This window comes from Macaca mulatta, chromosome 6, assembly GCF_049350105.2.
Source record: "Macaca mulatta isolate MMU2019108-1 chromosome 6, T2T-MMU8v2.0, whole genome shotgun sequence".
Lineage (NCBI taxonomy): Eukaryota > Metazoa > Chordata > Mammalia > Primates > Cercopithecidae > Macaca > Macaca mulatta.
In genome coordinates, this window is record NC_133411.1 from 60,494,792 (window position 1) to 60,739,753 (window position 244,962).

General features: G+C 37.1%; 2 protein-coding genes, 1 long non-coding RNA gene and 1 pseudogene across 3 annotated transcripts; 2 read left to right on the top strand and 2 right to left on the bottom strand.

Annotated features, from left to right (window-relative positions):
- Positions 1-39,209: 39,209 nt before the first annotated feature.
- Positions 39,210-40,144, bottom strand: LOC100424684 (mortality factor 4-like protein 2; annotated as a pseudogene).
- A 12,708-nt stretch (positions 40,145-52,852) lies between these two features.
- On the top strand, positions 52,853-224,859 carry ITGA1 (integrin subunit alpha 1). The gene is made up of 29 exons (XM_001094788.5): positions 52,853-53,656; positions 113,638-113,758; positions 126,014-126,126; positions 129,301-129,389; positions 129,512-129,623; positions 130,558-130,685; positions 148,358-148,506; positions 154,337-154,487; positions 160,292-160,457; positions 164,042-164,115; positions 165,133-165,277; positions 172,307-172,452; positions 175,814-175,957; positions 177,073-177,330; positions 179,920-180,050; positions 183,183-183,349; positions 185,290-185,426; positions 187,731-187,841; positions 190,317-190,526; positions 192,620-192,700; positions 194,699-194,775; positions 197,108-197,197; positions 198,936-199,038; positions 202,746-202,859; positions 204,954-205,055; positions 205,204-205,308; positions 210,526-210,618; positions 212,891-213,007; positions 217,979-224,859. Exons 1-29 carry the CDS (start codon positions 53,596-53,598, stop codon positions 218,021-218,023), a joined length of 3,540 nt encoding a protein of 1,179 aa, XP_001094788.2. The 5' UTR covers positions 52,853-53,595; the 3' UTR covers positions 218,024-224,859.
- LOC114678785 (uncharacterized) lies at positions 56,969-65,582 on the bottom strand. The gene is made up of 3 exons (XR_003730308.2): positions 65,456-65,582; positions 61,099-61,148; positions 56,969-57,011 (listed from the first exon to the last, which is right to left on the bottom strand). It is a non-coding gene; the product is annotated as an uncharacterized LOC114678785 (long non-coding RNA).
- Positions 65,916-67,626, top strand: PELO (pelota mRNA surveillance and ribosome rescue factor). The gene is given in 2 exon segments (NM_001190867.1): positions 65,916-66,709; positions 67,002-67,626. Coding segments are annotated over 2 exon segments (1,158 nt in total). The 5' UTR covers positions 65,916-65,983; the 3' UTR covers positions 67,434-67,626.
- Positions 224,860-244,962: the final 20,103 nt, after the last annotated feature.

Here is a 244,962-nt window from a genome sequence, read left to right on the forward strand (position 1 = left end):
ATGGTATTCTCCATGTGTGCATTTATGTGTCTAAATTTCCCTTTTTGTAGAGACACTAGTCATATTGGATTAGATGCTTACCCTAGTGTATTAGTCAGGGTTCTCTAGAGGGGCAAAACTAATATAATATATATACACACACACATATATACACATACATAATATATATATGTATACATAAATGTATACATATGTATACATAAATATAAGTAAAATATACATAAATATACATAAAATAAGTATAAATAAGTATATATATGTATACATAAATGTGTGTGTGTGTGTGTGTATATAGGGGAGTTTATTAAGTACTAACTTACATGATCACAGGGTCCCACAATAGACCATCTGCAAGCTGAGGAGCAAGGAGAGCCAGTCCGAGTCCCAAAACTGAAGAACCTGGAGTCCAAGTTTCTTCAGGAAGCGTCCAGCATGGGAGATAGATTTAGGCTGGGAGGCTAGGCCAGTCTCGTCTTTTCACAATTTTCTACCTGCTTTATATTCTAGCCATGCTAGTAGCTGATTAGCTTCTGCCCACCCAGGTTAAGGGTGGGTCTGCCTTTCTCAACCCACTGACTCAAATGTTAATCTCCTTGGCAACACCATCATAGACACACCCAGAATCAATACTTCGCATACTTCAATCCAATCAAGTTGACACTCAGTATTAACCATCACACCTAGTCTACTATGACCTCATCATAATGAATTACATCTTCAGTGATGTTATATCCAAATAAGCTCACGTTCTGAGGTACTGGGGTTAGAACTTCAACCTATAAATTTGAGTGGATATCCATTATAATGAAGAAATCATTTAGTCTAGGTTTTCTAAAACAATAATCTTTCTTTTTTCTCTTTAGTAACTTAGAGATAGACAGACTATACAAAAGGGTGGAAGACTAGATAAATGAATGTGCGTGATTCTGATTGTTAGGCTGAGTCCAGCCCAGAAGATGATAATGATGCATGTTCTTAGGAACAAAAACGAGTAGAGTAAGTGTCTTTTATCTGGAAAAAGCACTAAAAGCCAGGGGAAAAAATTGCAAAATATTTGAATCAAATGAATTGGGAAAGGAAGAAGGTCCAGCAGCAGAGGATCTAACTGCAGATCACAAAATCAAAGAGAGCCTACAGCTGAGACACAAGACAAAATGAAAAAGCTAAAGAACTGAAGACCTAGTGAGATGAAAACAGAACTACCATGGATTGAGCACACAAGTCAGAGAGCTATGGGGAAATACCTTAGTTCAAGCTGTAACCTACTATCATCCTTTGCATGTCTGTGGCATGCAGTGTGAGCAGATTAGGTATATTTAGAAGTCCAGAACCTCAAGAGGCATAATAATGATTTTTCTCTCCAACCATAAGACTCATGATTTTCATATCAACATGATATTTGAAGAACTTAATATCAAACTGCATTGAAGTTAATTTTTCCCTTGAGTAATAAAAGCAACTAAGACAGAATCATAATTTGTATGCCTTGTGCCCCAGAAAACCCCTGTGTGACTACAAGTAGCAGGAAACCAGACCTAACAGAGGTATGATCCTTGTCTCCAATGTCCCTCGAATTGCACTACAGTCTAAACGTCATGTAATTCTGACCCCACATGAACATCAAGTTATTACAACTTACGTGACTTTAATGACCTTTAAAAGATGCCACAAACATGAGAACATTCCTAAGTCCATGCCATGAAAACTTATATCCAAATGGATGTTGCACTTCAAAGTCACCCCCTAAAGAAGTTATTTTATTTCACAATAGTTCAACATAGTTGCAGTGCTCCTAGCCTGGAATTTATATCAGAACCAGTGATCGAGGAGTGAATCTCATCCTACAGAATACTTAAACAAGCCAGAAGTGTCACATTACTTTGCTTTCTTTAAATTTAATTAAATCTAACAGAATACTTACCAACATGGGCTTGTATGACAACCAATATTAGTTATTTCTGGAGGGCTCTCTCACAGTATTCTCTAATACTAATACCGACCACAAGCACATGTAGATCTTAGAAATGTTGTATAGGAAAAATATGCACAGGAATCTTTGCAAAGACTGGGATTATAAATACTCAAAACCCATTCACCACATATGTGCTGTGAAACTACCCCTCCTTCTGCTGTCAGAGAACAAACTAAAAGCTCCCCTAAGACAAAAGAACCAAAAGAGCTGGATACTCTTTAGAAACTGGAAAGGAAAAGATAACCTTAGAACTAAGCACAAATTAATGTTTCAGTACATTTTCACTATGCCAATTTCCAACTACCATTAAGAAAGTGACCTCAATAAATTTTATTTCTTTTAATAAAATTGTAATGACCTTTAAAAGATACCACAAACATGAGAACATTCCTAAATTCATGCCAGGATTTCTGAATGCAATTCTGATATAAGAAGTTTAAGAAATTACTTGAACAATAGAGGTGTCATTCATTATTGAATTTAAGTCTCAAGAGTGATTTTGTAAAAAAGATGGTTGTTGATTAAAGAAAAAGTTGCTTTAAAGTACTGGATGTTGTCATGAATTACTTATGAATGACTTTAATCTTTTTGATTATAAATAAAATTCATTTTCCTATCTCCTGACTTTTACGAGGAACTTCCTTTTTCTTTCACCTTTTTTTTTTTTTTTTCACTCAATCCCTCAATGCCTGCCCCTCTCCTAATACTACTTCTAGATCTCAGGTCTGGTGAGAGCAACCATTCCCAGAACAGGCATCAGCAGTTTCTAAAGTTGGACATGTGAACCATGGTAAAGAGAAAATAGCAAAAGAGAAACTACAAAACATTGTTGAAAGTAACTAAAGACGATCTAAAAAATAGAAACAATTCTTTGTTAATGGATTGGAAGACTTTATATTACTAAGATGGCAATATTCCCCACAGTGATCTACAAAATCAATGCAATTCCTATCAAAATTCCAACTACTTTTTTGTTCAGAAATGAACAAGCTGATCCTAAAATTCATATGGAAAGGCAAGAAATTGTAAATAGAAAAATCAATCTTGGAAAAGAAAAACATAAGTGGAGAAATTTTGAAAAGTTTCCTGATTTCTAAACTTGCTACAAAGCTACAACAATCAAGACAGCAAGTGTGGTCATGGCATAAGGACATTATATACACCAATGGAATACAATAGAGTGTCCAGAAATAAACCTATACATTTGTGATAGGTTAATTTTCAACAAGAGTTCCAAGACCGTTCAGTGAGAGAATAATAGTCTTTCTAACAAATAGTGCCAGGAGAAGTAGATATCCACAATTCAAAAGAATGAAGTTGGACCTCCACTTACACAAAAACTAAACTCAAAATGAATCACAAACCTAAATGTAAGAGCTAAAACTATAAAATTCTTAGAACAATACATAGTTGTAAAACTGCATGAACTTGGATTAGCAGTTTCTTAGATATGACACTAAAAACCCCAAACCAAAGATAAGTAGATAAATTTGTCTTCATCAAAATTGGAAACTTGTGTGCTGCAATGAATACTATCAATAATCTTAAAAGTTCTCAGGATGGAAGAAAATATTTGCAAAGCATATATCTGATAAGGATCTGGCATCTCCAATATGTAAAGAATTATTATAACTCAACAATAAAAAGACAAATAACCCAATTAAAAATGGGCAAAACATTTCAACAGACATTTCTCCAAAGAAGATATAGAAGTGACCAATAAGCACATGAAAAGATACTCATCTTTATTAGTCATCGGGAAAATACAAATCAAAACCACAATGAGATAGTCTTTCACACTCACTAGGATAGGATCAACACAGAAAATAACAAGTATTGGTGAGGATGTGGAGAAACTGGAGCCCTTATGCATTGCTTGTAGAAATGTAAAATTGTACAGACACTTTGGAAAAGAGTCTGGCAGTTTTTCCAAATGTTAAACACATATTTGCCATTTAATCCAGGGTCCCACTCTTACGTATGTACTCAAGAAAATTAAAAACATATTTTCACAGAGAAACATGTGCATAAATGTTCATTGCAGCATTACTCACTACAGCCAAAAAGGAGAAACAACTCAAATGTCCATCAAGTGATGAATGGATAAACAAGATGTGGTATAACCAAACAAAGTAATATTATTCAGCCATAAAAAGGAGTAAAGTACTGTTTCATGCTACACCATGGAGGAATCTTAAAAGCATTATGTTAAACAAATGAAGTCAGACACAAAAAGCCACATATTGTATAATATCACTTACATGAACATTCCAAAATAGAAAAATCCATAAAGAAAGAAAATAGGTTAGTGGCTGCCAAAAGAGATGATAGAAGGGGAAAATTAGGACTGGCTGCTGAAGGATAAGTGGTCTTTTCAGAGTAGAATGGAAATTAGTGTTTGGAACTGGATAGAAAGATAACAGCACAATACAGTGAACGTACTAATAACTACCAGATTGTGTACTTTAACATTATGAACTTATTATGATGTGAATTATATCTCAATTTTTTAAAAAAGAAGTAACAGTTCATTTTGTGCTCCTGCATCATAGTTATTTGTCTACATTTTAAACAATAAAATAGAAGTCATGTTGTCCATAGGACCTCCGTAAGAGTTACTGAAAAAAGTCCCTATAAAAGCCTGAGCCAGGTGGCTACAATGATGCCTATCTGGGTGCCCAAAGACCAAATGTGGAAGAAAGAGGATATCACACTTAGTATAAATAATATAAGGAATATATTTGGAATTCAGGCACTATGTGTGTCACCCATACATGCTTTGAAATATGACCAAGGGTTGCTCTTTTGAGTTTCCCTGGGCTACTGGCTCTCCCTTTTCCTGCACCCAGTGGTTTGGGTAGATGTGCATATTAAAGAGTAGCTAATTCAACTCATTCAACTCAAGCAAAGAACAAAAGATATTTCATTCTTAAACTTCAAAATTAACATGACAGCAATTCTAGGAATCTGTCTCTCTACCAAACAGCATCAAGAGACAAATAAGACAGAACAACTTTACCGGCTTTTGCCAACACAGTTATAGAAAAACTGAGAAAGAGGTACAGAGGGCTTTTGAAAACAGAATTTAGGGAGCCATAGATTGCAAAGTGCTGTCCCTTCCCATTTTTCTCTGTTGCCTTTTACCCTATTTTCTCATAAAATTTGGCAATGGTTTGGGCCTCTCTTAGGGAAGATTCTTCAGAAACAGACTCTGAGATGAAAATTTGCTGCAGGAATTTTACTGGTAAACACCCACGGATTAACCTCTGTGATGATGGAGGAGGCAGGTAAGGATGAGATGAGCTACAGTGCAGTGCAAGATAGGCTTTGGCCAGTCCCAGGAGAGCTGGATGGCCAAGGGGAAAAGGACTGGGGCTTTATATGTCCACACCAAACTCATGAGTGAGCAACTTTGGGTTGAAGGTAATTTTTGGAGAGCAACTCGGCTAAGGGCCATAAGCCACCTAAATTTTTAGCAACTGGGAGAATCAGCTCTGTCATCCTGAGGGGAACCTGGATAATGAGCTACAGGATCCACCACAGAGGTGTCTATAGACCAGAAAAAATGGATATCTCATTCGCAAGTTGAATTGTGTTACAGAGCAGTGTCTGTGGAACACAGAAAATACCGAATTATATTTGATAGGATGTTATTGTAGTCTCCTTTCTCCATTTCTTATGGACCAAACATTGGCATTGTGGGGAGACCTGGGCTTCCCAAAAGCTGAGAGAAAGTTGTAAGGTAGAGCTCCCTTGGTGGGAGAGCAAAGGAATGGGGTGAATCCATTCCCTATAGGAGCCTGAGCCAGGTGGCTACAATGATGCCTATCTGAGTGCCCAAGGCCATAAAAAAAACCAACAGGACAGACCAGTATGAATTCGTAAGGTTTCAGGGCTGCAGCAATCAGACCCATAAGGAAAGGAAATGAAGAAAACCCACATGCATCCCCATTCTCACAGGCATGCTCCTCAAACCCCTCAAGAAAGCATACTCTTCTCCTCTCCTCTCTTACTAAACCTGTTGCAAGGCAACGGTGTATCTGAGACTCTCTGGGAGTTTTAAGTCAGAATTTATTAGGTTGGTGCAAAAGTAATTGTGGTTTTTGCCATTTTAAAATGGCAAACCTAATAAAAGGGAGGAAGGATCCAGGAATTATTAACATGAACTAATAAAATGGTAATAGCAGAATCTGACTTAATATTTACCTATGAGTAAATGATTATAAATGGAGTGACTGAAATGGAGTTACTGAAATGGCCTGTTTACATATTAGAAGAAATTTAATTTTTCTGCTGCCAAGTGGGGATAAGGGATTCCCCAATAGCATGATTACATATGTGTGTGTGTGAGTGTGTGTGTGTGTGTGTGTGTGTGTGTGTATGTTCAGCTTTAGTTTTGTACATACCTGATGTATACTTGATATGTGTCTGGTCATTCATATCTGTTGCATCCAATGTGGTCCTTATGAATTCCTTCTATGCAGAAAGAAAAATGAAGACATAAAAAAATTTTCTCTTTGTCAAAATGGCTAGTAAGTGACAGACCTATAATTCAAACCAAGTCTGTCTAATTCAAAAGTCTTTCAACTATTCTAAGGTACCTTTTTGGGAGTTTATTGAGATCTTAAGCTGTCCAAGTGTCTTAGTCATTTGTGCTGCTATAACAAAATATCACAGACTAGGTAATTTATAAATTAATAGAAATTTGTTTTCACAGTTTTGAAGGCTGAAAAGTCCAAGATCAAGGGCCCAGCAAGTTTGGTGTCTGGTGACAGCTACTCTCTCTGCTTCCAAGATGGTGCCTTGTTGCTGCATCCTCCAGAATGGATGGATGCTGGGTCCTCATATGGCAAAAGGTGGAAGGACAAAGGAGGCAAACTCTCTCTGTCAAGCCCTTTAATGAGGGCACCTAAATCCCATTCAATCACTTCGTAAAAGCCACACCTCTTTATACTATTACATTGGGTATTAAGTTTCAACATGCAATTTGAAGAGAACAAAAACATTAAAACCATAGCACCAGGTGAAAATAAATACACAGGATAAGAAAGGGTCAGAGGACCTCTGAGCCATCTCTAAATCTTACAGAGACCTCTCAGGACATCCCAGGACCAGGACTTTGTGTGAGACATGTAAAAATGGACCATGCATGCTGTTAGCCTGCTTGTGGCTGCTATGAGTTCCAGCTCTGGGCTATGAGTCTTGTGAGGCAGCTGCCTAGAGAAGCATTCAACAGAAGATCACTAGGAGGAAGAATGAATCAAAACCCAAAGCACAATTTATATCTTTGGCCAAGTTTAGTAAAGGGGGAGGGTGGGGTGGGAATATATGGAAATAATTTTGGTTTCGTAAAGACCATTTTTAATGTACTTAATTTCATATAAAGGAATGAACTAATAACTACACATCATCCATACTCTGGTCATTTTTATATTATAACCTTTAAAAATATATAAAATCAAAAAATCATAAAAGACTGATTTAACATTGCCATATCAGTTTCTTCTTTATTTCAGAAATGTTTGATCTAGTTGTTGGGCTATTTTTTCTCTCCTCATTACAGTATTTATTTCATGAAGCAGTTGTTTGTCACTTTCCATTCTCTGAAAGGCAGTAGTGTAGTTTGGGCTCTTGTGCTCTGACCTTTCAAATAATTTATAATTAAGTTAGTGAATGCTGTTCCCTATTTTCCAACCTCAAAGCTAGCAAGCAACTGCTAGAATAGTCTCTGACCTATAAGAAAGAATGTGAAAAAGCTTATAATTATTACAGAATGGTACTCTTTTGCAAAGCAACTAGACACGAACTTCTTGTTCTAGAGAAACTAAATACGAGAATAAAAAATTCTCTGTAAAATCCTGTACAATCTATGATTACAGTTATACTTTAACTCAATCATTTTCAATATATGCCCACTATGTGCCAGATACTCTGCTCAAGACAGAGGTTCAGAATGAATAAGGACTTCACAGTTTAGGGGTAGAGAAAGACATATAAACAAATAAATTTAAATTCATTTTGATAATCATAACAACAGAATCATGCACATAACACTGGAGAAGCGGCTGCTTAATTCTGAAGAATGTCAACAATATCCCCACAAGGTCACATTTTCTAATTATAGGATTGCATAGCACTATGACTATCATGACAGCGCTGGTCACAGGGGTATCCCTCCATTTACCCATGGATTATCCGATTAATGCCTACCTCTTCCATTAATAAATAAGTTTCATTGGGGCATGAAGCATGTTTGTTGTTCCTCACTATTAAATGCCCAACACCCAGGATAATGTGTACAAAAGTCTTTCAACTAATATATCTTAAACATTGTCAACTATGTGTAGGAAACATATCCTTAAAGGAATACATCAGGATACCTGACTTAGCTCAGGCATTCCAACTTAGTTGGAAGAGTTAGGAGTTTCTCAAGAGAACAAGGCAAAAAGAGGAGGACATTGCAGGCAAGGGGTAGTGGCAGTATGCGTAAAGAGGTGAAGGCATGTGTGCTTGGTGCTAGGTGTAAGATGGGATTTGAAGGTGATGTGATAGGGAGCGAAAGAAGGAGTGTGCAGAATATGAGAACTGTCATACTAAGGAATTTCAGCTTTTGTCTCACAGGTGTGTGATAGGGAGTCACTATAGCATTATATGCAAGTGAGAAGCGTAACTAGATTTTCCTTGAAACGTTAAAAGGACTAGTTTTTTGCAATGCTCTGGTCATTAGGTTTTTTTGTTTGCAAGTAACAGAAGATCACCCAAGTTATATTAAAAAGGGAGGTTTATTTTAAGAATAAGATGAAAGTCGGGAGGGGTAATATTAACAATGAAAGAGAAAATGTGGAGAAAACTTGGATGTCTTCTTTGACTTGGCAAGAGAAGTTACATTGATAGGAACAGACTCCAGATTATAAGTAGAAGTCTTAATTGGTGGGAAAGAAATGGAGATACTGCAAATAGACTACTTTTTCAAGAAGCTTGAAAAAAGAGAAGGAGGCCTCTGGGCCAACAGGATACTGAGAATGTATGCTTCAAAAAGCCTTCTTCCTAACACAGCAATGAATGGTAAAATGTTAAACACACACACATGAACAGACACACACACACGCACACACACCACAGCTGGGCTCAAATATAAGACAAATATCTACATGGGAACAGAACAGAAACAGAGTGGTGAATCAAAGCTGAAGTCACAATTTTCTGAGTTTTGTAGTTGTGGCAAAGCACTAAGCAACGGTAGCTCAAAGGTCAATAATAGTAATCCTCTCATAATTGGGGAGACTTGAGCTTCTCTTTCTGCTGAAATCTGGTGAGATTCCTCTCCTTGAAAAAGGAAGTAGCAAGAATGTAATGTCTATTAAACGTTATTAAATGTAGTTGAATAGAGCTAAGGGCACATAGAAATTGTGGGTTCAAGGAGGCACTGAGGAAAACAACCACAGTTTCATTCTCTAAAACTGAGTCAAGTTGCCTTCAAGCTGCAGCCTCTGTTTCTCATATTCCTGACCGCTCCATAGGGCTGGTAACTTCAAACTGTGATGATAAAACCTAGTCCTGTATTGGAGACTAAAAGTGTACAGAGGCAACCACAAAACGCCTAGACCAGGAAGGGTGAGCCGCTTGGGAACCTGGCAGAGGAGGGTGTGTGTGTGTGTGTGTGTGTGTGTGTGTGTGTATGTGTGTGTGTATGTGTGTGTAGAGCAAGAGAGAAAGAGAGAGAGAATATTCAAAATAAACCAGCATACAAAAATTCTAAAACATATATAGAAAATACAGTCAACAAAATCAACAATCAAACTAATGAAGTTTTCTATATGATATTTATTTTGAAGAAGAGTTTGGCAAAGATTTAAAAATGTTAAGGATGCCAAAGAGATAATAGAAAATATAACTATTTAAATAGAATACAAAATTATTGAACAAAAGTAAACATGAACACAGCAAGATCAGAAATGATAGATGATAGATAGATAGATATGCTAATTAGAAATTTTGGAAATGAAGAAAAATTGTCAATGAATTTGAAAATGCAATAGATGAGAAATTTTCTTGACAAAACAAAGCCCAAGAATAAATTAATGAGCTGGAACACAGAACTGAAGAATTCTAGCATGAAAAGACAAAGAGATAAATAGGAAAATATTATTAAGAAGCTAGATTGAGAGTCTGCAACATTTATAAAATAGGAGTTCTTGAAGGAAAAAAAGTAATAGTGAGGATGTAACCTTTAAGGAAATGATTATTGAGAAGTTTTTACAATTACAGAAGGACTAAATTTTCAGCTTTAGAGGGATGCAAAGAAACAAGGCCACTAAATAAAAAAATAAATCTCTGTAAGAAAACATTATAAAAATCATGAAGATATTATCTCAAAAGTTAGCAGAGGAAAAAGAGTGATTACTTGTGGATAATGACAATAAATTTAACAGGATATTATTTATTAGCAAAATAGAGGCCAGAAGAAAATAGGTAAAACACTGAAGTAGGCAAGGGAAAATAAATGCCAAACCATAATTTTATACCCAGCCTAAAAATCATTCAAGACTAAAATATCTTTAGATATTTTCACATATACAAAGTCTACATACACACACACGCATACATAATCCACTCACTCACGGTCACACTCACACTCACACATACAGATACACTTATGCTCACATTCTCACACACACACACACACACACACAGTTCTTATTTAAGATGTGTTTTAGTTGGTGGACAAGTGAATCTGGAAGAAGAAATATAAAACAATGTTAAAATATGTTAATTAGCTATTGACTATGAAAAATAATTTCTAAAGTTTAAAATAATGTTTAAACTTCGGCAGGCCGTGGTCGCTCATGCCTATAATCCCAGCACTCTGGGAGGCCCAATGGGCGGATCACTTGAAGTTGGGAGTTTGAGACCAGTCTGACCAATATGGAGAAAGCCCATCTCTACCAAAAATACAAAATTAAATGGGCATGGTGGTGAATGCCTGTAATCCCAGCTTCTCAGGAGGCTGAGGCAGGAGAATAGCTTGAACCCAGGAGTCGGAGATTGCGGTGAGCCAAGATCGCACCATTGCACTCCAGCCTGGGCAACAAGAGTTAGACTCTGTCTCAAAAAACAAAAATAAAAAAAAATGTTTAAACTTCAATAAAAACATAAAATTGAAATTTCAAACAACAGTAATGAAGTGACAGGGGTGGAAAGTTATTCACCAGGTAAGTAAATCCTGACAGTTCTTATCATAGTTGAGAGAGGACAGAATTACTGTACTGGACAGCAATACATTTTTTAGATGGTTTTATATTTTATTATGCATATCAAAGTGTAGATAGTAAACGGAAAAAAAATCAATCATGAAGCAAAAGAGATTTTGCTGAGATAAACCATTATCCCTGATCAGCAAGTTTTCTCCAGGTAGATACAAATTTTCTCAAGGACAAAGTAGTGGTTGGTTGATCTTAGAGAAATACTGGACTGATCAGGCAGGGTGACAATTAGATGTTTCTTTTAAAAGATAGCAAGCTTCAAGGGAGTGAATTTCTGTCTTCATCAGTGAAGATGCCTTCGAAGTTGGCCTTAGAGCGCTGTGATTGACACTGGATGTTTTTGCAATGGTTGCTACCATAGGATGCTGGTGTGGAATTTTCACAGAGTTTCTTTAGGAAAAGGGAATTCCTTTTCCTAAAGGAACAGGGCTTTCAAGCTCTCCCTGCCCAGAGTTCACAGCTTGAGGTGAGGTCTTGGGTTTTTCCTCAAAGCCGTGCATCAGGGTGTGGGTCTGTCCTTGGAACACTAGGTCACACTGAATCAATAACTCCCGTCACACTAAGACAGACCTCTGTTATTTCCTCCCATTCTCTTGGAAAACCATTTTTTCAGTGGAGAGAATCGGGCCAAAATGGGTCTTTCTATAGAGCTCACACCCTGAGACTCTCACAGTAACTGCCATTTATTTCCCGTACTGGAGTCTACCCTCCATAGTGCCAGGGTAACATTCTGTCCCTGTCTATGCTGTGATTGAGGGTCATATAGAATGCTACAGAGGAGAGAAAAAGCTGAAGCCGTACTTTGAGCCCTCCCTGATGACACTGCTGACCCCAGCTGGTTCCAGGCACTGCAGGGGGACATAGAACACTTTGAGGAAAGCATTTTAAAGTACATGGCTCTCTGAGGCATAGGGTCCCTGCTTGCTCAAGTCTAAGGCCAGTACTATGCAATGAGAAAAATGCTACATAAATGTTTAGGAATGAATTTGACCCCATTTCTCAATTCTGGCTGGGTTGAATAGCCACAGGGCTTAGGACTCAGGTTGGTGAGGGCAGTAATAGAATCATTCCTCCTGGAGTCCCAGAAGATGGGATATGATATACAAGGCTGCGGGTTGGTTATGAAAAGAGAAATAGGACACTTCATCAAACACATTGTTCTTATTTTGCATTATCACAGGATGTTGATTATTTCAATATTCATGTCTAAGATTTTGTTGAATATAAAATCATTATTACCATTTCAATAGCTGCTATTTACTTACTTTGCCTTTCAATAAATTTACAGGAAGATTTAATTAAGTAAGAAGGCCTTGACAAGACAATATATTTCTGAGACATTGTAGCATGCTACAAATGGTGACATGAGGTCAAATGCCAATGATTTTATCCTCAGATGAACTATAATAACTTCCCTGAAATGCACGCCCTGGAATTTGCAATTGTTATGAAACAGAATTTATAATTAAAGGAAGAAGCTAATACCATATGCTAGACTAGAATAAAAATCACAAAACCTCTACTTATTAATATTTTTAAGTAAAAAGAAATACAAAGAAGGAAATAGAAGAGAACTAACATTTATTCAGAGCTTATTGTAAATCAGAGTGTGTGTTAGACAATTTAACTTTGAACACTTAAGTTAGAATTCATAATGACTCAATATAGCAAGTTCATTAAAAGGATAGGAGATTTCAGGTTTAAACGCATACCAGCAATGTTCCCCAGTGAATGGATTTGTCAAAGGGGTGTGTGAGGATAAAGAACAGGAAATACTTTCAACAGCCTGATGGCCAGACATCATTCAAGGAACTGAAGGACTGTAATCTCATTTAGGATACAGCTACACATGCAAATCTGGCCTCAGGGATGACTAAAACTCCACCAATTCTCCTGTTTGCATATACAGTTTTGCCCACAGGCACCATTTGCTCCCGTATTATGATGACTCAGATAGACCTTGTCTCAGTTTCTACATCTCCTTCTATAGCTCAAATAATATTTTCTATAGGTCTTAAATTAAAATATAAGAAGAAAAGTAAAGTGTAATCTATTAAAAGAAAGCAAACATGAGAGTAAAAAAATTCTATGTGACCTTGCTTGTAGGCATGACTCCAATAAACTGAGCTTCAGTATACTTGATTTTGAGTATACTGAATTGAGGTGGCTCATGCCTGTAATCCCAGCACTGTGGGAGACGGAGGCAGGCGGACAACCTGAGGTCAGGAGTTCAAGACCAGCCTGACCAACATGAAGAAACCCCATCTCTACTAAAAGTACAAAATTAGCCGGGCCTGGTGGCACATGCCTGTAATTCCAGCTACTCGGGAGGCTGAGGCAGGAGAATCACTTGAACCCAGGAGGCGGAGGTTGCGGTAAGCCAAGATTGTGCCATTGCACTCCAACCTGGGCAACACGATCAAAACTCCGTCTCAAAAAAAAAAAAAAAAAAAGTGATTGCATAATAATTGATGTGAGGTGAGTTCACAACGTATAGTAGAAATTTTGTAATTTAGTTTTGAACTGGTATTACTGGCCAAACACCACCCAGTATAAGGAGTGAGCTCTACAAGCCTGGATACCTTACAGTGTACTTGCCAACTTTGGGCCCACTGTAGACCCACCAATGATAGCCAGAGTAGTAGGGTCATGGGATCTGTCTGGCGGGGCTACTTCACAAAGCTCTGGATGATGTTAGATGTTATCCTAAAGTCTGATGGCTCTCAACTGTAGCTTTGCTTGCTCACTGCATTATCACCAAGGTCACAATTGGTGGTGGGCTTCCCCAGCTCAAATTATGCCTCAACAGTGTGTATGGTCCCTAGTTTGCAATTTACATACAAATGATAATTAATAATTGAACATTTTTACTGTAAACTATTCAACACTGTCCTTTCTCTTTTTAGAAGAATTTGTTAATGGTCTAAGCTCTATGAATGAAAGAAAATTTCCTGCCAAGTTTGACACCCACTCTAAATGGACAAATCTGAGCTTGGAAGGCAAAACAAAACATTTGGGATTCTGTGATATTTTACCAATGACCAAACCTAACTTCCTTTTTTGGAGAAGAAATTTAATGTAAACCTTCATGTGAAAATTCCCAAAGATTTTTCAGATACCACAAGTCCTCTTAAAACCAAAAGCTGGAAGAACAAGTATAAATATACTAAAACATGTGGGATTTGTTTTCTTTAAAATGTACATTTTTTTTTAAGTTCAGGCAAGGGTCATTTGAATAATTCTATGAGCTGTACCAAGCCAAAGCCAAGAATACCTCATGGCAGTGTGGTGAGAGGCTCTTGATTTCCCATGCCCCCATATGCACATAATATTGCCTTTAAGAGATATTTTAAGGAATAAAGATAAAGGCCATGTTTGTATAAACATAACATTAATAATGATAAAATAATAATAATGATAAAAGCCCTTGGATACATAGCATATGGTCACTGGCATAAGAAATTCCCAAAGATTTCCACATAAATAAGGAAGGACAACTCACCTATGGTGAAAACTTGTTCATATGAATGGCATGGTGACCCCCCTAATTCTGACTTCATCTCACCTATATTCAGTAGCTGCACTCTCCAATAGAACTATCTGCAATGATGTCAAAGTTCCTCATTCTGCAGTGTCCAATACGTAGCCACTAGCCATGTGTGGCTATTAAATAATAGAACTATGGTCAGGACTAAGGAATTTTTAAATCTTATTTAGTTTTAATTATCTTTAAATTAAATAGCTTCATGTGGCTAATGGCTGCTACAATGGGCAGTATAGCTCTACAGAGCAGGAATAAACCCTTGATTAAATCAACATTATTCCTTGAATACATCCATAATAATAAATAATTAACATTTGTTTAACACTTGGGGCTTTACCTACTTATTCCTCACAGAGCAAATTTCAACCATCATTCATGCCCCAGGTATTTGTAAACTTACTCTGGATAAAATCCTATCGTAACAACTGAAGTGAAGACTCAGGTGATAAGTATGATGATGGCCCTGGATCCAGGGACACGGAGCATACAAGTTGGTGTAAGGACTGGTGTTAATCAGCTCAGTGCACCGGATGGACAATCACATGCAAGGGTAGCAAAAATCAGAGATAAATTTATGGACCACATAAGAGAGAAGAATGGTGAACTCATAGGAATAGATAGTCCCCTTGTAACCCAACAGGCTGTAGGTAATCTTGATGTGGGTCCCAGTCCTGGCTCTGATCTTAGTATTCTCTGAAACAAAGAGGGAACAATGGCCTACTGACAATGAACTCCAAGGAGTGTAATATAATCACACACTTTCACAAGATGTTGAGATTTACATAGAAATGTTTGCAAATAAGAAAGTTTGCCTTTGGTGACTTTGGAGTCATACTCAACAACTCTCTCTCACACCCCACATCTGATCTCTTCAAGCAAATACTATTGACTTTATCTTTAAAATACATTCAGAACCTAGCAACTTCTCATCACATTCACCGTGTTCTGACCACTATCATGCCATACCAGGATACCGAAATTGTTTTCTCACTTATTTTTGTGTCAGTCCTTACCACAGCACAGTATTGGACATATGGTATATATTTCCACCAAGCAAGCAGGCGGAAATAGAAAATCCCAGCAACGTTTATTGCAACAGTTGGATTTATCACTGATATGATTTGGCTGTGCCCCCACCCAAATCTCATCTTGAATTGTAGCTCCCACAATCCCTATGTATCAAGAGAGGAACACAGTGGGAGGTAACTGAATCATGGGGGCAGGTTTTTCCCTTGCTGTTCTAGTGATAGTGAATAAGTCTCACAAGATCTGATGGTTTTAAAAAGGGGAGTTCCCCTGTACACGCGCTGTTGCATGCCATCAAGTAAGATGTGACTTTGCTCCTTCTTTGCCTTCCACCATGATTGTGAGGCCTCCCAGCCATGTGGAACTGTGAGTTCATGAAACCTCTTTTTCTTTATAAATTACCCAGTCTTGGGTATTTCTTCACAGCAGTATGAAAATGGACTAATACAATCACAGACATGATCAAATGGTTGTAATTATATTTTACCTATATCTAATTATATTTTCTACTTGTGCAATTTTTCCTACTTTGTCTGAAAAGTCAAAAATAGTGATTACATAAAATTCCACTGAGACTGTACGATATCTGGAAAGAGCACAGAGTGATGCTTTAAAAAATGTGTCTGGTAGAGCGCCGTGTCTCACACCTGTAATCCCAACATTTGGAGAGACTGAAGCAGGAGGATCACTTGAGTGCAGGTGTTTGAGACCAGCCTAGGCAACATAGCAAGGCCATTTCTGTACAAATATAATAATAATAATGGTAAAATTTCTTTAAAAATGTATCAACTAATGCTACCTTTCCACCCCAAATTCTCTACTAGCTTGCATCTCTGAATAAAAGCCAAATTATCTAAATGGCCTTTAAGTCCCTACATAATCTGACCTCATCTTTCTACCACTGTCTGCCTTAATCACTCCATTACAAACAGAGTGGTCTCCTGAACTTCCCAAGGATGCTCTTGCCTTAGGGACCTTCTGCTATAAGTTTCTTACCCTACATTCTAGCATAGACCTTATAGACTGAATGTTTCTGTCTCTCTCAAACTCATATGTTGAAATCTTAATTTTCAATGTGATGGTATCTAGAGATTGGGCCTTTGGGAGGTAACAAGGTTAGATTAGGTCATGAGGGCAGGGTCCTCATAACACAATTAGTGCTCTTATTAAAAAAAAAAAAAAAAAAAAAAAAAAAGCAGAGACACAGGATCTCTTTCTCTATGCTCTCCGTTATGTAAGGTTTCAACCAAAAGATGGTCATTTACAAGCCAGGAGGAGGGCCCTCAGCAGAAATGAGATCTATTGGTACCTTGATCTTGAAATTTTCAACCTCTAGAACTATGAGAAATAAATGTTTGTTGTAGAGTAACCCAGTCCACGGTAATTAGTTACAGCAGCTAGAACTAAGACAGACCTTCCTCCCACCTTTGCTCAAACATATTTGCAATGAAACCTTTCCTGATTACTCTGTCTTAAATTTGCCACTCACACCCTCACATACACTCTTTTCTCTAGTTCAGCTTCATTTTTCTCCATTAAACTATTAACTATCTAAAATACTATTTCTTTTGTATTTTATTGATTGTCTATTTCTCTCCACCAAAATATAAGCTTCATTAAGATGGGATTTTGTTTTGTTTTGTTTAGTTCATTGCTTTATCCACAACATATAGAGAATTTCTTAATAGGTAGTAGACACTAAAACAAATTAATAAAATGAAGAATAAAGCTTTCTGAGTGGAAATTTGATGAAAAAGAAGTTTGATAAACCACTAAAGTTTGTTGTTAGGACAAAGTTTACATGCATTTCAACCATTGCACTTGTCCTCTAATGATTTTTTCCTCAATTTCAACAACAGACATTAGCCCACAGCTATATTTTGTTTGTAAGATAATTTCTCTCCAACTAAGAGGGCATGAATCTTGCTTGGCCACAGTTAAAAAATGTAGACACATTGAATGTTACAACTGGAAGAGGCCATAGGAAACACTACTCCAGTGGGCCTCAAACTATGTTCCCACAATAGCTAGACCAAGGTTTCCCACCATAAAATAAAGTAACGCAATATTTTATCCAGTTTTCAGAAAACATAAAGCCAATAGAAAAAGTTTTCTCATTCTTTTTTCTCATAAATTTCTCTTAAGGTATTGGCACTGCAATCACTTAACTAATGATATGGTTTGGCTGTGTCCCCACCCAAATCTTATCTTGAATTGTAGCTCCCATAATTTCCACTTGCTGTGGGAGGGATGAGGTGGGAGATAATTGAATCATGGGGGGCAGTTCCCCCATATTGTTCTCATGGCAGTGAATAAGTCTCATGAGATCTGATGGTTTTATAAGGGGTTTCCTGTTTCACTTGGCTCTTCATTCTCTCATGCCTGCCAGTATGTCAGACATACTTTTCACCTTCCTCCACAATTATGAGGCCTCCCCAGCTACATGGAACTGTGAGTCCATTAAACCTCTTTTTCTTTATAAATTACCCAGTCTCAAGTATGTCTTTATCAGCAGCATGAAAATGGACAAATACAACTAACAAGCATTTTGAGATATCAAAAATTAATAAAGAAGAAGGAAGCAGATAGAAATAGAAAATCCTAGAAATGTTTATTGCAACAGCTGGATTTATCATAGATATGATCAAATGGTTGTAATTCTATTTTGCCTACATCTAATTACATTTTCTACTAGTGCAATTTTCCCTGCTTTGTCTAAAAAAATTAAAAATAATGATTACATGACATTCCACTAAAACTATATAGTATCTGGAAAACAGAATTCTAACTGTAGGTTCTCTAAGTTGAGAGAAGTTTGAAAACATCTGATCTGGTCTAGGCCTTAATTTCACAGATGCAGCAACATACACCAAAGGGAGATGGCTGGCTTTTCTGCTTACCTGTTTCTTCCTGATTTCAAATCTCTCAGATTTAATTTGGTTTTTTGTTTGTTTGTTTGTTTTTAAGATCTCACCATTTACTTTATTATATGAGGAATATCTGCTCAAAAATCAGTGTATTAAATTGAGTTTCCCTGGAAGCCAACTCCTTTTCAGTCTCCCAACAAGCCCACTTTTCTAATCACTATGTGTATTAGAGTTCTCAGAGATACAGAATGAATAACTTTATATATATATAAAACTTTATATATAAAATAGCATATATGTACATATATAGAGATATAAATATATGTGTGTGTGTGTATATATGTATGGAGACAGACAGATTATGAAAAGTTGGCTCATGCGATTGCAAAGGATGAGAAGTTCTAAGATCTGCAGTTAACAAGCTAGAGATCTAGGAGAGCTGATAATACAGCTCCAGTCTGAAAACCAGTGGAGAACACTGGAAGATCTTGCAATACAAGCCCATTTGTTAAATGGCAACAATCAATTGGATCAAGTAGCAACTTCTAGGTCTTTATACAGGCCTAGAGTTTCCTGTTCACCCCAGTTCTCTCTGTCTTTTTCACCAGAAAATGTTAGTTTCCAATCAATACTAATTTGATCAGCATTTTTATCTTAAGTAGAATATTTTTGTGTCTTCATGTCACCATCAAAATTGGGGAAAAAATAAACTAAGGTGGTAATGAATTTAAAGAATATGGTGAGAAGAATCACATTTATTTTGTGGAAATTAATTATATTATTATGTTTTAATATGCATACAATATGTTTCTGTGTAGAAACAACTAAAATCAGTTTTGTTTTTTTTTTTCATATATTAGCCCATGGCTTTACTTGAGTTTGTGATTCCTGTTTTATAGTCATGATTATTAACTCACTTCATATATAGTAATTGAAAGTTGTGGGCTTCCTGTTTGCTTTCTCTTCTGAAGAATATTATTAGTACTCCTAACTCATAGCAGACGCATGCCATGCCTAATATCTCTGCAGCTTCCTTGTTCACCACCAACCCATCACACAAACACACAATAACACCCAACAACTACACGTTCAATGAAACAGTTGTAAGTTGTTCCTTGCAGATAAGTGGTAATTCATGGTGACATTGCCAGGCACTTGGCTCAAGGGCACTACAACTTGAACCCACTAAGCCAGGGAGAGACATAGCTTTTTATTATGGCAACCAGACTTGCTCTGTTTTGAATTTTTGATGTTATAAGATTTTAATTTTTATATGTTTAAAATTTCAATTTTAATTTAATGAGATTGTTCAGACAATAATGAGAATAGAGGAGAGAGTCAGACAGGACAAAAACAGAAAATAAGATGAGACTATGTGGTACATAAAAAAGCTATCTGGGCATAGTGGCTCTTGCCTGCAATCCCAGCACTTTGGGAGGCTGAGGCAGGAGGATCACTTGAGCCCAGGAGTTCAAGGATGCAGTGAGCTAAGATTGCACGACTTACTCCAACCTGGGCAACAGAGTGAAACCTTGTCTCTTAAAACAAAACAAAACAAAACAAGAACTACTGAGAATTCATGTTTTTTTAAAGCTTCCTCTGTGACCAAGTGATTATTCCCTTTCAGAATATAAATATTAGCCTAAATTAGATTACATAATTATACTTTTTAAAAGTTTACCTCTTTTTTTTTTACATCTCAAGGAACTGCCCATACTGAGGGACTCCTAACTGAGTTGGCCTCTTGTTCCAGGTAATTTTCAACAATGACCATGTCTATCAGTCAGGGTTCTCTAGAGGGACAGAACAAATAGCATATACGTATACAGGAAAGGGAGTTTATTAAGGAGAATTGACTCATATGATCACGAGGTAAAGTTCCACAATAGGCCGTCTACAAGTTGAGGAGCGAGGAAGCCAGTAGTGAATCAGTCCCAGTCTCAAAACCTCAAAAGTAGGGAAGCCGACAGTGCAGCCGTTAGTCTCTGGCCAAAGGCCTGAGAGGCCCTGGCAAACTACTGGTGTAAGTCCAAGAGTCCGAAAACCGAAGAACTTGGGGTCTGATGTTCTAGAGCAGGAAGCAATCAGCATGGGAGAAAGATGAAGACCAGAACACTAAGCAAATCAGACCCTTTCACCTTCTTCTGCCTACTTTTATTCTAGCCATGCTGGCAGCTGATTAGATGGTGCTCTCCCAGATTGAGGGTGGATCTGCCTCTTCCAGACCACTGACTCAAATGTTAATCTCCTTTAGCAAGACACTCACAGACACAATACTTTGCATCCTTCAATCCAGTCAAGTTGACACTCAATATTAACTGTCACATGATGTAACCAGAAATCCACTAGTGTGGGTTGAGTCTTTTATTCCTAAAATTGGTAAAGAATATTTTTCAGGACTCACTCCAATTCTGAATCTAGGTTAACATCACCAAAGATGACTTTCTGATTTATGTTGGTAATTTCTAGGTGTTTGGCCATAAGCTGAGTATATCATTAGTTTCAAAACTGATATACTCATCTCCCAAATGGCATTAGTATGTCATCTTGTTAAGAAAAGTTCACTTACAGTTTGTCATAGTTCATTTTCTTTTGCTATAACTGAATACCACAAATTGGGTAATTTATAAAGAAAAGGAATGTATTCGCCACAGTTCTGGCAGCTGAGAAGTCTAAGAGCATGGTACTGGCATCTTGTGAGGACCTTCTTGCTGCCTCATAACATGGTGAAGGGCATCGCATGAGGAGAGGGCAACAGCGGGCCAACTCAAGTCTCTCTTCCTCTTCTTATAAAGCTACCAGTCTTATCAGAGGGCCCCACCCTATGACCTTATCTAGTCCTAATTATCTCCCAAAGACCCCATCTCCAAATACCATCAACATAAGATTTGGTGAATTAAGTTTCCAACACATGAAATTTGGGGAACACATTGAAACCATAGCACATTTTCATCAGTTTCTTTGGATATTGTGGCTTATAGATATACCACATTTCTGTAATTACCTAAAAAAAAAATCTTGGTGTTTATTTTCCAAGAGCCTCTGCCAAAACTTAAAGTGTGTTTCAGATTTATTGTAACTTCAGAACTTCCTCTATAACTGGGCCTTTGTTTACACCAACATATCTGTATATCTAGGCAATCTATATCTCTACTGAATTCAGGGAATATCAGAAAAAGGAAACAAATGTGCATTGAGTCAATCCACAAGTTCAGTTTGAATCTGAATATTTCACTTCCTTAAAGAAAGCAGAGCTATTTTTGTGTAGCTTATCTGTCCTTTAATTTTAAGTTTAATCTGTGACATTCTCTTCTCACATCAGTAAGAAACAAGAATCATACTATGAGTCCCGAGGGGTTGGTCCTACAAGTTAGTTCTTGCAGATTTTCTGAACTACAAAAATTCCTTGGTATCAATATGTAGTTAAATTCTTTCACCTCTTATCTGCCTGATAGCACAAAAACTAGCAAATTTTTCATACTTTGTTTGAAATTCCTGCATAAACTGGTAAGATATGGCCACAAGCAGAAAAATTCTTTACAAAGTTGATCATTTCCTTTGTCATGTAATGAAATGAACCTAGCTTGGAAAACTCACAGCAAAACTTCTCTGGTGAATTTGGACACTAGGCACACTAACAGTCTCTTGGAACATGAATAAACTGTTGAAAGCTTCTTTAGTCTCTTTCATCACAGTGCTCTATCTGAAAAAAGCAAAATTAATTTTTCAAATTTTGAGCAAACTTCTCGGCTTTCTTTCTGGCAAATGCTTACTTCATTATTTTGGTCTTTAAAATATTGCTAAAAATGACAGACTGTCTGCACTGGAAGTCAGGTGGGCAGAGTTGACCTGCTGTAGAATATTTCTTGACAACCTCTAGCTCCTCTTACTTACCCTGAGCTTTTGTGCACCCATATCCTGTATGCTGCAGTGTTTGTTTTCCACAATACAATGTCACCCACCTACCCCACACAAAATAGAGGCAACAGACAAAAGTATTGCTTCATATGCCAATAATTTCCTATGATCTAAACAAAACCTGTTTATAAAATTCTACACAACCTAAAGTAAGCAAATATTAATACAATTTTGCCCACATTCCGATTTGATTAATGACTGAACTGTTGGCAGAAACATTATTTTATTTATTATTATTATTATTTTATTTATTTATTTATTTATTTATTTATTTATTTTTTTTGAGGCAGAGTCTCACTCTGTTGCCCAGGCTGGAGTGCAATGGCATGACCTCGGCTCACTGCAACTTCCACCTCCCAGATTCAAGCAATTCTCCTGCCTCAGCCTCCCAAGCAGCTGGGATTACAGTCATGCACCATTACGCCAGGCTAATATTTGTAGAAGGGGATTTCGCCATGTTGGCCAGGCTGGTCTCGAACTCCTAACCTCAGTTGATCCACCCACCTCGGCCTCCCAAAGTGCTGAAACTATAGGCATGAGCCACGGCGCCCAGCCAGAAATATTATTTTAAAGCCAGCACAGTTGGTACATCACTATTTGCGACCTAGGAATCATAATCCCTCACTTTGTATTTTCTCTGACTCATGTCATGATCCCTCCACAGCTGTGTTATAATGTGGAAATTTATCTTTCATATGGGTCTTGATTTAATCTTTACTTTTTTTTTCTGTCTGTCACATAAATCATGATGTTTGAGTCTCATCTTGCATGTTTTTTACTATTCTCTCTTCCGGTCTTTGCCAATTCCTGGGATTTCCTAACTACTGGGCCAAACTCAAGGCACATTAATCCATGATTCATGATCAATCCATGATCACCTTTTGAGGTTCTATAGGGAAGATGGTATGATTAAGATTCTAATGAGTATAGATGGGGAAAATGCTGGTCAAGTTTTATTTTTTTAAGATCCCGGGCCAGGCGCTGTGGCTCACGCCTGTAATCCCAGCAATTTGGGAGACCGAGGCGGGAGGATCATGAGGTCAGGAGATGCAGACCATCCTGGCTAACACGGTGAAACCCCGTGTCTGCTGAAAATACAAAAAAATTAGCCAGGCATGGTGGCGGGCACCTGTAGTCCCACCTACTCGGGAGACTGAGGCAGGAAAATGGCGTGAACCCGGGAGGCGGAGCTTGCAGTGAGCCGAGATGGCGCCACTGCACTCCAGCCTGGGCGACAGAGCCAGATTTCTTCTCAAAAAAAAAAAAAAAAAAAAAAAGATCCCACCGAATAGGCAGGGTTTCTGGGCTATGAATTAATTTATTAATTGTAAGGTTGACCTTAGTAAGCCATCTGACCAGTTTCTTGTTATGGCTTTGTAGTCATTGATCCTGTATGTCTACCTAAGCACAACCTTTATTTGTTACTGATGGACTTTTTATATCTGACTAAAGGAGACTGACTGTTCCTAAATACGACACTTCAAAAGATTCAAATAATTTGGTTGCATAATCAGTTAATTCAATGATAGCCAGAAAATTAGGAGAATAAGTTTTATTGTTCCTATGCAAATAACTACATTGTTATTAATATGATACAGAGGGAGAAAAAGAGAGAAAAGAGTAAAAGATTTATTTCTGGATTCTGAGGGTCAGTGAGAACATGAAACCATTTAAATATCGTACTAAATTAATGATTAAAGAAAGAATAAGAATAAACAAAGATTGTTCAGCTTAGGTTTAGAAAGGGTGTTCGGCTTATTTTTCGTCATCATTTACAGATGGGCTTCTCAGATCTCAGCTTTGAGGTCTCATCTTGGAGGTTTCCACTTCTGAGAACCTTTTGCTGACTTCCTTATACTGAGCTAAGGATCCATCACATGAGCTTTTGTTGCACTCTGTTTACCCAATTAGGTACATGAGCATGTCAATTAAAACATTGTTTATGTAAGAAAAATTGGAAATGACTTAAGTGGTCAACAGAAAATAACATGGCAAATCTATGTAATGAAATGTTGTAATTAAAAATGGTGGTGTCAATGTATATTCAATGGCATGAACATATGTTCATAATTAATAACAGATTAATAGTGAAATTACATAATAAAAAACAGACTACAAGAACATAATACACATAATATGGTTGCATTTTTATAACTGCACATATATGTATAGAACATTAACTTTTTTTCTTTTATTTTAGAGATGGGATCTCACTCTTGTCACCCACGCTGGAGTGCAGTGACATGATCATAACTCACTGCAACCTCGATCTGTTGTTCGCAAACGGTCCTCCTCCCTTAGCCTCCCAAGTAGCTAGGATTACAGTCATGAGCCACAGTACCTGGCTTTCGCATAGAAAAAGTTCTAAAGGTTATAAATGTTACTAATAGAGGTTATCACTTAATGGCAAGACTATGCATTATTTTCATTTTTATTTACTGTCTAATTTTTGCACTTTTATTAAGCATGGATTTATTTTGTCTCAAAAGGAACAATAAAGTCTATTAAACATTTTCTTAGCAAAATATTGGTAATTTGAACAATAAAATATGAGGCATTCAATCTTCACAAAGATGCTTTACTACCCCTCACACCAGATGGAGCCGAGTGTTTTAAAATGGAGTTTTGCAAGATTTGGGATTTTTCTGCTTAAAAAAAGGAAATGCCTTTCTTTTCCCCCTTTCTTCTGGGGAAGGCTAGATTCCAGGCAATCCTCATAAACAGACATTTAAAATTTAACCTACAGGTTTTCAAAATACAAATGAATTCTCCACTCCATTTCTCAAGGCCAGGCATGGTTTTTCTGCGTGGACACTTGGTATAAGTGTTCTGGATTGGTCTGGTACAGTGCTGACTCTGGACGTGAGCCAAATTCACCTGTTTTGTTTTGTTTTGCTTTTTTTGTTTGTTTTGTTTTTTTTGTGTAATTTCAGTTTATGTACCACAAACTAGAATTGGAAAACAGTTGGTTCATAGATTTTCGTAGTTAACTTTTAAGCATTCCAGTTAGTAGCCAAATTTATTGCTGTGCGTTTTTTTTGTCCAATTGTAAAGAGCTATTGATAAGTGACTCTGAGATGGAGAACGCAACCTAAGAAGCCACGGCCCACTGGCGGCTTCACATTCAGAATTCTGCGAAAGATGGAGAAACCACAGTGTAAGAAGAACTGATACTTTCATACCAGTTCACTCATAAAAGAAAAGAAAAGGAAAGAAAAGAGAAATCCATTGTCACTGTGAAAGGAGAGTCAGGAAGCATACAATTGGATTGTTACTCACTTATTCTTATTGATTAAAGAATGTTTAACTCTAAGATATACATACTCAATTTAATTCTTTAAAGTTCCTTTTCACAAGATACAACCCAACTCCAGATTCTAAATAAAATGATAACACTAACTATGGGTGAAAGTGACCTGAATCTCCTAACAGTTTCCTCCTCTCCCTACATAAATAGCACATGCTATTTGTTCAAGATGCATCTGCTAATACTTTGCATCTTCAGGTCTGGAGGAGAGAGAGATGAGAAATAAAAGGGAATCGCTGTGTTTTTCACATTCTTCTTCTTTTTACAACCTCCACATATTCATGCCATAATTCATTTTTACTTTATATTTGCCTCTACAAATAACTCGTCTTCTGTGCAACTTGTTCCTGGAGTTATTTTTCTAACATTACTTTTGCTCAAAATCTATACACATTCACCAGTCTTCTTGAACAAAGGTGTACACATTCATTAAGGAGGGTAAGGGGAAATTTGTGACATTAAACAATTTTAAGTTTACTTCTGTTTTGTTTTTCAGATAAACTTAGATGATCCTTATGTGATCTTCACAAAGCTGACTTCTTTTCATTCAAAAAGCACATTAAGTGTTGTTTTTATACATGTCTTCTCTGACAATTCAAATGAAAGTGGCCACTATTCTATTGTAATTATTTGTGTAATATTATTTCTATGTGACATGTTTAACCATTTATGTATTTATGTATTTATTTATTGTTTATCTCCTCCCAACAACAAGAAAAATTAACTTCATGAAGGCAGGGACTTGTTGATCTTATTTAATACCTGAGAATAGCTTCAGGTATAGTAGATGCCCAATAAATTGTGAAGACTAAATGAATAACTTTGTGTACAAATCCTCTTCTCTGAGACCAGCAGTCACTTAACTAGCAGAATAGTGTTAAATAAATATTTCACATTAGGTAAACAATCTTCATTTCTACACAGTCCTGCCATACTCTTGTGGACTTAGTCAATGCCAACAGAAGAACAAACGTGATTAATTAATCTCTCTTATTAACTGATGGCCCCAAAACCAGAACTCAATTACAACACAGACTGCAGTAGATATATTCATCAACAGCATGTAAAATCTTGGTTCCAAAACTAAAGCTCAGTAAAATGACAATATAATGTGATTTGAGTAAGCTACTGGGTAAAAATAATCCCACTAAGACACCACAGCAAAAAAAATTCTGTTAAATGACAGTTCATTCTAGCAGAAGTTATATTAGAAAGCACGGATTAAGCAAGGCAGGAGCTTAGCTCTTAATTCTGACTTATAGAAAATTATCAGGGTGGCAGTTCCACGATGGCCGAATAGGAACAGGTCCACCCTCCAGCTCCCAGAGTGAGTGACACAGAAGACGGATGATTTCTGCATTTCCAACTCAGGCACCAGTTTCATCTCACTGGAGTATGTTGGACAGTGGGTGCAGTGCATGGAGCAAGAGCTGAAGCAGAGCAAGGCATCACCTCACCTGGGAAGCACAAGGGGGAATGGAATTCCCTTTCCTAGCCAAGGGAAACTGTGACACACAACATCTGGAAAATCGGGTCACTCCCACCATAATACTACGCTTTACCAAGGGTCTTGGCAAACGGCACAGCAGGAGATTATATCCCGCACCTGGCTCAGAGGGTCCCACACCCACGGAGCCTCCCTCATTACTAGCACAGCAGTCTGAGATCTAACAGCAAGGTGGCAGCAAGGCTGGGGAGGGGCTCTCGCCATTGCTGAGGCTTGAGTAGGTAAACAAAGCAGCCAGGAAGCTCGAAATAGGTGGAGACCACCGCACCTCAAGGATGCCTGCCTGCCTGCCTCTGTAGATTCCACCTCTGGGGACAGGGCATAGCCAAACAAAAGGCAGCAGAAACCTCTGCAGATTCAAATGTCCCTGTCTGACAGCTTTGAAGAGAATAGTGGTTATCCCAGCCCAGAGTTTGAGATCTGAGAACAGACAGATTGCCTGCTCCAGTGGGTCCCTGATTCCTGAGTAGCCTAACTGGGAGACACTACCCACTAGGGGCAGACTGACACCTCACACCTCACACGGCTGGGTACCCCTCTGAGACGAAGCTTCCAGAGGAGCAATCAGGCAGCAACATTTACTGTTCAGCAATATTCACTCTTCTGCAGCCTCCACTGCTGATACCCAGGCAAACAGAGTCTGGAGTCAACCTCAAGCAAACTCCAACAGACCTGCAGCTGAGGGTCCTGACTGTTAGAAGGAAAACTAACAAACAGAAAGGACATCCACACCAAAATCCCATCTGTACGTCACCATCATAAAAGACCAAAGGTAGACAAAACTACAAAGATGGGGGAAAAGCAGTGCAGAAAAGCTGAAAATTCTAAAAATCAGAGCACCTCTCCCCCTCCAAAGGAACGCAGCTCCTCGCCAGCAACAGACCAAAGTTGGATGGAGAATGACTTTGACGAGTTGAGAGAAGAAGGCTTCAGATGTTCAAACTTCTCCGAGCTAAAGGAGGAAGTTCGAACCCATTGCAAAGGAGCTAAAAACCTTGAAAAAAGATTTGAAGAATGGCTAACTAGAATAATCAATGTAGAGAAGTCCTTAAATGACCTAATGGAGCTAAAAACCATGACACGAGAACTACATGACAAATGCAGAAGCTTCAGTAACCAACTCAATCAACTGGAAGAAATGGTATCAGTGATTGAAGATCAAATGAATGAAATGAAGCGAGAAGTTCAGAGAAAAAATAGTAGAAAGAAATGAACAAAGCCTCCAAGAAATTTGGCACTATGCGAAAAGACCAATCTATGTCTGATTGGTGTACCTGAAAGTGACGGGGAGAATGGAACCAAGTTGGAAAACACTCTGCAGGATATTATCCAGGAGAACTTCCCGAACCTAGCAAGGCACGCCAACATTCAAATTCAGGAAATACAGAGAACACCACAAAGATACTCCTCGAGAAGAGCAACTCCAAGACACATAATTATCAGATTCACCAAAGTTGAAATGAAGGAAAAAATGTTAAGGGCAGCCAGAGAGAAAGGTGGGGTTACCCACAAAGGGAAGCCTATCAGACTAACAGCAGATCTCTCGGCAGAAAATCTACAAGACAGAAGAGAAGGGGGCCAATGTTCAACGTTCTTAAAGAAAAGAATTTTCAACCCAGAATTTCATATCCAGCCAAACTAAGTTTCATAAGTGAAGGAGAAATAAAATCCTTTACAGACAAGCAAATGCTTAGAGATTTTGTCACCACCAGGCCTGCCCTATAAGAGACCCTGAAGGAAGCACTAAACATGGAAGGGAACAATCAGTACCAGCAACTGCAAAAACATGCCAAAATGTAAAGACCATCGAGGCTAGGAAGAAACTGCATCAACTAATGAGCAAAATAACCAGCTAACATCATAATGACAGGATCAAGTTCACACATAAAAATATTAACTTTAAATGTAAATGGGCTAAATGCTCCAATTAACAGACACAGACTGGCAAATTGGATAAAAAGTCAAGACCCATCAGTGTGCTGTATTCAGGAGACCCATCTCATATGCAGACGTACACACAGGCTCAAAATAAAGGGATGGAGGAAGATCTACCAAGCAAACGGAAAACAATAAAAGGCAGGGGTTGCAATACTAGTCTCTGATAAAACAGACTTTAATCCATCAAAGATCAAAAGAGACAAAGAAGGCCATTACATAATGGTAAAGGGATCAATTCAACAAGAAGAGCTAACTATCCTAAATATATATACACCCAATACAAGAGCACCCAAATTCACAAAGCAAGTACTTAGAGACTTACAAAGAGACTTATACTACCACACAATAATAATAGGAGACATTAACAACCCACTGTCAACATTAGACAGATCAATGAGACAGGAAGTAACAAGGATATCCAGGAATTGAACTCATCTCTACACCAAGCAGACCTAATAGACATCTACAGAACTCTCCACCCAAAATCAACAGAACATACATTCTTCTCAGTGCCACATCACAATTATTCCAAAATTGACCACATAGTTGGAAGTAAAGCACTTCTCAGCAAATGTAAAAGAACAGAAATTATAACAAACTGTATCTCAGACCACAGTGCAATCAAACTAGCACACAGGATTAAGAAACTAATCAAAACCGCTCAACTGCATGGAAACTGAACAACCTGCTCCTGAATAACTCCTGGGTACATAATGAAATGAAGGCAGAAATAAAGATGTTCTTTGAAACCAATGAGAACAAAGATACAACATACCAGAATCTCGGGGACACATTTAAAGCAGTGTGTAGAGGGAAATTTATAGCACTAAATGCACACAAGAGAAAGCTGGAAAGATCTAAAATTGACACCCTAACATCACAATTAAAAGAACTAGAGAAGCAAGAGCAAACACATTCCAAAGCTAGCAGAAGGCAAGAAATAGCTAAGATCAGTGCAGAACTGAAGGAGATAGAGACACAAAAAATCTTCAAAAAATCAATGAATCCAGGAGCTTGTTTTTTGAAAAGATCAACAGAATTGATAGCCCATTAGCAAGACTAATAAAGAAGAAAAGAGAGAAGAATCAAATATACACAAAATAAAAAATGATAAAGGGGATATTACCACTGATCCCACAGAAAGACAAACTACCATCAGAAAATACTATAAACACCACTACGCAAATAAACTAGAAAACCTAGAAGAAATGGATAAATTCCTGGACACATACACTCTCCCAATGCTAAACCAGGAAGAAGTTGAAGCCCTGAATAGACCAATAACAGGCTCTGAAATTGAGGCAATAATTAATAGCCTACCAACAAAAAACGTCCAGGACCACATGGATTCCCAGCCGAATTCTACCAGAGGTACAAGGAGGAGCTGGTACCATTCCTTCTGAAAGTATTCCAATCAATAGAAAAAGAGGGAATCCTCCCTAACTCATTTTATGAGGCCAACATCATCCTGATACCAAAGCCTGGCAGAGACACAACAAAAAAAGAGAATTTTAGACCAATATCCCTGATGAACATCGATGCAAAAATCCTCAATAAAATACTGGCAAACCGAATCCAGCAGCACATCAAAAAGTTGTTCCACCATGATCAAATGGGCTGCACCCCTGGGATGCAAGGCTGGTTCAACATATGCAAATCAATAAACGTAATCCAGCATATAAACAGAAACAAAGACAAAAACCACATGATTATATCAATAGATGCAGAAAAGGCCTTCGACAACATTCAACAGCCCTTCATGCTAAAAACTCTCAATAAATTCATTATTGATGGAAAGTATCTCAAAATAATAAGAGCTATTTATGACAAACCCACAGCGAATATCATACTGAATGGGCAAAAACTCAAGCATTCTCCTTGAAAACTGGCACAAGATAGGGATGCCCTCTCTCACCACTAATATTCAACATAGTGGTGGAAGTTCTGGCCAGGGCAATCAGGGAAGATAAAGAAATAAAGGGTATTCAATTAGGAAAAGAGGAAGTCAAATTGTCCCTGTTTGCAGATGGGATGATTGTCTATTTAGAAAACCCCATTGTCTCAGCCCAAAATCTCCTTAAGCTGATAAGAATCTTCAGCAAAGTCTCAGGATACAAAATCAATGTGCAAAACTCATAAGCATTCTTATACACCAATAACAGACAAACAGAGCCAAATCATGAGTGAACTCCCATTCACAATTGCTTCAAAGAGAATAAAATACCTAGGAATCCAACTTATAAGGGATGTAAAGGAACTCTTCAAGGAGAACTACAAACCACTGCTCAGTGAAATAAAAGAGGACACAAACAAATGGAAGAACATTCCATGCTCATGGATAGGAAGAATCAGTATCGTGAAAATGGCCATACTGCCCAAGGTAATTTATAGATTCAATGCCATCCCCATTAAGCTACCAATGACTTTCTTCACAGAATTGGAAAAAACTACTTTAAAGTTCATATGGAACCAAAAAAGAGCCCACATTGCCAAGACAATCCTAAGTCAAAAGAACAAAGCTGGAGACATCACGCTACCTGACTTCAAACTATACTACAAGGCTACAGTAACCAAAACAGCATGTTACTGGTACCAAAACATAGATATAGACCAATGGAGCCGAACAGAGCCCTCAGAAATAATACCACACATCTACAACCATCTGATCTTTGACAAACCTGAGAGAAACAAGAAATGGGGAAAGGATTCCCTATTTAATAAACGGTGCTGGGAAAACTGGCTAGTCATAAGTAGAAAGCTGAAACTGGATCCCTTCCTTATTCCTTATACAAAAATTAATTCAAGATGGATTAGAGACTTAAATGTTAGACTTAAAACCATAAAAACCTTAGAAGAAAATCTAGGCAATAGCATTCAGGACATAGGCATGGGCAAGGACTTCATGTCTAAAACACCAAAAGCAATGGCAACAAAAGCCAAAGTTGACAAATGGGATCTAATTAAACTAAAGAGCTTCTGCACAGCAAAAGAAACTACCATCAGAGTGAACAGGTAAACCACAGAATGGGAGAAAATTTTTGCAATCTACTCATCTGACAAAGGGCTAATATCCAGAACCTACAAAGAACTCAAACAAATTTATAAGAAAAAAATACACAATCCCATCAAAAAGTGGGCAAAGGATATGAACAGACACTTCTCAAAAGAAGACATTTATGCAGCCAACAGACATATGAAAAAATGCTCATCATCGCTACCCATCAGAGAAATGCAAATCAAAACCACAATAGGATACCATCTCACACTAGTTAGAATGGTGATCATTAAAAAGTCAGGAAACAACAGGTGCTGGAGGGGATGTGGAGAAATAGGAACACTTTTACACTGTTGGTGGGACTGTAAACTAGTTCAACTGTTGTGGAAGACAGTGTGGCGATTCCTCAAGGATCTAGAACTAGAAATACCATTTGACCCAGCCATCCCATTACTGAGTATATACCCAAAGGATTATAAATCATGCTGCTATAAAGACACATGCACATGTGTGTTTATTGCAGCACTATTCACAATAGCAAAGACTTGGAACCAACCCAAATGTCCATCAATGAAAGACTGGATTAAGAAAACGTGGCACATACACACCATAGAATACTATGCAGTCATAAAAAAGGATGAGTCCATGTCCTTTGTAGGGACGTGGATGCAGTTGGAAACCATCATTCTCAGCAAACTATTGCAAGAACAGAAAACCAAACATCGCATGTTCTTACTCATAGGTGGAAATTGAACAATGAGAACACTTGGACACAGGAAGGGGAACATCACACAGTGGGGCCTGTTTTGGGGTCGGCAGAGGGGGGAGGGATAGCATTAGAGATATACCTAATGTAAGCGACAAGTTAATGGGTACAGCACACCAACATGGCACATGTATACATATGTAACGAACCTGCACGTTGTGCACATGTACCCTAGAACATAAAGTATAATATAAAAAAAGAAAATTATTAGATACGAACCTAAACTATAAATTTGGGTTTTTCAGAACAAAACTTTTCTTGGCATATATGAAACTTTAATCTCTATGCCTGAAAAGTTTCATAACATAGTCTTGGTTTTTAAAAATTTGACATCAGTGCATTCTATCTACTAAAGATCATTTGATTTCTTGTAAAGGTAGCTCTTTTAAGTGATCCAAATAATTAGTAACACACTCAGTGATCTCCAGTTATTTAGTGTCGCACTACATTATAACAGAAGCCATTATATCCTGTGTGACAGGAAAATGGGTGGAGGCCCTTGTATATCAAACTTCCAGAAATCCTTGTTTACAAGGCTGAGTTTTTATGTCATAGTGTGGCAGTCCAAAACTTTTTCAGCAGGTCATGGCTTTTTTTCTAGGAAAGTTATCTTCACAAAACACATTGACAATTGTTTCCTTTTTGCATATATAACAAAATACCTAAAACAGACACATACTAGCATGAAAAAAATCTTACTAAATTAAAGAAAAAAATGATATTAAGTGATTTCTTATGGCGGTCTTATAATACTTTGCGTACAGTAGGTACTCTGTAAGTATTTATTAGTTTAGTGAATTAGTTAAAAAATTAAAGCACATGCTTCCCTGATTCTCTCCACTGTTCTGAAGACTGCATGCAGGTTCCTGAATAACAAGTGGTAGATCCTAGTGATAAACAAATTTAAAAGTTTATTGATTATATGAATATATGTTTAGAAGTTTTAAATTACAATTTCAAACTGCACTTAAACGAACTTCTTCCACTTCAGACTCGCTCTGCACAAGATTGCCTCTGTGCCACTCCTCTTCCCTGCTCTGTGTCCCTGTCCCGGTAGTTCAGCTTTTTATCAGCCTCTCTCCAGTGACACAAATGCATTCTTTTATTTGTGTTCCCCTTGACCCCAGAGTTTTCACAACTGAAACAAAATTCCAGGTTTCAGAGTCCTATTCCTGCATGGTAACATTTCATAACCCTTTTGTTCGGCTACTCAGAAAAAAATAGTTATTGTCCCTTCCTTTGTGCCCTCACAGCAGGTTGTGGTGCCTTTAGGTTGTGCTGATCTCCAGCTACCTCCTTTGACTTGTCTGGCTAGGCAACCCGCCCTTCCTTAACATTTCCCACCTTCCTCTCCATGTCCCCACCCCTATCTCTACCACAGCAATTAAAAGAGAATCTCATTGTTTATCACTGGGTTGGTAAACAATCCAGTTAAAATCTGAATTTAAAGACAAGATTTTAGCTGATATTTCGTGATCTTTCTCTATACACATTTTAACAAACAAGATAATTTTGAGTACTCTGAGCCATCAAGCAGTAAAATCTCAAGGGCTGCTCATTCACTCACTCTAAAGTGAACATTCTAATGTCCTTATTTCCTCTATTTTGTAAGTTTTGAATGTTTTAAGCATTCTCTTATTGAATTCTTTTCTTCTTTAATTTTATCATCCAGGCTGGCCAACATGGCGAAACCCTGTCTCTACTAAAAATACAAAACTTAGCCAGACATGGTGGTGGGCTACTGTAGTCCCAGCTACTCAGGAGACTGAGGAAAGAGAATTGCTTGAACCCAGGAGGCAGAGGTTGCAGTGAGCTGAGACCACGCTACTGCCCTCCAGCCTGGGGTATAGAGCGAGATTCCATCTCTAAAACAAAAACAAAAACAAAAATCACTATATATTTGACTAAGATTAAAACTACAGAAGGACATACTGTAGTAATAGCAATCACAAATTTTCTAGTCAAAATTTTCTCCATATTTTGGAAGAATTTAATTCTGCTTAACAGCAGTACATTGGATCAATGGTGTCATTCAGTGGAAAGCAGCAGCTAATTTCCATGTGTTAGCTACAGTTTTTCCCTCATATCTTAGAGAGGTGCGTCTAATAACCTTCAAAGCATGGGCAAAATCACATTCTTTAACAATGTTTAGTAATATTAAATTATCTTCATGTTAGCCCATGTTTACATGACACCAAACAGATCACATTTTTAAGGACTATTCCAGCATCTTGAAGCAAAACAGTTTCTTTTTTAAAATGAGAAACAGAGCAATACACAATAGTAATACAGAAAAGTTTATTTCATATATATACATTGAAGAGTGTATATGCTCTGAACCTCTAGTGTTAACCAAAATCGAATATTGAGTTTGATATAAAAAATTTTTCATTTTATAGGAACATAATATTTTGGAGTTTTGGACAAGGATCTTTCTAGCCTGGTGAATTCTTTTTTTTTTGAGACGGAGTCTTGCTCTGTCACCCAGCCTGGAGTGCAGTGGCGGGATCTCGGCTCACTGCAAGTTCCGCCTCCCGGGTTCCCGCCATTCTCCTGCCTCAGCCTCCCGAGGAGCTGGGACTACAGGCGCCACCACCTCGCCCGGCTAATTTTTTGTATTTTTTAGTAGAGACGGGGTTTCACCATGTTAGCCAGGATGGTCTCGATCTCCTGACCTCGTGATCCGCCCGCCTCGGCCTCCCAAAGTGCTGGGATTACAGGCGTGAGCCACCGCGCCCGGCCTAGCCTGGTGAATTCTTGTCTAACTGGAATACATACACTGATATTTTGAGCACAGAGTACCTTAGCACCTCTGGGGAGTTTCTACTAGCTGTGAGGTATGAACCAATATGATAACCAAAGTCCTTATCTAATCGAAGTTACTGGAGAGGACTGTGGCCCACCTGAGTTAAGGGTCATTCTGGGAGAATAACTGGTCTCCATGAAAGTGGATCAATACATAGTTCTGTATAAGAACCCCCAGGATCTCTCCTTCAAGATGATTACTGTCCTGACTTTGACTCATCCTGGTCAATTAACTCTGGGAAATGGGGAGCCTAACTTTAGAAAGACCTATTGGAAAACACCTCCAAGGACCAGAATCCATAATACGGGGTCTAGGGCTTGAAAGCCAGGACAGAGGGTGACCTTGCCTGCTTTCATGTTGTAGCCCCAGATAAAGAAATGGTCACTTATGTAAGCACACAGTCAGAGCTGGGAGAGGTTAGTTTGCCTGGTCAGTAGGCAGCCAAACTGAGAAAATGAAGCACTGGGGATGGGGGTTGGTTATTTTCCATTTGCTGCCACTGCTCCCCTAGATCCATTCTGGACCCTTTTCCACCCAGCTCTGTGTTGCAGGAGGACTGATCTCTATGGATGGGATCCCCTTGCCCCCTGGAAGCTTAGGCCAGTGGGAGCCACTGGCAGGATATTGGAGGGCAGAAAAAGAAAGATGTCAAACATTTCTTATGCCCTGCCTAGCTCCCTCTAACCCTGCACACAACTTTACCCTCCCCCATCTCAAACCACTGACTGCCCCCTTCCACAAAGACAGCTTCTATTGGATATCCACTCCCTTTCAAGACTCAGTTCTCACTGGTAATGCTAGCTCCTTCCTTTGCACCTTGAGGTCTGGGGGTGCAAAGAGTTGGTGACTCAAGATGGTTTGTTGGTTTCCTCTGATCTGTGTACACCTCAGTAAACATCTCCTTTATTTCATGTTACCCAAACTCCTGCTGTTGTAACTTTTAATACTTTCTGGGACATGGCTGACAGAGTGGGAGGTAAATACATATATGCATGCATGCATATATATGTGTGTATATATATGTATATACGTATAAATATATGTGTGTGTGTATATATATGTGTGTGTATATATATGTGTGTGTATATATATATGTGTGTGTGTATATATATGTGTGTGTATATATATATGTGTGTGTGTATATATGTGTGTGTGTATATATATATGCATATGTTTATCTGTGTGACCAGAGAGACCTCATTCCTAGGGAGGGATCTTTGATTTCTACAAAAAAAGAGTCAAAGGCTGCAGAAACTTTCCCTTGAAGGAAATGAGAAAGGGAAGGAAGAGAGAGGAAAGGAAATAAAAATAATTTCTTCTTTGCCTTAGTATAATTTTTTTTAGTCCTTGATGTCTGATATGTGTTTAAATATTAAAGATTCCATTTCAAATAAGGTAATGTTAGGCATGTTTCCTCATCTAAAGAATTCTAAATTTCAAGTCCTTAAATTAGACCTTTTAAAGTGTTAACAAAATCTAAATTAATTTAGATTTCCTAATTTCTTAATTTAAGCTATCTTAATTTAGCTAGTTAAGATCTAAAGGCAAACTTCAACAAACTTTATTCCAAATCAAAAGTTGGCAACCTGCTCATAATATAAGATTATTTTAAAATGTACACCTATTTAGGAATGCATTCTGGTCCTTTAACCACTGCGTTACCTAAAAGAAAGAATAATATATGTATATATGTTGCACACATATGGGTATAAACTTTTGACATCATCTTAAAATTAACAAAAACTACCTGGGAAAGAATTTAAGAAATGTTTAGCATTTTTAAGAAAATCACTGTGTTATTTATTGAAACTCTAATTTACTGTTCCTGGTAACCATATAATTTCAAGATTTATTTCCTAGCTGAATATATTCAAGGTTTGCTTTATTTTATAAAAGCTTTTGAAATAAATAATCAGTTCCCACATTAGCAGTGAGAGCTGAAAAACATCATCGCTGCTGCTATTGTCATTTCTTGAGGTTTTCAAATGTCAATTTTCATTCCAAAAGCTTATAACATGATGTGCACAATGAACAGGAAACAGATGTGTCCTAGAGATTTATTTTGATATTTTGTGTATATTTACTACAAACAGACAAGAATTAAAATATCAGTGTAGTGTAAATTATCTAAAAAATGATCTTTAAAATGTTCCTAGATTGTGGGTACACAGAATTTAATATATATATATACAAAAATTTTCCAGATTTGGGTTTCAGTCATAGCAATTATATTTATTATGTGGCTCTGAATTTCTTAAAACTAGGCTATCTACCTAGCCTTCCTAATGGGAATGCTGAATTCAAATATAACTATAAATGGAACAAATTCTAAATTAATTTTAAAATGCCATGCATATAATAATTATTTTTTTCTGTGAGACTTTATGAACTTCATAACTTCTTATGAACTTAGTAACTTCTTAAATTAGGAAAGAGACTAAATCTTTTCAAACAATGGTGAAAGATAATATTACTTAGAAGCCTAGGAACCTGTAATATAAAGTCACTAAAGGAAGAAAAAGAGTGAAATATTGCAAAGATTCATACTAAATAGGTGAGCATTTTTAAACAACCTCATCTTGTGTTTCTGCATAGACCATTGCCATATTGTGGGGATTATGTACTGAGGGGTATGTGTGTGTGTGTGTATGTATACACTAACAGTCATGTGTGTATTTTAAATGTTAGGACACAACCAAACTGACTTTTAATTTGCTGACTTGATTGGGGTGTTTTTTGGCTTTCAAATGTAGAAACAAATTTTATTTAAGATATGAAATACAATTTCTAAAATATCTTTTTTTCAGAAAACCATGGCTACACAATAATAATTGCCTTTATCATGTTAGAATGTTCATTAGTCTCAAATACAAAAACCATGAAATAAGCCACCATCCTTCAATAATTTGAGCAAAGATAGAATGCCTAAGGAACAACATAGGTGGACTTGCAGAGGATGGGCTGTTTTACTTCAACAACCATTAAAAAAAAAATGCATGGATTTTGGGGTATATACATTAAGTTGAACCTTTGACACTTGGAATCAGGGCATTTTGTCACATAGCATTAACACATATTAGAAAATTGTGTAGTATCAAAGAAATAGAACCACCAGCATTCAAGCACAGTTGTCGACTACGCAATAAAATGTTCTACTGAATGTTTCTTCTTTGTTCTAATTACTGTATACACTGTGTAGCAACTTTCAAATGAGAAAAGGAGCTTACACTTCTTTTATTTTCTGTTTAAAACAGCACAGAAAACAAACTGTGCCCTGTTATACATTAACAATTAGCCCTGTTATACATTAATAATTTTAAAGAACATCAATCTTACAAGAAAAAGGCTAAGAACAAAAAATGTTTCCAGATACCAGACAGATAAGAATGAGTGGTCTGTAGACCCGCACAGGGCTTTGCAGTGGTATTAAGCAAAAGCCACTTTGTAATTAATAGCAGTAAACAGAGATACAGAATTATTTACCAGATGCAAGGCTCTTCTCTTCAGGGGTTGTATAGGCCAACATTTCTCTAATTCTTACAATAATCTCAGTAGGTGTGGTACTCCATAAACCTGGGACATGGGTGCATCAGGGTGAGCCAAGAGTATTTCAGCATACTTAGACCTTTTAAATTTGTAGAGCAGCTGAGTGCCCAACGTCACAGTGAAATATTGTTTAATTCCTGCCACGTTATTAGCCACATTTTCCCTATTATCGATGGTTCCCTGAGATTTCTTGCAGTTTGCATTCTCTTCCAGAATTGTACCTACCTTTTTCTTAGCAGTAAGTTGAAATGGCTGCTTCTGCCTGGTAAGAAAGTCCTAGTCCTCCATAAGCCATGGTTTTAATTCTTCAGGAATCTTCACTTTAACTTTCATTCTATTCTTAAATACTTCCTCTCTTTCAACAGTGAGATCTGCCAGGGCTCTTTTCTACTGAGGGGGCTGAAGTGCTTCCCTGGTACTGCCACCATCTTTGTTTCCAGGAGTCTTCTGCTTGTTCCTTCTGGTCTTCCTCACAGATCCTGAAGGAATGTTCTCTACAGAGCGACCCCCCTATCTTACCGGGAGAGCTAGTTCAAGATTTTTCTGCTGTGTATCAGTTGTCTTTTTTCTTGAGGAGTTCCCTCACATCATATCTTACTTCTCTGCATGTTGCTTCTAGTTGGTTTTTTAAAGCTGCCTTCTGCAGATTGTTGTCCACAAGTTTGAGAACCCTGCTTTCTGGAATGCATTCAACCTTGTTTTTATTCCAACCAACAATCTTCCTTCTTTTCCTTCCAAGATCTCCTGGTGATTTCCCAGATGGAATCTTATAGATCTTCTGGGATGGTCTGGAAAGATGAAGTAGGAGACACAATCCAATAAAGAACAGCCAAGTATATTTTTGCACTTATAAGAAAATCTTCAGACCTCTCCTGGAATATGAGGTCACTTCAGGTCTCTCTACTTCATTTTGTCAACTCTGAATTCCATTTAATTGCTTAATAAATAAGGGTGGAATAATGCTTAATATAAGAAACTGGAGTTAATTATTAATATGGTTTGGCTCTGTGTCCCCACACAAATCTCATCTCAAATTGTAATCCCCACATGTTGAGGGAAGGAACTGGTGGAAGGTGATTGGATGATGGGGGCAGTTTCCCCCATGGTATTCTTGTGATAGTGAGGAAGTTCTTATGAGAGCTGATGAGTTTAAAAGTGGCAGTTTGCCCTTCACCCTCTCTCTCTCCTGCCGTGTTGTGAAAAAGGTGCTTGCTTGTCCTTCACCTTCTCCCATGACTGCAAGTTTCCTGAGACCCTTCCAGCCATGCAGAACCTTGGGTCAATTAAACCTCTTTTATTTGTAAATTACCCAGTCTCAGGTAGTATCTTTATAGCAGTGTAAAAAGGGACTAATACAATTACAGACCACTAGGAGTTGCCTACTTCTTGGGATTTTACTTCCAGTATTTCTTTCTGTTTTCAGTTTGGGGGCACCTAATTCATTAGAATACTTATTATCATCATTGATTCAACCACAGAGCTGAAAGCAAATGGAGAAGGTGCTTCTCTATGTGGCCCACTTTGCCACGTTCTCATTCATATCTAGAACTCGTTCCCACTGAATACTCTCTATACTTTCTGGTTTCTTGTCTACTTTAGGCAAATGCCTTAAAATTTTTGTGATCAATGGAGATATTCTGGAAAAGTTTTATATTCTCTAGCACTTTCTTCTAATTAGTAGGTATTATTGAACCAGTGCCTCAACTAAATAGTAAATGAACTATTATCATTTAAATAACCAAAGACTATTTATCTTGAAGAACTCTAGTAGTTTTTTCTGTTTTGTATTCATTGTTGGTATAGTACTTCATGTTGTTCTCTAGAATTTTTATATGTACCAAGTTGAAAATAAAAAAAGAAGATCTTTTAATTTTTCTACATTTACATGCATAGCAGCCAAATTACTGTAGAATATTTTAGACTAAAATTTACAATCACGCTCTTCTACTGTAAAATTTCTACACATTACTGAAAAGCATGATAGGCAGTGATTGTGAATCACTGATTATTTCTGATATGCCAATGTAGACACATAAGCTAATCAGTTTTACCAAAAGTTTAAAAAGGAATACTTTTACTACTTCATTAATTTTACTACTACTCATGTAGACTAGGCCTCTTGATCCTCACCCACCACCTACAGTCACCTACAGTTTATTTGCAGGGTATATTTTTAATAAAATATTTATTATATAATATAAAATTAACCCTTTTAAATTATATAATTCAGTGTTTTTTAGTATATTCAGAGTTGTGCCCCATCACAACTATTTAATTTTAGAACATTTTCCTCACCCTAAAAAAAGAAACCACTTACATATTAGCAGTCATTACTAATTTCCCCTTCCCTCTAGCTCCTGAAAACCACAAATCTACTTTTTTTCTTTACAGATTAGCCTATTCTGGGCATTTCATAAATGGAATCACACAGTATGTAGCCTCTTGTGTCTGGCTTTTTTCACTTAGCTTAATGTTGTCAAGGTTCACCCATATATTAGTACTTACTCCGTTTTATAGCTGAACAGTATTCTGTTGTGTGGGTATGCCACATTTTACTTGTCCATTCATTAGCTGATAAACCTTTAGATAAACCTTTAGCTTCAATACTATAAATAATGCTACTTTGACATTGGTGTAGAAGTTTTTGTGTGGATATAGGTTTTCAATTCTCTTAGGTATAAACCTAAAAGTGAAATTTCTGGGTCATAAGATAACTTGATGTTTAATCCTTTGAGGAACTGACTGTTTTCTAAACTAGTTGCACTGTCTACAATTTCACCAGCAATCTAGGAGAGTATTAATTTCTTAACATCCTTGTCAACACTTGTTACTGTCTCATAGCCACCATAGTAGATGTGAAGTGGTATCTCATTGTGATTTTGATTTGAATTTCCCAGTAATTAATGATGTTGAGTATCTTTTCATGTGCTTGTTGGTCAGTTTCCTCCCTTCTTTGTAGAAAGGTGTATATATAGCATTTATTTATTTTTAAATTGGGTTATCTGTTGGAGTTTTTTTAATCATTGAGGTATAAGAGTTCTTTATATATTCTAGGTACTAGATGCTTCTCAGATTTATGATTAGAAAATATTTTCTGCAATCATGTGGGTTGTGTTGTTGGTGTTATATCTAAGAAACCACTGCTTAACCCAAGGTCATTAAGATTTAATACTATGCTTCTATTAAGCGGTTTTATAGGTTTAGCTCTTATATTTAGGTTTGTGATCCATTTTGAGTTAATATTTGTGTATAGTCTAAGGAAAGTTCCTCTATTCTTCTATTATTGTTTTAATTTTGTTAAATTTATATTTCTTAGTGTACCATAGTAATTTCCTTATTTCTTTTACACAGTTTTTAAGTTATTTTATTCTTAGTTGCCCTGGGGATTACAGTTAACATATTAACCTAAAATAGTCCAGTTGGGATTAATTTTAATAGCATCCAAATCTTTGCTCCAAGACACTTCATTCCTTCCCCCTCTTTTCTGAGGCTATTGTCATTCAAATTATATCTTATTAATTATAAGCCCATCAATACAGTTTTATGATTATTACTCTATGTAGTTATCTTTTAAGTGTGATATGAGAAAAGTTATAAACAAAAATATATTTTTATTCCCTTTCACAGTAACACATGTAGTTACCTTTACTAGAGTTTTTTTATTCCTTCATGTGAATTTGAATTATTGTCTAGTGTCCTTTCACTTCAAATGAATGACGACTTTAGCATTTCTTGAAGAACAATTCTGCTAGCAATGATTTCTCTAAGTATTTCTGTATCAGAGAATGTCTCAATTTTTCTTTTGAAAGATAGTGTTCATAGATATGGTTAATAGTCTTTTTACTTTTAGCAATTTGATTATAACATCCTACTCTGTTCTGACCTTCATGATACCTGAGGAGAAGTCAGCTGAAAACTCCTTGCATAGGATGAATACTTTTGTTGCTTTCATAATCTTCCCTTTTTCTTTGGCTTTTGGCAGTTTGACTATTGAATCAAGGTGTGAATCTCTTTGGCTCTATCCTTATTGGAACTCATTAAGCTTTCAGAAAGTAATTATTATTTTTCACCAGATTTGGAAAGCTTTCAGCCGTTATTTCTTCAGATACTCTTTTTCCACTCTTATTCTCCTCTTCTTCTGAAAATCTCTTTTTCTGGAACTCTCATCATGCATATGTTGGTATACTTGATGGTATTCCACACATCTCTGAGGCTCTGTTTATTTTTTCTGTTTTTTTCTTTTCTTTCTTTCTTTTTTATTTTTTTAGTGTTCTGTTCTTCAGACTGAATAATCTCAACTGACCTATCTTGAAGTTAATTGATTCTTTCTTCAGCCAGTTCAAATCTGTTGTTGAGCTTATGTAGTGAACTTATTATTTCAGTTACTGTGCTTTTTCTACCTCATAATTCCTAGTTTTTACAACATTTATATCTTTATTGATATTTTATATTTGATGAGAGATGATTCTCCTACATTTAATTAGACTTTTTTAAATTAATTAGACTACATTTAATTAGACTTTTTTCTTTTAAACATGTTTGCAACAGCTGACAAAGTTTTTTCTAACAAATCCAACGTTTGGGATTCCTAATAAATGGTTTCCATTGCTGTTTTTTTCCCCCCACTGTGTTTAGGTTATACTTTCCTATTTCTTTGTAGTATTGTTTTGGTTGAACTGGAAATTTTAAATATTATCATATGGAAACTCTAAATCAGATTATCCACCCTAGAGTTTATTTTTATTGTTGTCTGCTGCTGTTGTCATTGCTGCTGCTGCTGCTGATGATGATGATAATGATGATTTGTGTTTATTTAGTGACTTTCTTGGACTAATTCTATAAAGTCTTTCTGTAGCTACTGAAGTCTCTCCTTCATTAGCTTAATGGTTAATTAATAATTAAACAGAGATGTTCTTTAATATCTTAAAGAAACAATAAATCTCCTAGCCTTTGCTGAAGGGTTCTCTCTCTCTGTGTTGCAAGTACATCTTCAATGCACCAGTGGGCAATTCACAACTCTACCTTAGCTATCACTTCCTGATGGCACAAAGCCTTAAGGTCAGTCAGAGGTGAGAGATTGGGATCTCAGGTCTTTCCAGGCCATATGCACAGACCCATACATGTACATGTCCTTTGGGATTTCTGGAACATGTAGAACCTTTCTAAAGTTCCCTATGGACATCTTTCAGATTACTTGATCACCAATACCTTGACTGGTATTGCTGCCTCAGATTGCTGTGGGATTAAACAATTGCCACAGATTTTTTTTTTTTTTTTTACTTGAAATATAGCTGCTTTTATAGAGATAGCTCTAAGACAGTCCAAATAAAGACAAATCTTGAGAATGGAGCTTTTCAAGAAATTGCCTGCCATATAGGTCAAATAGCAATAATTTTCTCAGGATGGGGTTTTACAGGAGCTCCAAAAGTAGTTGCTTTCTAACTCCAATGGCTGCTAGATAGACTACTGTTCTCTATCACCTCCACTGACTACTAGACTGCTGATTTTCATGGTTCCAAGGCCATTCCCCTTCAGAGCTACCACAGAGCTAGGAAGTGAGGGAAAATGGAAATACAACAAATCAAAATGTCACAGAGTGTTTTTCTGTTTTTCAAGATTCTGCTGTTTTTCTGGATTTCTTTGTTAATTTCTGCAAGTCTTTGGTTAATTACAGAGTTCTGAAAAAGTTGATTTTGACCATTTTTGCCAATATTCTCATTGCTTTTATCGAGGAAAAAATGTTTGGAGGTTCTTCCTCCACAATTCCAGAAATATTTCTAGCCTCTTGTTTGTTTTAATATTGCAGGAATATGCCTATTAATATAGTCCATACAAGATAAGTTTTTCATTAAAATATTTTAATGAAATTAAAGTGTCATTTTCATTCCTAAGACTTGACTTTGATTAACACAAAGTAGAAAATTCTAATTCATTTCCCCTAACTCCTGGTGATATAAACAACAAAACAATCTCAAAACTAAGTATTGTGGCTATAATAAGGAAAATCTAAATATTGCTACTCTAGCTAGACTGAATTTATATTTAAACATTTTACACTATTTTTTTGTTTTGCTTTTTCTTTTTTGTTTTTTAGCAATGGGGACTTGCCCTCTCACCCAGGCTAGAGGGCATTGGTGCAATCATAGCTTACTGTAACTTCCAACCCCCGGGTTCAAGCAATCCTCTGGTCTCAGCCTCCTGAGTAGCTAAGACTACAGGTGTATGCCACCACATCTGGCTAGCTTTTTAAAAAAATTTTTTGTAAAGATCTCTCTATGTCGCCTAGGCTGGTATCAAATTCCTGGTTCAAGCAATCCTCCAGTCTCAACCTCCTAAAGTACTTAGATTACAGGGTGAGACACCACACCTGGACCTGGGTTTATTTTTCTATGAGAGGTATGGGTCATAGTAAAAATAAATTATATGATCTTGTAAAACATTAATATAAATATCCAGTTATGATGTAGTCAAATGCCAGATACACATTGTTTGTAACTTTTCAGGACTTTTTTCTAAGTCCTTTAATGCCCAATTTTGCTAAGCACTAATAATCATTCCTAGACTAATTAAATACAATGTATTTTTTATAAATGTATAACAGATGCTTTCATTCCGTCCCAAGTCAAATGAAGACTGAGTCTGGTTCAGTCAGTTTCCTTCAAACATAAGTAGGTTGGGAGGGAGTAGTTACTTTCCTCTCTTCATCACCACCACTTTTCCAGGTGTATAGCACCCACTCTTAAGGTGTTTTAAGTGCTGTACACTGTTGAGAGTTATGTTATCTTCAGGGATGGTCAGATGTGGATTGACTCAGGCAACAGCCAAGTCAACACAACAGCTGGCCATGGCTGATGGTGGTTACTGGGTCTTAAAATAAATGATATACTTTGCTTTTTCAAATAGCAACTGATAGGCCCATGAGTAGCAAGAAGGCACTGAATGGGCACCTGAACAGCTACCAGGTGCTACCAAATAATGCTGCTGCTTTAAGTATGGATTGGGTCCATGTTTGGATGCTCTTTCCACCCTTTTGTGCAGTCACTCTAGGTCCAGATCCCCCATTACAGGATCCACCAATTTCTCTTCATTCTCATATCCTTTATGAGACTCTTTTTCATCGTAAAGTGTTCTGTAACATTCTGTAGTTCCTGGAGAAAAGAAAACTAACTCTTTGGCCATGTAATCCTCCATTTTTCTTTTCTTCTCAGCAGGAGTTAATTTTGTTTTTAATCAATTCCAGGAAAAAAAAAAAAAAAGAGGAGGGGGAACACTAAATTATCTCTTATATTAGGAGCTTGAGAGAAAAATGTAGTCTTAAAAAGTTTCCTTTGTTATACCTCTTCTTTTTATGACCTTGAGATATTTCCCTTCTGTATAATCATGTAATTGTTTAATTAATATTATTCTCATTTTACTATTAGCCTTGCTAATATTACAATTACCTATCCTATTACTTTTTATAGTTCAGATATATCTAGCCTTAATTTCACAGTAGATTCTTAAAACTCTTGCCCTTTTTGCTCTGTGGCATATCTGGACCCACATTGGAGGAAAAAAACAAAACCAAAACAAAAACCTGAGCAGAACCTAGTATTTACAGCCTTAATTTTGAACTTTTCAAACCTTCTGATCCAAACATTGCTCTAGAGTGCTTCATCTTCAACTCGCACTTGACTCTTCATTCTTGCTTTACCCTGGTGTCTTCAGTGGTTTTTAACTCACAATCTGCCCCTGTCCCCTTGGCTGCCTGCACTTTTCTTTTCTGGCGAGCAATCAACTAGTCATGGCTATTTTTCTGAAGAGCCCCAAGGTCTCCTCTAACCATGCAGGGCTTTAAAAGCAGTCCCCGCCCCACAAAACAAAGACTTGGATGATAATGATTTAACAGTCCCTCCATCCCAGTAATTTACTTTGCCTTCCCCTAAAAAACTTAAAATGGCCAATATTGGTAGCATCCATTTACTAATGTTTAAATACCTATTATATGTTGTTCAACAAAAGTGTTTAAAGCTTTTTTGGGTACCATTACAAGTTGCTTCACTTTTATCTTCTTCTAATTTTAAAAGAATCACCAAGGATTATTCTTCTAGCTTATGCTCTCTCATCAGAGACAAATGTCCACTTTTACAGCTTTATTCTGGTAATGCATACAATTTTATTTATTTATAATAAATAATAATAAATTTCTTTACAGAAGGCATTACATTAAATTTCATTGTATAAAAGTTTCACAGTATACTTCTTGTATATGATATATTTCATCCCCTCTACTACAAAAATAAGATAAAAATCAAGCCACTTCAGAAACCAAATAAGAGAGAGAAAAAAAAAAAAAAAACATGTTTGTATATGTCAATAAGAACTGTGAAAATATTCTATGCTTATAAGAAGCCTAAATTCCCTGGTATCTTTCTAAGATCCTTTCCAATCTGGTCTCAGCTTCACTCACTTTTCTTAACTTCTATTCCAGTCTCTTCATCTATTTTCATGTTACCTCTGCATAGAATGTCCATTACCTTTTTCTCCACCTATAAAATCCCCTACCCACTCCCTGCAAGGTTAAATTTCAGTGCTATCATCTATTTGAAAGCCTTGACTTTATTTATTCTCTATTACAGGGATCAGATGCAATTAGATCATTCTATGTATGTTGTCTCTACGTAGCCTGTGAATATTCTTGAGGTTAAGGCCTAGTACTTCAACATCTCTGATTCCCCAGTATCTAAGAGACTTCCTCCTGAATAGAAGTAACTTCGTAAGTGTTTCAGTGCATTACATGAGCACAGATGCTGCAGAGAACAAACATTAGCAATTGACTATCATTGTATAGATCATGATCTAGGAGAGAAGATGAAAAATGGGCACATTGTTGTAAAATAAGCTATGTAAGTATTATTATTTCAGAGCCAAATAACAGACTTCCTTCCCTTGATGCATTTATTTTGTATTAAAGACAAAGGGTATTTCCCCACACATGTGTTTACTGACCCAGTCCTACCACAAGAAACGCCAGTCTTGCTTTGAAATACGAATTAATCATTTTTTGTTGTAATTCTGGGATTTTAGAGCCCACTTACTTTATTTAACTTTTTACAAATTAGTTAAAAGAAAATAATTAAATCAACTTGTCCAAACGATCCTAGAATTGCATAACAGCTTAAAATATAATTAAGTCGTATTTCAAATTAAGGGGCCCAGCAACGCAGCTAAAATGTTACTGCTCATCAGTGGTTGTTATTCTGAGTCATAGAATGCCACGAATTGAACATTCCTGCCAGGGCACCACCCTGGTCCACCCTTCCCTGCTGCAGCCCTGGTGTGTCACTCATGTTGAAGTCTGCCAGTAAGTCCAAAGAAGTTTCCTATAGTGCTGAGAACTGTTCCTCACCAGGATTCTGAAGTCAAGTTTTTGTTTTTTTTCTTAAATACCAGTTGCCCAAATGTCTTTGGACAAGGTTTCTGGCACAGGCTTGTTCAGGAAGTAGGGAGGGAGAAACACCTATTTTATATTTTAAGTGAAAAAACACACAGGAATATTACGTAATAACAAAAAACAAATGGTTGGCTCATGGTGAAGTTTAAGTTCCATAACACTGTGACTTTATTTTGGTCAGAGAGGAAGCAGTTATAAGTTCTCAAGGTATATCAACAACAACTATTAGGATAATTTCACTAGACTGCTTAATTTAATAGGCTTAAAATGAAATATGCCAATGTTAGAATTGAGGACAAAACTACTTATATTCTGCTTCTAGTTACAAGTGAAAGAAATTAATGAATAGCAGGTTTGCAGTGGAATAACGACTGTTCTATCCATTTTTGCCTCTGCAGAACACAGCCCTGGAGCCAATATATGCCAGAAAATTAAAAATTATTTAACTAGACTAAGTTGTCCATATGAGTTAGCTTTGTGAGTTAGCCCCACTGTATATTCCCCTAAGTGCTTACACAGTAAAACTTAAAAATTCAAATCTTCATAAAATCTTTGTAAAAACGGAAACAGTTCTATATACTTCCACCTACCCCTAACACCTGAGAGCGGAGGGGATGGGGTTGGAGTAAAACCACACTTTGATGCTACCTTAAAATGCATTTAAAATGTCATATTTGACTTTTAAAAAGAAAACATGATTTAAAAATCTTTCTTATAAAAATCTGTTATTTTAGCAAACAATTTTTAAATTATTTACTTTTGAGTAAAATCAGCACCACCTCTACTACCCAGGTGGGAGTACCTTACTCATCCTGTGGCTTTGAGAACCCATAATCTTACTGCTAGAGAACACTGGCATACATTAGACACGGAGTTCTAGACCCTCTTCTATTCCCAACCTTAGTGGAATGTTCTTCTCTTGTAAAAAAAAAAAAAAAAAAAAAAAAACCTCTGATGGCCAGCCAATTTGAAAAGCAAATTCATGTGAATGTTACAATGGGTTCTGATGTCTTCATGCATGCCCATTTTATAGAAATATCTTCAAGATAATTCCCTAATCCAAGGTAAATATTTTTAAAGTGAGGATTCCAGAAACAATAATAGGTATTGATGGAGATATTTTTAGGCAGACATTAAAGTGTCCTCTTGTGATGGCCGTCAAATTTCACCACTTCCTACAGGGTCTACCACACACAGAGCCTGCCGTTTCCATGGTCTGTCTAATACCAATTCTTCTATTTACGGAGAAGAATGATTCATACTAACTGAGCACTTACTTTAATCCAGGCATTGTGCTAAATGCTTAGAGGCTCAGTTCATTTAATCCCCACAGCAATCCTCAGACCAGAGGTAGTACAGGATTTTCATTCCCACTTTACATTTGAGAAAACTGAGGCCTAGATAAACTTGATGACATTTCCCAAGTCACACAGCTACTATATTGTAGTAGGACTACAATATAGTGGCTACTATATTGCCAGGACTTGAGGCCAAGCAGTGGAACTCCAGAACCTTACTTACTCTAATTACTTTACTCAGTATATTAGATTAACTCCAAGAAGAATACTTTGGTTTTAAGTATATATTTTTCTTTTTGAGATTATTAGTTAATAATATCAATTACTCTTGCCTCATTTAATAGACACCCACTTTCCAAATTCTTAATCTGTTCAGTCTCTAATCTTTCAGCACAGCCATCCCCAACCTTTTTGGCACAGATACCGGTTTCATGGAAGGCATTTTTTTCCACAGACCAGGGATGAGGGGAACGGTTTCAAGATGATTCAAACACATTACATTCATTTTGCACTTTATTCCTATTATAGTTACATTATAATATATAATGAAGTAATTATTCAACTCACCATAATATAGAATCAGTGGGAGCCCTGAGCCTGTTTTCCTGCAACTAGACAGTTTCATCTGGGGATGATGGGAGACAGTGACAGATCATCAGGCATTAGATTCTCATAAGAAGTGTATGCAGTTCACAATAAGGTTCATGCTCCTACTCATGCTTCCAAATCCTAAAAGAGATCTGATCAAGTCTCACTTAAAATAGAAAAGTATGTAGTATAAAGTCTAGAGCTGAAACATTTGTCATCAAGTATCTCATATCAATAACTAGTTTGTGCCTCTGGGCAAGTTTTTGTCTTCTCTAAATCTTTACTCAATGACATGTCTTTCTGTCAGAATAAAATTGGTTAAGAAAATAACTGGCTTGACATTTATTTGTATTTGGGTTTATTGAAGTTCAGAAAATAAGCATTGATTCTAACACTAATTCTCCAACAATAGTTATCTCTCAGTCTCCACATTTGTATTGACTAGACATAAAAAAGATTCATAAATATCTAAATATGTACACATAAAATTTGTAACATGTGAAAATTAATTGTAACAATATCACTGTTAGTGACGGTTATCACCAATAATTTGTAAGTCCTAAAGGAAATAAAAATATCAAAATTGAAATTATGTATTAGCCACCAGAAGAAAGGTAAATTTCCCAGTGATTGTAACCTCGAACATATTATATGTTAACCCTACTTTATTTCAGTAAGATAGTTTACAATTTCTCTTTGTTTTTTTCTAATGAAATATATTGCAAGTTGCTAAAATGTCATATATGTATTTGCATATGTATGTATATGCTGTACATTTGTATATACACATACATACACACACATATATTTGTGTATATATAGACACACTATAACATATTTTTGAAAACTAAGCAATTTAGAGAAGTATCACTGGGAAAGTACTTATGATTTTTAAATGTCTATGCATTAATCAATATCTATTGGTTACTGTTCAAAGCAAAGACAGTCACACTGAGAGGCATAAGACATAACTGATACTATGGACAAGGAAATGAGATGTACACAGGAAATGAATTCCTTGGCAGGATATGAGAGCATTGAACACAAACAAAGGAACTCAAGTAAAGTCCAATAGGATTGGACTGTGACCCAACACAATGCAATTTTTCTAGAGACTCGTTTGTGTACATTTGAAGAAAGAACTGAGAAATGACACTATAAAAACTAAAAACATCTGAGAACAGGATTTTTAATGTATTCACTAAATAGTGAATCAGTTCAGATACATAATAGAAAAGGAATTTCTTGACTAATGGGTCAACATACTGAGATCTGATGGCCTTCAACTTCCTTGGGTCTGCCCACCCCATTTTTGACCCTCCTTAAACTTCTTCAGCTTTTGTCTTCTCCAGCTTTTAGTTGCTGCGATCCTCTAACTGGCAGTGTATCCAGTGATCCCTGTGGGTTTCTTCCTTCCTGTCCCTCGTGTTACCTGTTCTGTGCTACCTGTGTTGTGTTCTGCTCAACGAACCCTCCTTTGGGTGGCACTCTTGTCCTGCCTAGCCCTAGTTCTGTTAGATAGAGATGCTCAATTAGTTGTTGAGTTGAAGTGAATTGAATTGAACTGTTCCCCTCAGATTCCTCTAAACACAAATCCACTCATCTTTTCTGTTCTTTGAAACTCTCCAAACCGCTAAGACACAGCTATTTTGAAAATAGCAAGCATTGGTTGAAGTTAGCACGAATATGGCTTTTGACTCAGCCAGGTTGTTCAACTCACCAGGAAAGGGAAGCATTGCTACTTCCTAAGCGGGTCTGGACTCTTAACGAATTTTTACTCGTAAAAGTTTCAAGCAAGAAAAAAATAAAGCAGTGCCCCGAGTTCTTTATTAGATTCAATTACCAGTGTACAAACATCCTAATTCACTTAAACAAAATAGCCCACACACATTCCATTTCAAAAGAGGCTGCTTTTCTTCCTCTCTTCTCTTCTCTCTCTCCCTCTTTCTGTTTTTCCTTGGTCTTGCTTCTCCTTTTCTTCCTTTATCATAGTTATCTCAAAGAAAAGCTTATCTGCAACCACCGTTTAACCACGAATTACCATAAACTAAGCAAAGCCTCCCCACACCCCGGCTCCCAATAAGCGAAAGCAAAGCCCTCAGTGGAGCCTGTCGGGGTGGTAGGGACGCCCCCTTTCGTGCAAAACGACTTCACGGTGAAGTTCAAGTGTCCGCAGGAGATGGAAGGGGGGATTCCAGATCCTCTCATTTTCACAGACGGCCTAATCCCTCTGCGTAATGGACCTCGGAAAGCTGCCTCCCGTTAAGGGCGCCCAGGTACTGCCAAAGCTCCTTCGCTACCCGGACCGGGAGAAGTCAGGGGTGTGAAGGCGGAGCCACTTGGCTGGCGACACCCTCCCGAAGTCCAGCCCTTACCCGCCTTCCTACCACCTTAGGGGATTTGGCCCGGAGAACGAGATCACCCTCTCAATGAAAGGCAGATGTCCCTTTAAGGTTTGCTTCTACAGCCCGTGGACTTTAGCCTAAACACGGACCCGCTAAGCTGGCTTTATTTGTCCATGTCTCGGACAGAGCCTGGGAAGCTGCCAGTGAGATTTCAGAGATCAAGAGCGCGCAGGGGCGGGCGATGTGGCAATCCGTCTGGGATGTGAAAAGCGTGGAGCGCACTTAGAGGCATTCGACGAAAACACAGGAAATCACTCCTCTCCCGCTCCTGGACGCCGCTGCCACTGGGGCAGAGGACTGGGAACCGCGGCAGCGAGCTGAGTGGCCCAGCCAGAGCGCGCAGCTCCCGCGCCCGGTCCTGCCAGGTCCTGTCCTGCGAACCAGCGCGGCCCCCTGGCGCTGAGGCCGCTCCGGCCATGGCCCCTCGGCCCCGCGCCCGCCCAGGGGTCGCTGTCGCCTGCTGCTGGCTCCTCACTGGTGAGCAACTCGCTTTTCTCTGAGCATCTCCGATTCGCGGGCTTGGGGCTTGGAGCAGGGAGGGAGGTCCTCAGAGCCATGGGCCAGATAGGAGAGAGTGCCCTTCCACTTTCGGGCACTCCAGGTACTCAGATCAGGCTACGGAGCAGGCAGGAGTTTCGCGTTCTGGTTTTGATGTGAATTAGTCTTGGTGTCTCTCCAAAGTCCTTCACCCTAGGAGTAGGAGTGAAGCAGCACTGAAAACTTACAAAGTAGAATTGACTTTTAAAATTAAAGTTGTTTTTACAATACACATTGTATTTTAGGACTTCGCTGAATATTTCCTCCCCTCCACCCTTTTTTATGGCATGGGATGAGAGGGTGATGCTTATAGGGCGCCTGATACATACGCAAAATTCCTACCCTCGGGTTGTACCAGAGTGGACATTATTGAATTTTCTTGCTGTCTACTATTCAGACTTTTTTCCCATGCAGAACAAGAAAAAACAGGGATGCAAGGCAAAACTGCCACTTGTTCCAAAATGATGTTTCTATGTCAGCATCCAAGAGGAGGGATATTTTGAAACGTAGAAAGGAATGGTGAACATTTTCTCTGTCAATATCACAGTGCAGTCTACTTTTAAGATGCAAAATATACTATTGTTATTTGTACATAAATGTGTATTTTTAAGGAGGGGACTTAAAAACATAGTGGAAATGCAAAGTTGTATCCAATTTAGGAAAAGGTTGAAATATAGTATTTTCTAAGATTTTCCCAATAATTAACTCATGGTCAGATCTTTTTTACCAGTTACTGATTGGGATGGTGGGAAGTTGAAATGGTGAAAAATGGAAGGAGGTGGGGGGAAAGTATCGATAGAATCTCTGTGTGAAAGAAAATCATCTTTTTAATGGGATAATTAACAGCTGGCTTTAACATATCATTGATATTCAATTGTTCCGTGTTTTTACTGCTGGCATGGTTATTAGTACTAGTTAATTTAGCATTTTTACCATTAAAAACAAGGTAGAGCCAGCCAGTTTAGACCTGCCTTAGATGTCCAAGCATTGTTAACTTTTATGAAGATCATTTAGAAGTTGATTATCAGCAAGCAAAGCTTTTTCCAGAAGGGAGGTGATGTAAAGAGAGTTAATAATGAGCTACTGGCTTTTCATCCAAACATTTCCCACTACTCAGGAAATGTCCAATAATCCAAACAGTGGTAACTGCTGAACAGCATTATAGCCAGTGAGTAGTTTAACTTACCAGCTACTGCCACTACTCTTTACACATACTTAACCTATGAGTCTTCTCCAACTGAATTGTTTTTAGATTGTATTTTGTTGTTTTTGTGCAAAATCTGAATACAGTAGTTTACTAACTATTTGAGTTGTACCTATTTCATTCTACCAAATAAGCAGTCTCTAGAGTAGAAATGATGAAATGAGGTTTGCATATCCTCTAAAAAGACAAGAGTGAAACTTGATGTAACAGAGAAGTTTAGCAAGTTACAATTTCATATATATGTTGGTGAAATATACATTGGTGAATCCAGGAAGAGACTTAAAATATTTAGAACCCTTGTGTGTTTTATGCCCATTTCACAACACATGAGGCATCTGAAATTGGACTGCTTTCCTTTGCTGATTCCCCATCAGTCATTATATTCTGTAGGCTCTTCTTTAGCAATCTCTTTCAGATTTGGAAACTTCTTATCAATTAACAGAGTCCATTTGTAACCTGGGTACTAATCACCGTACTTATCCATGCACACCACTGTAGAGCTTATCTTTCTGTCTTCAGTCTGAACCCAACTTCTAGTCTACCCTCCTAATACATCATTTTCATTATATCTGTTTTTAGTAAAAAATCTTTGGTGGTTCTTTGTTGGCTTTAAGATAATATCCAAAATTCTCAACTGACTGCCCTAATCCAACACGCTTTCTCTATCTCCTATGTCAGTTTCTTATTGCTGTTGTAACAACTTGCCACAGATCACCACCTTAAAACAACATAAATTTACTATTGTACAATTCTGTAGGTCAGAAATCTCACTGGGCTAGAATCAAGATGTCACTAGGGCTGCATTTCTTCTGGAGGTTCTAGGGGAAAGTCAGTTTCTCTGTTTTCATCAGCCTCTGGCCACCACCTGCATTCTTGGCCTGTGGCCCCTTTCTCCATCTTCAACCCAGCAGGGTAGAATCTTCAGCTCTTCCCCTGTGATTCTGCTTTATCATCATATCTCTTTCTCTGACTCTGACCCTACTACCTTCCTAAGGATCCTTTGTAATTACAATGCGCCTAACAGAATAATCTCATCATCTCAAGATCTTTAATTTAATTACATCTTCCAAGTCCCTTTTACCATCTAAGATAACATATTCACAAGTTCCAGGCATTAGGTCATGGATATCTTTGGGAGACCATTATTCTGCCTACTACAACCCTTAAGCATAAAGTGTCCATTATAGCCAATCACCTTTATTTACTTTCTCCATAATCCTCATGTTCACTTTGCCACTGAAGATATGATCTTGTTTTATGCATCAAGAAAAGAACTCCACCTTTCCTTCCTACAACCATCTGCCATCTAAACAAACTCTACAGCCTTCAAAGCTGGATTTACATCATCAGAACAACAAACCACCAGCATCTCAATAAACTTCCCATTTGATTTAGAATGTCTCATATTAGCTCCTTACAACATTTACTAAAATGATTCATCAAAAAGATGTCCTTCCTGATGTCCAAACAAAGTATTGTTGTTTTATGTACATCAAAGTCTCAGCATAAACTAATGCCACATATAAAGAATTTAACTGAAGACAGTTTCATAAAGTGACAGTTTAGAGAGGCCTTAAAGGAACAAGAAAAGAGGGTGGAACATCTAGCGCAAGCAACGGTGGGAAAAAAGAACCTGAAGCAACAGTGAGAAGAAAAACCATGACCATTCCTAGGCCTGAGGAGGTGGCAGTGTTAGTCTGTTATGAACTCTAGCTATGGGAGGGTGGCCATTAGACTGGAGTTGTGGTCATAAAAAGGAATGCAGCTAGTGACAAAATTGAAGCCTAGCAGAGAAGGAGTAAGGAAAATAAATATACCTCCTTTCCTCCCACCCTCTGATGTCTTGCTCAGCCTTCCCATTGGCCATACCCAAATGGCAAGATCCAACCTTCCAGAGGACAAAGGGCAAGACAATCAATAACGGAATAACTAGCACAACTTAACCCCGAAATGTGTTATGTGCAAGGCACTGTGCAAGGGCTTTGCATGTATTATTTCATTTTAATCTAAAAAAGTAAGTTTACTAATTGATCACAACCAGTCACAGATTTCTTTGTTCTTTTTTCACTCCTTCTGCTTCAGTTGATTAGCCTTGAAAAAAGGAAAAGAAAAAAAGTAAAACGTTATAACTATTATCCATATTTTAGAGATGAAGAAATCAAAATACAGTACTAAGAAGTTAATTTCACCTTTCCAAAGTTGAAGAACTAATGATAAATCTACTCAATTCCTATCTCTGACCTCAAATTAAATGCTCTAAAATAATATGCTATATAGGCTGCCTAAAGATAAGTTCATTCTCTCTTGCTCACTCCTCTAAATGTGAATTCCAAACATAATTGTCTAAAAGACTTAAAGACCTAATTAATGATACATCAATCTTTTATTTCCATGATTTTTAGGTGTACAGCATTAAGTGTAACTCAAATAAGACTACTATCTCTTGTTATTAAGAATATAAATATAGAATTACCTCTAATTAAGTTATATGTCTGTCTTCCCTAGAAACATTTTGGTTGGCCTAGAAGCAAGGGTCTTCTTTTGTGACTTTTTTTTTTTTTTTTTTTTTTTTGAGACGGAGTCTCGCTCTGTCACCCAGGCTGGAGTGCAGTGGCCGGATTTCAGCTCACTGCAAGCTCCGCCTCCCAGGTTCACGGCATTCTCCTGCCTCAGCCTCCGGAGTAGCTGGGACTACAGGCGCCCGCCACCTCGCCCGGCTAGTTTTTTGTATTTTTTAGTAGAGACGGGGTTTCACCGGGTTAGCCAGGATGGTCTCGATCTCCTGACCTTGTGATCCGCCCGTCTCGGCCTCCCAAAGTGCTGGGATTACAGGCTTGAGCCACCGCGCCCGGCTTTTGTGACTTTTTTCACAGGCAAGAGTTCCTATTCAAAATGAAATCCAGTGAGGAGACGGGAGATGGCTGAATATGGGGAGGAAGTCAGCCACCTATTCAAAACAAAGAATGACTCCCAGTGGCAGACAATGTACTGTCAGGAATTGCTGAAGATGGTGAAAATTGTCTTACTCATTGTGATGTTTGTAAAGGCAGCAATGAATTCATGGGATTTTTGTTTGTTTAGTAAACAGGCAACGAGAGTAACCATGAGACACATATATATGCTACACTAATTTACCTATTTCTCTTCCCTCCTGTCATAACACTTATCCAGCTATTTTGAAGCACGAGCTCTTGGGCTACAGCTTATCACTGATGTTCTGACTTTAGTAGATGGATGCTCCTCTAATGTGTTCCTCCACTTCCAACCCAATAAACTTTCCACTAGATTTAGAACTTGCTGAATTTCCCCATCTCTTGACATATCTTAGTAGAATAAAGTAGCTCATGTTTAAAATATATTTAGAAAAGTTGGGGGCTAAAATGCTATTCTTTACCTATACTACTCTTCTGTTGAATGAAATACAAAATAGTGTACTCAAATTCATGTTAAGAAACTGAGATGAAAGATATTTTGAAACTGTTGCCACAGTGCTAAAGTCAGAATAGATTGCCTATTCAGAGCAGTCTGTGACTGGAGAATTGTACTCGCCCTCAAAGCAAGTACAGTAGAGTATCAAGAGATGCAAATGACTGCATATATTTCTATCTTCAAGATTATTGAGCTTCTTTCAGCTCCTTCATTCTTCCAGCTACTCTAAAGTCTCCTTGGGGACTTTGCATAAGTAGTTACTCCCACTGCTACTGATCTCAATCCCTGAATAAACATCATTTCCAAAAGACCCTGAAGTAGATTGAACCCTACCTTAGGACATGTGTATCCCAGCACCTTTGCTTCCATTATATAACGCGCCATGGTATTATAATTAACTATCTAATTGTCTGATTTCCAGCTTGCTGTATGCTCTGTGAGGGTAGGATCTTTAACCACAGCACCCAGAAATAATAGACACTTTTTAATTGAATGAATCACAAAAGAATTGACTATTGACAAACTCGTAAAATACTTAAGGGATCAGATTATCCCTTTATTATATACCTTCATCTGATTTTATTATACCTCCACCTGAAATATTTCTGTATACCCAAATTTATAAATAATGGAATGGAAGACACCACCAATTGAAAGATGCACCATATTTTATGTACCATTAAGAAAGACAAGCCACTCCCAATCCAATTATAATTGCTAGATTGTTAGATACTTCCTAGTTTCAGAGATGTTGAAATTGGGAAAAAAGTGCATCTGAAAATTATGATCAATAATACACAGTATAGCTACATGGTAATTTTCTACTTCTTTGGACACTTAAACATTGTGTCATAAGATTTCGAAGAGGCTAATATGTGAACCCCATCTAGATACAAAGATATGACATTGTTCCTCTAAGTTCTCTTCAAGTGCCAAGTTTGTATCTGATTTAGGGGATAATTGCTCCTCTGGCAGCAACAGCATCACCAGATCCCCAAAACAGAGCTTCCTCCAAATGCTCTATCTTTGGAAGAGAGCTTCAGGAGAAAGGTGACAATAAAGTGATCAAATAATGTTCCAGTTGCACAGGATTAATGACTCTAGCTTTGGCAAACTCTTAACCTTTTGTCATGTTGGTGGTAGGCTCCAGGGCTGTGTATATAGGAAGGAGACTAATTTTCATCAAAACTTTCCTATGATTTAAAAGGAAGATAAAAAAGTCAACTAAATATTAAAAGGAAATTAAAACGCACATGCTGGTTGTTGTTAAGAATTCACTTTACGTGTTAAAAAAATTCAGTTTTATCCAAACAGGAGATCCCTATTAACAAAACAAGTAAGAGATCTGAACTGAAAAATCATTGTAATTCAAATATGCAAAGGAGTGGATATACACATACTCTTTTTGTATGAATCATATGAGATCTCCTAAAATAAATGCAAATTCTTACATTTAAATATAGCACCTAAATCAATTTAAAACATCAATAGTTAAGATGGTTTATATATTTTGTTATAAATCATATATCCTTATTATAAATTAAATGTACTTTCAAAATTATTTTATTAATTTGACTTTTATTTTACCAAATACTGAAGTCTAGAAATACATGGCTACTGGCCAGTCCTTAAAAATACCTGTGTTATACATTTTACCTATAATATTTTTGGTGAAATGATCTTATGCTGTGTAAGAATACATGCAAATAGAAATACACACACACACATACACACACACACATACTTTTGTTGATAGGATTTTCTTTATTTGGTAGGAGGCTTTGTATTATTTTGTGACAACTGCAAGTAAGCATTTTCCATCATGAGAAATTTACATAGTAAGTGAGAACAAGTTCCTTAAAACAAACAAACAAAAAAAACCCAAAAAACACTTTCTCTTTTACTTTTTACCTTTTTGTCTATATTAGCTAACTAATCCTCCCAGTCATCCACTTAGCTTTGTTGGTAGAGGTCACATGGGAACCTTCGCACAATCTGAGGTTTGCACATTCTCTCTAAATAAACAATTGCGTTTATCACTAGATATTCATAATTGGAGCTCTGGCTTCTTATTTTGTAAAGTTCACTTTCCAAACCATGTATAATAAAACTAATTGCCATTATGTATTATTTTAAAACATTTTAAGAACTTTTCCTGGGGAAGATGTATTTTAAATTACCATTTTCTTACCTAAGCATGGCTATCTCAAATATTGAAATAGGCTTATATATAAACTTACCTTAAGAGTAACCTTCTTTTAAAATTTTTAGTAACATTATAAAACAGAATGTGATTCCCTAATTTTAGAATGTCAGTTATAGGCAAGTTAAAAACTCTGAATTAAAGACAAATTAATAACCATTAATTTTTGCATACTAAAAATATGAGTATGTGCCACTTGCTATGCTGTGTTCCAGGAGCATAAAGACAGATAAAACGTAGTAAGTCTCTGCCTTTACTGGTGGAAGAGGTAGTAGACATGGAAAGAAGCAATGGTGGGAGAGATTCCCAAGGTGCTTTATATGGAGTAACAAAAGGATTAGGTTTGTGTTGCAGGAAAGTAAGCCTTCCAAAATAAAATACAAGATGAAAACAAGACAATTTATACAGCCCTGTTTAAGGGTCACATGCTAAGCAGAGGGTATTAAAACAAAATTTCCATCTTTCAGGAGCCCATAATTCCCTTTCGTATCAGATAAAACATTTATTTCATATTATTATAATAGGAAAGATAGTAATTCAACTCACCAATGAGGTCCATGAACCATTTCATTCAGTAGAGCTGACCTATGGTTTCCCTGAAAGGGGGGTGATAACATAAATTAATGTACCCCAAAGATTATCCATCAGTCAACTCTACCAAATCAGTTATTTTTCCAAGGCTGAATAATCATGATCATGTTAAAATGAGCCCTTGTCCCTTGTTTTGTCTGATCCAGTTTTCTAGCTTCAAGTCAGGCATTTTTAGAGCTCTATAATTTATTAATATCAAGTATCATAATATCCCTAGAACCTCATAAGGATGGTCAAATGAGAGAGCAGGACAAATAATCTTATTTATAATTTAGAATGAAAATAATTAGCTTTATTGTGGTCTGGGACTTATTTCAAGTTGGTAGAATCCATCCAGGAAAGACCATATTTGACGTCTGCCAATTCTTGGTCCACAAGTATGAAACTTCGAATCAGTCTTCCACCACCGAAATGGGTCTTAGAAAAATCAGATTTGAAAGATAGCATGCAAAATTGAAAACAAATATGTTAGGATGAGATTATAGGTGCTGTTTAAACATTTAAAAAATATTACTGCAGCATAATTTTTAGTTACAAGTTTAACAATTGAATTCAATTCCCTCAATTCTTCAGTAAAATAAATTGGGTTCCAAAGAGACTGAGTACTGCCAAAAGTTACAGTAAAAACAATTGAAGAGTAAGAACTACAATCCAGGATGCTTGACTTCTAGCCCAGTTCTCTTTTTGAGACACTGGAAGTGTCTCAAGAGCAACAAATCAAAAACTTTTAGAAGTAACATTACTTTTTTTTCCCCTTATGAAGAGATTAATATAAATTGTAGGAAAAATAGGTATAATTAAAGGTACTGATGTAAAGATTTATACTGATACAAAGTCACTGATATAAAGATTTCTATTTTAAACAGCCAATAAATAAGTATAAAATTAGTATTTAAAGCAATAGAGCTAAAAGCACTGGTAGTTTTCTCAATATTTTGCTTATTTGGAAAAAAAATGAAAATAAATATATAACTACAGCAGTTTCTAAACTACCATTATTAAGTGAAATACAGTCAATAAGAATATAAATGCCTTAAGAAATGTCTGGAAATGTCTGCAATAATGTTAAAATAGCTGCCATACTTTACATTTGACTCACCTAGCTTATCATTAATACATGAGTGTATACTATGCGCAAAGGACCTTTCAGAAGACAAAAGAGTATAAAGATGAATCCTTCCAGAGTTCAACAAAAAAGATATGTGTTTAAATTAACATGGTTTCAAGATTACAGTTTCACGTTTGAGACAACATTTAAGCTGGACTTTAAAGATAGGCAGCATTAATGGAAGCAGGGATGAAAAGAAGTGACATTTTAAATACAGAAGTTAGTATGTGTTAAGGTAGCAAATGAGAAAGTTCCTAGCATATGTAGGAAACAAAGGTTACTTTCAAGGTGGAATATAGGATGCCCTGAGGGGAAAAGCGGGAAGTAAATTTGTAAGGCCAGTGCAATTTGGGATTGTAGAGAGGGATTGTAGACGTTAATTCATAGGGAATGAGAATCCAAAATGAATCAAAATAAAAATATAATGATTGGTCTAGAAATACTAATCCACAACACAAAATCTGGGTGAAAACGTCTAATAGTCAACTACAGGTTTAAATTACAAAAAAAAAAAAAAGAAAAAAAAGTTCCCAACTATTGCAGATGTTTCACATAAAACAGTAATTCTATGAAAGATTTTTATAGTATGCTCAATTATGGAAGCGCATTGATATTTTTTAAAATGGCCTGAAGTGGTTTGTCTCATAACTTAAAATAAAACTTTTTAAACCATGGATTTAAGAGTCAATAAGGGTTTTTCACAGGTTTCTAATGTAGATATATATATATATATATATATATTTTTTTTTTTTTTCCTAAAGTAGAATATTAGATCTTTCTCTAAGAGTGTAATGATCACCTAGGCTGGACAGAAGGAAAAAAAAAAAAAACTATGTAGAAGACAAAAGTATAATAATTTTAAGAGGTGATAAAAGAGCAGGAAAGGGACTAGTGCCTTTCAAATCCTCTAGGTTGGTTCCCAAGCTGTGAGTTTTTGTTTAACTGGTAAAGGTGACAGTTGAGGGGAAGTGACAGTGGATAACAGCACATAATTTGCAGTGACAAAGATGATTACAAACATTCATAATATAGGATGGTGGTAGTGGAAAGAGAGGGTATAGAGTTAAGCAGGCCTGAATTTCAATGCTAGTCATGTGATCTTGAAAACATTTCTTAACTTCCCCATTGTTGATTTTCTTCTATAAAATTAGGATAACGAATATTTACCTTACAAGGGAGAATTAGAGCATAGGAAAGAACTTGATAAACATTCAGTAAGTGATAGCTCTTCAATAAAAACCTTTTGTTAAGATCCTACTGTGTGCTTACCACTGTGATTCTGTGGCTTTTAATCTTTGGCAGACTATGGGAAAGACGAATTGTACTTACAAAGATGATCGAGGAGCACTTCAAAGCCCCAGTTCAAAATTATTTCTTCTCTCTCTCTCTCACTCTCACACATACATACCCAAGCACACTTCCGCCCTACCAATTAGGTAGGAATTTTAAGTTAACAAGATACTTTCTTAAAAAAATACAGTGTCCTTCGGATAGGCAAATCACCTTCACGCTTCAGTGTGATCAGTTCTTTGCTTAGTGAAAAGTTGCTGGGTTCTCTTGGAATTGGAAGAAGGCAATGTGAATTAGGAACTTCTTGAGGGTACTCAGTATGATTGGAAGGTGGGAAGGAAGGAGGAAGTAAGGGGAGACATAGAGAACGAAAAACAAAGAGAAAAGAGGCCACAAATATTAATAAGTAGTGGTTCTTACTTGGACTTTCCCCTTGGAGGGGACCTTTCCGTCCCCTGATAATCTCTTAGGAAGATAATTGACACTTAAATTTAAATTGTGAAGCCTGTCAGTTGAGAAAAATGTTGAGACAAGTCTCAATCATTTTAGGACGTTTATTTGCCAAAATTAAGGATGCGCGCCGGCTATGCCTTTCTGGGAAGATAATTTTGAGGGCTCCAAATTTAAAGGGGAAAGGGTGGGATACTGAGAAATAGTTTTCATGTGAGAAGCTGGCAGGGGGAAAATAATCATTCATGCCCCCATCTGGCATAGTGAGTCTGAATCTGCATTTTTACATAAGGTAACATAGATAAATGGGGCAGGAGAACAATCAGATATGCATTTGTGTCAGGTGGGCAGAGGCTGAAAACAGAAGCTATCCATTTACATTCCCACGGTAAATTTTAATATAAACACTTTAGGGTAAAGATTTTGGCGCTCACTGAGAATTTCCTTGTGGGCAAAATATGAGCGACGTGTGTAGCTTTTCATCTGGTAGCCATCTCATTTAAAAACCAAGAGGCAAGGCAGTTTTGTGTGACCCAGTTCCCAGCTTAACTTTTCCCTTTGGCTTAATGAGTTTGGGGATCCGAGATTTATTTTCCTTTCACAAGCCTATGCCAAACTCAGATTCCTTCCTTTCATCCCTGTTTCATCTGTTCAGGCTGATTAGTTCCCCTTTCCAATCCACACAGAGTAAAACAGAAAAGACAGTGAGAAGCTATGTGTGCAGGACTCTTCTGCGCTGCACTCCATCTAAGCTCTCAAGAAACTTTTGGATTTTTTTGTTTATTTTTTCTATTCATCGGTCTTTTAAAGAGGCAATCCCACTTCTCCATTTCCACTTCCTAATAAAGAATGATAAGTAACTTAAGGATTGTATTTAAATTATGTAGCTATTCAATCAGGGTCAGTCATAGTTAATTGTTTTCCCCCACTTCCCATAGCCTTGACTTTTAGCTTAGCTGTGGCAGTGAAGATCTGGCCCTAAGCTATTGCGACCCAACCCCCACCCTAAACATTTCACAGGCTACTGGACTGCGGAAAGCTGAGGCTGCCAACTTTGGAGCCTAGGTTTCTCAGGACATCAGGTCAAGCAACTGAGAGGTCCACCCAGGGGTAAATTCCTCACATAGTTTCTTCTCTCTTGGGACCAGCGCTTTAACATCTGGGTTAATGAGATCGTGCAGACACGGTAACTAGGCGCAGAAAACAGCTGGACATGTTGCTGGGAGCCCAGACAGAACGTGATCAGTAGTTCTCAGAAACTGCGTCTAAATACCAGCTCCAACAGGCTTGTAGCGTCCGAGTGCGGATAAGGCAAGTGCAAAAACGACAATAGTTTGGGCCTTTGGGGCCAAATCTGCACTTCTGAGAGCTACTTTTACTGCTAAGTTTTGAAATTTAATTTACCCAGAAGGAAGCGTTTCAGAGTGGCAACCGCAGCCAGGTAAAACTAATATTTGCACTCACACACTCCCCGGATTCTTCACAGACAGGGATGGAAGAGAAAACTTAGGAAGTTCAAGTTTGGCATTAAACTAAAGGACTCGCCGCCACTCTGCACCTTCTTTAGGGAGTTCATTCGTCCCGAGCGCCTCACAGCTTAGTGCGCCTGCGCGTGCGCGGACTGCGGCCCCGCCTCCCCCTTCGGGACGTGGACGTGCGTCGGGTCGCGGGACGCGGGCTGCGCATGCGCCTTCATTACGTCAGCCCGCTGCCTCGGGCTGCCAGCGGGAACCGCGGAGTGGACGATTTTCGCTGCTGTGTTTCCCGTGCCTGTTAGGCGCAGCGAGCCCGCAGACTGAGCGAGGAAAGGATAGAGGAAGTGCTCCCCTAGGCTGCAAGAGTCGAAGCAAGAGTATTTCCTTCCCACCAGGCAAGTGCCCATAGAAACCGGGCCCCGCCCCCTTCCCGGCCTGCGTTCCCATCCCCTCTCCGGGGCGGAGGTGAGGACCTCCTTGGTTCCTGTAGTTCTGTCAGTGAGCCCCTTCCTTGGTCATGAAGCTCGTGAGGAAGAACATCGAGAAGGATAATGCAGGCCAGGTGACCCTGGTCCCCGAGGAGCCTGAGGACATGTGGCACACTTACAACCTCGTGCAAGTGGGCGACAGCCTGCGCGCCTCCACCATCCGCAAGGTACAGACCGAGTCCTCCACGGGCAGCGTGGGCAGCAATCGGGTCCGCACTACCCTCACTCTCTGCGTGGAGGCCATCGACTTCGACTCTCAAGCCTGCCAGCTGCGGGTTAAGGGGACCAACATCCAAGAGAATGAGTATGTCAAGATGGGGGCTTACCACACTATCGAGCTGGAGCCCAACCGCCAGTTCACCCTAGCCAAGAAACAGTGGGATAGTGTGGTTCTGGAGCGCATCGAGCAGGCCTGTGACCCAGCCTGGAGCGCTGATGTGGCAGCTGTGGTCATGCAGGAAGGCCTCGCCCATATCTGCTTAGTCACTCCCAGCATGACCCTGACTCGGGCCAAGGTGGAGGTGAACATCCCTAGGAAAAGGAAAGGCAATTGCTCTCAGCATGACCGGGCCTTGGAGCGGTTCTATGAACAGGTGGTCCAGGCTATCCAGCGCCACATACACTTTGATGTTGTAAAGTGCATCCTGGTGGCCAGCCCAGGATTTGTGAGGGAGCAGTTCTGCGACTACATGTTTCAACAAGCAGTGAAGACCGACAACAAACTGCTCCTGGAAAACCGGTCCAAATTTCTTCAGGTAAAACAATCTTACCCAGGGATAGTTAAGAATGGGCAGAGGGATTGGTATAAACTACTCCTAAAGTTTTAGAACTGGGAAAAATAAGAGGAGAAAGGCTTTACTTACCTGGAATTTTCATGAGATAATGAAATTAAAAAAAAGAGAATGTTAGATATCTAGCAAATTTGTGGAGTCAACTTTGCTGAAACATATGAAGCCTTATTAGCGCTTTTGGCTTTAAGCCTTTGTGGGCTGATCAATGGGTGTTCTGAGAGATTCTTTTGCCTAACTTTTATAATTGTGATTCTAGGTACATGCCTCCTCCGGACACAAGTACTCCCTGAAAGAGGCCCTTTGTGACCCTACTGTAGCTAGCCGCCTTTCAGACACTAAAGCTGCTGGGGAAGTCAAAGCCTTGGATGACTTCTATAAAATGTTACAACATGAACCGGATCGAGCTTTCTATGGACTCAAGCAGGTGGAGAAGGCCAATGAAGCCATGGCAATTGACACATTGCTCATCAGCGATGAGCTCTTCAGGCATCAGGATGTAGCCACACGGAGCCGGTATGTGAGGCTGGTGGACAGTGTGAAAGAGAATGCAGGCACCGTTAGGATATTCTCTAGTCTTCACGTTTCTGGGGAACAGCTCAGCCAGTTGACAGGGGTAGCTGCCATTCTCCGCTTCCCTGTTCCCGAACTCTCTGACCAAGAGGATGATTCCAGTTCTGAAGAGGATTAATGATTGAAACTTAAAACTGAGACAATCTTGTGTCTCCTAAACTGTTAACAGTACATTTCTCAGCTTCCTTGTGACAGAAAGCTGCAAGAATGGCACTTTTTTATTCATACAGGGATTTCTTATGTATTTGGCTACACTAGATATTTTGTGATTGCCAGAACATGTATTTAAACAATAAACTAAAAGGAAATAATCTCCACGTACTACCATCTTTATTAAATTGGGTAATTTTTATAGGAATTACGAGTTATCTGTAGTACTTGGAAACAGAAAATGTGTGTATTTAATAACGATGCCTATATAGTATGTTGTTTGGGGTAAATTGTAAAATTTCACACTGCATGCTTTGAAACAGTTTTCCTTAGAAAAAGCTTTTGCTAACTTATCCTCAGTTTGCATTATTTCTTTATTTTAATTCTGCATGGTGTTCTTGCATTGCATTTAATGATCCCTTTTCTCCCCACCTCCACACACTACATATTTTTTAGATTTAAATAGTTTTACTATTTTAAATGATTGCCGTACAATTAGTAGACTTGAAGACAAGTTTTAAATATTTTTCTTCAAAGGCTTGTTGAACCAATCATGTTAAAAGGAAATTCTTGGTTTTGTTTTGTTGTTGTTAGCATTAGTCATATTTGATTTAGAGGGTAACTTAATCAGTTATTTTTAGATTTTTAGAGCTTTGATCTGCTAGGGATTGTCAAAATAATCTTGAGGCATCTTTATTTTTAAAATGAGATTGAAGTATGTGATTTGCTTGTTATGTGGCTAATTAGTGGCAAAGCTGGAAGTCATTCCCAGTCAGGACTTTAGCTCTTTGCACCAAAACATGCCATATTATTTATTTATTTTTTCCTTGTCAGAGTTGTACTTTATTCTGTTTTATATTTGTATGTGGCATTAATTTGGGTTTGCACATTTTTATTGGAATATTTTAGTTGTGAAGAAGCCTGTTCCAAAGTTTAAGTCACATGACTAGTACGTGGCAGTTTACTTAAACTCCAGTACTCTTTACTATCATTGAATCATTAAACTCCAGTACAATTTACTGTAATTATGGAATTGTGCAAATACCTCCGAGTTTAAAATATTATTTTTATTAAGTATTTTTGGTGCACATTTCTAAAAGTTAAGGAAGGAGCTTCAGTGATGGAATTGCTTCTTGACCTTTTCAAACCTCAATTTAGCAAAATAATTAGTAATGATCTAATAGTCATGATTCAGTTTTTAACTGCTGGATCAGCAACGCCTATTTCAAGTAGTGATACTAAGTAAACTTTTGCCTCTCTTTCCTGTGTCTGTGGGCCTTCTTCCTGGTGTGAAAGACTTCGGGATTTTTTGTAAGCTTCTTAACTAGTCTGAACCTTTTTATTTCTTATAGGGAACTGACATTTCTCTATACTTTAAAACTCACATATTTATATTTTTATAAATCTACCTCCTAATTTAAAAATAATTGAGATTGTCATTTCATTATAATTCCATGAGTATTTATCTTTAAACTACTGTTTAAATATGTTACTAAATAATTTAATAAGAATATAGAAATGAAACCACTGAGATTCTTAAAGTTGGAACCTGATTGATAATTATATTTTCAGTAAGGATTTGGAGATTTTTGGACATTTTTACTCTCATAACCTATGCAGTACTGAAATGAGGCCTAATAAATATAACCAATACATGTGAGGCCATAGGTTCTCAAATTTAGCTACCTGTTCACCTCAACTTGAGAGCTCTTAAAACCCTCAGTGTCCAGGTTGTAGCCCAGACTAATTAAGTAATGTTTTATTCCTAGAAATGTTTTTTTTTTTAAAGCCACCCAGATGATTCCAATAGGCATCAAGGCTGAGAGCCACTGATTCAGGCCTTTCTATTCAAAAGTATGGTCCATAGACAGCAGCATCCCCAAGAGCTTGTTAGAAACTAGAATTCAGGGATCTTTTGTAGACCTAGTGAGACAGACACTACCTGTACCAACATCTCTGGATGATTCCTGTGCATAATAAAATCTGATAAAGGCAATAGGTTATTTTTCCTATGCTGGTAAATATCTGGCAGGGGTCCCCAGTCAGGAAAAAGATTGGAGTATTAAGGTCTTTCAAAGGAGTTAACTGGCCATACTCAACTATAAAACCTCTAAAAATTTCTGTTTTTATGTCTATGAATTAAATGAAATTTAACTGATTTTTAAGAAATTACACTTCTGTTATCAAGAATACAATTCTTACTAGATCATAGGTGAAAATGACAAAATGATAGCAAATTAAAAATTCAAATAATTATTTTTGACTTTTCTAGAAGACATAATGGTCTCTGGAAAGCATATACAGTAGTCTAATTCCAACTGCTACTCATTAAGTATTGGATATGTGATAAAAACTCCATAACTCCAATGTACCTTCTCTAATGTACTGTAAATTTCTATTTCCTATCGTGCTTACAAACAAAGATTTGCTATGCCCACTAAACTCAGTAAATGAGAAGCTTGCACATTATTTCATTTTGCTATAGATACGATACATATCAAATGACACTTAGCTACTCCTGGTCCCCCATTTATATGTTAAATGCCTTGTTAAAATGACAAGATTGTTGATCTTGGATTTCACTTTGATTACCCTCTTAGATTGGATCTTTCTCTTACCAGATGCCACTAGAGTAGCTCTGTAAAGCTCATTTTTCTTTATCTTTACTTAGTTTCTGTCTCTAACTTTAGTTTCCTTTTTCAGTTTCCCTAATTCTCTTAACTGCCATTTATCTTTAACAGAAGTTACTAATTCTGGAATTCATATATTCTGGAACTGAAATTATCTGTGTTCCTAACCAACCAGGTATACATATGAAATGGTCTGTACATTAATCCCCCATAATAGCAGCTCTTATTTGGGAAAGGGTTATAGTACATTTAAATCATACGGTTTTCCAAGCGAGTTAAGACTGCTATTTGTGTTTAGTGTCAGAATATGATGAATTAGAAGTTGAAGAGTTTCTAAAGTGATTCTAAGGGCTTGAGGTGAGATGAACCCTTTTTCTTAGAGCAAGAGCTTTATATACATATAGAGACAATATAGACATATGGGGTGTCTATATTACACTACTCATTAAGAGTAATATTTATATTTATATTTATATATTAGTATATATTAGTAATATAGTAAATTATATAGTATTATATAATTTACTATATATATAATTTACTATATTATATAATTTATATAGTAATATAGTAAATTATATAGTATTACTAATATATACTAATATTAGTATTACTTATATACTAGTAATATTAGTATTACTAATATAATATTAGTTATATAATATAGTAATATCTATATTTATATTACACTACTCATTAAGAGTAATATATTTACTTTTATCCATTTTTTAGTGCCTTTTTTGAAACAGTCACTGGGCTAGATGTGGGGAAGACAAACATGTAAGCAAATCACTGTTAAAAGTATAAGTAACTTGTACAAAGTGTCTAAAAGGACACAGTGCCGAAAGGGGTCACTTTTAGGAGGAACTTTATAGAGCAAGGACCACTAAGTTTACCTAAAATGGGAAGAAGAAATATGGAGAAATTAAGTGGGAATATGGGGAGGGGAAGTGTGCTAATCACCTAAGAACCTCAGTGCCACAAGGAGGAGTTTGGGTCTGACCATTAGGAGAAACAATTACAAAATTTAAGCAGCATGCTAAACTGCATTTCACAAATATCACTCTTCGGCAGCATCAAGGATGGATTGGAGGAGGCAAGACTGGAGGCGGGAAGACTGGTTAAACAAATGCATATTAGGAAGATACGAGAGAAAAATGACAATGGCCTTATCAAGGGCAGCGATAATGTTCCTTGCAATAGGAATGAACAGAAGTCAATAGGCAATATTAAGAGATGGGATCAAAAGGACATGACTGCAGATTATTGTTTAGAGTTATGGAAAAAAGTAGAATCCAAAGGTCAATCTCAGATTTCTTGAGTGGTGGGAGAGATGATGAGACAAACTGTAACTTTAAAAATGGTAATTTAAAAAAAAAATGTTTTATATGATGGTGGTTAAATTTACTAAAAATATTTGTCAGGATTCCCATAGTGCAGGAATTAGCAAGCTGTATCTCATTCAGGCCAACCAGTTACTGCTAGTGGACCCCGTAGCCTTGTGCTCCCCATCTGAACGTGGTATCTCTGATTTGTCTCACCAGACATTTGCTTCACTTCCCTTTTTATTCCCTGAAGAACCACAAGAGTATGAACTGTGGCATCAATTTTGCAGTTTGATTTACATCTTTCTTAATGATTTGAAACTAATTTGTTTCAAAAATTGATTTTGACCAGAGCACAATTTTGCTGGTATATCACGTTAAGTAAATGAATTCTCCAGCAGTGAGTGCAACTAAAGGGAAGAGCTGACGAGCAACTTAAAAAAGAACTATTAATTCCAGTAAAGTTGGTAAAATGCTCAGTAAAATAATTTTCTTACAATTGATGTCAGCATATTTAAACTTTGTGGTGTGATTCAGTTTATATACTCTAAGAGATTTAGTGTTTTAGAAAAGTGTTCTTCAAGATTTTCCTAATGTATTATATGTATCTCTCATGAATTGAATTGATTTAGAAATTTAGTGTAAAAGTGTTACTACAAAGCCAACAACATGATATATAAAGGAGCTAGGATGCAATTATAATATTTTTGTGAATCAATTATGCCTTTTTGGGAGAAGATTTAGAATTCAAAAATGCAGCTAATGAAGATGTTAGAAAATAAAATCTATAATAGTAGTTTTGGATTTAACAAGGAGAACAATCAGAAGTTACTAAATATGGTCATCAAGTAGTAAACTTTACTTAGAAATAAAAAAAAATTGTCCAAGTTCAGTAAAGAGATATTTATTTAGGTTGAAAATACCATTCAGAAACATTACGAGAAGGTATTTGTTAATGGAAATACCTTTTCAGTGGAGATGATAAAGTCTCATTCATTGTTTTTCTTTATATAGTAAGAATTAGACTTTTTTAGAAAGTGTGTGATATGTATCACCATCTATATTCTCATCCACATGTTACAATATTATTTCTAAATTTCTAAGAATAATCTGTAAAATAACTATTTTGCAGTAGATCTCTATTTTTGGTAACATGTTTTTATATTGTGTTGAGATAAATAACACTGATTGATTGGAATATTATGAATGTTTTAATTTAAATTGAGAAATGAATGAGTTTCTGTAAGGACAAACACCTTTGTGTGTAGTAGTATAGTTGCATACAAATTTGAGGCTGCAGTGTTTGCTTTTTACAATGAATATTTTAACTCTATAATAATTGGCATTGATATGGGAAGGTCTTAAATTTTCAGATTTTGTTTGTTAAGGATGATAACATTTATGATAAATTGTGAAGACTTGGATATCAGTCTTCTTTTAAATTTCCTTTATTTCCTAAAATTGCCTACATTAAAACCCCATTCTTTAGAATGTTAGTTCAATGGAAATGCCTTTTTTCTATGTCAGAGATTTAAGGAATTTAAAGCTTATTTCTATTTGGGTGCCACATGTGTTTTCAAAACACCTGATACTGAGGCAAGAGCAGTATTTGCCAAGTAGCAAATACAAGAGCAAAATGTTTTGACAGTCATATTGCCTGGCTTTGTCCAGGGTTGGTACTACTGTCCCCACTCCAGGAATGGACAACCTGTTATAACAAAAGTAACTGTGTGCTTATTAAGTGTCAGGTATTATGGTAAGTGCTTTAAAATGCATTAGTCTTTCAAGAACCCTGTTAGAATGGTTTTGTCTTTACTATTTTCTGATGCAAAAAGTTGAAATTAAAGAAAGTTAAATAATTTATCCAAAGTAACATAGCTAGTGGGTGTGATGTGGTGCTCCCTCAGCTATCACCCTAAAAAAACTAAGAATGCCAGTTCTTCTCAGCTTTCAGTTTGGAGTAGGCAAACACGTATCTAAAAATAAAAATAAATTATTTGATGACACTAAATTTTATATAATCAGCTAAAGTTTATGTGTTTTTTATGTTTTTATTATTTTGTCATCTCTCATGAAAAATCAGGAACTCAATTCTTATGGTCCTGTAATCTATCTGGATCATAGTGGAAAATTAGAAAAAGCAGAGAAAATGTGGCAAATCTGTGTATTAAAGCAATCCCCTCAGGCATTACCCAGCATCCATTTATTGTTATTTCACACCTAGTTTCAGCAAGCTTTTTTTGTTTGTTTAATTTTAAACCTACAATTAAGTCATGCACTATTTCAACAACCTTGTTTTCTTAATGATGCACCTTAAGTAACTAGCACTATGCTACCCCTGGGTATGCAAGGATGAATTAAGACAGTTTTCCCTGCCTTTAATCTTGAAATTAGATAGCAGCAGGAGATGACCACAAGTGACCAAGTTAACAGAATTGATAGCAGTCAAAAGTGACAGCTGATAGTGGGAGTGGATCCTGAAACGCTGTCAAAAGGAAAAAAGCTTAGGGTATTATAGAGTTTTTCGTTGGGGCTTGAGGATGTTACTGAGTACAATACCAGTATCTGGTGTTCACATTGAGGAAAAGATCAAATTACATTCAGTGTATTCTGTTAAAGAAGTTAAATACATGTAATGTCTTTCAAAATGATTTTCATCCAAAAGTAGTTGTACTTAAAAAAGTCTTTAGCTGTCATACGTAGAATGACTTCCAGATAACCAGTTTTACTATGCCTTAATAGTCTCAGTAATAAAACTCAAATAATTGTTGAAGGATGAATTTTTGTTAAGGAAAAAAAATCCCAGTAGGTTTTAGTTGTACAATTCATTCAGAGATAGGAGGTCCTTCTGAGTTCAAGTCTACGTACCAGAAGTTTTATGTCTGGAATTTTTCATCAAGTCCTAGTGTAAACATTGACTAGAACTTTTTGTTTGACACCATTATGAAAAATTGCTCTGTGGATAGAAAGCATTTTAATCTTGTGTTTCAGCTCATTTGATCTGATGACCATAATTTATAATTTATTTTTCCTCCCCAAGTTTGTTGTTGACTATGGTATAATTCTTATTTTCTCTTTCTTTCTTTCTCTCTCTTTCTTTCTTTCTTTCTTTCTTTCTTTCTTTCTTTCTTTCTTTCTTTCTTTCTTTCTTTCTTTCTTTCTTTCTTTCTTTCTTTTCTTTCCCTCCCTCCCTTCCTTCCTTCCTTCCTTCCTTCCTTCCTTCCTTCCTTCCTTCCTTCCTTCCTTCCTTCCTTCCTTCCTTCTTTCTTTCTTTCTTTCTTTCTCTTTCCTTCTTTCCTTCTTTCCTTCTTTCCTTCTTTCCTTCTTTCCTTCTTTCTTTCTTTCTTTTCTTTCTTTTCTTTCTTTCTTTCTTGTTTGAAGAGGAAGCCTAAAATACATTTCAATACATGACTCTGAATCATTTAGAATCATAAGCGGTTAATGCCGTAAGGAACTTTATATATTTTCGGACCTAGTTACTTCATGTTACAGATGTATTGGTAACTTGCTCAAACACAAGAGGAGTTTTTCACAGGGTCCACATTCCTGTTTGATACATCTGATTCCAATGTTACCTATTTTTTGTCACCTATTCATATTGAGTAATTTGGGGTAGAGGAACAAGGAACAATGCAAGATTCAAAAATGCCTTAAACCCTCCTTATTTATCAAATTATCACCTTGTGGCAAGGCAGTTTTTCTCTGAGCAGCATTGCTGAGACTCAGACTCAGTTTTGAAGTCTTATTCCTTCCTTGGAGGAGTATTTATATTTCCCTATAGGAACTCTTCCTGCCTTTCTTCTGAGAACAATTTCATTATCCTGAAAATCATGCACTAAGTACCTACTATGTGACAGGGACTCTGATAGCCCCCAGTGATCGGAGGTAAAGAAAGATCACAGTCCCTTCCTTGCAAAAATACACAGTCTACAATGGGCAACAAATGGTAAAGCAGAAGTAATAGCAGTGCAATCTGGCACAGGAACATGGGAGCTCAGAGGGCTCCTAACTCAGCCTGACTTTAGCGAGGAGGTATTCCCAGAGTTTAATCTGGCAAGTTCCAGAAGCCCACACTGACCTTCCATTAGTTTCTAGAGTTATCAGGCAAAGGACCTGAGAGCATTCCTCTTTTAAGACCTCTCAACTTTACTTTTTTTTTTTTTTTTTTTTTAAGACAAGAGTCTTGCTCTATCCCCCAGGCTGCAGTGCAGTAGACCAATCTTGGCTCACTGCAACCTCTGCCTCCCGGGTTCAAGCAATTCTCATGCCTCACCCTCCCCAGTAGCTGGGATTACAGATGCATGCCACCACACCCAGCTGATTGTAATATTTTTAGTAGAGACAGGGTTTCACCATGTTGACCAGGTTGGTCTCAAACTCCTGACCTCAAGTGATCTGCCCATCTTGGCCCCCCAAGTGGGATTACAGGCATGAGCCCCTGCACCTGGCCTCAACTTTACTTTGGTAATATTTTTCTTCTACACAGTGGTCTCTGTATTATCTGATCTCTCTAAATGTTAAATATTTACTGTGGAGTCAACAAACCTGAGAGGAGACATCACGGAGAAGGAGATTCCATTACCTCCTACCCTCATAAGTGAAAAGGTGTACGTGGAATCAAATACCGACCAGGGACCATAACCGAAAGGACTCTGAAAGATTGTGGAACCTTTGTATAAGAGTATCCATGTTTTTGTTGTCTCTTCTGCGTTTCGACATGACTAAGCTCTGACTGGTTAAACGAAAAAAGGAAGCTTCTTTCATTTCTAGGACAGCAAAGACGGGGATGGTGAAAGGGGAGTTTGAGACATTCTGTCCCTTTCCACAGCCATTCCCGGAAGAAAGAATGTCCAGGATTGACTGGTTGGTGGGAGCCACCTCAGGGAAAGGGAAACTGACCCCTGGGGACTGAAGTCAGGAATAAAGAAGTGACAGGGAGCTAGCTGGGGCCTGAGAAAGGCCCTGGGGCTGGACGCTAGAAAGACCCACTGGGGTCTTTTCTATTTTCTTATTCAACATTTTATCTTTGGTTGTAAAACTCAGGAAAACACCTTTAACAAACAATAATAACTTATCTTTTAAGTTGTTCATTTACTAAATGGTGAACATGGATTGGGTGTGGTAGAAGGAAAGAACATTTTCTGCAGAAGGGAGAAAAAAACCACAATCAATTTTAGGAGGAGGAATGAAATCTGGGAATAGTTCTCTGACCCTTTGTGTGTCAGTGTGTTCTCAGCCTGAACTGGAAGGAAATGGGATAGCATGTGGAATGTGGGAAAGTGCGAAGAACTGACGCAAAATTCACTATCTGCCTCATTAAATGCACTAGTAGATTTTCAAGAAAATGAGCCTGTTATCACCACAGTAAATTTCTCACTCTGGGCCTACCTCCTTGTCTAAAACTTAATAGAGCTTAATAAGTGTTCAAATTTTTCCTGTCTTTCTGGGAATAATTTTCACCTTTATCTCTGATGATCCTGTACTTTCCCTAGGTCAGAGTAAAATATAATAGGAAATGGGCAAGTAGGTAGGAAATCTGGAGAAGGTCAAGGCCTTTTTATAATGATTCGTTGTAAATTTAAAATACTTAGACTTGTATTTCATACAGATTCACATATGTTCTTCTGGATGAATTAGAAATTTTAATTGTGAGGCTCAAGAAAGTAGTGCAACCAGCTTTCATATTTGTATGAAATTTAGGACTTTGGAAAGGATGTTGCACACTAAAAATTACAAAATAATTCAACGATTATTTGCTACAGTTACAAAGATTATAATATTAACATTTGCAAGAACATTGCATTTGTGAATAACAAGTATGATACAAGTAAGAAATCATCCATGTCATTCTCAGAAGTCATTGTGTGAGAACTGGACTGTGATTCGTGAGACCAGGCCCTGCCACTAGGTTGTGTGACTTTAGAAAATCATTTCATGTTTTTGAGAGTTGATTTCTTCATCTGCAGAATGAACAAAGAAGGGTGGCTCTTGATTTCATAATCTCTCTTGCACATATCTGATTCTACTTGGTGCAGTAACAATAATTGCTTGTTAGGTTTGCGATCATGTCTTTCCAGTAAAATAAATCTTTAGTGACTCTCAGGTTTAAAAAGAATCTTTTTTTGCACCCTATTTTAAAAGCTGCCAGATTTGGGGTTTGGCTGACTACTAAGGAGAGCAGGCTGCTAGAAGGAGCAAATTCCAGAGCTGAGGGTCATTTATTTGGAATGCTTTGCCAAACACTCCCCTATTTTTAAAGTTGTTGGGAGCCTTTAAACTTGAACATGGGGTGGGAGGACAATTGTTTAAACCACTTTGTCAATACGTGCATGAAAATCTTGAGGTTTACAAATAATTTTTAATAGTTTGCCACATTCCAATGGCATGCCAAGTTTCAGGGTCCTGCCACTTTTCTTCTTGTTATTTTCCTCCCCTATCAACTTTGCTCACTCTCCCAAAGAAACCGGCAGTGAGAAAAAACAGGTCTTCATTTTTACTGGAATGCTCTTTCCATTTGGCCAGAGGTTTCTCAAACCAGGCAGCACCAATCACCTACGGAGTTTTAAAATCATAGTGATGCCTGAGCCCTACCCCAACTAAGTCAGAATATTTGGGAAAGGAGCCCAGGCATCTGCACATTATAAAAGCTCCCCAGGTGCTTCTTATCTGCAGCCAGGTTAAACCAGGAGTGTCATCACTGATTGGCCTATTGGCTTTAATGTGTCCTGTGACGACAATACCAATCAGCCGTCTGGTTAAGAAAAGAGATGGACATAGATATTCTGAAAAGGCAACTTTAAAAAGTTGAGGGGAATGTATTTCTTTAGCTTTAATGCCTCACTGTGGGATTTGTCTATACATTTATGTATTTTAAAATTACTATCATAAATTCACAATTAATACCAACACTGATCAATTTGTGAATATTTATTGATGCCATTTTCATGCATATGTGTTGCTAAATACAATGGGAGGGGGCCTACAGAAAGAGAACCCAGATCCTACCCACTTCTTAAAGCTTATATCATTTTGAGGTGCAAGAATTGTGTAAGACAAGACACAAAAATCACACATGTTACACAGATTAAAAGCTAATATCACTGAGAACAGGAAGACATTACAATTGGCTAGAATCACCTGAGGAGATGGTACCTGGTTCTGGGCACCCTTTGAATGTTTTTCACTTATCCGGTATGTAAGGATATTAGCTCTGGACTAGAAAATCTTGGATCGCCCACAGGTGAGCTCTGTGACCTTGGGCAAGTCATATTACCTTTATGATCCCCAAATTTAGCTTCGTGAGCTTCAATTTGTAAAATGGAAAAATATAAACCTTCCCTCACAGAGTTGCAAGGAATAAATGATATGATAGAAGCAAAATACCTGAAAGTTCCTGAGAGTTTAAGTTCATTTTGTTCCTTCTTATTGCTTTTTTTTTTTTTTTGCCACATATACCGCTTAGGCAACAGATCAGCCATGGAAATATGATGCAGAAGATCTGCCTCATGCCTGTTCCCAACATAAATCTCTCTCTACCAAAACTCTCTGTCAGAGATTGTGTTCAAACCTGAACAAGTGGACCCACTCAGTCCAGAGTTACCCTCAGCATGAGACAGGCTACCCAGATGGTTCTTTGTCTTTATAATATTTTTATTTCTTTAAATTTGGCAAAGTACACACTTTTGTGAGTTATACATGCAAATGAAGAGGAGTACAGAAGAGCACATTTCAATTGTAATGTTCATGCCAAGAATAGTAACCTCTTCAAGGATACCACTGAGTGCACACAGAATGCTAGGAGGTCTTGACTCTGCTTATGGAAACCACAGAAACTCATCCCTGAGGCTGATTCTATAGCAGCCATGACCCTCATTAAACTTCCAATCAAGTAAAATTAATATTAGCTATTAGGTTAGATGTTAGATATTGTCCTTCCCTCCATTTAATTATCTTAGTTCCTATGAATCTCCTTCCTTAACGGTTCAGCCTTCTATACCTGGGTGTTTCAGCCATATGTAAGTCATAAACTACAATTATCTTACTATTTATAAGTTGCTTGCAAACAACAGGAGCCAAGTCTTATAATACAAGAAGTGAAGAAATTTTCCCGAAGAAGGTAAAGAGACTCAGATAGGAACAAAGAGAGGAAGGCACAGTCAGAACCCTGCTATAGAAATCACCTATGTAAGGCAATGCAGCTCATGGAATAGCCACCCCCAGACAACCATCACCAGTACACTGGGGCTTCTGAGAGACTCAATCAGAGCTTCTGAGAATAATCGCTGAGTGTGAACATCAGATTGACTATTGAAAGGTCGCATGCCCACATTCTATGGACCAGGAGGCAGGATAAGGGACTATTCTATATGCCTACATCTTCTCTTCTCATCCCCATCTCCTATGTACCTTCCCCAACCAGGAAGAGTGTAGATCTGGTTAGCCAAAACAAAAGAAAATATTCACTAACCATTTTAAAGGAGTTGAAGTAAGGGGACTAACGTTTACCAGATATCTTGCCAAAGCCAGACATTGCATTGGTATTAGGGGAACTGATACACTGTGCTGTTATTAGTACCTTGTAGTCAGACTGGCATTGTTCAAATCTCAGCTCAGCCACTTGCTGGAAGAAACAATGAATGGTCTTGCTGAGTCTGGACTGGCAGGACTCCAGAGCCTGTTGACATATCACTCTTTTATGTAGCTCTGTAGGACTGATTTCACTTATCTTTAGTCTCAGGCTTTAATTCACAATGAGTTGTTTTTCAGTTTGTTTGTTTGTTTGTTTTTGAGATGGAGTCTCATTCTGTTGCCCAGGCTTGAGTGCAGTGGCGCAATCTTGGCTCACTGCAACCTCAGCATCCTGGGTTCAAGCGATTCTTGTGCCTTAGCCTCCCAAGTGGCTGGGACCACAGGCGTGCAACACCTCGCCCAGCTAATTTTTGTATTTTTAGTAGAGACGAGTTTTCGCCATGTTGGCCAGGCTGGTCTCAAACTTCTAACCTCAGGTGATCCGCCTTCCTCGGGCTCCCAAAGTGCCGGGATTATAGGCATGAGAATTGTGCCAGCCCTCAATGAGTTTTTAACACTTAGTGATCCTCATCAGAGATGCCAGTTTGTTAGGAAAACAGACTGCATCCCTTTCAGGCTTCATATCTGCTTAGAAAAAAGCATAATCTTGTAAATTACCTAATCATATAAATTAGTTGAGTAATACAAAATTATTTTTCCTTTTATCTGATTTTTTTCTGAATAAACTACCTTAATCCTGGCTTCATTTTGCTCATGAGCCCCTGATATTTGAACAGATATCTGATTCCTCCACAGAAAAGAATTAGTCCTCTGCATATTCTGAGAAGTATTAAAAATATAATAAAAATAAATAAAAAAGGAAAAAAAATCAGTCTTATTGGTAGATTTTAAATGGCTTATTTAAATATTAAAAGTTTATCAGTCTCTAAATTTTCAGCCTGGGAAAATCTCAGCAACGAATTTGATATTAGCCCTGATGCATCATGGAAGTACAGGAAACTCAGTTTCTACAGACTCAGGTCTTCCTGGGGTCACCTCAGGCCACTTACATCTCTTATCTGTGCTTTTCCTTAGCTGACAGTTGGTTCTGGAATGAAATGGAAATCAGGAAAGAGGAAGATGATGTTGTACTTTCCCACTCACAACACACACTTGTCTTTAGCCTAAACATTGTTTTCCAATCCAGCTGTCAGTCTTCAAGTATGGAAGAGGAAGAGAAAAAATCAGCTAGCAAATATATCCAGATTTCCTGCTGGGCACCAAATGCTAAGCAGAATAGGCCAAAAATATTTAATCAAGAAAACAAGATTCACTAGGGTTTTTACTCTCCTAAAGAAAAATCTAAATTTGGAGGTGAGCCAAAGTTAAAAATATAAAAATAAAGCAAGTGTTTCTCTCCTGCTTTCCTAGGGTTGCCAGGTTTTGGGAGCCGGGGATGGGGGAAAACGGTAAAGGAAACATACTTATTATAAAACATTCAAAACAGTGAATGGGAAATACTTCTTCTAAAAGTTTACTTATTGTTTATCTGAAATTCAAATGTAATTTAGTATCTAGCAACCCTGCATCCTGATATTCAACTTTCATACTCCTCTGGCCATGACTGGCTTGGGCAGGAGAGATCTTTGCCTGGATAGATGTTGGGAGGAGCCTGGTGAATGTATTCCTTCCCAGGATTGGTCTGGAGCCTTTGGAATAGGGATCTCCTTCCCTATGTTTGGAAAACACTGGTCTAAGCCTTTCAACAATAGCCTTGAATATAAATGAATGTCTACTTAGCAATCATCTTTTCCAGATGATTCTTGTATCTTAAAATAATGTTACTTCAAGAAGGTGCCTAATTGTAAGACATCCTTACAGTAATAGTAGTTGGGGTTATGATGAAATTTGATAATGTGAGATTCTCTTAGAAAATAAAATTAGTAATAAGTAACTACAACTGAGTTTATAATCTTAATAAATTAAAGAAGCTTAATTTAAAATGTGTAACTAAATAGAAACTAAGTCACAAAAACTCCTTGATGACAGGAGTAACATATAACAGGGAGACAGTAGTAAGTAGTGGCTAAGGGTAGAGGCTGTGGAATTACACTACCTGGGTCCAATATCTAACACTGATTATTGTGGTGACTTACTGAATTTTCCTCACCTACAAACTAAGTTACAACCTATTGTGTTTTTTTAATTGATTGAGATTATTAACACTTTTTATAATGCCTGGTCCAGAGTAAATGCTCAAAACACTTTACCTATTTTATATGCTAAATTTAAACTTAATCTTTTTGGGACTTAATATATATCCATGCACATTGAACATATTTTAAATTCAGAAAGGAAACCGATATGCCAGCAAAAACACAGCAAATATTCTTGTTTTCAAATAAAGACCATTTCTTTATGAGAAAGTTGAAAATTAAAGATGTTTTAGAGATAGTTCAGTGTTAGCCACTCACAGTCACAGGTTTAAACCATGAAGTTAGTGTTTATTAATCCGAAAACAATTGTTCCCAGCCATGGCATGAAGTCTTCTTGTTGCCCCCAACCCACATAAACACACTAGAAACTTTCATTCTTAGGGAGCGATAGGGAGGCTGGGGGCTAGTGAATAGACATTTTGTTAAGAGCTCACTCACAGGCTGAAGGAGTGTTGAATAGGTCCACCATTAACTACTCTAGCCATACCTCTCTGAGAGATTGGAGTTCTTGTTACCAACGAAGGACCATGTGGCCATATCCAGAGGGTTGGAGCAGGTCTTAGGGTCCATTGCCTGGCACACCTCCTCCCAGAATCCCTGAGGTATAACCTTCTTAGGGAGATAGCAAAGCACTTTTCTAACACTCCGCATTTCTGGAGAGTAGTGAGTATATTCCCCTCCAGGCCTTTTCACTTTTATTCAGAAACACAGGGTAAATAATAAAAGTCTGTCTGTATTATGACTGGCTACAGCAGGTGGGGGTTTTCTTCTCAGTAATGTTTTCAAGTGGTATCACCTAGCAGCTGGATTCCTTTGCCTTGACAGAATTGGCACCCTAAAAGCAAAAGAGATGGAAACACTGGGGGTGATAAACTGTGTCAGTTTGGAATCAATTTAGAACAGTTTAAAACCATTCAAACGTGACACATTCAAAAGCTTTCAATGCTATCCACTGAGAAATCATATTTGAGGAATTTTTTCCATTAAACATTTAGTCTGGCTTAAATCTAGTAAGATGCTAATCTCTTCAACATTTGTTTTTCTTTCTTTTTGTAAAAGTCGGTCGAGTATAATATAACAAAAGGACTGAACACAAGAGGTAGAGTAGAAAGTGTCCCGGGTTTGGTTTCAAGACAACTAGGTCCTGGGTTCTACAACTAAGTGATTTTGTGACCTTGAGCATTACTAAGCCATCGTAAGCCTCATTTATAAAGTAGGGATAAAGATTAAATTATGAGGTCTTTCTGTAAGTAATTGGCACACAGAATATGTGTTCAATAAATATTAACTCTGTAGCCTAGGAGTGATATGGTTACAAGCTTTGTTAAAACTCCTTCTTTTAGGAAATGTAAAAATGAATTGGTACTATCAAAGCTTTTATGCCCAGGCCATATAGAGATTATCTTCCCTCCAAAGAAACTAAAATGGATTGAGAAGACAAATATCATTCCAAGGAAAGGCTAGAAATCTGCAAAATTACACAATTGTACTTTAGTGCACCAAAGATTAAAAATAATGCAGTCAGAATAACATTTATTTCATCTACCAGAATCTTACCCTATTTCTTGCCTTTGATTAGTTTAAGAATAGGAAACTAAGACAGTATAGACTTATAAAGATCTAACATATTTATAAATATGTATCTTTGCATATGCAAATTATACATATTTTTAAAGTTTGCTTCAGTGAAATTTAGAGCATGAGCAGACAACCTAATTTTGGTGAAGAGTCAGAGATAGTAAAGTTTTTAGCCTTTGCAGGCCACACAAGCTCTGTAGTGGACTGTCATTGTACGGCAAAAGCAGGTCTCAGGGCCACAGACAATAGTAAATAATAGGATATGATTGTGTTCCCATAAAACTTTATTGACATAAACAGGTAGTGGGCAGGATTTGGTCTGTAGGATATAGTCTGTTGAATCCTGGCCTAGAGCATGATATAGAGTACACTTACAAACTGGGAATAATTAAGATAACTAATTGAAGAGAAAAATAATGTATATGCTTAGATCAACTCAGCAATTGAATAAACACAACTGTAGTACATACGTCTATTCCTTTAGCATCAAGGCTAGCTGAGTTGAAAAAAAAATAGTATGATTCTCTAACTACATTCTGTTGAGTTGCTGGTGTGTAACTCACATTGTAAATGACCTACATTTCACTATTACTTTTTGAAGTTCTAACATACAACCATGCTTATTTGCACATTAGGGTTTACTGTTTTTCTGTGATAGACAAATACTGAAATTTGATTCAGACCCATTTCAGAAATGGCCAAGGCAGGATTTCCTTATGATGCACAAGAATATTCTGTGAATTTCCTGGGAAGTGTATTCAAGTATCACTTACCTGACAGCATCCGAGTCATTGTGTTATAAGGAATTTCCTGCAGGAATTGAATTAGTTAGGCTTGGCCCTCAGTGGTTTTATAACTATTTCCCACATTCACCTTAAACAATGCCTTTTAGAAATGGTTTTTGGTGATTCTTTTTCTCCTGGAAGAGATTACAAATAATGAAATGTCTAGACCATTAGAGAATATAAATCAGTAGAGAATGCTAATTTCTTTTTATGTCATAGTAACAGAGCAAGCCAACTTAATCCTCAGTGCCCTGACAAAGCATCCAGCACCAACACTTACATTAGAAAGGTATCTAATTCCTCATCTTTTTGAGATTCTATTTTTATAAATTTTAATTCTATTCCATTTTGAAAGTATCTAGGAATCAGAACCTTTATGCAAGACTAATAACAAGGTAAACACTATTACCTAGCTTAAGAGACCCCAAAATATCAGTGACTTCATACCACAATGATTTATTTTGCTCATGTGTCTCCTTCCTGTGTGAGTTAGATAACCCCACTCCCTCCTGTACTATGCCCTTGGGAATACACGCCTCTATGATTACAGTCAAAGGAGAGAGTTGTAGATAGAAAACGGCACACTTGCTCTTGACTCCCTTGGCTGGAGATGGAGGTAATACATTGTCAGTTCTGATCCTTGTTCATTGACAAGAACCAGCCCACATGGCTTCCAACTACTGCCAGGTGCTCTGGGACATACAGACAAGCACATAATTATTTGGTGATACTTGGTGAGCCCTAACTGCCACAGAAAAACTTTTGAAGCATTTAGTTCTGTTCTGAGACTAGAAATCAATCAGGTAAAGACAAATAAGAAATTTATAGTATTATCTCAGTTTTTTTAAATTGACTTTAACAAGAGTATATGCTGGGAGGATATTTGCTATATTCTACTAGTTTTCCCAATTTAAGGTTGTCTGTTTTGAGTAAAACCATCTGCTCTTTATCCCAGTGGAAAGATGAAACTCTCGTCTATTTAGTCCTTAATATCTCTATCATTAAATGGATAGATTTCATGTACTCTTCAGTATTGATAGCCTACTTTCTAAGTGTGTGTGTGTGCGTGTGTGTGTGTGTGTGTGTTTCTGCCATTACAGTCATTGCAAGAAACAATTATGTATTCTGACAACAACTAGCACAGATTTATCTATTAATAAATGTTGGTTGATTAATAGATAAAGACACGTTTATATATACCAGCAAATACGAAGACTTGGATTCAGTAAAGTTTGATACCAATCAATAGCATGAAGATTAAGGATGACTGTGACTGGCTTTAGTTTGCATTTTTAGACTGCTTAATTTGGGTCAGTGTTTCTCAAAGTTATGTCCAATGGTCTGAACTGTTAAATCTGTTCTGAAGTCCAGGAACCTATATTAGTCAAAAAATAATGTTTTTAGACAGCTCTCCTCACACCATTCAGTGTGAAGATGGCCCCACTGATATTCATGAAAAAAATAAGAAGAATATTCCCTCCCAATGAATGTTACTATAAGGAAATTTGCTCATACAGAATTGGTAAATGGAAAAATGATGTCACTGAAATACATAAGTCACTATAATTCAGTTTTCCCCAGCACCTTAATGTTTATACTACCAATACCGCCACTTGAATGCCAAATACACTAAGAGCTGGACACAGTAATCATATACTGATACAGTATTGTAAAGAATTCCATTCTCCTTGGATTCTTCCTCTTTGCTTAGTTTTGCTGTATGTGATTTCTTGGAATGGCTTGTATAATTGGCCCCAAACTTAGTTCATTTTGCCCTTGTCCCCACAACTATTCAGCCTTAACATTTTCTTACTTCATTCCATTGCAATCCTTTATTTAGTATAGAATTAATTAGGAATCTAAATGCCTCTAAAATTATGCTAGTATTTTTATTTGAGTAGTTTTGACTTTGTGTTTTGGCTAAAAAGGTGTATGGACTTTGAGTTGACTGCCCCAACTCTGTTTTTATCATAAGCTCTATGATTTTTACATGTGATTTTGTAGAAAACACAAGATTGCTTTTAGGAATGAATATATCACATTATAGTAGAAATGCCTGTTTTCTTGCAACTTAAATTGCATATATTTTATGAATGGAAGAATGTCAACAACAAAATTGGCAATGGGCCTATTTGAGAATTTGCCATGTGGAGGCCGTTTCCTGACCTTTTATCCTTTACATGCTAGAGTGCTTTAGAGTTCCCAAATGGTGTTCATATGTACAATTTTATGTCAATCCTTAAACAATACTACAAGGATCATTATTAACATTCCTAGTTGATAGACTTGGAAATCCAGGCTCAGAGGAGACAAATGTTTTGCCTAAGGTAGATTGGTGACAAAATTCTGGCTATAATTAGTTACTCTGTTCAAATAAACCTATTTGAGCATCGATTTTACTTAGGGCACTGCAGATACAAAGATAACTAAAATGCAACTCAGTCCTCATCCAGCCAGTTGCCTCTCCTCTTCCTCCTATTGATTCAGGGACACTTCAGCTTGGACTGGGCAGAGCTAGACAATCTCAAACTCATAAAGGCATCTGCATTGCTAGTTTCCTAGAAGAGCTGGAAGCTGGGTATTCTGGCTGCTCTGCATAGGGGATATGGGACACTTAGGTGGCTCCTGGCCAAGTGGCCCAAGCCTGTTGCTTACTGGAAGTCTGTCACTTGGCTCTCCTCCCTCACCGGTTTGTATTGTAGCCTCTACCCTTGACACTGTCTCACCCAGTGGAAACACAGCTGCAAGAGCTGCAGAAGGTCTGTTGCTTCGAATCTTTCTGCTTTGTATGATCGGTAATTACACTCCAGGGACACATAATGAAGATGGTTCATCACTGCTTTTCATATGCTTCTTAGTGTGAGATAGTGGACTGGGAACTTGAATCAGAGCAAGAAAATTGTTTTCTGCTCTGGGCTTGGTCACTTAAACTAGCCACACTATATTAGGCAAAATATTTCAACTGCTTGGGCATGAATGTTCTCATCATTTGAGGACACTGTCTCATTAGATGGTCTAATAGGGACTTTTCCAGCTATAGCCTTCTGAGATTCCTCAAGGACACATTGAGTTTGTATTGCATTGTCAAAAGAGGGCTCCAAGGAACCAGGTCTAACAAGCTTTAAGGTGAGTGAGGTCTCTCAATGGTGACCCGACTTTCCTGACATCCTTCTGAATCTTAGACAAGCCTCAGAGAGAGATACCCATGGAATAACCAAAATAGTAGCACCAGATCTGTATGAGGTATTTAATTATTTTATTTTATTTTATTTTTTAGACAGTCTTGCTCTGTTGCCCAGGTTGGAGTGCAGTGGTGTGATCTCGGCTCACTGCAACCTCTGTGTCCCAGGTTTAAGCAATTCTCCTGCCTCAGCCTCCCGAGTAGCTGGGATTATAGGCTTGCACCACCATGCCCGGTTAATTTTTGTATTTTTTAGTAGAGATGGGGTTTTTCGTCAGTGGGCCAGGCTGGTCTCGAACTCCTGGCCTTAAGTGATCCACCTGCCTTGGCCTCCCGAAGTGCTGAGATTGCAGGCGTGAGCCATGGCACCTAGTCAAATCATTTTAAATGGTGATGATTATGTCCAATAAGTTCATCTTATTCTCTTGGGCATCTCATCCTTTTCCTGTCTTAGGAAAATGGAGGTCCTCTAACTCCTAAGATCTTGTCACATGATCCTGCTGTAGGCAGAACCCACACCAGTTAAACGTTTATTTACTTAGTCAATGTTTAGCCTGTGGTTGGCTTTTAAATATCCCAGTGGAGACTGAGAAAGCAGTACAGAGAGTGCTAAAACACAGACAAAGGAAAAGAAAGAATTAGAAACTAAGAGAAAACAAGGAAAAAGAAGGGGAAAGTGCTTTCAGCATTTCTTTTTAACTTCTCTCCAAATGCTTAGAAAACAGAATTGGCTTTTGTATGTCTGTGGTAGCTTTCAAAGAAATTAAACGTATTATCAACACTTGCCAATTTATTTTACAAGTATACAGAATATCATTAGCACATTCTGGTGATAGTATGTCAGATATTTAAAGAGCTCTAGCTTGAAGAAAATGGGCCTCACTTTAAGAGTACTATATTTGTTTTATGTTCTCATACTTAATGATCTGGGACCTAATTTTCTTCAGTCCTGATCATGCTTTGTTTCATGAGCTTTAAATATATATATATATATATATACACACACACACACACATATATATAGTAATCATTAAATAAAATAATTATAAGTCACTTACCGAAGGAGTTAAATATGGAAAGTACATATGAATATGTACATGAATCATCCACATTTTAATATCTATACTTACTTCTGTTTCCTTTTGTCTCCCATTAATGATAAAATAACTGAGAAGATTGTTCTCTCTTTTTTCTTTTTTCTTTTTTTTTTTTGAGATGGAGTCTTGCTCTGTTGCCCAGGCTGGAGCGGAGTGTCATGATCCCAGCCTATGGTGACCTCTGCCTCCCGAGTTCAAGCAATTCTCCTGCCTCAGCCTCCCGAGTAGCTAGGATTAAAAGCATGTGCCACCACGCCCCACTAATTTTTGTATTTTTTAGGAGAGATGGGGTTTCACATGTTGCTCGGGCTGGAATTGAACTTCTGACCTAAAATGATCTGCCTACCTCGACCTTCCAAAGTGCTGGGATTACAGGCATGAGCCACTGTGCCCAGCCAGATTGTTCTCTCTTAATGGGCTGATAAGTAACCAAGTAAAACATATTGTACTTTTACCCCATGCTAGAGGCAGGAAGCCCAAGCTGCAGAATGCCCAGTTACAAACTCCTCTATTAGCCACCAAAGAGAAGATACTTTTAAATTTTATTACATTATTTAAATAGAAAAAATAAAGACAGAAGATCCTTTAAACAGCAAACTGGATAAATAGTACATGAGAATTCTATATATTATTTGTTACAACTGCATGTAAACCTGTAATTACCTCAAAATGAAAAGTTTAATTTTTAAACAAAGCCTATTATTGTATGATTAAGGTGGATAATTGAGCTGCTTCTTATTTTTATTATAGTAAAATATAAATAAAAGAAAATGTATCATTTTAACTGCTTTAAAATTATAATTCAGTGGCATTAAGTACATTTACAAGGTTGTACAATACTGTGAACCACTGTCTGTTTCAGAACTTTTGTTACTACATCCAGTGGAAATTCTCTATCTGTTAATTAATCACTCTTATTCCTCCCTTCCCTCTGCTCCTGGGAAATGCAGATCTGTTTTCTGTTCCTATTAATATGCCGCTTTAAATAATATCTCGTATAAATGAAATCAGACAATAAAATGGTGTTTTGTGTCTGGTTTCTTTCACTTAGTGTGATGTTTTCAAGATTCATTCATGTTGCAGTATGTATCAGTATAGGTCCATCTTGTTTTATTGCACTTCACTTTATTGTGCTTCATAGATACTGCGTTTTTCACAAATTGCAGGTTTGTGGCCACTCTTCACGTGAACAAGTCTCTCAGTGCTGTTTTTACAACAGCAAGTGCTCATTTCATGTCTTTATGTCACACTTTGGTAATTCTCACAATTTCAAAATTTTTCCTTATTATTATATCTGTTATGGGGCCTTGTGATCAGTGGTGCCAGGAACTGTGCCTATATAAGATGAAAAATTTGATAAGTATGTGTTCTGATAGCTCCACTGACCAGCCATTTCCTTCTCTCTCTCCCTTTTCTTGGGCCTTTCTATTGCCTGAGACACAAAAGTATTGAAATAAGGCTAAAATCGGCTGGACATGGTGGCTCATGCTCGTAATCCCAGCACTTTGAGAGGCCAACGCAGGCCGATCACGAGCTCAGGAAATCGAGACCATTCTGGTCAAAATGGTGAAATCCCATCTCTACTAAAAATGCAAAAATTAGCTGGGCGAGGTGGTGCCTGCCTGTAATCCCAGCTACTTGGGAGGCTGAGGCAGGAGAATCGCTTGAACCAGGGAGTCAGAGGTTGCAGTGAGCTGAGATCATGCTACTGCACTCCAGCCTGGGTGACAGAGCGAGACTCTGTCAAAGAAAAAAAAAAAAAGAAGTTAGTCTAAAATAACCTTACAATGGCTTCTAAGTGTTCAAGTAAAAGGAAGTCACACATCTCTCTCTTTAAATGAAAAGCTAGAAATGACTGTGCTTAGTGAGGAAAGCATATTGAAAGCCAAGATAGGCCAAAGCTAGGCCTCTTGGTCCAGTTAGCTGAGTCATGAATGTAAAGGAAAAGTTCTGGAAGAAAATTATGTGCTACTCCAGTGAACACATGAATGATAAGAAAGCAAAGCAGCCTTATTGCTTATATGTGGAAAGCTGAGTGGTCTGGGAAGATCAAACTAGTCACAATAGTCCCTTAAGCCAAAGCCTAATTCAAAGCAAGATCCTACCTCTCTTCAATTCTGTGAAGACTGAGAGAGGGGTGGAAGCTGCAGAAGAAAAGTTGGAAGCTAGCAGAGGTTGGTTCATGAGGTTTAAGGAAATAAACCATCTGCATAACATAAAAGTGCAAGGTGAAGCAGCAAGTGCTGATGTAGAAGCTGCAGCAAGTTATTCAGAAGATCTAGCTAAGATAATTGGTAAAAGTAGCTACACTGAACAACAGATTTTTAGTGTAAGTGAAACAGCCTTCTAGTGGAAGAAAATGCCATCTAGGACTTTCATAGCTAGAGAGGAGAAGTCATTCTGGATTCAAAGCTTCAAAGGACAGGCTAACTCTCCTTAGGGGCTAATGTAGCTGGTAACCTTAAGGTAAAGCCAATGCTTATTTCAAAAATCCTAGGGCCCTTAAGCTCTATGCTAAATCTACCTATGCTCTATAAATGGAACAACAAAACCTAGAATGCAGCATATCTGTTTACAGCATGGTTAACTGCATATTTTAAGCCCATTGTTGAGATTTACTGCTCAGAAAAAGAGATTCCTTTCAAAATATTACTGCTCATTGGTGGTATACCCAGTCACCCAAGAGCTCCAATGGAGATGTACAGAGATAAATGTTGTTTCAATGACTTCTGATACAACATTAATTCTGCACCCCATGTATCAAAAAGTAATTTTGACTTTCATGTCTTATTATTTAAGAAATAACATTTCATAAGACTATAGCTGTCATAGACAGTGATTACTCTGATGGATCTGGGAAAAGCAAATTGCAAACCTCCTGGAAAGGATTGTTATTATAGATGCCATTAGGAACTTATTCTTTTTTTTTTTTTTTGGTTTATGGGAGGAGGTTAAAATATCAACATTAACAGGAATTTAGTAGAAATTTATTTCCAACCCTCACGGATGACTTTAAGGAGTTCAAGACTTCAGTGGAGATAGTAACTGCAGATACGGTGGGAATAGCAAGAGAACTGGAATTAGAAATAGATCCTGAAAATGTGACTGAATTATTGTGATCTCGTGATAAAACTTTAGTGGATGAGTTGTTTCTCAGAGTGAACAGAGAAAGTGGTTTCTTGAGACGAAATCAATTCCTGAAATTAACTCCTGGTGAAGATGCTGTCAACATTGTTAAAATGACCACAAGGAATTTAGAATATCCCGTAAACTTAGATGATAAAGCAATGGCAGGATTTGAGGATTGACTCTAATTTTGAAAGAAGTTTTACTGTGGGAAAAGTGTGATAAAAAAGGATGCTCAACAGCATTAATCATTAGGTATTCAACCGTGGGTAAAATTGCATGCTCCAGAGAAATCTTTCATAAAATGAAGAGTCAATTAATGTGGCAAACTTCATTGTTATTTTATTCTAAGAAATTTCTAGAGCCACTCCAGCCTTCAGCAACCACCACACGGACCAGTCAGCAACCATCACCATCGAAGCAAACCCTCCACCTGCAAAAAGATTATGACTCACTGAAGGCTCAAACGATTGTTAACATTTTTAATCAATAAATTATTTTAAAACTAAGGTATGCATATTGTTTTTGTAGAAATAATGCTTTGTGCACTTAATAGATTACATTGTAGTTTAAACATAAGTTTTATATGGACTGGAAGACCAAAAAAATTGCATCACTTGCTTTATTGCAGTGGTCTGGAACCAAACCCACAGTATCTCTGTGGTGTGCCTGTATTTCATTCCTTTTTTATAGCTGAATAATATTCTGTTGTATGGATATACCACTTTTCATTTATCTATTTAGATGGACATTTGAGTCATTTCCACCTTTTTGGCTATTGTGAATAGTACTGCTGTGAAGAATTGTAAACAAGTTTTCTGTGAACATGTGTTTTCAATTCTTTGGGAGTAATATATCTAGGAGTAGAATTGTTGACTTGTAGGTCAACTCTAAGTGTAACTTTTTGAAGAACTGCCAAACTATTTTCCACAGCAACATTACCACTTTACATTCCCACCAACAATGTATGAGAGTTCCAATTATTACACGTCCTTGTCAATACTTATTTTCTGTTTTGTATTTTTTTTATTATGGCCATTCTACTGGGTGTGAAGTGGTATCCCATTGGGGTTTTAATTTACCTTTCCCTAATAATTAATGCTGTTGAGCATCTTTTTATGTGCTTTTTGGTCATTTGTATAACTTATTTGGAGAAATCTCTATTAATATTATTTACTCATTTTTTAATTGGGTTGCTTGCCTTTTTGTCGTTGAGTTGCTTCTTATTTTAAAAGAAATCAGACCCAAGAAGACTTTAGTTGCATGGGAAATATTCTGTCTCTGGGTGATGGTTTCATGGATGTGTTCACTTTGTGGTAATTTGTGCACTTATATATTTGTCAAAAATGTCATGTGTTTCCTTTCCTGGATGTATTAGTTTCCTAGAGCTGCTATACCAAATTAGTACAAATATTAGTGGCTTAAAGCAATATAAATTTATTCTCTCACAATTCTGGAGACCAGAAGTCCAAAACCAAGATGTTGGCAGAGCCATTCTCCCTCTGAAGGCTCTATGGGAGAATCACTCCCTGCCTTTTCCAGTTTCTGGTGGTTCCTGGCAATCCTTAGCATTCCATGGCTTCTTGACACTTGATACTAATCTCTAACTTTGTCTTCACGTGGTCTTCTCTCTCTTTCATGTTTCTGTTTGTGTGTCTAGGTATCTTAAATATTCCTCTCCTTTCTCTTATAAGATAACCAATCATTGAATTTTGGGCCCACCCTAAAAATCAGGATGATCTCATCTAGAGATCCTTAAGTTAAGTACTTCTGCAAAGAACCTGTTTCCAAATAAGGTCACATTTACAGATACTGGGAATTAGGACTAGACATCTTTTGTGTGGGGGAACACAATTCGGCCCACTATAATGAACATTTGTTAGGCTTCAGTTTTTAAAAGATGGCTTTAAAAAATATAATGGAAAGCAATTTTACTGGTCGGGTGTGGTGGCTCATGCCTGTAATCCCAGCAGTTTGGGAGGCCAAGGCAGCTAGATCACTTCAGGCCGGGAGTTCAAGATCAGTTTGGTCAACACGGTGAAACCTGTCTTTACCAAAAAAAAGTAATAAAGATAACAAAAATTTTAAAAACAGGAAAAAGAAAACTAGAAAAATGTGGTAATCTAGATTTTTGAGTCAAAATATCTTTAAGTTAGGGTGCAAAAAAATTTACAGGATGCTCACCACCATAAAAGTTATAAATTCTTAATTTTTGAAAAATGATCTCACTATTTAAAAAGCATAGTTAGATGGAAAGGGAACTTTTATAAAAAAGACTTTCAAAGGATATTTATCTGTTGTGGGTTTTTTTTCATTTTTTTGAGAGGAAGCTAATGAAAACAGTTCAATACTCATGTATGTAGAGAATATCTTTTAAGACATTAAAAAGCACATTTCTTAGTATTGACAAATACAGAGAATTCTATTAAAATTTCCAGAAGGCATATTTTTTTTTTGTGTTCACACTGTTACCCACGGCACATTCCTGGTTTTTTGTTTTTGTTTCTGTCCTTAAGTGATCAATAATGTTGGTATTTGGTCATTTTGAACTTTGTGATCTTTACCTTTGGACTTGTTAATAACTGGCTGCAGATTCAAGTCATAAAAGGTATATTATACTTAATATTGAGCCTCAGCACCTTTGTATTTTCATGTGACACGTGGCTGATGATCAACCTTGTTGGGTCTCATTTCATATATCAGTTAAATAAATATATGATGAAGTAATATTTTCTTCCCAAGAGTGATATTTGATTCAATAGATTAAAAGTTATTTTAGTCCCTAAACATCAAAAAGCCAGTAGCTCTGTGACAAGCAATCAGTATCAGAACACATGAATTTAAAACTTTGGACAATGGCCTTATTCAGAAGACTAAAAGCTTACAAGACTACTCTTTAGATTGTAGTGCTATTTTGGAAGCATGTCTTTTTTCTTTTTTTCTCTTATTTTTTCTTTTTTGGATAGTATTATCTGTTAAGAAACAGATGATGAGGCTTTAATTTAGTACATTCTCAAATTGTTCCCACTACAAAACTTGTTTCAAAGGTAAACTTTGAAAGTTTTCATAGGTAGGACTGTAAGAATGTTTTAAATAAATCCTAATCATTTTACCAGACGGTATACCTTAAAACAATTTTTTTTTTTTTTGCTTTATTTGACAGTTGTTTTTTTAAAAAAATAATCATTTTTAAGTTGATTGCAGTTCATCCAGAAAGTTACTCCATGTTGGTAAAGGTTAAAAATTAAGAGAGTCCGATTTTTGAAAATTTTCACAAAGCTCTTTTTATACTTTTAAATTAGTCAAAGGCCAAGTATTTCCTAAAGTGTTGATGTAAATTGTGTTACTGATCTTTGATCATAATGTGGAATAGTAGTTGCACTCAAGATATGAAGGAAAAATATGTTACAGGGTTTGGCTTTGAAATAACTGACATACAGCAGAAGCACTCACCCTAACATATTTTCCATCTAAACGCCAGGCAGGGCTGTCAGTTTGTGGAAAGGCAAACTGGGGCCTCCCTCAGCTCTGCCCTCCTAATAAGACCATCCTGACACAAAGCAGCAATTATTGTTCGATGACATCACCACCATCTTGCCCGTATTTTTATATGCATAATGGAAGATTTCAACTTTAAATCTGACCTAGCGATGAAAGTCAGTGTGAGTCCTGCGTCATGTTTTCATCCTGCTATAATTTTACTTTCTGGTAGTTCTTTTAACACAGTACTCTCTTTTAACACAGAGAGTTTCCAACCTGAAATATAGAGACCTTTTAGGAAGTTTTTTATATAGGAATCACCTGTCTAATCAACTACAAGAGGTCACACTTTTTTTTCTTTCTCTGAGACAGAGTCTCCTCTGTTGCCCAGACTGGAGGGCAATAATGAAATCTTGGCTCATTGCAACCTCCGCCTCCTGGGTTCTAGCGATTCTCGTGCCTCTGTCTCCCAAGTAGCTGGGATTACAGACGTGCACCACCACACCCAGATAATTTTTGTATTTTTAGTAGAGATGGGATTTCGCCATGTTGGCCAGGCTGGTCTCAAACTCCTGACCTCAAGTGATCCGCCCACCTCAGCACCCCAAAGTGCTGGGATCACAGGTGTGAGTCACTGCACCCAGCCAGAAAGTCGCACTTTTTAAAATGATACACAGAGTGTTACCCAAACTAAGTCTCAAGATACCTGTTTCTAATGACTTTTAGATAGCGTAGACCTTTTCATAGATTAAATACAAAAGAAAAAAGAAAAAAAAAAACTCTAGAATTTTTAGGATTCATAAAATTGGCATCACAATGACAGTAATCACTTATAGCGCCTAAGAATTTTTTCTTCTTTCTTTTTTAACCTTTCAGATTAGCTAATTTAATTATACTTTAAATATATCTCACAAGTGACTACAAATTCTTTGAGGTCAGGGACAATATTTTATTTTTTTTACCTTTTAATCCCTTGAAGGTGTTCTACCTTTCCTTTCATATGGTGGACTTTTATTAATGTCTGCTGAACGAATATAACATATTCATAATATAGTCATGTCTATACATTGATTAACATATTTGTTATCTACATACAGAGTAAGCCCAATCTTTCTCTTTTACTCTCTGTCCTTTTAAAAAATTTAAGAGGTTTTGGGGAAAATAAAGTAAGAAGAAAACAATGAGTCTTGTCTTTGTAGCCATCTAGATTTCTTAGCTCTGTTGCCTCATTCTTCCTCCTCATTCTTCCCCCAGCCGTGGTAGAGAAATAAAGTTGTCTGGAGGCTCATTACTGGAGTATGGAGATTGGACTACCCAATCTCAGTTCCCTTCTGTACTTTAGAACTCTCTCCTTCCCTCATCTTGATTTCACTAGGTCACACTACAACCCTGCTTCCTGGAGAGAATCAGACCCATGTGAGCTCTTGAGTCTCCTATTCCCTGGATCTCTCCACCAAGACAAGAGCCTACTCCAGGCTGCGAACCTGAGATTAGAGAGTTCAGTACTCTGATTGGTCCCCATAGAATTAATCAACTGTGGCCAAGAGCGTAGGAAACTCGATGGCTCATTCAGATCTGATACTCATTCCTGGACTTGTCAGTTGTGACCCAGGTGGCAGAGTCACTTAAAAACATTGTGGCACCTTCAGAAATATTTGGTTGAAGTAGAATAGATACCAAAAAAGGTAATTGTTGGCTTCTGATGAAATGGAAGGGTCAAATTAAATAATAGCTGAGGTGTCTCATTCCTTCCACCCATAAAATTCTATGATGTATCGCTAAAACAATCACATATTAGGAGGAGGTCAAAAATAATTCTATGCAAGTTCTTCTAATCTCAATATTTTCTTATACCTATGGTCAAATACGTCTCTCTTGCAAGAATTGTATAACCAAATATTACATACACTATATTAGAATAAAGAATGAACACTATCACTAGAAACTTGGAAGCAGATTTAAATACTGAAAACTATTCTAGGTATTGAAAATACCCTTTTGATTCTGGCAGAAATATATAAATCTGTGTGTGTGTGTGTGTGTGTGTGTGTGTGTGTGTGTTTTCTGGTGCTATTTCTCAAAAGAGGTTTTTTTTGTTTTTTTTTTTTTTTTGTAGGTTTTCTTTGGTTACTTTTTTATTTCATTTTGTTAAGCCATCAAAAACTTTGAGTTTGGGCTGGGCATGATGACTCATGCCTGTAATCCCAGCACTTTGGGAAGCCAAGGTGTGAAGATCATTTGAGGTCAAGAGCTTGAGACCAGCCTGGCCAACATGGTGAGACCCCATCTCCCTAAAAATACAAAAACTATCTGGGTGTGGTGGTGCACGCTTGTAATCCCAGCTACTTGGGAGGGTGATGTAGGAAGATCACTTGAACCCAGGAGGTGGAGGCTGCAGTGAGCCAAGATAGTGCCACTGCACTCCAACCTGAGTGACGTACCGAGACTGTCTCAAAAAAAAAAAAAAAAAAAAAAAAAAGGAAACATGCTTTGAAATTGGTCTTTACCTGTGTGTACTACAATTTAAAAGACCATCTTTGAAAAGACAGTAAAATAGACTTTTACTATGAAACGCTACTATCTGGAACCCTTAGTATACTGACTATTACCTCATAAAGAGTACAACTAAGCCTAATGCAACTTAATTGTTCACACAGTTTTGTAAGATGCGCTTTTTGTATAACTCTACAGGTCTTAAAAGAAATCCTCATAATATTATATAATTGTATTATGGGTTCCATAAAACATTATTACAATATATTTTCTGGAAAAATGTTTCCTAGTGAACATACATATCCTAGACATTTTATCTTTCTCTTAAATGATTCCATCTGATTTTACTACTTTGCTCTTGCTAGAGTTAAGAGTTTTCTGAAAACTTATTCAGTGTTAACTAACATTACTTTTCCTGGGCTATTTTTGTTGGTATTGAGTTTTTTCTTTATGTGATCATAAAGTTATAGCTTAGAACAAGGTTATTTTGTTGCAAGAGTCTATTTAGGAGTAATATTTTCTAAGCAAGTTGAAGTTGTTCTGATAAATGTTTATCTAAATTAAAATAAAGCTTAATTAACTATGATGTGACCATTTAGAGGGGGGAGATATATTAACTTTGTGGAATTGTGCCATTAAATACAAAGAACAGGAAAAAAAGAAAAACAGTGGCTGGATGAGGTAGTGTAGAATTGCAAACTTACATGAGATAATAATTAGACTCAATAAGACACCTAATGGAAAAAGAATATTCATATGACATATTCATTCATTCAACAAATTTTATTAAACACATCATCTGCCAATGAATCTATGAAGATCGGGTACTTTAGCAATATAGAACAATGTACAATAACAAGACAATCCATGTGAAGGCAGTTCGTTGCTGGTGTGGTGGCTGTATCATCAGCATAACCCTGTGTTACTTTCATCTTTCTGCTCCAGCACCTAGCACACATCACTTCCATTCAAGTTCACTTCATAGTCCAAAAGGGCAGTTGAAGCCTGTCTTAGTCTGCTTAGTTGCCATAGCAGAATACCACAGACTGTGTGGCTTATACAACAGAAATGTATTCTCCCTCTGCTCTGGAAGCTAGAAGGTCAAAATAAGTTGCTTTCAGCTTGGTTTTGCGGCTTCCCTTTGAGGCTTCCCTTCCTGTCTTGTAGATGACCACCTTCTTGCTGTATCCTCACACGGCCTTGTCTCTGTGTACGTGGTGGAGAGAGACAGAGAGAAAGAGAGAGAGAGATGGGGAGAGAGAGACAGGGAAAGAGGGAGAGACAGAGAGAGAGAAGGAAGGAAGGAAGGAAGGAAGGAAGGAAGGAAGGAAGGAAGGAAGGAAGGAAGGAAGGGAGGGAGGGAGGGAGGGAGGGAGGGAGGGAGGGAGGGAGGAAGGCAGGGAGGGGAAAGAAAGAGAGAAAGAAAGAAAGAAAGAAAAAAAGAAAAAGAAAGAGAAAGAAAGAAAGGAAGAAAGAAAGAAAGAAAGAAAGAAAGAAAGAAAGAAAGAAAGAAAGAAAGAAAGAAAGGAAGGAAGGAAGGAAGGAAGGAAGGAAGGAAGGAAGGAAGGAAGGAAGGAAGGAAGGAAGGAAGGAAGGAAGGAAAGAAAGAAAGAAAGAAAGAAAGAAAGAAAGAAAGAAAGAAAGAAAGAAGAAAAGAAAGGAAAGAAAGGAAAAAAGGAAGGAAGGAGAGAAAGAGAGAGAAAAATGGTATCTCTTTCTTTTATTATAAGGACAACAGTCCTATCAGATTAGGGCCCCACTGGCTGTGATTTCATTTAACCTTAATTACCTCCCTAAAGGCCCTATTTCCAAATGCTGTCACTTTAGGGGTTAGGGCTGCAACATATGAATCTCAGGGGACACAATTCACTCTTGAGTGAATGCTAACTGTTAAGTAAGAGTTCATAATTGAGAGAAGGACAAAGAAGAAAGGTATAAGAAGGATAAAGAGAAAATAGAAGGACATAAAGGGCATTCTGAGTTGAATCAGTTCTACACAGGGGATTTCTGGAATATCCCACACAATACTTCCACTTACTTTTTTGGGGCCAGTATTTAGTCATACAGCTATGCATATCTACAAGTTGTCTTCTAGCTGTGTGTACTGCTGCCCCAAGTAAAGATTTTATTACTAATGAAAAAAGTGGACATTAGGAGCTAACAAGCCTTCTTAATTACATCCAAAAATTGTGCTAGGCATTGAGGATAAGAATATAAGTTCTTATCTTTAAGTACTTGAAGGACTTCCAAGTCTAACAGGAGACTAGTACATGTAAACCAGTTACCTTTAATATAAAGCAATACATCCTATGGGAGAAATGTGTAAAAGTTCTGCAGAAACAAAGGAAGAATGATTATCAATGGGGGAAGCTGGGGAGAGTGATCTTGTGGTAGCCTCTGATAGATGGTTGAGAGTTCACCAGGCTAAGAATTGAATAAAGGAATTTCTAGAAGTAGGGAAAATTTTAGCAGAAGTTCAGTTGAGAATACAAAATGTGTCAGGGAATTGCACATATTAAAGGGTGGCCATAACTTGACATTCTGAGCCAGAGTAGTAATGAGACTGGAAAGGTCAAATGAGCCCTCATTTTAATGGGTCTAAAATGGTGCTTAAAAAGTGGGGCAGCATTTATTGGGTGATGAATTTATAGACGTGTGTGTGTGTGTGTGTATTTTGATATAAGAAATCCCTTCTGAGGAAGTAAGTTATTAGATTATATTGATATCATAAGATCTTGGTTTTGTTGTTGTTATTGGTTCGGTTGTTCTAATTTCTGTCCTTTTCAAGATTCAAATCATAACTTAAAAGCAAGGAGTTGCAAGAATATATGGAATGGTGAGAAATGATTGATGTTAGAAAGCTTTCAAAAATTGCAATATATAAGGAAAATTGTCCAATGCACATTCTCATTTATCTGTGTTTATCTTTCTATATCCTGTTGAACTTTGCTGATAATTGTAGAAACTCCTTGGCATTTCTTTCTTCCATCTTTATATTTTCTTGATATCATTAGAAATAGATGTTCAGTCCACCTCTTGCATGCTGACCAATCCTAAATTGGATGATGACCTGTTTATTTTGCATCTTCCCTGAATGCTTAATGTTCATGAACTAGAAATGGCCAGTAGAAAGTCAGTAAGTGTTACTTAATTTACTTCCCTATTTATTCAATTTCTCCCAGAGTAAGGAATTATGAGTTCCTGGAGCAGCACATGTGTCTCTTTCTTAAAGAAAATTTCAGTTCCATGGTGAGGATTATTTGCACATCTCTGAAGAGGCAATGGTCCAACCAGACAAAATAGCACAGAGCTAGTACATAAAATAAGAAAGTGGACTGTGGACAAGTACTGACAAAATTATGGAAAGAGAAACTAGTGAAAATTCTAGCAAGTCAGTATCTTTTCTGGCCAGTACATTTGTGTAAGCAAATTGAACTTTAATCAGAATGCCAATTTGATTTCCAAAATCTTTGTCTTTTTTTTGGTCCCCCCTTGGAAATTGAGTCTCAGTGATGTACACCAGAATATGAATGCGAGATGACAACAACATCTCCCACAACAAATCACCCTTGGCCAGATTTCTGCCATTTGGTTGTTCACTTTGCCTACCTCTGAAGTTAGCACATCTCCGCCTTTTCCTCCTCGTACCTTCTCAGATCTGCTGCTGCTGGCCCATTCCTTGTTCTCAATGTGGCTGAAAGTATTAAGATTTTAGAGAATAGGAAATGGATAAAGATAATAAAGGTCATTCAATCAAGCTCTTCTATTTTGTGCCTTTTTGCTTCTCTAAGAAGCAAGAATGGCACTGTGATTTCATTGTTGAATTAGTTAAGAAAATAGGGGACAATTTTAATACAATTAGAAAGTCTTAGAGAAGTATCCTGTTACTACATCTTCAAATGTCTAATGATAATTATACTGGAAAAATTTAAAAGCATTTTTATCATGAAATACTTCAAGCAAACTAGAAAATTGTGAGGAATAATGTATCAAATAGCAGTGTGCCCTCTACCCAGCTTTGCAAAATCTAAACATTTTTCTATAATTGTTTATTTTTCACAAGAAATAACACTTTATTAGGATTTTTGAGAAAGTCCAGTAAAGACCAAACCTCTTCCTTACTTGAGGTCAGAACCAATTGGGAAATGACAAAGAATCAGACTGATGAATCAGCATGGCTGAGGAATTAAATTCCCACTACTGAACCCCAGACGCGGCTATCTACACTCCAGCACCAGCTGAGAGCCTGATACTGGAACAACAAAGCAAAGCATTTTCTTAACGTAGGCAGGCTCACTTCTAAAAGCAAATGAGAAAGAGAGGACGGGGCTGCCCATACAGTGTCTCCTTCCAGACTCACCAATCAGTTAAGTGTGAAGGAAGGGCAGGTTGAGAAATAGCCCTTAACCAGTTGTTAAGTATTACAACCGGTGAAGCACTCACCCCATGGAAGGAAATGTCAGAAGTGGAAAGTCAGCATTTCCCTCTAAAAACATGCAAAGATAAAGCTATGTTTTTATTTCCTTTTAGATCCTATTTTTTTTCTCCCCTTCCCCCATGCAGACGTAACCTCTACCCTGAATTTTAAGATCCTTATATATAACAAATACTTAGTCACTAGTGTTGCGATTCTAAGTATCAGAATACTTCCATTTAAGGGAAATATTGGCTGCTTGTTCTTGGGGATACTGACTATAACATCTGTATTTATTTCAGTTTCAAGATACTCTTGTAGACTAATGGAAAGAATGTAAAAGATGATGCTACTAGATAGGAATAGAGTTTGGATCCAAAGGATGTTACTGCCCAACTAATGTTCTAAGTGCTGGAAGATCATCTTGGTCTTAGCAACAGCAATTATAACTAAGAAAACAAAGTTTAGAGTTATCTCAAAACAGAAAAGAAAGCATCAAAAAGTTATCTCTTTCCTCTGAAACAAAAACAAGCATTCTAGTGACCCTTGGCTTCTGAAATATTGCAACGTTCCAGGCTACTGAGACTTTTCTTATTTTCTTATAAACAAACTTTAATGTCCTTTAAAATACTTTCTGATTTCTTTTCTAAGTGTTTTCAGGTGAATAACAAGTTACATTCGTTTGACTTATTTTCTCTTCATAAAATGGGTAAGTTTTTAGTTAAGCAGAGGAACCAGAAAACTTCTGAATGAAGGAAATATTTGGTAGTGAATGATATAATGGAAAATTGCTATAATAAGTAGCTGGGAAGTAGCTAAGAAGGGAGAGAAATTATACAGAATCATTTTAGTTTAAGTGGCAGTGTATGATTAGAAGCAGTATTGAGACAAAGAAAAATAGCCTATTACACACCATAGGAAAATCAACAATGGCATCTCGGAATATGGAATTGCTAGTTAAAGCTACTAGGTGACTCTAGGATGGACAATTTTTTTAATAGATTTTTGGTTTTGGTTGAGGTACATTGTCAGAGTGTGCAGAGTATTTCATTTTGTTAGTTAGCTTCATGAAAACTTTAATTTATTAATGTTAATGATTGACCGTTTGTGTGTTAAACTAGAAAGTATTTAGACAATTGAATTCCATCAGAAAAGAAATGTTATGAATCTATATATTTTGCCTCCTGTTTCTGAGAAATATGGCAACTAAAAAAAGAGAGATGAAGGCAAACTAAATCTAACACCTCTTTAAGGCTCACAGGAAAAGAAAACATAGGTAGACCTCATTTTATGTTTTGAATATGTCCTGAAAACCTTGTATAAAAGTTAATCTGTAAAAGTCTAGGCATGCTCCATTTTTGAAATAAGGTGGTAGATGATTTAAAATGCCAGTAATTATTTTCCATTCTAAATAAATCACAACATTGAGTCAGGGTGTGGTGACTCACGCCTGTAATCCCAGCACTTCGAGAGGCCGAGGCAGGCAGATCACTTGAGCCCAGGAGTTCAAAACCAGTCTGGGCAACATCATGAGCACTTTTGTATTTTTCTATACAAAAAATACAAAAAGTAACCAGGCATGGTGGCTTGTGCCTGTGGTCTTAGCTACTTGGGAGGCTGAGGTGGAAGAATGGCTTGAGCTGGAGAGGCTGAGGCTGCAGTGAGCCATGATTGCACCATTGCATCCTAAGCTGGGTGACTGAGTGAGACCCTGCCTCAAAACAACAACAAAGTCACAACATAATTTAGTAGATTTTTTCATATGTTGGAGTTTCACTAAGTGAAGAATTGCTGTTATGTGTTATAGGTGATACCATAAGATATGTGAATGATCATATTTCTAAAAAACTTTATACTTTGACTCCTAAATTTCAATGATCTAACTAAGTACTTTGAGGTATATTTGAAAATGTTATTCTTCTTCATTAATTTCTATTTATTTTTACTTACATCTAAATGTGTTTTCGCTAAACAAGTTTAGCTCCAAACTCCAAATTGTACTATTAGGGAAAGGGAGAATAGCTTTTGGCTCTTCTTGTAGTATTTGAACATTAGGTAACTGGGTACTGTCTTTTGCACACTTTTAGGATGTCATTGATTCAATCTCAGGGTCAAGTCTTACCCAACTATCCTATGTACTCTGTCCATTGATGCCTTAAAAGAAATAACCTGAATAAAAAGTTGTAACTTTATTAGCAGGTTCTTTTAAATGAATTTTATTAATTTACATATAATTTCTTTTCGGTAAGATATGTGAGCTGGCAACACATTGCCAGTCCTATGGTTATTTTTGTTAGTATGCACAACAGGTAGTTTCATGGGCCAGGAAAGCAGAAATAGTATACAAGGTTAAGGAAATGATTTTCAGTTCTCTAATTTCCACTGGAATTGTTAAACTTATAAATAAACAAAAGAGAAGATAACTCACTGTCCCCAGGTGAAGCAAGGAAAGTAGGTGAAGTAGTAACTGTGTCTCCTGTTTCACCCTCATGCTTGGACATGTGTATGCCTTCAAAAGCTCACATCCAAGTCATCCAGAAAAATTAGCCTGTTAAATAGTATAGGAGAATCAACAATGGAATCTCTTAGTGCCTGGAATTTGCAATTGCCGGTTAAAGCTAGTGGATAAATTAAAAATAATTTGTTTTACAGTGTATACTACCTCTTTGCTTTACTGACCCTCAAAGCTACCTGTTGTATATACTAACAAAAATACCTTTATAACTGGTAATATCTTACTGAGAAAAAAATTATAAGTAAATGAATAAAATTCATGGAAAATATTCCACTAATAAAAGTACCACTTTTATTCAGATTCTTATACATGTGAAGGCTTACAATACCACATTTCTGGGTAAATACTTGAATAGGATGCCACCCTGTTTTGTTTTGAAGTGTAGTGCGCCTTTCCGTATGCAGTGCTCCATGCTGTGCAGTCACAGAAATTAATGAGTTCAGCATTCAGGATGCCAGGGCAGCTGGAGAACAGAGTTCTGTGCTCATGTGGCTTACACAAACACACGAGTTGTGCTTCCCACAGTGGGATCCAGGGACCCCTGAGGTTCTGCAGCTTTTTTATTTGGTAAAACATAGATCTGAAAGATGATGCTGATGTGGTGAAGGGGGTTGGTTTCTGAAACTGTTTAAGAATTTTAGAGATCAAGAGTAGGTCTGAGAGGAGCTGGCAAAGCAGGCAATTATTTGTGGTGGGAGGATACGGGGAAAGAGCAGATGTCTGTAGATACTACAAAGGAAAATAAACACCATGAAAGAACAAACTTATGTAGAAAAATTTTAAAGGAAGATTTTTTAACAAAGGATGTTTGCGAAACACTCTAGGAGTTATTCTGGGTAGCACTTATAAAATGGGACAAATTCTTACAGCCAGAATGACCTTTATACTAAAAGTCTTTATTTTTTTCGATTTATTCCATCCTGTCCCATTTAACAAACTTGTATTAAACAGCTACTTTGTATCAAAAACTATACTTCCTTGCCTCCTTTCCACCAGACACAGATATACATATATATGCACACTCACTTTGAAGTTCAAATACCATTTGTAATAACTGGAGAGCCACAGGACTTTAGCACTAAAAGTCAAAACAATTAGATCGCTATGGCAAGATGAAGTTAAAAAGCAGCTTCCCAGGATGAAACTTGGAAAATGCTTGAATACTGAGGTGTTTATTTGGATTTGCTTTTCTAAACTTGTTGATGGAGGTAGGTGTCTTGCTGACATATTACATCATTTCTGATGAAAGAACTTTGATAAGATTTATTGAGCCAGATTTTCTTCTTACATCAATTGTATTGGGAAGTTCCAATTGTTTGAAGGAGACACTAAGTTGGATATATTATTTTTTACATCATATATGAATTTTCTGTATTTGAGATTATGATGTCATTTCCAAATGGTTGTGTTGATTCTGTGCTCATCGGACAAGGCCCTATAACTATTTGTCATATTTTAATTATCTTTGTTCCTCGTATCTTTACCACTAGAGGTCTGTGGCTCCTCCTTCTCAAGGTTATAGTGCTATAAAAATACTCATTTTAGATTTCAAACCAACTAGAATGAATGTAGTACTATAGAGTTTTTGGATTCAGTTACACTTTGAGTCAAATGTTATCTTTTACAGCAACCATATACATCAAAACTGAGATCAAACTCAATCTATTAAGAGTAATAAAACTGATTAAAATTTCTGACCCATAAGACTAATATTATAAAGTTGTTATACATTAAGGAAAAGGGCTTCTAACTTTCACAAACTCTTATTACTAAAAAATTTTTCTTCCAACCCCCTGTAATGCCTCAAAATGGAATATATTTCATCTGAATTTAGGAGATTGAAAGTAGATTTGGAGTTATAGAAAATACTTAATATATCACCTTTTAGTTATAGTGAGAATATATGACGTTGGCAGTTTCTACCATGTGAATGGGGTGAATTAACTCTTTCCACCAGGAGGCTTTGGCACAAGAGGTAAGAGCTACCAAGAATGTACTAGGGCTCAGGCTTGGGGAAGGGAGGGGCCTCTCCAGCTCTTCATTATAGAGCTCATACTTTCTAGATATGCTGTCTGATTCTCAGGTGGTTCAGTTCTGTGAATTCATTAGTAGGACATTAATATACTAGAAAGAGGCACCGCAGGGTCACCCTGTCTTTTAATAGACTTGCAACCCTTAAAATAGGTTAGAGGGGAGTAAATTTTCGTTAGAGTGAAAGAAGGTCCAACTTGTTATTGGCTCAGATCCTAGGTGGTATCACAGATATGCATCATGTTTTGAGCAACTGAGATGAGAATCCAAGGGTTCTAACTGAATGGACTGGTGTCATCTGCACTCCTCCTCCCTGGCTAGCTCTTCTACTTGGAAGGCCTGACACCTTCATCTTAGATTTTCTTTACGTATGTCATTGCAGCCAAGTTTAGAAACAGGAAATTTGTTATGAGAATGAGTCCAAGAATCCGCTGTCTCATCCCCACTGATGTAACATACCTGTATTGTGTTTCAAGATACAGTCATCAAAATGAGGGAAGAGTCCTCTTTTGAAAGAAAAATCAATTGCCAGATGGTATATTGATTATTTGGATTCTACCTATGAAATCAGTTAGCTCATTTCTTGATCATTATCTTTTGCTAAATGCATAATTTGTATTTCTTGCAGCAATTAATACCTGAAAGTTATTTGTAAGCTCATTTCAAATATGATAAACTGAGGTTCATAGAGGTGAAATCACTTGCCTTTTTTGCGGGGGAGCTGGGAGCATCATCTTTTTTTTTTTTTTTTTTTTTTTTTTTTTTTTTTTTAAGATGAAGTCTCACTCTGTTACCCAGGCTGGAGTGCATTGGCACAATCTCGGCTTACTGCAACTTCTGCCTCCCAGGTTCAAGCAATTCTCCTGCCTCAGTCTTCTGAGTAGCTGGGACTACAGGTGTGCACCCCTAAGCCCAGCTAATATTTTTGTATTTTTAGTAGAGATAGGGTTTCACCATATTGGCCAGGCTGGTCTTGAACTCCTGAGTTGAGGTAATCCACCTGACTTGGCCTCCCAAAGTGCTGGAATTTCAAGTGTGAGCCACTGTGCCTGGCCTAGCACCATCTTTTTATGACTGTATTTCCAGGGCCTACCATATATTCAATTCAGAGTAAACACTTGGTTATATTTGTGGAGTAGTGGAATATGTGAATGATTTAATAAATAATATAGATGAAAAGATTAGTTCCTGTGTCTCCAGGGATGACTATCTTTCTTTATCACCAAGGAATTTGCCCTAAACCATTAAATCACTATAAAAACATAATTATGATTATGTCTTGTCTTAATCTTATGTCATTATTTCATTATTTATGTTAAAAATAATAAAAATAATGTTAATTCTATGATTTCTTCTATTTCTAAATAGGATAAACATATATAGGAAGCTTTGAAATAAAGCAATAGCATTTTAATACATTACCTTGTCATCATTTATTTGATATCCTCTTTCCTTGGCTTGAAATTTGCAATATTCAGAATTGCATTCATTGTTGAATATTCCCATCTGGATATTACTAGATTGGGATTCAGTCTGACCTACCTGGTCCAAAGACAGACTTTCTTTATTAAGAAGCCAACAACTAAACGGGCTACAGTAACACTTCTTGGAACTCAAGGATGCGTACAAGAGGGTGGCTTCCTTCCATCTGTCAACAGCCTCTGTCACCTCCATTTATCCTTTTTCTGCCAGTCCTATTGTCAAATACTCCAGAGCTACAAGATGATTAAGAGCCATCATGAGCCTTTTGAGGATTGTTGTGAGCTGGGTTATTTTTACTTTTATTTTTATTAATCAGACCAACTCAATAGCACCCTAGTTACAGAAATCCTATGATTTGGCCTCATAAGATCAATGTTGAAATCTTGCCTCTGCCATTAATGCAGGCTGGCCTTTGGCAAATCACTCAACCTCTCTGAGCTTCAGTTTCCTAATATACAAAAAGAGGGGAATGTCTGCTGTCCTGCCTCACCTCCACAAATGTTTGAATAGCTCAATATCATTACGGTTATTATTATTATTATTATGTTATTATATTTTAAAATGATTGTAAGCAGAAAGTACGGTAGAGCTGTAGGTTGCTTCTCTCTCTTTCTCATTTAGTTTTCTTACATATCAAATTCCATCCTGGGGTAAAGGAATTGCTCATAATTTATTTTTATAAGAGATACCCTTCAACACCAGCAATTTCATCTTTCTCTTTTGTTCTTAACACTTACATATATCTCATATATAACCATATTTGAATGGGAGCAAGTCTTTTCATTTCTTTTCTACCTAGACCTATAAGTTGTAGCTGAAGTCCTTCAAGAAGTTAGATCTGGAGCTCTGTGGCCAGGATTTCTCTCCTTACCCAGCCTTTCCACTCATTCCCCAAATCCTTTCCAGCCCATTGCTATTGTAGAAAAGTCTCCTCCCCAAATTTGCCTCTCAGGAGATGCAGTTATGCGGACTAATATGTGGCTGTCTTCTAAGCTCATCCTCATATCACTTTGCATAGCCCTTTCTAGTTTTAGGCCTAAGATGTAAAAATTGAATTATTATGAATATTGGTCACTACTTTGGACTTGGAAGCCTGTGGAAATGTGGGCACATTTCTCTGCCTTCCCAAGCTTTCTTCTTATTTTCAGAATGATGATAATAATGGTATTTAATTATAGAGTTGCTGGCAAATTAAATGAGAGTAACACCTGGTCAGTACACAATATAGTTATTATTTGCTAGGGGAAAAAATACTGGTTTTCAATTGCTGGTACATGTGAAATCAGAATTTACTTTTGATATCTGTCTTATCTATGTTTATTTCCCATTATCTTTTGTATTTTTTCTATGTTGTCTCTGAAACCACCTCTGTGTTTTGCTTTTTTGGGAGTGGAAACAGAGGCTCGGTTGTGAATAAGTACAATTTTTCTTTACTTCTGGTACATAAAGTTCCGAATAGTATAGTATAACAAAATGCACATTGAACTAAAAGTTATGAAAGGCTACTTTTACTGTTTACTCACTCCTTTAAATCAAAAGAACTAGATGTAAACTATTTTGTTTATGTCATCTCCTGTTCTTTAGGCTCTTTGGTGCCTCAGAAAACATAAAAGAGTCTGATTTACAATCATTTTGGGCAAATTGCCTGTAGAACTCTAAGGACAGGAAATGAAAAAAGAAGTACAGCACACACCCCCGGGCATTCCACACAACATGTAGAATAAATAAACAGGCCCAAAAAGGAAACCAAAACTGCTTGGTCTTACGTTGAGGAGGGGTACCACAAATGGCTTTTGGAGAAAATGTACTAAAGATGATGACATGCTAGAAAAATCCTTCAAGGGGGTGAAATTGACCCTGATTAAAGAGGATCCTTTTCCCCTTTTCTCTACAGCATAGTGAGTATTTTTTATTTAGGTTATCTGTATTGACATTATGAAAAAGAGATACCACGTTACAGAGCTGTGCTTCTCAAACCTTAATAGGCATGATTGCCCTGGGGATCTCGTGGAAGCGTAGGTAGTGATTCGGGGAATCTGGATAGGGCCTGAGGTTCTGCATTATTCACAAGCTCCCAGGTGATGCAGATTCTGCTGGTTTATGAGCCATGGTTGGTTTTCAGTCATCTTCTTCAACAAAATAATTGGTGGTGATGTTCTGCGCTTCATCTGTTCAAGAGTGGTTTTCAACTGGGGACAATTTTGGCCTCATGGGAATTTGGCTGTGTCTGGAGATTTTTGATTATGACAATTCATGAAGCGCTATTGGCTTCATGTGGGTAGCGGCCAAGGATGCTGCTAAACACTCTATAGTATACAGGATAGCCCCAATAACAAGAATTTTATGACCCATACGTGAATAGTACCAAAGTTGAGAAACCCTCCTACAGAAGTATTATTTTATGCATTTCTTGTATCAAAAAATACTTCGTTGAAATTGTTCAAAAAATAGATACACAAAACCTATGAGCAAAGAATAGGAGCATCTGCTACAGTCATGCACCACCTAGTGATGGAGATGTGTTCTGCAAACTGTGTCCTTAGGGGATTTCATCGTTGTGCGAATATCATAGAGTATATTTACACAAATCTCGATTTTAGAGCTACACATCTAGGCGGTATATCACCTAAGTTTTCTAGGCTACAGACCTCTACAGGTGGTTACTATACTGTATACTGTAGGCCACGGAAACAATGGTGGCCGGGCGCAGTGACTCACACCTGTAATCCCATCACTTCGAGAGGCCAAGGCAGGTAGATCACTTGAGGCCAAGCAGTTTGAGATCAGCCTGGCCAACATGGCAAAACTCAGTCTCTTCTAAAAATATTTAAAAATTAGTCAAACATGGTGGCAGGCACCTGTAATCCCAGCTACTTGGGAGGCTGAGGCATGAGAATAGCTTGAAGCCGGGAGACGAGGTTGCGGTGAACAGAGATTGCACCACTGCACTCCAGCCTGCGCAACAGAGTGAGACTCAGCCTTAAAAAAGAAAAAAAAAAAAGTAAAATATTAGTGTGTCTAAACATATCTGAACATAGAAAAGTACAGGTACACTAAAGCTATTGTATTATAATCTTATGACACCACCATTGTATATGCAGTTTGTCATTAACTGAAACATTATTATGCAGTGCATGACTATTTAGTTTAGAGAGTAAGCAGCATTTAAAACTGTCTTCAAATATATGAAAGACTATTATGCAGAAGATGGTAACCAGCTGTTCTCTATCACCCTTGAAGAATGAACAGGGAATGTTCATAAAAGGACCCATGCAATTCACCCGTTCTTTTTCTGCTTCCTTCATGCCAGCTAGACAAATCTCTTCATGATCTTGCAACCATATTTGTCCTGACCTGTGTCTTAATACTTGCAGAGACCCTCTCAAATCCTCGGTACACATTTTCTTTTCACTGCCAAATCTCATCTCTTTCTCTCTTTAAAAATCTTAGTTGAAAATTTCTATCTCCATAAAATCTTCTTTAACTAAGATGAAATAGTTGCCAGTTCATCTTTAACTAGAGGTGGCATACTTCTTCCTTCAACGTGTTATCTGTCAGTCTGAAAATATGTTACTGCCCATCTGTGTACAAGGAGTTGTGCGAGATTTTGATAAAGGATTAAAAAAAGGTAAGTAAGAGAGTCATTGTTTTCTAGGAATTTTCCAATCTAGGGAGGGGGGGAATCTCACACAGATAACTATATAGTATTCAATAATTATCTCCATGAGAGGTTTCTTAAAAAATAAGAAAGGAGGTTTTAGAAGTTTAAAGATTACTTCTAGGTAGGGAGGTCAAGAAAGACTTTACAGATAGATACACAGGTGTATCTTTTTTTGTTTCTTTGATGAATTTATTCTTCAAGGAAAAAGCAGTTACTATTGTTGCCAAAATTTAAAGATTATAAATTTAGAGTAGTGTGGACTTAAAGTACATTTATGAAAAAAGTTCATAGTGAGCAAGGGTTAAAATATTAGAGTGATTTAATCCACTAACAATTTATAAGACTAGAAAAGATAATTTTTCAGAATCTATGTGGCTATATGGTGGTTTTAACAAAGGAGACTGAATTTAGCCACCTCTGAATGTACCTGATGAGGCTCTATAATTTTATAAGACAGTGTTCTTTGGAAATAATTTTGTTTGTTTGTTTGTTTTGTCTGTTTGAGACAGTCTTTCTCTGTTGCCCAGGTTGGAGTGCAGTGGGACAATCTTGGCTCACTGCAACCTCCATCTCCCAGGTTCAAGCGGTGTGCCTGCCTCGGCCTCCCGATTAGCTGGGACTACAGGTGTACGCCACCACACTTAGCTAATTTTTGTGTATTTTTAGTAGAGACGGAATTTCATCCTGTTGGCCAGGCTAGCTTCAAACTCCTGACCTCAGGTGATCCACCCACCTCTCAAAGTGCTGGGATTACAGGCATGAGCCATTGTGGCCCCCTGGAAAGAATTCTTAGTTACATCTAGGAGAAGAATATTTTGGAACTTCATAAGTATACTTTAAAAACCAAAACCAAAGCAGGAATTTGGCACCATCCATTTGAGGTGGTGATTCTAGAACTTCTTTAAGAGACAGTCTCACTAAGAGTTTCCACAACCTGTACTGTGAGAAAATTAAAAAGAATTAACCCTCATCAAATATGTAGTATGTGCCAGGCATTGGGTAGACCCTTTAGATATATCATGTGATTTAATCTGGATAACAACTGGTGAATTTATCAACACCAATATTATAAGGAAGCTTCAGAGAATTAGTATAAGTTTCCATCCAACACTTGATTAAGGAAGGGAAACACAGCAAATCTCAGGCCTGCATGGGAAGCCATCTCTGGGTGGAGAGCATCAGCTTGCCTTTTCCTTTGGAAGCAGCAAGGAGAACAACTATTTTTATAAAGCTTTACATGGTGATATGTGCATTCTCTATAGTTGAAATGGGAAAATGAGCTGTTCAGAGTTCACTGATGGCCATGGTTTTCTGCAGGGCTCACTGCTGGAAAACTATCTGCAACTGTATTAGTCATATAAGAATCTGAGTTTCTGCCTGCTCTTTTCCACACATTCTGAAATCCTTAGCTCTAGGAATGGTACAGTATTAAATTAGTATGGAATTTTTTTGAATGTTAGTATTTGTGTTCTTTAAAGTCATTATGTTGATTTACAGTTAGTAATACAGTTAAGAATGGGGACCTTCCGTTTCATTTTTTTTTTAATAGAAGCAGCTTTTGATGGTAACCTCAACAATGCCTTCCATAACTCAAAACATGATGGAATCTTAGTTAACTTTATGTAACTGGATTTTGTTTTTCTCCTAAAGTTGTTCTACGCTGCTGCGTATCATTCAATGTTGATGTGAAAAATTCGATGACTTTCAGCGGCCCAGTGGAAGACATGTTTGGATATACTGTTCAACAATATGAAAATGAAGAAGGAAAATGGTAAGCCCGTGGGTTTTGTTGTTGTTTACTTATTTTACAAGGTAATGGGAAATGTTATTTGATTACAGTTTCTTTTATGAACGAAACTTTAACAGAATGAATTATTTATGGTGGAAAATGCAATCTAGTCATTTGGCAATGGAAGCTAACTTAAAGTAAAAAAAAAAAAAAAATTCCTTGGCAATATTAGAGGAAGGGATTAGTGATTTTTGTTGATGCCTGGATTGACCTCAAGGAAGTTCTGTATCCAAAAAAGCTATTGTTCCATAATTATGTTCTTTTGGCAAGAATTCTTTAATTGTTCTCATTTCAGAGTAGCTTAAATGCACCTGTTTGAAATCCAGTAGGAAGGATTTGGAGGCAAATGAGGTGGTGCTCTGAAAGGGTTAATATCACTTCCGTGAGTTTGGGCTTTACTGATTTATTGAGCTTGGTCTAACGTTTATAATGAACTTTATAGGGTTTCTTGTATCTACCTTCAAACCCTTTAATATTGGTTAAGTTCATTGTAGATATTATTGTTATTATTATTATTTTCAGATGGAGTCTTGCTCTGTCACCCAGGCTGGAGTACAGTGGTGTGATCTCAGCTCACTGCAACCTCTGCCTCCTGGGTTCAGGTGATTCTCCTGCCTCAGCCTCCTAGTAACTGGGATTACAGGCACGTGCCACCATGCCCTGCTAATTTTTGTATTTCTAGTAAAGATGGGGTTTCACTACGTTGGTCAGGCTGGTCTTGAATTTTTGACCTCGTGATCCACCTGCCTCAGCCTCCCAAAGTGCTGAGATTACAGGCATGAGTCACAGCTCCTGGCCATAGATATGATTTTTAAAGTATAACTAACTTGTTGAAAATTATATAAACTGAATATTAGAGCTCTTTTGCTTAATATTTAATAGAATTTTTAGTAAATGCAATTTTTGTTTAATTGGACATTATAGAAAAAAAGAGCAGTAGCTAGTTAAACTTTAGTTTAATAATTTAAACTAAACAAGCCTATATTTTTAGTAGCTATAATAATAAGCAAAAACAGATTATATCTACTTGGATAACAAGGATCTATGAATCACTATAATTATTTCACTAATAAAAATATGTGGATTTTCTGCATTTTATCTTTTAGACTTGGTTAATTTGATAATAATGCCCTAAAGACTATAAAAAGTAATGAGTTCTCACATTTTTTAAGTACATTATTTTATGCTAGGTATAAAGTAGAATTTGTTGAGATACTTCACTCTTTCATTCTCCTTACATATATCTCAGATAACAAACCTAATGCTAGACGCTAAGTTTTTAAGTTATCTTTCCCTCCCTCCTATACTCTCCACCCATCCCATCTCCCAGTTTTTAAGGTTAAATGAGTACAGCTGTCCCTCTAGACACCAACTTTATTCTTTTAGGAATTATACCTTCAATTCAGGTACCTCTGGGAGAGTAATGGTGAGTAGACCAACTGGCCAGACTTTGTGCATAAGCTATAATAAACAGAAATGCAGTTCATGTTATTCTTCAAAACCTTAACTTTACATAAACACATAAAAGTTAATTTTCACTAATTACTAATAGTTACACAAATTTTAAAGAGGAATATAGTAAACAGCAAGCTTTAAGACTTAAACCACCTACTTAAAATGAAGTGTCCCTTTAAAGGATGGTTAAATATTGCTAAAATATTTTATGAAATTCTCATTTTCAGTTTCTGGTATGAGAAAAACCTATATGTTTTCTTTCTCATCTATTCCTTTCTTTGTGATTTTAGAAAAATCTGATGTCAGAAGTTCTTAATTATATGAATGAACCTTAGTAGAGTGAAAAGGGGTTCATATTTCTTTTTAGAAGCCTTAGTGCCCCCATTTGATCTCTTCAGTCACTGTTTCTCATTATAAGAACCTATCCTATTGTGAGATTTCCACCCTCTAAATTCTACAGTCCCTCCTTTCAAGGCACCAGAAGTCAAAGCAGTGGAAAATTGAGAAACCAGGCCTGAATGAAGCCTTGATGTAATGAGGAATGTCCTTGCTAAGATTATTCTATCTTTGTAGAAGGTTAAGGTATGGATGAGGAAAAAGGAAGACAGCCAACACTGGGAAAGGAACAAAAGAGTGCATACATTGGATAGTAAGAGTAAAGTTGCAAGAAGGATGTTGCTAATGGTCTGTCTGAATGAATCTAGACTGGACTGAACCATCAGAATTCTACATGCATTTGTGAAGTAATGTTAATAAGACATGAGGGACTATGCCTTATATCTTGACTTACCCATAAAACTGAGTTGAATTGTCTCTGAAAATGTTTGTTGGTGGGTTAAGGTTTTTTTTATTTAGCCATAGCATAAATGTGGGTCAGTCAATCAACATGTATTTATGTAATACATTTTATGTGTCTGACATTATGCTAAATTCCATGGGAAATGTTTACATGTAAAGCAAATATAAAAGCTTTAACCTAATCAACGACATACATGAAATGCTTAGGAATAGGGAATAGTGCCAACAACCAGTGCAGAAAAGACTATAAATTCAACGGGAATTCAAAACATGAGGAGATGATTCTTGGTTCTTGACTTAAATCTTGAAAGATGACTTAACTTTCAATATGAGAAGAAAAATGTCACTCCAAGCTTGGGAAGCCACAAGAGCAAGGGCACAGACTTGAGAATAAGTGAGTGTGTTGGTAAGTAAACAGGCCTCATATTGAGATGAAAGAAAAGGAAAGGATGGTGGCAGATCTTGAAAGACAAACACAGGAGCTTGGACCTAATATGAGGACATTGAGAAGCCATCGTAAGTTGCCATTTTATGAAACTTCATTTGGGAAGTTACATATAAATTGGATTGGATAAATAATGGGGTGCCTGAAAACTAGGAAATATATAGACACTCAAGAACTATAATCTGCTACTTAAAGGATGAGCCTTCAGGCTGTATTCGGGGCAACCGGAAAAAAAAAAAGAAAGATGTATTCAAGACAAATTAAGATGAATCAGTAAGTCTTGGTGGAAGTTTGGAAATGGTCAGTGAAGGTGTAGGAGAGGTCAGATAGATTCCAAAATTTCTGTGCTCGCTCATTGGGAAGTGGGTTGTCATTGACAGAGAAAGGGAAATCGACTTATCAGGAAGTGGATAAGTCTGTTTTTAAATAGCTTGAGTTCAAGGTGATTTCTAGGTAGTGGGAAACCTCAAACTGGAATGTAGGTAAGAGGGAGAAGTTAATGTGTTAGCGGAAATGCCTAGAAAACAAAGACTGATTTTGCAGCCCACTTGTAACCCTGGGCACTACCCCACATCTAGCATGAGGCCTTATACATAATATGCACTCAATCATTATTTGTTGGCTGAACAACTAAATCTAGTTTGACACTTTGTTATCATCAATTAAAAAAAAAAAAAAAAAAGCTCCTTAAAAAATAAAGTTAAATGTGGCTCTCCTAGGGAAATGAAACTACTTAGGACCAGAGCTGTAATAGATTTCATCTCTACACTCCGCCTTGTGCCTTTTTCTTCATTAGAACTATATTTAAAAGTAAATGTTGTTAAAACCTATTTTTGTGGTAGGTATCAGACTTTACATATTAATATGTGTGCATTTGTAAGCATTTGAATGTCAATGATATCAGAAACCTAAATCTCACACTGACATTTATTATTTACAATGATTTTATGGAAAAGTTGTGAAAAATCAGAGCAACCAATAAGATATGGGCAATTGAATTTAAAAGTAAGCAAATTACAAATACCTAAATTTCCCAACTTTTAAAGATGGCATGGTAGCAGCATATTGTTCTAAAGAGATCTGGGATCTGGTAGTGCAAAATAAATGTAGAAACATGTTTGGATGTTCTGTAAGTGCCTATAAAATCAGATAGATTGCAGACTTACTTCAAGAAATGCACCACAGAATAATCGACATATTTGGAGGAACATGGATTTTGTTATTTAATTATCTCTAGAGGTAGGCACCTTCATAAGTCATATTTACTGCTCATGCTTTTGAATTTCATAACCTCAGATTTAAAAAAAAAAATCACTCTGACCCATCTTACATTGTGGCTATAGTACACCTATAGAAGGAGCACTTGTTGGCCCATGACAAGTACAGTCTGTGTATTTGAAAACATAGCTTTAATTCTTACGAAAGAAATATAAGTTAACCGAAAAGGTAGCCTTATGTCCTCTTTGCTGTTCAGAAGTTTGCTGTGAAGTATAATTTATATCTTTGGCTCAGAAGCCACATGCTTTCTCAGTAGCAGAACACATCATACATCTGATTAAGATCAGCCGTTGTTCATTATGTTTAGCATGAGCTGGAGCATCCAAGTAATTGTAATGTGGTTCAGAAGAATTCAGAAAGTACATAATTGCCTTCATAATTTTGCTTTGAGGAAAAGAAATTCAAACATGCTCAGCACAGCACAAGCCTTCCAGATTTCCAGATTTAGTGGTAAACATCAGCATGGCCAAGTCTCAGCTGAATGGGAAAATGTGAGATGTCTGTTTGGGGCTTTCCACTCTAATCTGTTGCTGCTTTGCTTCATTCCTTCCAGCATGTATGCCTACCCTTTTAATTGCCTTTCAAGCAACCTTTCTTGGGGGCTTCAGTGACTTCACTGGACCTGTCTGAACGCAAAGTAGATTTTCAGGATCCATCCTTGCCAACCTTCAACCCAATGTTTATCTTGACCTCATGCCTTTTCCCTAGAGGACACTACTTTATGCCAGGTCAGGGTACCAATGGGCTCATGTGATTGATGCCCTATTCCCAATATGTCTGTACCGTAAAAGAAAAGAAGAATCCCGGCTGATATGGAACTATTCCAGACTGGGGAGGAGAGACATTTTAAGGGTTTACACAATTTTTTGTTACAGATTTAAATATGCTTATTTTACATTGCTTCTATGCCTTTTGAGGTTGAAATTTCCTCATTGCCAAACTTGTCATTTCTTTGGCTCCCTTCTTTTCCACCCCTCCACCTTTTATGAGCAAATCACTGCAGTTGACGGGGTCACCATGTAAGTTTCATTCTCTCAGACGAAAAAATGCTTATTCCATTTATTTAAAAAGAAATAGGCGAGCAGAAGTTGCTTGGCATTCTGAGAGTGACTTTGGCTTGATCTATGTATTAGACATCAAGGTAAAGTTAGGTGAAAAGGATCTTAATGAAATAATGTAAATATAAGACGCTCTTCTCCAAGAAACTATCTTTTACAGGAAATAAAACATAAATATGAAACAGAGACATCAGACACCAGTTACTCTTGAAATAAATATAATAATGGACATAATAACAAGATGACTATTGTGAACTGCTTACTAAATATTATTATAATTGTAGTTTTTTCATGGAGAAATATGTTTCTCTCACTTTAATGATCCTTGAGTTGATCAGATGTTTCTCCAGAAATCAGTAATGATATCCATAACATGTTTTGATCCTGTTAATCTGCATACAGGTCATTGCAAAAATGCCATATAAAAAGCAAGATCTAATAGAAATAAAATGTAATAAGTTAAAACTAACTTGCATTAAATTTTAGAATAATGATACTCATAGTTTATAAAACAATGTGCCTGGGCCTTCACATTGACCCTGTGGGTTTGGGTGGATATGATTGTTATCATCTGTATTTTCTAGACAGGAAACTGAGAACAGAGAATGAATGTCCAAAGGTTTAATATAGCAAGTATGTCACGGGGTCAGGATATGGAACACCAGCCTTCTGACTTTTCAGTCAATTGTCTACCTCTAGCAATAAGGATTCTCTAGCTCTTTGACCTGGAGAAATGCCTTTGGTGTCACTCAAAGGCATGTATAGCATCCCACTTATGCAGAATATATATCCTCTAAAATGGAAAAAAAGATTTTGCAATCCAGATCTCTTGGCTGGTCACATAAGTGTAAATTCCCTGGTCTGCCTTATTCAGATTCTTAAGTACTTGACACAGTCGTTAATTCATTCATTCAATAGATATTTATTGAATGCCTATTTTTTGCTTGGTACTAGTATAGGCACTAAGGATGTGTTAGTGAACAAAATAGAGAAACAAATCCCTACTATTGTGGAGCTTATATTCTTTTAGGGAATAGAGAACAGAAAATAAACAATGAAGTTAATAAACAGGTAGTTTACATCAAATGCCAGAATAGGATCAGTGTTGTGAGAAAAAACTGAGCAAGATAATAGATTGAGAATGCTGGCGATTCCTGAAATTCTATAAACACTATGCTGACACTTTTCTAGGATCTTGTTATTTTGATGCAGTTTGAGAAAAGTGAGGCTTACTTAGGATTAAAGTGGTAAGATACATGTACTTTCAAGCTTGTTATTAAAAGTTTCATGTTTGTTTTCAGAGAAAACAGATACTAGGAAAATACAGAAAATTAGCAGTCCTACGATCTGCTAACCTAGTCTTTACTGTTAGTCCCAACTCCCAAATTCCCTGTCTCAATCCTGGGCTCCTATACTCTACCACTTTCTGAGTGCTCACTCGGCAGTCTTCACTTATATTACAATATGCAATAGGCCGTGGTTGAGATTGCTGTTATCAGGTCAGTTTCCAATTATCACCATACTCTAAGTACTTCTCTTGCCCTAGAGGTCAAACATAAACTCCAGATCTTTTCCTTCAAAGCTAAATTCTTGCCAAATCTCAAGCTCCCTGTTCCTGTGTATAAGCAAGCTTTATCCTGAGTTCTAAACACCCATACTTTCTCATTATCCTCCTTTTTCAATCTTCATTCTCCTGTCTCCACACTTTTCCCTGAGCTATCCATATCTCCCTTTCCTTCTGCCTTACAATCCACAATAGCTCTCCTATTAGCATGCTGTACAAGACTCACTTTTCATCAGTTATCCTAGATTTTTCCCCACTTGATATTACATGTTTTCCAACTAGTGAGTCAATTCTTCTCTACAAACTTGTATTTGTTTTAGTCAGATGATGGAATCTTAGAATTGGAAAGGACTTTGAGGGCCTACCTCCCATCCACTATTAAAACCATTTTCCGAAACATCCGTGGCCAGCTGCAACCCACCTCATCTTGACCAGAGGAGCTGCCTGACAGATCTACATTTGCCTTATCATTTTAAATCTTCATCGCTCTCCGCAAGCCCAGCACCCCTCTACCTCTTCCCTAAATCTCACTAGGTGACTGCAGCTACTATTTTCCAAAGAAGAAAAAGAGAGAGAGAGACAGAGAGAGAGAAGCTACTAGGTCAAAATTTAATCCTCATTTCCTGTTTCAGTTAACTATTGCTGCATAATAAATCATTCCAATACTTAGTGACTTAAAGCAGCAATGGTCTATAATTTCTCAAGATTTCTGAGGATTGAATGGGCATTCCCCTATTGCCTGGGCTCATCATCTGGTCCCTCAACTGTGGCTGGAGTGTCCAAGCTGGCTTTCCTCACGTGTCTGGAAGTTCCTGCTGTCAGCTAAAGCACCAATTCTGCTCCATGTGGCCTCTTATCCTCTATTAAGCGACACTGGGCTTCTTCATATCATGATGTTCTCAGATTTCAAAAACAGGTAAAATGGAATCTATAAAGGCCTTTTAAGGCCTAACCTCAGAAGTCATAGTATCATTTCTGATGTATTCTATTTATCAAAACAAATCCTAGATTCAATGGGTGGAAAAACAGATTCTACCTCATGAAATAATAAAAGTCAAAGTCATGTTGCAAAAATGTACACAATTCCAAACCATCAACCACCCTTGCAAACAGCTCAATACTGGGTCGCCCAGAGTGCTGCCTAGGGAATGGTCACTCTTCCTCATTTTTAAGACAAACCTCTCTTTCTGGATCCACCCTGTCTACCTGCTCAGAGATTCTACTCCCTCTCCTCTGAAATCAGGGTTTCTCTTGTTACTGGTTCTTTCTTGCCATCATTTAGCCATATGCAGGTTGCCTCCATGATAAATTTAGACACACCTCAAGATGGTTTGTCATTGCCCCCCCCCCAAAGAAAAAGCCACATTTATTAACACTGCCCATCTCCCTCATTTTTAGCCAAGTTACTTGAAATGAAATTTGCCACAAACGTATACCTCTCATTCTTGCCTCCTATTATTTATATTATTTCCTTGTTTGGTTTCTGTGACACCACTGTTTTCTGATTCTTGCTTGCTTTCTGATTGCTGTTACCTAGTTTTCTTCCTTTGTTCATTGAAACCTTAAGTGTTATTTCACCTTCAGATGTCAGCATTTTATGCTCTTCTCACTATATTTCGAGGTGGTAATATTTACTTTTAGGGCCTCAACCATGCTCATATCATGCTCATACGTGTTCCACATGGTTTCTGAGATGTTCCCCAGCAAGACTGAGTCCACTTGCCCACAGGAGTAACTCATTATCAGTGCATCCTTTCTTGGCCTTTCTTCCTTCCCCCTGTTCTTTTCCCCATCTCCACACTTATGCATACTTGGAATTGCCTCCAAAAAACTTAGCTGTACCAAAGTTTTTTGCCTTGGATCTACGTTTGGAGAAACCGGAACTAAGACAGCTTATATTCTAAATATTTATAGAGTTAGTCCTTCCATCCTCTGTACTTCCTGAATTCAAATCCTCCTCTGGATTACTTTAGGAATTCGTATCTTGTCCTTTGACTCTGATTTTGTTCCTCTTCAATTTACTCATGAAACTTCAAGCAAATAAGCTTTGTAAATCAAAAAGGTGATCATGTTATGCCCCTTTTTAATAGCTTCAGTGGTTCCCAACTTCCCCCTACATAGAATAAAGCCGAAGTCCTTAAAGCTGACTATGAGAACATTCATGATCTGGACTTGTTTTACCTCTCTAGACTCAACTTCTACTGCAGCTATACTGAGCTACTTGGCATTTATCAAAGCAGTGGTGTTCTTCTTACTTCTAAGACTTTGCTGAAGTTGCATCAAGTTCAGACCTATTCAGTATTGCAATAGTACATGTATAGTTGTGCTTCTCTCTCCAAGTTATAAGCAAACTAAAAATTGTGTTTTATTCACTTTTATGTCATTTTATATCCTCAGGACCTGGCATAAATGCCCAGCATGTAAAATGTTGTTAATGAACATTAATTACTCTAGCCTCAAATTAAATACTTTCTATAATTGTAGGATCATTTTTTTCTCTAAACTGTTTTTAACTATAAAACTAATTTATTCCATTACATATTTTAAAAGTGAAAATATTAGAAAAAATAATCATAGCCTCATTAATGTAATTTGTTATATTCTTGATATATTCCTGATTAATCTTTTAACATACATGTTAGTTGCTTAATCATCTGAAATAAATACATAATAATAATAATAAAAAGAACTAACATTTAGACAGCACATACTATAACTCAAATACTGTTCTAAGCATTTTATATACATTAACTTTTTTTTTTTTTTTTGATGATCCTCTGAAATGATCTCCATTTTATAGATTAAAAAACTAAATCACACACAGGGTAATTGACTTGTCCTAAGCCATACAGCTAAGTAAATGGTAAAGCCATAATTTGAACTCATATAGGCTGGCACCAAAGTTCATGCTATATTTCATGGAGAAAATTAAATTATTTAATACACAGAAAGCACTTAGAACAGGGCCTAACACACGGTATAAATTCAATAAAGCCTAGCTGTTATTATCAGTGGTAGTATAATGAACATAGTAATTTGGTATCTTTCAGCTTAAATTAGGGCACAGATTTTTACTTAGATAAATTTTCACTTTGAGTTTGATCATAAATAATTTTTCATCCTACCATACGATGAATGTACAATATGCTATAGAATGATCCTGTAATAATTAGTTGTTTTTTTTTTTTTTTTTTTTTTTTTTGAGACGGAGTCTCGCTCTGTCGCCCAGGCTGGAGTGCAGTGGCGCAATCTCGGCTCACTGCAAGCTCCACCTCCCGGGTTCATGCCATTCTCCTGCCTCAGCCTCCCGAGTAGCTGGGACTACAGGCGCCCGCCCCTGCGCCCGGCTAATTTTTTCTATTTTTAGTAGAGACGGGGTTTCACCATGGTCTCGATCTCCTGACCTTGTGATCCGCCCACCTCGGCCTCCCAAAGTGCTGGGATTACAGGCGTGAGCCACCACGCCCGGCCAATAATTAGTTTTTATTTACCATATTTCTTTTACTCTTTCATAATTATATATAACACCATGAGCATTATCTTTGTGCATTAACCTTTTCCCTCTTATTTTAGGTCATTTTCTTTAGGATAGTTTCCCAGAAGTAAAAATTATGTATTAAGGGGTTTGAACATTTTCATAGTTCTTTCTACACATCAGAAATTGCTCTCCAAAGGCATTATATTAAAACTATGTTTTAGAGTCTCAATAGCTTAATATTTACAATTGTTTTATTAAATTTATTTTCATTAATACTAGTATGCCTACAGCGCCTACACAAAATAAATCCCATTTCTTTTCAATATGACAGACTTTCAAATCTTTAAATTTTCAAAATGTATGCCTAATCCATTTGTACCTCAGTGCAACTTCTCAGTTCTCCTGCAGACATTCTTTCTCCATGCCAAACGTCCCGAACTTTCCCAGCATCTTTTGTCTGACAAATTTACCAGACTCCTAACTATCTGAGTCATAGTCTCCTAAATACATTCCATTGTGCCTATGTCCCCTTAATTTAGATATTTCAGACATGGCCTGACCAGCACAGAACACAGAGGGGCTATCACTGCTTGACCAGGGCATCTATTTCCAGCACTGCAGACTAAAGTCACATTAGCATTTTTGGCACTAAAATACGCTGTTGCTCATGTTTATGTGCTGTCATCTAAATCCCCCACGCCTTTTTCACATGAACTCCCATTAAGTGAGGGCTCCCACATCCTGCACTGATATAAATAATAGTATGCAATTGTTATTTATGTAGGTTATTTATGTAGGTTCTAAGTAAACTTTAGTTTATTTATGTTTATTGTTCCAGAATGTTGAGATTCATCTGAATTCCCAAGTATGTATATTGATAAACTTGATAAGTATTTTTTTCTTGCTCTGTCTTACGGTGCTGATTGATAAGTATATTTATACTTTCTATATCTTCACTAAAGTCATTAATAAAGTTGTAAACTGGCTGGCGCGGTGGCTCACACCTGTAATCCCAGTACTTTAGGAGGCCAAGGTGGGCAGATCACGTGGTCAAGAGACCGAGACCATCCTGGCCAACATGGTGAAACGCTCTCTCTACTAAAAATACAAAAAATAGCTAGGTGTGGTGGCGCGCACCTGTAGTCCCAGCTACTTGGGAGGCTGAGGCAGGAGAATCACTTGAACCCAGGAGGCAGAGGTTGTAGTGAGCAGAGACGGGGCCACTGAACTCCAGCCTGGCAACAGAGCGAGACTCCGTCTCAAAAAAAAGAAAAAAATTAATTAATTAATTAAAAAATAAATAAAATTGTAGTCTAACACAATCCCAAGTACAAAATATCATATTACGTAATTACAGTCCTTTGGTTGCTATCAGTCAGAGATTTTGGATATGGCTACTTGGCCAGCAGTAAATCAGCAACAGTGGATCCACCCAAGTATCTTACTATTTACTTCAATTCATTCAATTCCTGAAGATATCATGGTTGACTTAAATGACTTGTTGGAACTAAAATCAGTTGTGATTATATATTTTTTCCATTAATTATTATTAGAATGGTTTTATAATTCTGTTTAAAAGGAAAGTAATTGATTTTAACCTGGATCTCATAAACTATCCTTATTTTCTAAGCAATTATAAACTAGCACATGCTAATATTAAATCTTATGATGATCCAATGTTTGTATTTCCTGACTTCTCTATAAAATTAACAGTTTATCATCAGAAAAAGTCATTTATACTTCCACGTGTGTTTTATAAGCTAATACAGTAGCAGACTTAGCCAATAACTATTGATTATGTCAATGCCCCAGTAAAAAATATGATAAAGTGATAAACAAAATAATGAAACAAAATCTCTGAAATATCTCTCCTACATGTACACACATACATGTATATACACACATATATATGTATATGCACACATATACGTGTGTGTATATGTGTATATGTATGTGTGTGTGTCTATATATACTTTTTAATCCACATCAATATGCAAGAAGTAGGCTCTCTGCTTAGTTCAGATAACATTAAATTACTAATAGCATGATTATTATCTGATTATGAGTGTTACTGTCAATTATCTTAAAATCAGTCTTAAAACAACTCATATAAACTGTTTCTCAATGTTCAAAATTGTTTATTGATTTATTTGACTTTCAGGGTGCTTATTGGTTCTCCTTTAGTTGGCCAACCCAAAAACAGAACTGGAGATGTCTATAAGTGTCCAGTTGGGAGAGGTGAATCATTACCTTGTGTAAAGATGGATCTACCAGGTATGTAAAATAAAAAAATCTGGTTTTAGGCCAGGTGCAGTGGGTCATGCCTGTAATCCCAACACTTTAAGAGGTCAAGACAGGCATATCATTTGAGCCCAGGAGTTTGAGACCAGCCCGGGCAACCTGACGAAACCTCATCTCTACAAAATACACAAACAGCTGGGTGGGGTGGTGCACTACTGTAGTCCCAGCTACTCAAGAGGATGAGGTGTGAGGACCGCTTGAGCCCAGGAGTTTGAGACTGCACTGAATGGTAATTGTGCCACTGCACTCCAGCCTGGGTGACAGAGTGAGACCCTGTCTCAAAAAAAAAAAAAAAAAAAAAAAAATCTGCTCTTAAATTATACCCAGTATTCTCACTGAACACCGATTTTGGGCCGGGTGCAGTGGCTCACACCTGTAATCCCAGCACTTTGGGAGGCCGTGGCAGACGGATCACCTGAGGTCAGGAGTTCGAGACCAGCCTGACCAACATGGAGAAACCCCGTCTCTACTAAAAATACAAAATTAACTGGGCGTGGTGGCGCATGCCTATAATCCCAGCCACTCAGGAGGCTGAGGCAGGAGAACCGCTTGAACCTGGGAGCCAGAGGTTGCGGTGAGACAACGTTGCACCATTGCACTCCAGCCTGAGGAACAAGAGCAAAACTCCACCTCAAAAAAAAAAAAAAAGGAAAAAAGAAAGAAAGAAAAGAAAACAGATTTAAATCAATTCAAGAAAATATTAGAAGTAATCTATAATCATTTTTCATATAATCATTTATAATGTATAATCATTTTTCTATAATCATTTATCTTGCAGATTCACAGAGAATGCCATTTCGATTCCCTCTGTCCTTAATTTGCTTTAGAAAGTCATCAAGGAGCATACATAAATTAGAATATCTTACTAATTTTATAACTTTTAACTCCCTGCATTTTTCAGGATTCTTTCTAATTCACTGGTAATGTGAAAGAACTTCTCCAAATAAACCTGCCCCACCACATTCCCTCCACAAAATTTAACTTAGTGCCTGATTTCCAAGAGGAAATAGAATCAAAGGAATTGTAATAGATAGATTTAATTTTAAAAATGGAATTGCACAAGATAAATTTATATTGAAATAGATGTATTTGACAGAAATAGTTGGAACGTGACTGGAAAATTCCTACTAAAATTATCTAGAAATTAGAACCCTGTCAATGTTATATACAATATTACATACTATGGAAATGATTTATAGTCCCACAAGTTTATTTCAGATATTGTATTTTTTGGTTCTCTTTTTTTCAATTTTCTATTTGTTTGTTATTATGAACTTTTTTTCTTTACATGCATAAGCATACTTATAACAGCTGCTTTAATATCCTTGCCTGATAATTCCAACATCTGGAATATCTCAACATCACGTTCCATTTATTACCTTTCCTTGAGGCTGCGTCACATTTTCCTGTCTTGTCTTGTGGGTAGTAATTTTGGATAATAACCTGTATTATGTTTTTTAATTACAGGTGTGGAGATTCTATATTCTGTTATATGCCTGTGAATAGTCTTAACTTTTCTTATTAGCAGGAAATTTACTTGGCTCAACTCAATTTCCAAGCATTGACTTTCTTGCAATGACAAGTAGTTAAAATCTCTATTCAGGTTTTATTTCAGCTGGGCTATTTGAAATATACTCTGTACATTTACTATGCAAGTCATCTAGTTATTTGGATAAAATATGTATGCATATTATAGAACTGCTGTTTTGTGGCTGTTTTTAGAAGATATACTACTCTCCTCCTCACTTTGCAGTTGCTGCCATTGCCCCTAATCTCTGTTCTCTTTTTATTCAATACAGTAAGACTAGGAGTTCTATTTGAGTTTTAGCCACTGACTAGGACCTTCCCTAGGTGGGGGGGTGTGTTGGGGTGAGGGACAAAAACAAAACAAAACACAAAAACAGGAAACTCATTTAGTGCCAGTATCTTCTTCCAAGTATGGATTCCCCTCCAGTTTCTGCCGCCATTCTAGTGCCTTCGGGTGATTGTTTCATGTAATTTTTTTTTTATTCTTCCGAGAATTTATAGTTGTGGTTTGCAGAGGAGCTGTTTTGATAGGAGTTACTCCTTCTTTACTGGAAATTAGAATAGTTTTAAAATTAGCCTAGAGATTTTAGCCACATCAAGAACAGTAGGGAAGTTTCCATTGTACTCCCTAATTGTCCCAGGAATGCTTTTCCTGGGTCAAGCTTTGTATATAAAACTCTAATACAGATTACTCAAGATCAGTGCATATAATCACCCAGCTCCAGGTGCTTTCAAAGCAAACCAGACTAAACTCTTGGACAAAGATCATTGCTCAGATCAGGAAGTCCAACTGACCATTTCAGAATCTCTGCTTCCATTCCCCACTTTAAATCCATATACAGTCTTAACGTGCAAACAACTTCTGGAACAAACAGTGAGACAAATCTTTCTCAACCTGAATTTTGCCTCTTTCTAATATTCCACTCTACTAAGAAGATTTAGAAGTTCTTTTTTTTCCTGTCCAGTCTTTTTTCCTTTTTCTTTTTAGTGTGAGAAAGTGGAACTTCTTACCAATATTGTCAGGCTGGCATGCTTCATGCTTCAGGACCCAACATTCCCTTCAGAATGTCAAATGTAGTCTCTTTACTGTGTTTTCTTTATTGAAACTTCCTGGACACTGCTCTAATATTCCTCTAGTTTCCTTTGTCACCCAAAGGATGTCCTCATGATTTTGGAAGTCATGGTCAAAAAACTGATGTTTGAGTTTTCTTTTCTGATCTTCTACCCATTTCCCCTTTTCTTACCAAAAATCATGTTTCATCACTGGTCTTTTATAACAAAGTTATGAGACTACATTATAACTACAGTGTTATGAGACTTAAAACTTTGTTTTAATTAGCAAGAACGTGCAAAAATCAATCCCACATTCTCATTGCCCTACTAGTTCTGCATTCTTTCACAGTTCAGCAAAACTATCTGAAATAGTTTCTGGGACGTGGGCCAACTCTTCAGCCTTAACTTGTTCATTATATTCTTTAAGAATACTTGGAAGCCTAATTATTTGAACCAAAAGAAGAATGTGCTATGATATGAGCAAAACAAATAGAATGTCTTAATGAGAGATGCTTAATTTCACTTTGTGAAACTTTTCTCCCTCGTAAAATTTTGTTCTATTTTTAGTTAATACATCAATTCCCAATGTCACAGAAGTAAAAGAGAACATGACATTTGGATCAACTTTAGTCACCAACCCAAACGGAGGATTTTTGGTAAGAACTGAAAGAATAATGATATTTATTGACAACAGATATACTATCATTTTAAGTCTTTGTAAGATCTGTTATATAATTTTCAGTCTAATGATTTCTAATTTTAAAATAATTTTTTAAAGGCATGTGGGCCCTTATATGCCTATAGATGTGGACATTTGCATTACACAACTGGAATCTGTTCTGACGTCAGTCCCACATTTCAAGTCGTGAATTCCATTGCCCCTGTAAGAGGTACAGATTTTACGCAATGTTATTGCACGTTTGAAAAGCCTAAGCAATGAATGACACATATGTATACAAAGGAGCATACCAAAAAGCTTAAAGTATTTTCTTAGCTACCAGCATTACCAATTTAGGTAAATGTTTGCTTTACCAGTGTATAACAAAATCTGACTGCTATTTTTGCAATTGATATTAGTGTAAATAACTTTCAAAGTCATTTTTAAACTTCATAGATGAAGCTCTTATGCTGCTTATATTTAAAGAGTGGGTCTCTTTGAGGAAAGAAGTAACTTAATTTGAGATATGCACAAAAACTGTTTTGTAAAAACTGTTATATAAAATTCATATTGAGAAAATTTGCAAAGATAACTCTCATGCAATATTTTTTTTTTTTTTTTTTGAGACGGAGTCTGGCTCTGTTGCCCAGGCTGGAGTGCAGTGGCCGGATCTCAGCTCACTGCAAGCCCCGCCTCCTGGGTTCACGCCATTCTCCTGCCTCAGCCTCCCGAGTAGCTGGGAGTACAGGCGCCCGCCACCTCGCCCGGCTAATTTTTTTTTGTATTTTTAGTAGAGACGGGGTTTCACCGTGTTAGCCAGGATGGTCTCGATCTCCTGAACTCGTGATTCGCCCGTCTCGGCCTCCCAAAGTGCTGGGATTACAGGCTTGAGCCACCGCGCCCGGCCTCTCATGCAAAATTAATTAAAACTCAGTAGGTATGAATTTTACTTGATACAGACCCCACACCACTTGTTATTGAAAGCAATTAATATTTTTATCACCTTTACTTTTTCTAAAACTATTTTTTATTGCTAATGCAGTGTATCTACTTTGTAGAACATCAGTTCATCTTTTAAAATGAATTTCTTTCATCCATGAAAGCACTTCATATGCCTCTCAAAAAAGTAGATTCCAAATTTGCACAATTGACTCCTTTTATTGCAGAATGCAGCACTCAACTGGACATAGTCATAGTGCTAGATGGTTCCAACAGTATTTACCCATGGGACAGTGTTACAGCTTTTTTAAATGACCTTCTTGAAAGAATGGATATTGGTCCTAAACAGACACAGGTATGTGACTTTGTGTTTTGATTTCTGTTGTTCTAAAGATAAAAATGCAAAAATTTTTAACAAAACTAATTATTCTGAAAGCAAATTAATCAATACAACTAACGTTGAGAATGAATTTTATATCCATTTTCCTGTTCTTATTTCTGATAAAAAGGACATTACTTTAAGCTGTGTTATTTTCTATTTTTTTCTTTTAAGACAGAGTCTCACTCTGTTGTCCAGGCTTGAGTGCAGTGGTGCAGTCTCGGCTCACTGCAACCTTCACCTCCCACGCTCAAGCAATTCATATTCCTCAGCTACTCGGGAGGCTGAGGCAAGAGAATGGCGTGAACCCGGGAGGCGGAGCTTGCAGTGAGCCGAGATCGCGCCACTGCACTCCAGCCTGGGTGACAGAGCGAGACTCCGTCTCAAAAAAAAAAAAAAAAGAAGCTGGAGTTAACAGGCATGTGCCACCACACCTGGCTAATTTTTATTTTTGTAATAGAGATGGGGTTTCATCATGTTGGCCAGGCTGGTCTCAAACTCCTAGCCTCTGGTTGATCAACCTGTGTCTGCCTCTCAAAGTGTTAGTATTACAGGCGTGAGCCACTGTGCCCAACCTAGGCTGTGTTATTTTCTAAACAAAAATATTATGAAAGCTGCCATTTGTAATGCACTTGGAAAATAACTCCTATAGATTTCTATAAACTAATAATTTAATTCTTACTTAAAATGGATATAGCTACTTTTGGTAATATCAGAGCAGGGTGTCAGAGTTTGTAGAAACCAATCTGACATCCCAAAGAACCCATCACATTATAATCTCTCTTCTCATATTATATAAATAAGTTAGTAACTGACCAGAGGATACTACTTAAAGTATGTTGTCCTCTCTATTAATAATTTCTTTTCCCTAAGTTAAAAGCAAATGCCCCTGGCTATCTCTCCATAAAATCAAATAGTTGTTCGTTTATTCCCCCAATTAATATCTATTTCTAAACACATCTCCTTTATTGCCACTAAATGAAGTGGAACTTCTCACATAGCTTTTCCACTTTAGATACTGAGTTTAATTGCATTTAATTAAATACATTTGACTGATTTAATGTTTATTAAACTTATATGGGCATATATATTAAAATACAGAGCAGACATAATGGATAACAGGCAAATAAAATGTCAAAATTAAATCGATGCCTCAGGTCAGGAATTAGCCCTAGAATCAGAGCCTAAAAGGTTATTGTGTGGTTTGAAAGCTGTGGAGAGCATAGGAGACTTTAAGATTGTAGAACTGCAATCAGTACAGTGATCATCTTTTTTTTTTTTTTTTTCCTGAGGGCTTTACTTTGGAAGAAGTTTCTGAGGCACTGAAAAAGCGGTCTGAGTGCATTAATGTTTGCCACACCTACATTAAATTTGGAACATAATACATGCACATATATATACATACATGTGTCTTCATGTGTCTGTGTATATTTATGTCTCTCTTTATATTTTAATATATATGTAGGTATAATTTTCTGAAAGGATGGTGGTTGAAAATTTCAAAGTTGAACTCAGACCTCAAAGTGAAATGTATTACTGCATTCCAAGACTGAATAGGTTTCTGTAGAGAGCAAGAGGAAGGGTAAGGTTATATACATCCTACTGGACAATAGAAAACTTCTTGAAATCAGGGTAAAATCATTAAAAATGAAATGGGCTTTTACATACCACAAAATGTAATTTTCCGTGGAAGTGACTTATTTGCGATTGACCTTCTCAAGTGAAATTACTAGTGGATGGTAGGGGACCTTTTATCCCTTCTTGTACAGGGTTCGGGGCAGTCTGCATCTTAACAGACCCGCTCCAGGATGTGACTTGCTCTTCCTTCCGGCACCTGTTCTGCATGGACCTCTTTTTTCCCTTCTGAGGACCACTCTCCCTTCCTCCTTTCCTCTCTTCCTCTATCCCATCTCTCCTTGGCCAATAAGATAGCATAGAGTCATAAAATTAAAGCTGGAAGGAATCTTAAAGGTCATTTGACCCCAAACCTCAATTTATGAAGGTGACACGGAGGCTAACTGACTTGTTTAAGGTCTTCCTGCTTGCTGATGGCAGATCAGAGCACACAGTTCTCTAATTGTAGTTGAATTTGTTGTTGTTGTTGTTTTTCTTTCTGAGAGCTCTACTTCTAGAGAAGCTTCAGAGCCCGTACCATCTAATGCCCCTAAATAGTAGATTTCAATCCCTTTCCATCTCAAGAGGATGACTGTCCTCATCCTTCCTCAGGCAGACTCTTGGCTGAAACAATGCTAAGCTTGGCAATGCTTCGCTCCCTGCACTAACATACCTGAAATGAAATGGCTTGTGTTCCCGCTTTCTCCACTTTTGCCCATGATGTGCTTTCTTTCCTTCTTCTTGTTTTGTCCATCCCATTTGATCTTCTTATCCAGTTTTTTCCTTCCAAAGCTAATAACATTCTTGAAATATATTTAAAAATTTATTGTACAGCCATCTAAATATTTTATTTTACCTTTAAATTCACTTATATATATTACTCTAAAAATTAATTTATTAGTAGCTATTTGTGAAAATCAGTGCAGCTGTGACATGTTTGAAGTCAGTCCACAACTTTAGAAAGAAAATCCATATGGTTCTTTTAGACTAATGATCACAGCTTCTGTGAAGATCTATGCCAGTGACTCCATTTTGTAAAGAAATAAATAACAGTCAATTGCTTATATGCTCAAATTTTCTTCTGCAATTTTGATGTTTTTCGGTTAGAACTATAATTAATTTACATTCCTGTGTTGAGAGTCCTAAAAGAGGAGCTATTCTTCTTGTCCACCAGAGGAATTCTAGCCTGCTAGGGTGGGCAACATGAAGTTATATGTCTTTCCTGGAGGGAACAATGGCTCTATTCAGACACATGCAGGAGTGCCCTTGGGGTCCAGATGCTACCACTGAATGGGAGGAAAATGATCTTACCCTGAGGCAGAAGAGTTCAGTTGCATTTACTCAGATTCAGAACCTCATTCCACAGAGAAGAATATTTCTGAATGAAACACTCTGCACAGTGTCGTTTACAGTATCTTCTGACTTCAAGGAAACCTGCTTTTTAAAGAGAGAAGCTGATTATATTTCTGTTTTATTTTTTTTATGTCACATCTTGCTTGCATCATTGATTGTGGAGCTTAACCATATACATTCATTCATTTATTCAGATGTATGTACTCAGGGCTTACTATGTCCCAAGTTCTATGCTATAGCTTGGATAATAGTGGGGAATAAGACAGACAAGGCTGCTGCCTTAATGGTGCTTCTGTCTAATGCAATGTTTCTCCGATTATGGCTCATGGAATTTCTGCTTCCAAATCACTGGGATGCTTGAACTATACCCCAAATTTTCAAAATCAGAATCTCTGAGGGTGGGGCTATAGAGCCTGCATTATACATAAGCAACCCATATGATTCTTTTTGTTTGTTTGTTTTTTTGACACGGAGTTTCTCTTGCCACCCAGGCTGGAGTGCAATGGTGCAATCTTGGCTCACTGCAGTCTCCACCTCCCGGGTTCAAGCGATTCTCTTGCCTCAACCTTCCGAGTAGCGGGGATTACAGGCATATGCCACTATGCCCAGCTAATTTTTGTATTTTTAGTAGAGACAGGGTTTCGCCATGTTGGCCAAGCTGGTCTTGAACTCCTGATCTAATGATCAGCCTGCCTCAGCCTCCCAAAGTGCTGGGATTACAGGTTTGAGCCACTATGCCTGGCCCCATATGATTATTAAACAGATTAAAGTTTGAGAAACACTGGACTAAGCCATAATTATTATATTGGTGGGTGTGTGTGTCTGTCTGTCTGTCTATCTGTGTTTGCTGCATACTGTAGATAGGAGGGACCTCAAGAGCAAAGGCTGCATCATCTTCCTGTCTTCATCAGTGGCCAGCCCAGTGGTTTACTGTAGCATAGTAAGCCCTCAACGAGCACTTGTTGAATAAATGTTTGTATCATAATGAGTCCAGTTTTGGATTTTTCTCTGATTATTGGACATTTAATAAGTCTTTTTTCTATAACTGGTATTTTTAAAATTATTTTAAGTATATTACTTTATACTTGATTCTCTAGTGTTCAGTCTTTTCTAATCTTCTTTTCTATTTTGGCTTATGTTATATCGGTGACTAATTTCATAAATAATTTTCTAAAATAAAGAGATTGGAAAGGACATATTTACCAAGCCATTGCTTTTGCTAAACCACGTTTAATAGGGTTTTAAGTATAATGCATGTAAACTCTTTTTAAAGTTTGATCATCATTCAGTGGATTCAGAAAAGAAATCTAGTCATAGAAAATTTGGAAAGACATTTTCTCTTCAAAGAAAATGTGTGCTGAAAAGCATGCTTATCTTTTCATGTAGTCTTACAGTAATTCTTTCCAAAAACAGTTTGTTTGCTTGACAACCAATTCTTTTTCTTGATTTGTTGCTAATGTAATTTAAATCTGTTTGATTTTGTTTGTTTGTTTTTAGTTTTATTTGTTTCTTTTAATGAAAGCATTCAGTTCCACCCTATGATTGGCAAAATTAGCTGCTGGAATTTATTCTCCCCTTTATGTATTCTCTCTATCTCCATTTCTGAAAGGAGCAGATATAAAAATGAATTGTGAGAAAGATTACCCAGAGGAAGGTGCAAAAGATAGAAAGCTAAGAGCCAGACAGAGAACTTTTAGACTCCTCATCCATACCAAATTTCTAAAAGACTATTAATGTAGTTGATAAGATTTGTAGAGAAGATTTCTCTGTAGAAAGAGCCTACTCAGAAAGACTTCAGTGGGGTCATACACATCTTGGTATGTGTATACTGGAGTTCGGACACGTAGTTGATTGACTAATGCCTAACTCCTGCCTGAATTGTCAGAGCATGACAGCAGCTGTTACGTCTAGCTGCTGACAGGGAAGTCAGAGCAGAGGTCACTGCACTGGAGTCGGCCTGCATCCCCAGAGATTGTTAGAATGCATGTGTTTTCCCAGGATTAGCATGGGTACTCAAAAGGAAGAGCCAGCGTGAGGTCATGTCAGGGCCTGTCCATAGGGATTACTGGAAGTGAGTGGCTGCCTCTGCAGAGAACGCACAAGATCTCTGTAATTCTTAGGGACTGAGGCAGTGGGATGCATTCACTCAGGGCAGGGGTGTACGTGAGACATCTTAGTGAAGGGAGTTCTCCAAAGAACCCTTGAAAAAGTTGTACATACCTATTAGGACCTGATTTATCTTAGGATAATACCAACGCAGTAGTAATTTCTCTATCCTTATTTATCTTCGCTACCTCTGTCCCTGGAAGGGCAGAAATCACAGTTAGCAATCTGAGTGAAAACAAGTAGGAAAACAAATAAAAGCCAGTCATGCATCTTTCTCAACTACAGGCTTCTCACCTCATGTAAGCCCTTAGTAGAAGTAGGAGAGAAGATTTAACTACAAATGTGCTTTGATGTTTCGCCTTGTTGGTTTTTAGACAGAACCACATGAAAGTATTGCTATTTGATCTTTTCTTTCCAACCTACAAATACAGCAGTTTCATTTGGTACAGGCTAAATTAAAATATATAACTTTGTAAATTAACAGACATTTTAAAACTAAGAATTAAAAAAAATCTTAAGATATTTATCTTTCCATCTAGGGATAGGAAAATACTTCACTTTGAATAAATTTTGAAGGGCTGGTGGGCCACAAATAAAAGTTGTATTCTAATTACACCTCCTGTATTTTTGTTTGCTGTATTGATTAGTTACACATTTGGTACAATAGATATAGATTGAATATGATTCCTATTCTCTGCAGTCATAGATTTGTCATTTAGTAATTGCAAGCAATAAAAGGCAGAGTCAAAGATACGGAACATTTCTCAAAGTAACTGTTACCTCCAAAAAACAAAAATAGAAAAAAAGAAAAGGAAAGTGGGAAGGAAGGAAGGGAGGGAGGGAGGGAGGCAGGAAGGCGGGAAGGCAGGAAGGCAGGAAGGCAGGAAGGAAGGAAGGAAGGAAGGAAGGAAGGAAGGAAGGAAGGAAGGAAGGAAGGAAGGAAGGAAGGAAAGAAAGGAAAGAAACTTATATTAAGTTTTCCATGTGACAATTCAGTATGCATTAGGGAAATACATTCACTCTAAATAGTTACTCAAAATCCATTCTATGTTTCTGTGTGGCCCAGTTAAGACTTTTGCAAGCATAGTTAAGGAATTTTTGTCACCCAATTTTTTTACCCAAGACAGAGTAAAGGCTATAAAATTGCCTTTTAAAAAACACCTATAAAAACAAACCTGAAGCACTCTGAGCTTGCCATAAAAGATATGATGGTAAAACATTATAGAGGTCTTATTGATCCTCAATACCTAAACATAACATTGCTTTTAATAATAAATGAAGATAATATAAATATGTCAAATACGAGTGCATTACCCTAAATAAAACCAGTAAATTGTGAAGCTTGATATAAAAGTGAAATATACTAATGGAACAATGTCTAGATTGTTCACATCAAAAGTGTAGCATAGCATTAAACCAGGCAAAATGAAAGAGAGAAATTAATTAAATTTTAGGAATATTATTTATCTTTCTTTTTACTGCTGATTTTATGGCCATTTCCCTAGAAGCCTTAAATCTGAGGCCTGATTCATTGTTTTCAGGTCTGAAAAGACGCCTGAGGGAGCCAGGCAGCCATACCTTTGTCAGTCTGGCTACAGTTTCCAAATGTGGTATAGGGAATGGGGTGAATCTTCTCTCTCACTAGCCTCTAGTCTCCATTCTCCCACCCCTCCAGCCATCAGGCACTAGAATAATCATTCCAAAGTAAGTTCAGAACATTTTCCTAATAACAAACAAACAAACAAACAAACAACTCCTCTTGTTCCTTGCTAAATAATGTCCAGGCTCTCTAGTGCACTAACTGACATCTGACTACCTGGCCCAGCCACTCCTCATGCATCCTACTTCCCCTTATACCCACCTCAGTTCTTTTTTTTTCTTTTTTTTTGGAGATGGAGTTTTGCTCATGATCTCGGCTCACTGCAGCCTCTGCTTCCCGGGTTCAAGCTATTCTCCTGCCTCGGTCTCCTGAGTAGCTTACCCTTCAGCCATCCCTGGGCCCTTGCCTTCCTTGGTCATGAAGTGCTGTGCTCTTTTTATTTGCTTTTCCTGAGATTCCCTGCTCCGTCTCAAGCACTGTATGCTAGAAGAACTTCAAATGTCACTTTCTCTGTAATTTTCTATGATTATCCTACCCACTGCTCTTGAGAAAAATGCCTTCACCTCCTATGTTCCCATAGCATCTGCAACCGTGAGAGCATATTTCCTTACTGCTCTTATCACTCTGTAGCTTTGCTCTTTGTTTTTTGGGTCTGTCTCTCCCAGTAGACTATGAATTCCATGACGACAGAATTGTGCCTTAATCTTTTCATTTATGGAAGATAGTCTAGGGTTTTAGAATACATAAATACACTAGCACATGACGTGAGCCTTTTTTATGTTGAAAAAAATGAGAGTTTTTGAATTTTTACCTTCTCATGTATAAAATCATTGTTTTAATGACGTCTTTCCCTTACTCTGCTTCATGAAGTCTGATTGATCTACTGAGCTGGAAGGTACTTGCTTGTTAGGGATTTCCCTGGACAACCCTTTACATTGTATTTCAGTCTTTTCTTTGCAAGTGTTTACCCATCTAGCCCCATTCCCCTCAGACCTAATTTCTCCTATAGCCCTCTCCCTTCTCCACAAACACAGTGAATTAACTTTATCTTAACCTCTCCTATCGTTGCATTTTTGAGCCTAGGTCACTTTCATTGTAGCATCTTCCATGAAGCAAGAGGCCAGATAAAGACACCCTTTTTCTAGAGCCTGTATCTATTATTTATCAACTTTATTATGTTTCTGAAAACTTGTTTCCTTAGGAAATGATCTGTAAATCAGTCCCATTTATATCCCTCTTTATAACGACAAAATGTTAAACCTGGCCTCTGCCAACGTAGCTTCAGAATGGTTTTTGCTAACAGTTAACTGCGATTGTAGCCTGTATAATTACTACATTCATATCCTGACTTAGTCACACTGGAAGCATGTTGTAGGGTAGGGCTTTGTAGCATAGTTTGATAAAAGAAAATATACATTGGCCAGACATAAAGCCTGAGCTCTTTTCATATTAAGAAATTGTGCATCTTACAGAAACACACAAAAAAACCTCATTGTTTCACCTTGTCATTACTTCCCTAACGAAACCATTCACTTGGTAATTGAATGAAAGCCCAGAAACTTAGCTTATGCTGGGCATTAAAATTTAGGTGCTGGTGTAACCCTGACTTAACAAGATAGATATAGAAGATAATAATATGATTATTAATGAATAAATAACTCCATTCCTTCATAACTCTTTGACTAAATATACTTATCCTAGTTGACTTTGGACAAAATGCCCAAGACTAGATAATTTGAAGAAGAAAAAAAAAAAAGGTGGATTATTTAGCTCATGATTCTGGAGGCTGGGAGGGCCAAGGTAGGGTGGCTGCAGCTGTTCAGCTTCTCGTGAGGGCCTTGCGCTTGTGTCATAACGTGGTGGAGAAACAGGAAAGGAAGCAACCATATACAAAAAGACGAAACACAAGAGGCAGCCACGCTTTATAACAACCTGCTCTCTTGTAGTAACTAATCCACTCCCACAAGAGTGAGGACTCACTCCGGTGATAAAGTCCCTCTTGACTCTTTTTTTACCTCTTAAAGGCACCACCTCCCAACACCACTCCATCGGAGACCAAGCCTCAACCTGAGCTTTAGTGTTTTGGTAGGGACAAACCATATTCAAGCCATAGCAGAAATTCATAGCTACTTTAGACACTTCTTTTTCTTAAACACTCTTTTCATTTAAGATCTTCCTTAAAGTCTTAAACATGACTTTCAGTTTCGTAAGAGACTAATCCAAAAGGCCCTCCTTTCAGTGTTTTCTGATAGTGTCCTTCCTTTCATGTTCTCACACTCACTTTTCTCCCTCTTTCTTCTCTACCCATGAAAGAAATGAAGTCATTGGATAATTAATTTTATAGAACTGAGTGAATATTTATAAAGTGTCTGGTCGATCAGGTATTTTGCTAGCTGTGAAGAGCAATAAAAAAAATCACTGAAATCTTGTTCCTGATCTCAAAATCTTCCAACTTAGAAATGAGGTAAAATCGTATATTGGGACAGCTACAATGCATGATGGTAGGTCATAAATATAATGAAGGTGAATTTAAAACACAGAACAATTAGTTGATCTTGACAATTAAGTAACTCTTACTGTTGTAGAACAATGTTTCCCAGTCTGAGGTGTTGAATATGATCCTCAGAAAAAATATTACTTTAAATAAGAATAAAATATACCAGGTCTTCCAATAAGTAATCCACAATACCTGTTTTTAAAGACTCCGAGAAAACTTTTGAAAGAATTTGCTTATAAGTCTAAATAGAACAAGTGGGGATAGGACTAAGAGAAAACCTTACTCTTTTGCACCATTTGCAATTTGTGACAGTTTTCATAGTGATAGGAGAAAGGTAGAGATGGGGAGGAGTCTGCTATAAAGATATATACTTTATTTTACTTATTGTTTTCCAAGATTATTTGACCATAAAATTATTTTTTTAAATCAAACTTAGTAACATACAAAGGGATACTAGTATTCCCTGGGAAAAAAAAAAAGTGAGTGGATATTTGCTTAGGGACTTACCTGAAAACATGATTGTAAATCTCATATTTAAGTGGAATGTTCTAATAAATATTACAAATCTCTTGTTCATGTAACAAAATCCATAGCCAATTGTGTACCTGATTTATGCCATAGCGTGAATCAGCCTTTAGGTCTCTTCGGCCTTGGACTGTAATTATCTACCCATCTATTTATTTTGTTCTACTTAATCAAGAGGTTTAAAACACATCTCCTCAGGAGGTAAATGTGTCCTTTTCAGTTGTCTCTGAAAAGGAATTTTCCTTCCGCATGTGACTCCTTATCCCCCTTGATATTATAAGAGACTGTTGTTTCTATATTCATCTACTCTTTTACTGATACCATAAACTGCTCTTTACAATCTCTGGGAAAGAATGTCCACATTCAACCCACTTGCATCTTTTAGCTGTCATCCCTGCATACCCATTTCCATTCATCAAAATGCCTAAAATATTTCCACCTCCATTATTTGTTGTCACCAGCCCTCTATCCAACTTCCACTCTGACTTTTGTATAACTCCAATGTAATTGGCTATTTCAAGTCAAATATTACAATTACTGTTTTTTTTTTCCTTTCTGCTCTCAATTTCTAGGATGACTTAAACTCCTTTAATTATCATCTCTGACGTATTTTCCAGGCTGAGGCCACTTTGTTTCCTTCCATAGTACTTTCATAATCTCTTGGCTATTTTTGAGCTGGCTTTCAGATTCAGGAAGCTGAGTCCTCCTTCCTCCTTGAGGATTTTCAGTGGGGGAGAATAACTATGCTTGTGATTTTCTCTCCTCTTCCTTCCTCACAATATTCATTACTTGCCTTACTTTTTAACTTGCTATTTAATTCTCATACTTATTTGATTCTGCTACATACATATACATTTTATGCTTGTTTTATTAGCCTTAAATTATAAGCTAAGGTGAGATGGAAACTATCTCTGTTGAATTGAATCTCACCAATATTCAGCACAACATTACATTTGTCTGTTTTGTGATTTGACTCTTTGCCTGTAATGAAAATTAATATTAGGTTAGTACCAAAGTAATTGCGGTTTTGCCATTACTTTTAATAAATGGTACCGTTTTCTGGGAAAGATTCACAGCAGACCTGACTCTGTCTGGTTCCTAGGAAAACAAGCACCCCAGTATCAGCCAGGGACCTACACTGAATGTCATTTCCCTGAGACTTGAGTTTTTCCACTGCTCCCTCTTCACATTTCCCAGACTTTGTTGTATCTCTCTTTTTCCGCTTATCATTATTTCCCTGCTATCTCAGTTTTCCATTTGCTTATGCAAAATGTTACAGTCATCTAGTAAGAATGTCTTAGGGTCAGCTGTGAGCAAAGCAAAACAGCAGTGAAGGATAAGGGAATATCAAAAGCCATGACATAGTCCATACTCTTTACCCCTGCCTGTCCCTATAAAGTTAGGATGTACTTGGGAAGATAAAGTGTGCACTCAAACAGTTGAGAAGAATGTAATACTCACAGACAAGTTTGTTTCAGAGTTCCAAGAAGGGGAAGCTCAATATGGGCTACCTTGGCAACAAGGTAAGAAAAGTTTTGCAGAGAGGATGGAATTGAATTAAATCTTACAGGATTAGCTTAGTAGGAGGGACAAAGAAGAGCATTTGGTAGGAGTGGAATTCTTACTGGGGTGTCCTGAAGATGAGGGTGAATGGAGAATTTAGCACTGGAATATTGAGGGACTGAAGGTCAAGGGGAGAAAACTGGATTTTAACATATGGACCTAGTATTTCAAGGAGTAGCTTGAAGTTTTATCTATTTTAAAATATATTAGAATAAAAATCTATCTTTTAAAGTACATTTCAAAGTCATTGATACAGGCAATGGAGAGTTATTGGAGGTTTTTGAACAAGTATGTTATAGGATGACAGCAGAGTTTCAGGATAATTAGTCTGCCAGGAATATGTAGAAGGATTTGAAGAGAGTGGAAATGAAGAGAGGGAAATCAGCAGCAAAGAGATTGACCATTGCCATGGTCCAACTTCAAAGCAATGATGTCTGGCCTGAGCTAAGGTAATGAGGTAGGAGGCGAGACTTGACTCTGGAGTCGGGCTCTGACACCAGACCAGATTGAGGACTAGCTAAAACAGGGATGAGGCAGAAGGTGCTTTCCATAAACAAGCCCACCAGGGTGCCATGTTAGTTTACCATTGCCATGGCAACAACCAGGGGTTACTGTCCCATTCCATGGCAATGACCCAAGGACTCAAAAGTTATTACTCCTTCCCTAGAAAGTTCTGCATACACCACCTCTTAATGTACATGTGATTAAAGTTAAGTATAAATATAACTGCAACACTGTCCTGAGCTGCTCCTCTCTGCCTGTGAGGTAGCCCTGTCTGGCAGGAGCAGTCACAGAACTGTAATGCCACCAGAGCTGTAACGCTGCAGCTTCAACATAAAGGTGTTTTCTTCCACCTCTGGCTTGCCCTTGAATTCTTTCCTGAGCAAAACCAAGAACCCTTATAGGCTGAGACCCATTTTGGGGCTCACCTGTCCTGCATGAGTAGGAATGAAGGGACACAGTTGACAGCTGCCTTAGGTCCAGCTCCCAGAAGCAAACGTTGAGAGGACGGTTCACATGATTGTGATTTATTTGTGAGGAAGCATTTCCAACAGAAAGCAGTCGAAGAATTGGGGAAGCAAAACAATGGCCGGGCGCGGTGGCTCAAGCCTGTAATCCCAGCACTTTGGGAGGCCGAGGCGGGCGGATCACAAGGTCAGGAGAACGAGACCACAGTGAAACCCTGTCTCTACTAAAAATACAAAAAATTAGCCGGGCGCGGTGGCGGGCGCCTGTAGTCCCAGCTACTCAGGAGGCTGAGGCAGGAGAATGGCGGGAACCCGGGAGGCGGAGCTTGCAGTGAGCCGAGATCGCGCCACGGCACTCCAGCCCGGGCAACAGCGTGAGACTCCGTCTCAAAAAAAAAAAAACAATGTATCAACAGAGGAAAAAGGAAAGTGCAATTTCAAGTGGAATCCAGGCCTCAGCTTGATCTGGAAGGAGAGTTTCTACTTGAGTCACGGGGCTGATTTCTCATTTCCTGCACTCAGCATTACCTGTGGATCAGGGTGGTGGGGAGTTGGGGAGGGCAGGGGACTCCCAGACACTCCTGGTTCTTTCAGTCTTTGGGGTAAAGCAGTCTAGTAGCCCAAGTGCAGTCATCTGAAGAGAGTCTCAGGTAGAGTTGTTAGAAGCAAAGTATCCAGAGCAGATAAAGGAATAGGCAGTTATAACTCATCTTATATTTTAAGATTTACAAAGAATAAGCTTTTAGAAGCCAGGCACATATTGGAGGTGGATAGGTGGATGATAGAGATGTAAAATTTAAAGCACTGATTTCTGACTTATCAACATTTTGAGTTTTTTACTATTCCTAATGTGAAGATAATTTTTCCAGATAATCCAGTAGTTCATAATAGGTTATTTAAAATATGTAAAGTGTGTTGTAAATGTAAAGTATTAACACACATGTGGCACAAAGCAGTCTTGTTAAGTTGGCATCCCTTCAACTCCTCTCATGTGAGCTCATCCCCACATATAAGTGAGATAATCCTTTTTCTCAAGGAGTTGGCAGTTTATGACAATTAGATTAAAACCAATAAATGAGAGCAACGTGCACTCATTAGTAAAAAAATAGTAGTAGTGTTTGGCGGCACTCAAATGTGCAACCTCCTTTGAGATTCATGGTCATTCCTTTAAAAGGAGACCAGGTTACAAGTTGTGTGACTTGTGTCAAGCAGCATTCAAAGCCACAGAAGCATATACAGAGAAGGAGATAATTGGATTTAACCAGATTTGGAAGTTAGCCAAGTGAGTCAATGGAGGAAAAAAAGGTTAAAGGAGTTAAATGTTTGCAAATAAATGATTATAGTGATTGGACCATGGAATCTAGTCTAAGTACAAAAAAATGGCAATATTAATGAATTAGTTGGAGGTCTCGATGTAGTCAAGGAATTAGTGAAATAAGCCAAAGTTAATGGTCAAAAAGAAGGACATTTAAAATTGGAATTCAGCTGCTGACAAGGTCTTCCAAATGACAAGGTCAAGGATAAGACCTTGGGAGAAGATGGCTAGAGGAAACATTACTGATGCTGGGGAGGTCAAAGAAATAGATACTAGTATATTCAATAGATTATCAGTAGATATTAGATTGATAGATTATTAAGTAGATGCTAAAATTTTCAAGTAAAACCACAGGAGTAAGAGGGAAAATTTTCAAAGTTCTTTAGCCTCTTACTTAATCAGATAAAAACACGGGGTAATAAAAACAAAGCAGACTCTGTGAGATGTCCTTAATTGATGAGCAATTAACTTCCACAACAGTGTTTGTTCACTTTGATACCTAGAATTAGCCATAATGATTATCCAAGTAACGAAACCATTTTGCTTTTATTTACACTTGACATTTATATACACAAAGACATGTGTATCCATGGATATGTCCCTTAATAATTATTCAATGTCCCCAAGGATTACTAATCAAAAGCTTTAGGGTCATTGAAAAAAATAATTTTAAATTTATGCAGAGGGTAATAAAAATGTTCTTCACATTTTATTATAAATCAAGAAAATATCCTGAATTGGAGTCATTGATGTGTCTTTATCTACTTTGTTATTTTTGTGTAATTAATTGGCTGTATCCTATCTTGTTCCCAAAGGGTCTTCTGGTCACCTTTATTCCGAATATAGTAGCTCTCTCAGAATAGGTGGTAAAGGATATTGGGTGAAAGATAAATTCACAGAACATGGCTAACCTGGACGTGGATTGAGCAGAGTGCATGTTCATTCAGCTGATAATATAACCTCTTCTTACAATTATGTATATTCTCTAGTTATTTCTTATTAATCTTATACTTAACTAAGCAGCTTTATGAGAGAATTTATATGTTCTATTATTTTTACAAAATACGATATGTGTATTTGTGTGTTTGTTGCATCATATACTCTAACATATCTCAGTTAACTAGCTAGTTAGTCAAATTCATTTAGTAGCCATGAAATGGCAGTGGCACTCAGCAGAAGCTAGCAGGTTGAGGTGTATCATGGGAACCAGCCCCCAATATTTCAACGTAGGTTCTTTTCTATTTTCCCTAAGTGTTGACTGGTCTGAGAAATAAAGGGAAAGAGTACAAAAGAGACAAATTTTAAAGCTGAGTGTCCCGGGGAGACATCACGTGTTGGCAGGTTCCGTGATGTCCCCCAAGCCACAAAACTGGCAAGTTTTTATTATGGATTTCAAAAGGGAGGGAGTGTATGAATAGGGTGTGGGTCACAGAGATCACATGCTTCACAAGGCAATAAAATATCACAAGGTAAATGGAGGCAGAGCGAGATCACAGGACCAGGGGGAAATTAAAATTGCTAATGAAGTTTCATGTCCCACCGGGCATGCATTGTCATTGATAACATATTATCAGGAGACAAGGTTTGAGAGCAGACAACCAGTCTGACTAAAATTTACTGGACAGAAATTTCCTCATCCTAATAGGCCTGGGGGTGCTACGGGAGACCAGGGCTTATTTCATCCCTTATCTACATTAATAATAAGACAGACATTCCCAGAGCGGCTATTTCAGAGTCCTCCCCCTAAGAATGCATTCTCTTTCTCAGGGCTGTTCCTTGCTGAGAAAAAGAATTCAGTGATATTTCTCCTATTCGCTTTGTAAGAAGAGAAATATGACTCTGTTCCACCCAGCTCCCAGGCAGCCAGACCTAATGGTTATCTCCCTTGTTCCCTGAACATCACTGTTATCCTATTCTTTTTTCAAGGTGTCCAGATTTCATGTTGTTCAAACACACATGCTCTATGAACAATTTGTGCAGTTAATGCAATCATCACAGGGTCCTGAGGCGACATACATCCTCCCAATCTTCACAGGGTCCTGAGGCGACATACATCCTCCTCAACTTACGAAGATGAAAGGATTAAGAGATTAAAGTAAAGACAGACACAGGAAATCACAAGAATATTGACTGGGGAAGTGGTAAATGTCCATGAAGTTTTCACAATTTATGTTCAGAGATTGTAGTAAAGACAGGCATAAGAAATTACAAAAGTATTAATTTGGGGAACTAATAAATGTCCATGAAATCTTCATAATTTATGTTCTTCTGTCACAGCTTCAGCAGGTCCCTCCATTCGGGGTTCCTGACTTCCCACAACAGAGGTGACTAAAGAATGGAGGATTTTGGATAGATGCCTTTTTACTGAAAGGAAATAGGGTGATTGAAAGAACCCTGGGATAAGGGATACACATCTTAGACTAGACCCCCCTTCCATCACTTCACTATAGGGATGGGGTGTTTTCAACTCAGTTTCCTCACTTATAAAACATGATCATATTTCTATTATTATAATTTAAATAATTAGAGAAAAAAGTTTTAAAAAGACCATTAAATACATATCATAGTATTCTTATTTAAGCATAAGGACATAATTGCTCCAAGATAACCAGTGTACTCTAGAGGGTAACTCAAAGATGATAAAAATTGCTTTAAATTTTGGCTTCTCGTATTTGTTTCTAAAACATCAGATTATGCTTTTAGTTTCCAAAAGACCCAGTGAGAAAATGTATGTATAAATCAGACATGAAATTAATACTAAAACTTTCTGACGTCAGTGATATCAGCAGATGAGGCTGGAAACCAGTTACTGAGCCTTCTTGCTACTTCAGAATAAGGTTAGACTCAGAAATAGGATTTGCTCTAAAGCAAGTAATAGAGGCAACTTCACCAACAGGCAAAGTAGGCAATTGCCTTGGAAAGAAGGCAGGCTTGTTGCAAATTACCTCCCCTACCCAAGTAATGAAGCACCTGGAATTCCTGAATTAAAGAGACCTTCCTTTGGGCAAAGAATTGTCTGAGTCTGGATTTTGAGATAGGATGGTTAAACAAAAAGTCATCTTCAGCTACAATTTTTCATGCAGATTAGTTTATTGGTTCACATCAACCTTTAAAGGGGGATATGGAAAAAAGGGTAGGAGAAATAGCCATTTCTGGGCCCAGGAGGCAGGTGGGAAGAGGAAGAATATGGAGCAAGGGAAATCGAATCTGAGGGCACTTTCCCTCCTGTATTTCACTTCATGAAGGCTCTGCAGTTAGTTGCCTGCATTATATAGTCTGTGCACTAAAGGGAATGAAAGGAGGAAGGTGGTAGGAAAGGAAGACAACAAGGAAAGAAGGTGGAGTTGGGAAAGGCTGATTTGGGAGAAATGAGGCTTCTGCTAGGCTAGACAAAGCACACTGCTCAAGTGTGTAACTCTGCAGGCTACATAACTTGCTGATTCCTCCAGCCTCATGGTGCCCTCTTCTTTCCTCACAGCCCTGGCCATGGCTCACTGTCTTTTTTTCCGTTCTTAGGGTAGATCTATCTCTTTCCCATCCTGGTCTTCTTCACATACACGGTTTTCTCTGTATGGACGTTCTGCCATTCTAGCACCCACTCTTGCAGTCTCAGCTTCTGAGAGGCCTTCCCTGGGCCCCCATTTTCAATCTGGCCTCTAGATTATATTTGTTGATTAGGGATTTTCCAATACCATCCTTTCAACAGTTTGCAATTGTTCATGTATTTGAATGATCACGTTTTTAATCTCTCTCTCCCTCTAGCTTAAGAGAAGCTCCATGAAGGCAGAGACCATATCAGTGTGTTTCATATTCTACATACCAAGGCCTATCAGAGTCACTCTGCAAAATCTGTTGAATTAGATAAACCAATCATTTGAGAAGTTTAGTAACAGCATCACAGCATGTTTACTTTTGTTCTTTGGACTATGAAGAGTCACAGAATGGCTATGCTTATTACTGTCAAAATAGAAGGATTTGTGTATTGATAGGTTTGCAAACTCATCTGAAACACAAAAATGTATTATATCTGATTCACATGCTTAAACTGAAGAAATCTGAACAGGAAATTTGGATTGATCTATAACTCACAGTGGCTTGGTATTTCAGGTTGGAATTGTACAGTATGGAGAAAACGTGACCCATGAGTTCAACCTCAATAAGTATTCTTCCACCGAAGAGGTACTTGTTGCAGCAAAGAAAATAGTCCAGAGAGGTGGCCGCCAGACTATGACAGCTCTTGGAATAGACACAGCAAGGTATATGGATAAAAAAATAAACTAAAGTAAAAGACTGCAAAAATAACTGCTCATGATTTAGTCCTTTGGCATATCAATTGAAAGTTTAGTATGACAATATTTAAAGCCATTTTATTTAAAAAGAGCTTCAGAAGATTAGATAATGGTTACAAGATCAGATGTTTCTATAACACAATCTCACCATCCTTCTTATCCTTCTCTTCTTACAAGGGTTTAATTGATAGAGAATTCATTTTAAAATATCACTGCATCTATAACTTCATATTCTTGGATACTAAGACAATATTAGGTAATATTTGTTTTCATTTATTTTTTGTTTTCAGGCTCTAGGAGTCTTAATCTAAAAGAATGGATTAAAAATATGTCTACCTGTACTCAATATATATTTATATTCTAGATTGTCCATGTATTTTCAGTACTTGATTTACTGCTATTGAAGCTATCAGATAAGAGGTTTTAAGGGGCCAAATTAAATATTGTCTATTTGAAATCATTTTTAGTGCAAAGATTGAAAGAAATGGAAAGGATCTTATCATTTGTAATGCTCTCTTTCTCCTTTTTTTCTTTCTTTAGATTCCCTTCAATTTACAATCCTTCCTTTCTTCCATCTGCAGTTTTCTTTATGGTGAACACATAACTCAGTCTGTGGTTGAATTTCATTTTATAAGAACCAACTGAATTGTCCTCTCTTACAAATGTAGAACACTTTATTTCCTGTATGTTCTCTTATCTCATTTATTAAACTAGCAAACTTCTGAACAAATTCAAAACAATACAAAAATCACAGGAAATGTAATAAGTAATTTAACTAATGTTAAGAATCTTTCTGCTAAATGTCTTCAACTTCTGAACTCTCACCTCAGGTGGAAAGCTAATTTTCCATGCTCTCATTTCATCTGCCTGCTAAGATGAGTGTTTTAAGGAGGTTAAAAAAGTTAATAATGATCCTGCGAAGAATGGGATTCAAAATTTTAAAATTTCATGTGCAGCTTTTGCCTCGTGAATGTTAGAAAGTCATGTGGTTCTAGTTATATGGGGCCCAAGAGAAAATAACCACAAACAGATGGAGGTAATTTGACATTTACCTAACTATTGGATCACCAATTTGCATACACAAAGAGTGCACATGTTTAGGTGTACTGAATGCACCCCCTTCAATAATTGATTAAATGTGACTGTGCATTTGAAGTAAGTCAAAGTGTTCTTTGAAACCTCTGAGCCTGTAGGGAGCTGTACATTTTCCAAAGGCAACCATTTAAGAATGAATACTCATCTTTGAAAATCAACTGAAGAAATATTCTGGCTGCTTTGGCCTCTGCGTCAATACTGCTCTAAATACCATGTCCCTATATGTTTTTTGCCTCTGTGTTTCACAAAGGGTATAGCTGTGGGACACAGAATTGATTGAATGTTGATTATACATTAAAAGTCTGTAGTGACAGTACCAAGTATTTTTCTCCTACATTAATTACTTTTTCATGTTTAAGCACATTTTAATTGTTTTTTATCCCTTTCAGGCAGAGCCAGTTGCAAACAATATTTTTAATATTTTTAGAATTCTTTGCCTTCATTTTCAGTAAATCCCAGTTCAAATTTTCGTGTGTGTGTGTGTTCCCTTCTCCCTATCTCGAATTTTTACTTTTGTCAGTAAACTTACAGGACTTAATCATAAGGCCTGGATTCTCCTTTCTCAAAGAAAGGGACACTATTGCTATATTTTAATTTTTTAAAGCATGCAGGAAAGTCAGTGCTTAGTGCCAAGAAAGGACACTGGATACTGGTACTTTGAGGACAAGGACAATTTGTTAAGGAATGTAGTTGAAACAGAAACGGTGTACTCAGGAGTTCTGCCAATGGCTAATCTTCCATTACGTAAAGCCAGCCCTGATTTTAGAACAGCCACATTTTATTTCTGAAAGGCTTCTTAATCATCTCCTTCAGCTGATGTTCATTCAGTTCAGTTGTAACCTTGATATTTAGGAGAATTAGGAAGTTTTAGTGATCTAAGGAATTTGAATTTCAAAAATGATTGAATCTTATATGATACTCAAATACAAAGATCTGTTAAAGACTAATGTGTAACATCTGTTTTCACCTTTGTTTGTATACATTAAAAATTCAGAAAATCAGCTGGGTGCGGTAGCTCATGCCTGTAATCCCAGCACTTTGGGAAGCCGAGGTGGCTGCATCACCTAAGGTCAGGGGTTTGAGACCAGCCTGGCCAACATGGTGAAACCCTGTCTCTACTAAAAATACAAAAAAAAAAAAAAAAAAAAAATTAACCGGGCGTGGTGGTGGGCGCCTATAATCTCAGCTACTCAGGAGGTTGAGGCAGGAGAAGCACCTGAACCCGGGAGGCAGAGGCTGCAGTGAGCCGAGATCACGCCACCGCACTCCAGCCTGGGCAACAAGAGTGAAACTCTGCCTTAAAAAAAAAAAAAAGAAAGAAAGAAAAAAGCCAGAAAATCTACCTGTATAGTATGTTAAAAATTATTCATGACACTTGTTAAAGATTGTAAGGAAGACATCACTCAAGAGGGACTTTACAATGAAAGTATTGCAGTAGGGAAGAGAGATTGGGCTCAGCTTTGACTACAGTGAGGACAAGTGGGCATTTGCAGTCAAGGAGCAGGGCAGGGATTGGAGAGAACATCAAGGCTGGGGGATTCTTGCTAGACTGGCTCAACAGGATTCTTGCCGAAGGCAGATAAATAGCAGGAAAAATAAAACTGTTTTTCTCTTTCTATGCTCTCAACACTTGACACATCACTTCTGATGCCAGATGTGTGGATTTTTCCCACATTGACCAGTTATCTGACATCAGCTGAGTGTTCTAGAATTCAATTCAGTTCTGACACCAACTAGAGTTTGTGCAGACCTCCCACAGATTAAGGGCTCAGTCCTTCAAGAATTCCCTCCAATTTAGAGCCAGAAGGTTTCCAGGTTACCCACAATTTTGTCTAATGTGGCTACAAATTAGACTCCCTACTTGGGTTTGATTATATGCTAAAGTGGATCACAGAACTCAGTAAAGCATCTTACTTACTATTATTAGTTTATTATAAAAGGATATAACTCAGGAACAGCAAGAGATACATAGTGCAAGCTATAAGGGAAAGGGGTCAGAGCTGCCATTCCCTCTCATGGTGTACCCCCTTCCACATGTTCAGCAACCTGGAAAACTTCTGAAACCCGTAGTTCAGAAATTTTTACAGAGGCTTGATCATAGGCATGATTGATTATTAACTGAGTTTCTAGCCCCTCACTTCTTCCTGGAGAATGAGAGCTGGGGCTGAACATTTCAAGCTTCTGATCATGGCCTGGTCCTTCTGGTGACCAACTCCCATTTAGGAGCCCACCAAGAGTTACTTCATTAGAACAAAAGATACTCCTATCACCCAGAAAATTCAACAGATTAGAATATCTACGTCAGAAACCCAGGTTAAAGGCCATATATTAGAACAAAAGATGCTCCTCGCACCAGTATTGCTCAGGAAATTATAAGAGTTTTAGGAGTTCTGCACCAGAAACCAGAGGCAGAGACCAAATACATATTTATTATATGTTAAAGGAAAATTTTAGACAAATTAAATTTGACAGAGTTTATTTGAGCAAAGAATGATTCATGAATCAGGCAGCACTCAGAACCATAAGAGACTTGGAAAGATCCATGTTAGTAGTGTGAGCAATAGGCTTTTATGGGCTGAATGCAAAATCAAATTAAAGAAATGACTTGATTGGCTACAGCTAGGCATTTAACTTATTTGGGTATGATCTGGTGGAAAGTCCCTAATTAGAGGTTACTTGCCAGGTTCTGATTGGTAAAGTCTCTAGTTAGAAGTTAGTTGGCAGTTTCTAATTGGTAATGTTTAAGTTTTGTTTTACTGTTTACATTGAATTGGATTTTGGTTTGCTTACATAGGAACATAAGTCACAGGAGCTATCTCAGCCTAATTGCCTATAAATTCAATTCTTTTAAAAGATAATATCACAGAACAGGGTAATAAGATTTAGAGGGTGGGGAATGAGGAATGTGATCAGATAACAAGGATGAGGGATTTCCACTAAATTGGTTAAGCCAGATTCTTGCTAAAACTGGACTAAGTGGGTAAAGAACACAGCCCAGGGTCAGAGCCCAGTCTAGAAGAAGACATAAAGGAGCCAGACTCAGTTTTGGTCAAGGAAAGGGTCTTTGTCAAGTATAGAGGGCAGAGAGATATAGTTACTCAAAGAAAGTAAAAAGTTAGTACAACTGTATATCCTGTATATCCGACACTCAGAACTGACAGTTGTCAACATCTTGTCATATTTGCTTTAAGTCCTTTGAAGGGAAAAGTAATCATATAGAATCCTTTTGCCCACTTCACCAGAATCCTCTCTTCCTGCTTAAAGATATCAATTATGGTATATTTACTGTGTATCTGTTGTGCAAACTCTTTGGAATGTTAGCTTAAGACAGGCCTTTCCTTAGCAAATCTATCCCTAATGACAGCAGTTTGTCTGTACAACCAAATATCTAAATGGACCATTCAGTACAAAGATCGATGTACTTTGTACCAAAATCCTAGAAATATATGAAATCCTTTCATTACTTTAGTCCTAAATAAAATATACTCATCTCTCCCAAGACTCCAGCGAGAAAAGGTTTGAGTAAAAGGAAATAAAGGGGGAGGGGAGAAGTGTGTGTATATATTTATATAGAATACATAAAAGACAAAAATTTTCCATTTCCCTGTCTTCTGTTTCTTTCCATACACGCTGTTTAATTAAATTGAAATTCGTTTTATTTCTGGCTTTTTTTTTTTTTTTTTTTTTGAGACGGAGTCTCGCACTGTCATCCAGGCTGGATTGCAGTGGTGCGATCTCAGCTCACTGCAAGCTCCGCCTCCCGGGTTCACGCCATTCTCCTGCCTCAGCCTCCGGAGTAGCTGGGACTACGGGCACCCGCCACCATGCCTAGCTAATTTTTTGTATTTTTAGTAGACGGGGTTTCACCGTGTTAGCTGGGATAGTCTCCATCTCCTGACCTCGTAATCTGCCCGCCTCGGCCTCCCTGAAATTCGGGTGTTTTTGCAGTTGGGTTATAGCATTTTCCCCTCCTCTCCATGCCATCTTCTCCCACCCTGCTCTCAGCAGCCTGTGTCCTAACACATAGTTCAGGCCAAATGTTTTGTAACTCCGCCAACCACTTTTTGACCCCTAAAACACAACTGACTACTCCATGGACCCAGACCATCAGCATCTGCAGTCTTTTACTCCCATGTGAAAGACTGCAGATGTCCCTACACCCAGGACACTCTCAGGCCCTCACAGCCCCACTAATACTCTGTTCTCTCTCATCTCTCCTCCCCAGATTAGAGGATTTCTGAGCCATTCTACAAATGTCAGAGTAGCTGTGGGGGAAGCGAAGTCTCAAGCGAAAGTTTCTGCTAGAAGCAGAAGAAAAGAGACCTGTCAAATAAGATAAGGGGTGTTTACAGAGAAAGGAGCGGCTAGGGGAGTGTTTACAGATCTGGCCTTCTCTGACCCTGATGTATGCCTCAGTCACACTCTCCCTTTGAAATTTCCAAAGAACAAAATACTGGCGCCTTTTTATATATAGGATGTGTGGTGATTAGCAAAATGGAGACCTCTCCATCATCTGAAATAAATTGAAAACTCTTACAAACAAGGCTCATCAAGCCTCCCAGCTTGAATGATGGGCATTGATGCTAATTTTGGAGGGAAGCACCAGGTTACCTAGAGTAGTCAGTGTTTTTGTTTAGTTTTTTACTTTGTCTACTGTAAAGTGGTGTCTGGTCAACCTCTCTGTTGTTTGTGATTACTTCAGAAAGGAGGCATTCACGGAAGCCCGGGGTGCCCGAAGAGGAGTTAAAAAAGTCATGGTTATTGTGACGGATGGAGAGTCCCATGACAACCATCGACTGAAGAAGGTCATTCAAGACTGTGAAGATGAAAACATTCAACGGTTTTCCATAGCTGTAAGTGTGTTGCTAGAGATGTTTTCAAACTCTTGGGTGTAGAGAAGAGCTGTGTGCATATTGGGGTCATTTTATGAAAGTCACACAAACCAGGTTGGAAAAGAGAAAGGTCTCCATTTGAAGGTAAGCCCTGTGAGGACAGACTTGGATCTTGCTCCCTCTGGGTCTTAGTACCCAGCACAATGCCAGGCCAAACAGACACTCAACAAACAATCATTGAAACTGAGGAAGGAAGAAAATAAGGAAAGATGAAAAGAGGAAGAAGGAAGCAAAAACATAAGAAGGAAGGAAGGGTGAGAAAAAGAGGACTGAAAAAAAGAAGAGAAAACGAGGAGAAGGAAAGGAAGGGAACAAGGTGGGAAGGTGGGAAAAATGCCTTTGCCTTTTTAAATAAGAGAGAGGATTTGTTCGATATAACAAGAGCAGAGGCCACTGGGCTTCCCTTTCCATTCTGAGCAATTTTCAACTATCTTTTTCATTAATTATCTTCCCCCATCACTTAGCTAAAGTGTGGGAAAGTGCCAGTTATCTCTGTTTAAATATTAATAACTTCTGATGTTTGACACTTGGCTTTTCGGAGAAGTAGACAGGAAATGAATTTTTGTTTTCTGATGCAATTTGTAAGCTCCTGGTGTAGACCTTTCTACCTAAAATGTAGACATTCTATTGGGGAACAAGTTCTAAAATAAAAAAGTTGCCCAAATGGTATGCCAATTACTTCAGAGCCAGTTCTAGTTTTCTTTAACAGTGTGCTTCTTCAAAGCAGCTTGAAGTTCTTCCCAGACATTAGTGCATTACTCCTGTAACTTCATTATTCCCGTAACTTCATGGAACAGCAGGTGAGGGAGCTGAGAAAGAGGCAAGGGCACCCAGTGACTTGGGGGGTCCCAGACGATGGGAGCAGAGTTGGCTTAAAGTCCTCTGATGAGACATGTGGTATTTCCTCTGGGATAGTCACTGATACTCCCCAGGGAAAAGGATGAGAGCCTTACTGAAGCAAAAGAAAAGAATTGAGAATAAATCCACCACTGCCTTCTCTCTAGTAAGGAACATTCAAAAGCCACTGCACTGCCTGCAAGACTCACTTTCTCACATTAACATTGAGTGTACATTATAGTATTTCAGTCGTTGCTCTAAACCACTATCCATTTTTTTTTTTTTTAAACGGAGTCTCGCTCTGTCTCCCAGGATGGAGTGAAGTGATACGATCTCAGCTCACTGCAACCTCCACCTCTCGGGGTCAAGCAACTCTCCTGCCTCAGCCTCCCAAGTAGCTGGGACTACAGGTGCGCACCACCACATTTGGCTAATTTTTATATTTGTAGTATAGATGGAGTTTCACCATATTGGTCAGGCTGGTCTTGAACTCCTGACCTCAGGGGATCCACCCACCTTGACCTTCCAAAGTGCTGGGATTACAGGCGGGAGCCACCACACCCAGCCCACTATCCCATTAATGATACAAATAAACAAATATTTTGTAGATCATAAACAGCAACACTTTAAACAGTAATTTTAGTTCTCTTCTAACTTTCTATAAGTGAAAAATCTGTATCCTTCTTAATCAAAATATCAGTTTTTTAATTTATCATTATAAATCTAACTTTAAAAAACTACATATAGATGTACAGTGGGGGTGAGCTACTCGGGTAGGTAGGGGGAGCCTCGGACCTGAAGGAAAGGGGTGGGGGCAGCCCTCAAGCCTATTGCCCTTGTGCCCACTATCTTTCCAGGCCACAGTGCAGAACTGTGGTCGGAAGGGTGTTTGAGGTCTGTTTTGTAACAGGACTTTGAAGGCAGCACCATGGAGCTCTGCATTTTTAATGATGCCAGACAAGGCTATTATTGGAAAAAGAAATGTGAAGTCAGAAAATCCCTGTACCTTAATGGTCACTGGAGGCCAAGACTCTCCTGCTTCTTAGAGGATTCGGATATTCTTAAAAAAAAAAAAAAAAAAAAAAAAAAAAAAAATCAAACAATACAAAAGGGCTCAGTGTCTTTCCTTCGTTTTTCGGATTCCAGGAGCATAGCCTTGAATTAATCCTGATCCTTGCTTTGTTCAGGCCACATTGTAATCATTTGCTGAAGTGTGACTCACTTTATTTGTTTCTCTGTTTAGAACTATATGTGTGTATTTATTTTAATAATATTATAAGCATCCATGAACCTACCACCCAAATCAAGAGCTAGCTCTCTTTTTTGACAACTACATGTGAGCGCATTTACCACCTGCCTTCCTCCACTTGGGTAACCATCAGTCCACTTTCTATATTCCTCAACCCTTGCTCTACTTTTCAAAATAATATTTAGGCACCCATACATATCCAAAAAAAAAAAATTTAAGAATATTTCATTGCTTTTAACATTATAAAAGGGGTGTAATGCTGTATATAATATTTTGGAACTTTTGAAACTTAATACTATATTAAGATTCATCCATATTGTTGCATATCCATATAGTTCATTCTGTTTTTAAAAATTGAGGTGATATTTACAATACAGTGAAATGCAAGGTTTCAGTGTGAAAAGTGTGCACGAAGTGAACAATTTGGTGAGTTTTGACAATTGTGTGCAACCACATAAGACCTTAATCAAGATATAGGGCAATTTCATCACTCCCAGAAAGTTTCCTGTGCTTTCTTTTTTAAAATTTGTTTTTAATTTTTATGGATACATGGTACATATTTACCTGGTACCTGTGATATTTTGATACAGGCATACAGTGGGTAATGATCAAATCTGGGCAGTTGGAATATCCATCACCTTAGACACTTATCATTTCTTTGTGTTGGGAATATTCCAAATCTTCTCCTCTAGCTATTTTGAAAAATACAATCTTGTTTACTGTCGTTGCCCTACAGTGCTTCTGAACACTAGCTCTTATTCCTTCCATCTAATTGTAGTTTTATACCCACTAACTAACCCCTCTTCATCCCTGCTCCTCCCCACTACTCTTTCCAGCCTTTAGTAACCACCACTCTCTTCACTACCTCCATGAGATCCACATTTTCAGCTCCCACATTTGAGTGAGAATGTAATGATATTTGTCTTTCAGTGCTTGACTTATTTTACTTAATATAATGCTCTTCAGTTCCATCCATATTGCTGCAAATGACAAAGTTTCATTCTTTTTAGTGGATAAATCATATTCTGTTCTGAAGATATATCATGTTTTTTTAAATCCATTCATCTGTTGATCCATACTTACAATTAATTTTATATCTTATCTATTGTAAACAGTGCTGCAATAAACATGGGAGTGCAGATATTTCTTCAATATACTGATTTCCTTTCTTTGGGATATATACCCAGCAATGTTTTTTTTGTTTGTTTGTTTGTTTTGATTTTAAATACACACCCCCTGTAGTAACCACTGATGTGACTTACCACTTATAGCTCGCTTAGATTGCCAATTCTTGAATTTCAAATAAATAAAACTGTATAGTATGTACTGTGTGTTTAGCTTTTCACTCAACATAATTATTGTTTGTGATATTTTGTGTACGGGGGGTTCATTTTTTGTTATTGTTATCTATTTTATAGACCACAATTTGTACTCTACTGTTTACAGATATTTTGCTCATGTCCAGTTTGAGTTATTGTTGTAAATAACAGTAATATAATAATATAAATTTTTAGTGTTAAAAATTTATAGAATTTTAAAATTTTATATAAAAAAATAAAAACCAAAGTGATAATCTGCAGGTAATGCTTGCAACTACAAATGTTAGGATAAAAACTAATTTTTTATTTATTACAAAAGTGATTTTCTATTATAAGGTTTTAAAAAATATATTGAAGCAAATATAAGGAAACACTTAGTGTCCTAATATACAGAAATAAAAAATGAGAAATTATGATACACATTTTTTCACATTTTTTAATGCCCATGTAGTTATGTGATTTAAAAAATAGAATTAGGTCATATCTACATATTGGGGATTTTTAAACTTTTTTGCATGTTAAATTTTACATATTGTTTTAAAAATGTTTTCATTATCTTGAACATTTTTATATTAAAAACTAAGTTTTAACATAATATGAAATTTTTACATTAAAAACTAATTTTTTTTAGGCAGAAAAAGTACAAACCTTAACAAAGCTAATTAGTTGGAGTTCATCAAAATGTAAAACTTCTACTCTTCAGATGACACTGTTGAGAATATGAAAAGACAACCCACAGGCAGGAAGAAAACATCTGCAAAACACAGAAAGGACTTGCATCCAGACTATATACAGAACTCTTACAACACAATTAAGGGAAAATTCACATCTCATTGTCTTTTAAGGGGAAAAAGATTTGAACAGACACTAACTACACCAAAGAAGAAATACTATAGCAAATAAGTGTATGAAAGAGTCTCAACATCATTAGTCATTAGAGAAATGCAAATTAAATAAGACACCACTACACATCAACACAATTGCTAAAACTAACAAGTGAACAACAACAACAAAAAAAACTGACAATAACAAGTATTGACAAGCATGCAAAGCAACTGGATCTCTTATACATTTCTGATGGGAATAGTAAAATGGCAAAATGGGGCAATTACTGTGGAAAGCAGTTTGGCAATTTCTTATAAAGTTAATCATTCACTTATTACATGACCCAATACTTTCACTCCTAGTTCTTTACTCAAGAGAAAATGAAATATATGTCTATTACAAAGACCTATGTGTGAATATTTACAACAGCTTTATTCAGAATATCTTGAAGCTGCAAACAACTCAGATGTTCTCATTAAATAAATTGTAGTGCATCCATACAATGGAATGCTACTCTGCAACAGAAAGGACCCAGCTACTGCTACATGCAGCAACACAGATGACTCTGAAAAGCATTGTGCAAAGTCACAGAAGCCAGACACAAATGCTTACATACTATATGATTCCTTAAATCTGACATTCTGGAAAAATCAAAGCTGTAAGGACAGAAAATTGATCGGTAGTTGCCAAAGGTGGACGAGGGGAGGAAGGGATTGACTGTAGGGGCAGGAGGGAGCTTGTTGGGGTGATGGAAATATTCTACATGATATGGCAGTAACACAACTATATTGGTTTGTCACACTCATAGAATTGTACATCTAAAAAGGGTGAATTTTACTGTATATAATTTATTGCAATAAACGTTACCTAAAAAAAAACTAAATGTTTGAGAAAACCTGCTTGGACAGCTAAATAATTATAATTAACTATCATATATAACTCCTACTTCTCTCTCCTCTCTATAAAAAAGAATGTCCCTGTCTCCAGCATTTGGTTTCAAACAAGAATATCTCAATTGTTTATTGTCTAGATTGCCAATTTAGATCACCACTTAGTCCAGTATGTGTTTAAAATATATATGTGCTGGGCTGTGCCTTGGTAAGAGTTTCAGGAAGAATTGCTCATTCAAGAGCAGGCAACTCACTTGCTGATTGCCTTTGCCAGCAGATAATGACATCACTAGCTGGAATAATATCAAAGACATTCAGAAACTATGAATATAACATTACTTTTGAGCTGTCAGATTTTTAAAATACAGCTGTTAGTAACAGGGACACAGAGTACAAGAGGAGAAATTTTCACACACATACACAATTGCCCTTTATATTTTTCTACACCAATTGTGGTGTTGATATAACAGTTAATATTAGGGAGTCTACAAATTTTGAAAATCAATCTTCCATAAATATGAAAGTACATAAAAATTCCTTTATGCTAAGGTACTCTACCCTGTTGTTTACTGACAAAATGCTTGAGATCCTTTATTTAACACATATAATTTAAAATATATTCTTGCTGTTCCTGTTGTGTCTTAGATTCTTGGCAGCTATAACCGAGGAAATTTAAGCACTGAAAAATTTGTGGAGGAAATAAAATCAATTGCAAGCGAACCCACTGAAAAGCATTTCTTCAATGTCTCTGATGAATTGGCTCTAGTCACCATTGTTAAAACTCTGGGAGAAAGAATATTTGCCCTGGAAGGTATGTCTATTTATCTTATTGCTGCATGTTCTCTCTGCAATTCAAAATCAATGTAACGGGATTTTTGTATTTATTCCTAACACATCAGTAATACATTTTTTTACTGTGTACAATAGCTAGCATGGAACAATGCTCTCTTATATAAATCTGTCATTGAGACAGCTGTTTCTCAGAACGCTGTGTCTGCTAGAGGCTCTCTTTGTAAGGGCACGGTAGGACAGTGCTGATGGGACAGCCGATGAAGACAATGGTCAATGTATATGTGCCAGGACAAAAATGTTTCCATGTGCTTTATTCCTTTTCTGTAACATAGATTTAGAAAATGAGGGTACTATCTCAGGTTTTGTTTTTTTTTTAAATTGTTTCTTCGTTTCATATTGAGCTGCTACATACAAGAGTGCTCTTATGCAATAACTTCTTTGTTCATTTATTTTCTCTGTATTTTGCTCCTTGCCCAGTTTAAAGGTCTTCATGGAACTCTGCCTTAAAATCCATGGCAATGAAACATTGGTTCACTGTATTTGTCTAAATCATGTTACTTCTTTGCAGATTTTCCCTTGATTTTTCAATGGTGACTTGCTGTTAAGGATAACAAGTTATGGCATTCCCCATTCTGCCTTCGGTAGAGGATGTCAAGTAGCTAATTACTTTGGAACTAGATCTTTCCTAAAAAAATCTTCAGAATTGTTATGCCAGGCAAACTGGCAAAGCTTCTTTCTTCACATTCTTTGATGATCTCTAGCCTCAGGGAACATGCGCCTTTTCTCCAACTAGGGAGAGAAACCACCAGAGAATTCTTTTCCCCTTAGGCTACATCCAAATCCAGTTGATCGTGTCCTTGTGAGGACACACTAAAAGACTGTTATTTCGCATCTTAAAAGCAGAAATTTAAGAGCACCTTCTTGGTCTCCCTGATATGATTGATAATAGGAAACAGAAAGACAAAATGGAAATGAGACATAACTGAAGAAAGTGGACCATTTTGATTGAGCATCAAGGGACTGGGAAAATGCAGAAAAATGAGACTATGAAAATGTATAGAAAGGAAAGAAGATTATTTAGAGTTATGGCTTTCAAACTTTTTTTGAGTGTGACTCACAATAATATACTACTACATGTTGCTTTTTGACCCAGTGCACATAAATATATACATATAAAAATAAGGCAAAGTTTCACAAGATAATTCTTATCTTGTGATACACTGTGATGGCTTCTCATCTCTTCCATTCTACCCTAATCTCTTTCAATGAAAACAAATGCTGGCTATACTCAGTCTGTTGATTTCATGACTGGGTCACAATCCGTACTCAGAACATTTGATTTAGAGGTGATAGGAATCTACTGCCCAGCCAGACTGAATTTCTCTGCCTCCCTTTTCCCCTGGCCTCTTTCCCCTGTGCCTTTAGAAACAGAACACTCTAATTGTTTATGAGTCTGGAGTTACAGCTGCTTCTGAAGAACTCAGCTGTCTTGTGCTCTGTGTACAAGTCATTTTTAAGTGGCTTTGGTCTCTCAACAGCTATCCCGGTGTCATTTACCAATAAACCAGATTATGAACTTGGCTGGCCTTAAGGAAAATACATAAGGTCTTCCAACTCATTGTGTACTTTTATTTTTAATAACATGGGCTAAGATATGATAGAAACAATCTGTAAAAATAATTTTTAAAAAAAGTTACATAGTTACATTTTATAGTTCAAAAGAATACAGTGTCATTTCTAAATCTCCTCTTAAATAAGCGAGTAATCTAAGACTGGCAAAAATGAAGCCCACATCAGCTGGGGGAGGGGGAGATCAATGATCTGAAATGACATTTCAGATTGTTTCTAATCTGACTACACCATGGGTTAAAGGTGACATGTTGAAGAGCCCAAACACTCCAAGAAGTCTCTATATTTAAATATGACATCATTTTATAAGGAACTTTACAGATTAAAAATGTCTTCTGTATCATCTTTGTTGCTACACTACACCAAAAGCAGTGTTTTGACTAGATTATTTCTTTTTTTTTTTTTTCATGAGATTTTTACTTTATTTCCTTGTTGCTTGGGAAATCTCCATTTCCTGTCAACATGTATCTTAAGATGACAAATAGCTGTGATTAAGAAATTTCTGCTTGTCAAGGACAGTGCCATCTATTGAGGCAAGTATGCCAAGGACTTGCCTAGTACATCAGAAAATGGTCTACTGTCTCCATTTCCCATTGAGCATTGGGAGAAAATGCCAACATTCCTAACCAGAGGCTGCACAGTGGTTAGAGGGGCTGGCCCAAACACCCATGAACAGTCCAGGGAGGAGTTTGCAACAAGAAGCCCAGGAGAATATAGTGACCTCTTATCATGATGCCACTGCAGCAGGAAGAACTTCACATAGCTTCCTTCTGTCTGTTCTCAGCTGAAGACAGAATAGCAGCAGGGCAGGTGCTGGAAATAATGCAGGCTTCTGTTGCTGCATTCTTACTGATCTTGCAGATAAGTGAGAGAACCCCTGAAAGCATTGTGGACTAAAAATACATGTTTAAATTAAAGTTAAAGTGCATCTCAGTCATTTAAATTACAGGACAATTCGTACAAGAGATTAAAATGATATATTGGAATTATTGATTGCCCTATTTAATCTAGTCCTACAAAGGTAATTACTGATGTATTTGTTCACAATTTTATCCATGTAAATAACTAACAAATACAGTTACCTTCACAAATTTGATTATTCTCTTGCCTCAACGAAAGGGCAGACTGACTTTCTTAAGTGCTATTTTTAACTTATCTGCAAGACCAAATAAATCAGTAACCCCTAGTGCAAGCAAATAAATCAACATTCCATCAACTCCCTCAGGAAATTGTGGCTTTGGGTTTGTGAATATTTTGAGAATAATTTGAGAGTAGCAGACTGCCATAAAATGCTCTGAATTGTCTCTGCATTTCAGTAAAGAGCTTCAAAATGGCTACAGGATCTTTTAAATATATATGATTGAAAGGCATGTGGGCAGCCCTATCCAAAGACCCCTCCTGATCTGTGAGTGACACTTACCAGCAGTGATTAGAGCAAATAAATGCATACTAAAATACCTAAACCCTTTATCTCTCAATGAAACTCTGACAGGATCTATGGCCTGAATATGGGTGGAACTGATGGAGCTGAGAAACCTCCTCAAACATGTGAATGAAATTTTTTTCAGTCCCGTAACATATTAAGGGAATTTCTTGGCAGTGTTCCCAAGGCATGGATTTGGATAGGAATTTCCTCCTGTAGTACATCCAACTTAAACCATGTGGACCCAAAGCACCATAGGATCCACAACATGCTACAGTATAAGAATGGAGATTTCTCAACCTCTCCAGCAAGGACAGGGCCACTAATGAGCAAGAATTTGAGACATGAGCCCTTTGACTATCTTTCTCTGTCTTCTACCCAGGCCTACCTAGAAATTTTGAGTTGAGAAATGTATGGCTGAAAATGCCCTAAAATGTTTGAAGTTCTGGTTGGTAAGACCACAAGTCCTACAAGGTATCTGTATTCTGCAAGTCAGTAGTGCATGAAAAGGCATTGTTACTTATTTACAGTGATATTTTCCTATGTTATAGCTACAGCTGACCAGTCAGCAGCTTCATTTGAAATGGAAATGTCTCAGACTGGCTTCAGTGCTCATTATTCACAGGTATGTTGACCAGTTTGTGGAAAATGAAATATATGTCTGCAAGACTTCCTTTCCCAAAACCAACATCTAGCCATCAGGACTGTAAGTGCAACGTGCAGTTCATAGCTTAAACAATTATGCAGGCTATGATGATGTTTGCTAATTCAAACAGGAAAACGTCGTTTCACAAGCTTCTTATTAGAAAAACATGTTCTCTCACACAGCTCGTTTTGTTGTATTAATAGTTGTGAATCAGACAGTGTGAGCTGTGCCTTGTAATTATGTATCTGTCTAAATGAAATAATTTAACATATTTGCTACAGATGTGGAAATTTTTCCACAGTGTCAAGGAATTCAACGGTCTTATTACAATTCCGTGTTCAAGACCTACAATTCTTGGCACCCAGAATAAAGTAGAAAGGCGAGATTTAAAAATATATCATTTGCAGGTAATGAAAGAAAAGGCATAATGGTCCTTGCAAAAGAATATGGACTTTTTTTTTTTTCAAAGAAAGCTTTTTTATTTGTTTGTTTGTTTTTGTCCAGATCCTGATACGTGAAAAAACAGAATAGAAAACCCCAATGGGCAAGTGGGTAGAGAGATCAAACTTAGAGGACAGTCACTACCTGATTTTGTGACTTTGAGCAACAATCTTACCATCCTTGGTACAGTTTCTAATTATAATAAGAAGTTTATTTTTAAAAAGAAATTTATAACTAAGGCCCATTCAGATCCCCCCCAATGCGATGTAGGTCTGGCTCCCTTACCTCTTCGGCTGTCCCGGGTCCAGAATATGGACATTTTTTTGTGCAATTTTACTGTATAACTTGGGCAAGTTATTTGTGCCTCGATTTCCTTTTCTGTAAAACAGGTATGGTAACAATAGCATCTAGCCCATAGAGTTATCATGAGGATTATATGAGCTAATAAATGTGAAGCACTTTGAATGGTATACCTATACACATTGTTAATGGTGTTTAAGTGTTTCCCCTTATTATTTTTATTAAATATAATTATCTTATCCGTTTGCATGTAAGGACTGGGTCATGCTTGGAGCAGTAGGAGCCTATGATTGGAATGGAACAGTTGTCATGCAGAAGGCTAGTCAAATAATCATCCCTCGAAACACAACCTTTAACGTTGAGTCTACCAAAAAGAATGAACCGCTTGCTTCTTATTTAGGTAAGGCTTGGATATAATTATAAAAGAGTTGTCTTACTTTTCAATTTTTTACCTTTAGCATTATTTGCTTATGTTTCTATAGGCTTGCAACCATATAGCAAGATTATTTCAATGAGTCGGGTATTTTTCAGAACCCATGCAAAGTTTCAGGCCTCTGAGCAGCTTTAGTTAGTCAAAATGACACACATGGAAGACACTGTTTGTTAGCAGGGCTATCTAATGCAGGGAATGGTTTTGGATGATATGTACCCTTTCTGATATGTTCAGTTTCTCTGTATCTGGTATCAATTTTAACTTCAAGAAGAGCTTTGAACCTGTGGACAAGAAATGAGAGTAGAAAAGGAAACCTCAACTTCTCCTATATCCTGAAAACCAAACTCGCGTATTGTCTTAAATGTCTCCTATCATTAATTTCTCTCTATGGGTCCTAATTTTGGAAAAGAAAAATGTATTTTGTCATGTAACTTCTTCTTTAATAGCTCCATTCACAATCAGACAAATATTGAACTTAAACCCAGTGATGTAACATGATCCTCTTTCCCAGTGTCTTGCCAGAAATGAGGAGGTATATGTCTGGTACCACTTTATTTGGGATCTATACCAAGCTGAGCAATGCCTAGGGGATGCCAGGGAACTCTCCCATCACTGAACAAAGATCTCTGTGAACGATTGGGAGGATCTAGAATAGAAAGGACCATCAGGATATGGATTCCCAGCTCGTACTCACTCAGCAAATATTTGGAGGCTCCTCTTTTGCCCCAGGCATTGATCTTAGTGCTGGGGATGCAGTGATAAAGAAAAAGAATACCTTGGCCTGGAAGCATTCAGTTTCACATGTTAGCATTCCTCTCTGAGATCTTTCTGTCCCAGAGGCAAGTCTTTTTCTCTCTGTCCCAGTTGCTTTCTATTTTACCAGGAAGGTGGCAGGTCTTTACTGCGGTGTTTATACATCTCCTTATTTAAGGACACCTATTAAAGCTGTAGGGGCAGCAGGACTTAAGAAGAATAAAAGGACTATAGTTTTAGATGACTAAAAATGTAACAGTCAACAGCAGCTACACTGTGACTGCTAAAATCTCTTAAGACATGTAGAACTGCATGAGTGAAAGTCTACTCTGTTTCTCATAGAAATCCTATTACATTCCACTCTGGTCAGCCGACAGCTAGAGTATCTTGTTCTAAGTATCACATGCTAGAGGGAGAAAATGACAAACTAGGATGTGCCAGTAAAAGATTACATAGAGAAGTTAGCTCCAGAAGCAATTCCTTGCTACAAGTCTCACTCTCTCCAAAACTTAAAGAAATTGAAGGTTAGAAAACAAAGTGTGCATTGCATGTCTTTTAAGTATTTGGAGGATTGTGATATAAAATATAGGGGTTAGGCTTAAAATTCATTTCAAATTTCAGCATTAAAAGAGATCCTATGGAGCATGTAGTCTTAATTTCCAATTGAGAAACTGAGAGATAGAACAATTGTGTCCCAGCTGCCTATGACAGGTGTGAAACCACAATTGAGACTTCCTGATTCTTATGTCAGTGTTCATATCACGATATTGAAATAACTGATTCTGGGTTGATTAAGAAAGCACCGCACAAATACTGAGTACCAGCAATGTGCCAAACACTGAGTTTATAGAGAATAAGAAGATAGATGAGGCAGGTCAATTCCTACATTCATAAATCTTACCTTTTTGGGTGAGAGACAATGATGGAACAAGCAATCGCTATCAGTATGATATGTGCTATGACACAGAATATCTAAAAAAAGAGGGCTGGGGATTAGATTAGATATCTTCTAAAAGTTCGCTACATCCTAAGGTTCTATGAGACTGTTTACGTGAAATACCTTGGAATCAAGAACCAGCTTAACCTGAGGCTTCTTTGTATTCTATGTAGAATAAATATAGAACATTTATCTTCCTATATAATGGATGACATATAAATTAGTAAAACTCCTTGTGAAAGGCATTTGACAGTGTGTTTACAGAGCTATAAAAATGTTCATACCACATTTATACAGAAATTTCACTTCTGTGGACCTAACCTAAGGAAAAAAATCCAATATTTAAGAATGCCAAGTGAACAGTTATTTCCACTGTATTATTATTTATGGTATTGAGGGAAATGCCATTATCCTACATGCCCCAAAATATGCAGATAGTTAAGTAAATAGTAAATCCACTTAACAAATATTGTACACTCATAAAAATAAAAATTATAAAGCTGCTGATACTAAAGACTTGAAGCAGTTATGGTACAAGATGTACAATTAGCGATAGCCATGAGGTCATAGAGACTTGAGTTTGTTTTCTGATTCTGCCTCTGGCTATGGCTTTAGGGAAATTACTTTCCCGCTGAAAGCCTCAATCTTATTATTTCTAAACTGGAAAAAATTACACCATATATATCATTTGGATTGTTAGATTAAGTAATGACTGTATTTAGTACTGTGCCTGACACACAGTTAACAATCAATGGGTGTTGTCTATTATTTTATTATGTAAATGTTATTTAGTATTTTTTATTATGTAATGTTATATAATAAACATTCCTCTTATTAGTATTGTGGTAGGCAGAATAATGATCCCCAAAGATGTCCATGTGCTAATCCCTGGACCCATGAATAGGTTACTTTGCATGGCAAAAGGGACTTTTCAGATATGATGAAATCAAGGAAAAGATGGGAAGATTATCCTCAGATATCTGGCTGGACCTGATATAATCAAGCATTCTAAAAATCAGAGAACCTCTCCTGGATGTGGCCAGAGGGAGACAGAACTATGGGAGAATGGTCAGACAGATGCAATGTTGTTGGCTTTAAAGATGGAGGGGGGCCACAAGCCAAAAACTATGGATGGCTCCAGTGCTACAAAGGGCAAGAAAATGGATTCTCCTTGATAGGCTCCCGAAAGGAACACTGACCTGCCAATATCCTGATGTTTAGTCCAGGAAGCTCTATGCCAGACTTCTAATATACAGAATTGTAAGATAATAAGTTATGATGCTTTAAGCCACCAAGTTTTTAGTAATTTGTTACAGCAGCAATAGAAAACTTATACATAATACAAAATAATAATAGTAGCTGACATTAGTACTATTACTAGTAAGTATTGAGTATTTACAAAATTAAAGACACTGTGTGAAGCCCACAAAGATATGTATGATATTGTTGCCACTCTTAGGAAGCCCACATATTTTAATTGATAGCACTGTAGTTTTTGGTATTCTTAATTGTATGTGATTAAATTCCTTTAAAATAAGTGAACTTTTAAGAATCCTAAGTTTGTCATTCCCAAAAAGCTTTGGTTAAACGTTGCTTAAAGCAGACTTGGATAATTCAACTTAAAGATGGCACTGTAAGTGAGAAAATATTAAAAGAATCATTTCTGACCACAGTATTTATAATATATGACTTCTCTCTGTCCAAAAAGGAAATTTTTGGATATGTTTTCTACAGTGTGCTGAGATTTCCTTTTCTGTTTCAGAAATTATTTCATTAGCTTACTCACAAGTGAGGGTATGTGACATTTTGCCAACATAAAGTCTAATACATGTAGGATTTCTTTCAAAATAGAAAAGCATCCAAAAGGCAGGACAAATGCCTTGGTTTTTTTTTTTTTTTCACCCAAATAATATTCTAAATCTGAAATGAAGTTTTCAAAATGTTTCTTTGTGGGGGTCACAAATTGAGAAGACACTGAATGTATTTTTTTGTAAATCTGTATGGATTGCAAGTTGTAAGACTATGAAAAATCTTATGCAGGAAGCAGAGAGGCAGAGGCTCTATTAGAAAAATCCCATGCTTATCCATAATGATCAGGGAGCTGTCAAACATCTGTCTCAGGACATAATCGTACCCCTATCTTTCTATTACCCAAACTGCCTTATGCCAATACGCATTGCAAGTGGATTTGGTGGTGAGAATACAGCTGGGATTATGTTCCCCCGCTTCCTCCACCCACAGTTTGCTGAATTCTATTCCTGCCAACAGCTTCCAAAGGAGAAGGAAAGATCTGAGGCAATGTCTTGGCATCAAGACAGATCATACCTGTTTCCCATTACCTCACTAGATCCTGGCCCTTTACCCCAGAAGTGAATTATGAGAACTGACAGAATTCATTCTTCATAAATTCATGCAAAGGGCTATGCCACCCATTTTGGCCTTTTCTTCCTCGTTTTTTTCTCTTAATTTGAGTCAGAGTTTCTGTCTTATTGCCCAGGCTGGAGTGCAGTGGCACGATCTCTGCTCATTGCAACCTCCACCTCCTGCATTCAGGTGATTCTCCTGCCTCAGCCTCCCGAGTAACTGGGATTACAGGCACCTGCCACCATCCCCTGGCTAAGTTTTTGTATTTTTGGTAGAGACCGGGTTTCATCATGTTGGCCAGACTAGTCTCAAACTCCTGACCTCAGGTGATCCACCAGCCTCAGCCTCCAAAAGTTCTGGGATTACAGGCGTGAGCCACCGCGCCCAGCCCTTTTTGTCCATCTTATTCTTTTCTTTTTCAGGAAACACTATTAAGCTTAAATATTTATAATTATTTTCCTTCTACTAAATTTAGGCTTTACTTGGCTCTGGCTCTCTTTTTCTTTTCTTCTTTCTTGTCTTTAGACACCCAAGCATCAATTAGTAACTATGCTAACTGTCCCTGAGATTATTTTAACTAATATTTTTATTTATGAAGTATTAGTCATCAAAGAGAGTTAACTAAATAATCTCACAACTCCTAGCCTCAAACAAAATTTTCAACTTATTTTTAAAAGAGGCCTTTTATCAAGTTACATTCACAGCTCTGCAAATTACACACACACACGTACTAACACTCTCATTCTACTCCCTTCTTTATAGTTCTTAGTAGAGTGGCATGAAATAAAATGGCCTTCGTTTTGCACATTCTTCTTTTCCATTTTATGTATGTATAAACATGGCCTGAAAGATTCATTTTAAAACAATGTTGTTGTTAGTAATATAAACATATAACACATTACGTGTTTGAAAAAATATTTTAGATTCTATTATGTATAATAATAAAAAAAAACCCTCAAAGAAAGATGAAGGAATGAGAATGTGAGGAATACTCATAAAGGATAATATGCATGTGTAACTGTGTTCCTTTAGCACTTGTAAGAATAAACATATTGTATAAAACTTTTTTTCCTTTTTAACACTTTTGGAAGAAAGTCAAACTTACTTTATAGTAAAATACTTGGTAAGTGAGTTAGAAAATGATATTTTTCTCAGCGAGAAGTGCTATTCTGTGGCATTTTGAAAAATAATCTGACTTCTACTGCACTGAAGAAATCTGGTTATTAGAAGAGTTATTCCTTTTATAAAATCAAAATCTGCATGTGATAATTTTATTCATTGATGTCGCTGTGTTCTCAAAACACAAAGAACAAGTCTGATTTTTCACTCAAAAATTAATCTTAAAGACACAATTTATGCTCTTCCTGTAAGCGGCCTGAGATGATCTCTTAAAATGGTTTACTATTCACTTGACCCAGAACAACCCAAAAAATTATGCAAATCAAGAGATTCAAATCTTCATGTTCACTTTAAGAACATCCATGAAAATACCCAGGCAATCAGGGGTGTGTATATCTGAAAAGCCAGCAAGTATCTGAAAGATGTGACTTTCCAGAAGCAGTGTGTGCTGTTCTATCATTGCAATGGTGGAGTTGGTAGATGTGCCCGAAGCCAAACAGTGGAGCTGGACAGAAGGTTTATGGCCCCAAAAGAGTGCTGAAAGTTTGTTGCACATGCTTAAAAATATAAAAAACAGTGCTGATCTTAAAGGTTTGTATGTAGATTCTCTTGATCATTGTGTACATCTAGGTGGGCGAAGCACCCAAGATGCACTGGCTCTATTTACAGGGCTCATGGTCAGATTAACCCACATGTGACCTCCACCCCCACTGTCGCACCCACCGCACTGAGATGATGCTTACTGAAATAGAACAGATTTTTCTAAACCAGAAGAGGAGGTTGCGCAGAAGAAGAAGGTATTCCAGAAGAAACTGAAGAAACAAAATTAATGACCCAGGAATAACTTCAATATAAAATATATGCAAATAAAATCAAAAGTAGAAAAAAGACAATTCAAAATTTTAAAGAGCATGGAAGCTCAATTAAAAAGAGGAAAGATCAGATATGTGAAAAACGATTCAAGCTCTCTGTTGAATAAAGTCACATTAAAATCACAGCAAGGTACTGTTGTTAGACAATGTTTAACACCTATTAAAACATACACAAATTTAAATAATAGTGATAATACACAAAGCCTGGGACAGTTTCATGAAATTGTCTTTCATATGGCTGTTCATAGAACAAAGTAGTACAAATTTTCTGGAAACAATTTTCTAGACACTATAAGAATCATTAAAAACTTGATCCAGTGATCTATTCCTTAAAATTTACTGTCAAAAAATCCAGAAGAGGGACAAATTTAAATGCACCAAGGTGTCTTTGAAATCTTAAGTGTAATACCAAAAATATTAAAACCACCTGAATTCTAGTGTTTTATCGGGAAATGCTCATGTAATATAAATGTAATGTCTTTATGCTTTAACCAAGAGAAATCATCTTCAATTATTTAAAATTACAATTTAAAAAGCTAGTAGCAGCACAGAAAAAGTTTACATTTTCTCTGATCTAATTATATAAAAAGTATTAAATTCTGTAGTGCAGACACATATATCCAAATGAAATACAATCGATTTATTACAAAATGGGGTGGGGGTGTGCAATGTTTTTGTGTGTGTCATCATTGTTGTATCATTTGTGATTTTAAATAATGAAAAACTCAGACTGGGGGTAAATAGATTCTCCGGAGAAAGCAATTGTGGTAGATAGAGAGCACATTAAAAGCCTCCACCAGAACAAATTCTTACATGCACTGAAGAAAAAATATTATTTTCAAAATATAACCATATAAAAATGATTCTCTTGGTCATTTAGAAAGAGTTTTAATTTATTACATGAAGACTTTAAGGGTCCAGGTGGTATATCTGGAATCTTTCTTTTGTTAGGTTACACTGTAAACTCTGCTACTGCTTCTTCTGGAGATGTGCTCTATATTGCTGGACAGCCTCGGTACAATCATACAGGCCAGGTCATTGTCTACAGGATGGAAGATGGAAACATCAAAATTCTCCAGACACTCAGTGGAGAACAGGTAAACTTGAAAAATATTGTTTTATTTAAACTAATCTATTCATACTCTATGTATGTTTACTGTCTATTGTCCTAAACTTTTAAAAATGTGTTATCCACATATTCAGTAAAAACTGGGAACAGGGCCCCATGTTAGGTTCTTTGGAAGTGATGTATAGTGTCTGTATCTTTCTCTTCATGTTGGATGGGGGTGGAGGTAAGATGTATAATAGGCTGGGCACGGTGGCTCACACCTATAATCCCAGCACTTTGGGAGGCTGAGGCGGGCAGATTACCTGAGGTCAGGAGTTTGAGACCAGCCTGACCAACATGGAGAAACCAAACTCTACTAAACAGCCTGACCAACATGGAGAAAAAAACTCTACTAAAAATACAAAATTAGCCGGGCGTGGTGGCACATGCCTGTAATCCCAGTTACTAGGGAGGCTGAGGTAGGAGAATCGCTTGAACCTGGAAGGTGGAGGTTGCCGTGAGCCGAGATCGTGCCACTGCACTCCAGCCTGGGCAACAAGAGTGGAACCCCATCTCAGACAAAAAAAAAAAAAAAAGATGTAGAATAGATGTAGATACAGACATACAAATACATACACAAGAAAAGAGATCCAAAACATTAAGAGGTACGAAATTACCAGTGGCCCAGACAATACAGTCAGAATATGATGAGATTGCTTTAAGCTAGGATTGGTGCAGAAAAGCTTCTTAGAAGATGAAATTTGGGCTGAATCTACAAGGGATGATAGAATATAGATAGGTAGGAAGAGCAGTGAAAGAGAAAGTTAAAAAGATAACATGGACTCATATTATGTGAGGTTTTGAATGGCAAATTAAGAGCTTGGATTTTATCCTGGAGGTAATGGGAAATTGGCTATAATATTTAAAATTGGAAAATTCTTATTAGGTGGCATTGAATATTAAAAGAAATTTGGGAAATTATACATGAAATAACATTTATATATGTATATATATAAACTGAAAGAAACATCATAAATATGCAAACATTTACACACACGCGCACACACACACACACATACATATTAACTGAAAGAAAGATCTAACCATGCTTTTTGTTGTTGTTATTTTTGAATTGTGATAGCTCAGGGAACTTTTATCTCTAAACAGTTTTCTGTCTTTTTCAACAGTTCTACAAGGAGGATTTATTAACTTTATTCCACAGTCCTTTTACAGAGGGTGGGAGAGTGGTTCTTCTTAGCCTTCACTAAATATTTCAACTTTTAGACTAGAGAGGCAGGGCCGCATCAGCCCTGCTGTTCTGCAGGAGTCCGAGCTGCAGCCCAGCGCAGCAGTAAAGCTCAGGTGCGGGGATATTCACATTAGTAACGTCCACAGACTGGGGCATGGGGCTTTCTAGCCCCATGCCCCGCAGGAGCAGTATCTTTTATGACAGCACCATAGACATAGCTTCCAGGGTCTCTACAAAGGGCAGGCTGGCTACAAGAGTAACTGCACTCTGGGAAGTCAAAACTATGTCATCTTCATCAGGTCCTTATAAATCATTTATAGTTCCACACAGCCTGAATACAATATCCCAATAAGAGGTTATTTTTACCCCATCAGGGGTAAAAGCAACAGCTTAGCCTTAGTGGTAAAGTTGAAATCCCAGCCTCAGCAGATTCCCAGGGCAACAGAGTTAGAGTAACTAAAGGTCAGATCCTCATGTATCAGGTGAAAGGGTTTTATTAACTCTTTGCCCACATTTATACTCGGAAAATGCATAACAGTTAGAGTAAGGCTATTGTTATAGCTCAAACTGGAGGTAAGAAGAACGTAAAATAAGATGTCAGCAGTAAAAATGGAAAAGGAAGGGGCATGACAGATATCAATAAGAAGAAATTGGCAATAGTAAAATGAAGCATTTTAGATGACATCTTAGTTCCATTATCACTCCATTAATTGTCTACAAGACAAGAAGTGTCAAATTTTATGAAAATTTACCTATGAAAGTTGAGGAGAGTATCATGAATGATTTAAATCATGAATGACTTCAGTTTCAGCCTGGGAATCTGAAAGAAAGGTGGCTCCATGATTAGAATGTCAACACCTCAAGCAATTTAGGTATTTTTAACAGTGACGTTTGGCTTTTAGACATGTTCCTTGTAACAGTAAGCACAAATTCAGATATTTGCATGTGCCAGTAAAGTAAAATCAAAATAGGTAAAGTCAATGAGTAAAGCTGCTGGGTGAAAAAACACAGGAAGTGGTGGGAATCATGGCCCTGGGCAGCTTGTAAAATTCCACCGAGCTCCAGTTGACCCAAGTTGCCATATGGGAAGGAAAACCCAGTGTTGCAAGATCTTCTATTTTATTTATGTTTATAATTAATTCAACTTTTAAAAAGACCTCTTAAGCCCCTCAAAAACCTGTGAGAAAAGTGCACTCAAAAGGCAGTGTCTTTTGCCCACATGCCTAGGAGCAATGTCTAGAAATGTAGAACTGAAGCCTTGAGAAGGAAGACAGAATGATATTTGCAATTGCCTTAGTAGAAATGTTTAAGAAGGATTGGTTATCTAGGGTAAGAGAATGGAAAAAAGCTACATGTCTGAGCTTTAGAAGAGGCCAAAATTCAGAAAATGGGAGTGGGGGAAGAAGCCAGTAAATATGAAAGAGTGTCTATGCCACAGGGGCAGAAGCAAGATTGTAAGAGTAAAATCACAGAAGCCACTACAGGGAGATGTACAATAAGATAATTATTAAGAGCATCAAATATTAAACATAGAATAATATTTGAAAAACTTGTTTAAGCATTTAGGTAATGAAGTGTAAGTTCTCTGCTTTTGTCTAAATAGAGAAAACATATTGCTACAAGGGATGATCCCCCTGCAATCCTTCCATATTTTTCTATATCCCATAGCTGCTGGGATAACACTTAATCATTTAATTGAGAAGACAATCTTCCAAGACTATGAGGTGAAATATGCCACACCAGTATTCCAGGACAACTCAGTTCCTTATAATGTATTTAAACATATATGCAACCATTACAGAATGCATTCTACTGCTTATCTAATTTTATTTCCTTAAAAAATCACTATAGTATTACTGACCTTTTCTGATTTGTGGAGAAGAAAGAGAGGTTAGAGTGAAATCTAAAGAAATTCATTTTGTTACTGTCAAGCAATGAAATCTGTAACAGCTGTTCATCCTCAAAGATGGAACCGACTAATATTCTTTATCCTCATGAAAGAGCCAATAAATAACTTTCAGGGAGCATCAATTTCTATCTTTCATTTCCTTTGCCAACTAGCTCCTCTACTAGATTGCTAGAAGTAAAACAAATGTAGATTTCAGCTTCCTTGAGAATTTCCGATGTTCATTGGGCTGCTTTGTTTCATTTTGTGTCCTAGATTGGTTCCTACTTTGGCAGTATTTTAACAACAATTGACATTGACAAGGATTCTAATACTGACATTCTTCTAGTCGGAGCCCCTATGTACATGGGAACGGAGAAAGAGGAGCAAGGAAAAGTGTATGTGTATGCTCTCAATCAGGTAATGGTGTCTGAGTTTGGTAGAAATCCAGTAAAATCTCTTCCTTCTCTTCATTTTTGAATAATAGGTTCTACTTTTTCACTCACTTTGAAAAAACAGAGCAAAGAAGCTATCAGGATTTATTCACTCCACCAACCCCTCAGTTTTGAAATGACCATTTATAATCCTAATAAAGTAGCTCCAACCCTTAGATATTTTCTGCTTGGAAATGTGAATTATGTTTAACACTGTATAGGATAAAGGAGGTAAATATAAATCTCACTAAACTGTTAAATAAACCCACAAGGCTTATTTAGGCTGGGAGGCTTATCAGCTCTGGCCTGGAGGTGGATAATAACCTCAGCAGTTAAATCGGATAGGGTTGAGGGAGAGAAGTCATGAGTTTCAAGGCAGCGACACTGCAGACTTCCAGGAAATACTTCACTGGGCTGGAGTGAGATTTTGTCTTCCGTGCCTGACTTTAGACATCATTTTTTAAGTTAAATAATTTTTAATTTCTTCATTAGAAGAATGTTTTGCTCTTTACAGCAAAGCCAGTGTTTAGCTTTTCCAAATATGTACATTCTCTCCTAAATTGATTATTTTAAATAATAAATCATATATCTTTCTTCCTATCATTTTTTGGCTTCCTCCTGTCAACTTTTTTTGTCCCAGGCTGTTTTGTTCTTTTTCAAGAAAGTGTATTCTTGATCACCTTTGCTAGTACTTTCTGTCTGGGATTTTTTTTTTTTTCTTCCACTCTAGGCAGCTTTAGAGAAAGTTTCCTTTTAAAGCAGAATAAATTTTCACTTTGCACAATATTGGGTGAAGAGGGGATAGTGGTACAAATTAAGGATTTAAATATTATTTGGCCTGAAAAAGATGCTCTGAATTATATACTCACTCAATTGCATTAAAGAGAGATTCCATTAAAGTATGTCTCCCATACTTCTACAATCTGCTCTTTGGAATCCCTAACTTTGCTCTCAGATAGGCACAATTTTAAAGAAATTTTACCACCCTTACCACTAATGTACAAATGGCTGTTAATAGCACTGATTTAGTATACTTTAAAATTTTTACTCTGCTGTAGTAATGATGGAAATCTGTAAATATCCTGTTTATCTTTCTTCCAGACAAGGTTTGAATATCAAATGAGCCTGGAACCTACTAAGCAGACGTGCTGTTCATCTCGGCAGCACAATTCATGCACAAAAGAAAACAAAAATGAGCCATGCGGGGCTCGTTTTGGAACTGCTATTGCTGCTGTAAAAGATCTCAATCTTGATGGATTTAATGACATCGTGATAGGAGCTCCGCTGGAAGATGATCACGGGGGAGCTGTGTACATTTATCATGGAAGTGGCAAGACGATAAGGAAAGAGTATGCACAAGTAAGAGTTGAAACCTACAGATTCCCACCCTTCAGTGATAAGTCAGTTCGATGCCAGGCATTACCTGTCTAACTTCATGAGTTATTTAATTTCTTCCTCCTGACCTTATTGGGAAACTAGATTTAATTCTCTTTAAGTGCTCCTTATAGATTAATTACTTTATATTTTATACATTTATCTAATTTCCTTTCTGTTGTTATTTTCCATGTCTCCAGGATTTGACTTTTTGAAACAGTAAAAAACAAAAGAATACTTTGTAACAATGCTGTTTAACATCTTCAGTGTGTCCCATTCTAAATAGAGGGCACTGCTTTGTGAATAAGGCAAAAATAATTATATGACTTAACCAATAAAGGAAATTAGATTCTTGATTTTATATTTAATGTTCATGCTGTTATAATAAATTGCATTAAGTTCATATTTATCCATTAAGTTGTTATATTTTCCTCAAGTGAATTAGGATTTCTAAAGATTTATAATTTTCTCACAAGTAATCCTTAGGAAAAATAAATCTGAATATTAAGTTTAAGCTGCAGGGAACTTCTGTTATTCTTGTTTGTACTTTGTTGTCAGTTAACAGCTCTAATCCATAAGCGTATTTTTTTCCTGCATTAGAAAAATAACAAGTTACAAAAGTGCTAAATGCACTATAAAAACAAAATAATTTAAAGGAGTTTGAATGTAATTGTCTGTTTTTAGGTAATCATAGTCGGTTAGATATTGAACAGCTACTTACAAATAAAACAGAATTCACTACCTTCTAACTTACATAGTTTGAAAAGAAATCAGAATATTAATTATTTCATTTTCTATTTGAGTGTTCTCTTTGGTTCTGTAGTCAACAGAGCTCTCAAAATCTATTCATGTAATGCAAACATGAGTGATTTTTCATAAAACCATAACAACAATAGTGAACAGAATAAAGGGCTTATTTCAATAAGAGCACTTGTAGCCATTTGATAAATAATTTGTTTCTGTTGAAAATCTTTATGGCATTATTTACGTAACAAGAGACAGGCAATATTAATGACTGGGGCATGATGGAATTAGGAAACACAGGAAGAAGTTCTTTCTTATATTCTTCCACTTTACTCCTTCAGTGTCAATTCTGTAAATTTAATGGGGTAGCATTTGAAGTAGAAAAGGAAAGCTAAATCATTGTGAGATGAAGTAGATTGTCATAAACAACTTGTTTTCTAAATAGTGATAAATCAAGATGCAACTTTAAACAAAAACAACAAAAAGAATATTAGAGTTGGATTTGTTTAATTACTGGCAAAATGCTTTTTGAAGGAATAGGTGAAGATGTGCTTACTCATTTCCATGAGAACCAGATGCTGCTTATGTGTGGGATAATCCAGAATCAAACAGTCAAGCCCATAGAACCAATGAGGCAGATATCTCTTGAATTCTTCGCTTAAAAAAATGAGGATGGCTGGGTGCAGTGGCTCATGCCTGTAATCCCAGCACTTTGGGAGGCCGAGGCAGGCAGATCACAAGGTCAGGAGTTCGAGATCAGCCTGGCCAACATGGTGAAACCCCGTCTCTACCAAAAATACAAAAAATTAGTCGGGAGTGGTGGTGCGCACCTGTAATCCCAGCTACTTGGGAGGCTGAGGCAGGAGAAGTGCTTGAACCTGGGAGGCGGAGGTTGCAGTGAACTGAGGTAGCGCCACTGCACTCTAGCGTGGGTGACAGAGCGAGCCTCCGTCTCAAAAACAACAACAACAACAACAACAAAAAACAACTTTAAAATGAGCCTAACCTGTTTAAGCATGAAAACTGTTTCCATTTGGTTTTCCTTAGTGGGCTTCTTATTTTATGTTTTTTATGTGGAAAACAAGAATCTGAGAAGACTTGAAGTTTAGGGAGGGTTTGTAAGTCCTGTCTGCTTGCCATGGACTTCTGTTAAAAGCATTAGCTTCAGCTTGAACCAATGCTAAGTCAGGAAGTACAGATATCAAACATACTATGTATGGTAATAGGCACAGATCTGTCTTCAAGACATATTCATTTGTGCCATCTCAACGTTGTGAATACATGTGAGTGGAATTGAGTCTCGTGCCCTCAACTTTTAGGACAATTTTTGAAAGACAGTAGAGATTACATATTGGAAAATGTATTTGATGGGATATATTATTTATACCCAGCCACAAAGTTCAGTGAACTCCAAATTGACCCCTAGAGCAATCTTCTACTCCTCTCCCCGCTGTCCTACTATGATATGTTTTCAAGATCTCCAGTACCTTTAAATATGTCTGTGTGATGGGATTGGCTAGGAAGCAGAAAGCACAGAACCAATTACTCATACTGTTTCCTTTGAGGATTAGACAAAATGACATTATATAATTTTTCCCTCTGTCTCTGGTGTCAGTGACCTTGAAATGATTTTGTCTGTACTATAAAAAGAGCAATATCCTCTGGGAACATCTGAGTTTTTCCTCTTATCTCCACGTGAGGGACCTCTTGGGCGGATTCCCAAAAGATCTTTAATTTTGATTTTGTTAAACAATTTAAATTCTCAGATTTATTTGAAACTGTTTTGAACAGACTCTTCTCATATGAAACTCTTTTTTTGGATTCTCACAGCGTATTCCATCAGGTGGGGATGGTGAGACACTGAAATTTTTTGGCCAGTCTATCCACGGAGAAATGGATTTAAATGGTGACGGCCTGACAGATGTGACTATTGGGGGCCTTGGTGGTGCTGCCCTCTTCTGGTAAGTATTTTAATAACATCCTGTTAATCTGAGACTGGGTCACCCAGAACTTGCCGAGCTCCCAGTGTGATTGGAGCTCATATCATACCAAATATCTATTTCCTTTTGTGTTCCACTATGCAGATACAAGTTATTCAGCTGAGTGAGCTGAAAGAGTCAATATATCTTAAGAACAAAGAAGCTATAAGAAAGAAACAAGTAGAATGAACTCTTAATTTGGTGTGTCTATTATGTGGTTTACACTAAAATAGGTATTCTGTTTTAGGAGAGGTATAGGGGAAGAGAAGATCTTACAGAGGATGTATATAAACAATAAACCATCCCTAATATTGGGTTGCTTACAAGGTTTTAGAGATAATCGACTTTTTATTCATTGGCCTGATACATAGAAACAGATAATCCAGCAGCACTCTCTGACTGTTTATATTGTTGTCAAGCCTAGAGGCATCTTAAGTAATATCTTTGCTCAGCTGTTAAAATGCCCGCATCCCCCAATATGCCCAGTTCTTTCAGATACATACATTCATAATGCTTTATTTATTAAGAATAAAATAATAATTTAGTAAGCAATAACGTTAATAACCATAGCTTTAACCAGCTAACATATCCTATTTCAAAAACTGTTCTGTTTGAAAAAAAATTACTAGGAAGTCAAGAATCAACTTAATGAGAAACCCACATGATAATTTTGAAAAATATAATAAATTTCATTAAGAAATATGAAGGAAGAGTTTCATAAGTAAAATGTCTATTCCAAGTGACCTTATGAGAAGTCCGCATGTTGATTCTCCTAAATTAATGCATTGGTTTACTGTAATTCAGGTGGAAACATACCTCAATTCTCTTTTTCCCAAAAATTTACCTAGAAGAGTAGTAAACAGTGAAAGAAAGATGAAGATAGAGAGGTGAAAATAAATGACTTTGCTGTAATTTAACATAATGCTTAAGAACTAATGGTCAAGTTAGAATGGTACAGTAAATTGTGCACATACAATAATCACTATGTTAAAAAAAAAAAAGCTTTACAGTAGAGGGGAAAGAAGACTGAGGGGTGATACCTAAGAAAAGGGAATATTAGGCAGCCGAGTGGCTGGGACTTTGGGGAGGACTCACCAGAAACCAAGGCTCAAAACCAGAAGTCAGCAGTGTCAGAGACAATGTATATATTTCAATTTTGTTTGAACTGTTAATCCTGAATTAGTTTATTATGCTCCCTTTAGCTCACAAACATTTATTTTATGAATTCTCATATTAAAAATATGTTTTCAGGATTTTTATGCTCCAGTTTTGTTTCAAGGCTTTCTTGCAAAGCCTTGCAAACTTATTTATGGCCTCTCCTGCTCCGAATCAAGGCATTGATGGGCCAAAATGATGGTCATTTCTCTAGCATAGTCCAGGCTCCATTGACAGAAGAATGGACCAAACCAAAAAACTGGGACACGAAGACTAAGATTCACAATGCCTAACAAGAAGTGAGAGGGTATACAAATGACAGGCAATACGAAGAACATTTGGAAGCAAATAGTGAGGGTCTTGTCATGAGACCTGGACTGACCCCCAAGAAAGATGTGGCTGGGGCAGAGAAGATGTGTGGGGTAGATAATGGTCAAGACAGCTTCATGCCTGGAGAATCCTTATTACTAAGCAGGAAACTAGGCATGTTCATTCATTGCTGATGAAAGGGTGAACTGGTTGAAACTCATTAGAAGGTCTTTATCAATAAGTATTTAAAAGCATTCCAATGTTCCTACTTTTTACCAAGGATTTAATTTCCTAAAAATGTAAAGATACAATCTAGAAGTACGATTGAAGATGTCATCACAGCACTGTATGTAATACTATCTTTTAATAATGTTAAATTTACCACTATACTCAGAAACCATTTTTTTAAATTAAGCTAAATATCCAATGAGAGGGGACTGAATGCATAGATTATGGTATGTGCATATGCTGGTATAGTCTATTCCCATTAAAAATAATAACTTCCATTAAAAATCATATTCTCAGAAAAATGTAAATATTGGAAAGTTGTTCACTGTAATATAATGTTTTAAAAATATGTATGCATACATATGAAGATGTGCTTTTGTACATATATATATGGATGCATGTGTATACGTATATGCACATTTTCTTCTGTAAAGAAAAAACCACCGAGTGTACTAAATGTTAATGGTGGTTATTGCTGAGTGGTAGTATTACAAGTTATTTGTGTTTTCTTTATGCATTTCTATGATGTTTATATTTTCTATGAGTACATTGTTTTAACAGAAAAAAGAAAACCACCGTTTTTTAAAGCAAAAGCATAAGTAGTGACTTCATTATTCACAAGATACGTAGTTACAAGGGGCTAGCTCTGGCCACAAGGCAGAAACCAGGTAAAAAGGTGCAATAATTGTTCTAGCTTGGATATAAGACAATGGCCTCAGGATCCATATATTCCCCATGTCTAAGATCTTACTCTGATCTCATTTTGGATTAGTAGACATCATTGGGCGTTAGAGTTAAAACGATTGAGTTTAAAATCCCAGGTTTTTCCTCTTAATAGCTTTTGACCTGGCGTAAAATATTTAACCTTTCAGAGCCCCAGTTATCAAACATAAAACAGAAATGATGTTTCTTATAATTAATCTTAAGAATTCAATGAAATAACATCCATGTCTAGCACACTGCCTCAAATGTTATTTTGCTTTTCCTTCCTAGAAATAGAGGAAGAGCTGAACTCACAAGGACTGACAATATTACAGTCCAGATGAGAGAGAGCAGGGGCCTACGAGTTACTCAGGGACCTTTAGACTTCTTTCAAATCGGGAACAAACTCGTAAATCCCCAAAATATAGTTGATTCTGGGGTTCACCTGGGCACTTGGTTCCATCTCTTTTCCATCACAGGCAAAACTAGATCTTTGGCGTTTGAACCAAAAGCCCCAAATGGTTTCCAAATATAACCTGCATGTCTTAGAACATCAGATATAATCTCTTCTGTCACAAGGATTAATTAAATAAACGGAGTCCTGAGTGCTGTATTATACACGAAGCAGACCCCCTTCCATGCCCTCTCTTTGCACACCCAAGTTGATAACATTCATTAAATGTAAAAATGTGTGAGTAATCCCATTGTTTTTGTTTGGAGGTCCCGAGATGTGGCCGTAGTTAAAGTGACCATGAATTTTGAACCAAATAAAGTGAATATTCAAAAGAAAAACTGCCATATGGAGGGAAAGGAAACAGTATGCATAAATGCTACAGTGTGTTTTGATGTGAAATTAAAATCTAAAGAAGACACGATTTATGAAGCTGGTAAGCAAAATAATTATAGCAAGTACTTTTGGGTAGAGGACGATGTATTTGCTCCAGCATGATGAAACCCAGCAGGATATTGCATTTTCCCCACCATGGTGAGCTGCACATCATATTTGCCCCAGTGAATATGTAGAACCTTGAAAAAAAATTCTGCTGCAAAAGGAATAGGTTATGGAACCCAGTCAATTCTGGAGCAAAAATTACATGCTTGTATGCAGCGCCCTCAACACGGCATAGTGTCTGTCTGGCTCTCCTACTTACTATGTACAATCAGAGGCTTAAGAAAAAAATACCGATTCAGAGGTAGAGTTTAGAAATTGGGTCCCAAACTCATCCTTTTTTATGGCTGCATAGTATTCCATGGTGTATATGTGCCACATTTTCTTAATCCAATCTGTCACTGATGGACATTTGGGTTGATTCCAAGTCTTTGCTATTGTGAATAGTGCTGCAAAGGATGAGTTTGCGTCCTTTGTAGGGACATGGATGCAGCTGGAAACCATCATTCTTAGCAAACTATCACAAGAACAGAAAACCAAACACCACATGTTCTCACTCATAGGTGGGAACTGAACAATGAGATCACTCGGACTCAGGAAGGGGAACATCACACACCGGGGCCTATCATGGGGAGGGGGGAGGGGGGAGGGATTGCATTGGGAGTTATACCTGATGTAAATGACGAGTTGATGGGTGCAGCACAGCAACATGGCACAAGTATACATATGTAACAAACCTGCACGTTATGCACATGTACCCTACAACTTAAAGTATAATAATAATAAATAAATTAAAAAAAAAAAAAAAGAAAGAAATTGGGTCCCAAATGGGCCCAGTTTTCCTTCCTGTGGGTTTCTGCAAAGAATCTTCTCTCCCTTCTCTGGCCCCCTCCTGGGAAAGACTGGTATTGCAGAGAACCCGAATACTTCACCATTCCCACATTTCTGAGATCCTTGGCTCCACTGAGGTGACCCTAGTTTCTGAGAGTCACACTTGCTGTGTGTGTGTGTTCTCAGGTGCATCAGGTCAGCCTGTACTTCCTCGTCCTCCCTTTGTTCTCCACTTTCTAAGGCAGGTTTTTAATGATGTTGAAATATGCTCGAATCAAAGCTATAAAGACCATTGACTGCAGAAGAAAAATTTACTCTGTAACCAAATATAAGCAGAATGAGAAAAACCATTAATCCTTAAAATCTGTTTTCCTTGATTTGTTCCATATGTGCATGTATATGCGCTGAAATAGCCTCCTGACTAGAAAGATCAATGAGGTATAGGAATATAAAGTAATGACTTTTGTGTTTTATATGTAACTTTGTTTCAGTCTTACTTAATTTTTGCAAAGTAACTAAGTGATCAAATAAGGATTATTGTAGCCTTCATATAAAGTGTAAGATTTCACTTATTTTCTTTATTGTAGTACGCTTATTTTATTGAAGCTTAATAGTGGCTTGAACATAAGCTGAGATAATATCCTTTTATATATAAATAGATTAAAATGTATATATTTGTAAACAAGTAACTAATGTATATTTTTGCCTCTATTGAAATATAACATAATCAATATTCTAACAGGGTTCCAGCATTTCTAAAGTTAAAAGGAATATTTTAAGTGAAAATATAATAATTACTGTGGTGGTCTGGAAATTAGATGATAGGTGTGCATGTGTGTATATGTGTGTGTATAAGAATTATAAACAAGAAATGTAGTTAAACACTGAAAGCACAGTGAACTCAGAGAGCAGTTCTATAGAGTTCCTCAAGGTTATCTTTATGACTGCTAATACCATTGTTATTATAGTGTGGATATGCTGAACAATAGAATCTTTTTCGATTGATTGCCAAAGAGATTTTTCTATAATGCTAATTTAATAATCTGTACAATATGAGAATCACTTCAAATAAACATTTCCATCAATTATTTTTTAAAATTTTTGTAGATTTGCAGTACCGTGTCACCCTAGATTCACTAAGGCAAATATCACGAAGTTTTTTCTCTGGAACTCAAGAGAGAAAAGTTCAAAGGAACATCACAGTTCGAAAATCAGAATGCACTAAGCACTCCTTCTACATGTTGGCAAGTAAATCATATATCGTAGCTGCCTTATTCCAAATCAAGAATATAGTAGAGATGTCTTATTTCAAGTCAATCGAATTCTTACTGGTTTATTTCAAAATGCACTTACGATGTCATAAAGGAAATTTTATCTTGTTTGTTCATTTTTATCATAAAATCGCAAGTCTAATTTTCTCATTTCCAGATATTTGTAAAACTATCTCTAGTCTTCCCTGTCTGCGTTGTGACATCCATATAGTATGGAACAGCAGAAAAAAGACACAGTGTTCTAGTGGACGAGAAACCTTACTCGTGTCTTCATTTCTTTCATTCATTCATTTATTCCTTCAGCTTGAAAACACTGAATTTCTGTGGGCTTTGTCTGTCAGTTGTGGGTGATAAGTGAATGACTGCTCTGGGGGGCAGACTGCTGGGCTGTACGCTTTCTGGGATTCATGTAACTATATATCTCGCTGTTTGACTTTAGAGCAAAGGGGAAAATTATCTGCTATTTTCTATCATCTGTAGGCTTTGTGCTACTTCGGGTTTTTTTGTTTTGTTTTGTTTTTTTGTTGTAATTTTAGTGGATGAGGGAGGTTTGGAAAGCAAACTATTAATCTTGAGAGATGGCTGGTAAGCCAGTGTGAACCATTTAAAATGCGTTTTGTTGGGACATTGTGTAGATGGGGAATGTTCCCAACAGAGGGCAGGAGTTTCCTCAACATTTTCTTAAAGTGTACATGAGAGTGATAAAATTAAGAAGCAGCATGAAGGCAATGAGGAAACTGATTTTAGTAACTGACATTAAGACTTAGAGACTTGATGGTGAACTTGGAGCTTTAAAGGAACCAGGCCAATTTTCCCACTTCTGACTTATTTCTGTATTACTGATATATTCATAGTCTGTTTTCTGAAAATTGTAGTTAGGGGCAGGGGAGTGACAGAAAATGTGCATCCTTTTGTGCCACATTTGTTCTTCTTCAGTGATTTTCATGTTGATACGCTTCATGATACTTATCATGAAGCTTATTCTGTCAGCACCGGATCAATCTATTATTTGATAAAGTAACACTGGAGTTGCCCCTCCTATTTAGTTCACCAGAACTGAACACTTAGGAATTCAAATGTGGATAAAATTTGAAGGGGTATGAAACCAGATATGGCATTGCCTCCAACCTGCTAAAAATCATCTCAGTCTATGTTTGTCCACAAATTCAGTGTCTAAGCTCTGTCTAGGCACTGGTGTTTAAAGGACTGAAATATTTTCAACATTTCCAAAATTGTTTTGGAGTTTGGAATAAGCACTTTGAAATTTGTTCTGGAGTCAGCCAGTGTCGAATTTGTATCCCAAATGTTCCACATTCTGAGAGACTTTGGCAAAGTTGTTGGTTCTCTTAGAGGCTCAGTCTTTCATCTATAAAATAAGGACAATAATAATTACTCATCTTAGAGGACTGTTGAAATAATTTGCAATAATGTATATAAAGGTCATAATTTTGAATACTACAAATGATTATTGTTATTGGTGGCATGTTAATAATATTAATCATATTCACATCCTTTCCAAAAAATTTTACATTATAAAAGTCTTGGCTGGGCGCAGTGGCTCACGCCTGTAATCCCAGCACTTTGGGAGGCCGAGGTGAGTGGATCACCTGAAGTCAGGAGTTCGAGACCAGCCTGGCCAACATGGTGAAACTCCATCTATACTAAAAACACAAAAATTAGCTGGGTGTGGTGGCGCATGCCTGTAATCCCAGCTACTCGGGAGGCTGAGGCAGGAGAATCACTCGAACCTGGAAAGTGGAGGTTGCAGTGAGCTGAGACTGCGCCACTGTACTCCAGCCTGGGTGACAGAGAGAGACTCTGTCTCAAAAAAAAAAAAAAAAACAAAAAAAAAAACAAAAAAAACTTATAGCTCTAGGTACATATTATATTAATGAAATGTAACTCATTTTATAGAATGTTTGCCCTTCTGAAGGTAGGAAATGTTCCCAGAAGCGTTACATAATGATCTTTGGCTTGAGGTCTCAAGAAAAACTACACTGTGATGTAGGTAGCTCATATGTTGACACAACAAGGCCCTCTGAGGAGCTGAAAGTGAGTCAACAGGTCATACTCTGAAACCTCCACATTTTCCTATGCCCCTTGTCAGAATGCCAATCCCTCTCCAGGAAAGTAAAAGCCTGATGAAATCTTATGTCAGATTAGATGCACAAAAATGTTGCAGTAAGCCTGACTCTTGGGGACAGAATAAGGAGGCATAACAAGATCAGAACACCTGGTAAATATGATACCAATGATATATTGTGTTTCACCCTCTAGGACAAGCATGACTTTCAGGACTCTGTGAGAATAACGTTGGACTTTAATCTTACCGATCCAGAAAATGGGCCTGTTCTTGATGATTCTCTACCGAACTCAGTACATGAATATGTAAGTCGGATTTCTTTAAAATGCAAAATACCAACTTGTGAATATTTTAGTGTCACTAGTAAACTGTGTTTTTTCACTACTCTGCATTGGTCACAAAGAAAGAACAACCAACTGGAAGAAAGAAAAAAAAGGCAAGCAGGTTTTATTCCTGGTCAGGAATGGAGAAAGCGTGAGCTCTTGCTCTAAAGACCTCCTTCTCCTCAAGCTGTGAAAACCTGGGGAATTTTAAGGAGTTAGATGTGGGGCAGGGAGGTATACGTAAGCATGTCCAGAGAGAAACTCCAGATGTACAAGTACAGATCATAAACATGCTTCCTTATACAACATATGTTCAAGAAATTGTGGCCATTTTCTTCTATGGCAGGGACTTTAGCCCTATAATGACATGTTAATGATCTAAAGGTAAAAAGGGGTTGCTGGTTCTTGTTTGCTCCATTTTCTCAATGGCTTTATCTTCCTCTGGTAATTGGCAAAATGTCCTGAAGCTCCCAGGCCATCTGGAGTTGTTTTTCAGAAAGCTTACCTACCGATAAATACAACAGAAAAAAAAAAAAAAAAAAAAAAAACTGCTTAAAAAAAAATGCACTTTCTCAACTATCTACTGTGTAACAAAATAATGAACTTTCTCAAAATAATGAACAAAATAATGAACTTTCTACTGTGTAACAAAATAATGAACAAAATCTGCTGTTTAAGAAAATAATGAACTTTCTCAGCCATATCTCCAGGTTTGCCCTGGTAACATTAGGAAAATCTTGAAACCCATGCACACATAACCCTAAATCAATTTGAAATGTTTTAAAAAAGAATTAGGCTTTTCTAGACTTTTCCCAATCCTTCTAATTTCCTATTGTTGGAGTTTAAGAAAACTAATAAATGACACTCATTTTCACCTCGCTTGAATTTAGGACCAATGGAAAGAAATCTCCCCTGTTATTCTAATTAGCACTGGATTGCAGTGTATGGTTTAGGTATAAAGATAGTCGTCACACTGAAGCGTTGACTTAGACCACGGATAACCACCTACATCATCAGCAGTGCTGATCCATCTCTGTCCTTCTTCATGGAGCCCACCTTGTAAAACTTGTCAGATGGAGTAGAGCCAAATGTGTGCTTCCTGTGGGTACACAGCTGCTCTGAGAATAGAAACGAGAGAAGGGGACTGAGTTGTGTTCACTTAGTTCCTGTTCCCAAAGTTAGAGTCCATGTGCCACCCCTGAGAGTGAGTGAGGGGAGAGAAGAGGGAGGGTGTCACTAGCGTGGCTCCAGTGGAGGAGACATTAGGGATGGGGAATTCTTTTTCCCCATACACCTCTCTTCCACTCTCTCTTCCTTCCTACCAGATATATTGATTATCTTATACACACCAGGCATTGGAACTTACCGTCTAACACTGGAAACAGGTATTAAGTAGTAATTAGAGCGTATGCTATGGAGGAGGATTTCAGAGCTCTACGGGAACTTCCACCTAGGCTGGGAAGTCAGGAAAGCCCTCCTGCAGTTGTGCCATTTCAGTGGAGCCCTGAAGGATAGGGCGATTTCCACCCTATTTAGGGGAGTTTGGGGAGCAGAGGGGATGCTAAGTGTGAAAGTCCTGAGCATGAAGGGAACAACGACACTCGCTAGTGTGACTGACACTAAAGAGCAAGAAAGGAGGGGATGTGAGGTGCGGCTGGAGGTAAAGGCAGGGGCCATGTCATTCGGGACTTGGTGCCGCTGCACAAATTCTAAACTTTTGAAAGAGCAGCGCGGTGTTTTGAAGCTTTTTATTTGGTTCAGTCATGGGACAGGATGCAGCAGAGTGAAGAGTGGTTGGAGGGAAACAGGTGGATGTGGGAGCCCAGTGGGAAGCTATTACTTTAGTTCGGGGAGGAAATGAGAATTCTTGGGCGAGAGATGGTGGTGGGAATGCAAAAGCAAGAAAGGATTGGAGAGATATTTAGAAGAGGAGTAGAATGGACAGGGCTTGGTGAGTTACATATGGTGGTGGTGGAGAGGCTGTCAATGAAGAAGAATCAAGCAAAACTCCTAGATTTGTGGCTTGACCATTTTCCACCCTCTCAACTGAGCTTTATGACATTCCTAAGTATTTGATTGATTTTAAGAGAAAAATCTCATAATTAGAGTGAATAGATTTAGATCTTGCAGTACTTGCCTTTGTATTTCAAAACTGCCCTTCCCTGGCAGACAAAAGCCAGTACAAAGCACCCATGAAAATTGTTCATTCTTAAAAGGATTAGCACAATTTACATTCATAAGTAAATGTTTATTCTTCTTTTTTTATAGAATAAAAAAATGTTTATTCTATAATTATAGGGATAATTATAAAATCCCTTAAGATTTTTGCAGGGAAATTTTCTTTATGAGTTGCTTAACTTACTTTGGCTGTATGCCATTTTTGTTACACAAATTGATGGGTAATTTTCAATAATGCGTAGCGAAATTTTGAAAAATTCTTTCCTGTCATCATTTCAGATTCCTTTTGCCAAAGATTGTGGAAACAAGGAAAAATGTATCTCAGACCTCAGCCTGCATGTGGCCACCACAGAAAAGGACCTGCTAATTGTCCGGTCCCAGAATGATAAGTTCAATGTTAGCCTCACAGTCAAAAATACAAAGGACAGTGCCTACAATACCAGGACAATAGTGCATTATTCTCCAAATCTAGTTTTTTCAGGAATTGAGGTAAACTTTTAGTTTTTCATTTATTTATTCTCTTAACAGTCATTTACCGAGCCTACTTTTCATGCTACTGAGATAATTGCTTTTATTAGATTGATTTTAAAAGAATAGAAGGAATTTTTTACATTAGTCCTCACCAATGGTGAAAGTATTAAGCTTTTTAAAAAAGTTTTATTTATTCAAATATGTATGTCTTTTCTTAGATTCTGTATGAGGAAAGGATAGCTCATGTATAAAAATTGTATGTTTTACAAAATCCTGAAACCACTGAAACTGAAACGGAGTCAAGGAAAACAACAACAGTCAAAGCCAAAACAGTTTACCAGAGGTACAGAGAGTTTCCTCTGTGTTGAGCAAAACAATTTTACCTGCAGGAAAATCAAGATGTCATATATCCCTTTCTATGCAAAGTCCTTACTTTGGCAAGATACTTGTATTAAATAACTGTGTCTTATTGATTCGTAACAGAAGTTTCTTTTATTATGTTGGCAAAAAAACTATATTAATCTGTGTAAGATGCTATATCAGAGGTAATCAGCATTTCCAAATTTGAACTTTGCTTTTAATTCTGATCTCCAAATGAATCCCACTGAGTTAAAATTTTGTGTATATTTATATTAATTAATATTACATACAATTTATATTAAAAACAATGCACTTATTAATATTATATGTAGTATTAAAACACTATTGTCTACTTTCTGTAAACTCAGATTTCACGGACATTTCTCTCTATCTATTAGGATGTCACTTAGAGACATGATGACTAAGACAAACCTAAAAATAATGTCCTATATTACTATACTTTGGATTCAATTAAGAATATTAATTATAGGCTGGGCACAGTGGCTCATGCCTGTAATCCCAGCACTTTGGGAGACTGAGGCGGGCGGATCATGAAGTCAGGAGATTGAGACCTTCCAGGCTAACACGGTGAAACCCCGTCTCTACTAAAAATACAAAAAATTAGCAAGGCATGGTGGCGTGCACCTGTAGTCCCAGCTACTTGGGAGGCTGAGGCAGGAGAATTGCTCGAACCTGGGAGGCGGAGGTTTCAGTGAGCCGAGATCACTCCACTGCACTCCAGCCTGGGTGACAGAGAGAGAACAAGACTCTGTCTCAAAAAATAATAATAATTATTAAAATTATAAATATAAATGTACAAAGTAATCTTGGGGAAAATATTACCACAAATTTATTCTCTATTAAAAACTATTGCCTATATCCTCCTCAGCTGATCTAATGGCCTGGCAGAGAGACATAGCTAAAAATCTGACAGTGCATCTCTTCTGTGTATATTAACAATAACAACGGTAATAACGATGGCAACCATTTATTGAGTCACATCATGTTTTAAGCCCTGTTCTAAGGGTTTCACTTATTTAATTTTCATTAATTATTTTGTAAGTAGGTATGACTGTACTGCAGAGAAGCGAAGCTAAAACCTTTTTTTCCTGTTTTAACATTCTTGTAATTGCATTTTACAATTGATAACATGTTTATTTACCTGGCAGTGTTATTTTTCCTTCTTATGGGTATGTAAAAATAATGGCATATCTCATGTTCAATGGCATTTTAAATTGCACAAAATAGAGTATATGACTAAACCACTTGAACGAAAATCAGTCCGAGAGAGGTGAGGAATCTTAACAAGGATAAAGCTAACAGTGGTGCAGTCAGGGTTTAAATTCTGGTGGTCATGGGTCAGAGCCTATGCTCTTATCCACTGCACTAAACTCCTCCAATGACTGACATTCAATGAAGGCTGCTCTGTGCCAGTCTTGGGTGTGTGGATTATTTTATGCGGCCACCGCAATCACCCTGTGAGGGGGTGCTATTAGTACTTCCATTTTAAAACTGAAGATGTAGGCAGGATTGTGAGATATGCTTTGTCTTTCAGGCACCCACAAGTGGTGTTGTAGGATTTCCATGAGTGTAGAACAGCTGGTCCCAGAATTCTGTTCCTCTTCCAGCTAAATCAAGACAAAAATACTGGCAAGGCAGTCACCAAGACACATCTGGGAAAATTCTGAAAGAACACGTTTCAGTATTTCAGCTGCTTGTCCGCTCTGATTCTGTTTACTTTCTCTTCCTAGGCTATCCAAAAAGACAGTTGTGAATCCAATCATAATATCACATGTAAAGTTGGATATCCCTTCCTGAGAAAAGGAGAGATGGTGAGCAGGTTATACAAAATACATGTGGAAATTGAATATGAAAAGTAGTATGTGCAAAGACAAACATATAAATCCTTCCAATGGTAGTTTAGGATAATACAGATGAAAAATGTTCAGTTCAAAATTGTGACAGATTGGAATATGCTATGGTCAGAATGTTTGTGCCCCAACAAAATTCGTATGTTAATACTTAATCCCCAATGTGATAGTAGTAAAAGATGAGGCCTTTAGGAAGTCATTAGGTCCAGAGGGTGGAGCTCTCATAAGGGATTAGTGCCCTCATCAGAGAGGCTTGAGGGAGACTGCTCATCCCTTCTACCATGCGAGAACACATAGCAGGTACCATCTATGAGAACTGGGTGTTTCCAGACACTGAATCTGTTGGTGCCTTGATCTTGGACTTCCCAACCCTCAGAACTGTGAGCAAAATATTTCTGTTATTTATAAATTGCCTGGTGTAAGGTATTTTGTACAAGGTATAAGGTACACAATACGTTATACCAGGCAATTTATAAATAACAGAAACATATTGTAACAACCTTGTAACACTTCTCACACAGGCAAACTCAAACACCAAGACAAGATTTAAAGTTTATACTATGTAATATATCTAATTTATATTAGATAACATATCTCATAAAATGGAGCTGGGAGATTCTGTTATTGGAGTCTCCTGGGTAGTAGGTGTTTCTGGCCTTCAAGAAAAAGAATGCTTCAAATAGATTGGTGTAGAACTTAATTCAGAAATTCTCCTTCCATCTCTCTCTTTTTAAAAACCAATTGCCTTATTGAGATATAATTCATGTAGCATAGAGTTCACTCATTCAAAGTGTGTATTTCATTGGATTTTAGTACATTCACCAAATTATAAATTGTACAGTCATTATGACAATTGAGTTTAGAACATTTTCACACACCACAAAGAAACCACATATGCATTGGCAGTCACTCTGATTTTCCTCAACAGTCTTTCTCCCAATCCCAGGCAACCACTAATCTACTTTCTTTTTCTATGGAATGAATTTAGTTTCCAAATATTAATTGACTTTTATTTGCAGTTCTAGAATCAGGCAACACCTTATTCTGTAAAATAAAATGAGTGATGGAAGAGCTGAGGAGAGGATGTTGGCTTTACAGACAGAAAAGGTCTAAAGAAAGCAGAAACAGAACGAAAAGTTGATTGGTCATTTCAAAGTTATTTTCCTTGTAAAAGTGAAAGTAGAGGGGATTTTCTTATCATGCTGTCTGAAACTGGCTTGACTGGGGATTTGGTGATTATCTCTCACTTTCCTCATCTCTCAAAAATTCAGACAAGTGATTCAATTTCGGCTTTATGGTGTGGAACTTAAGCATTATTTAGTCTGTTGGGCCTAGAGCAAGAGCTCAGTCCAAACCAGTGACCTCCTATACATTTTATTTAACATGTTTCTTAGTCTATTCTGGCTGCTATAACTAAATACTATAAACTGAGTAGCTTATAAACCAGAAGTTTATTTCTCACAGTTCTGGAAGCTGGGAAGTCCAAGGTAAATGCACTGATAGATCCAGTGTCTGGTGAGGGCCCATTTCATGCTTCATAGAAGACGTCTTTTCAATGCATCCTCAGATAGCAGAAGCAGGGAGGCAGCTTCCTGAGTCCCCTGTTACAAGGTACTCATCCCACTCATGCAGGCTCTGCCCTTATGATCTCATCAGCTGCCCAAAGGCCCCATCACCTAATATCATCACATTGGTGTTTAGGTTTCAACACATGAATTTTGAGGGGTATCATTCACATCATAGCAATATGTAAAACATGGTACACATTCACATTGAAAAGAATGTGTATATTATATATTATTCTATTTTTGAGATACAATAAGGTTTCATTTTGTAAGACAATGTTTCTCAAATAACTTCATAATTTGAGTTTAGGTAATGTCATTTGTGGAAATTGAATATTTTAGTCAAAGTAAACAATTTCTTATCTGTTACTAAAGACTTATTTTTATTTTATAGGTAACTTTCAAAATATTGTTTCAGTTTAACACATCCTATCTCATGGAAAATGTGACCATTTATTTAAATGCAACAAGGTGGGTTTACATGTGTATAAATATAAGTATATGAATGTATATCGCTGCTTCTGTGTATTTTGAATATTTTGCTCTATAAACTCACTGACAGTTTCTTCCAGGTTGTAGGAGATCAGTAGAAGTGGAAGGCAATTAACCACTTTGCTTCACAAAAACACCCTTATGAATGATTAGTAAAATAAAGAAATTTTCATTTAATAGAAATGATTCACCTAACTAGATTAAATCAATGAGCTATAGAAGATACCATAATCACATATCATTTATATCTGCCAAATTGCATTTAAATTCATAAAAAATTTACTGATAATTTAAAAACTTTCACTGACTGCCCATCGAGGTCAAATGAATCATTAGATGGACTTAAAGTTTTGTGATATCCTTTTGTAATTTAATATACTTTATTCAAATCAGTCAGAACTTCTGAAAGGTATCATAGAACACACAGAATAACAACAGCAAAGGCCCAATAAGGAAAGTGAAATAGTGGTCTTTCTTCCAATTGTATTTATCCACTGACCTGTCTCCAGTGAGATAGTGTCTTTTACTGTTTTATTCACAGTGACTAGCATTGTGCCTGCCATATTATAATCACTACATAGATGTAGACTAAATGAATAAATTGGAGAAATGAATTAATGGATTAATTAATTCTGTACATTAAGTCAACTCAACAAACTTTTATTTGACAACTATTATGCACAAGATATTGAATCGGTCACTGATACTGAATTAGTCACTGTAAGGAATATAAAAATTACATAAGGTAAGTATTACAGTAGGAGGTTGAGACTAGCATAAAATTATTGTAACCTGGGATAGAATAAAAACAATCCATTATAGAGATATAAAGCTGTGTCAGAAAATTACTGGAAGCTGAAATAATTTCTACTTGGCAATGGGAACCCAAGAAAGCTTTATCAAGGAAATTATAATTGAGAAAGACGTTGAAGGGTAGACAGCCTTTCACAGAGAGGTCAGTGAATAGCACTAGGTGGAGCATTTCAGGCAAAATATACAGCTTAATTAAAAAGGTTATCAATTTTAGCTGAAACATAAAGAATACATAAAGTAGCAATGGAAATAAGCAGGAAGTGTGCATTCTATCATATTACGCTAGGCACTGAATGTCAGTCAAGGTATTATTTCTGAATTGAACAGACCATGAAAAGCCAGTAAAGTTTCTGAGAGGTAAAGTCATCTGTACAGAGCTGCTGCTCATGGAGACTGATTTAGGAAGGCTCTGTGTGGAATGGGTGAGAGAAAAGGGGACCATTCACGCTAAGAGCTGAGTCACACAAATACCTGTAATCCAAGGCAGCATGCTAGCTTTCTCTGTCCTGCTGCTTCTGAGCCACTTTACACATTTGGGAATAACCAGAGTCATTAAAAAGTACTCTTATGCCCATTCTGTGAGACAATATGTTGGGTGCTTGGTCAGTTGGTGGAGGGGTATGTGTGATAGTAATAATGAAAGCTAACACTGAAGATTTCCTATGTCCTAAGCACAGTCTTAAGCACTTTATACTTATTACTCATTTAATCATCATGTATTACTCATTTAATATCCCATTTTATAGATGAAGAAACCAAGGCAAAGACAGATGAGTAATTTGACCAACATATATCAGTGTCCAAGAACAATCCCATTCTCTGGCCCCGGAGCCAGTGTTCATTACTCATTGTATCATTTGTATGTGCTTTCTAATATGAAGAAGTATGTATGTGTGTGTATACACATATATACATGTGTTTACATAATATGTAATTAAAGTGATAACCAAAATCAAAGGAATAAATCAGTGCTTAACAAATAATATGATCATCAAGTACTTAGTATAGAAAGACTATTAAAGAAGAAAACAAAAGATTTTAGATTTACTCTCAGCTGTGTGACCCTAATCACTTATCTTTGCTAAGTCCTCATCTGTGATAAATAAGAATCACCTGGGGGCAGATATGTGGGTAAAAACAGAAATTCCTGGGCCCCAAGTTGGAACCACTACATCCACATTTCTAAGGGAAGCCCAGTTATCTCTGTATTTTAACAATTAAACCCAGGGATTCTCATCATTATAGTCATAAAATTTTGAAAAACGTAAGTCAGTGTGATTGTCAACTCTAGTTGCACATCAGAATCAACTTGGGAACGTTCAACCATACCAATCATTTCTGATCTCCTTCTTCACCCCAATTTAAAAAATAATTAAAAATTATACTCTTAGATGCTTTTATTTAGTTGCCAGGACAAGCTTCTCTTTCAAACACTTAGAAATATCTCTAAATAGTCAAGATTTTAATGGTTTGTCTGAATGTGCTGTGTATTTTCTAGCGACAGTGAAGAACCTCCTGAAACCCTTTCTGATAATGTAGTAAACATTTCTATTCCGGTAAAATATGAAGTTGGACTACAGTTTTACAGGTAAGAGAAAACTGTATTTTTATGTTGATGCCTTTCTATTAACCCAGTGGTTCTGAAAGTGTGGTCCCTGGCTGGCCAAGGGCATCAGCATCTTCTGGAAACTTGTTAGGCAAATTCTCTGGCCCCACCCGAAACCTACCGAATCAGAAACTCAGAGGACGGGGTTAAACAAGCCTTCCAGGTAATTCTCATGCATCCTAATGCATAACCCAAAATGTTAGGTGTTAGTGATTCCAGATTGCATTCGCTGTCCAGCATTAACTCCTGAATGCAAGTTGAAGACCCAAAAATCCTACACAAAACACAATATTTTCTTAGAGGCCACCAGCATATTTCTTGGTCATTGTTCTCATCCTGTGGAAGCTGATCAGTCTTCTCAATCTGGACACACACGATTAAAGCATTTCTCATTGATAAGAACTGTTTATTTCTTCCACCATTCATAAACCATTCTTTCTCTTAAGAACTTCTTATCTATCCAAACACAAACCATGTTAACAAACTTTCTCTCTATAATTTTCCCTGCTTAAGCAGAATTCCAAGCTTTTGCTAAATAAACATGTGCAATGTATATATAAAGTATAAGAATCATTGGCAAGTTGGTTTATTCTAAAAGTCTTATCATTTTATTAATTTTTTAATAATGGTGGCTAACATTTATTGAGCCTTTGTGTTCTGTCTTATCTGATCCTTATGATAATGCTATGGTTCAAATACAACTACTATCTCCATTTTCCAGTTGAAGAATTTGAGGTTCGGAGAGGCTAATTTACCCAAGGTTATATATTCAGGAAGTGTTAGTTTAAACCATTTCACATGCTTTTTTTTTTTTTTCTTTTAATTTGAAAACTATTTTAAATTGACACATAATAATTGTACATACTTATAAGGTGCTTGGAGATGTTGTGATGCACGTAATATATAGCAATTAAATAGGGTAATTAGAACATGCATCGTCTCAAACATTTATCTTTTTTTGCATTGGGAACATTCAATATCTTCCTTCTGGCTTCATTTATTATCTATGGCACTCTCTCTCTACTAACTGGAGACTACAAAAATGGCATGATTATAGGATATACATATAGATTGTGCTAATATTTCTCAGCCTTTAAATTCTGTTGGCTGTTTTCTATTTTTCTGTATGCACTTCTATTGATGCACTAACTTTTCCCCAAGAGTTTTCCATTTGCTTAAAATCAAATTTTGGCGAACACTTAAAAATATTTTTGTCTTCCCTTGACTGAAGTGCGGCTTAAAAACATGCTATTTTACTCTACCAAGTTCATCCAAAGAAGATGGTGACTGTGTGGAGAAGATTAAACTTTTAAGTTTAGCAGTAAATATAGGACTTTAAATTATGAAATGGCAAAAATTTTAAATCTATTTATAATTCAGCATTACATTTTAACTTCATTTTTCAATAGGTATAAATGGTATTAGTGAATTTATGGAAATTTTTCACTTGTTAACAATGAAATTTTAACTTTTAAAACTCATATTCTAGCATTTTGGGGACAAATAAGCATCAGTGATTATTGAACTAAATTATATAATCCTTTTCACTCTCCTCAAAGATTTAATTTTAGCTTTCAAGGTAAATGAATTCCCCTGTGATTTGAAATCCCTACAAATATTTTTGTGGAATTACATGATATGGAGAAAGAAAATAATGAGGCCAAATAAAAGTTAAACTTTATTATGTTTTATTTTTCTTCTTCTAATTAATTCTTTTAAGCTCTGCAAGTGAATACCACATTTCAATTGCTGCCAATGAGACAGTCCCTGAAGTTATTAATTCTACGGAGGACATTGGAAATGAAATTAATATCTTCTACCTGGTAAGAAATTACCTCTAAAATAGTATTCTAATGGAATTATTTGTAAATATATAAATTAAAGTATTAACAGATGCATAAAAACATGTTCCTTCAATGTTTAGTCTCTATATTCCAGCATATTCTCTTTATAATTTCATAAATATAAATATAAGCATATTATATATAATTATAATTTTCCATTTATGTTTTTCTTTGTAATTCCACTGAATGTTTAAATTTGTGATAATTATATTTTCAAATCAATTTGGAGATCTAAGTCTCTAATTTCCTCAAAATGACATACCATTAGAATGGCTTTCTAGAAAAAAAATATAAACTATGGAACTAGATAGATGCTACCAATAAACCTGTAGACTTTACTTGCATTGTTTTTCCAGTTTGACTGAAAAAAGTACGTTTTCATTAATTATGACTATATCAGAAATTTGTTATCACAATTGTCTTGGCAAATATTTTTACGCAACAAATAAATATGTATCATGTTCTCCTTATTGTTGCCTTTCACATGCATTGTACTATCAATCACTCATGTTGGTACTACCACCTCCTTAAGTGATGCTTTCTATTACATTTATTTTTCCTTTTAAATCCTTCATAACAAACTCTTCCTAACCACTACGGCAAACAATCATGGAATTTTATTTTAGGTAATGGCTAGTTACTGACACAGACTCAAGTTAAAATTACTCAAGGAAAAAAGAGAACACAATTCAAATAATGGATTAAATATGTATTCAAAAATATGAGATAATGCAACAAAATTATAAATGAAAATAGCCTCAATCCCTTTGGGAATTGCCAACCCCCAAAAAAAGTTATCTCACAAAATATAAATAAACACATACTCCCAAGATTAATTTCATTTTTTAAAATTTGTACTCTTTGCTAGAATTCCTATGACAAGATATACCCTGGAAATTAGCATAAATGCCAATCACTCTACTGGATTCTAGGATAGATTTTTGGAATTCAGGCTATCAGATTTCTCCAGCCCCATTCACTTTCCCTGAACTAGAAAATTCAGCAAAAAAAGAAAGAAAACAAAAAGACTTTGTTGTAGATCTTTATATATTGTAACTTATTAGGGTCCAGATTTGAAATAGGTGCTCTCTGTTATTAAAGTGTTGATATGAATTACATTGCTAGGAATCTTCCTGATCACAAAACTATGTGTGTATCTCTGATTATTTTGCTGAAGTAAATTCTAGAATTGGAATAACGGAGTTTTTTAAAAAGAACTTTTTTTAAGATGAAACTCAGTAAGTTTACTGCTAGAAATTTTCCCTAGGAAATTTTTGGTGATAGAAACAAAGATTTCAGGGATGTTCTTAACAATGTTATTTATAATAGTTTAAAAACTGATTATATGGGCACAATCTAAACACTTAACACAATGAAATTACTTAAATAAATTATCATATATTTAGTGAAGAGATTATCATATATTCAATGGAGAGACTTTATGTAATTTTTTTTTCTTTTTTTTTTTTCATTATACTTTAAGTCCTAGGGTACATGTGCACAAGGTGCAGGTTTATTACATATGTATACATGTGCCATATTGGTGTGCTGCACCCATCAACTCGTCATTTACATTAGGTATATCTCCTAATGCTATCCCTCCCCCTTCCCCCTCCCCACAATAGGCCCTGGTGTGTGATGTTCCCCTTCCTGTGTCCAAGTGATCTCATTGTTCAATTCCCACCTATCAGTGAGAACATGCGGTGTTTGGTTTTCTGTTCTTGCGATAGTTTGCTGAGAATGATGGTTTCCAACTGCATCCAAGTCCCTACAAAGGACATGAACTCATCCTTTTTTATGGCTGCGTAGTATTCCATGGTATACATGTGCCACATTTTCTTAATCCAGTCTGTCACTGATGGACATTTGGGTTGATTCCAAGTTCTTGCTATTGTGAATAGTGCCACAATAAACATACGTGTGCATGTGTCTTTATAGCAGCATGACTTATAATCCTTTGGGTAAGTCCCCAGTAATGGGATGGCTGGGTCAAATGGTATTTCTAGTTCTAGATCCTTGAGGAATCGCCACACTGTTTTCCACAATGGTTGAACTAGTTTACAGTCCCGCCAACTACTTTATGTAATATTTTAGAAGGCACATTTTGGTGTAAGAGACCATAATGCTGCTCTGTACTAGCTTTGTGATCTTAGAAAGTTCTTAATTTTCATTCCAACCTTCTTACCTCATAGAAAAAACAAAGATAATAAGAGGATCTGCTTCCTGGAGTTGTTAACAGGGTTAAAGGCAATAATGCATATAAGAAGATGAGCACAGTGTGTGGCACATAGTCAACAATATTGATATTGTGGTTGTTATGAACAGTCATATTCTCAATAAACTTATACATTTAAAGGAAAATGCTATAGCATAATACATTTTACAGACAGAGTACGAAACTTTGTATTTTATTGTGATACAAATTTTATAAATATGCATATATGTAAATAGTAAAGACAGGTAGCATACACTAAAATGTTACCAAGGTAGTTGAAGTATAGGAAACTTTTATTTCCTGTTTATTTTCAGTATTTTCCAATGTTTCTACAAGGAACATATTTTAATAAAAAAAAAATGGTAATTACAGAACACAGGATTTCTGACTGAATATCAGGAAACAGAACGTGACTGGAAATCAGGAAGATAAGAGTTAGGGAGCATGTTTAAAAGTCCAGGCGCAGCTAGTCAGAAACCCCCGGAATTCCAGGACTAAAGGATGTATTTAATCTTTACCAACCCAGGAAATTGCTTCAGATCTGAGGAGCTATCAGTCTGGAAGGCTCAGTTGGGTAGATCACTGGCTTTCCTTGCATCTATCTATGTAGATCAAGGGATTCCCTACCCAGGTAAAGATGCTGCACAGGGATGCCGTAAGCTTCGGGCCTGCAGATTATGCTTCAGCAGTGGGAAGGGGACCACTGCACCTGGTTGTCCCAGTTCAGTTGCACCTTCTAAGCAGGCAAAGACCTCTGGATAGTGAGTTCAGTTTCCTGTTGAACTTCATCCTGCCCACATTTTCCTCTGAGCTATACTCACTACTGGTAGCAGAACATGATGCTAAGTGGAAATTTTGGGTTAGTGGATAAAAACGAATGGAGACAATTAATCTGACTCTCATAAAACCAGATTATCAACAGCCAGTGGCACAGTAGCCCTAGCTGGGGGTAGAATTGTGAAGGGAAGCAGATGGGAGTCTGGTTTGCCTGTATAGTAGTGGCACATCCCATCTAGCCAGTATTAGAGACGATTTATGGGTTTAGGGAATTATGTCAAACTGGGTAAAGGCAACCAAAAATCTAAATTGTTCCATGGTCCTCCCTTCTTTCCAGTTTCAAAAAGAGTGGTATGTTTAAAAAAAAAAAAATGAGCATGGCAAGAACATAATAACTGATAAAAACTTCCAATTCTGTTTTTCTATTAATCCCAGGTCTATTAAGAGAATGGGGGATGGAGGAACAATATGATTATAGCTGATATATACAGCTACTGATTGTTAAGTGTCCGTATTTTCTTGCTAGCTGAATTATGCCAATTCTCTGTACAGCACCATAAAGGATCTACATTTGTTTGGGGATTCAAAATATTACACAACTTACTTCATCAGCTAGAAAACAAAGTCCTACATAAGACAGAAAGAATTCTATTAAAAGAGGAAGAAAGATTACATTTCCATTTTTTTCTTGTAGATTAGAAAAAGTGGATCTTTTCCAATGCCAGAACTTAAGCTGTCAATTTCATTCCCCAACATGACATCAAATGGTTATCCTGTGCTATACCCAACTGGATTGTCATCTTCTGATGTAAGTCATGTGTGCCTTGGAATTATGTCATTACTGTTATCTTTTCCACTTTATGTTTAAGCCTTTTGTTCGGCATGATACTTGTAATAAAGAGTTTTACCGAAGTAACATGGACAGGTATTGAGATAATTAAAAGCAAATACTAATAGATGTATTATTCCCTAGGGCTGCTGTAACAAATTATCACAAATCAAGTGACTTAACACAACACAAATTTATCCTTTCACAGTTCTGGAGTCCAGAAGTCCAAAATCAAGGTGTTGACAGTGTTAATTCCCTCTGAAGGCTCAAGAGAGACTCTTTTTCATGCTGTTTTCTTAGCTTCTGGTGACAGCTGGCAACCCTAGGCATTCCTTGGCTTGCGGCAGCATAACTCCTATCTCTGCCTCTGTCTTCACATGGCCTTCTCTGTGTTTCTGTGTGTTCTCCTTCTCTCTTTGGGTTTCTGCACACTCGTCATTAGATTTAGGGTCCACCCTAAATCCAGTGATCTCATATGGAGATCCTTAATATAATTATATCTGCAAAGACCCTATTTCCAAGTAAAGTCACATTTACTAGTTCTAGGAGGATTTAGGTATATCTTTGGGGACCACTGTTCAATCCACTAGAGCAGATTTTAGATAATCCATTGTTATGAAATGTTTGTTACCCTTTTCCTTGGTTTGTGGTAATCAAACAACTCTATAAAGTGGCTTCTTAATTGTGCCTAAGCATGCACAGCTGCAAACAAAATAGTATAATTGTATTTACTCACATCCCAAATAATAGCAATATTGCACCCCCTTTATATTTTTACCATTGAATGAGACTATATGATAGTTCATTATGGTTTAGTGTCTAAAACAAAAAAATCATCGTAAGTATTGAATTAATGTGTGCATGATTTCAGAATTTGAAAATCTGTCTTTTCAGGCATTTTTAAAAGTATTCTCAGAAATCAAGAAATAGCAACAGTGCTAATTGGCTTGTGACCACTTAAATGTTTTCCTAAGGGCAAAGAAAAAATAAGCCTCTGGAATTTCCTTCTAATCCAAAAAGGCAGGTTTGTGAAAATCCAGAAGAGAAAAAAAAAAAAAAATTGTACTTTTCATACTGCTTAGGAAACTTTAATCTTACTAACTTTTATCAAGGGTTGAGAGTACTGAGGAAGCAAAAGGTTTACTAGGTTAAGTCTAGAACCAGCTGTCTTATAAACATAGGATTTAAACATAATATGTTAACATCTATCGGGTTGTCTGCTTACGTCTTCCTCCTGTGTAGACTGAGTGTCTTATCCTTGGTGGGTAGGGAATCAAAAGTATTATTGGATGAATACGTAAGTACAGATGAAGGTCCCTCTCTTTTCAATTGTTTCATGAGCCATAATATTGAACAAGTATTTTTGTTGTTTTTGTTTCCTTCTTTTTTTTTTTTTTTCTGAGACAGTCTCTCTCTGTCACCCAGCCTGGAGTGCAATGGCACGATCTTAGCTCACTGCAACCTCCGCCTCCCATGTCCAAATGATTCTCCTGCCTCAGCCTCCCAAGTAGCTGGGACTACAGGTGCTCACCACCACACCCAACTAATTTTTGTGTTTTAGCAGAGATGGGGGGTCTCACAATGTTGGCCAGGCTGGTCTCAAACTCCTGACCTCAGGTGATCCACCCGCCTCAGCCTCCCAAAGTGCTAGGATTACAGATGTGAGCCACCATGTCTGGCAATTGTTTTTGTTTTTATCGGTAGAATTTTAAATATTTTTCTCTCTCTGTAGTATAGAATTCATAAGCTTATCTTTGATTAAAGTAATAAATTAATGAATGTATTAATCATGTAATAGTAACTTCTATTAGCATTCTTTCTTTTCCATAACAACCTCACTAGTGTCCATTACAATTCAAGAGTAGCATGGTAACAATACATATTATCTTGGGGTGGATATATATGTATGTATGGCTGGTGCACAACAACCTTTTCCATATAGCACACTTACAAAGATGGATCTTTAATATATGGCAATGGCTGTCATTCACAGATTCTTCACACTACTGCTGCAAGTCATTTTTTCCTCTGATATCTGGCATTGTCTAATAAATGTAATATTTTCATTTCTAGAATGCAAACTGCAGACCCCATATCTTTGAGGATCCTTTCAGTATAGACTCTGGAAAGAAAATGACTACATCAACTGACCATCTCAAACAAGGCACAATTCTGGTAAATTAAGACAAATGCTATTTTTACCTTTTGCTCTCCAAATGAATAAAATTGATATCAATCTAGAAAAACCATCTGAAGTATTTAAATATAGTATATTTGATAAAATGGCAAGAATACTGATATGTATCTCTGGACATTTAAACAGGACTGCAATCCATGTAAATTTGCTACCATCACATGTAATCTCACTCCTTCTGACATGAGCCAAGTGAATGTTTCACTTATCTTGTGGAAACCAACGTTTATAAAAGTAAGTAACTACATTGTTCTATGCACTGATTGACTAATATCAATATATATTCATTTACCACTTAGAATATGCAAGACACTATGCTGCTGTTAGAAAGAATGTGAGACTGGAAGTCTAAGAGGATGTCACCAAGCCCCAGTTCTATTTAACCAGCTATGTGTGCCTCATCTTCCCTGTCTGTTAAGAACTAAGATATTACCAAGGTCCCTTCTGGAGAGACACACTTTTTTCAATCTCTCCTATCCTTTTTCTTTGTACCTTAAGACATAAATACCTTTCCAGTACCAAAGCTTGCACTTATCTTAATAATTTGGAACTCAATTAATGTGCAGAGTATAATAAAGTGGCAACCTTTGACCCCAGGAACAAGGGAAAGAGCTAACACATACCATAGACTTACTGTGTTTTATCAGACTTTTATTATATATGTAATTTTATAATATACAGGTATATATGAAGACATTTTTAACCCCTTATAAAGCCAAATCTGTCTGACAATAAGCTACTTTAAAACTTTTTTTTTGTATTATTTGTTTCTCAAGAAGTATTTAGTTGAACATATGACATTGCCATTTTTGAATTTGATCATAGTAAGTTGCTATTTTTATGTCATTAACTGTTAATATTGGCAATTTCACTTTTTAAATTTCAACTTTAATTTTAGATACAGGGAATATACATGCATGGGTTTGTTACATGGATATATTTATAGGATATTGAGGCTTAGGGTACAGATTCCATCGCTCAAGTAGTGGATATAATACCCAGTAGGTAGTTTGTCAGCTCCCTCAAGTAGTCCACAGTATCTACTGTTCCCATCTTTATATCCATGAGTACCCAAGGCCTAACTCTCACTTATATGTAAGAACATGTGGTATTTGGTTTTCTGTTCCTGTGGAATTTGCTTAGGATTATGGCCTCCATCTGCATGTATGCTGCTGCAAAGGACATGATTTTGTTCTTTTTTATGGCTGTGCAGTGCTCCATGGTGTATATGTACATATTTTCTTTATCCAGGCCACTGTTGATGGGCACTTATGTTGATTCCATGTCTTTGCTGTTGTGAATAGCACTGCAATGAAGATATGACTGCCTGTGTCTTTTTGGTAAACAGTTTCTTTGGGGTATATACACCCAGTAATGGGATTGCTGGGTTGAATGGTAGTTCTATTTTAAGTTGTTTGAGAAATCTCCAAACTGCTTTCCACTGGCTGAACTAATTTACATCCCTACCAACAGTGTATAAGCTTTTCCTTTTCTCCACTGCCTCACCATTTTCTGTTTTTCTGTTATTTTTTGACTTCTTAATAATAGCCATTCTGATTGGAATGAGATGGTACCTCATTTTGACTTTGATTTGCATTTCTCTAATGATTAGTGATAATGAGAGTTTTTTCATATGTTTGTTGGCCACCCATGTGTCATCTTTTGAGGAGTCTATTCATTTCCTTTGCCCATTATTTAATGTGGTTATTTGTTCTTTGCTTGCTGATTTGTTCAAGTTTCTTATTCTGGATATTAGGCCTTTGTCAGATGCATAGTTTGTAAATATTTTCTCCCATTCTGTAGGTTTTCTGTTTACTCTATTGATAGTGCATTTTGTTGTGCAGAAGCTCTTTAGTTTAATTATATCCCACTTATCCATTTTTGTTTTTGTTGCAATTGCTTTTAGAGACTTAGCCAAAAATTATTTGCCAAGACCAATATCAGGGAGGGTATTTCCTAGGTTTTCTTATAATATTTTTATAGTTTAAGGTCTTATATTTAAATATTTAATTTATCTTGGTTAGTTTTTGTATATGGGGAAAGTTAGGGGTCCAGTTTCATTCTTCTGCATATGGCTAGCCAGTTATCCCAACACCATTTATTGACTAGGTAGTCCTTTCCCCATTGCTTGCTTTTGTTGGCTTTATCAAAGATCAGATGGCTGTAGGTATGTGGCTTTATTTCTGAATTCTCTATTCTGTTCCACTGGCTCATGTGACTCTCCTGTACCAGTATCACACTGTTTGGATTGCCGTAGCCTTATAGTAGGGTTCGAAGTCAGGCAGTGTGATGGGTCTGGCTTTGTTCTTTTTACTTAGGATTGCTTTGGCTACTTGAGCTCTTTTTTTAGATCCATATGAATAATAGAATATTTTTTTCTAATTCTGTGATACTTTGAGAGCAATAATGTTAAATCTATAAATTGTTTTGGGCAGTATGGCCATTTAATGATATTAAATGAAAAGATTTTTCTTTTATTTGACTCATCTCTAATTTCTTTCAGCAGTGTTTTGTAGGTCGCCATTTAGAGATCTTTCACCTCCTTGGTTAGTTTTATTCCTGGAATTTCAGTGCTTTTTTGTAGCTTCTGTAAATGCAGTTGTTCTTTATTTGACTCTCAGCTTGAACATTATTGGTGTATAGAAATGCTACTAATTTTTGTACACTTATTTTATATTCTGAAACTTTACTAAAGTCATTTATGAATTCTAGGAGTTTTTTGGCAGAGTCTTAAGGGTTTTCTAGGTATAGGATCATATTACAAGTGAAAAAAGATAGCTTGACTTCTTCTATTCCTATTCTGATGTCTTTATTTCTTTATCTTGCCTTACTGCTCTGGCTAGGTTGAATAAGACTGGCAAGAGTGGGCATCCTTGTCTTATTCCAGTTCCCCAGGGTAATGGTTCCAGCTTTTGCTGGAACCATTCAGTATGATATTGTCTAGGATTAGTTACAGATGACTCTTATTATTTGGAAGTATGTTCCTTTGATGCCTGTCTCTACCTACTCCCTGGGAAAATCCACCTACCAGCTCTGTTGAAAGTTTTTATCATGAAGGGGTGTTGGATTTTATCAGAAGCTTTTTCTGCATCTATTGAGATGATCATATGGTTTGTGCATTTAATCCTGTTTATGGGGTGAATCACATTTATTGATTTTCATGTGTCAAACTAGCCTTACATCCCAGGAAAAAAGTCTACTTGATCATGATGTGTTAACTTTTTGATGCGCTGCTGGATTCAGTTTGCCGGTATTTTGTTAAAAATGTGTCTCTGTTCATCAGGGATATTAGCCTGATGTTTTCTTTTTATGTTTTTGTATCTGCTAGATTTTGGTATCAAGAGGATGCTGGCTTCATAGAATGAGTTTGGGAGGAGCCCCTCCTCTCCAATTTTTTGGAATAGTTTCAATTTGGTATCAGCTTTTCTTTGTACATCTGTTAGAATTCAGCTGTGACTTTATCTGGTCCAGGGCTTTTCTTGGTTAATACGTTTTTTAATTACTGACTCAATTTCGGAAATTGTTATTGGTCTGTTCAGATTTTCGTGTTCTTTCTGCTTCAATCTTGGGAGGTTGCATGTTTCCAGGAATTTACCTATTTTTGTTTTCCATTTGCATGGTACATTGTTCTCCATCCGCTTCCTTTGAGCCTGTGAGTGTTGTTACTTGTGAGATGAGTTGAAGACAGCATGCAGTTGGGCCTTGTCTTTTTATCCACCTTTCTACTCTATGTATTTTAAGGGGGTGTTTAACACTTTTACATTCAGGGTTCATATTGATATATGAGATTTTGATGCTGTCATTGGGGGACTGATGTTCTTTAACTGTGGTGTAAGTTGAGTGTGGTCATTTGGGTTTGTTTTTTGGATGCTTTCAGAGGACCAAGGCTCTGTACAGGATCTTTATTTGTGGGTGAATGCTCACAGGAGTGTTTATTAGCAAAGTGATTTTTGATGTTGTTGTTTGAGCAGTGATCCAGTAGAGGGCACTAAAGGGCAATGGGCAGTAGATAGGCTCTTAGTCTTGCCACTCATGTATTTTGCTCATTTTTGCAGGTGTGCTCTGCATTGGGTGGGGAGAGGTCTCCTCCGATCACTGGCACTGTACCCATGCTTCTTTTGTTAGGTGTTCTGGGCCACAGGCTCCCTCGGGCAGAGGCCATGGCAGGGAGATAGGTGACACCTTTTCCGAACCAGCCCTGTGGAGGGAGTCATGCCCTGTCCCAGTGCTGGCCCACACTGGCCCACAAATACATGTGTGTTACCTGTCTCAGTGGTCTGAGATGGGGGCTGCTCCCCCCTTGAGTGCCAGCCATAGATCTCAGCTTGGTACGTCTGAGCTGGACATACCATCTCTGGGTCTCCAGGACACCCCACAGTTCAGAGTCAGGCTCTGGTTGCTGTGGAGGATCCGAAGTGCTCCCAGGTCACAGGGAAAGTACTCAGGTGGGGTGCAGCACCCATACGGGGCAGCAGAGACTGCGCTGTGTACATGCTCCCGTGGGGTAGTTAGGCAGGGACTCTAGGAGGGTCTGGCAGACGGGAGAGGCTGGAGAACAGACATGCCCTAGCCCCATGGGGAAAGCCTGCTCTCTCCTGGCTTGTGATCACCGGGGGCTAGAGCCTCCCTGAAGGAGATGGGGAGTCCGAGGAGATGAGCACCTATGTCTGTGCTCTGCTCACAAAAGCTCCTGGGCTGCACACTAGCTGAAGCCCTGTCTCTACCTACTCCCTGGGAAAATCCACCTGCCAGCTCACACATCCATTGGAGATGTTGGGTACCCTGTAGCTTAGATCCCAGATGTCTGTGGCTAGAGTGAGCTGTCCCTCAGTCCCCTCCCTCACCCCTTCTCCAGGAGCCATTTGGAGCCAGGAAGTAGCCCAAGCATTCAGATACCCTACGCAGGGTTCCCAGCTTCTCCATCTTCACCCTTGGCATCTGTGTTGCCTCTCCACACACTCTCAGTGTTTTCTCCCTAGAGATCAGATCTGCCTAAATTATATTGTCTACTTGATAATTTGGGATCTCTTAGTGGGAGAGATGTCTGTGTCTAGTTAGCCGTCTTGTCCCCCCAGATCATCAATTTCATTTTTAATCCTAAATAAGTGCCTAGATAAACTTCATCACCAGAATGTAGCTGTTTCATGTCTTGCTACATTAAAGGTAGGCAGTTTGAGATTTGTTTTTTCTAATGATAAATCAATAGAAAATATTTAAAATAAAATTTTTCATTCCATAACCAGGATCTAAGTAAGGATTTTCAGTGGCAAATGAGGGAGGACAAGTGCACAGTTATTATTTGATACTACCAGTTCCATTTGGAAGTTAACAAAATTGGAATTTTTAATCTCTCAGAAAAATCTTAGCTTTTATAAATGTCCCACTCAAACATGACTAGCTGTCATTTTGATTAGCATAATATATTAAGAACAAATCCTATTTGCTTTTCAGTCATATTTTTCCAGCTTAAATCTTACTATAAGGGGAGAACTTCGGAGTGAAAATACATCACTGGTTTTAAGTAGCAGCAATCAAAAAAGAGAGGTAAGTGCAACAATGAGTTTGAAAACATTATGCATTTCACTCTGAATTTTGTGACATAATGTTTTATAATTGTTGATAGTCCCTTAAGCAGTGACTGGTATTGCTCTCAGTAAGTGACAGACACTATTTGCTTCAAATTATACTTCATTAGCTTCAAGTGTGATTTTAGTCTTATTCTTCCTTGTAAGAAACTGGGAAAATCATGATATTTACAATTCACATGCCATTTTTGACTTTATCACTTACAACTATCATGGTGAATGGATGTTTTTACTTTCACTTTGATAACAAATGATGCGGTTGTAATTTTCCTCCTTAAAAGCTGACATTATAAAATGCAGCTGACATCTGAAGAGCAGCCTCAAAAAACAACTTCTTTATAAAAAATGCCTTTATATTGTACAGGAAAACATGTACATTTTTTAAAGTTTTCTTTCAAATTTCATTGAGAAATTTGAAACAAAAATGAGATGGTATTTCCTAATACAAATTCGGACTTGAGTCCTTAGTAAAAATAGAAAGGTTTGAGTTTTTCACTCTTGTCCTTTTATAAATTAATAAGCAAAGGTGACGGAGTAAGACCCCATCTCTAAAAAAATAAAATAAAATAAGTACTTGTTACACATGCAGGCACTTCAGCATGATCTCCCCCCTTCTCATGGGAGACTTTAAATGTCCCATGTGGATAAACAGCACCATGTGAATCATAAAATTCAATTTGGAAGCTCCCTAACTTTCAGATGTTCTTTTCAAATTGCTTATTTCAAATTATTCCAATATCAATGACTTCTGATAAGTATACACTGTTCAAGAAAAAGTAAAATATATGCATATAATGTTTACTTATGTCATAAAGAGCGTTTAGCATAAGCAATGCAAAATGCAAAGTTGTTCCTTACATAGAATAGCCAACATATCACTAAAACCTAAAAAGTTTGAGTATGGTTTATATTGGGAAAGTGATTTTGATTCCTAAATATGTGTGTTAAAAGTTTATAATTAGTTTTATTTCCCCTAAATATTAGTTAAAAATTCCCCTGGAAATATATGTTCTGCATTCATCCTAAAGGAAAAATGTATCTATATTGATAAAATTACTAAAAGTGATCATTTTGTAATTGTGTGATCTGAGGAAAGTCACTGATCTTATCTAGATTCCAGTTTCCATGTCTGTAAGTTCAGGGAATTGTTTTGCATGTGTTTAAAGTCTGCCTTGCTGGGCATAGTGGCTCATGTCTGTCATCCTAGCCTATTCGGGGGACTGAGATGGAAGGATCACTTTAGCCCAGGAGTTTGAGGTCAGCCTGGGCAAAATAGTGAAACCCTGTCTGTGTTTTGTTTTGTTTTGTTTTAAGAAACTGTCATAATGGTCTGATGCTGTGTATGTCTACATTCTTGCCAGCTCTGTCACCTACCTGGAGTGATTTGATCTCTCCCTGTTGGTTTCTTTTTCTCCCTAATCTTCCCTCTGGGTAAAGAAATTGAGGTGTTACTGTTAAAGGCAAGTACAGGGCTCAAACTATTACTAGCCATTGATATCTACCCTAAATTAACTTTTTTCAAATATCCCAGGGATGGGACACAGAGCAGATAGGTTTCATTGAGGTTTGAGTGCCACCTTGAGAGAGCTTGAGTAGCTGGAACACTAAAAGCGGTCCATTTTACAGGTTTGCTTCAGTTAAAACCTGATTTAATGTGGACTCAGTATTAAGTCAAGTAAAAGAGACATTGTGGTATAATGAAGAGCACACTGGGAGTGAATATATATGCAAATATTCACTTATCCGTACACTTGAGATTTATGCATTATACTTTCAATTTATAAACAAAAAATGAAGCACGCTAGAAATAAAATAAGGAGACTTTCTCAGGTTTTTATGACAACAAACTGTGACATTCCAACCTAAATTAATGCTGTTGTGATAATACAGTAGTCTACTAATTAATTTTTAACACACATAATACTTTGGTTCTCCCTGAGTTAAACAGAAATTCACTCCTCCCTTTGAGCATTTCAATTCATTGACATTTAACTCTTTATGTATAAATTTCTGAAGGATAAGATTATAAATACCTTTCGGTAATAATAAATTTGACATAGTTAGAGATTTAGGCCAGATGAAGGGCATTTTCTAATGTAAACTTAATGTTTTCTCTGTATATAGGAACGAGATTAATGCACTGGTAGAGAGTTGTAGCCTGCAAGAACTCAATATTCCAGGAGTTCTAATAGGTGTTTATCATGTTAACAATCTTGTTTAATAATTTTCAGCTTGCTATTCAAATATCCAAAGATGGACTACCGGGCAGAGTGCCATTATGGGTCATCCTGCTGAGTGCTTTTGCTGGATTATTGCTGTTAATGCTGCTCATTTTAGCACTGTGGAAGGTAAACACCAAAATTCCTTTGACTCTCTACTTCAACCATCAAGAGCAAACTGGAGAAATAAGCTATGATCTATTTAGACTATGCAATATAGTATTATCACAGCAATGAAACAAATGTTGAAATGATGACTAAGAGAAAGAAAAAAGAAAAATGTGTATTTCAAACACTGCATACAACTTGAACCAATTTTTGCGAAGGAAAAAAAACTTATTTGGGGTTAGAAATATTCAAAAATCTCAAAAGTATCTTTCTAGAGTTAGGACAATAAGGGACTTTCATATATCTGTAACAATTAAAATTTTATAACAAGTATGTATTTATTTTGTAAATAGAGAACAATGAAAACTGTCTTTTATAGAGAAAGAAAAATGAATTCCTATGCCAATTGAAGGATATGTAAGCAGTAGATTCATGGTTAACATAAGCCTTGTTTTAATCACACATCTCTATGTGTCTTAAACATCAAATAATTCTTTAATGTTTAAATAGACATGGAACATTTTATGTAATAAATTGTGTGCCTGAGTGGAGGGTGTGGGATCAGCTGATGTAGGGGAGGTCTTTAAGTTTCACAGACTCCTATTTCAAATTCTATGATAAAAGTCAGTAACCACCTATTTTGTGTCAAGTAGCTCTGGATTATTATGTAGATATTTTGCTTAGGCTGAAAAAGACATGATTTTTAAAACTCTTAGAAACTGTATAATTTTCACATTAAGCAGAACTGAAATGACAGCTTTTGGGATAAGTTGAATAGAGAATAACATCCCATACAAAGTTGAACCTTTTTTCAATTAAATATCAAATAGGTATTTATTCTTGCATAATATTCCCCTATATTTTACCTATTATTTTGTTAAATAGTTAACTTATGTTAAAAATATAGATTGTGGCTACATATTAATTATTCTATTACCTGAGCAACATAATTATTTAATCAAATAGTTTAAACAGCAAGTTTCTCTCCCACTGAAATACCAACCGTTCCTATCCTTTCTTACTCTCCTATGACTCACTTCCTCTTTTGAGGGGCTTAGTCTTAGAGGAGACGGCAAACAAAGCCAGATGTAGGTCAGTGGCATTTAATTCAGTAAATAGAATCCACGGCTTTTCTCCAGCAAAGTTCCCCAAACAAAATTCTCCACTATATCCATGTCTAGCTCTTCCTTCTACTTCTAAGGGATCAGTGTTCTCCGTGTAATACCTAGCTTTGCCACAGTGTGGTACCCAAGGCCTGGCTTATTTGTGTCAAGGTTGTCCTTGGAAATACAGGAAGTGGTTTCTTCATTTCTATGCACCTCTAATAGAGAGTGTTACTGTTGATTTTTTTCAGCATAGTCTTCTATTCTGAGCACTGCACTTACCTGTATGGTTTTAGGACACCACTGACAGGAGAAGAGGAAAACCAGAGCTGATATTTGAATAGGTTTTTTCCAGCCTTGTACCTCTATTTCAGACAAACAAATAGGAAATTTCAGTTACCTATTTTTCAGTCAGTAGTCTGAAAAAGCATAAATGTAAAAATAAGCGCATTATTTCATCCAGATAATGATGTGTTGATACATTCTGACAGCTTCTTAGGTTATTATTATTATTATTGTAGCCCCAAAAGAATGTCATTTGACAAACTTTGGGCTGTCTTACCCAGTAGAAATAGTTCAACCACTTCATTGGGAGGCCCAGCAATCAGAACTGTGATTCCAAAGCAGAAGGGAAGAAACTAGCTCTTACTGAATGTTTACTATGTGCAGGGAACTGTTTTAAACACTTCTGCTTTAAGCATTTCCACTTAATACTCATATCAACCTTATGAGGTCTTACGAACCTCCTCTTGTAAATGAGGAACATAAAATTTAAGTGTATTTCCCAAAGACACATAGTGAGATTCAGAGTAAGGATCTGAATTCTGTGCCAAAACCACTGACTATTATCAGTCCGTGTTCTCTCTTGCTTTCATTCCCTCTGGTGTCCTTGCAACAATCTTTTCGACCAAATATTTTAACTACATTTTACACCTGAGGACATTAAAGCAAAGGGAAGTAAAGTGACTCGCCCACGATTACTTGCTAGTAAATGAGTGGATTCAAGGAATGATCTACAGAGCTCTTTCTTTTTCCAATATGTCGTACTGCTGCAGGCTGTAGAACAGAGCTCTTTACTCTGGAGCTCCAGGAGTCGGGTTTTGTTCAAGAGGGTCATGAACTCTCTGAAACACATAATACTGTCTTTGGTTTTGGAATGAGGGTCCCTAGTTGGATTCAGACTTTCAGTAGTTCCATTAGGACTAATCCTACTTCCCCCTACTTTAAAGTTCAGTTGGAAGCTCCCTGAAGCATGAATTCAGTTGCAGTAGGCTCAGAAGAGCTACTCTTATCCCAGACATCTTTTTTATACTAACTAGATCTGGATCAGACACCTCAGGACTATCCCTTCTTCCTTCCTCTCCTGAATCCCACCACTTTGGAGGTTCATTGGACTCCAAAGTCTGAGTCTCTGTGTGAGAGACAGGCCAAAAATTTCTCTTAGAGCAGAGATTCAGTTTCAAAAGACACAGTCTTTATATCTTTGTCTTCGTCATACACATGACAAAAATTAAAGCTTGACAAAGTGATAGTAGCTGCCTAGTACACTTCATGATTGATGGGAGGAATCTTGTAGGGGACGTAGGTTTAAATAGGTGGAGAAACTTGTCCTGAAATATGGTACTACACGCTGGGGGAGATGCCCAGCCAGGCCAACATATCCAATAAAGTAGAATGACTTCAGCCCACGAGGAACCATGAGAGATTCAGAACGTTCCTCTCTCCTAACTTGACGTCATAATGATGCCTGAAGTTCCTCAACTGATGATTTATTTATTAATCCTAAAGGTTTATTCTTCATTCAATATACATGTTCTGGGCGGTGTGGATGGGGACTGGTATCTCACCACTTTTTAGTCTTTTATACATTAGTGTGAATTTGTTTATTCAGCAATTATTCCATGTTATATTCATTAAGCACCTACTTTTTTGACAGAGATCATTTCATCAGACCCTTTGGCATAGGGTTTTGAACAAGGGATCATGAAATAAACACAGGAAGAAAAAAAGGAAAGCCAGCGCTACAAAGAAAGTGTTGGGGCTGAAAGCAAACTGTTTGTTTCAGATTTGGGCTAGGATTGGCCCAGTCCACCTTGAAGCTATAAACTATATTCTCCTAATCTCCACTCTTTGTCACTTAACTTCTCTTAAAAACCCATGTTAATTGGTTGGGTGGAATGCTTAGATAACCGAAGTTATTTTAAAATAGAACATTTAATGTGTAGAAACCAAGGAGTGTTGTAAAAAAGCAAAAAGATCTGTGAGAGATCAGAAGCAAAGCAGAACGAAAAGGAGAAAAAGTCTTAGAATCCATCACCTGCTTTTGTGAAGCCTTGTGTGTTTATTTTTGACTCAGGACATGCAGGCACCAGTTGAGAAGCCTAATGGTTTGTGAATCTGGAACTTTAACAGTTGGCTCATATAAAAAAGCCTGAGACATGTAGGAGAGCTGGCATTTGGGGAAGACAAACTTATTGTTTTCATGTGTATTTGTTCTGTTACCACCTTTTCTTCATCTACCACCACCTAGATGATGGCATAATAGAAGACATAAGCCCTGAATAAAAATTTTCTAACCTAAAAGTGCATATTTTTGAGGGTTTATCCCCTCTCAGCCCTCAGTTGCTTAATAATTATTTTATAAATACATCGTTCCCTGGCATAATTTGCCATAATTTTGTGATTAAAATGATATAGAGGTACCACACTTTCAAAGAATTAACTCCTTGCCTTTGCTCGATCTATTATAGCTCTCTCTCAAATTTAAAAAATATGTACAAATTTGAAAAAACACTTATCTATGACCCTTAATTTTTTTTTTAACTAAGCATTTTAGGTTAGATAATTGTAAAGATCCCTTCTATCCCCTATACTTAGTTTTGTTATTCTATAGAATGGGAAACAATTGCAACACTTAGAGCATTTTATGATGCCCCAAATTGCAAAGCGTACTGAAATATGGCTCACCATTCACCACAATGTGAAATTTCTCTTATGTCCAATGACTTCATTTTTTATTTCCAAATGACGTAGTATATTTCAAGAGGCTTTTTATATCAGATCTAAGCAGACATCCTGATGCATTTAAAGTTAATACAGACAACTCAGAAATCTCCCTAACGCTCTAGTCATAATATACCTGTCAGATTCGCTACCATCTCTAATGACTTCAACCTACAGTCATCGATCATTTGATGGAAATTTCTCTGCCACATCCCTGAAAAAAAAAAAAAAAAAAAGATGACGGCAAAGTTGAGACAATGCTAGCTAATTTCAGTTTGTTTGTCACCCAAAATATTTTCCCAGAAACTTTTAATTAGTTCAATATGTATACTATATTTTACTAGGGGTCATGATATATTTAACCAATGAAAATGTTAAAAATGATACAGCGGACCAGCAAGGCGGCTCACGCCTGTAATCCCAGCACTTTGGGAGGCCGAGGTGGGCAGATCACGAGGTCAAGAGACAGAGACCATCCTGGCCAACATGGTGAAACCCCGTCTCTACTGAAAATACAAAAATTAGCTGGACATGGTGGCACATGCCTTTAGTCCCAGCTACTCAGAAGGCTGAGGCAGGAGAATCACTTGAATCCAGGAGGCGGAGGTTGCAGTGGGCAGAGATCACCCCACTGCACTCCATCCTGGCGACAGAGTGAGACTCTTTCTCAAAAGAAAAAAAAAAAAAAAAAAGAAACAGCAATTTAATAAATGTCATTTTTTGACATTGAATATTAATAGGTCAATGAGAAACTATGTCTTAATTATATTAGTTGTGTGTCCAGCATTGCCAATATATTATTAAATTTAATTCTATCCAAAAGGATAAATATTTATTACCTAAATTAAAATAGTTAATTGTGTTATGTTTTGTGTTTTCTCAACAGATTGGATTCTTCAAAAGACCACTGAAAAAGAAAATGGAGAAATGAAATATTTTACAAAAGAAAATAATAACAATTATTCAATAATCTATCCTCAGGTTTGCCTCAAATATGTGACAAGAAATGTATAGTTCATGACATAGTCATATAACTATGTAATCCATCAGGGATTCATTATTTGGAAAATGACAGGTCATGCATTATCCAAAAACAATACCAAAAAGACATAATTTATAAAATGATAAAAAATATTTTACATAATTACTCATTTTTGTTGAGTAAGCAAAATTACAAAGTGTTTTTAAAAAATCCTGTACAAATATGTTTGTGTATTAAATCACCATCCAAAATATTTAAGGAATACATAAGAAGATTGTTATGATCATGGAAACATCTATTTTCAAAACAATATAAATTAAGCTTTTCCCCTTGATTCCTGTTGGATATCCATGTTCAGCATGACAGTTAGCACTTGTAAATGCCAAGAAAAGAATTACCTGAAAAAGATCATTTCTCCCGATCCAAATGAGAACATTTTCCCTTGGTAGAATCCATATACAATATGGATTGAAAATTAAGTCACAAAGAATACATTTAGCATCTTTGTGTTGGGTTCTATACCTAAAAAGTTTCTTCCCCGCCCCAAGGTGATTGGAAAGTACTGCAATTGAGCTGAAATTTTATCTACGATGGAAAATCAGGATAGACTCATTTAAAAACAAGTATACTAAATGGGTTAAATTAAGCTTTTACAGAAAATACTTAATTTTGATATTGAGCTCTAAATGCAAAACTCTTTTATACTGAAAAAACACTTAAAGCAGTTTTGTATGGCATCACAGTGATTTGTCATGAAAAGCCATATGTGGGGGACATGCTAAAATGTCTGAATGAAACATGACAGCAGAGAAAGATGCCACTGAAATGCTGAAATTATCTTTACTGAGCAGCTTTTGAATGCTAAGGGTTCCAGTATGTGACCCAAAGAAGGAGTTGTCTCCACTTCTTGGTACAGGGTTCATTCAAACCCCCAAGCTGTGAGATTGTGTTTATTCTTAATTTTTTTAAAGGTATTTAATTTCCAAACACATTTCTTATTTTTGTGAAAAGACAATATTCCATTTCAGTATTACATTTTACCAAGAAGTCACTGCTTTTTAAGTGCAGTGCATCAATATTTAAATAAAATCCCAGAAATGTATTTTAAAGAATTTCAGGTTTGAAAACTCGAACCAACATAAAGATATCACACACCTTTGTATGTGCTTCTTTGTTCTTGAAGTAGTCATTATGGTTCATTGGAATCTACTGTAGCATAAGCTCCTAGGTTGCTCCATTTCTTAGGAAAATAGCAATGAATGAATGTATAGTAGCTGCATGTGTGAACTACTGCTGTAAAGTTTGCTGACATTTCTGCAAAAACTCCATTTCTCCACCTGATTTACCAGAACCTGTAACAAGACCAGAACATGTATTTATCCAGAAACTCCTGGGGTCTGCTTTGTTCAAAAAGGAGCAAATCCACAAAGAAATTAAATGTTATAAATTTATTTTTTCCAAACTAATTTTCAAAGAATGTAGCTGAAGATTCAGAGTCAGCCTACCTCTTGACTCTCCACATCTGCATCTAAGATCCTGAAAGTCAAAGGGATGTGCTTATGGGACGCCAAAGCCATCAGTAGCTGGAAGAAAGAATACTTCTTTTTAGAGGTTTGGTGTCCTCTTGCTAGCCTGTCATTATTCGGAAATACATGCTTTTGGAATTTCCTTCATTTTCGCTATCTCCAGGTTCAGAAATCATACCTTCCACTTATTCTTTATTTGCCCAGTAGAACTCAGGGTTTCTCTTATTCGGAGTTACCATGTTGCACACCCCCAGTGCTCAGCCTGCCCAGAAGCCCTGCTCCGATCTCAGCAAGTTCTTAGTAGTAAAGCTAACAGATCCATTGAAATTCATACTCAGCATTTGTGACTACTAGACAAAGCCCATTTGCTGAACCATGAGTGTGCACTTTTAAACTAAATTGTTAACTGAAAGGTAAAAAATAGAAATGAGGGCATTTTGAAGTTTTTAGAAAAGAGAGGAAGAGCTGTTGGCCAGATCAGAGATACTTACAAACCTGGCACAATTTTTAACATAAGTCATTCCTGGCTATTAAGTACATTATTTCATGAACCAGAAGTCCCGTTTCTCTAATATTAAAATTTGTTGAGGTTTGTTTGTGTGTGTGTGTGTGTGTGTGTGCATGTGCAGACACATGTACACATATAAATTGAATACAAAAATAGCTCGGTAACACCAAAAAACAGAGTTTACAGAAAATAAACACAAAAGCTATACTTGCAAGACAACTTTGATTCATCTGCTTTTCATATAGTTTCATTTTTATTAATATTTAGGTTTAACTTATAGTTCTGCAATTATTTAAAAAACAAGTTCAGAGCATTTGATTTAAAAAAGTCAACAGATGTTTCAAAATAGCTTTGTACAAATGCTATAAAACATATTTAATGATTAAGAAATATACTAGACTCTATCATTTACTTTTAAAACATTTAATTAGAAAATGATATTTAAGACTATTTATAAACTTATTGGCTAAATTGCCAAAAATGTTCTTTTTCTCTAACTTTGGTATTCTAAATAATTGATTATTGCTCCCATTGCAAACTGAACCATGTATGCGCTCTCTTTTCTGACCAAACTACAATGGTATATTGGTAAATTATTTAACAACACACTGTCCAGGAAGGAAAGGAAGTCTCTGATTTGTATCATTTGCCAATTTCCATGGTCTAAATATTCTCTCTTCATTTTCAAACTACCAAAGTGACCCTAATCAGCTTACAAAATTCTTGGAAATGTATCTGCCAGCTCTTACCAACCAGTGTGAGCTGACTTCAGCACACCACTGAGACAGATTACACAATAGATAGATTAGATATAGATAGATAGACAGACAGATAGACAGATAGATAGAGACTGATAGAGAATATGTTGTGTCTATATAAATATCCAATGACACACAGTATGTTCATATTTTAAATTATGCCAAAAGTACTGATTATATCAAGTCCAGTAGACATCATGCTACACAACACCCATTCTTTAATTTTGATTTCTAAAATTATAACCTTCTTTTGATATTAATAAAATGTTATGAACTTGCAGGAGAAGGAAGGAGTTGAAAGAAGGAAAATACAAAGGGTGATCCACAGTGAAAATCAGACCTACACAGCAGCCACAAAAAAATTGTCTCATTTTCACAAGGAATCCAGAATCCAGTGAGACACATTACAAAAGATGATACTTTGTAAATATTTTTAACTTCTGTGATCAGATTTCAACTTCATTGGTCCAATGTGCCAAGCTATTTTCCTCTGAGCACTAGATTCATGGGCAATTTAATCTCTGAATATTTTCTGTGTCATAAGTGTGCTTGAAAAGAGGCTTGTAGTAAAGAGATATTTTCACAAAATTTGAGGCTTCTGCAGCCATAATAATTTTATCTATAAATGCATATATACATACACTCACATGTAGATATTTACATATATGCATGTTCTCTTTTCCTTTTATAAAATCAAAGTCTAGGTTCAATTGGAAAATGGAAATATTTACACCAAAAGAAAAAAGTACCATTGTCGTAATCAATGGAGTAAAGCTGGGGTATAGTAGAGGCTGGGAAAGCCCTGCCCGTGTTCTCTCCAAGGCCACAGCTTGCACACGGTGAATGGTGGCCCTGCTGGCTCCATGGAGTGTGCCTTCACACAGGGGAATGTCCTTGTCCGACACGTTACAATCTACTCCATGGGAACTGACTGTCTTGCTTTTCACCACCAAATTGAGAAACAGGCCCAGAGCCTGTCTCATGTGCCAGGTGCAGTCACATTATTGCTCAAATAAAGTGGCTTCTGACAAATCAGTTTTTCAAAATAGCATCCTATGTACTCTTCATTTCTTCCAACAACTCTCAGGCCCCCTTTTGCCAGTTTTCTCCCCCGGGGGAGATTTTCAAGACTACTAGAGAAAAATCTGTTAATAAAGCATTTGCTCTGAGTTCCAGCTTCAGTGACTCAGTCATTTATACAGGATTTCAGTGTTTTGTTCTGCAGTGGTGTTCTAAAGGGTTCACACAGTATAATGGAGGAGGGGCAAAGCAGAATATACTTCCAAGCTGGAACATCTTTAAGACATTTACAAACTGTTATGGGATACTATCAGCAACTGTGCCTGGGGAAGCTAGCAGGATTTAGCTCTTCAATGGCCCTCCAAATGCACCCAACAATCGCCAACCTCACCCATGGAAATCATCTAAAAAATGAAAAGAAGGGCCTTAAAATCTTCACGTGGATGCTGTATTTATAACTAAAATGTACAGTTTAATTCTAAATAGCAGGCTTTTAAATGCAAACAGTTTCAAGGTGAGTCCTTCCAATCAGACTGCTGATTCTACACCATTTTCACACAGAATTTCTGAAACCATCACCAGGTGTTAATTCTGTTAACTGCAGTGAAAGGAAATCCAAGGCACATTACAAAAGGCTAAATGCTGCTGTTTCTAAGTGGAAGCACTGTTGTACAACACTCTTAGGGAGAATAAGAAAAATAGGGTTAAACTGTAACATTGTAATCTGATGAACAAATCAGCATCTTTGATCCTCAGGTTAAAATTTAATCTTAAATTTAGAAATTCAAAGTAACAGCCTTTAACCATTAACCTAGAAGAAAATGTGAAGTAGCGTCTGGAGTCTCTTAAGCCCCAGCCCTGTTTTCCCCTATAGCAGCTGGTACCCAGGAAGTCCAGTTCCTAACTAATGGGAATGGATCCTTTTCCCATTATAAAGGGCCTACGCTCAACCCTTGAACCCACCAACGTTCTTATGCCCCAGGATCTGCACCTTCCATCAGGCACCCAGGAATGCTTCTCGTTGATATTTTAACTGTACCAAAAACTATGTAAGGGTGACTCATCACTCCTAACTTTGGACTCCTTGCTTTGAGATCAGTATTTTTTTTCTCTCTACTTTACGTATACCAAAAGCTTTCCCCAGTAGCTAATGAATTTAGAACTTTATACAAGACTCCCTAGCATTTTTCTCCTCCCACAGGCTGGAGAATTTCAATGCTATGAGACTGGGCAGTAGGAGCCAGAGCCAATTTGTAGGATCTCTCTTCCTTCTGCCTTCCAGTTGCCTTTTCTTCTCAGCAGCACAGTGGGGATGATATGGGGCTTCCTCAGCAAGGTTATTCTCTGCCTTGTGCCCATAGCAGGGTCTTGGGTGGTGGGATGTTATCTTTGTTGGTGAGCAGATGCCCAAAGATACTTTAATTATCTGACACACCATGGAAATCTTGGCAGTCAACTAAAGACCCGTGACATTCATAACTACGATTACATTTGGCTTTAGCATATTTCAGGTAATATCTTTATGGGAAAAGACGAAGTATGGAATTGTAGGAACTCTTTTGCAATAGACTGAGACCCAATGTTTAAATCATTTTATTTCAGTTTGATCTGAGCCCTTAGATTGGGGACAGATTTTTAAAAGCAAATCTTCCAAATGACACCACAATGAAAGCCAACTGTGCTCTTGAAAAATATCTCTATTGCATTACTTGTCCTCATCCTTGTTTTTTAAGAGGTAGAGAGAGATTAATGGGAAGCAGTGAGCCAACATAATTGTCCCTTTCCTCTACAGAATAACTGTGCAGAAGGGGGCCACCACACTTAGGACCAGTGCCAGGTGACAATCTTTCTGTCATGCTGCTGCAGCATTTTGCACCTTGAGAGACAGGAAAAAAAATGGGGATGAGGGAGTGGGAGATGATGACTATTTCTCTTTTATGTCTACATCCTTACTCCTCAAAATACTTTAAGCCCACTCAGACCCCATGTACCCTGCCCACAATACTAACACATGTACTTTGCATAAATAAATTGTTGATTAAATAAGAGCAAAAGTATATTCTGATGTGTAGATTAACCAAGCAAGACTAATTTTGTGGAGTTTAATACACTTTGGATTCAAGTACAAACAATCACTTAATGCAGCAATATCTCAGACCCTCTTCACTCAAGAACCATTTTATACAAGAGAACTCAACATTTACTGTTTTATTTCTGGTACTGCCTGACATTACTCAGGATGCAAGAGATGCTCTGCGTTCCTTATTAGGAAAAATTGGCCTGTAAGGAGAATGGTATACTGTGTATTACTACTGTGAGACTGTAAAATTGTTAATGAACAGTGTAAAGAATTATATTCATTTTATTAGCAAAAAAAATATTGCATGCAAGAACTACTGCCCTGAAACATCCGTCACTCCAATAAACTGTTGTGCCTGATCTAACATAAAGTTATATTTCATTGCTCATTTTTTATTTGCCTCACTAAAATGAATAACTTAAGGGAATGTGCATTTCTACAAGACATTAATTGGATAAACTCATTAGAAGAAAATGTTTCGATTGCATTCAAGAACAAAGAAGCATAACCTTTGTTGATTCTAGTAATTTACTATATGCTTCATTTAAACCCATTTTGTAAAGAAATCAGGGCAAAGAGCAAAGAGTGAAGGGGGAAAGATGGGTAAGGTAATATTACCAAGAATGATAGCATATTTGGCCTTGTTTATTATGCAAACCAAATGTATTATTTTGTTAATATAGTCATTTAATCTGATATAATTAGAAACAGCTGAGAGAGTAAAAAAGCATTCTGAATGTCCTATGTATGGCATATCCTGTACACTGATTGAAGGTCAGAGCTTTGGTATTTTTGTATAATTCTATCTTATCTGGTGCATCAGCTGTGTATTTTACGTCAAGGTAAATGAGCATCCTGTCTTATATGTTAAATAAAAAAATGACTTTTTCAAAGAAGAATGTGATTGCTGTGATTTGTATGTGTATATATATTTTTTTCCAAAATTAATATGACTTCTGAAGCTACAACCTTTTTTTTTTTTTTTTTTTTTTTGACGCTTTGGCAGGTTTTCACTTTAATGCTCAAAAAGGAAAAAGCAAAAAGTAAATTAAGTCTGTCTGTGGTGTTTCCTGTACAAGATTTAGCAATGTGAATAGTTTTTTTGCAAACTTGAAACAAAAACCACAGGATCTATAATACTATATATCTTCTTTTAATGAGCTATTTTAATAATAAATAGTCTTCAGTATAATCATAGATTATACTACATAGGTGAGATTTTAAAAAATCAAGAAATTTAAAAATAGTTATTTTCTTTATTCAATTTATGGTTTATTATATAAAATTACTTAACATATTAGGGCCAGAAGAAAATACAGGAAGAAGTTTTAGTAAAAATAACGCATGGCCATCTTATTTAAAATTTCGTCCTAAACTATGCTGTGGGGTGAGCGAGGAACTATTGTTACAGAAGACACAGACTGAATTATGAAGAGGTTATATGTCAGGTTGTCCGCCTAAGTTTTGACAGAGCACATTTTCACTGCCCTATCTTTTCTCCCTTACTATAAAGTAAGTACTACTTCTCTCTCTTCACCCCTTATCCAGGAAGAGAATACGGTGGAGTTACTAAGGAAGATCTGGATATATTCACTGGAAAATAAATGGTATAAATCAAGATTTATTATTTGTACATCCAGAGAATAGCATATCATTTACTTTCTTACCTTCGTCTACTTTGATTATGAAAATAATGTGATCCTCATAGGCAGATGTCAAATGTAATATTCATCAAACAGAAGTGATCATGAATTAAGAAGACTGAAGATTATGTCTATTCTTTATAAGAGCAATATTATTTTAATTGCTTAAAAATATGTGAATATTAATTTTAAATGAGGAAAACATTTATGGTAAAAGGGGGATATATTCTAACATGTAGGTAATTTGAAAACCACAAGAAATAATTTTAAAATAGCCATCATACCAGTACCAGAAATTACATGCTAAAAATCATAAAGAATATAGTACTCTGTACTTTTAAAAAATATAATAATATATTTCTTAATTGTTCTCTATTAAAAAAGGATGATAGTCACCAAATACTTTCCCTTGCTTTGAAGTTGACAATAAGGAAGAAAATTACCTACTCACCTCCTTCTCCTTCTGAGCCAATAACCACTATACACACATACATATGCCACACTAGAATTCTCTGTAGTCTGCATGGAGAATAATTACTTCTTTACCTACTTCTTCAAGCATAAGTGAGGTGGGGCAAAGAGCAAAGAGTGAAGGGGGAAAGATGGGTAAGGTAATATCACCAAGAATGATAGCATATTTGGCCTTGTTTATTATGTAAACCAAATGTATTATTTTATTAATAATCCCAGAGAAAGAAAGAATTTTTGCCAGAAACAAAAGACCTGGCATCATTACAAGTATTAGCAAAAAAAAAAAAAAAAAAAAAAGACAGTAAATAAGGAACAGAGGAACACATGAGACAGGAGACATATAGAAAACAAACAGCAATATGGCAAATATAACTCTGAGCATATCAATAATTACATTAAAGGTAAATGGCTAAACACTCAAATCAAAAAGCAGAGATCTTCAGACTGATAAAAGAATAAAGTTGATCTATATGCCCTCTAAAAGAGTAATACTTTAGCTTGAAAGATGCAAGTGGACTGAAAGAAAAGTGATGGAATAAAAATACACAATGCAAATAGTAACCATAAGAGAGCTGAAGTGGCTCTATTATATCAGACAAAATAAACTTTAAAATGTGTCTAGTTTCAGGCATAGGAAGATTTAATCTTGTGAGGGAGACAGAGACCCCTGGAAATCTGCTAAGCATGTAGAAATTCTAGCTTTTTGTTTGGATTGACTTTGATGTCCTGTAGATTTTCAAGGACCATTGGCACCCGAAATAAAACTCAGATTAAGGAAGAATCCATGGAGTCACCCCACTTTGAAATTTGTCTTAAGTTCACGTGTAGGGGGATCCCTAACCTACACAGATTCTGGTTACCATGGTCTAATTCCTACCCCAATGACAGGAATAATAGAGGAGGCATCATAGTCCATAGGCACCTGGGCTTCCAAGCACTTTACAGATGTATGCAGTTTGGTCATGTGCCAGGTCTCTAGTTTGTACTTCACTGGCAAGTGCTGGCTTGAATTAATAAAAGCAGCATTGAAATATCTGTGGGTTCTGTCTTTAGCTTCCACTTCACTCAGCTATTTTTTTGTTTTTGTAGTATCTTCCAACTGAATGTGTGGCATGAATTCACTTAGATACCACAACTCAGAATGGCATTCCAAAGGCAAAAGTGGAAATGTCTCAACTTGGTAAACAAAAATAGCAACCAGATTCAGCCATCAGACAGTAATTAGTGAAGCTGGCAGCTAGCCAGTCCAAGGACTAACTATCCTTGATAAAACGCCCAGGGCTCTTTAGCTTTGCATGCTCATTCTCTCCTTTTCTGTTTTCTTCCTTCCTTTACTCAGATTTTCTATTCTATTTCACTCAAGTACCATCTGTTATCCCTTTTCACACACTTTTCAGGCCCTTCGTTTATTCCTGCCCATTCTGCATGCCTCATTGTTAAAAGGCGGGTAATTCTACAAAGATTCCAATTAGTGTATTGTTTGACGGCTGATCAGGTTTTCCACCTTTTAAGATGAACCACTGAATAAATGGTGTAAAGAATGTAGTCTTGTGTTGCCAACATCTTGTCAGAATTTTTTTTGAAGTTTGAGTTCACTATTGTCCGCTTGACTTGCCATTAAGCAGAATATATATCTCTATGTGAATATGTCTGAGCCCCTATGTGAGCAAACACATGAATGAAGATTGTATGTTTAGATGGGAAGTCATTTGAATTCTGAAAGTGGCAGGACATGTAAGACAGTAATACAGGGAAAGTAGGTAGTTTTGAATGAAACTGATGGTGACTGGTGAAGTGTCTCAATTTTCTATGGGGAGGGGAAGAAAGGTAAGAGACTAACATTTGTTGTCTGCCTCCCACATGCCAGGCATTGAGCTAGGCAATTTTCCAGCATCACGCCTTTTAATCCCGTCTGCAACACTAAATGATATTATTATTATTATTATTATTATTATTATTATTATTATTCCTATTATACAGATGATGTAATTGAGACCCAAAGGACCTAAGGAGCTACTTCAAGGCTCTAAAGCCAGTAAGTAGTGATGTGGAAATAAAAACCAAGAACTATCTGAGTCCAAAGCTATTTCCCCAGGGACAGGAACTTGAGAGGAAGTCACTGGAAGAGAAATGAAAACAGAGAGGTAGAGGAGAACACACATCTATCTTGGCAGTACTCGGCACATAGTAACATTCAGTAAATATTTGTTTATTGCTGAATGGATGCAAGAATTGATCAACTCTATTAGTCAGAGATCTCCAGAGACATAGAGCTAATAGGAGATATATACATATATATGTATATATAGGAGAGATGTCTATATCTTACACACAGACACACACACACACACACACACACACACACACACACATACACACACAGAGACAGAGAGATTATAAAGGAACTGGTTCACATGACTATGGAGGCTGAAAAGTGCCATGGTCTACGGTCTGTAAACTAGAGACCCGGGAAAGCTGGTGGTATAGTTCCAGTCCAAGTCTGAAGGCCCAAGACCAGAAGAAGTGATGATGTAAGTGGTGGAAGAAAGTTGGTGGTGTAGTTCTAGTCCAAGTCCAAAGGCCTGAAAATCAGAAGTGCCAATGGTGGAAGTCCCAGTCCAAGGATAGGAGAAGACTGATATCCCAATTCAAACTGTCAGGCAGAGAGAGCAAATTCCCTCTTACCCTGCCTTTTGTTCCATTCAGGCCTCCAACAGACTGGATAAGGACTAAAAACACCAGACATCAGCTTTCCTCAGTCTACCAATTCAAACGCTAATCTCACTCAGAAACACCCTCACAAACTTACCCAGAATAATGTTTAACCAAATATCTGGGCACCCTATGTCCCAGTCACATTGACACATAAAATTAATCATCACCAATCCACCTCTGTGAACTTGTCACCCGTACACATCTCCTTAAGCCATACTTAACCTCAAAATAAAGGCAATAACAGGGTCATAATTTCACCAAACATGATACAACTATCCTGCATACCACCAAAAATGCACTAACCCCTTCCCCAGAAAAGGAGGCAAAGTGTTTGGAATTCACTCTTCTCCTTGATGTCTTGTAACTGAAATACTATGATTGAAAGTTAACAATACTTACCTATGATATAAAGTCAATACATCTGCTGTTACATGACAGAAGAATCAGAGACAGTGAAAATCAAAGATATTTTCTTAATACATACAAATATAAATATATTTAAAACATATTCACATTCTAACCAAAATAAGGAGGACTATTCATAACAATTACAATCCTCTTTTTTCTGTAACTGGTCACTTGTAGCTGATACTTACAGCTACCTTCTTCCACTAGCCATTCTACATTCATTTTCCCTTCAGCAAGCTCCTTATTTGGTCATGGTTCTTCACCTGGTAGAATGACCCAAATATTCGTTACTGAAAAGTCTGAGCCATTAGAAGTCCTTCCTGGATTGGGATGTTGTAGCTTTTCAGTGATTATAATCACAAGGTAAGGTAATACTCAGTGACACACTAAGGGATCTCTTCGAATTCAAGCATGTTCTTTCTTATCTCTATTGTGGAGTAGCAGTTGAATTTCTCCTCTGTAGCGAGGATCAGCCACCTCACCCAGTATAGTATTATAACTCACTTCTTTGCCTATTGATTCAGAAGCACAAGAAACTCAAAGGGGCCAGGTGGCAGTCTTAATTTCCAGTTCAGTGGAATCATTTGTGTGTCTCCTGGTGGGAGGATTCTTCCCTGAGGAACTGAGACCCCTAGGCCATCAGAGCACAAGGTCATGAGAACAGAAAGCGAAAATTTTGTTAGTGGGTCCCTGCGGGTAATAGTGAGTGGAGTCACTCCTATTTCCACCTTCGATTGCTGGACTCATGAATCCTAGTTATTGGAGAAACACCACCATATACTGGACAGTGATTCAGAGGATATTCAATCTTGTAGAGAATCTTGCCCATGCCCTCTGATGTACTGCCACCTAGCTGGTGCTATAGCTGAGTCTTCAGAAGGACATTCCACTGTTCCACCAGCCCAGTTGCTTCAGAATGGTGGAGAACATGGTAAGACTAGTGAAGTCCATGAGCCTGGGCCCACTGCTACACTTATTTTGCAGCGAAGTGAGTTCGTCAGTCAGAAGCAATGCCGTGGGGAATATCATGATGGTGAATAAAGTTTTATAGTTATATTTTTTCAGCTCACTTACATCTCTTTGGCAAGGAAACCATGAACGTACAAAATGGTCACTAATCATAGACTTGAACCCTTGGAGGCAGTTGAAAAATCATGCAGTACTGGAAACTTCTTTACAACATCCCCAACAGTGAAACTTGGTCTATGCTTGGGCACTTTCAACCGTAAGGCCTTCACTACCCCAGCTGCAGCTTCTGTTCTGCTTTTGTGAAGCACTAGTTATTTGAGAGTATATCCTTTTATTTCAAATTCTAATATTAGCTATGCATCACCAAAAGTCTCTATTTATCTAAGTGTTCTTTAACCTATTAAATCTAACTTAGGGCAATGAGTTCCATAAACTTACTACCCATTGTGCAAAGTAAGAGTTTAATTTTTGCATTTCCTTATTAATTTAATACCTAAAATCGCCTCCCCAGTTAATGTCTCTCAATGTATTTACCCTCTACTAACTGTCAGAACTCTCAAACCAGTGTTTTCCTTCATCCAAAAAATAAAGAAGCAGTATTAGGACTGTAATATCTGGATAAAATAAAGCAATATTAGAATTATTACTATATACCCTGGCGTGGTGGCTCACACCTATAATCCCAGCACTTTGAGAGGGTGAGGCGGATGGATCAATTGAGGTCAGGAGTTCGAGACCAGCCTGGCCAACATGTGAAACCCCATCTCTACTAAAAATACAAAAATTAGCCCGGTGTGGTGGACATGCCTGTAATTCCAGCTACTTGGAAGGCTGAGGCAGGAGAATCACGTGAGCCAGGAGGCGAAGGTTGCAGTGAGTCAAGATCACACCACTACACTCTAGCCTGAGTGACAGAGTGAGACTCCATCTAAAAAAAAAAAAAAAAAAAAAAAAAGATTACTATATAATAAACTATTATAAAAATCCAAACAACATATAATGCTGCAAACATAAGTAAGGCATAGTTATGATGCATTTTGCATCTAATGACCTTTTCTCACAGTGACAAGACAAGTGAATCCTTGACAGAATTATTAAAGTTATAAGGTGACAGAAATGCATTTTACAAATAGCATAGCAGCTTATATATGGTGCTGATCCAAAAAATACTACCAATTTAAGGTCTTTGATCTTTGTATTATTATGAGAATGGGTAAAATGTTTTACATCACAACTATTTAACATTAGCCGGCTTGCTTACATCTTTAACAAAAATTGAAAAATGGTGAAACTTTTTTTTTTATTATTATTATTGTACTTTAAGATCTGGGATACATGTGCAGAAAGTGCAGGTTTGTTACATAGGTATACATAGGTATACACATGCCACGGTGGTTTGCTGCACCCGTCAACCCATTATCTACATTAGGTATTTCTCCTAATGCTATCCCTCCCCTAGCTCCCCACCCCCTGAAAGGCCCCGGTGTGTGACGTTCCCCTCCCTGTGTCCATGTGTTCTTATTGTTCAACTCCCATTTATGAGTGACAACATGCTGTGTTTGGTTTTCTGTTCAAGGGTTGGCTTTCTGAGAAGGATGGTTTTCAGCTTCATCCATGACCCTGCAAAGAACATGAACTCATCCTTTTTTATGGCTGCATAGTATTCCATGGGGGTGTATGTGCCACATTTTCTTTATCCAGCCTATCATTGATGGGCATTTGGGTGGCTCCAAGCCTTTGCTATTGTGAACAGTCCTGCAATAAACATACATGTGCATGTGTCTTTATAGTAGAATGATTTATAATCCTTTGGGTATATACCCAGTAATGGGATTGTGGGGTCACACGGTATTTCTAGTTCTAGATCCTTGAGGAATCACCACACTGTCTTCCACAATGATTGAAGTAGTTTACACTCACAGCAACAGTGTAAAAGTGTTTGTATTTCTCCAAATTCTCTCCAGCATCTGTTTTTTTCTAACTTTTTAATCATCACCATTCTAACTGGTGTGAGATGGTATCTCATGGTGGTTTAGATTTGCATTTCTCTAATGACCACTGATGATGAGCTTTTTTCCATGTATTTCTTGACCACATAAATGTCTTCTTTTGAAAAGTGTCTGTTCATATCCTTTGCCCACTTTTTGATGGGGTTGTTTATTTCTTGTAAATTTGTTTAAGTTCTTTGCAGATGCTGGATATTAGCCCTTTGTCAGATGGATAGATTGCAAAAATTTTCTCCCATTCTGTAAGTTGCCTATTCACTTTGATGATAGTTTCTTTTGCTGTGCAGAAGCTCTTTAGTTTAATTAGATCCCATTTGTCAATTTTGGCTTTTATTCATTGCTTTTGGTGTTTTATTCATGAAGTCTTTGCCCATGCCTACGTCCTGAATGGTATTGCCTAGGTTTTCTTGTAGGGTTTTTATGGTTTCAGGTTTTACTTGTAAGTCTTTTATCCATCTTGAATTAATTTTTGTATAAGGTGTAAGGAAGGGGTCCAGTTTCAGTTTTCTGCATATGGCTAGCCAGTTTTCCCAACACTATTTATTAAATAGGGAATCCTTTCTCCATTGCTTGTTTTTGTCAAGATTGTCAAAGATCAGATGGTTGTAGATATGCGGGTTATTTCTGAGGCCTCTGTCTATTCCATTTGTCTATATATCCGTTTTGGTACCAGTACCATGCTGTTTTGGTTACTATAGCCTCACAGTATAGTTTGAAGTCAGGTAGCATGATGTCTCCAGCTTTGTTCTTTTTGCTTAGGATTGTCTTGGCTATAAGAGCTCTTTTTTGATTCCGTATGAAATTTGAAGTAGTTTTTTCTAATTCTGTGAAGAAAGTCAATGGTAGCTGGAGGGGGTTGCATTGAATCCACAATTACTTTGGCAGTAAAGCCATTTTCATGCTATTGATTCTTCCTATCCATGAGCATGGAAGGTTTTTCAATTTGTTTGTGTCCTCTCTTATTTCCTTGAGCACCGATTTGTAGTTTTCCTTGAAGAGGTCCTTCACATCCCTCGTAAGTTGTATTCCTAAGTATTTTATTCTCTTTGTAGCAATTGTGAATGGGATTTCACTAATGATTTGGCTTTCTGTTTGTCTATTATTGGTGTATAGGAATGCTTGTGATTTTTGCACATTGATTTTGTATCCTGAGACTTTGCTGAAGTTGCTTATCAGCTTAAGGATATTTGGGGCTAAGATGATGGGGTTTTCTAAATATACAATTATGTCATCTGCAAATAGAAACTATTTGACTTCCTCTTTTCCTAACTGAATACCCTCTATTTCTTTCTCTTGCCCTATTGCCCTGGCCAGAACTTCCAATACTATGTTGAATAGGAGTGGTGAGGGAGGGCATCTTTGTCTTGTGCCTCTTTTCAATGGGAATGCTTCCAGCTTTTGCCCACTCAGGATGATATTGACTATGGGTTTGTCATAAATAGCTCTTATTATTTTGAGATATGTTGCATCAATACCTAGTTTATTGAGAGTTTTTGGTATGAAGGAGTGTTGAATTTTATAGAAGGCCTTTTCTGCATCTATTGCGATAATCATATGGTTTTTGTCATTGGTTCTGTTGTGTGATGGATTACATTTATTGATTTGTGTATGTTGAACCAGCCTTGCATCCCAGGAATGAAGCCAACTTGATTGTGGTGGATAAGCTTTTTGATGTGCTGCTGGATTCAGTTTGCCAGTATTTTATTGAGGATTTTTGCATCGATGTTCATCAGGGTTACTGTCCTAAAATTCTCTTTTTTTGTTGTGTCTCTGCCAGGCTTTGGTATCAGGATGATGCTGGCCTCATAAAATGAGTTAGGGAGGAATCTCTCCTTTTCTATTGTTTGAAATAGTTTCAGAAGGAATTATACCAGCTCCTCTTTGTACCTCTGGTAGAATTTGGCTGTGAATCCATCTGGTCCTGGGCTTCTTTTGATTGGTAGCCTATTAATTACTGCCTCAATTTCAGATCTTGTTATTGGTCTATTCAGGGAGTCAACTTCTTCCTTATTTAGTATTGGGAGGGTGGATGTGTCCAGGAATTTATCCATTTCTTCTAGATTTTCTAGTTTATTTGTGTAGAGGTGTTTATATTATTCTCTGATGGTAGTTTGTCTTTCTGTGGGATCAGTGGTGATATCCCCTTTATCATTTTTTATTGTGTCTATTTGATTCTTCTCTCTTTTCCTTTTTATTAGTCTGGCTACTGGTCTATCTATCTTGTTAATATTTTCAAAGAAACAGCTCTTGGATTCATTAATATTTTTAAGGGATTTTCATGTCTGTATCTCCTTTAGTCCTGCTCTGATCTTAGTTATTTCTTGTCTTCTGCTAGCTTTTGAATTTATTTGCTTTTGCTTCTCTAGTTCTTTTAATTGTGATGTTGACATGTTGATTTTACATCTTTCCAGCTTTCTGATGTGGGCATTTAATGGTATTAATTCACTCTACACACTGCTTTAGCTGTGTCCCAGAGATTCTGGTACATTGTGTCTTTGTTCTCATTGGTTTCAAAGAAATTATTTATTTCTGCCTTAATTTCATTATTTACCCAGTAGTCATTCAGGAGCAGGTTGTTCAGTTTCCATGTAGTTGTGCGGTTTTGAGTGAGTTTCTTAATACTGAGATCAAATTTGATTGCACTGTGGTCTGACAGACTGTTTGTTATGATTTCTGTTCTTTTACATTTGCTGAGCAGTGTTTTACTTTCAATTATGTGGTCAGTTTTACAATGAGTGTGATGTGCTGAGAAAAATGTATATTCTGTTGGTTTGGGGTGGAGAGTTCTGTAGATGTCTATTAGGACCACTCGGTCCAAAGCTGAGTTCAAGTCCTGAACATCCTTGTTAATTTTCTGTCTCGTTGACCTGTGTAATATTGACAGTGAGGTGTTAATGTCACCCACTATTATTGTGTTGGGGTCTAAGTCTCTTTGTAGGTCTCTAAGAACTTGCTTTATGGATCTAGATGCTCCTGTATTGGGTGCATATATATTTAGTATAGTTAGCTCTTCTTGTTGCATTGATCCCTTTACCATTATGTAATGCCCTTCTTTGTCTTTTTTGATCTTTGTTGGTTTAAAGTCTGTTTTACCAGAGACTAGGTTTGCAATGCCTCCTTTTTTTGCTTTCCATTTTCTTGGTAAATCTTCCTCCATCCCTTTATTTTGAGCCTATGTGTGTCTTTGCATGTGAGATGGGTCTCCTGCATACACTGATGGGTCTTTACTCTTTATCCAATTTGCTAGTCTGTGTCTATTAATTGGAGCATTTAGTCCATTTACATTTAAGGTTAATATAGTTATGTGTGAATTTTATGCTCTCATTATGATGCTAGCTGGTTATTTTGCCCGTTAATTGATGCAGTTTCTTCATAGTGTTGATGGTCTATACAATTTGATATCTTTTTGCAGAGGCTGGTACCAGTTTTTCTTTTCCATATTTAGTGCTTCCTTCAGGAGCTCTTGTAAGGCAGGCCTGGTGGTGACAAAATCTCTCAGCATTTGCTTTTCTGTAAAGGATTTTATTTCTCTTTCGCTTATGAAGCTTAGTTTGGCTGGATATGAAATTCTGGGTTGAAAATTCTTTTCTTTAAGAACGTTGAACATTGGCCCCCACTCTCTTCTGGCTTATAGGGTTCCTACAGAGAGATCTGCTGTTAGTCTGATGGGCTTGCCTTTGTGGGTAACCCAACCTTTCTCTCTGGCTGGCCTTAACATTTTTTCCTTCATTTCAGCTTTGGTGAATTTGATGATTATATCTCTTGGAGTTGCTCTTCTCAAGGCATATCTTTGTGGTGTTCTCTGCATTTCCTGAGTTTGAATGTTGGCCTGTCTTTCTAGGTTAGGGAAGTTCTCCTGGATAACATCCTGAAGAATGTTTTCCAACTTGGTTCCATTCTCTTTGTCACTTTCAAGTACACCAATCAAACGTAGGTTTGATCTTTTCACATAGTCCCATATTTCTTGGAGGCTTTGTTCTTTCCTTTTCATTCTTTTTCCTTAATCTTGTCTTCACTATTTCTTTAAACTAATCTTCAATCTCTGATATCCTTTCTTCCACTTGTTCAGTTCGGCCATTGATACTGGTTCACAAGTTCTTGTGCTGTATTTTTCAGCTCTGTCTAGTCATTTATGTTCTTCTCTAAACTGATTATTCTACTTAGCAATTCCTCTAACCTTTTTTCAAGATTCTTTTTTTTTAATTATTATTATACTTTAAGTTCTAGGGTACATGTGCACAACGTGCAGGTTTGTTACATATGTATACATGCACCATGTTGGTGGGCTGCACCCATTAACTCATCATTTACATTAGGTATATCTCCTAATGCTATCTCTCCCCACTCTCCCCACCCCATGACAGGTCCCAGTGTGTGATGTTCCCTATCCTGTGTGCAAGTGTGGTCATTGTTCAGTTCCCACCTATTAGTGAGAACATGCAGTGTTTGGTTTTCTGTCCTTGTGATAGTTTGCTCAGAATGATGGTTTCCAGCTCCCTCCATGAGGACTGGAACTCATCCTTTTTTATGGCTGCATAGTATTCCATGGTGTATATGTGTCACATTTTCTTAATCCAGTCTATCATTGATGGATATTTGGGTTGTTTCCAATTCTTTTCTATTGTGAATAGTGCCACAATAAACATATGTGTGCATGTGTCTTTATAGCAGCATGATTTATAATCCTTTGGGTATATATCCAGTAATGGGATGGCTGGGTCACATGATCTAGATCCTTGAGGAATCGCCACACTGTCTTCTACAATGGTTGAACTACTTTACAGTCCCACCAACAGTGTAAACATGTTCCTATTTCTCCACATCCTCTCTAGCACCTGTTGTTTCCTGACTTTTTAATGACCATCATTCTAACTGGCATGAGATGGTATCTCATTGTGGTTTCGATTTGCATTTCTCTGATGGCCAGTGATGATGAGCATTTTTTCATGTGTCTGTTGGCTACATAAATGTCTTCTTTTGAGAAGTGTCTGTTCATATCCTTTGCCCAATTTTTGATGGGATTGTTTGATTTTTTCTTGTAAATTTGTTTAAGTTATTTGCAGATTCTGGATATTAGCCCTTTGTCAGATGGGTAGATTGTAAAAATTTTCTCCCATTCTGTAGATTGCCTGTTCACTCTGATGGTAGTTTTTTTGTTTGTTTGTTTGTTTGTTTGTTTGTTTGTTTGTTTTTGCTATGCAGAAGCTTTTTAGTTTAATTAGATACTATTTGTCAATTTTGGCTTTTGTTGCCATTGCTTTTGGTGTTTTAGTTATGAAGTCCTTGCCCATGCCTATGTCCTGAATGGTATTGCCTAGGTTTTCTTCTAGGGTTTTTATGGTTTAAGGTCTAACATTTAAGTCTTTTATCCATCTTGAATTAATTTTTGTGTAAGGTGTAAGGAAGGGATCCAATTTCAGCTTTCTACCTATGGCTAGCCAGTTTTCCCAGCACCATTTATTAAATAGGGAACCCTTTCCCCATTTCTTGTTTTTGTCAGGCTTCTCAAAGATCAGATGGTTGTAGATGTGTGATATTATTTCTGAGGGCTCTGTTCTATCCCATTAGTCTACATCTCTGTTTTGGTACCAGTACCATGCTGTTTTGGTTACTGTATTCTTGTAGTATAGTTTGAAGTCAGGTAGCATGATGCCTCCAGCTTTGTTCTTTTTGCTTAGGATTGTCTTGGCAATGTGGGCTCTTTTTTGGTTCCATATGAACTTTAAAGTAGTTTTTTTCCAATTCTGTGAAGAAAGTCATTGGTAGCTTGATGGGGATGGCATTGAATCTATAAATTACCTTTGGCAGTATGACCATTTTCACAATATTGATTCTTCCTTTCCATGAGCACGGACTGTTCTTCCATTTTTTTATGTCCTCTTTTATTTCGTTGAGCAGTGGTTTGTAGTTCTCCTGGAAGAGGTCCTTCACATCCCTTGTAAGTTGGATTCCTAGGTATTTTATTCTCTTTGTAGCACTTGTGAATGGGAATTCACTCATAATTTGGCTCTCTGTTTGTCTGTTACTGCTGTATAGGGATCTTTGTGATTTTTACACATTGATTTTGTATCCTGAGACTTTGCTGAAGTTGCTTATCAGCTTAGGGAGATTTGAGACTGAGACGATGGGGTTTTCTAAATATACAATCATGTCATCTGCAAACAGGGACAATTTGACTTCCTCTTTTCCTAACTGATTACCCTTTATTTCTTTCTCCTGCCTGATTGCCCTGCACAGAACTTCCAACACTATGTTGAGTAAGAGTGGTGAGAGAGGGCATCCGTGTCTTGCACCAGTTTTCAAAGGGAATGCTTCCAGTTTTTGCCCATTCAGTATGATATTGGCTGTGGGCTTGTCATAAATAGCTCTTTTTATTTTGAAATAAGTCCCATCAATACCTAGGTTATTGAGAGTTTTTAGCATGAAGGGCTGTTGAATTTTGTCAAAGGCCTTTTCTTCATCTATTGAAATAATCATGTGGTTTTTGTCTTTGCTTCTGTTTATATGATGGATTACATGTATTGATCTGCTTATGTTGAACCAGTCTTGCAACCCAGGGATGAAGCCAACTTGATCACGGTGGATAAGCTTTTTGATGTGCTGCTGGATTCAATTTGCCAGTATTTTATTGAGGATTTTTGCATTGATGTTCATCAGAGATACAGGCCTAAGATTCTTTTTTGTTGTTGTTGTGTCTCTGCCAGGCTTTGGTATCAGGATGATGCTGGCCTCATAAAATGAGTTAGGGAGGATTTCTTCTTTTTCTATTGATTGAAATAGTTTCAGAAGGAATGGTACCAGCTCCTCTTTGTATCCCTGGTAGAAGTCAGCTATGAATCTGTCTGGTCCTGGACCCTCTTTGGTTGGTAGTCTATTAATTATTGCCTCAACTTCAGAGCCTGTTATTGGTCTACTCAGGGATTCAACTTCTTCTTGGTTTACTCTTGGGAAGGTTTTGTGTCCAGGAATTTATCCACTTCTTCTAGATTTTCTAGTTTATTTGCATAGAAGTGTTTATAGTATTCTTTGATGGTAGTTTGTATTTCCGTGGGATCGGTGGTGATATCTCCTCTATCATTTTTTATTGCATCTATTTGATTCTTCTCTCTTTTCTTCTGTATTAGTCTTACTAGTGGTCTATGAATTTTGTTGTTCTTTTCAAAAAACCAGCTCCTGGATTCATTAATTTTTGAAGGGTTTTTTTGTGTCTCTATCTCCTTCATTTCTGCTCTGATATTAGTTATTTCTCACCTTCTGCTAGCTTTTGAATGTATTTGCTCTTGCTTCTCTAGTTCTTTTAATTGTGATGTTAGGGTGTCAATTTTAGATCTTTCTTGCTTTCTCTTGTGGGCATTTAGTGCTGTAAATTTCCCTCCACACACTGCTTTAAATGTGTCCCAGAGATTCTGAAATGTTGTGTCTTTGTTCTCCTTGGTTTCAAAGAACATCTTTATTTCTGCCTTCATTTTGTTGTGTACCCAGTAGTCATTCGGAAACAGCAGGGTGTTCACTTTCCAGGTAGTTGAGTGGTTTTGAGTTACTTTTTTAATCCTGATTTCTAGTTTGGTTGCACTGTGGTCAGAGAGACAGTTTATTATACTTTCTGTTCTTTTACATTTGTTGAGGAGTGCTTTACTTCCAACTATGTGGTCAGTTTTGGAATAAGTGTGATGTGGTGCTGAGAAGAATGTATATTCTGTTAATTTAGGGTGGAGAATTCTGCAGATGTCTATTATGTCCACTTGGTGTAGAGCTGAGTTCCAGTCCTGGATATCCTTGTTAACCTTATGTCTCATTGATCTAATACTGACAGTGGAGTGTTAAAGTCTCCCATTATTATTGTGTGGGAGTCTAAGTCTCTTTGTAGGTTTTTAAGAACTGGCTTTATGAATCTAGGTGCTCCAGTATTGGGTGCATATATATTTAGGATAGTTAGCTCTTCTTGTTGAATTGACCCCTTTACTATTATGTAATGGCCTTATCTCTTTTGATCTTTGTTGGTTTAAAGTCTGTTTTATCAGAGACTAGGATTACAACCCTTGCTTTTTGTTTTTTAATTTTCCATTTGCTTGGTAAATCTTCCTCCATCTCTTTATTTTGAGCCTATGTGTGTGTCTGCACATGAGATGGGTCTCCCGAATATAGCACACTAATGGGTCTTGACTTTTTATCCAATTTGCCAGCCTGTGTCTTTTAATTGGAGCATTTAGCCCATTTACATTTAAGGTTAATATTGTTATGTGTGAATTTGATCCTGTCATTATGATGTTAGCTGGTTATTTTGCTCGTTAGTTGATGCAGTTTCTTCATAGCATCGATGGTCTTTACAATTTGGCATGTTTTTGCAGTTGTTGGTACCGGTTGTTCCTTTCCATGTTTAGTGCTTCCTTCAGGAGCTCTTGTAAGGCAGGCCTGGTGGTGACAAAAATCTCTCAGCATTTGCTTGTCTATAAAGGATTTTATTTCTCCTTCACTTATGAAGCTTAGTTTGGCTGGATATGAAATTCTGGGTTGAAAATTCTTTTCTTTAAGAACGTTGAATATTGGCCCCCACCTCTTCTGGCTTGTAGAGTTTCTGCCAAGAGATCCGCTGTTAGTCTGATGGGCTTGCCTTTGTGGGTAACCCAACCTTTCTCTCTGGCTGCCCTTAGCATTTTTTCCTTCATTTCAACTTTGGTGAATCTCACAATTATGTGTCTTGGAGTTGCTCTTCTTGAGGAGTATCTTTGTGGCATACTCTGTATTTCCTCAATTTGAATGTTGGCCTACTTTTCTAGGTTGGGGAAGTTCTCCTGGATAATATCCTGAAGAATGTTTTCCAACTTGGTTCCACTCTCCCTGTCACTTTCAGCTACACCAATCAGACATAGATTTGGTCTTTTCACATAGTCCCATATTTCTTGGAGGCTTTGTTCATTTCTTTTTACTCTTTTTTTCTCTAAACTTCTCTTTTCACTTCATTTCATTCATTTGATCTTCAAGCACTGATATCCTTTCTTCCACTTTATGGAATCAGCTACCGAAGTTTGTGCATGAGTCATACAGTTTTCGTGCCATGGTTTTCAGCTCCATCAGGTCATTTAAGGACTTCTTTACACTGTTTATTCTAGTGAGCCAGTCATCTAATCTTTTTTCAGGGTTTTAGCTTCTTTGCAATGGGTTTGAGCATCCTCCTTTAGCTTGGAGAAGTTTGTTATTACCCATCATCTGAAGCCTTCTTCTCTCAGTTTGTCAAAATCATTCTCCGTCCAGCTTTGTTCCATTGCTGGTGAGGAGCTGTGTTCCTTTGGAGGAAAAGAAGCACTCTGATTTTTAGAATTTTCAGCTTTTCTGCTTTGGTTTCTCCCCATCTTTGTGGTTTCATCTGCCTTAGGTCTTTGATGATGGTGACGTACAGATGGGGTTTGGTGTGGGTGTCCTTTCTGTTTGTTAGTTTTCCTTCTAACAGTCAGGACCCTCAGCTGCAGGTCTGTTGGAGTTTGCTGGAGGTCCACTCCAGACCCTGTTTGCCTGGGTATCACCAGCAGAAGCTGCAGAACAGCAAAGATTGCTGCCTCTTCCTTCCTCTGGAAGCTTCGTCTCAGAGGGGTACCTGCCAGATGCCAGCCAGAGCTTTCCTGTATGGGGTATGTGTCGACTCCTGCTGGGAGTTGTCTCCAAGTCAGGAGGCACAGCGTTCAGGGATCCATTTGAAGAGGCAGTCTGTCCCTTAACAGAGCTGGAGCACTGTGCTGGGAAATCCACTGCTCTCTTCAGAGCTGGCAGGCAGGAACGTTTAAGTCTGCTCAAGCTGTGCCGATAGCTGCCCCTTCCCCCACGTGCTTTGTCTCAGGGAGATGGGAGTTTTTTCTATAAACCCCTGACTGGGGCTGCTGCCTTTCTTTTAGAGATGCCCTGCCCAGAGAGGAGGAATCTAGAGAGGCAGTCTGGCTACAGTGACTTTCCGGAGGCATGTTGGGCTCTGCGCAGTTTGAACTTCCTGGTGACTTTATTTACATTGTGAGGGGAAAACTGCCTACTCAAGCCTCAATAATGATGGACGCTTCTCCCCCGCCAAGCTGAAGTGTCCCAGGTCAACTGCACACTGCTGTGCTGGCAGCGAGAATTTCAACCCAGTGGATCTTAGCTTGCTGGGCTCCAGAGGGGTGGGATCTGCTGAGCTAGACAACTTGACTCCCTGGCTTCAGCCCCCTTTCCAGGGGAGTGAACAATTATGTCTCACTGATGTTTCAGGCAACACTGGGCTATGAAGAAAAAAAAAAAAAAAAAAAAAACTCCTGCAGCTAGGTTGGTGTCTGTCCAAATGGCTGCCCAGTTTTGTGCTTGAAACTCAGAGCCCTGGTGGTGTAGGCACCCAAGGGAATCTCCTGGTCTGCAGGTTGCGAAGACTATGGGGAAAAACGTAGTATCTGGGCTGGAATGCAGTGTTCCTCATGGCACAGTCCCTCATGGCTTCCTTTGGCTAGGGAGAGAGTTCCCCAACCCCTTCTGTTTCCCAGGTGAGGTGATGCCACACCCTGCTTCGGTTCACCCTCCATGGGCTGCACCCACTGTCTAACCAATCCCAATGAGATGAACTGGGTACCTCAGTTGGAAATGCAGAAATCACCCACCTTCGGCGTTGATCTCGCTGGGAGCTGCAGACTGCAGCTGTTCCTTTTCGGTCATCTTGCCAGCCACCCTCTGAAACATTTTTAAATGGTGTTCAGAGGATGGGGAATTGAGGCTTTGAAGAATTCCATCACTAAAAGTGCCTTTAACATTTTCCCAAAGTTTTAAATACTATTAAAGCTATAATATCCAAATATTACAAAACATTAAGACAAATCATCTTCCATTATCATAAAAGGATAAATAAACATTTATTTGGCCTCATATAACAGAAAATTCAATTTAAGATGGCTTAAAATTGAGTGTAATTAAGTAAGCTGTGGTATTGCCATGCGATGGAATACTACTCCGCAACAAAAAGGGAAAGAACTACTGATATTCAACAACATAGTTTAATCTCAAAAGCATTATGCTGAAGACCACATTAGACACCACATATTGAATGATTTGTATGAAATTCTAGAACATGAAAAACCATAGTGATAGAAAGCAGAAAGGCAGTTGCCCATAGCTGACACAAGGACAGGATTGACTGCAAACAACCATGTGAGAAGTTTTTTGAAGTAACGGAAAAATTTCACATTGTTATTGTGATGATACTTGTATGACTGCATACAAGTCAAAACTCTCTATATTTGCAATAAAAATTAGTAAATTTTGTTTTGTGGACACAAAGCTGACCAAAAATAAAATAATTTTCAAAAGGAAATTCTAAGTACCTACCCATTTGCAGAAAATCATCAGCTCAAAGTGTGATAATGAACCCGAATGTCACTATTCCCTCAAAGAGATATCAAAGGATGCTTTATTAGCACAACATTCTTTTCTGACAATTCTTTGGAAAGTGCTTTTTGCAGAGATTTGAGTGAAATGTCAACTCCAGAGCTCAGATCTTATCTTTCTCAGGGAAGTCCTACAGCAGGGTAGTCTATGACTTCTCCCTCCTCTGAATTTCAATGACAATTACAGTCTACCCCAGTCCTTGTGGCATAAATGTTGTTTTATTTATCTGCATTTACCCATATAATATCTGTTATAGGCCCATGTGAAGGTAAAACTGGGCTGATATGAACAGTCACAAATATGCTCGAATATATGGACACTCTGTGAACTGCAGTCTCCTGCTTCCTGACCCTTAGAAATAACCTCTTCCAATTCTTTCTGTTCTTTGTTTTAGCTCACCAACAGAAGCCAGACCAGGCACTTTTCAGTAATCAAAGTAGTCCCTTCTTTCAGATTCTAGGTCATTGCTTTGTCTGTCTTCTTAATTAAGGTAAGTTCAACATTCATGAGGCTCCTCAATCCAGAGAGCATGTTGACTCCCAGTGAATTATCTCACCAATCCAGAGTCAGAGGTTTTACTGCATGAGTATCTCTCACTCCACAGCTGACCATCAGCTTCCTGAGGAGAGGACGCATTGCACTTCTGGTTCTCCCCCACTGTGCTTTCCATCAGTAGTTGGCCACAACAGGAACTCAATAAATACATGTTGAATGGAAGAAAACAGGACCTATCTAGCATGAAGAAAGAACCATTTCTTACTGTACAGGGTTTGAAAGTTGGCTGAAGGCAAAAAGGAAAATGAACACCAGATTTTCCAGCACATGACTGAATTTCATTTGATGGTATTGTCAGGGAGGCTTCTTTGGATTAATAGGAATAATTAAGGAAGACGGACTGCTTCAGACACCCTAGCGGCTACTTAGTTCTCCAGTGAGGCATTTTGCTTTTATGTTTAAATATTATTTTCACTGATTATAAAAAAAAACATCCGTTCTCTTTTATCGCTTTCTAGTCAAGGCAGCCAAATGTGCTTAGATAGATGGAAAATGCCTTTTAAGTAAGTAATTACCTATGAAGAATTAGTCTCTCTTCTTTCCTTTTCTAGACATTGTGGCATTAATATTGGCGTTTTGTTTCTTTCAATTGCATCCTAAGGTCCCCTTCCACCACAGCTCCTTCCCAGACGGCATTACTGTAGACCAGACTTTTTGCCCTACTCGTCTCCTTTTCTAAAGACTTATATTTTCTTTTTAGTTTGCACTTTCAAGCTCTAACCATAATTATTGGGGTATAATTTATACCCAGCGAACTTTATCCTTTTCAAGTCAACAGTTCAATGAGTTTTGAAAAATTGATATAGTCATGTAACCACCACCACAATCAAGATAT

Bases quoted from the DNA above. Each gene is read 5' to 3' on its own strand.
- ITGA1 (XM_001094788.5), top strand. From the start codon at position 53,596: ATGGCCCCTCGGCCCCGCGCCCGCCCAGGGGTCGCTGTCGCCTGCTGC. The intron at 175,958-177,072 runs GTAATGGTGTCT...TCTTTCTTCCAG, and splicing joins ATGTGTATGCTCTCAATCAG to ACAAGGTTTGAATATCAAAT. The intron at 194,776-197,107 runs GTGGGTTTACAT...TGTATTTTCTAG, and splicing joins ATTTATTTAAATGCAACAAG to CGACAGTGAAGAACCTCCTG.